We start from the raw sequence: 288358 nt of genomic DNA, 5'->3' as shown, positions 1-288358 counted from the left end.
TTTTTGTCCTAGTTCTTTTGTTGTTATTTTTATCCTATGTAGCAGTATTGTTATTTCTAAGCTAATTAAATAGAAGGGGTATTAATTGTAAACCATTATTACATAGATTTTTTTTTGTATCATACTTTATATATATATATTTGTTTTGTAAATGTGTAAGATACTTTATTGCTTTTATGAGCATTAGATAGTTTAGTTATGTTTGGGTAATTTTTGTGGTTTAATAAGAAGACAGCATGTTCTTTTTCTTTTCTGTCTGTTTTTTCCTGTATTTGGCATGCAAATTGGAAGTACTTCAGTCAGACTGACATGTTTTGCTAGGTTAATGGATAGCCAGTCATATTGAAAACCCAATCAAGAAAACAGAAGTGTCTGCTCAGTTAAGCAGAAAATGGTTACCCCATGCCTTACCAAGTAAGGGCAACCCATTTAAAAGACGAACCTGCTTTGATGCAATGTCACTCTCGGGTACTGATTCATTCTTAGCCATTTTTCAAACTGTCCAGGCCCCATTTAACATGTTAAAAATATTTATCTCAGTAGTACAGGAAAGAAAGTATCTTACATTTTTGTGAACTATGGTAGTAGGGTTCATGGAAAGGAGGGTTACTTTTTGTCCTGATCATAAAGTTTGCAACATATGAAGAATTTAGAAAAGTTGTAGCTGGGTTGATAAATTATTATTTGAGTTGTCCAGATTTGCTCATTATGATATGTTTATTACAAGTTGGTTAGCCAAAGGTACCCTGATAATTTGAAGTTGGATAAATTTCAGTAGCATAACCTTACAGTAGATATGAAAGCAGTTTTATTGAAAAGTCTATTGTGGCAGTATGTAAATCATCATTGTGCTACTTTCGTTAATTTAACATGGAACTGGAACTGGGTATGCAGTATCACAGAAAGCAGACTTATATTTATTAATGTGGCATGACTTTTGTTGTGTACCTGCCATTACTGTAAAGATAATGGTAAATTGCATAGGATGATAGAATGTGAAAGGAATAAGTGCTCAGTATATGGGGATGGAAATGGTAATATCTTCAGGAAGGAAATATAAACAAGGTGGCTGCAAGAGGAATTTAGGGGGAAGTGAAACAGGTTATTGGGGTAATATGTGTTAGGCTTTGGTGGAACAGACTGCTCTGAGAAGCTTGATGTAAGGATATGGATAGAAGACGAGCAGTTAAAAAGATGATTAATTATTTATGCCCCAGGATAATTATTTCAATATGCCAATGCAATAGATTCAAATTGCATGGAAAATTAATTGATCCTAAACCTGATAACTGGATGAAAGAAGTTTTTGGTCTGTATGAAAGTAAAATTAACAAAGAATTACAAAGGATAAGTCCACTTAGCTTAATAGGATTTTAATTATATTGGAATTATTACTGAACCCTTTATAGGTGAAGGGAAGAGAACATATAGGGAGGAATTTTGATTTTAGAGTGATTGAGAAAAAAGAGCACAGTATAATAATGATTAAGAAAGACATAAGGTAAGGTTATCAGGATGGGACTTTGGGATATTCTGACCCTCTGTGTAATGTCACCATGGTTTAATATTATGGAATGGGCTTTCTGTAAGGTGAGAGCAAGTTGAAGTGACTATGGTGTTTGGGTTAATAATGATGGAGCTGACTATGGTGTTTAGATGTATAATGATGGTGTTTAGGTAAATAATCATGGAGTTAAGTGGATGTTACCATAGTTACTTTGTGCTGCTGCTGATGGTTTGTTTGCTGAATCAGAACATGAGCAGTAACCTGCTGTGATATTAACAGGAGATAATGTAAATGTAAGTAAAGAATTTTCTAAGATTGGTAATTGCAGATTAATGGTACTTTCATTACAGATTTAAAACTTGTCAATGAGATTTATCTAACTGTAACAGTCAGTTAGGGAAGATGTGCAGTTGAGGGTATAAGGAGATGAAGTTGACTGGAAGAGAGATGGATCAGTACAGAGAGAATTGATAAGTGCAGTTGGTATTGGAATTTCAGATAAGATACTTTGGGAATAATTTTTCATTTTTTTTTTGAGTGGAGTTGTGAATGATGTTAGTCCTACGTAACAAATCTATGCTAGCAAGGTATGTTGAGAAACATTTTTCATACGGATGTTTATGTTTAGCATGTTAGACTTAGTTAAGAATGCATGTAATGTGATTGAATCAAGAAACTTCTCATTCTTGATCCACCACTTGTAAGTAAGAACGGTTTGTAGTAGTACAGTCTTGTATATGTCGTCAGAAAAACGGATTGTAATGAAGGAAAAACTGAAATTGGGAACTGAAAAGTGATATTGATAACAAGGGATTCCCTTATGGATAATTGTGGATGTACGTAATTAATTATGTCCTGAGTGTGGTTTGTTTTGTCTACATACCACAGTTTTTCTTCCTCTCTGGACTGGCAGGTTGTCTGTTATCCAGCACCTTTTTGCATTTGAGGAGAGATTGCCCCTGATCACTTTTACTTGACATTAGTACAAATTTATTTTGTTGCTCACAGTGACTACCAAGTTGCCTCAGTAGAAATTCTTAGTGGCGTTGACATTTATATTTTCCGTCCAAGCTATGGTTCATGTCATCTCAGAAGGCCAAAAGATGCATTTTTTCTGAAAAATTTCAGTTTAGTTATTCGTCTTGTTTCATTGCATCTTATGTGGAATGTTCAAGTTCTTACCAAGTGTGTGTGGAAGATTTTTAGTACATTCATTTTGATCAAATACTATTTTTTTTTCCAAGATTACCTTTGTCTCTTTTTCTCATCAACTCTTTTACCAATTTTCATGCAGTGGATAAAGTTCATACAGCCCATAAAATTGGGAATTATGTATTTATTGTATCCTAGGACCAATTTCTACGAAGGAGCTCTGGTGTTACCCAGGACATTTTTAGGCTTGTGCAGGTCAAGGCTGCACTATTTCTAGTAGCAGGGAAGTATAGACTCCTCTGAAGTGAGAACTTTTTTTTTTTTTTTTTTTTTTTTTTTGAGGAGCTTGTATTTACAATGGTACAGCCTTGCCAAAGGTGACTTTACTTGCAGTGAAAACTTGATAGGCATGGTACAGGAAATGAGTTGATGGGGATAAATAGAGTCTGGAAAAAAAATAATAGTATACATAATTGCAATGATTGTAATCAGAAAATCATGAACACTTAGGTAGTGTAAAACTAAACTTTACATTGAGGTTGAGAGGATGGAACATTTCAAGACCCATTACTTGGCTGAAATCTTTAGATTATCTAGTCTGATTTAAGAGAATTTTTCTTTTTATAGTTTTGGCTTTTACTTAGGTGTAAATACAGAGTGTAAGTGATGCTTTTGTTGAGACTTATGGAGTCATGAAAGACAAATATTTTAAATATTTTGAGCTTCTGATATAAAAATATATTTTATACAGGTGCTTTACTTTTGGCCTCAAGAAGGCATTAGCAATACCTGCACTTACTCTACTGTCATTTTAGAGCTGAGACTATTGTATTTATTCTCTGTACTGTAAAGATTGTAGGTCAAAGAATGACTTGGTTAATTATGCATTCTATTCTTAGGATAATTATCCTTTAACATTATGCTAGTCTAAATCAGGTTATTACCAAATACAGACACGTTTGTTATTTAGATATGAATATATTTACTGTATATTTACCCTACACTCGAAAGGAACACACTTCTTAATTGGTATGCAGATTTATCAGATCAAAATTTTCCAAATGCATAGGTAAAACTTTCAATTGTAAAAGTTGGCAGCTTAACTTTTTCGAACTGTTGGTTCACTTAACTCGATTTTGAGTCGCTGTGTTCTTATTCATCATTGAAAGTAACCAGTGTCTTGCCTGGGGAGTGTTTTCCCTGTTTTGGCATGTTGCATGTTTCTAGTCAATAACTACATTAATTCTTCTTTAGATATAACTTATTCACTGCAACTGTTATGATTACATTACAGTAATTTATTGTCTGTCCAGTGCAGAAGTGGTGTGTATAAGAAAAAAAAAAAAAAATTGAATTGTTGGTCTCTGCCTCAAGGCAGGGGGTAGTGATGCTGTTTCCTTTGGGGTGGGGTGGCGCCAGGAATGGATTATATAGAGCAAGTATGAAAATGTATGTATGAAGGTTAGCAAGTATGAATATGTATGTATATGTGCGTGTATGTATATATATATGTTTATATGAGTGGATCGGCCATTCCTCGTCCGTTTCAAGGTGCTACCTTGCTGATGTGGGAAACGGCAATCGTGTAAAAAATATATATATATATATATATATATATATATATATATATATATATATATATTCATACATATTTGCCATTTCCTGTGTTACTGAGGTAGCGTTAAGAACAGAGGACTATATATATATATATATATATATATATATATATATATATATATATATATATATAATTCCCTGGGGATAGGGGAGAAAGAATACTTCCCACATATTCCCTGCGTGTCGTATAAGGCAACTAAAAAGGGAAGGAGCGGGGGGCTGGAAATCCTCCCCTCTCATTTTTTTTTAATTTTCCAAAAGAAGGAACAGAGAACGGGGCCAGGTGAGGATATTCCCTGTTCTTAATGCTACCTTGCTAATGCGGTAAATGGCGAATAGTTTGAAAGAAAAAGAATATATATATATATATATATATATATATATATATATACAGCCATTAATGCATCTGGTAACATCCCATGCATTGCTATCAGATGCTGGAACCTTAGTATTTCCCGTATACTGCACAGTGTATGTGATGAGGAGGCCTGGAAGCTTATATGAGATCTGCATCCTCTTTCTGTAATAATTTGAATTAGTAACTCTTTTACAAAATGATGCATAATACTGATGAAGAACCTCTAGTAATCATATTTGTTACAAAAGACTTTCAAAATTACTGTATATTTCACTAATTATGCATGATAGTACTTATAAGGTACCTCTTACTCCTGGCAGCAGAGTAGCTTGAGTTAAAGGGCACTTGGCACTCTTTTCAGTGTTTCAACTGGTTGGAATTTATATCATTTTATCCTGAAAAATATTTTTAAGAATTTTGAAAATCTTTCATATACAGTACAGGTGGATGTTGAGATTACTGCAAAGGATCAGTTTACCTTGCAACTAGATATGTCACAGACTGACTCAACAGAATGCAAGTTAGTGTCTACCTCCATTGCATATAAAAGGTTTACCAATTTGTTAAGCTTCAGTTTGATTGTTAGTTAAGAGAAATCAGTATTTATTAAGAGAGTGTGAGATGGGGGTTAGGAAAACCAATACATGCTGAGACAGTGAGATAAAGGAGCTCAAGGATTGCATTCACACATTATTGTTTTTAGCTTGTACAGTGTTAGAAGTGGCAACTGGCAAATCAAAAGGCTAGGGAGTTGGTGTGATTCCCAAATTGGGAGAGGTGTAATTATTCATTCATTTTGAAAAAACTGATATTGATTGGGTATGCCTGGGACATCCATTTATCGAGTTGCTCAGAAGCCAATTTTGTTTAAAAAGTTGGGTTTTCATCTGACTGGTTAAGATGCCTTTCCTATGAGTACATCTAGTTTGTATATTCCAAAATAATTAAAGATAATTTTTTTGTATACTGGATCTTAAAGTTTTGAAGAAGCATACAAAGCAGACGGATAGAGTGATTTGAGTGGGCAATAGATTCAAAGGTCATAATGTATCATATGCTCTTACAATGCTTGTGTATCATTTATCATGGCAACTGCTTTCTGTAAATGTAGGAAAGGGATGAAAAGTAAATGCAGGGATACCTCGTTCAAACCAGATACAATATAGAGCTCTTGACTTCTTTTGCAATTCTTTTAATGTAGTGAATTCAAATTATCTGGTCTTATCCTCCTCTTTTTTTGTATGTTTGCTCAGCCAATGATGAATGGTGTATGTGAAATGCTCAGCATTGCTTTGCTTCTTCACTTTAAACATATGTGGAATGCTTGATTTCACTCCCCTTTCATTAATTTAAAGAATATTTGTGAATTGTTTATACCAATAATGACAGGAAAATTATTTGCAAGTGATTGTGCTTCAAATACACCAAAGATAATGTGAAAAGTTATCGCTTTGAATGTTGAAATGGAAGTGCTAACGAGACTGGAAGCAGGTGGGGGCAAGTTAATGCACAAGTTATGCTTTAAACTTGCCGTATCATCCCACAGAACAATTATGAGAAGTGCTGATAAAGCTCACAACAGGACCGCCAATTCATTAACAGCTAAGATGTTAACCCTATATAGTGGAACTTATTAGTAACACATGAAAGCAGGTAAAGCATGTTGGTGGAAACCAGACTCAGCACTATATGCCCAATTGATCCATTATATATCTCTCTCATAGCTATCAAATGTCAGGAATATATCTCCATATACACACACACACATTATAGTGTCCCTGTTGAAAGCACTTTGTCCATCAATTCATCTTGAGTGTTCAACTGGGTATCCCTGTATTTTGTTCCAGTACATTACTGTAAATGCTGATAGCAGTTCAGTATGAGGGTCAAACAGATCATTTCAACTGCTGATGATTCTGCAAGGCCAGTCTTTCCAATGGCTGATATGGAGGAGGGGAAAATGTTTTTTTTTTTGGAAAGAATGTAGGGTAATTTTGAGTTTTCATGAAAGTAGGTAGGAGACAGGAAAGAATTTTGCTGTAAGAAAAAGGGAACTTCAGCTCGTACTTTTCAAGACAAAACCTTTGTATTGCACAAATGTTGTACCCACTTAATTTTAATGTCTGCCTTACAAATGTGACTGATTTTATATGGTCTTAAACATAAGGCCATCTATTATATTGCTCATAAAAGTTGGACAATATGTTAAATCCATATCTTGCTGTAAGTTTTCAAGGATGCCTCTTAAGTGACCTAGATCATTATTCTTAAGAAGTAGCCTGATCACACTATGTATGTATTGTAAATGTTTGTATGATCAGGCTTCCTTTATTTTTGTTCTTACTTCATGTTGTGAACTAAGTCTTTGACAAATTGTCTGTCTTTGTCCAATTGTTAGGTACTCTTTAACGTTCCCAGTCATTGTATTGTAACGTGCCAGCTGAGTGAATGCATACTATCTGAACCTAACTGCATTACCTTTAGATTTTCAGAAAAACAGTTGTGATATCTATGGTATTTGATACCAGTAAGGATTATTCAAACAATGAATGATAGATATGAATTGCCTGGAGAAATTATCGTTTTTGACTTGAAATGCTTCACTCTGAGGTGGCTACAGTTTAGTGTTTAAGGCATGCAATATTTGATGCAGCACCTTTTACATATGTGCATTGTAATCTGTGTCTGTCAACTTTTTGGTGTCTGAAAATGTGGAGATTTGACTGTGTATTATGTGCTGTGGTAGTTGTTAAGGAAATCCATCAAATTTTAGTTTTCTACATCTATTTATAAGAACTTTTAAGGAGGGAGTATTTTATACCCATGACCAAAGTCAGATTGCACTAGATTTAGCATGCTAACATTTTGGGGCATTTCATTTGAAAACCTGTATTGTAGTTACTAATTTTACAACCACATTATCTTTGTTGAGCCCTGGTAATATGATTTATCAAATAAGAACTGCAGATCCATTGATGAAAGCCCATGTTACAATACTACAAGAAATTTGATGAAAATTGATATGAAGTGATCTCCATGTTACAAGAGATCACATTTTGGAAAGTCCTAAATTTTTTGTGGTCAATATGAGGTGAACTGTTTTTTGACCAATTTTGGGCTGGTAGTGCTCTTGTGGTTTATAATCAAAATGTGGTGTAACTTAACGGGACCACTGTCTACCTTTTTAATTTTTCCTAAGTTTGAATGTTTTATATTGAATATTTTCTTGCAAATTTGGGAAGTACTTATGAAAAATCTCCTACCTGTAAAGTTTCAGAATAGTACAGTACCTGTATTAAGCGTATTAAGCAACTTTTCATAATGCTACTGCCTTCAGCTGTGTGGTTAAAGAATTTCAACCATTTTGATTGAAAGTACTGTAGATACTTACCTACTGGTTGCAATAGGACTGTTTAAGGTAAATCATAAACATATATCTGCATATTGGAAATTACCCATGAATTATTACAAGCCAAATCTCTGTTCTTGTGTTACTATAGGCGTAATTCTCCGGCATGAAAATGTTTTAACAAAATATATATTTAAGTATTCTAGTACGGTTAAGTGTTGCAGGAGTAATTCTTATAGAATAATGTTACTCAAAAATGTTGTGCAAGCTGGTTATTTCCTATCACCTTTTCATAACTTTTGTTACATTGCAGAAGCACAGCAACATCAGTCATGACTGCTGGATATTTTTCAAGTTTTATCATATTTTGACAGGTAAACAGCAAGTGAAACTTTTTCATGAGGTATAGACATGCAACATAAGTTAATCATTACAAGTAGGGAGTGTAAACATGACCAGTGACACCTGTTACAGGTATTCGAAGTTTCTGTATATCATTTATTTAAGTTCAGTAAGATAGCTGTGAGTAAGTGATTCATGTATATATATATTGTAGACTTGTACAGTGAAAAAATAAACTGTTGGAAGTATTAAAGTCTTTCTAATCAAGAACAAGAGAGAACATTTGGTTTGTACTATACTGATACAAATATGTACAATAACAACAACCACATACACATTATATCAGAACTACAACACTATATAGAATGTACAAAACATTACATCAACACCCTTCACTACATTTTGTGCATGCATCTTATTTGTATGTAGAAAGGCATATACACACAAAACAAAGTAACTGACAAATGCTGACCACAATTACGAAGTCATGTATATTAAAGCACTTGTAATTGAAAATTCAAAAATATGTGTGACAACAGGAATTAAACTTCAAAACTGAAAAGCTATTTCCTACATTCTAAGAATACCTCACCAGGAACCATTATGACTCCACCATGGCTCATAAGTCTAACAAAATAAAATACAACCCATGCACACTAAATATGGTGCAAACTCATGAAAACTCTGGTAATATTTCTTGCAACTAAACCATTTAAACAAAATGATTCCTCTGTCAGCATGCCCAATATATGTTTTAGGATACTATCATGGACCACAAGGGTATGTGTTTCTTGCCTTTCTACATACAAAATCAGTATTAAAAAACAGACGTACTAGTTACAAAACCAATGTCAATAATACAACATACATACAAGTTCATGACATACGAAAAGATGCTGTTAAGGTTCCATGAACAACCCAGCACCTCAAAATCTGATGACTAACCGGAATTCCTTTTATGAGTCTTTATAATTGCAATAATCAAGAAAATTGGTTGGATAAAATGATTAGTATATTCAATTGCTACTGTCCAGGATCAGAAGCTAACCTCAAAATCAATTTTTTTGATCAGGATACAATGAAATGGCTAACATGACTACAACTGAGTACTGTGAATGGTCACTAATTCTGAGGCTGCTTAAGAACACAAACATTTATTGGTTATACTACATCTCTAGGTTAGTAACAATTACTGCTTAACTGTGCTAAAAATTAAGCAACTGAAAAAACTTACACACTGTAATGGGGGCCCACAACAAGAATTCCTTTCCTGTTATATATAAATAGGTAATACCACCACAACCAACAACCAGACTCTCAACCCTTACCCTCCAACAGCCAGCCTTAAAAGATACTGCTTTTTGCACACAAACACTGCATAAAAGGATTACCTGGTGCACATTGATCTCATCCTGCTTGAGCTTTTTCTCCACTTTATCACGCAAGTCCTTTGAAATGCAGATGACCTTACAATCACAACATCCCAGCACTACAAGAGTAAATATAAACATGAAGCCATACATCATCCAATTAGAAAACTGGCTTCCTGAATACAGAATGTCAACATCCCTACAGAAATCCACTGTTACCCTAACTTAAGTGAGACATGATTACAACTTGTACCCTCATATTACCCTAGATGATCAACTACTAAACAATAAAATACCAACCATTCTTGGTATCACATAAGACACACATATGACATTCACTTCCCATGTCACAAACACCATACTGGGTACCATACTGGGTATCACATCTGACATACAAATGACATTTGCTTACCAAATCACAAAACCATACAGGGTACCACGTATGACTCGTACATGGCATTCACCTTCCACACCACAAACATTAATAGAAAAACCATTAACAAAGTAAACATTCTCATAACACTTACTGTTACCAATTTCAGGCAAGAAACTAAATCCAGTATCCTCTATAAAAATTCATGAGATCCACCTTAAATTATACCTCATCTGTTTGGTCAACTACCATCAAAGGCAAAAATAAGAAAACTATAAAACAATCAGCAGATGCTTTGTTACCATAAACATCAGCACCTTCATGACAGAACGAAATACAATCAATACAATCCCAACTCAGCATGCAAGACAATCAAATCTACTCAAGAGTACTTACCCCTCCCATCCAAGCCTATTCATAACTATCCAGCAACCTCCACATAAAGAAAAAGCTCTCCCCCTTCCCTTACGCTTCACCAACCTATACTTGAGAGTAAGGGGTGACCTGATCACAACCTTTAAGTTTTTAGACTTGATTGATGGCACAGACAGTGAACCATTCCTTGAAAGATGTAGGGATGGGACAAACAAAGGACGCAGCATGAAATTAAGCAACAAACTAGTTAATAATGTGTCAAGAAATACTATTATATAATAAAAGTGATTGAATGAAACAAAATGAATGAAGATATGGTAAATTCAGATAGCATGCATACATTAAAAGAGTTGAATGATACTAAAGAATGTTCAAGAGAGGGTGCCCCTTAAGCGTAAATCTCCTCTGCACAGTACAAATAGATGATATCGATATAATTCACCCTTTAAAATCTGTGTTCAGGACACCAACCCTACTCTCTGACATAACACAGTTTCAACTTATCATAAGACCCCTTTAATCCTAAAATGCAATTTCCACACTGCTGACAGCACATGGTTACTACTAAACTTAATTGTATTTGTAACTGAAAAGAAGAAGGCTTATAATGTTTCCTAATTAATGCAGTATATAAAATGGTACTCCTTATGTCTGTCTATATGCAAGACCAGCTAAAGGTTACCTGTAGCCTGCCACGAAGTGTATTCTTTAGGAGGATTAATCCTAGCTTCTGAACTAATTCCTCTACTTATAAATATGATGTTCAGCAATTTGTATATTGTCTATTCAGGTTTGCCACAAATGATGCATCACATGAATATCATAACTGATGCCAATGACATGATAATGAGCATTCCTATTCAGGGAATTAAGTGCCAATCACAAGATATGAAATACATACACTAGAAATTTTAGTATCTATACAAACTGCACCTGTTACTCCAACACGGGCCTCAACAACTTGACACCACTTACCTCCTGCTCTACCTTACAGCTCCAGCACCACCTGAGTCAGTACAAAAATTTGAAGTCACTAGATAGATACACAGACTCAATGTAAAGTGCTTTACTACATTAACTGACTTACCTGTGAAACTGTACAATTACCATCTAAGCAAGCTAAACCCCTGTGCTCCTTCATTACTTCTTACCTCCATGTCAAAATGCCCTGATGATTGCATATTTCCTCAGAACCAAAATCAAAAGTCCTTCCAACAACACAGCCCTCCAGAACACCCTTACTATCTTCTAAACAAAACCAATATCACAGTACACACATCGATCTTGCTTCTGCCCCTGCCCTACTCCTTATTGTCTCGCAACTACGCCCCAGCTCCCTCCAGGCTCCTTAGTCCAACAAGCTTCTCAGTGTCACTCTGGAAGGTAAACTAAGCTGGAACGTCGTTCCAACAATCTTCATTGACTCAAGAACATCTACACAACTCTCATTAAGTCTTCCTCATGAGTATTCTTGCACCATACTATGGGGGCTTATAAGAAAAGGTACTTCACTCTCAAACATTACTACAATACGACCGTTCATATTTCTGTATTCTATCTGCATTTACCATACCCTCATTCATTTTATTCCATTCATCTACAACTTGCATGCTATAAAAGTGTTTTCACACCTTCCTTGACAAGTTTCTCATTCAATTTTAGGTTACGTCCTCTGGTTGTTCTATCTCTACATCTCTCGAAAAAAAAGGACAAACAAGATAATCCTATCACCTTTCAATCACCTATCAATAAGTGCTTAAGACACTGGCCCTAACAACTCTTCATCCAACTCCTGGACCACACCCATCAGTTTCAGAAGAGGCTACAGCAACATCCTTGTTACAGTCACCCCATACTACCACAGATCCCTCATCCCCAGAGTTCCAGTTCAACACCACAATCATGCTCATCCCAACTGAGCTTTTACCAACCACAAGAAGAGCCCCAATCTACTGGCTGGAAAATCATCAACAAAAAGTAGCATTCCTCCCAATTATTTGAGTAAAAATTGTCACTTTAATCCCCTCTCTCTCCCACTGTTACTGTTTATTGTTACTGCTCGTATCATAACTGCAAGTTTGAAGAAAATCTCACTTTTTACCTTTAACTTGTCATCTTGCCTTCCTACTATTCCTGTAAAGAACTTAAGAGACATTTGTTGCAGGAGGTTAATATACCAAACAGTAGTAAGTTCCTACATACTTAGCATGTGAAATTATACTAGATGCACAATGTTACTTACATCATGATTTTCCAAAATACATTCAATATCCCTCATTTCTAGTACTCAAATAAGTTAATAGTAAATCACCTTTTGTGAATCATTACTTGGGAGTAAAAATATTGTATATAACAAAATGTCTTAATTAAACCATACACCCCTCAAGGACAGTAAGAAATTTTTCCAAATATAAACCAATATACTGCTATCAAAAAAGGATTTTATGTAATCTGACCAGCTTCACCACCTTCAGATAATATTTCAATCTTTCTGATTCTATCTTTATCATGAACAACTTCTTGTGGTAAGAGTGACAAATGTTTGGATGTATTTAATAATGATTCTGGCATAAAGTTATCCTTATCAAAATATTTCTTTAAATTATGATCAGTATTATTGCTAATACTATGCTTATTAGTGTACCTTACTTCATCTCCTGCCACTCCCTGCCCAATCTCCATACTAAGATCTTCCGTCATGAGGTCTTGGTTGTGTAGCACCTCAGACTCAACTTGAGTAAGATACATATCTATGACTGCTGTGTCCATGCACTCAGGGAAGAGAGATGAACAATCTAAACCTTGTTGGCCTGCAACTTCTGCACGTAATTCTTCAAGCAGCATCGGAACACTGGATTTGCCTGACAACCAACTAACACCCATTCTGCAAAAATTAAAAGAGCTTCCTTTGAGTATATATTAAATCTAGTATGTCTATGCAACACAGGATTTCTCTATCAAAATAAGACTCTATACCAGTCTTAAGAGAAAGAGATCCATAACCAGTACTATAATAAATTCATTCTTCTGCTCACACAGTTAAGGATAGCAAATATCATTGTCCAATATAAATACTTGGTTGTGAAGTAGCTTTGATCAGTGAATATAACATCTCCAAGTATCTTTGGCCTTCTATGAAACATATTTCACACTTGCAGACAAGTTACCAATGTCAATATTCTATTTCATAAAAACTCTTCCCAGTACAGACTACATTTAAAAATATTTGTAGTACTAATAATTGCCTCAGGATTTGTTAAGCGGAGTTCTTCCAATGTATTTCAATATTTGTTGTACTGATTTGCATCCCACTCAACCCTTACGGTTTGACCAAGTTTCTCCCACAACCAAAGAATTAAATGGAAGAAAATATCATATGAGACATAATGTTCATACAATATGGGTTATGTAAAAGTGGATAAACTACCTGGAAACTGTCTGTGAATGAAATCGCACTGTGCAAGCACAGTAACTTAAATAAAACTTAGCAAAAAATCAATCTTTTGTTGAATTTCTCAAGAAGTTAACAGATACAGTCATGATGCATTAATATTCAATTCTGCACACCATGAAGACTAATCCTATGTTTCTCCACCTTACAAGAACACTTCACTTTCACTTATGTAGTATTCACAAACCAAGTGAACTCAACATAATATCAATAACCCAACAGTTGTATTTATAAATTTCATACAAAATGCATCAATCTCAAAATTTTGTGAGAACAGTAATACCTAAAAACTATTAAAATATTCATTAAAGTGTTCATACTTGAAGTTTTATGAGAATCTTTATTCTTTCTTTCATGTAATTTTGCCTAAAACCTTATTTGTCAGTGTTAAATTTTGATTAATTCTTTCATGATACTTAACCCACAAAGCATTATGGCCTCTGCTCTAAGTGAAGCATTCAGTGCATTTTGGCTCATCCTCTAACGCCATCTTACTTTCCCTCCCAGCCATTTCATACTGAATTTTTCTAAAAAATTAAAAAGCTGCCAATAAATAAAATGCATTTTGGTTTTTCCTTTCAAAGTGTCTCAACTAGTGTGTCAAATGGCAATGCATGAAAGTACCCTTGGGACCTTATGCTATACATTATATTTTTATAAACCATTAAATCTAAGGAAGGTAATACTAGTAAACTATGATTATATCCATCATCTTGTTGCAAAGTTCAAAATTCTTAAAACCTGCATACAATTTCATTCTCTACAATCACAGAGGTCACAGTTTCATTAAAAGCATTAAGCAAAATTTTCATGTCATGTCTGCAGGTACTATGCTGTAAAGCCTTCCATTATCTAAAATCGAGTCACTCTTGAACTAGAATTACAATAAAATTCCTCATCCTTGAAACTTTCTTTAAATTTATCAAAATACAGGATTAGAAAGCAAAGAATGCAAGCAAGAATACATGAGTTTCCCTATGATTAATCAAATAATCAATAATCAATAAATAAATTTTAGATCTAATACTCACGTCCAAAATGGTAGAAGTCTGTAAGATACTGTGTCCTGGAAAAATGGTGAGGTTACATGATGACCTTCACATAAAAGTCGGCGTAAACATTCTGGCTCAAGGTCAGCAAACCCAGGAGGGATTCGAGATTTAGGCACCTCCAAGCCAACAGCAGATACTACTTGTGATACACCAGCTCTGCAAAAGAAAACAAAATGCTTGTCATCACATTCTGATATCACTATATGTCCTGATTAAAGAATACCATTTGAATGGTCAAACAATGTTTCATTTGCTGTCTACAACCATTCAAAAGTAGGCAAAAGCAATCTAAACACATCAAACTAAAAGATCACCATCTTACTTCTCTACATCTTCTCCCATCTTAAAAAATATTCCTTTCTCTCTTGTCTTTCCACTTTATATCTGACTCTTTCCGGAAGTTACTACCTCTTGTCCCATTCACATGCTCTCTTTGCTGTATCTCACTTGAATTTCCGTTTATTTACATATTATTTGTACTACAAACAACAGGAAATAATTAAAAAAAAATCTGTGGACATTAACACATCAAAAATTAATGACCACTTAGAATTAGAAATTTACAATTTGACCAAATCTTTAATAACTTCAAGAAACTAGGCCCCTAGTTGTCATGGTCTCTGAAGATGTAAGTAAAACTGCTGAATGTCATATGTGATTATCATCTGTGATTTCTTATTTATGTATGCATGAAGTCTCACAAATGTGGTGCCCTAAACTCTTAACATATCTTCTCTATTCTATCCTTTTATAAACATTTTAATATTTTTTTAATACTCTCCACATTTACTGTTTCCTTGTTCCAACTGTCCTGTAGGTTTACAACTGTCAAGTATTTCCTCAACCTTTCACACTTGTATACTTTCTTGTGTCCTGTAGTTGATTGGTCTCTCCCTATTTCAAAGTATCACACAATACCATCAATGAAATCAATTTAGGAACTTGAAATTTGCAATCATGTATCCTGTTCCATCTCTTGTAATGTGGACAAGTGCTGGACTACCACACTTTCTATGAAGATCCCCTATTCTGCACATTCTGAAACAAATTTTGTATCACATCAAGTGGAGAGACTTAATTTGTGCTGCATACTTTAATAACACTACTTCTTTACAACTCTCCAAATGTAGTTTACTGGTGACAGACCAAATAATGAACCAACCAGACATTCATCTCATGTAAAATCCCATACCTTACTCCCTGCTACACGATGAGCATAACCTGGCTTAATCTTATTGTCATCATATTTTTGCATTTCATCAAACTAAGTATCATTACCCAGGTGCAGTACATCATGACTATGGTAGGTAAACGCTCATCAAAAAATAAAATGATAAGCTCCTAAAGGGTGGGCTTGGTTAGCTGACTAATAAAAGGGGCAGAGTGTCTGTTGCTTTGTAACAGTTTGTCCACATCCCACCTTTGACTGGTCAGAGAACAGTTCATGTTGATCTTTTTTTCCCATTACAGGGAGGAAGTAGACATGAGAAGCAATACTTGTACGAGAACAGCTTATATTTCATTCTGCCTGAAAGTCAAGATCCTCATAAATGCTTTGGTGGCACGTCTTACTGCATCTGTCTTAAAATATAACCTACACTCCAGATCCACTGTGGTATTCATGCAAGTAGATCCAGTTGACAATCTTAAAATAGGTTAAATCTTTGAGAAAACTCTTCACTAACAGTGTTATTTACTGTTTAGGTAATTTTCACACAAATGCACAACAGTTGATTATGGTTGCTTTTCCAACATACTACAACAAAAATCTATGATGGTATGGAGGGGAAAGCATGAACCATGGTAAAGGTGTCTCAGTATCTGAACAAAGATCAGAGAAAGATACACCATTCTCATATAACACTACTGTATCAATTTCATATATAAGCCTTGCTCCACATAGTCCAATGGGACATCATCATTTTCTCCATAAAGAGACAGTGAGCTGCAGAGAGTAATTTGGAGAAATTTTACCTTCTAACTTGGCAAAGTTTTATATATCATGTTAGCCATAGCCAGATAACCTACTGCCTAATAAGGTTATAAAGGTACTATTATAATAATATGTCTCGGGTAACTTGAGAGTTATCCACTAGATGAACTTAAACAATGTCTCTCTTACCTGGCCATTTCATGAAGACTGATGTACACTTGACTGATGACTTCCACCACTTGTTTTAACATTCCATTATCTGTATCATTCTTTTCAAGGTTAAGATCCATCTCAAAGTTCCTGAAGCCAAGTGGTAAGGAAAAGTCCAGAGGGAAGATTGTGAAGCTGCCTACATCTTCTCGCCCAAGGAGTGTGATCAAACTGGATGACTGTACAAGTAAAAATAAAGAAATTCTGACAAATACAACTTTAAATGAATATCAGACAATAAAAACAACATGAATATACATAACATAGAAATATATTGGATAGAGAAGAGCATATTTGGTACAGTGTGTGGGTGATAGTAATGAGACAGTTATGTCAAAATTACCTACAACTAACACATTCAATTTTAAAGGATTCAACTTTAGATCCATCAACATTTCTACTTGCCACTCATATGCTGCAAGTCCAGGCCTTGGAGACTGGAAAACTTGCAAACAGCTTACAAAACAGTGACCACAACAACATCAACACAACAAAGAAAAAACAACAGCATTGTATCACAGAAAAAAAGGATGGTTTAAGAGAGACGACAGCAAAAGAGTTACTGAGATAGAATGGCTTTGCTTAAACTAAGGCTAATATGTGAGACCTTTTATATGTATATATTTACTCAAAAAAGAGTTTTGATACTTATCAAAAACAACCATTTCTTGGGATGCACATTGTGTAACATTCATTATGTGGGGTTTTTAGGACAGAGTAGAGACTATCTTTGATCAGCATAATTATAATACTGCCAGGTTGAAATATTGTGCTTTGAAATCTAATACTGTTGTGGGAAATGAGTGTAGTGCTGCTCATCCAGTACTCACATTGGCTACAGCCTGCACAATTAAATTTGCCATGAAGATCCCAAAGGCAAGGAAGGACATGGTGGTGACGGCCTGATCAATACTTGGAAGCTGATTTGACACCCCTGACACCACCTGCCCCATTCGTGACAGCCAGTTACTACCCTTCTGCTGCTGCAACACGTTTACAGAATTTCGAAGCCCAACATTAGAATCTGAAACTGTCATTATGAAACATAATTACTTTCAGGATTTGAGTTATCATCAACATCAGATACAGAGATAAATATTGTTACTAAAGTGAAAGAAAACTTAAAAACCAAAACAGCCAGCTGGCAAGGAGCATTTACCATTTCTGGCACACAGGGAAATTTCATTAAAAATTACAAATCTGTGCCTCAATAATGTTCACATACTACTACATACACTTCCTGCCACTGAAGTATGTGTGAGTGGGCCCACGGCAATCATATTGACGTAAATCACTTCACCCCACCTACAACAATGTTAGTGTTTGGCAGTGAAGTTGGCACCCATCAGCAAGCAGTGACAAATATGTGACCTACTGGCATACCACATGAACTTGTCTCAGCAGCAATTTAGCTATTGTAGGAGGTAAAATACCTTGTTGTGCTTCCCACTTATGCCCTGGATTTTCAGTCTCTTTTTCCTTTTTGTACCTCTACCACTTCTCACCTTACAAATGACAATATAGCTAAAGTTGCACTTTACAAAGGAAATAAGCCACTTATGGATATTTCTAACATTACAGGTGTCACTGTACGGTCAGTATAGCAATCATCACATTGACCCACATGAAATGCCCTGAGAATGCCTGAAAAACCTCTCTATATGCTCTGAATGTTCTTAAATGTCAAACCGAAGTGGATTCATGCTTGAGCACAAAAGAATTAAAAGAAAACTTGACTTCTCAGTGATGTGTTGGTGAGGAAAGTGTAAAGCCACTTAAACAAGGAACTCAAGTAAAGGAGCAGCAGGTGTGTCCCAAACTGCTTGTAACCCATAGGTACCAAAAGAAAAAATTGATTTTTGCAAGAAATATGTAGTGTGGGACACAGCTAAGTTCTGAAGTGTCTTGTGGAGTGACGTGTCCACCTTTTCTGTGGCAAGTGGGTGCACAATTGACCAGGCTGTGATCCATTTGACCACAAGCACATTGCAAGCACTGTAATGTTCCCTGCCTCACTTACAGTAAGGGATTGTGTGGAGACATTACAGTGTTGCCTAAGAATGAAAATATGAACAGATAAAGTTACCTCTAATTATTGTGAGACCATCTTCCAGATTCGTTCAAAAAGTCCAAGACCAAAGTGCTCATACAGGATGGGGTTCCCTGCCACACTGCCAAGCTGACTGGCTTAAGGACTGTGCTGTGGAAATTATCAGTGACTGGCATGGGAATTCAACTGATACGAATCCAATAAGAAAACTTATGGTTGCTTATGAAAATTAAATCACATGACAGGGATTCTTTGTTGGTACTTAAGCTGGAGGCAGCCACTCATGACATCTAAGCAATGATGGAGCCTAAATGGCTTCAGAGCCTTGCTGATTCAATTCCTGATCATTGCAAGGAGTGTAAAAAGAGGAGAGGAAAACCAAGAAAGCACTAGTTAGTGGTGAATGCACAGTTTTTAGGCTTTTTTTTCATGTTTATCCTTGACAGTTGTGCCACAGCTCCCTTGTGCCTATTTCATTGGCGGACACAGAAATGCACCTGAAACTCCCAATAAAACCTAAACAGCAATCACCTATCCCCAAGAGAACTCCATATCAAACAATATTCTCTCAATTTTCAAAGAAATGGTAAAATAAATGAGGCAAGTCAACTAATAAGCTACTGTAAGACTGTTTTGTTATATGGTTGCGAGGCGTGGGCTATGGATAGAGTTGTGCAGAGGAGGGTGGATGTGCTGGAAATGAGATGTTTGAAGACAATATGTGGTGTGAGGTGGTTTGATCAAGTAAGTAATAATAGGGTAAGAGAGATGTGTGGTAATAAAAAGTGTGTGGTTGAGAGAGCAGAAGAGGGTGTTTTGAAATGATTTGGTCACATGGAGAGAATGAGAGAGGAAAGATTGTTCAAGAGGATATATGTGTCAGAGGTGGAGGGAACGAGAAGTGGGAGACCAAATTGGAGGTGGAAAGATGGAGTGAAAAAGATTTTGAGTGATCGGGGCCTGAACATGCAGGAGGGTGAAAGGCATGCAAGGAATAGAGTAAATTGGAACGATGTGGTATTCCGGGGTCGAAGTGCTGTCAATGGATTGAACCAGGGCATGTGAAGCATCTGGGGTAAATCATGGAAAGTTCTGTGGGGCCTGGATGTGGAAAGGGAGCTGTGGTTTTGGTGCATTATTACATGACAGCTAGAGACTGAGTGTGAACGAATGTGGCCTTTGTTGTCTTTTCCTAGTGCTACCTCGCACACATGAGGAGGGAGGGGGTTGTTATTTCGTGTGGCGGGGTGGCGATGGGAATGAATAAAGGTAGACAGTATGAATTATGTGCATGTGTATATATGTATATGTCTGTGTGTGTATATATAAGTATACGTTGAGATGTATAAGTATGTATATTTGTGTGTGTGGACGTGTATGTATATACATGTGTATGTGAGTGGGTTGGGCGATTCTTTCATCTGTTTCCTTGTGCTACCTCGCTAACGCGGGAGACAGCGACAAAGCAAAACAAATAATAAATAAATAAAAGACTGTTTTGATCGGATACCACATGACTTTACTAAAGGTTGATATAAAGGTTCCTACAGTGAACAAACCTTATAGATTGACTGGTGAACCTCGGTCAAGACAAATGGAGCAAAACCTTACTATGTGGAACACATATTAGCTTCTTTGGATCAAAATGACCATGTTTATTTATATGAACATCATTATCTAGTCTTTGTCAATGTGGTGGGCTATGATACGTGAAAAAAATCACAATTCAAGAAATTAAAGTAGTGAAAAGAAATTCAACATATGAGACATAAAACAACTTTTTTTTTAACATGCAAAAACTCAAACCACTGTCACCTTTCTCTAAAAGCACTTTCTGGAGTGGTAGGTCCATCATCTCTGCCAGTTCCATTGTCTCAGCTAAAGTCAGAACAGGGTGAGTGTTCTCTGCATTTGCTTGGTGGTCCTCCTGACCAGGGAATTCACTGGATGTAACCATGCCAACATGCAGGGAGTTTATGGGGGGAGTCCAACTGGCAGTGACATAACCTTGGTGGTCTGTGTAATCAAGAGAGTCTACCAACAAATCCTTTATTATAAACACATATCATGTGAATTTATTTCTTAAACCAATAGAGGCCTCTTTTATATGAAGAGAGGAGACCTTAAGTCTACCTGGTTTGGATAAGACAGCAGTCTAGAACAAACATGAGGCCGTTTATACATTAAAATAAACACGAAAATTATTTCATACCTTAGACAACCAAATAATCATATTTTCGTTTCAATATGCTAAATACTAAACAACAAATGTAATTTCTTATACTATCCTTATACTATCCTATAAAAGTACCACAAAATTAAATATAAACATTCCACATTAATTTCATGATACTTCTCTCCCTTTCCACACACATGCTCCCTCTCTTTTCACCTGCTTTCTCAACCACATTCTTTGATTCTCTTCCTCTCTGCTTAAACATCTCTCTCCCTGATCCTCCTCTTCGACCTCTCTTTTAAATCCCACTTTCCTCTCATACTCACTCCACCAGACCACTATCTTCCTTTTCTCCCTAAGATTCCCTCAATTTCACCCTTCAACTTGCCCTCATCAATCCTCCTCACCCACCACGCCTTACCTGCCTGCTGGCTGCTAGTAGCAAGAAGGGCTGTATGTTGCAAACTGTCTTCCTTTGGAGGAGATAAACCCACTCGACCAACTGGCTTTAGCGGCCTGGATTAAAGGTAGGCAAATCAGGGTTAACACAGACCTTGACTCATGATTACACTAAAGAGATTCAAGATGCACATAAATGAACACACACTACTTTCAATATCTGAGATGAACCTACATAAAGATTGGTAAACTTCTGATCAAAATTCTACAATCTAAAAGTGACTGGTCCATGTAATCAGTGAAAACAATTATAAACATAATGGCCTACTGTCGCTAATTTTCAATTACTATTTACTCTGAAAGCAGAAGGATATCATCAATTCTATGCTAATACAGTAACAATTAAAAGTATGCAGTCTGTTGTGGATAAGAGAGCTTGGGAAGTGAGTCAGTTGTTGTTCACTGATGATACAGCACTGGTGGTTGATTCGGGTGAGAACTGCAGAAGTTGGTGACTGAGTTTGGTAAAGTATTTGAAAGAAGAGAGCCGAGAGTAAACATGAATAAGAGCAAGGTTATTAGGTTCAGTAGGGTAGAGGGACAAGTTAATTGGGAGGTAAGTTTGAAAGGAAAAAAACTGGAGGAAGTGAAGTGTTTTAGATATCTGGGAGTGGATTTAGCAGCAGATGGAACCATGGAAGTAGAAGTGAGTCACAGGGTGGGGGAGGGGGCGAAGGTTCTGGGAGTGTTAAAGAATGTGTGGAAGGCGAGAACGTTATCTCGAAGAGCAAGAATGGGTATGTTTGAAGGAATAGTGGTTCCAACAATGTTATATGGTTGCGAGGCATGAGCTATAGATAGAGTTGTGTGGAGGGTGGGTGTGCTGAAAATGAGATGTTTGAGGACAATATGTGGTGTGAGGTGGTTTGATCGAGTAAGTAATGAACGGGTAAGAGAGATTTGTGGTAATAAAAAGAGTGTGGTTGAGAAAGCAGAAGACGGTGTATTGAAATGTTTTGGTCACATGGAGAGAATGAGTGAGGAAAGATTGACAAAGAGGATATATGTGTCAGAGATGGAGGGAATGAGAAGCAGTGGGAGACCAAATTTGAGGTGGAAGGATGGCGACAAAAAGATTTTGAGTGATCAAGACCTGAACATACAGGAGGTTGAAAGGCGTGCAAAGAATAGAGTGAATTGGAATGATGTGGTATACCGGGGTCGATGTGCTGTCAGTGGATTGAACCAGGGCATGTGAAGAGTCTGGGGTAAACCATGGAAAATTCATGGGGCCTGAATGTGGAAAAGGAGCTGTGGTTTCGGTGCATTACACATGACAGATAGAGACTTGAGTGTGAACAAATGTTGTCTTTCCTAGCACTACCTTATGCACGCACACGGGGAGGGCATGCCATTTCATGTGTGGCGGGGTGGCAACAGAAATGGATGAAGGCAGCAAGTATGATCATGTACATGTGTGTATATGTCTGTGTATGTATATGCATGTATACATTGAAATGTATAGGTATGTATATGTGCGTGTGTGGGCGTTTATGTACATACATGTGTATGTAGGAGGATAGGGCCATTCTTTTGTCTGTTTCCTTGCACTACATCACTAAAGTGGAAGACAGCAACAAAGTATAATAAATAAATAAATGAATAAAGATTTTTTTTTATTTTGCTTTGTCACTGTCTCCTGCGTTTGCGAGGTAGCGCAAGGAAACAGATGAAAGAATGGCCCAACCCACCCACATACACATCCACACACACAAATATACATACCTATACATCTCAACATATACACATATATACACACACAGAAATATACATATATACACATGTACATAATTCACACTGTCTGCCCTTATTTATTCCCATCGCCACCTCGCCTCACACAAAATAACAAACCCCTCCCCCCTCATGTGTGCGAGGTAACGCTAAGAAAAGACAACAAAGGCCCCATTTGTTCACACTCGGTCTCTAGCTGTCATGTAATAAAGCACCGAAACCACAGCTCCCTTTCCACATCCAGACCCCACGAAACTTTCCATGGTTTACCCCAGACCCTTCACAAGCCCTGGTTCAATCCATTGACAGCACGTCGACCCCGGTATACCACATCGTTCCAATTCACTTTATTCCTTGCACGCCTTTCACCCTCCTGCATGTTCAGGCCCCGATCACTCAAAATCTTTTTCACTCCATCTTTCCACCTCCAATCTGGCCTCCCACTTCTCCTCATTCCCTTCACCTCTAACACATATATCCTCTTTGTCAATCTTTCCTCACTCATTCTCTCCATGTGACCAAACCATTTCAAAACACCCTCTTCTGCTCTGTAAACCACACTCTTTTTATTTCCACACATCTCTCTTACCTTATTATTACTTACTCGATCAAACCACCTCACACCACATATTGTCCTCAAACATTTCATTTCCAGCACATCCACCCTCCTGCGCACAACTCTATCCATAGCCCATGCCTCGCAACCATACAACATTGTTGGAACCACTATTCCTTCACACACACCCATTTTTGCTTTCCAAGATAATGTTCTCGACTTCTACACATTCTTCAAGGATCCCAGAATTTTCGCCCCCTCCCCCACCCTATGATTCACTTCCGCTTCCATGGTTCCATCACTGCCAAATCCACTCCCAGATATCTAAAACACTTCACTTCCTCCAGTTTTTCTCCATTCAAACTTACCTCCCAATTCACTTGACCCTCAACCCTACTGTACCTAATAACCTTGCTCTTATTCACATTTACTCTCAACTTTCTTCTTTCACACACTTTACCAAACTCAGTCACCAGCTTCTGCAGTTTCTCACATAAATCAGCCACCAGCACTGTATCATCAGCGAACAACAACTGACTCACTTCCCAAGCCCTCTCATCCACAACAGACTGCATACTTGCCCTTCTTTCCAAGACTCTTGCATTCACCTCCCTAAGAACCCCATCCATAAACAAATTAAACAACCATGGAGACAAAAGGCAAAGTACAAAGTACAAAGGCAAAGGGGAAAAAGGTGAGTGCTCAAACTACAGAGGGATAAGTTTGTTGAGTATTCCTGGGAAATTATATGGAAGGGTATTGATTGAGAGGGTGAAGGCATGTACAGAGCATCAGATTGGGGAAGAGCAGTGTGGTTTCAGAAGTGGTAGAGGATGTGTGGATCAGGTGTTTGCTTTGAAGAATGTATGTGAGAAATACTTAGAAAAGCAAATGGATTTGTATGTAGCATTTATGGATCTGGAGAAGGCATATGATAGAGTTGATAGAGATACTCTGTGGATGGTATTAAGAATTTATGGTGTGGGAGGCAAGTTGTTAGAAGCAGTGAAAAGTTTTTATCAAGGATGTAAGGCATGTGTACGTGTAGGAAGAGAGGAAAGTGATTGGTTCTCAGTGAATGTAGGGTTGCGGCAGGGGTGTGTGATGTCTCCATGAATAAATAAATGTAACATAAATAATTCTTCACAACTGCCTGATACTGAGTCTCAGGGATGGGTTAAGCAAACAATGGCAGAAGGGACTAAAAAGCTATCAACAATGACGGACCAAATGAAATTAACAACTCTATTCTTCTTTTAAGCTCATACATTAAGATCTATGTCTACAACACCATAATGAAACCATATATACTGTAGGTACTGCTCATGAAGTATTCAGTTTTACATCTTAATATTGTACCACCATATTTACTGGATAATCACATAAACAATACATTTTCATGTTATTTTCTACTAGTATTATCACCTCTAATGCTATAAATGTTTTAATTGCTAAATGAAATATTAGCAGTACCGTACACAAGAGCCATACAGCCTTGAAAAATGTTCTCACCTCCAAAAATAAGGCAAGTGTCAGAAGCCCTAGTCATACAGTGTACAAATAACCTAACCCTAACTGTGCCTCTTATAACAAATTTTATCTTGAATATACAAACCTGCTAAAAATTCTGTTAACACATCTTTGCCCCTTACTCATGGGCAAATTTTAGTTAAGATGCATTTAGATCCAAAATACTTCTCATGTTTCCTCAAGTTATCTATTAATAAGATATCAAGACATTACATAAGCTCAAGATGAATTATTGGGTCATGGTCCAATGTGTAGTATTTTCTCCTGCAACTTAGTAAAGGTGGCTCAGAACAAACATCTATCAGTACACATCATAGCCACTGTACTGCAAATATTTTCTCAATCACTCACCTAACAGGAAAAAACTCACTGATCTGTTCACCACCTTTCCTTTGGTTTTCTATGTATCTGTTTGTCCTACACCATGCTTATCTTATAATACTACATGATAAATAATCATGACGCTCTCCACTCTCAATGGTCTCACTGCTTAACAGGTTCACTATCATGATGTTTATTCATTTATCTATTATTACTCCAGGACCAATTTCGATGAGAAGAGTCCTGATGTTACAAAGGACCTTTCTAAAGACTACCTTGGCCAAGGCTGTGCTACCTCCAGTAGCACAGAAATGCAGACTACTTTGAAATGAGTTCTTTGATGAGACTGCAATCCCAATCATACAGTCTCACAAGTAGTGACTTTTCACTTGTAGTGTGACCTCGAGCAGGCAGTGTCCAGTGACAACCACGGATACATTCCCATTTATATATGAAAAGAGATGAAAGTCTTGTAAAGGGTATAGTAAAGTGCATCTATAAACATTCATTAGACTGATTCTTACCTGACAATTTGAATTTGGGCTCTAGGGCCACCTGGTCTCTGTCTCAAGTCGGGTCGTTGGTTGCGGTGAGGTCTCAGACCAAACATGCCTGAACTTCCAGCTGAATGAATCATTGCAATTCTTCTGTTTCCCACTCCTGGCCTGAGAGCAGGTTGAACCCCTGCTCGAACTCCAGGATTTGCCATGTTTTTAAGATCACCCAGTGTCCCTGTCACCCTAACTGGTTGGTGGGGGCTTACACGAGACCCAATAAGTCCCCCAACAGCATTCTTAGGATAATTGTAAGGAGTGTGATGCCCACCCATAAGCAATGAGAGTTCTGACTCTCCATTTGCTAAATCAGGGTCTTGATCATACTTTTTAGGTTTCAGTGTGGTGGGAACATATACAGTGCCTACATTACTGGAATATACTTCACTTGGATGAGTGTGACTTGGCTCCTGCCGTGGGGTGTGGGGTGTATGTGTGGCTCTTGTGTGTGAGGCAGGGTGTGGTTGGTGCAGCCTGAGGATGTCCAGCCAAGCATGATTTACAGCAGCAGACTCCAGATCCTCCAGGCTACTGTACACATCATTCCTGAAGCACAATGATATCATTACTGCTTTGGAAGTTATAACATTTCAGTAATTCATGACTAACCATGCTGAACATGATTACACAACACAAAGAACACATGATTCTTATCTTTTCTGCAAAACAGCCCAGTATCTAAGCAACCCTTGGTTAAATAATGTGGAAGTATTTTCTTCACATGCAAAAATAGATTTACCCACAAACAGGTTATACAAAAACACACTACTTACAACACTTTACATGCATGCTAGATATATACATAATTATAGTCTTGGTACCAAGGCAGTTTCAAGGCTGCACTGCAATCAAAAGGGATATGGGCTCCCTTGGAGCAAAAAGTTCCTCCAAAAAATTGTATGCACTCCTTTCTGTTAACTGACGATAATATAACTTCAAAAGTGACTTTTTACGTGTGCAACCACATGAAGGATGTGTCCAGCAACACGTGCTGTGTGTGTGTGTGTGTGTGTGTGTGTGTGTGTGTGTGTGTATGTGTGTGTGTGTGTGTGTGTGTGTGTGTGTGTGTGTGTGTGTGTGTGTGTATATATATATATATATATATATATATATATATATATATATATATATATATATATATATATATATATATATATATTCCTATGAGTCCACGGGGAAAATGAAACACGAAAAGTTCCCAAGTGCACTTTCGTGTAATAATCATATCATCAGGGGAGACACAAGAGAGAAATATAACAGATAGTTGATATACATCGAAGAGACGAAGATAGGACGCCATTTGGTAAACATGTTTAACAAATGGTGCACTAGCTTCGTCTCTTCGATGTATATCAACTGACTGTTATGTTTCTCTCGTGTCTAACCTGATGATGTGATTATTACACGAAAGTGCACATGGGAACTTTTCGTGTTTCATTTTCCCCGTGGACTCATAGGAATATCTTGATCACACGCAAAATTGTGATCCTTTCCAATATATATATATATATATATATATATATATATATATATATTATATATATATATATATATATATATATATATATATATATATATATATATATATATATATATATATATGCATACATATATATATCTATCTTATTATTATTAAACATTGTCGCTGTCTCCTGCATTAGCAAGGTAGCGCAAGGAAACAGACGAAAGAATGGCCCAACCCACCCACATACACATGTATATACATACATGTCCACACACAGCATATATACATACCTATACATCTCAACATATACATATATACACACACACAGGCATATACATATATACACATGTACATAATTCATACTGTCTGCCCTTATTCATTCCCGTCGCCACCCCGCCACACATGACAAGCCCCACATGTGCGCGAGGTAGCGCTAGGAAAATACAACAAAGGCCACATTCGTTCACACTCGGTCTCTAGCTGTCATGTATAATGCACCGAAACCACAGCTCCCTTTCCACACCCAGGCCCCATGAAACTTTCCATGGTTTACCCAAGACACTTCACATGCCCTGGTTCAATCCACTGACAGCATGTCAACCCCGGTATACCACATCGTTCCAATTCTCTCTATTCCTTGCACGCCTTTCACCCTCCTGTATGTTCAGGTCCCAATCACTCAAAATCTTTTTCACTCCATCCTTTCACCATCAATTTGGTCTTCCACTTCTCCTCATTCCCTCCACCTCTGACACATATATCCTCTTGGTCAACCTTTCCTCACTCATTCTCTCTATGTGACCAAACCATTTCAAAACACCCTCTTTTGCTCTTTCAACCACACTCTTTTTATTACCACACATCTCTCTTACCCTTTCATTACTTACTCGATCAAACCACCTCACACCAAATATTGTCCTCAAACATCTCATTTCCAGCACATCCACCCTCCTGCGCACAACTCTATCTATAGCCCACGCCTCGCAACCATATAACATTGTTGGAACCACTATTCCTTCAAACATACCCATTTTTGCTTTCCAAGATAACGTTCTCAACTTCCACACATTTTTCAATGCTCCCAGAACTTTCACCCCCTCCCCCACCCTATGATTCACTTCCGCTCCATGGTTACATCCGCTGCCAAATCCACTCCCAGATATCTAAAAAACTTCTCTTCCTCCAGTTTTTCTCCACTCAAACTTACCTCCCAATTGACTTGTCCCTCAACCCTACTGTACCTAATAACCTTGCTCTTATTCACATTTACTCTCAGCTTTCTTCTTTCACACACTTTACCAAACTCAGTTACCAGCTTCTGCAGTTTCTCACCCGAATTAGCCACCAGCCCTGTATCATCAGCGAACAACAACTGACTCACTTCCTAAGCTCTCTCATCCACAAGACTGCATACTTGCCCCTCTTTCCAAAACTCTTGCATTCACCTGCCTAACAACCCCATCCATAAGCAAATTTTATAACCATGGAGACATGGATCACAATTTTGCACGTGATCAGGTTTCATTTTCCATGTGGACACAGGAATATATATATATATATATATATATATATATATAGCGCAAGGAAACAGACGAAAGAAATGGCCCAACCCCCCCCCCCATACACATGTACATACACACGTCCACACACGCAAATATACATACCTACACAGCTTTCCATGGTTTACCCCAGACGCTTCACATGCCTTGATTCAATCCACTGACAGCACGTCAAACCCTGTATACCACATTGCTCCAATTCACTCTATTCCTTGCCCTCCTTTCACCCTCCTGCATGTTCAGGCCCCGATCACACAAAATCTTTTTCACTCCATCTTTCCACCTCCAATTTGGTCTCCCTCTTCTCCTCGTTCCCTCCACCTCCGACACATATATCCTCTTGGTCAATCTTTCCTCACTCATTCTCTCCATGTGCCCAAACCATTTCAAAACACCCTCTTCTGCTCTCTCAACCACGCTCTTTTTATTTCCACACATCTCTCTTACCCTTACGTTACTTACTCGATCAAACCACCTCACACCACACATTGTCCTCAAACATCTCATTTCCAGCACATCCATCCTCCTGCGCACAACTCTATCCATAGCCCACGCCTCGCAACCATACAACATTGTTGGAACCACTATTCCTTCAAACATACCCATTTTTGCTTTCCGAGATAATGTTCTCGACTTCCACACATTTTTCAAGGCTCCCAAAATTTTCGCCCCCTCCCCCACCCTATGATCCACTTCCGCTTCCATGGTTCCATCCGCTGACAGATCCACTCCCAGATATCTAAAACACTTCACTTCCTCCAGTTTTTCTCCATTCAAACTCACCTCCCAATTGACTTGACCCTCAACCCTACTGTACCTAATAACCTTGCTCTTATTCACATTTACTCTTAACTTTCTTCTTCCACACACTTTACCAAACTCAGTCACCAGCTTCTGCAGTTTCTCACATGAATCAGCCACCAGCGCTGTATTATCAGCGAACAACAACTGACTCACTTCCCAAGCTCTCTCATCCCCAACAGACTTCATACTTGCCCCTCTTTCCAGGACTCTTGCATTTACCTCCCTAACAACCCCATCCATAAACAAATTAAACAACCATGGAGACATCACACACCCCTGCCGCAAACCTACATTCACTGAGAACCAATCACTTTCCTCTCTTCCTACACGTACACATGCCTTACATCCTCGATAAAAACTTTTCACTGCTTCTAACAACTTGCCTCCCACACCATATATTCTTAATACCTTCCACAGAGCATCTCTATCAACTCTATCATATGCCTTCTCCAGATCCATAAATGCTACATACAAATCCATTTGCTTTTCTAAGTATTTCTCACATACATTCTTCAAAGCAAACACCTGATCCACACATCCTCTACCACTTCTGAAACCGCACTGCTCTTCCCCAATCTGATGCTCTGTACATGCCTTCACCCTCTCAATCAATACCCTCCCATATAATTTACCAGGAATACTCAACAAACTTATACCTCTGTAATTTGAGCACTCACTCTTATCCCCTTTGCCTCTGTACAATGGCACTATGCACGCTATATATATATATATATATATATATATATATATATACAAATATATTCTCTCCATGTGAACAAACCATTTCAATAACCCTGTTCTGCTCTCTCACAACCACACTTTTTATTACCACACATCCCTATTTGATCGAGTAAGTAATGAAAGGGTGATAGGGATGTGTGGTAATAAAAAGTGTGGTTGTGAGAGAGCAGAACAGGGTTATTGAAATGGTTTGTTCACATATATATATATATATATATATATATATATATATATATACACACACACACACATACCTTTCCATGGTTTATCCCGCTAACCCGTGCACATCTTTCACTCTATCACTCAATCTTTCACTCCATCCTTCCATCTCCAATTAGGTCTTCCATGCATCCTTTACGGTACAAACGATTGTATCTGAATTTAATTATCCAGGAGCCGAGACCTTCTATGGTTTACCCTTAACCTCCAAGCTTACCCCACCAGAGAGATGCGACAGTTAGGCAAGTTTGTGGCTAAGATTACGTCATCCTGACATGTTTATATGTTTGCACTAGCTGGATAGTTTTACGTAATTTGTTTACTAGTGTATACGGTTAAAACTTTTTCCTTAGTTTCTTTAAAAGACTAATGAGGATGGCTCCTCAGGTTGTTCTAAACAACATGAATGTTTTATAGTGTATACAAATCAATAATAATTAGTAAAAGCTACTTACGACTATAAATAAGTCCGTATACAGAGCTACGTGAATAACTTACATAAAAAAGCAGATCCTATATGGAATGTGTCCGTATAATGAATTTCACGTTATACCCACAGACCTTAATCAAAATCCTTAAACTTTCGATCTGCGATTTTCCTAAGTTACTGATATATCTACAGTTCGAAAAGATTAGAGAAAAATTCAAATCTCAAATAAGTACCAAGAATAACTGGACAACCCTGGATGGTCTACGATGAGGAAACAGTTTTGGGAGCAGATAACCGTATACCCACAGGATGGTTCCTTACCTTTGGTAAAAACAGCTTTGTTTATCCGTAATCTTACGCTGTGGTCTTTAGCATTCTCGGATAAGAAATATATTGCTGACCAGTCAAAGGTCACAAAATGCAGAAGCCGTTGTTTATAATGACAAATACTAATACTAATAATAATGTTATGAGTTCATGAAGTTGGCAGAGGTCTGGCCATGGAAGATGTAGATGACGCTGCATAACTTGTGTACCTCGTCTGTCAATACAAGGTTCCACACACCGTAAGACTATCACTAATACTCGTGGCACTTGCCAAATGTTTCTGGTAATATTATACAAAAGTACCTAGTGACAGCACTAGGATCCCGTTCCTCTATCAAGGCATAAAGTACTGAAATTGAAAATGAATTGACTATATCTGAACGAGGCTCCATACCTGTACGAGTATCAGGACGAAGCTCCACACGCCTTAATAAAGACTATCAGTATGAGCCTCTACACGTCGTAAGACTATTACTATGAGGCTCCACACACCGACAGACTATCAGTAAGAGAATCTGTACGCCGGAAGACTACACACACCTTAAGACTATTAGACGAGGGGTTTTGGCAAGTGACAAGAGGCCACTTTGTATGGCTACCAGACGTCATTTTCACCTTAAACCTAACCTAAGCTTATTTGTCAGTTTTGGATATATATTTTAGCAGTTATCAGCAGGCTATATCTATTACACTAATCTACCAGCAGATTTAAGCACTGTAGGTCTAGCCAAGACGGATCAGCGTTCAAGAACAATACAAAACGGCCAGTTTTTAAGACAGCTCAAACTATGGCATTTAAACGCATGTAACTGGTATGTTCTACGAAAATTTGAGGTACACTGACTTCATGATAAATTAATGTTTTATGGTAGAGTGGCCAGCACTAAACTTTGTAGAAATGGGTTGACGTACGGGCTAATGTCAAGCTGTTTTAAAACCAGGAATCCATTCACTAGAATAAGCACAACCAATGACAACAAAGCTGCACTCCATCACAACGAGCACCGTTAAGTTTTCCTACCACCAATACTCCTTTCCTTAACCTGACCAACGATAATAACGTAAGAGCTCCCAGCCAGAAACATTCTGCACTAAAACTTCCAAATCCCATTCAAAAGCTGAGTAAGTCTGCTGGAATCTGCTAATCTCAAAGTTCCAAGGAAATTTCCTTACCTTATGCCATTTTTGATAACGTGGAGTATACAGAGCATTTATCACAAATCAAATAAGACCGAAAACTTCGAATAACTAACCGATATTTTGAAGAATTGTGAAAAAGCGAAATGCAGGTAAGATGCCCAACATGGCTCCTCGTGTTATGGATTATCGTACCCTTATCCCGAAACTCTTGTATGTCTAAAAACGTATGCCGAAAAATTCCAGCGAGATTTGCGTACAGCTATGGAATTATTATGAGTTTCCATAATACTTTATAAAAAAAATCATAAGAACTACGATGAGCTTTGTAAAGACTATACAACAAAATGTACCAAGTACGTTTACATGCACCTCTGCAGTGCCTAGATGTCTTCCCATCGAAGCTGACACAAAACTACGTGAAAATGAGCTTGATTATAAAAACTGACTTAAATAGAACAATACTCCCTCAGACCGAGTTGTCAAAAAAGATAACAATTGAAGAAGAAGACACAACAAAAAAGATAAACCACAAAAAGTAAAGAGACAGACGTGAATCGAAGTGAAAACAGCATTTGTATATCTAGATACAAAACACGACATTTAAATGCAAATTATTAGACCTAATGTTAACTGGCTAAATAAATCATAAATAATGAGCCTGAAAATTTAGGGAAAATAACAAACCTATGACAGTATCAATAATAACTAACACTACTACATGTATCTGGAATATAACTGAAAAACCCGCCGTACAATGTTCCGAGCTAACGAGAGTCTGGCCAGAGTTAATTAAGGCTGGCCATCATACTTCCCAGCTGAAAAAGTTGGAGTGACTACTTTGCACCTGTATGTCACTCCATGACACCAATATTCGTAGGTGGCAGGTTAAAACCTGCTGTTGCTGAATAGAGAGTATGGATGTCATGAACTGATACAACAGATGCAACCGTAGGCTGGGCTCATTTCTCTATGAATTAAAAGGTCTGGTGAGATCACACGCCGTAACCTACCACCAATTTAAGGTACCGTCAATAAGGTGACATTGTGGGGCAACCGTGAGTAGCTACAAAGTCTTGAGGGTGATCAGGAAAGAGTGTGGAGTCGCTTGAAAACAGACGTTATGTCATCCAGGCTTGTTACTGTAAAATCTTAAGGATACACTCAAGCGGATCAGCAGATTTTCGAGAAATTTATCCTGGGTGTGTTGATTACATATTTGTACAGTACAAGGCGAGAACTGTACACTCGTGAGGCCCTATCACTTGAACTTTCTTTACGACTAAATTCTCCCTTTAGGCAGGGCTAAAGCCCAGAACTCACCACTGGAAAATGTATAGATAAGACGAATCGTGCGAGTTACATATGTGTCAAGTGTAAGATAGTGTGAGTGTGTGAGGGCTAAGTGCCAGCAACCCACATGTGGGTGAGGCAGAAAAGTCAACACCACTGTCACTACCCCACCCCCTCTGCTATCTGATTAGGTATATAGGGTGTGGTAAGGTATACCGAGGTGGAACGAGATATAATGAGCAGTGGGTGGTGGTGGCGTGATCCCATGTTCCATTCAGCGCTCGACTTGGGAGAAGACTATGCTTGCCTTTGTTCTATTTAACTCCGTTATCCGCCACGCGCTGCCCACCTGCTACAGCATACAAACGGCAAGCAGGTTCTACCGCCGCCACAATCGGGGCAATTTCCATCAGTTCTGGCAAGTGGACGGCAGCAAATCAGCAAGGTATATTATTATAACCCTGAATGTCGACATTAACTGACCAGTATGTAACGCAAACCCCCTTTCCCCTGGCAGGCGTGACACATCAACTAGCGCATCTCAGAGATTCGAAACGGAATTCAACAAGAAAATGTGGGCTGAGGGGAGTATCACAGCAACGTTATCGTACGCAGCAACCCAGGTGGTCGTGATAATAACTGGGTGGATGAGAACATTTTGGCAGGCTGGTAACAGCGACTTAAATTTGCCAGAAATCTGTGGACGCTCTCTGGAGTTTTACAATGAATAACAAGCCGAATATGTATGGATAATCATACAGGTGCTTTTTGTGAATACGATAGCAAGTTTCCCATGTGCATGACTGCTAATCTAGCAAGAGAATGATAATAAGGGCTTCATAGAATGAACTCCAGCAATTTAATAACATTTCAGTAACAGCCGGGAATACAACAGAAACTCGTGTAAATAACTTCTGAGGGATCGAGGAAGCAGCATATTACGAATTATGACGCCATTAATGAAATGCATAGGATTCAAATACTCGGTAATAAATATCAAACCTATTTTGTAAAGCTACGTAGTACCAAAGGTCAACCGTCAAGTTTTACTACAGAATCACCTCGGTATGTTACCTTTCCTCACGTTCAATGAAACGTAATCACAAGGTGACCAACACGTGCTAGATATAGGGTACATGGTGAGGGACGTTACGGACTGAGTACAGTTATTTCAGCAGTAGCCCATAGTACCGTCAATGACACACTTCCCAGCCATGGCTTTGATTACCAACACCTCACAGTAAAGCTCAACATGACTGAATCGAGAACAAGAACAGTAATCATGTGTGGATAGATTACCTACATGTACACAGATCGAGCGAGTGAATTTCTCACTTGAGAAATCTACTTCAAACTGTTCCTGAGAATTACTGAATAACGAAATCTTCAAACTGGTTGATGAACTTCGTAATAATGTCTACTGCCGGCCTTCTCTTAAACCATGACAAAGTTTACTTGTATACTTGGAGGGAATTTTTAAAAATTATGCATATGTGGTGTACCTCTGAGCGGTTCGTTGGTTACATAAAAGGCTTTAAGTTCAGCAGAGTAACGCCAGATGAAGACAACTATACGGAACCAACGGGAACATTACTGTATCCTGCGGTAATTAAAGCAAGCCGCGATAATCATTATACACTGGTAATCATGTACAGTGCGCCAGGGCAGGCACGAAACGCAGAGGTAACAACCTGGGGTGTTGTGGTCTGGTTCCTCCCGTGACACGACAACCGCACACAACATACGTTTGGTGGGCTGCTGGGACGGCGAGAACCATATGTGATACCCTACCTCTGTAGAGAAGACCTGGCTGTTTATGGAATAGCTGGCTCATTACGGATGATGACCTAGCTGACTTAGATTTGGCCATTTAGAGAAGACCTGGTTGTATCTTGAGGAGACCAAACAACTCTGAAAACATCTGGCTATGTATAAATTCAGCAACACCCTTCGGCACTGATTTATACGTCGAAGAACTATCTATGATGTAAAGAAAAAAAAGGGGGGCAGGCAGCACAGAGTGGATAATCGAAGTATATTTACTTACCGAGAGAGGGTTTTAGCCATGAGGTACGACTAACGTATAAAGACAAACACAGCTCGGAAACACCAAAGCCTCTTACTCGTATCACTAAACTGCTCTATTAACTCTCGTCTCGCTCTAGTAAAAGAACTTCCGGATACAGCGTTCAGTGTGGCCCCCTTGGCTGTGATCATCTCACATGGTCTACACAGAATCCATAAACCGTGAGATGGTCTACACAGAACCCATAAACCGTGAGATGGTTTACACAGAACCCATAAACCATGCACTGTAATAATAACAGGTAATCTAGATCCACCAGATATGGCAATTAGTTACAATTAAACAGAGTCAGCTTTTTATCACAGTTTTAATACATTCACAAAGTAAAACCTAAAATGATTCCTGCACAATCTAAAACTTCGCTAATCCTAAGAAACACAGAAAGTACGTAAGGCTAGTCTCCAGGACAGGTATGCAAAAGGGGAAAAAAGTTAAAAAGAATAACATTCGTTCATTTGTATGAGATGGAGCGAGTGGCTCACCGCAAGCATGTGATCAACCGTTTGATGACGTCCGCCTAGTGTAACAGACTGCGGTGTGAACACACATTGCTCAGCTAGTCATTCTCCACGCAACACAAACTTTCTCCACTACAGAATATAACTAAGATGCCTTCAATGCAGACGGAGCATTTATTCAAACCACACACACTGTAACGTCTTCTTTACAACAGAAGCATATAACTACATAAGTGCACTTAAAACCCTACCTGCGGATGGAACTGATCAATGCTCCCTCAGTACCCTCTAAGCATGGCTACAATCCCTAGACCGTAAATGCGCTCCAATATATAGAGCGTGAGTGCACTCTGCTAGGAGGATATAAAAAAAAGTATGTGGAGCGTGACTATTTTCTCCAAGTATACATTCCAGCTACGCTCCCAAAGTACATTTGGCGCACTGGTATGCTCTAATACAATGCACAGTTATGTTCTATAAAAATGAGAATAGATACGTTCCCCATGTACAAACAAAGATTAGCTACGTTTCCTTAGTATACATACCATGGCTACGTACCCTTTAAACACCTGGTACATAGATATGCTCCCTATGAATATAAATAAAAATTTTATGGTACTTATACTAATGGAGCAAGACCATGTTCCCTAAGTATACATACAGCGTACACAACGGACAATGCTAAGCTTTTCCAGTGAGTATGGAACACTAAAACATTGTATATACATGGAAAACATCGGGGCTAGGTTCCCTCCTCAAATACTGAGAGCATGACCAAATTCCGTCATACCAGTGGAGCATGAATACGTATACATTCGGCGGCGAGGCCTAATAAACAGCAGCTGTTAATGTCACAGCTGGTACAAAGCCAACGGGTCACTAAGGCTAACAGACGGTACAATACCACGTCCCGTTAACATATGCTACATCGGATTTGTGGGTTACCATTATGGCTGAGTTCCACGAAGCTGGATACTCCAAAAGGCCAACCTCTTCTAACTTTCATTTTGCTAAACGTTACAAAAATATCGAAGGTAATGATGGTACAAATATACCTCTAACAGCTTTCAGTAATTTCAAGAACCATAATTTCTGCGGCGTAAATACAAGCTTGCCTACAACGTAAACAAACCTAACCTGCAGCCAGGGCCAGCCCTACTTTTTTGTTTTGAGACCTAAAATTGCTCACCAACTTACGAACCCTAGAGGGGCTGGGGGGAGGGGGGATGAAAACCTAGGGTGTGTGGAACGTCAGTTACTGCAATGTGAAGGTTTGCTTTATAACGGTCAGGACTAGGGGGTGACCCCCTGGCGGGCGAGGCTGTATGATAATCACCTATCATCGGTAATATTGTACAAACAAACAAGTAATCTATCATTAGATAATAGAAATAGATTCATCAGTGGTGATCAAAAGTGTAATTCATGTGGAGCAAAGGAGGTTTACATTGTTTTATGGGGGCCAGATTATCAAAAGGAAAGTTGGCCAGAATTACAACCATCATATATAGAATACAATAAGATAATCAGACAACTCTTGGATACAAATTAAAATTCAGGATCTGTGAAAGAACTAATTTACATCCTTCTCAAAATTATGGGAAGCAGAAACAAAACATATGAATACTTAAAACCAACAGGTCATCTCATACATAACGAGGATATCCAATATACCATTAGTCGCATAGAAACTGTCATGTGGTAGAAATAGTATGCAAGGTTAACTATTATGCAAATACGGCACACCATTTTTTTTAATACGTTCAACCAACATTCATTCCGTACGATCAACCTTGAATTAGATAATCTACCGTAACCTACTGGGTCCAGCCTGTGGTCAAGGTACGGGGGTTGGCTAAGTTAATGTACAGGACATCCTGCAGTGGTATATCCGAGTAATACAACCTGAGCTTCTGGCTTGTATATGGCAACCTATAATCCTATGTGGGACGACCTGCTAATGCATGATGTTACATAATATGTCCTACCTGTGAGACCATAGCGTATGTAAGGCGGCTTCCAGTGTTCCCTTCTGAGCCTGGTTGTCGTCCTCAACATAGTCCGTGTAGTCCAGCGGGTCCATCTTGGCTATGGACGCCCCTCCGTAGCCTCCAGGATCACCACCACTTGCACCAGAGTACCCAGCCAGCACCACGTCCTTCTCAACCCCACTGGACACCCCTGGGAATCCATCCGATGTCTCTAAGGTTGGGTTAGAGGGGTGAGGTTGATATATATAAGGGTAGCGAGGGTGGAAGCCCGCCGTGGGGTTATAATATGAGTTGACAGGCACAGATCCGGGCATGACGGGGGTCCTGGTCTCCATCCGCAGGCCGGGGCTTGGGTAAGGCCGCCCAAGGCGACCCTTGGTGAGGTCCTGGGCAGAGCCGGGCGGTGCGGAGGGCATCAGGTGGCTCTGTACACCATAGTTCGTGAACTCACTCAAAGGAAAGGACGCCGGGAGTGAGGGCAGGGTAATGCTTCCCATCAAGGGTTCAGCCAATGCATCTCTCTCGCCTCCATCACTGCTAGTGTCCTGGTTGCCGCTGCTCTCAGCCATAATCAACATCAACACCAACACACTTCCCCAACACATAATGAATTTGATGCGTATTCTCGAAATTGTTTGGTTCATATTTTCCATCTATCAACTTCCTCTACCCGACATCCATCATCCACAACACAACTGTAGTAGTTTTCTAGTTACCACTGGGTATGATTACTTTTCCAGTATAAAACTGTCTTAATTTGACTTTGTTCTCAATTATTCAACAAATCTTTCAATCTAACATCTAATATTAGCCAAACTGTACACCAATAAAACCATAAAAAAAAAATCACTTGCTTTACAACAGACTTGTACCTTAATTATAAATGGCTATTGGATCAAATAATATACTCTTGATATTATATAGAATGTCTAATGTAACTGCGTCACTTGGAGAATGTTGCTATAACATTCAATATTGATACCGAATGAAGAGGCAGCTACCGGTCTCCCATCAAATCGCGCGGAGCAAATGACAACTGGCCGGAGATGAAGTACAGAACTACCTCACTACTCAACGGCCGAGGCCACACTACACTATTGTAACCGTCCCGGTGCGGCCCACAGCCCGGGAACACCAGCTGTTATTGCGGATCTTTCAACCCATACCCAGGACGGCCGTTCCCGCGTTTTACAGTTATTTAGCTAATTCAGATTTGTTTGTTTATTTCTTTCATCATATAAGTGACTATGTCTGACGGTATTGCATGATATCTACAATTTAGAACGAACCAAACCATAAGGTTACCGCCATCATAACTTCACCTATTCCCAAATATAATGTGCATCTTTATCTACGACCACTGTCGAATATTGTAGTGACCACATGTACATTATAGATAAATTATTTTGCTTGCAGTAGTACTATTAACTGGCGGATCATTGAAGAGAAGCTTGTAAGCTTTGATGTTATATATATATATATATATATATATATATATATATATATATATATATATATATATATATATATATATATATATATATTATCCCTGGGGATAGGGGAGAAAGAATACTTCCCACGTATTCCCTGCGTGTCGTAGAAGGTGACTAAATGGGGAGGGAGCGGGGGCTGGAAATCCTCCCCTCTTGTTTTGTTTTTTTTTAATTTTCCAAAAGAAGGAACAGAGAAGGGGGTCAGGTTAGGATATTCCCTCAGAGGCCCAGTCCTCTGTTCTTAACGCTACCTTGCTAATGCGGGAAATGGCATATAGTTTGTAAGAAATATATATATATATATATATATATATATATATATATATATATATATATATATATATTATATATATATATATATATATATATATATATATATATATATATATATATTATCCCTGGGGATAGGGGAGAAAGAATACTTCCCACGTATTCCCTGCGGGTCGTAGAAGGCGACTAAAAGGGGAGGGAGCGGGGGCTGGAAATCCTCCCCTCGTTTTTTTTTGTCCCAAAAGAAGGAACAGAGAATTGGGCCAGGTGAGGGTATTCCCTCAAAGGCCCAGGCCTCTGTTCTTAACGCTACCTCGCTAATGCGGGAAATGGCGAATAGTTTGAAAGAAAATATATATATATGAAATGGTTTGGTCACATGGAGAGAATGAGTGAGGAAAGATTGACCAAGAGGATATATGTGTCGGAGGTGGAGGGAACGAGAAGAGGGAGACCAAATTGGAGGTGGAAAGATGGAGTGAAAAAGATTTTGTGTGATCGGGGCCTGAACATGCAGGAGGGTGAAAGGAGGGCAAGGAATAGAGTGAATTGGAGCGATGTGGTATACCGGGGTTGACGTGCTGTCAGTGGATTGAATCAAGGCATGTGAAGCGTCTGGGGTAAACCATGGAAAGCTGTGTAGGTATGTATATTTGCGTGTGTGGACGTATGTATATACATGTGTATGGGGGGGGGGGGTTGGGCCATTTCTTTCGTCTGTTTCCTTGCGCTACCTCGCAAACGCGGGAGACAGCGACAAAGTATAATAAAAAATATATAATATATATATATATATATATATATATATATATATATATATATATATATATATATAATTCCTGACGACCTTTCCCCACCATTACCACGCAACTGGCACAGGGCAATTGTAGCGGTTATCAATTTTCACCTTGTAAACTTGAAATTATTATTATAAAGATACACTTGCTCCACGTTGGGAGAATGAAATCTTATGGCGGATTCGAGATTTCCACAACCTCTTCATCATCATCATCGCATACTGCAATTGACAAAATTTGTTCTTCAACAGTTAAGCTTGTATCACCTTTAGATTCAGCCCCCACCTACCACCCCCAGCACACGCGGTTTTTTTTTCCCCTGCCTGTTAGGTTACATTATGTTAGATAAAATAACCTTGAAAACTGGGGGTAGGAGGATGAATCTTTATTAATGGTCAAAACCAAACAAATACTTTTGATAGAATTAGTAAAACAATAGTGAATCACAGGGTGGGGAGGGGGCCAAGGTTCTGGGAGCGATGAAGAATGTGCGGAAAGAAAGAACGTTATCTGGGAGAGCAAAAATGGGTATGTTTGAAGGAACAGTAGTTCCAACAATGTTATATGATTGCGAGGCATGGGCTATAGATAAGGTTGTATTGTACGGAGGAGGGTGAATGTGTTGGAAATGAAATGTTTGAGGACAAAATGTGGTTGTGAGGTGGTTTGATCGAAATAAAAAGAGTGTAGTTGAGAGAGAGAAGAGGGTGTGTTGAAATGGTATGGACATATGGAGAGAATGAGCGAGGAAAGATTGACAAAGAGGACATGTGTGTCAGAAGTGGAAGGAACAAGAAGCGGGAAAGCAAAGTGTAGGTGGAAGGAAGGAGTGTAAAAGACTGAGCCATCGGGGCCTGAACATACAGAGGGTGAGAGGCATGCATGGAAGAGTGAATTGGAATGATGCGGTATACTGGGGTCAATGTGCTGTCATTGTAATGAACCAGGGCATGTGAAACGTCAGAGGTAAATCATGGAGAGGTCTGTGGAGCCTGAATGTGGACTGGAAGCTGTAGTTTCGATGCATTACACATGGCAGCTAGAGACAGTGTGAACCAATATGGCCTTTTTTGCCTGTTTTCCAGGTGCTACCTCGTTGAAGCAGGGGAGAGCAATGCTGTTTCTTGTGAGGCAGGGTAGCACCAGGAATGGATGAAGGCAAGTAAGTATGAATATATACATGTGTATATATGTATATGTCTGAGTATGTGTATGTATATGTATGTTTATGTGTATATGTTGACATGTATATGTGCATTTATGTATATATATGTGTATATGAGTGGATGGGCCACTCTTCGTCCGTTTCCTGGTGCTACCTTGCTGATGCGGGAAAGGGTGATCAAGTATGATAATCATTAGATAGTAAAATGATATACATAATGGAAATACCAAACGCTGCCCAAAAGATCGAAAGTTAACCATCCTCATACCAATCTTTAGTCTTTCCCACCCAACAATCCCTAATCATTCCCAGATTATCATACCCAAACATGATCACTCCTATATGGAATTTCTTTAAGTTCTTAATGATTTACAGCTATACCTTTATGACAGGTTAAAGTTGAAGAGTGGTTGATGGATGACAACTTGATCCCTATCCTGTTTGAGTGCTTTTTGTTATGGCCATCTATATGTCTTTATTCACCCTCAAAAGAAAAAACTTTATCACTTAATATTATCAATAATGTTCCCTCTGAGTAGGGAGAGCATATACAAAGTAAATGAATACATTTTTAATACTATGTTAAAAGGTACTGTATCAAAATATGGTGTTAAAGATTCCATTTATTCAACAGATCAATAACTTGTATACATTTCAAAATATGTCAAAGATTCTCATGCCACACAAGCACATTTTATGTATTCTTTTGTTGTACTCATCCAATGCACCTCCATAAATATAAGCTTTGATAATTTTTTGGATGCAAATCAGTTTAACCAATGATGCAGTTTATGGTTGCTGCTCACACCAAACACTGAAAGATGATACACCCACCTTCCATTACATAATATGGCCCATCAGTTGCAATTTTAACCATAGTCTCTATGATCATGATTATTTTTTATCAGAAAAAGCACTACTTGCACAAAGCCAGCCAAAAGTAAGCAAAAACCTCACTCTACACAATAAAGTCTATTTTCTGGAACTAAAAAATTTAAATGAAATTTTAAGTGCTAAGTATATCATGTCATTTTCAGTTTAATAATCTCTAAAGTATATATTAATAAATTGTCTGTGATCAACACTGCACACTATACCTTTGGTGTGTTTTTTAAAACTTAAGTGGAAATATTGCACTCTACCTATAATTTACTTTACAAATAGGGAAATATTGCACTCTACATATAATTCATATTACAAATAGGGAAATATTGCACTCTAGATACCATGAACTCGTACTTTATGAAAATATTTCATTCTACATGTCTTAAATTTAAAGATATTCGTGACACTAAATATTGCTTTATTTTGAGATCATCAACCAATAGATGACCTAATCAGACATAACCACAGATCTGATGCTTGTTGTCACCAGCAAGTATAAAAAGTTTGTTAAAAAACCATTGAATTTCTGATTTGCCCTCCTTTTGACAGAATTTCTCCTTTCTAATCCAAAACACTGCCTATACCAGTGATGTATATATATTTTCATACTTGATCGCTGTTTCCCATGTTAGTGAGGTAGCACCAGGAAACAGATGAAGAAGAGCTACTTCCCCTAACATATACAGACATACACACACCCATATATAAATATATATATATATATATATATATATTTTTATTTATTTATTAAACTTTGTCTCTGTCTCCCGCATTAGCGAGGTAGCGCAAGGAAACAGACGAAAGAATGGCCCAACCCACCCACATACACATGTATATACATACAGGTCCACACACGCACATATACATACCTATACATCTCAATGTAAACATATATATACACACAGACATATACATATATACACGTGTACATAATTCATACTGTCTACCCTTATTCATTCTTGTCGCCACCCCGTCACACATGAAATGACAACCCCATCCCCACATGTGTGCAAGGTAGCACTAGGAAAAGACAACAAGGGCCACATTCGTTCATACTCAGTCTCTAGATGTCATGTATAATGCACCAAAACCACAGCTCCCTTTCCACATCCAGGCCCCACAGACGTTTCCATGGTTTACCCCGAGACGCTTCACATGCCTTGGTTCAATCCATTGACAGCATGTAAGAATATGTATATGTGTATACATGTATATATCCCTGGGGATAGGGGAGAAAGAATACTTCCCACGTATTCCCTGCGTGTCGTAGAAGGCGACTAAAAGGGGAGGGAGTGGGGGGCTGGAAATCCTCCCCTCTTGTTTTTTTTTTAATTTTCCAAAAGAAAGAACAGATAAGGGGGCCAGGTGAGGATATTCCCTCAGAGGCCCAGTCCTCTGTTCTTAACGCTACCTTGCTAACGCGGGAAATGGAGAATAGTTTGAAAGAAAAAGTATATATGTATAAGTCTGTGTATATACATGTATGCATAAGTGGAAATGTATAGGTATATATATGTGTGTGTGTGTGTGGGCGTTTATGTATATTTATGTGTATGTGGGTGGGTTGAGCCATTCTTTCGTCTATTTCCTTGCGCTACCTTGTTAACGCAGGAGACAGCAACAAAGTATAATAAATAAATATAAATATACATATACATAAATAAATATCCATAAATACACATGTACATATTCATACTTGCTTGCCTTTATCCATTCTCAGTGCCACCCTGCCCCACAGGAAACAGCATCGCCACCCCCTGCATCAGCGAGGCAGCACCAGGAAACATACAAGAAAGCCTACGTCTGCTCACATCCACAGTAAATTTTTGCTAACATTTTTAACTGTTTTAAAGCAAAGCTTGCACTTCTTAAGTAATTTTTTGACCAATATAAAGTACTATTTATAGCTTGTTTTCACATCCAAAAAGTCAGATTTTACTCAAACTTATTTACAACTGGGTTGTTATACAAACAGTTTTGCAGAGTTTTTACTACATGAAATTTCTTGAGGTATCAATATAGGAACATTTGCCATTTGCAAATAATATTACTGGTGTGGCTGCTCTGGTTATCTTCAAATTTTTCAATTTTGCTATATTCATTCAGGAATAGATGTGCATGATTATTCTTTTTTATCCTTATTTTTTTTTTCATTTTTTACTTATGGACACTTATGAATTATATTCTCAACAATATAATTATAAAGAACATACCTGTCCATACACCTGTCAATCACAATGCTATTTCTGACATCTTTCCAGAGGTCCTCACTAACTTTCTTCAAAATCCCTGAACTCTTCTATTACTGTTAAACAGCTTATTATATGGGAATGTAGTGTGGCCAAAGAAAGTGGTTCATCAGTTTATAGAAGGAGGGAAAGTCTACTGTTATTTGGCCATCTTTTGCCTTCTGCAAGGGGATGCTTCCTTGGTGTTCAGGTCCAACTGATTATCTAACTATGATTTCATAAGTATAATCAAGGTTAGAATTATTTTCAAATGCCATAAGAGTTTCCTAAATCTAGTCCACCCAGCTGAATCATTCACTTTTCATTAGAAAGCCTCTTGAAAAATTACACCTACCCAAAATGCCATTCATCCCCATCCAGTCTAGCCTAGAATTAGCAACCTGGTTTACTTGAAAACAAGTACTCATTTGTACACAATATGCATAATGTCTTCCACATACCACAGTCCCTAAACACCACTATACTTCTGCCTTCCTTAAACACATATTTCCCAGCCATAATAATGGGAAATTATAGCCTTACTATGCATACTTAAAGGGGATCAGAAATTGTATTAACCCACAATAATCATTTTGTATTATACACCAATATCTATCTTCTCTTTATTCTAAAAATAGGATTCATCTTGTTCTAATTATACTACAATAATTAATCACAATGCTATTTACATATTTTTACTAATGCTTCCTTCATATATCACTTTAAAAGTTCAAAGCAACACCATTTTGTCATTTACCTTAAATGGCCTTAACACCACCCAAGTTTTTTTTTTACAATATCTCGCTTAACAATATAGCTATCTCACGAAAACAGAGCACAAGTCAACTATAACAGAAGCAAAAATGCTGTTACTCTGATTCATCAGACATAACAAACCTTAAATCTTTTACAGCCTTGCAAACTTGAGTGCAAGGAGGAATTCTTTGCCATACTTTGCTAAAAAAAAGAGTAACCTCTTATGCTTAGTAAAAGTTTATGGATAGTAATGAGTAAACTTGTATACAATACATACTGAGGTAATCTAAAGAAACTGCAACAATAAATGCACATTATCAAAGCCCTATAAAAGAAAATATATAATCAGAATTAATGTAGTAATTTGTTGGTACTAGTCAGTAATAGGTATCTATAATTTAACTCATAAATACATAAAAATAAATACCACAATAATTTTACCAAACAATTACAAGTGTTTATCATTCAACCCATATATACAAAAAAATAAATACTACAATAATTCACTAAAATCTAAAGACTTCTGTCTTTAAAATACTTATATATAATCTCTACATTACAACACCACACATCGTTATAAAAATACCATTATAGATTCATCACAATTAGGTTCATATTATACTAATAACACCATGTAAAAGAATTAAAGCACAACAGAGGGATAACTGATGTGTGCTGAATTGTATGAATCAATGTATTGTCTTTCATGTAATGTATTATACGAACCAAATAAATCTTATATTGCTATCCAGGCTGGCAAACAGAAGTGCATTGAAAAGAGCCTAACTACAAAAAACATTCACCTGTTAGTTTAGTAAATGCCATCTACATTCAAACAACAAACCCCAACAAATCCATAACTACCTCTATTTCTGAAACAATCAGCACACATAAAGAGCAGAATGGTGATAAAGAATCTTGAGCATCTAAACACTTTATAGAAAGTAGTTCCAAAAATTCATGTCAAATCAATTTTAAATGCTACCTCCACTCCAAATTTTGACATTTATGATATTGGAGATTCAAAAGCAATATCTGAATATCAGTCAAAGAATTCTGCATTCAGTTTCAACAATCAAAGAAGTAACTTCCTTCTATTTGGACTAAAATATCTCCCATGTGTGCAATGCATCATGGGAAAACATACCTACGCAGAACTTTTTGTGCAGACTTTTTCTAGTCATGGACTTGATTTCTTCTTTTTGCTTTTGATACTGATTCACTTAAAACATCCACTCAAGTTCTCCTACCTGTAGAATCCCTATGAAAAAGCATTAGAGACTAAGTAAGAGGTACTGAGAAGACGTGAAAATGGTGAAACAGCCACAGTGCTTTACAAGGAATACAATGCAAATGAGTTTAACATATGTACTATCACAAGGAACAGAGATTAGGAACACGGTTAAACAGTCTACTGCACTTTCTGCAAAGATGACAAGATTGAAAGGAAAAATATATATAAAAAAAAAAAATGTTAGCTGGATGGACTGAGGGCTAGAATAAAAAACTGGTACTGCTTGGCTATTGGCATTATTCATGGAAAATAACTGAAGCTGTACAAGCACAAAAGACTGGAACAAAGTGAATCTTCAACTGATGAAACCATCTTAGCAAGTAAAAACTTTACTGAAAAATTTAAGAAGTGTTGCACTCCTTACATAGGTAAGGCTGCCAGTGCTAACTATTCTCCTGCTCCTAACTTTTCTCTAGAGTTTAAGGCTATGGTAAGGACTCAAGAATGCACACCACAGCACAACAGGTTATATTGGAAGTGAATGCCCAGTAAAACACCTATTTCCAAGGATAAAAAGGATGCTTCATTCTTTAAAGCTGCAAAAGATTTCCTCATGCCTTTGCTATGTAGCAACACTGTGGGTTATTTCATGAGCAAGCCATTACTCATGTACTACTCCCACAATCTCTGGGCTTTTAAAGGTTCTAGACATGTTATCCTACCTGCTTACTGATAAGAAAATAATGAAGCCTGGATAACAAGACATCCTTTTGAAGGCTGGTTTGTGAACAGATTCTGTGTAGAGGTGGAGTGCTACTGCCATGACACTAAGCTCAGTTTCAACACTTTACTCTTCCTTGATAATGCTACAGGTTACTCTACACACCTAACACCTAAATGACCTACATCCTAATATTCGATTCATGTTTTCATCTCCCAACACTTCTTTACTCTCTAATTCAACCACTGGATTGGGTAGTGATAGCAACGTGTAAACTGTACTGTACTTTCTAAATCAGACGTTTTAAAGGCCAGTACTAAATGGAATTTGGAAGGCCTTATGACAGAAGTGCACTAAAAAATTTAAAGGTCATATGATGCCATCCTCTTAACTGGCACAAAGAGTTGACCTCAGCCAACCTGTGAGGTTTCAAGGTTTTCAAGAAGTTTATGTGATAAGGCCGCTCAAGTCTCATGCAACAATATTTAACTTCTGAGGGTTTAGGAAAGCTGATACAGATAGAGAATATGGGACACAGCAAAAAGAACTCATCTTACAACAGAACCAGATAATTAAGAGACTGACTCGTTACCTACGGATCCCAGCCTGAAGCACAATTTACGGATGAGGAGAAAGACAGTCAAGCACATTTCACAGATGAAGAGAAAGATAATCAAAGTGTTTCTGCCCATAGAGAATTTTACAGAAACAGTATAAGAGCAAAACTGTCGACTTTCATACAATTCTTAAGGACTCTTCCCCTGTAACCCTGCCAGTACACATTGCATGCTTCATGGCCCTAGCTTGCATCAGCAGCATGTTAACTCACTTCTATTTAACATGGCCCTGCCACTATCTTATGATGACCATGGTGCCCCAACAACACCTTCCACTTATGCGACACTTTAGCTCTAGAAAATGACAATGTATTGGTTAGTAAAATATACCAAGTTATAATGTTCAATCGATAACATTTTGAGTATCTTGTTATTGGGCTGACATCAGCACATGCATTAAAACATACTTCAGTAAAAAATCTTCATCAAAAGAACTTTGGTAAAAAAAATCTTCATCAAAAGAACTTTGGTGTCAACTGGGACTGGTATAACCTTTTTACTTTCTTCCTTAACACCAGCCATTTCTAGGACACAACACTAGGGATGAATGGGGAATATTCATACCACCATTTTGCACTGCTTATTGCAATTAGTAACATGACTGACATTAAGTTTGATTGAGTCTCAATACTTTATACAAGCTTGTCTAATTTGCAGATATATATGTTCATAATTGGCAGGGTGTGTAGGCTTTATCTAATAGGTATGAAGCTACTTATGTTCCCAAGCCAAATTCTTACATCAAAAATGTACCAGAATCCCTAATCAGCTTTTGTGTGCTGTGATCCTACAACACTAATGAAATCCAAACTTATGGCCACAAAATATTTGCATGGTTCACTCTCTTACAATTAAATTTTCCATGGATATCAAAGCTACCATGATTTCTTATCACCATTTCAACTAAGTTTAATGCATGACAAACAAAAGAGCTCAGGAAACTAAATACCTTAATGTCATATTACAATGTTGGAAAATCATTTGAAGAGAGAATGTTGTACATACTCAATTAACCAGATTATATAAAGGAAACTATATCCGTTCAACTGAAAGTCTTGGGGATTTGAAATATAACACAGGAATTCTGATTTAAAATATTCCAACCACGAGAGTAAATGCAATACAGCAAAGGAAAATGATCTGCACTTATGTCTGTGAAAAACAAACTACAAATGAGACAAAGCACTGGAGGAATGTTAGAACAGACTGACTATGGCTGAAAACTCCATTTCATCCTTTTTCATAAGTATAGCTTTCAGTACATTAAACATTAAAAAACCTATTTACTCATATCTGAATATTGCTTTTTGTTTTTAACCAATTAGACCCACTCAGGTAAAACAAGGCCAGTTACTTAAGGATCTTCTGCTAAATATTAAATGAAGTCAGTTAATCTGCAGCTGGATAGTTTATAGCTTTTGGTAATGTGTTAAAATACCATTTATGTATTCTTACCATGTAACAGTTATAAATATCATCTACTTGGCATCCTAGGTCAAAAAAAGAAAACATATAGAACTTAGTTTCCTTATAATCAATTTGGGTCATGCATTCATAAATTAGTTTCCCTTTGAAATAATGATGATCACATGAAGGTAACAGTACAGTTCCTCAAACATCATTTCAAATATTTTTTTTTAGGACACACATGAAGTAAGAAACCATCCCATCATCACATCTTTATGTGATAACCACATACAGATGAACATCCATATCTAATACACATTTGTGTAATGATGGTCAGTTCACAACATGAATAATATTACATGACTACCTTATAACATACAACCAAGAAATAAATATTCGTAAGATCCAAAGATCATAGCCGATAAAGACTCATGTAAGGCACTGATAAAGCATCAACACCTAAACTGGGACTGTATAATGATGATGTCAACTGGTTCAAGTGAACTCTTAAAGAAGTGAAAGAGAAAATCATCCAATCGCATCATAAAATAAATGATTTTTCATTCTGTAAATATCAATATGATCATTCAAGTCATATATGAAGCAAATATAGAAATACAGATGTATTATCATATAGCACCTGCAGCATAATCAAAAACTGTATTTTGTTATGGAACTTTAACCTCCTTTTCCAGTATGTCCAGCACCCTACAAACTACACAATTCCTGAATTTTATGCTGCCTCAAGTCCTAGTCTAACTGCCAAATTATAAACAATAATATGCCCAGGCAATATTCCCTGTCCATAACACTATCTAAGACCCCAGACTATCTGCCACCTTTCTATGCCTAGGTTTGGACCCAATACCAAGGTGAGATGTAAGAAAATTTCCTCATCTTTCCCAGTAAATTTTGCAATATTGTAATATCTAAGTATGTTAATGATTTTACATGATCACTATACCTGATAAAATCTTCAGTGTAAGGGAAGCATTCTGTATCCTACAAATGGTCCGTTTCTTTAGCCCAAGTCACACTGTAGCCTATATGATAGTCTCGAGCAAATTCTCCCACCTAACTCCTTCAGGTATTACCATTCTAAACATTTTCCTGTCTGATCATTTTTACTACTTCCCTTTTCCTTTTTCTTTTTTCACATTTCTTTCTCTTCTGTCATAAGAAAATCCAAAACAAAGCAAGCAAATGGTTAGCAGTTTACTTTTTGATATCTAAACAACCAAGCACACTTATTCACAACATTTTTGCAATTTTTTATAATGGAGGCCCCAGCCATGGACAAAAGTCCACATCAAGACCAGGCCTTAATTGAAATATAGAGAGGTTAATGAAATAGAAAAAGAGGAGACAAGGAAAAGTATTTTGGAGGAAGTGAAAAACCTGTATCAAATTTAAATGTGCCAGGTCATAGTTACTGGGAAATACATGAGAGGGTTGAGAGTGATGCTGTTGGCTTTTAACTCTCAGAAGTGAGAGGGCAGTCATTAAAAATGTTTGAAGAAGATCCTATAAATGCCACCTTATCATATACATAGAGAAAAGAACACAGAATGAGGACAGAGGGAGAAGTACTTACATCATCAAAATCAGATTAAAATATTCCCTACAAAATCTCTGATGAACGAACACAAACAATACTGTGGAATAAAACTACATAATGTAATTACGTATCACCAAAAGAAAGTGTAATGGTATCAAAATCTCAACAACCATTTAAAACTTATTTTTCTGGATATGCAGTAATTGGCAATTTCATTCACTTAAAGATGTAGAGACTTTGGAAATCTTCTTAATGGAATACAAACAAATGGAAATAGTTATTCACCATAATACTGCATACATAAAAGTTTGTATGTTCCATTAAACTATTAGGCTGACCCACCCTTCTCACAAAGATGATGGCACAATATGTCCTTCCATCTTACCAATGAATTTCCTCTACAACAATTTCCCATCGTACTCAGACACATCCTTTCACTACCTCTAAATCTATTCCTTCATATATCTATACCATCCTTGTGTTTATATTACTTTATCAACCACTAACTTAAAAAAATCATATTTCCTTCTAATCTTATAATTTTCTCATACTTTCTATTCACTTTCTAAACACCAACATTACTTCTTAAAAAATCCTCTTCAACTGCATGTGTCCTAATACCCATTCAACCCATTCTTTCATTACACTGGATTACCCATTCTTTCATTACACTGGATTAAGTTAATTGTAAAGGCTCATTATTTAATTCAGTTCAAAATCTCCATTTTCAATGGAAAACATAATTTGCCACTGTTTCACTGGTATGATAGAGTGATCATCATTCAGAACTCTTTAACAGATGTCTTAGGTACTTCTGCTGGGTCTGTGACAGTAAAGTTCATTAACTCAATAGCCTACAAAAGGTTATGCATGCACTGCCCTGCTCAAAACTGTCATGTAATTTATTGGATACCAATAAATTTGCAGATACAAAAGGTTTAGAGGATCTACTAAGGTACTTTAGGTAAAGGAAATTAATAATGACTAGCAATATGCCATTAACAAAGACAGCTGATTCAAAGGGGAGATTCATTCATTACAAAATTTACAGGACAAAATGAAAATGCCTCATAAGGAAGCTGCTCATTGGAGATTTATGAAAAATTATAAGCAAAACAAAACAGAATTGTCATTAAGAAAAGAACTAATAATAAATTCGGGGAGGAATAAACTGATGTTCAAATTACAATAATATATGCAAAATTGGTCCAAGTAAAAGAATTCATTGATATGTATGTGATGAAGTACAACTCAGAAATTGGAGTATGTCAATTGTGAACAAAATACCTCATGAGTATTAAGTAGTTCTTATCTAGGAAGAATATACTGATATAATTCACAGTGCCACTGAAGTGACTTACAGCAGCAATGGTATGAGAATTACAAGACAATATAATTATGAATCTTCCAAAACCAACTTTAGCTTGTTCTCTAAGCTAGTACAACCTGTATGACCAACAGTATCATAATTTCCTTGGATATACAGCTTCATTTACTGTAAAAATCTCTTTATATTCTTCCCACTTGTAAAACACCAAATGAATAACAATATTTTTTGTCTATTTTTTTCAGTTGCATTCTACTTGGTTTACCTCATATAAAACATACATATAAATATGGAATAAATATGAATGTTAATAAAATCTGATTTATAAGTAAAGTACCTCTTAAAAAGTACAGATGAACTAATAATATTTCATAAAGAAGCTAAACCCAATACTGTAATGCTATAAATCTTCCATATTATTAGCTAATGTTTTATCACATCTGATGGACGACAGTGAATAGCATGCATAAAACTGGCAATATTTTCATGACAAGTTATAATGACTCCTTCAAATGAGAACCATATCATCCTGGAAATATGCTAAAAGAAAAAGCAATGCTATACCAATAAAAATGCCAATGTTTTGGAGGATGAGGATACCAACAGCAGACTTCCAACCCCCTTCTGCAGCTTTACTAGCAACTTCATTCATCTCTGGAACCTGTGGAAATAAAGATAGGGTTATCAAGAATATTTTTGATATAGTCTCAGTCCTGTCTATCAGCAGCAAGCACACTCAAAACATGGAAAAAATCTAGACTTTCAAAATTCAAATTATTGAATTCTAAATCACTCCAATAAAATTTTTCTGAAATAACATCTTCATCAAATGTAATCTTGTATTTATGATACTTCACGACACATATAAAACTGTCGAACATTAAACATCACTCGATTTTCTACAATCATTACTCCCACTTAATCAATATATGAACAAGTCAAACTTCTACTCCACTATATATCTGATGAATCAAATTCATAAAGAATGTTACAAGTAGCTGCTGGTAAACTACCTTCCTGGAACTTTCTAAACTGACAGCAGGAGTACTTTAACAGAGAGAAAACAAAGTGCAACCACCACTTGATCAATATACAAATGTCATAGCTGCTGGTAAACTACCCTCCTGGAAATTTCTATACTGACAGCAGGAGTATTTTAATAGAGAGAAAACAAAGTGCAACTACCACTTGATCAATATACAAATGTCATAATTCTTTGCTATTTTAACAAACTTTACCATCTATGTGGAACAGATTAAGTTAACAAAGACTGTTCTCAGCAGATACAAATAAACTGTCCATCCAGAATCTACATTGAAAAAAAAAAATTGCAATTTCCAGTATTTTTCTGAGGATAATAGAGTTCCTTCAAAACCTCATTTACCAAATGTCAGTATAACCTTACCATATCCACTAGGGCTATGTAGAGAAACATCCCTGCTGCTAATGCAAATATGGCAGTGGTGTTTTGAGTAAACTCTCCTAGAAGTATGCCAAGCACAAGACCAAGATAACATGTCGTTGCAGAAAGAAAGTTGTATGCCACAGCTTGTTTCATTGTCATTCCTGCATTCAGGAGGACTGCAAAGTCACCTGTGATAATTGTAATATAAAAATCATTGTACTAGTTATATTAATTCTAAATCTCAATGATTACTTGTAGAAACTTGTGCAATTAATACATTTGTACAGCTAAGTACCTGCCCTTATTGCTTAGCTATACATATGCATTTATATTTCTTTTTCCTTATGTTTACAAGCAAATATTTTGTGCAACTCATACATCTGTACAGCCAACTAAATGCATATATTCCTTAACTACACATTTACATTTGTTTCTTATTCCTTATGTTTATATGCCAATATCAGGAGCAACTCATACATCTCTACAAATTGCCATCTCAAAGCACATATCTTAATTTTTTTTTTTTTTTTTTTTTGCTTTGTCGCTGTCTCCCGCGTTTGCGAGGTAGCGCAAGGAAACAGACGAAAGAAATGGCCCAACCCACCCCCATACACATGTATATACATACGTCCACACACGCAAATATACATACCTACACAGCTTTCCATGGTTTACCCCAGACGCTTCGCATGCCTTGATTCAATCCACTAACAGCACGTCAACCCCGGTATACCACATCGCTCCAATTCACTCTATTCCTTGCCCTCCTTTCACCCTCCTGCATGTTCAGGCCCCAATCACACAAAATCTTTTTCACTCCATCTTTCCACCTCCAATTTGGTCTCCCTCTTCTCCTCGTTCCCTCCACCTCCGACACATATATCCTCTTGGTCAATCTTTCCTCACTCATTCTCTCCATGTGCCCGAACCATTTCAAAACACCCTCTTCTGCTCTCTCAACCACGCTCTTTCTATTTCCACACATCTCTCTTACCCTTACGTTACTTACTCGATCAAACCACCTCACACCACACATTGTCCTCAAACATCTCATTTCCAGCACATCCATCCTCCTGCGCACAACTCTATCCATAGCCCACGCCTCGCAACCATACAACATTGTTGGAACCACTATTCCTTCAAACATACCCATTTTTGCTTTCCGAGATAATGTTCTCGACTTCCACACATTCTTCAAGGCTCCCAGAATTTTCGCCCCCTCCCCTACCCTATGATCCACTTCCGCTTCCATGGTTCCATCCGCTGCCAGATCCACTCCCAGATATCTAAAACACTTCACTTCCTCCAGTTTTTCTCCATTCAAACTCACCTCCCAATTGACTTGACCCTCAACCCTACTGTACCTAATAACCTTGCTCTTATTCACATTTACTCTTAACTTTCTTCTTTCACACACTTTACCAAACTCAGTCACCAGCTTCTGCAGTTTCTCACATGAATCAGCCACCAGCACTGTATCATCAGCGAACAACAACTGACTCACTTCCCAAGCTTTATGTGCTGAAAAAGGACTGATGATTGGGAATACCTGGTTTAAAAAGCGAGATATACATAAGTATACTTATGTAAGTAGGAGAGATGGCCAGAGAGCGTTATTGGATTACGTGTTAATTGACAGGCGCGCGAAAGAGAGACTTTTGGATGTTAATGTGCTGAGAGGTGCAACTGGAGGGATGTCTGATCATTATCTTGTGGAGGCTAAGGTGAAGATTTGTATGGGTTTTCAGAAAAGAAGAGTGAATGTTGGGGTGAAGAGGGTAGTGAGAGTAAGTGAGCTTGGGAAGGAGACTTGTGTGAGGAAGTACCAGGAGAGACTGAGTACAGAATGGAAAAAGGTGAGAACAATGGAAGTAAGGGGAGTGGGGGAGGAATGGGATGTATTTAGGGAATCAGTGATGGATTGCGCAAAAGATGCTTGTGGCATGAGAAGAGTGGGAGGTGGGTTGATTAGAAAGGGTAGTGAGTGGTGGGATGAAGAAGTAAGAGTATTAGTGAAAGAGAAGAGAGAGGCATTTGGACGATTTTTGCAGGGAAAAAATGAAATTGAGTGGGAGATGTATAAAAGAAAGAGACAGGAGGTCAAGAGAAAGGTGAAAGAGGTGAAAAAAGGACATATCTTAATATCTACATTAAATCTCAGCAGGGGTATGCTGTAGGACATCTTATCAGCATGGTCACCTCCTTCTCAGCAACTTGCAACTAAGACTGCTCACTGCAATCTGACAATACATGATATATCACTAAAGCCAAATATTGGCTTGTTAAAGCCCATTTCTTCCAGCACTTTTTTCAATCATTCACTAATATCACTATTCAATTTCATACAAGCACCATTTCTACTGAAAAACCCTCATTAGCAATCAGAGTTAGAATTTCCCAAAGGGCTTTCCTATTACAATTACCATATGCCATTTCTATGTCTATAAATCATGCAAACACTTTTCTACATTTTTCAGAAATTTCTCCAATAAATGATCAAGTGTACAAATTTTGTCAACACTTTTTCCTTCTTCAATCCACTGAAACATCCCTATCCTTGTGTTGTTCTACTCAACTAGCAACTAATCTCTGTGTTTACATCCCATCACCTCAATGATATACATTCTTTTAATTATTTTCTCTGCATCCAATCTCTCCACATATCTATCCCACCTTGATATGCCACCTTTCACTTCATCAACCAATCCTTTTATAGCAATGCATCTCCCTGTCAATTCTTCATTTCATATTCTATCTAATATTCCCTTTACAACACTATCCCTTCCTTTCACTTTCCCACTTCCTATTCTATTCATTTTTCACCCTTATATCCACTTTACATTATATCAACCCTAACTGCTCAAACTTTACCAATCACTCTGCTAACACAGACTCATATGAAATAGCAGACAACAAAGCCAGTCCCTCTACTGAATCACTCCTTTCTTGTTATTACTCTTAACTTTTTCTTTATGTCTATCTTTCCTGTCTTATTGGAGTTACAACATCAGCACAGATGACTAAAACTTTAATGAAAAATTACTGCGTGACTTCTCTTATTTTCAGCAAATGATAATACAGGAGAGGAGAACTTCCAGTACTCTGTTCCTGCTCCTCTTTGTTGCCTTCTATGAAATGCAACAGATATGTGGGTAGTATTCCTTTTTCAATTGGATATAAAAAGATACTTGCTACATATCTCTTACTTCTTTTCATTTTGCTGACTGTCCAGTATCTACTCACATTCCAACTCCTATTCGCAATTAAAATGCTTTTCTTTCATTTACATTAATTCAAAATTTTCTTTTCCCAGAAACTCTTGCAAGCTCCACTGCCTCGGTGCTTTACCAGATCCATTGTAATATCTAATCATGACATCTTAAATTTTAATTATTTCCACCTCTTAATTCCCTACCAACAATATTTATAGCCATAATCACTCTCAGAATTAGGAAAGTTAAGTTGAGGTTTTAAATCTGCCCACCACAGACAAGAAAAGGAAAAAGAGTAATGGGGACATGATAACATTCTTTAAGTTTTTAAAACAAAGATGAAGACAGTAAGAGATGAATGGAAAGAACAACGAGAGGACCTAACATGAAATTAAGCAGAAACTTGTTAAACAGATGTATGGAAGTACTTTTATAGTGCAAGACAGGTGGATGACTGGAGTAAAATTACTAAAGACATGGTTAACACAAAAGCATACAGAAATTCATGAATGTATCAGAGAATGTTTCAAAGATGGGGCCTTATGAATGTAGCACTCCCTCCCTCTGCAGTACAAATAAGTAATGACATATCTTGAGGGAGGTGGTTGGAAAAGATTATGCTAAGGCCAAGTAATAAATGGCACAGTAAATACATATAACATACTTCAACATAATGCTATCTATGGATGTAAATGACTCAAAATTACATTCTGAAACATATTTTGTTAGGCAACTGCTAAACCAAAGATATAAAAACAAAATTTAACATAGGAAAATCAGTCTTTTGACCTACCTAACTCGTGTGGCAGCTCCTCACACATAACTGCCAAACTTATGGAAATGCCTGTTAATATTGATTCTGAAAATGCTGCACCAATAGACACTCCATCAATAAAATTGTGGAAACCATCACCAAAGATGATCATCCAGGCAACAGTTCTAATGACCGAGTCTTCACCTTGACGGAACTCAATGGTGTGGTTGTGTGAGTGTGGTTTCTGTGGTCGCTGAGGAACAGAGTAAACAGAAAGTTAAAATTACAGAAAGTTAAAAAACGAAAAGATTATCATATCACAACTCTTTGTCTGGAAAATTTCTTAGAGCTAAGAGCAAAGAAGTGCTTTCGTCAATATTGTAAGTAATTGTCATTTTTATTTCCTAATATAAGAAATTGCTTATGAACTCTGCATCCGATTTTGACATTAGTACGTTGTTATAAAGCATGGCTGATGTATCTCAACACAGTTAAATAAATAAATACATAAAAATGATTGGAAAATCTGTTTTTCTTTCTCACCATGTTATCTGTCAGGGTAAGAAGTAGACAAGTACACGGAAGAAGGTCTTATCACAAAACTGAGTTACAAAGCAATCACATGAAATTGTACATCTGCTAGAGACTCTTTAGTCATCCTGTGTCTATGGAGCTAAACTCCCATGGTCCCTTTTGCTACCATGTCTACTCCCAGGTATCTAAAGCAATTCACTTCCTCTAGGCTTATAATATTCAAACTCACAAACAAACGTCTCATCCCTTACATAACTTCATTACCCTACTTTTATTAACACTGTTCCTCAACTTTCTACTTTCATGCACTCTCTAAAACTCAGACATCAGCAGACAGCTTTCTCAGCTTCTCTCTCCAATCTGCTGGAGACTCATCTCGCAGGCCTCTTCACTTTATGGAGATAGTACACCCACTTATCTCTCCCTGACCCTCACATTTACTTCCCTCACAACCAAACCTATAAAAATAAGCTATGGTGATATCATACACCCTTGATGCAAACCCACCTTCACTTAGACCCACTCGTCCTCTCCTCTTCCTACTCACATTCATGCCTCACTCTCCTGATATGAGCTCCTCAGTGCAATACTGATCCAAGATTATTCAATGTACTGCCAGGGTAAGAACAAAAGCTAAGCACCCAGCTTCCTATGTGAAAAATGAACAGTGACCTTTACTCGAAGTGCTGTACCACTGATCATAGAAAAGAATATCAAAATCTCCAAAAAACAGAGGCTGACTCCCAGAGATGGCAAACTTATCAAAAAAATATGCTTATCCCTGACTAGACGAAAGCTCATCTTTACCATCTAGATGACATATGGGAGTGAAACCAATGATGGCTTTTGTGGGTGAATATGGAGGCAAGATTGGGCATAGGGGTAAAGCTACAGCAGGTACAGTACCTATAACAGTGTTTTGTACTACTTTTACCCCAATACCCTTCACAAAACATCAGTTACAAATTTTTACATATATTTTTAAGTGTGCCTGCGGTATTTCTACCATGTATCAGCCTATCTGCTGATATCAACAGCATGACTTGAATGGCTTTACAGAACTCCATGGTGAATGACAAGTGGGATATCTGACCCCAGAAAAAATGGTTAAAGAAAATAGAGTGAGATATGAAGGAAAAAAGAAGCATAAATGTTAAAGAGGGAGCACTTAATCAAACACATAAGAAAATTCTGTCATGTTTTAGATAAGAAATAAATGGAAAGATTACAACCAAAAAGTTCAATAAAAAAAGAATAAGTAAACATGACAAGAAACATTTGTGTGATCTCGGCAAATACAGAAAATATATATAAACTTGAATTATGAATACTATTCACAACCTACCTCACTATGACCAAATGATGCCTTTATAGCTTGCTGCTGTGATGCATAAATCAGTTCAACATCCTTAGGTCCACAAGAGTTGGTGGAAGATGCTGGCTCTGACCCTTCAAAGCTCTCAGTCTCTGTCTTGCCAATTATTGCTTGCCTGCAGCTATTCACTCCATCACCAAGATCTGCTTTCTTGGATGACTGTAATTCACAACCATTTTCATAGAGCATGACGTGATCAGACTGGGATGCAGGAAAATTTTTCTTTTCCTCCTGTAACAGGGTTGAATTATTTTCATTTTACAGCTGCCAAACTTTTAGTACATGCACATAGAATAATTAGCTAGCTGTACTTAACCAACAATCTAGAGATATATAGATAGACAGACTTAGCCAATAATCTATATACCATGGATACATTCACTTACTATGCAAATGATTTATTCTATCATTAACTATCACTAACAACTCCATTCCAATTTAAATAATTTCATCTAAAATCACTCTCAGCTCAATTCTTATGAGAGTCCTGGTGCTACCCAGGACCTTTCCAAAGGCTCCTACAGCTGAAAGCTGCACTCATTTCAGCAGCAGAGAAATGTAGACTCCTTTGGAGAGAGAAGTTCTTTGACAAGACTGTACTCCCAGTGATATAGCCTCACCAAAAGTGAGTTTTAAACTCTTGTAACCTCTTGCAGGTGGAGCATAGTAACATCCTCTATTCCCAATGATTTCCATAAACAGATAAGATTGCCATAGTGACATGAAACACCCTTAAAGGAGACCCATCTTCACATGGAAATTTCCCCTATCTCTTATATGTTTCACACCTTCTTGCATGTCCAGGCCCAAAACACTTGAAGCAGCTTTCATTCCATCCTTCCACCTCCTCTTTGGTTTCCCCTTTTACATGTTCTCTCCACTTCTAACATGTATACCTTCTCAGTCATCCACTCCACATGTCCAAACTGTTTTAGCATCTTGAGCTCTCTCATATCCACTCCTTTTACTAAAATACCTCTCTCTTACCGTATCATTTCTTATCAGTTCAAACCTCCTCACAGTCCTCAAACATTTAATTTCCAACACACAGACCATCTTCCATACTTTATCATCGAGGGCCTATGTCTTACTACATCATCAAATTTACCCATCTTTGCCCTCACAAACAGAAAACATTCTTTCTAGTACCTCCTTAATGCACACACGGCCTTTGCCTTGTCATCCACCCTATGGCTCACCTCAGTGTCCATAGGTATTTAAATACCCTACTTCTTTCAGATTCACTCTATTCAAAATCAAACCAAATGGTCTGTCTCCCCTTCTTATATCTCATTCCCTTACTTTTATTCATATTAACTCTCAACTTCCTCATTTTACACACTCTACTAAACTGAGACACCAGCTTCCAAATTTCTCACTTATGAGTCATCTGCAAACGGCAAGCAGCATAGGGTACCAATGCTGTTTCCTTTGGGGTGGGGTAGCGAGAGGAATGGATGAAGACAAGCATGAATATGTACATGTGTATTTATGTATCTGTCTATGTATGTGTATTTATATGTTGATATGTATATGTGCGTTGTGGGCATTTATGCATATATACGTGTATATGAGTGGATGGGCCATTCTTTGTCTGTTACTTGGCACTACCTTGCTGATGCATGAAAGTGATTATGTATAAAAGAAATAAAAAAAAAATATATATATATATATATATATATATATGTGGTTTCAGAAGTGGTAGAGGATGTGTGGATCAGGTGTTTGCTTTGAAGAATGTATGTGAGAAATACGTAGAAAAGCAAATGGATTTGTATGTAGCATTTATGGATCTGGAGAAGGCATATGATAGAGTTGATAGAGATGCTCTGTGGAAGGTATTAAGAATATATGGTGTGGGAGGAAAGTTGTTAGAAGCAGTGAAAAGTTTTTATCGAGGATGTAAGGCATGTGTACGTGTAGGAAGAGAGGAAAGTGATTGGTTCTCAGTGAATGTAGGTTTGCGGCAGGGGTGTGTGATGTCTCCATGGTTGTTTAATTTGTTTATGGATGGGGTTGTTAGGGAGGTAAATGCAAGAGTTTTGGAAAGAGGGGCAAGTATGAAGTCTGTTGGGGATGAGAGAGCTTGGGAAGTGAGTCAGTTGTTGTTCGCTGATGATACAGCGCTGGTGGCTGATTCATGTGAGAAACTGCAGAAGCTGGTGACTGAGTTTGGTAAAGTGTGTGGAAGAAGAAAGTTAAGAGTAAATGTGAATAAGAGCAAGGTTATTAGGTACAGTAGGGTTGAGGGTCAAGTCAATTGGGAGGTGAGTTTGAATGGAGAAAAACTGGAGGAAGTGAAGTGTTTTAGATATCTGGGAGTGGATCTGGCAGCGGATGGAACCATGGAAGCGGAAGTGGATCATAGGGTGGGGGAGGGGGCGAAAATTCTGGGGGCCTTGAAGAATGTGTGGAGGTCGAGAACATTATCTCGGAAAGCAAAAATGGGTATGTTTGAAGGAATAGTGGTTCCAACAATGTTGTATGGTTGCGAGGTGTGGGCTATGGATAGAGTTGTGTGCAGGAGGATGGAGGTGCTGGAAATGAGATGTTTGAGGACAATGTGTGGTGTGAGGTGGTTTGATCGAGTGAGTAATGTAAGGGTAAGAGAGATGTGTGGAAATAAAAAGAGCGTGGTTGAGAGAGCAGAAGAGGGTGTTTTGAAGTGGTTTGGGCACATGGAGAGAATGAGTGAGGAAAGATTGACCAAGAGGATATATGTGTCGGAGGTGGAGGGAACGAGGAGAAGAGGAAGACCAAATTGGAGGTGGAAAGATGGAGTGAAAAAGATTTTGTGTGATCGGGGCCCGAACATGCAGGAGGGTGAAAGGAGGGCAAGGAATAGAGTGAATTGGAGCGATGTGGTATACCGGGGTTGACGTGCTGTCAGTGGATTGAATCAAGGCATGTGAAGCGTCTGGGGTAAACCATGGAAAGCTGTGTAGGTATGTATATTTGCGTGTGTGGACGTATGTATATACATGTGTATGGGGGTGGGTTGGGCCATTTCTTTCGTCTGTTTCCTTGCGCTACCTCGCAAACGCGGGAGACAGCGACAAAGTATAATAAAAATAATAATATATATATATATATATATACACATATATATATATATATATATATATATATATATATATATATATATATATATATATATATATATATTATCCCTGGGGATAGGGGATTAAGAATACTTCCCACGTATTCCCTGCGTGTCGTAGAAGGCGACTAAAAGGGGAGGGAGCGGGGGGCTGGAAATCCTCCCCTCTCTTTTTTTTTTTTTTCAAAAGAAGGAACAGAGAATTGGGCCAGGTGAGGGTATTCCCTCAAAGGCCCAGTCCTCTGTTCTTAACGCTACCTCGCTATCGCGGGAAATGGCGAATAGTTTGAAAAAAAAAAAAAAAATATATATATATATATATATATATATATATATATATATATATATATATATATATATATATATATATATATATATTTTTTTTTTTCATACTATTCGCCATTTCCCGCGATAGCGAGGTAGCGTTAAGAACAGAGGACTGGGCCTTTGAGGGAATATCCTCACCTGGACCTCTTCTCTGTTCCTTCTTTTGGAAAAAAAAAAAAAAAATGAGAGGGGAGGATTTCCAGCCCCCCGCTCCCTTCCCTTTTAGTCGCCTTCTACGACACGCAGGGAATACGTGGGAAGTATTCTTTCTCCCCTATATATATATATATATTATCCCTGGGGATAGGGGAGAAAGAATACTTCCCACGTATTCCCTGCGTGTCGTAGAAGGAGACTAAAAGGGAAGGGAGCGGGGGGCTGGAAATCCTCCCCTCTCGTCTTTTTTTTTTTTTTTTTTTTAATTTTCCAAAAGAAGGAACAGAGAAGGGGGCCAGGTGAGGGTATTCCCTCAAAGGCCCAGTCCTCTGTTCTTAACGCTACCTCGCTATCGCGGGAAATGGCGAATAGTATGAAAAAAAAAAAAAATATATATATATATATATATATATATATATATATACATGGAGAGAATGAGTGAGGAAAGATTGACCAAGAGGATATATGTGTCAGAGATGGAGGGAACGAGGAGAAGTGGGAGACCAAATTGGAGGTGGAAAGATGGAGTGAAAAAGATTTTGAGTGATCGGAGCCTGAACATGCAGGAGGGTGAAAGGTGTGCAAAGGATAGAGTGAATTGGAATGATGTGGTATACCAGGGTCGATGTGCTGTCAATGGATTGAACCAGGGCATGTGAAGGGTCTGGGATAAACCAGGGAAAGTTCTGTGGGGCCTGGATGTGGAAAGGGAGCTGTGGTTTCGGTGCATTATTACATGACAGCTAGAGACTGAGTGTGAACGAATGGGGCCTTTGTTGTCTTTTCCTAGCGCTACCTCGCACACATGAGGGGGTAGGGGGTTGTTATACCATGTGTGGTGGGGTGGCGATGGGAATAAATAAAGGCAGACAGTATGAATTATGTACATGTGTATATATGTATATGTCTGTGTGTGTGTATACATATGTGTACATTGAGATGTATAGGTATGTATATTTGCATGTGTAGACGTGTATGTATCCCTGGGGATAGGGGAGAAAGAATACTTCCCACGTATTCCTCACGTGTCATAGAAGGCGACTAAAGGGGACGGGAGCGAGGGGCTAGAAACCCTCCCCTCCTTGTATTTTAACTTTCTAAAAGGGGGAAAAAAAAAATATATATATTTTTTTTCATACATTCGCCATTTCCCACTTTAGCGAGGTAGCGTCAAGAACAGAGAACTGAGCCACAGAAGAAATATCCTCACCTGGCCCCCTTCTCTGTTCCTTCTTTGTCGCTGTCTCCCGCGTTAGCAAGGTAGCGCAAGGAAACAGACAAAAGAATGGCCCAACCCACCCACATACACATGTATATACATACACGTCCACACACGCACATATACATACCTATACATTTCAACGTATACATATATATACATACACAGACATATACATATATACAAATGTACATAATTCATACTTGCTGCCTTTATTCATTTCCGATGCCAACCTGCCACACATGAAATGATAACCCCCTCCCCTCACACATGCACAAGGGTGCAAGGTAGTGCCAGGAAAAGACAACAAAGGCCACATTCGTTCATACTAAGTCTCTAGCTGTCATGTATAATGTAATGAATACTTCCCATATATTCCCTGCATGTCGAAGAAGGCGACTAAATACATATTATTTATCTTATTATACTTTGTCGCTGTCTCCTGCATTAGCGAGGTAGCGCAAGGAAACAGACAAAAGAATGGCCCAACCCACCCACATACATATGTATATACATACACATCCACACAGCACATATACATACCTATACATCTCAATGTATACCTATATGTACACACACAGACATATACATATATACACATGTACATAATTCATACTGCCTGCCCTTATTCATTCCTGTCTTTTCGCGAGGAAAAGACAACAAAGGCCACATTCGTTCACACTCAGTCTCTAGCTGTCATGTATAATAAACAGAAACCACAGCTCCCTTTCCACATCCACGCCCCACAAAACTTTCCATGGTTTACTCCAGACGCTTCACATGCCCTGGTTCAATCCATTGACAGCACGTCAACCCTTGTATACCACATCCTTCCAATTCACTCTATTCCTTGCACGCCTTTCACCCTCGTGCATGTTCAGGCCCTGATCACTCAAAATCTTTTTCACTCCATCTTTCCACTCCAATTTGGTCTCCCACTTCTTGTTCCCTCCACCTCTTGACACATATATCCTCTTTGTCAATCTTTCCTCACTCATTCTCTACATGTGACCAAACAATATATATATGCCTGGAGAAGGCATATGATAGAGTTGATAGAGATGCTCTGTGGAAGGTATTAAGAATATATGGTGTGGGAGGCAAGTTGTTAGAAGCAGTGAAAAGTTTTTATCGAGGATGTAAGGCACGTGAACATGTAGGAAGAGAGGAAAGTGATTGGTTCTCAGTGAATGTAGGTATGCGGCAGGGGTGTGTGATGCCTCCATGGTTGTTTAATTTATTTATGGATGGGGTTGTTAGGAAAGTGAATGCAAGAGTCTTGGAAAGAGGGGCAAGTATGAAGTCTGTTGGGGATGAGAGAGCTTGGGAAGTGAGTCAGTTGTTGTTCGCTGATGATACAGCGCTGGTGGCTGATTCATGTTGGAAACTGCAGAAGCTGGTGACTGAGTTTGGTAAAGTGTGTGAAAGAAGAAAGTTGAGAGTACATGTGAATAAGAGCAAGGTTATTAGGTACAGTAGGGTTGAGGGTCAAGTGAATTAGGAGGTAAGTTTGAATGGTAAAAAACTGGAGGAAGTAAAGTGTTTTAGATATCTGGGAGTGGATCTGGCAGGGATGGAACCATGGAAGCGGAAGTGAATCATAGGGTGGGGGACGGGGGCGAAAATTCTGGGAGCCTTGAAGAATGTGTGGAAGTCGAGAACATTATCTCGGAAAGCAAAAATGGGTATGTTTGAAGGAATAGTGGTTCCAACAATGTTGTATGGTTGCGAGGCGTGGGCTATGGATAGAGTTGTGTGCAGGAGGATGGATGTGCTGGAAATGAGATGTTTGAGGACAATGTGTGGTGTGAGGTGGTTTGATCGAGTAAGTAACGTAAGGGTAAGAGAGATGTGTGGAAATAAAAAGAGCGTGGTTGAGAGAGCAGAAGAGGGTGTTTTGAAATGGTTTGGGCACATGGAGAGAATGAGTGAGGAAAGATTGACCAAGAGGATATATGTGTCGGAGGTGGAGGGAACGAGGAGAAGAGGGAGACCAAATTGGAGGTGGAAAGATGGAGTGAAAAAGATTTTGTGTGATCGGGGCCTGAACATGCAGGAGGGTGAAAGGAGGGCAAGGAATAGAGTGAATTGGAGCGATGTGGTATACAGGGGTTGACTTGCTGTCAGTGGAGTGAATCAAGGCATGTGAAGCGTCTGGGGTAAACCATGGAAAGCTGTGTAGGTATGTATATTTGCGTGTGTGGACGTGTGTATGTACATGTGTATGGGGGGGGGGGTTGGGCCATTTCTTTCGTCTGTTTCCTTGCGCTACCTCGCAAGCGCGGGAGACAGCGACAAAGTATAAAAAAAAAAAAAAAAAAAAAAAAAAAAATATATATATATATATATATATATATATATATATATATATATATATATGTGGTTTCAGAAGTGGTAGAGGATGTGTGGATCAGGTGTTTGCTTTGAAGAATGTATGTGAGAAATACGTAGAAAAGCAAATGGATTTGTATGTAGCATTTATGGATCTGGAGAAGGCATATGATAGAGTTGATAGAGATGCTCTGTGGAAGGTATTAAGAATATATGGTGTGGGAGGAAAGTTGTTAGAAGCAGTGAAAAGTTTTTATCGAGGATGTAAGGCATGTGTACGTGTAGGAAGAGAGGAAAGTGATTGGTTCTCAGTGAATGTAGGTTTGCGGCAGGGGTGTGTGATGTCTCCATGGTTGTTTAATTTGTTTATGGATGGGGTTGTTAGGGAGGTAAATGCAAGAGTTTTGGAAAGAGGGGCAAGTATGAAGTCTGTTGGGGATGAGAGAGCTTGGGAAGTGAGTCAGTTGTTGTTCGCTGATGATACAGCGCTGGTGGCTGATTCATGTGAGAAACTGCAGAAGCTGGTGACTGAGTTTGGTAAAGTGTGTGGAAGAAGAAAGTTAAGAGTAAATGTGAATAAGAGCAAGGTTATTAGGTACAGTAGGGTTGAGGGTCAAGTCAATTGGGAGGTGAGTTTGAATGGAGAAAAACTGGAGGAAGTGAAGTGTTTTAGATATCTGGGAGTGGATCTGGCAGCGGATGGAACCATGGAAGCGGAAGTGGATCATAGGGTGGGGGAGGGGGCGAAAATTCTGGGGGCCTTGAAGAATGTGTGGAGGTCGAGAACATTATCTCGGAAAGCAAAAATGGGTATGTTTGAAGGAATAGTGGTTCCAACAATGTTGTATGGTTGCGAGGTGTGGGCTATGGATAGAGTTGTGTGCAGGAGGATGGAGGTGCTGGAAATGAGATGTTTGAGGACAATGTGTGGTGTGAGGTGGTTTGATCGAGTGAGTAATGTAAGGGTAAGAGAGATGTGTGGAAATAAAAAGAGCGTGGTTGAGAGAGCAGAAGAGGGTGTTTTGAAGTGGTTTGGGCACATGGAGAGAATGAGTGAGGAAAGATTGACCAAGAGGATATATGTGTCAGAGATGGAGGGAACGAGGAGAAGTGGGAGACCAAATTGGAGGTGGAAAGATGGAGTGAAAAAGATTTTGAGTGATCGGAGCCTGAACATGCAGGAGGGTGAAAGGTGTGCAAAGGATAGAGTGAATTGGAATGATGTGGTATACCAGGGTCGATGTGCTGTCAATGGATTGAACCAGGGCATGTGAAGGGTCTGGGATAAACCAGGGAAAGTTCTGTGGGGCCTGGATGTGGAAAGGGAGCTGTGGTTTCGGTGCATTATTACATGACAGCTAGAGACTGAGTGTGAACGAATGGGGCCTTTGTTGTCTTTTCCTAGCGCTACCTCGCACACATGAGGGGGTAGGGGGTTGTTATACCATGTGTGGTGGGGTGGCGATGGGAATAAATAAAGGCAGACAGTATGAATTATGTACATGTGTATATATGTATATGTCTGTGTGTGTGTATACATATGTGTACATTGAGATGTATAGGTATGTATATTTGCATGTGTAGACGTGTATGTATCCCTGGGGATAGGGGAGAAAGAATACTTCCCACGTATTCCTCACGTGTCATAGAAGGCGACTAAAGGGGACGGGAGCGAGGGGCTAGAAACCCTCCCCTCCTTGTATTTTAACTTTCTAAAAGGGGGAAAAAAAAAATTTATATTTTTTTTTTCATACATTCGCCATTTCCCACTTTAGCGAGGTAGCGTCAAGAACAGAGAACTGAGCCACAGAAGAAATATCCTCACCTGGCCCCCTTCTCTGTTCCTTCTTTGTCGCTGTCTCCCGCGTTAGCAAGGTAGCGCAAGGAAACAGACAAAAGAATGGCCCAACCCACCCACATACACATGTATATACATACACGTCCACACACGCACATATACATACCTATACATTTCAACGTATACATATATATACATACACAGACATATACATATATACAAATGTACATAATTCATACTTGCTGCCTTTATTCATTTCCGATGCCAACCTGCCACACATGAAATGATAACCCCCTCCCCTCACACATGCACAAGGGTGCAAGGTAGTGCCAGGAAAAGACAACAAAGGCCACATTCGTTCATACTAAGTCTCTAGCTGTCATGTATAATGTAATGAATACTTCCCATATATTCCCTGCATGTCGAAGAAGGCGACTAAATACATATTATTTATCTTATTATACTTTGTCGCTGTCTCCTGCGTTAGCGAGGTAGCGCAAGGAAACAGACAAAAGAATGGCCCAACCCACCCACATACATATGTATATACATACACATCCACACAGCACATATACATACCTATACATCTCAATGTATACCTATATGTACACACACAGACATATACATATATACACATGTACATAATTCATACTGCCTGCCCTTATTCATTCCTGTCTTTTCGCGAGGAAAAGACAACAAAGGCCACATTCGTTCACACTCAGTCTCTAGCTGTCATGTATAATAAACAGAAACCACAGCTCCCTTTCCACATCCACGCCCCACAAAACTTTCCATGGTTTACTCCAGACGCTTCACATGCCCTGGTTCAATCCATTGACAGCACGTCAACCCTTGTATACCACATCCTTCCAATTCACTCTATTCCTTGCACGCCTTTCACCCTCGTGCATGTTCAGGCCCTGATCACTCAAAATCTTTTTCACTCCATCTTTCCACTCCAATTTGGTCTCCCACTTCTTGTTCCCTCCACCTCTTGACACATATATCCTCTTTGTCAATCTTTCCTCACTCATTCTCTACATGTGACCAAACAATATATATATGCCTGGAGAAGGCATATGATAGAGTTGATAGAGATGCTCTGTGGAAGGTATTAAGAATATATGGTGTGGGAGGCAAGTTGTTAGAAGCAGTGAAAAGTTTTTATCGAGGATGTAAGGCACGTGAACATGTAGGAAGAGAGGAAAGTGATTGGTTCTCAGTGAATGTAGGTATGCGGCAGGGGTGTGTGATGCCTCCATGGTTGTTTAATTTATTTATGGATGGGGTTGTTAGGAAAGTGAATGCAAGAGTCTTGGAAAGAGGGGCAAGTATGAAGTCTGTTGGGGATGAGAGAGCTTGGGAAGTAAGTCAGTTGTTGTTCGCTGATGATACAGCGCTGGTGGCTGATTCATGTTGGAAACTGCAGAAGCTGGTGACTGAGTTTGGTAAAGTGTGTGAAAGAAGAAAGTTGAGAGTACATGTGAATAAGAGCAAGGTTATTAGGTACAGTAGGGTTGAGGGTCAAGTGAATTAGGAGGTAAGTTTGAATGGTAAAAAACTGGAGGAAGTAAAGTGTTTTAGATATCTGGGAGTGGATCTGGCAGGGGATGGAACCATGGAAGCGGAAGTGAATCATAGGGTGGGGGACGGGGCAAAAATCCTGAGAGCCTTGAAGAATGTGTGGAAGTCGAGAACATTACCTCTGAAAGCAAAAATGGGTATGTTTGAAGGAATAGTGGTTCCAACAATGTTGTATGGTTGCGAGGCATGGGCTATGGATAGAGTTGTGTGCAGTAGGGTGGATGTGCTGGAAATGAGATATTTGAGGACAATATGTGGTGTGAGGTGGTTTGATCGAGTAAGTAATGTAAGGGTAAGAGAGATGTGTGGAAATAAAAAGAGCGTGGTTGAGAGAGCAGAAGAGGGTGCTTTGAAATGGTTTGGGCACATGGAGAGAATGAGTGAGGAAAGATTGACCAAGAGGATATATGTGTCAGAGGTGGAGGGAACGAGGGGAAGTGGGAGATCAAATTGGAGGTGGAAAGATGGAGTGAAAAAGATTTTGAGTGATCGGGGCCTGAACATGCAGGAGGGTGAAAGGCGGGCAAGGAATAGAGTGAATTGGATTGATGTGCTATACCGGGGTCGACGTGCTGTCAGTGGATTGAATCAAGGCATGTGTATGGGGGTGGGTTGGGCCATTTCTTTCGTCTGTTTCCTTGCGCTACCTCGCAAACGCGGGAGACAGCGGCAAAAAGAAAAAAAAAAAAAAAAAAAAATATATATATATATATATATATATATATATATATATTATATATATATATATATATATATATATATATATATATATATATATATGTGTACATGTGTATATATGTATGTCTGTGTATGTGTCGATATCTATTTATTTATTGTTACTATACTTAATTGCTGTTTCCCGCATCAGCGAGGTAGTGCTAGGAAACTGGCAAAGAATGGCCAATCCACTCATATGCACATATGTATACATAAATGCCATACACACACAAATACATATAAACATATACATACATATCCACAGACATATACATATATGCACATGTACATATACATACTTGCTTGCCTTTCTGTCACTACGCCACCCCACAGGAAGAAGTATCACTACTCCCCTGCTTCAGTGAGGTAGCACCAGGAAAACAGACAAAAAAGGCCACATTTGTTTACACTCAGTCTGTAGCTGTCATGTGTAATGCACCAAAAACACAACTCCTAATCCACATCCAAGCCCTACAGACTTTTCCATGGTGTACCCCAGACGTTTCAAATGCCTTGTTTCATACATATTCGCCAGTTTCCAAGTCAGCAAGGTAGCATCAAGAACAGATGACTGAGCCTTAGATGTAAAAATCATCGCTTGGCCCCCTTCTTTATTCCTTCATTTTGAAAAGTAAAACCGGAGGGGAGTTTTTCAAGCCCACCACTCCCATCCTTTTTAGTTACCTTCTACAACTCACAGGGAATGCATGGGCAGTATTCTTGCTGACCTTTCCCCAGGGATATATACAATATATACAACAATGTAAAAGTAAAGGGTGTAAAATGAGGTACAGAGACAAAAGGAGCACATGAGAGACACTGAAAGTGGATGAATAGTGCTGCTTAACATGCTTAAAGATCCATTCAAATGAAAATACCCCTCCAATCTCTACCATCTCACTTACCAATCCATCTACACCCTCAGCCTTTCCTTTTTCAGAGTATTACAGCTCCTCTTACCTCTTCTTTGGTAATTTTTTCCCTCTTATAACTATACTGCACTCTCCAGCCCTTCAATTCAACTGTACCAACACTCTCATCTCTTACACCATTATCCTCAATCAGTTCTTTAACCCTTAACTTGCAAATATAATCCAGAAATTCTATCACAGACAGAAGAAACAAAATTCCCTTACAGAACTTGTCTATATCACACATTATTGAAGAAAATCCACCTAATTTACTATATCTTTTTCTCTGTGGGGATGGAAGAGTGCTGAGTGGATGGAGGAGGGCCTAGGTTAGCAGCATGGATGCTCAGTACAAATGAAAGAATATGACAACTGAATTTTCAAAGTATGCTTTCATTCTACATACATTGAATATTCCTTTTATGCATATTTGCCACTTCCCATGGTAGCAAGGCAGCATCAAGAACAGAGGACTGAGCCTTCAGGGGAAAATCCTCACTTGGCCCCCTTCTCTGTTCCTTCTTTTGGAAAAGTAAAAACTGGAGGGGAGGACCCCCCATTCCCATCCTTTTCAGTCACGTTCTACAACATGCATGGAATACACGAGAAGTATTCTTTCTACCCTTGCATGATTTCAGCAACATATTTCTGTATCATCTATATATTCTCACAAGTATAATTTTCCAAGAAGAGACACAGAGACATTTACTCCTTATGTCCTGCATTCACCTCACTACAAAAACACAAAAATCATAACACTTCTTGATCTGTGGTCCTTGTCCTACCCAATGGATGTGGACAGCTTCATGAGTGCTGCAGGAGATCTACAGGAGTTCCTGGGAGAGAAAAGTAAACTATAATATGTATTTCTTACATATTCACATAGGCAAAACATTATTTACATGAATAAATAAACAAATGATCTTTTCTTTAACAAAAAGAAAAAACTTAAACGAATTTGTTTCTTATATTCTGAAAATATCTAAAACAGTGAGTGTGTAAATCTGGAAATATGTAATGAACTTTCTATGACGACCTGTGGGCTGTGGCCAGCAATAACACATGGCTCCCCTAAGGGTCATTCCTGAGGCAAACAACTTAAACAATGAAGAGAAAAATTACCACAACCATTGACATGAAACCTCAGCATAAATTCTTTGACAAACATTGCAAGTTAAGGGTAAAGAACTCTCTTTATTCCTCATTAAAACTCCTTTACCACAACCAAACTCCCAAACATGTCCAATAAACCTATATTTTACAGGAAAACCTCTCTTCTGCACCTATCTACCTGCTCTATAAATAGCTTACTGTTCTTTAGATTGTCATTAATTCTGTTATGTATCACAAAATTCATAACACTTCATGATACACAAAGTGTAAAATTAACTGTAGAGCAGATTCTAGGGATTTTTTGAGTTGCCAAAATTGTGCAAAATCTCTTGTAGAAGACTATCTTGCTCATGACCACAAATAATGGCATATTATCATACCTTCAATGCTTGATGAGCTACAATAATTTTGATCAGACGTTCAATCATGAAGAAGCACCATATTCCCAGCAGAACAAACAGGGATATGAACAAGTAGTCATGATGGCCATTTTCAGATGCTTGCAGGTGGAAAGACTGAAAATTGAAAAAAAGAAATGCTTGTGTAAAAACAACAAAAAGGCTGTTTCAAATGTGAGATCAATATCACAGACCCTGTAAAAACAGCCATATTAATTAACAGGAATAGAGAACAGAAGCAACTTAATGTGTTAATAATTCCTTTAAAACAATATCTACTGTTGTAAAATTTATCACTGCACACCTGTACCCTTCTAAAACTTACACTACTCTTACCAATGTATTTCTTAACTCTATCTCTTTCTTTATCTTATAGACTCTAAAAATCTTATTATTCACTCTGCTTACACAAACGTGTACCATAACGTATCTATTATCTCTCTCTTCAAATAACTCGGTAATCTCTTCTCTACTGTATAGGGAACGACCTTCTAAATTTCAAATCTTGTATCTCCATTCATTTTCTCACATCTAACACTAATTCAGTTATTAGCTGTAACTCCTTCACCAAAAAAAATATAATTGAATTTTCTCTTATTAAATACACAAAGAACTGTAACATGAATATTAATGAAAGTTCATACAAACTGGATAGCTTTATTGTAAGCAGAATTTGTAAACGGTTCCCAGTCTTGTTCACATAATAACATTTTATGACAGGCATGTGCCAGAACCAAACACCATCAACCAGAAAAACTTGTGGGTCAATGGCATCTTACCTCTGCCTCTTCTCTTTATATAAACTGAACAAGTTTTCTATCTCATTCTTGTATCTCCCCTGATGATGTGCTCATTACATGACAGCGCACTTGGGGTTTATTGTGGTTCAGTTTCCTCATAGTTATCAGCAACTTCAGTGCCACAATGTGACAGCTTATGCCAGTGGTGTCTCCAGGCACTCATTCTTGAGGAGCAACAAAATATTCATGATTCATATCATGGAAAACCAAGAATATGACATGAGAATACCCATCTGACATCTCTGAAGGCTGAAAATGTTAGCAAACTCACAAACTGACATCAAGCAACATTCCACATTGTCCAAAGAGAACAAAGTGAAAAAGTGAAGAGAACAGGGTTGGCTACATGGCTTCACCTCAACTCTATACTGCAAAGTCACAGACCGTGGCATGTCACTCTGTGGTCAGTGAGCCCTTGTGAAAGAGCACTTGCCACGCTTATATATCTTTGGATGGTTGAAATGGAAGGATATACTTTATTCTTTAGAGTAAAATGATGTTTTAACCTCCCACATGTATGTGCTATCTAAGAGACTCACAGGCCTTAAAATGTGATAAATTTTCATAAGCTCATTAGATTATTGTGGATGAATTATTGAAATAGTTTATTAGTATTAATGAGGTATACTGGTACAGTATAACCATTCTGATTGTACTTTAGTTGAACAATCTGCAAAAAGCTAACTGGCTACTTTCCATTTGTGTGTAAGTTTCCAAAAAGGTGCCATTCATAAAGAACCACATTCAATGGAAAAAAAATATCACAAATACCTTTTCAAAATAAATTCAGGGAGTCAAACATCATCCTTTTGCAGTCACTAAGAACTCTAGCCCAGCTCAGTTCAAGATGATAATGAACAGAGGGATCTTCAGAGGCCAAGTTTACCAAGGACTTATACACTTGATAATTTTCCTGTACTTTCTTTCCATGACTGTATAAGTGACCCGACAATGCAAAAGCAATAAAACTTTTATTTTTCTAGAAATCTCTTGTTATGTCCTCTCATTGCTCAATCCTTACATCTGTCAAACAACTGGTCACTGTCTGCATCTTGAAGTTACCCTTGATAAGCATATTTCAATTTTGACCACAGAATTGAAGACATTTAAAACTGTACTCTTTATGGGCACACTTATATTTGAGCCAATATTTCAGATCGAGTATGAATGCTTCTTTGTGGACATCACCATAGGTAAATGAGAATCTGCCTGAAACTGGTTGCAAGTAGCAACCAGGTTAATTAGCACATGGGGACAAGGCATGGTTCAGCAAGTCAGCTGCTTGTGTCCTTTATTTCTAAAGTGCCATCATTCCACTGAATTTTTGACAAGCTTGCCATACAATGGGCAGACAAGAGGTTACATGAGACCAAAATGAATTGGGAAGCAAGACCTTGTAATGTACAGAGAAGACAAATTTGCAGAAACAGTAAATGATAAAGCAAAAATACCCTTGGCAATTACCTAACCACACTAACCTAGTTGCTGAGATGTTTGACACCTTGTTCTTGGAAAGGGTGTCCTGAAATGAGCAACAGGGAGATTACATTAACTTGTGTATCTTGCAATATCAATTTTCCCATCAACTTTAGGTGGATCAATTACACAAATATTTACAGGTGGTTGCAAGCAAACTGCCAATTATTCCACAGTCCAAATGCACCTACGGCAGTAAAGATATTTTTTGGGAGTGGAATACCTGCTAACAAATCCATTCTTCTCTTTACGTACTACAGCAATCAAAGATACACAGAATTCATTCTTCAAGGTCATGGCGCTGATGCATAAGGAAAAAAATGAATGAAAGCAAATAAAGCTTTATTACCATTCATCATGCTTTGTATGGTGATTACATTCAAGACAGCAAAAGCTTGCAGGAGGGGATGTTTAACAACCTTTAAGCATACTTTTAAAAGCCAAGTAATCCATCGGAAATTACTAATCAAGCCAAGTAATCTACCGGAAATTACTTATCCAACACCATGTGCTGCAACTAAGAATGCAATGAAAGAAGTGCTTAGAAACTTGAATTTCTTCTACTGACATACCTTATTTTGTCCTAATCTGAAAGCCTGAAAAGAAAAAAACAGAAACTACATTTCTTTAGAAAATAACACAAAAGTGTAGGCTATTCTTTTCAGTTATCTCCCACTTTTGTCTTATAATGTGTAAGCTATTCTTTTTATATAAATCACCCACTTTTATCATATAAAATGTAGGTTACTCTTTTCATACATCTCCCACTTTCATCACATAAATCATAGGCTACTCTTTTTATATATCTCCCACTTTTGTCATACACAGTGTAGGCTACTCTTTTGTCTTATAATGTGTAGGCTACTCTTTTCACATACATCTACTTTTGTCAAACAATGTGTAGGCTACTCTCTTTATATACCTCCCACTTCTGTCATATGATATGCAGACCCAACCCACCCACATACACACGTATATACATATCCACCCACACACGCACATATACATACCTATACATTTCAATGTATACATATATATAAAAAGATGTTTCAGAAGAAGGTAAATAAAGTGCGTAAGACAAGAGAACAAATGGGAACATCGGTGAAGGGGGCTAATGGGGAGGCAATAACAAAAAGTGATGATGTGAGGAGATGAAGTGAGTATTTTGAAGGTTTGTTGAATGTGTTAGAAGATAAGAGTGGCAGATATAGCATGTTTTGGTCAAGGTGGTATGCAGTGAGAAAGTCAGGGAGAATGGTTTGGGAAACAGAGAAAAGGTAGTGAAAGCTTCGCGGAAGATGAAAGCCAGCAAGGCGGCGGGTTTGGATGGTATTGCAGTGGAATTTATCATAAAAGGGGGGTGACTGTGTTGTTGACTGGTTGGTGAGGATATTCAATGTATGTATGGCTCATGATGAAATGCCTGAGGATTGGCAGAATGCATGCATAGTGCCATTGTACAAAGGCAAAGGGGATAAAAGTGAGTGCTCAAATTACATAGGTATAAGTTTGTGGAGTATTCCTGGGAAATCATATGGGAGGGTATTGATTGACAGTGTGAAGGCATGTACAAAGCATCAGACTGGGAAAGAGCAATGTGGTTTCAGAAATGGTAGAGGATGTGTGGATCAGGTGTCTGCTTTGAAGAATGTATGTGAGAAATACTTAGAAAAACAAATGGATTTGTAGGTAGCATTTAATCTGGAGAAGGCATATGATAAAGTTGATAGAGATGCTCCGTGGAAGGTATTAAGAGTATATGGTGTGAGAGGCAAGTTGCTAGAAGCAGTGAAAAGTTTTTATCGAGGATGTAAGGCATGTGTACGAGTAGGAAGAGAGGAAAGTGATTGGTTCCCAGTGAATTTCGGTTTGCGGCTGGGGTGCGTGATGTCTCCATGGTTGTTTAATTTGTTTATGGATGGGGTTGTTAGGGAGGTGAATGCAAGAATTTTGGAGAGAGGAGCAAGTATGCAGTCTTGTGGATGAGAGGGCTTGGGAAGTGAGCCAGTTGTTGTTTGCTGATGATACAGCGCTGGTAGCTGATTCGGGTGAGAAATTGCAGAAGCTGGTGACTGAGTTTGGTAAAGTGAGTGAAAGAAGAAAGCTGAGAGTAAATGTGAATAAGAGCAAGGTTATTAGGTGCAGTAGGGTTGAGGGACAAGTCAAATGGGAGGTAAGTTTGAATGGAGGAAAACTGGAAGTGAAGTGTTTTCGATATCTGGGAGTGGATTTGGCAGAAGATGGCACCATGGAAGCGGAAGTGAGTCACAGGGTGGGGGAGGAGGCGAAGGTTCTGGGAGCGTTGAAGAATGTGTGGAAGGTGAGAACATTATCTCGGAAAGCAAAACTGGTTATGTTTGAAGGAATAGTGGTTCCAACAATGTTATATGGTTGCAAGGCATGGGCTATAGATACGGTTGTTTGTGCCGAGGAGGGTAGATGTGTTAGAAATAAGATGTTTGAGGACAATATGTGGTGTGAGATGGTTTGATCGAGTAAGTAATGAAAGGGTAAGAGAGATGTGTGGTAATAAAAAGAGTGTGGTTGAGAGAGCAGAAGAGGGGGTATTGAAATGGTTTGATCACATAGAGAGAATGAGTGAGGAAAGACTGACAGAGGATATATGTGTCAGAGGTGGAGGGAACGAGGAGAAGTGGAAGACCAAATTGGAGGTGGAAGGATGGACATAAAGTGGGTGAAAGGCATGCAAGGAATAAAGTGAATTGGAACAATGTGGTATACCAAGGTCGAGTGCTGTCAATGGATTGAACCAGGGCATGTGAAGCATCTGGGGTAAACCATGGGAAGTTTTGTGGGGCCTGGATGTAGAGATGAGCTGTGGTTTCAGTGCATTACACATGACAGCTAGAGACTGAGTGTGAACGAATGTGGCCTTTTGTCACAAAGTGTAGGATACTCTCTTTATATATTTCCCACTTTTGTCATATAATTGGAGGTGGAAGGATGGACATAGAGTGGGTGAAAGGCGTGCAAGGAATAGAGTGAATTAGAATGATGTGGTATACCAAGGTCGACGTGCTGTCAATGGATTGAACCAGGGCATGTGAAGCATCTGGGGTAAACCATTGGAAGTTTTGTGCGGCCTGGATGTAGAGATGAGCTGTGGTTTCAGTGCATGACACGTGACAGCAAGAGAATGAGTGTGAACGAATGTGGCCTTTTGTCACAAAGTGTAGGATAGTCTCTATATATTTCCCACTTTTGTCATATAATGTGTAGGGTACTCTTTTTAATCATCTCCCACTTTTGTCATGTACAGTGTATGTTACTTTTTTCATACATCTCCCACTGTCATCACATAAAGTGTAGGTTACTCTTTTTATATATGTCCCACTTTTTTACATATGTAAGGTGTAGGCTACTCTTTTTATACATCTCTCACTTTTGTCATATAAAGTGTAGGCTACTCTCTTTATACGTCTCCCATTTATGTCATATAAAAGGCGGGTTACTCTTTTTATATGTCTCCCACTTTTGTCACATAAAAGTATCCTACTCATCTTATGAATCACCTACTTTTATCATATTACAACTGCTCTGGAAAGCAAGGTTGCCTTAGTTCCAGCCCATAACCTGGAGAGATAGGTTGGCTCATTTCCAGCCCATAACCTGGATAGAAATGATGGTTTAGTTTCAGGCCATTACCTAGAGAGAAATGTTGGCTTAGTTTCAGGATATAACATGGAGAAAGGTTAGTTTAATTCCAGGCCATATCCTGGAAAGAAAGGTTGATTTAGCTCCAAGCCATAACCTGAAAAGAAAGGTTGGTTTAGTTCCAGGCCATAACCCAGAAAGAAAGGTTGGTTTAGTTCCAAGCCATAACCTAACAATTGGACATGTTATGTTCACATTACTGCAAATAATACCGAGTTTACGTTACCAAATTTACAGTCATCCCTGCAATACTCAAGAGAAATTCCTCCAGAGCAGAAACTGACGCTTGAAGTAAGAGCAAACCAATAAACTCAATTACAGCAACATATCCACTTTACTCCATGTAGGTTGGGATAATAATGATAATACTGATAGCAATAATCCTTTTTTCATACTTGATTTTCCACATTAGTGAGGCACTACTAGGACAGATGAAGAAAAGCCACACCCATTCTCTTGCTATCATGCTATGTAATGTACCAAAATCGCAGCTCCCTATCCACATTCAGGCCCAACAGACCTTTCCGTGGTCTACCCCAGACGCTTTCCACGACCTGGCTAAGTAATTGACAGCACATCGACCCCAGTATACCACAGTGTTTCAATTCACTCTATCCCATGCACGCCTTTCACCATCCTGCACTTTCAGGCCTAATTGCTTAAAATCTTTTTCACTCCATCCTTCCATTTCCAATTAATGATAATAATAATAACAACAACAATAATAACAACAATAACAATTATTATTATTATCATTATAAGTTATTAAATTATCTACTAAACTTGATCGTCGTTTCCCACATCAGTGAGGTAACACCATGAAACAGACAAAAAAAGACCCATCCACTCACATACACATAAACAGACGCTCCTTAACTTATGATGGGGTTACGTTCTGAGAAACCCATCATGAGTTGAAAATACATCTAACCTACTGAACATCATAGCTTAGCCTAGCCTACCTTAAGCAGTCTCAAAACACTTACATTAGCCTTCATTGGACAAAATCATCTAACAAAAAGCCTATTTTATAATAAAGCATTGAATATCTCACCACTGTAATGTCAAAAAATCATAAGCTGAACCATCGGTCAGGGACCATCTGAAAACACATATATGTATACACACACACACACACACACGCATATATTTTTATATTTACATTTATTATGCTTTGTCGCTGTCTCCCACGTTTGTGAGGTAGCGCAAGGAAACAGACGAAAGAAATGGCCCAACCCACCCCCATACACATGTATATACATACACATCCACACACACAAATATACATACCTATACATCTCAATACACACATATATATACACACACAGACACATACATATATATCCATGCACACAATTCACAGTCTGCCTTTATTCATTCCCATCGCCACCTTGCCACACATGGAATACCATCCCCCTTCCCCCTCATGTGTGCGAGGTAGCGCTAGGAAAAGACAACAAAGGCCCCATTCGTTCACACTCAGTCTCTAGCTGTCATGCAATAATGCCCGAAACCACAGCTCCCTTTCCACATCCAGGCCCCACACAACTTTCCATGGTTTACCCCAGACGCTTCACATGCCCTGATTCAATCCACTGACAGCACGTCAACCCTGGTATACCACATCGATCCAATTCACTCTATTCCTTGCCCTCCTTTCACCCTCCTGCATGTTCAGGCCCCGATCACTCAAAATCTTTTTCACTCCATCTTTCCACCTCCAATTTGGTCTCCCACTTCTCGTTCCCTCCACCTCAGACACATATATCCTCTTGGTCAATCTTTCCTCACTCATTCTCTCCATGTGCCCAAACCATTTCAAAACACCCTCTTCTGCTCTCTCAACCACGCTCTTTTTATTTCCACACATCTCTCTTACCCTTACATTACTTACTCGATCAAACCACCTCACACCACACATTGTCCTCAAACATCTCATTTCCAGCACATCCACCCTCCTGCGCACAACTCTATCCATAGCCCACGCCTCGCAACCATACAACATTGTTGGAACCACTATTCCTTCAAACATACCCATTTTTGCTTTCCGAGATAATGTTCTCGACTTCCACACATTCTTCAAGGCTCCCAGGATTTTCGCCCCCTCCCCCACCCTATGATTCACTTCCGCTTCCATGGTTCCATCCGCTGCCAGATCCACTCCCAGATATCTAAAACACTTTACTTCCTCCAGTTTTTCTCCATTCAAACTTACCTCCCAATTGACTTGACCCTCAACCCTACTGTACCTAATAACCTTGCTCTTATTCACATTTACTCTTAACTTTCTTCTTTCACACACTTTACCAAACTCAGTCACCAGCTTCTGCAGTTTCTCACATGAATCAGCCACCAGCGCTGTATCATCAGCGAACAACAACTGACTCACTTTTCAAGCTCTCTCATCCACAATAGACTTCATACTTGCCCCTCTTTCCAAAACTCTTGCATTCACCTCCCTGACAACCCCATCCATAAACAAATTAAACAACCATGGAGACATCACACACCTCTGCCGCAAACCTACATTCACTGAGAACCAATCACTTTCCTCTCTTCCTACACGTACACATGCCTTACATCCTTGATAAAAACTTTTCACTGCTTCTAACAACTTGCCTCCCATACCATATATTCTTAATACCTTCCACAGAGCATCTCTATCAACTCTATCATATGCCTTCTCCAGATCCATAAATGCTACATACAAATCCATTTGCTTTTCTAAGTATTTCTCACATACATTCTTCAAAGCAAACACCTGATCCACACATCCTCTACCACTTCTGAAACCACACTGCTCTTCCCCAATCTGATGCTCTGTACATGCCTTCACCCTCTCACATATATATATATATTTTTTTTTTTTGCTTTGTCGCTGTCTCCCGCGTTTGCGAGGTAGCGCAAGGAAACAGACGAAAGAAATGGCCCAACCCACCCCCATACACATGTATACACATACGTCCACACACGCAAATATGCATACCGACACAGCTTTCCATGGTTTACCCCAGACGCTTCACATGCCCTGTTTTAATCCACTGACAGCACGTCAACCCCGGTATACCACATCGATCCAATTCACTCTATTCCTTGCCCTCCTTTCACCCTCCTGCATGTTCAGGCCCCGATCACACAAAATCTTTTTCACTCCATCTTTCCACCTCCAATTTGGTCTCCCACTTCTCCTCTTTCCCTCCACCTCCGACACATATATCCTTTTGGTCAATCTTCCCTCACTCATCCTCTCCATGTGCCCAAACCATTTCAAAACACCCTCTTCTGCTCTCTCAACCACGCTCTTTTTATTTCCACACATCTCTCTTACCCTTACGTTACTTACTCGATCAAACCACCTCACACCACACATTGTCCTCAAACATCTCATTTCCAGCGCATCCATCCTCCTGCGCACAACTCTATCCATAGCCCACGCCTCGCAACCATACAACATTGTTGGAACCACTATTCCTTCAAACATACCCATTTTTGCTTTCCGAGATAATGTTCTCGACTTCCACACATTCTTCAAGGCTCCCAGAATTTTCGCCCCCTCCCCCACCCTATGATCCACTTCCGCTTCCATGGTTCCATCCGCTGCCAGATCCACTCCCAGATATCTAAAACACTTTACTTCCTCCAGTTTTTCTCCATTCAAACTTACCTCCCAGTTGACTTGACCCTCAACCCTACTGTACCTAATAACCTTGCTCTTATTCACATTTACTCTTAACTTTCTTCTTTCACACACTTTACCAAAGTCAGTCACCAGCTTCTGCAGTTTCTCACATGAATCAGCCACCAGCGCTGTATCATCAGCGAACAATATATATATATATATATATATATATATATATATATATATATATATATATATATATTTTTTTTATTTTTTTTTTTTATACTATTCGCTATTTCCCGCGATAGCGAGGTAGCATTAAGAACAGAGGACTGGGCCTTTGAGGGAATATCCTCACCTGGACCTCTTCTCTGTTCCTTCTTTTGGAAAAAAAAAAAAAAAAAAAAAAAAAAAAAAAACGAGAGGGGAGGATTTCCAGCCCCCCGCTCCCTTCCCTTTTAGTCGCCTTCTACGACACGCAGGGAATACATGGGAGGTATTCTTTCTCCCCATCCCCAGGGAATATATATATATATATATATATATATATATATATATATATATATATATATATATATATATATATATATATATATATTCCCCCTGGGGATAGGGGAGAAAGAATACTTCCCACGTATTCCCTGCGTGTCGTAGAAGGCGACTAAAAGGGGAGGGAGCGGGGGGCTGGAAATCCTCCCCTCTCATTTTTTTTTATTTTCCAAAAGAAGGAACAGAGAATTGGGCCAGGTGAGGGTATTCCCTCAAAGGCCCAGGCCTCTGTTCTTAACGCTACCTCGCTAATGCGGGAAATGGCGAATAGTTTGAAAGAAAGAAAAGAAAAGATATATATATGTGTGTATGTATATATATATATATATATATATATATATATATATATATATATATTGTTACGGAACACGTGTGCTTGTGCTCACATGTTCGCGTATATAACGTGTGTGTGTCCATATGGTATTGATATTTCTTATCAGGACGAGGATTAAGGCCTCCCTCTGAGACGTCCTCCGAGCGTCAGTTCACACCAAGCATTAGGCGTAATACTTTAATTTTAATTTTATTTTGAAACCAGATGGTCACTTGTCCTTGAGCACCCCGACCCTTCTCTGAGGGGGGGGGGGGGGGGGGGGGGGAGTAAGTTGTCATCAGCTGCGGAATATTTCGCCACCCGTACTGGACATGTCGCTGCAGGCTTACCAGAGGGAGGGTGATCTACGCAGTTTGTGTAACTGTTCCTCCAACCAATCAGAATGTAACTGAAGTTTATAGCCAATCAAAATGTAAGGTTGTATAGCTAGCAGGGAACGCTTATATACCCATGACACCCGCTGAGTCTCGCTCTTTCTAGCCCAGCGAGGTAAGTGGTCCACCCCTGCTGTAAGTCCTGCTGTGTTGTAAGCCTGTAAGCCCTGCTGTGCTATAAGCCCGTTATAATTATTAGTGTAATGTTATCGAAGAACTGCCTTAGAGGAAAGAGAACTCCTGGCTTGAAATCTTATCTGGAATGTTAAGTCATGTACAAATGTTATCCTATGTTCAATGTTAACTCTAATGTTCAGTGTTAACGTAATGTTTCATGCTTGATTTATGTGCCTATCTTTGTACACTTGAATTCTTTCATTATAAGTAGATTTAGTGTAATGCTGGTCTTTAATTCAATCCCATAACTTTATTATTGTGTTATCCTGAGTTGTGCAACTTGACAAATCTATAACGTCCTTGCAAGACAAGGAACAGTAGTATTTGTAACATATGTTACTTGCGACCTTGCCTGAATAAGTGTTGAATTCGTAACATATAAATTGGCGACCTTGCCAGGATATTTCTTGCCTTAACGGAATCTCTTTCCTTGATTCATTTATCATGTCGTTGATCAGTGGTGACAATACCGTTCTTGATCTCAGTTATTGGCGAAAGCAGCTAGAGATAGCTAAGGTCAATGCACAAGCACAGTTACAAGTGCAGAAGAAGAAGACTGAACAAGCTAGGTTAGCTCTCGAACGTGAAAGACTTAGACTTAATGCTTCACCATCAGGACCAGTGCCGTCTCAGTTAGGTAACTTACATCACGTACCGAAGTTCAGTGAACTTGACGCGGGCAGGCATTCAAAGGGCTACGACAGCAGAGGGAGGACCAATGATTATGTAATCCCACCTGAAGCTGCTACCTTGCCGGTAACTCATGAAAGTAAGGGGAAATACTCCAACAGAGTTAAGAGTTGTTTTTATTGTGGCAAGGCTGGGCACCAGGTGAGGGATTGCTGGGCTCGAGAGGAGGAATTTAGAGATTCTACCGTGAGTAGACCGGTGAATCTCGTCTCAACTTTAGGGCCACTTAGTAAAGTAGGTGAGGCTGTCCCTGCTCTTAGGAAAAAGAGGGGTTGCGAGAGTGTAGTTAAGGATCCGTTCTGTGGGAACTACAATGCGTTCCTGTCTGAGGGCTATGTTAGTAGATGTGGTGTACGACGAAAAGTGACTGTATTACGGGATTCTGGTACGCTGCAGTCCCTGATGTTGGATGGCTTGGTGCCGCGAGGAGAGTTTGGAGACCGAGTCTTGCTCGAAGGATTGTCGGGTTCCGAGGAAGCTCCACTAGTCGATGTGAGGGTAGAAACAGATCTCTTCACGGGCCATGCTCTCATAGGGGTTGTAGATAGGTTACCTGTCTCAGGTGTGGACTTTGTGTTAGGCAGTGACCTAGCGGGAGGGAAGTTGAACCCAGTGCCGGTGTTGCCTACGGGCCCGGTGGAGTCCACGGAGACAGTGCAGCTTGACGAAGAAGTCCCAGAGTTAGTCCCCAACCACGATGTTGCTAGGTCGATGACAGCTGGCACGGCAGGCCGTGTGCCTGACGACATAGCCGTTGAAACGGAGGAAGTGAAGGCCAGCGAGAGGAGGCTGTGTGATACCCTCTCCCCTGGTATAGACTCCGTTGAAACGCAGGAAGTTAAGACTCTCCCCCCGACTGAGACCAGCGAGAGGAAGCTGTGTGATACCCTCTCCCCTGGTGTAGCCTCCGTTGAGACAGTGGACCTAAAGACTCTTCATGAGGGTGAGGCCAGCGAGAGGAAGCTGTGTGATACCCTCTCCCCTGGTGTAGCCTCCGTTGAGACGGCGGACTTAAAGACTGTTCCTGAGAGCGAGTCTAGTGAGGGGAAGCTGTGTGATACCCTCTCCCCTGGCGTAGACTCCGTTGAGACTGAGGAATTGTCTCATGCCCATTCAAGAGAGAAGACTCTCCCTGAGGATGAAATTAGTGAGGAGAAGCTGTGTGATACCTCCTGTGCTAGTTTCGAGACTGAACGAGATTCAGTGGGTGAGACTGAGGATTTGTCTCGCGCCCATTCAAGAGAGACTCAGGAACGGAGGACAATATGGTATGACAAACGATCTCGTTTAAGAAGGTTTGAGGCGGGCGACGAGGTGTTGCTTCTACTACAGCAGTCAGGTCAACCCTTGGTTGTCCTTTCTAAGGGTTCCTACACCATTATCTGGAGTGTAGGAGACTCAAATTACTTTGTCTCTACCCCTGTTAAGCGCAGAGGTCGGAGATTATGCCACGTCAACATGCCTAAGCCATATTTCAGTCGTGATCCTTCACCCTTGGAACCGACGGTGCCAGTCTGCATCATCTTACGTCCAGCAGTAGCCGTGTGTGACGAAGTCGACGACGTAGCTGCGAGTGCCTCGAAGACTTGGGACCCGGGCGGAAGCGTGAGAGAACTGAAGTGTTGCTTGTATATAGTTGGGTACTATAGGATGTTCATTGTAAATTTTGCAACAGTCGTAACCCCTCTGACAGATTTGTTGAAGAATGTTGGGAATGAGCAGTGTGAGACAGTCTCTCTTATTAGTTAGGAACCCTACTTTTCAACTGTTTTATTTTGCAGGCTCCAACCAGATTAACTGTGAATGCCGCCAGTGTTGTAAAAGCTGGAAAGGTCCCCCATGCAGGAGGACAGAGAGAAGGTTGAGCCCAAACATATAGCCCCCACCAAGAAGAGGGAACTTTTGTTTTGCTATTTGTATTGTAGCACTTTGTTTATGTGTTATTCAAGCAATCATAGAAGTAACCTTTGTTTTCCTATTTGTATTATAACACTGTATATTTGTGTTCTTCAGCCAATCAGAGTGTACTGACTACCAAACCTTTCAAAATGTTCACAAGTTATGGGAACGGAGTCAATATTAAATAGATGGGCCTTGTTATGTACAATTTTTACGTTACATTATTTTCAGCACATCTTATGTGTTAACAGATTGTGTTAGCCGATTGTTTATCCCGCTCTTAAGAAAATTCCTCTTCTAGGAATTTTCTCCTTTAAGGAGGGGGGTGTTACGGAACACGTGTGCTTGTGCTCACATGTTCGCGTATATAACGTGTGTGTGTCCATATGGTATTGATATTTCTTATCAGGACGAGGATTAAGGCCTCCCTCTGAGACGTCCTCCGAGCGTCAGTTCACACCAAGCATTAGGCGTAATACTTTAATTTTAATTTTATTTTGAAACCAGATGGTCACTTGTCCTTGAGCACCCCGACCCTTCTCTGAGGGGGGGGGGGGGGGGGGGGGGAGTAAGTTGTCATCAGCTGCGGAATATTTCGCCACCCGTACTGGACATGTCGCTGCAGGCTTACCAGAGGGAGGGTGATCTACGCAGTTTGTGTAACTGTTCCTCCAACCAATCAGAATGTAACTGAAGTTTATAGCCAATCAAAATGTAAGGTTGTATAGCTAGCAGGGAACGCTTATATACCCATGACACCCGCTGAGTCTCGCTCTTTCTAGCCCAGCGAGGTAAGTGGTCCACCCCTGCTGTAAGTCCTGCTGTGTTGTAAGCCTGTAAGCCCTGCTGTGCTATAAGCCCGTTATAATTATTAGTGTAATGTTATCGAAGAACTGCCTTAGAGGAAAGAGAACTCCTGGCTTGAAATCTTATCTGGAATGTTAAGTCATGTACAAATGTTATCCTATGTTCAATGTTAACTCTAATGTTCAGTGTTAACGTAATGTTTCATGCTTGATTTATGTGCCTATCTTTGTACACTTGAATTCTTTCATTATAAGTAGATTTAGTGTAATGCTGGTCTTTAATTCAATCCCATAACTTTATTATTGTGTTATCCTGAGTTGTGCAACTTGACAAATCTATAACGTCCTTGCAAGACAAGGAACAGTAGTATTTGTAACATATGTTACTTGCGACCTTGCCTGAATAAGTGTTGAATTCGTAACAATATATATATATATATATATATATATATATATATATATATATTGGGGATTGTATCCCCGGGGATAGGGGAGAAAGAATACTTCCCATGTATTCCCTGCGTGTCGTAGAAAGCGACTAAAAGGGAAGGGAGCGAGGGGCTGGAAATCCTCCCCTCTCACTTTTTTTTAATTTTCCAAAAGAAGGAACAGAGAAGGGGGCCAGGTGAGGATATTCCCTCAAAGGCCCAGTCCTCTGTTCTTAACGCTACCTCGCTAATGCGGGAAATAGCGAATAGTATGAAAGAAAAAAGAAAAGATATATATATATATATATTGGAAAGGCTCACAATTTTGTGCGTGATCAAGTATATTCCTGAGTCCATGGGGAAAATGAAACATGACAAGTTCCCAAGTGCACTTTTGTGTATGTGTGTGTGTGTGTGAGTGGATGGGCCATTCTTTGTCTGTTTCCTAGTGCTACCTCGCTGATGCAGGAAACAGCGATTAAGTATAATAATAAATAAATAAATAAGCTGTTATACTGTGTGAAACATGCTGTATAAGTACAGCATTGCAAAGAAATAATTATCCATACCCACCTGTGGAATGAGATGGAAAAGTGATGAGGCCGCCAGAGACCCCACAGCCAGACCAACCAGGAGCGTTAACAGTTGCTGGTAGAAGTTGTGCGCCATCAATGGCAACACAGAAACCCCCGCCAAGGAACAACCAGAGATGAGCGTCACAAACAGAAGCCCATAGCCCCACACTGATCACAAAATAAAAACAAGAAAACAGAACAATTTGGATCATAAAACTAAATAATCAAAGCCCCAAGAGGCCAAGCTGAACTTTTTATATCAATAGTTGCAACAAAATACATACACCAAGAGATAACAGACTGCTGTTATATGATGGGTACAGCATTTTGTAATATGGAAAACTAGGACCCAGCAAATGTTCAAGCATATGGTATCTTCTCTATTGTTACTAAACGGTTTATGAATCCTGATAAGTCATCTGATCAACTGCATATCTGGTGTGCTGGACACAGCAAAGCAATAAATGTAATGTATATTCCTTGCTTAAATGTTGCTGAGCTAACCTTTTGGCCTCAACAAGAAAATTGATAAGCATGGTGGATATGATGGAGTACTGTAGGAGAGGGCCTAAATGTAATGTGAAAAGGCTTTTTGAATGTGGATATGGGGAAAATGACTAAGATACAGGAAAAATTTTCGGACATTAAATATGAACAAAGCTAAGGAGTTGTAAAGAATAACGAAGAGGGAGTTCAAGAATAAGAGCAAAAGGTAAAATTAAATTAGCCTGTAATAAAGGCCCTCACAAAGACATGTTAGGCACTGTTGCAACAAAGATAATCCATAGCTAAATCACAAAGCAATTTATGAAAATGTTCCAAGCAACAAAGAAAAAAAGGTTAAGTGAAGTAATAAAAATTGTGAACATGATTTGGGAGAAAATCTAGCACTGAATTTAGTGACAATATAAGAATGCAGGGGCAAATTATTTAAGGCTGGGTAGGGGCAGGAAAAGATAAAATGATGATTGTATTCTCCTTAACATCAAGGCATGCAAAGAAAGTGGAGGAACACTCTAAAGTCTGCAAATTTTTGAGAAACAGAAGCTATGTTTGGTGTAGGTGAAAGACAAAGAGTGAGCTCTTTTTCTTTCTACTTTTGAGCTGAAGGCTATGGCCAAAAACAGAGTCCTAATTAAGAATAGTTCTAAAGTGAAATGCAAAAAGACTAAAGAAACATATAAGTGAATAACTGAGAGAAATAACAATCTAAGAGTTTTGGAGAAAGAGGCAGGTTGAGATTAAAAATTAACAAACAATGACAAGAAAGGATGATGATGACAAACACATATCTAACTAGAAAAATGAGATAATCCAAGCAAATGAGTCTATGGTGCTATTAAAGGGTTAGTGTGGACTGTAGTGGGAACTCAAATAACTAGTGCAAGCTAAGAGATCTTAAATAAGTTTCACTCTCTTAAATAAGTCTCACTCATGTTAAAGTAACTGTAAACTATAAGGCATTTCTTAAAGAGATGGTAATACAAGGAGAAATTCTTTTTTCATTCACTTTTGTTTTGAAGAGGCAGTTGATGAAGAAATCAAATAAAGGCAACAAAGCTCATAGTCAATATGCATGGAAGAGGTGGAAGCCACTTAGAAGGTTAACGAACAGCTGATGGATGGGGTACTAAAATGATGGAAGTATCTTATACAAATTACGAAAACATTATCAACAATCAATGTAAAAAAAGATAATAAGCAACAAATCAAAATACTTTAAGAGATGAAATCAAGATGGGGTGCTACTGTGAATAAATGCAAAGGGTGTGACACTTGAAGTCTAATATGGATATCCCATGCGAGAGGAAGAAATAATGAAGCAATCAAAAGTTTGGTCATCAGCACACAGCTGTTTCCATATACTCAAAAAATGAAAACCCCACCTTCAGCAGATCTAGGTTTTTTGGATGCTTTGCTGCTATTTTCCTGGTTACAACTACTACTTCGCTGAGATTGGTACAAAACAACTGGTAGGAGAGCTTGCAGATCTTCTACATCCAGATTATCGTTCTCTATCCCATATGCTCTCATTAAATCAGTATCTGTACACTGTAAGAAACAAACAAAATGAGAATTGAAGTAATCTGACATGTATTAACTCTTTATCATTACTATTTATAAGATACCCACACCAACATGCAGAATTCTTTGGTAAATATAAAAAAATCCTACACGTACTGGATGTTGATGGTGTTTATGAAAAATATAATTACACTATGACATGCATCTGCTAATATTTCTTCACATGCACAATTGTCTGATTGAAATATGAAGGACTGGGTACAAGCACAACTCAGGGGTAAGGTGAAAAGATACACTGAGGGAGGGTAAGTGTTAGGGATGTCACAGAGAAGGAATGAGACACACAAAGAGAGTAGTATCTAATAGTTTTTGCATGGACCATACTACCATGTAAATACAGAAAAATGCAGATCATGTATACATAAGTACAATGGTCTTGTGGAACTCATTCATATGATAAACTGTAGTCACATTCATAAATGATCCATTTGATCTCTCTTACATACAAAATCTCTCCCTTTGTTTTAAAGTCTTCCCTGGGTACATCCCCTTAACATAAACTACCTCAACTTATTACAATTTCTTACTGTGGTGGACATACTCTCTGACTTGGATACAAATTCCAATTATGACACCTTCATACTAGGATACACTTTATGACCAGGATGCATTCTCAGAGGAATTTTTCATGAATTCTTTCTCCTATTTCATCTCAAAGTGGGTATCAAAAAGATACTGTAGATGCAAAATCATTTAGAGCTATGCAGGAATAATCTGATCAGAAAAAGAAAAAATATATATATGGTAGTGATACTGCAAACCAGAAAATATCACAAAAGGGAAATATGTGTGCTTGAAAATAAGAGCATAATGGTATAAATTATGCTGCTTACTCTTGTATATGACAATGTAAAATGGGGTATGGCACTGATGGGCAAAACAGAATTCAAGTAATTAAGAGAGATTTGCTAAAAGGGGTGTGGAGTACCTGAAGTGTAGACAGTGTGGAGAAAGATAAATGTCTAAAAGACATACACAAAACCATAAGTCAATTAGCTAATGTAAGGAAAGTCATCACAGAAAGAAAATGAACAAGTAGGTATACAAGAAAGTAAAGATTTGAGCAATAATCATTAAGCTCTACTAAAAGAATCTTGTGGTATAAGCAAGAAATCATTTATGGTGATGGAGGACATAGGTGTTATTGTTGTTGAATGATTATTATCTCTCCAAGAAGGAGTTTCATTAGATTTGCAAGACTCAGGGTGATTCAAAACAGATAATCAAAATTGGTAATCACTAACTGGTACATGTTCATACCTCTGTAATGATCATTTCATTTAAATATGAATCTTTGTCCTTTCTGACTTATGAAACAGTATACATGACAATAAGCTAACTCACCGTTTCTAATATGCTGCACTGAGCTGCAGATAAATCCCTGTTCATGTCACAGTCTGTCATCACAGACACAGGTGGTTCTCTATTAATTGGCATACAATAACGTTTTCCTGTTGTGCATTCTACAAATAACCGAAAGTCCTCTTGTGTAAAATTAATCTTGTTGGCTGAATATCCATACCATCTGCAAACACAAAATGAAACAAACTGAAATCACACTGTCATTGCCAATATAATACAGAAGAAAGATTAATATATAAGAACACATTCTTTCCCGTCCTGCCCAACTTATTATACAAAACATTTTTTAAAATGATGTCTTCTGGTAAACACATATTAGTCAAAGTACAATATGTCATATCATACAGTAAAACTAAAAGTCCCATACTGAATCTCCTCTAAACAAATGTGTTGGAGAAGATCTAATGTTCCTTAGCAACTCGGCATAATAAAGAAGCGCATCCCATCCAATGATTTAACCTATCTTCCTGCTCTATAATCCCTAGATACAGGCCTAATGACCTTCCTCATAGGTCACTGGCCTTTAAACCCAACAAACTAACTAACTAACTAACTGGAATCCTCTTCAATGAAGCTACTATACGTGCTCCATTTAAGCAATCCACAGTAGCAATAATCTGAAATAATCAATAGTTAAAATAACCCATGTATATTCCATTATCAACTTCCCAATTCTCATGAGGATATCAAATTCAGTCTTTTCACACACAACTGTAATCTAATGATCACATCATTCCTACCTCAGTTTATGAAGGGATAACAAACAGCAACATAAAAAAGAAAAAAAATTATTCATATAAACAATGTGTTCCACTCACAACAAGAAGACAAGTAATAAGAGGTATAAAACCAAGAGCTAGCTTAGTTCATCATCTATCCCTCTATCTCAATACCATGCACTGAAGTCAGATCCTATGTACAAGGAGCAAATCACAAGTGCATACATGTACCTTTTGCCTGAATGAATTCTGTACTATTTTGCATTTCCAGCCCCAACCCTATACGCCTGCATAAGGACAGGGATAACTAACGCCCCCTAATACCCAAAGGAACAACCAAGTTCAGTGCAACTAAAAATCATCAAACCATATAAACAAATTATGCATGTACTTCAAGAAGAGCAAATATCATCAAAACATTCACTTGCCATTTAATACCGTCTTCTGAATTCTTACACAGCGATAGCTAAACAAATGTACTGAGCAGATTCTGACATACTCCAAAATAATATGCTGGAAAACTTGGAAATGATATGTTGTTAAGTTTAGAAACACCCTAATGTCATCTACCTTTTCAAAATACTGTAGATATAAGCAACCAAACCACTTCACTCTTCTATCTATAGCCAATGTGGTTCTTCCCTGTTTAAGAGACATGAAACATGAAGCCTCTCCTGCAGACACTTGCAAGACTACATATTTCTACTCTGCTACAGCTCATTTCATAATGAAATAAACAGATATTAAGTAATGAAGCTGTCATGCAGCTGATAAAAAAAAATGATTTACTTACAGAAATGTCGTAAAATCTGTAACATTTTCTGGCTGTGGTCCCCAATCTGTGTTCCAGTGAGTGACATAACTGCCTGATGTACTTTGTGAGAGATGCGGCATCCAAAAAAGAAGTCCACTTACCACAGCAATAACAACATTACCCAGAGGTTGCATTGCTCTCTAGTTTGTTTGCAATGGCCAATCTGAAAGACAAAAACCACAACTGAAATACTCAACTACTAATGACGATGCATTAACTCAAGATTAATGCTTAATCTGCATACAGTTATCAGTATCATCATTACTATTATCATTATCATTACTATTATCATCAAAAACTCAGGACACCTTTAATGGAGCTCCTGCAGCTTCAAGGCTGTGCTACAATCAGAAGCAGGGAAATGATGGTGGTAAATGTTAGGAATGGATGGTCCTTGAAGAAACTGTGCTCCTTTTCACCCACTGATGATGATATAACCCCATGCAGGCAGAGCCCAGCAACACTCTTACCACAATAACATGTACTAATGATAATAATAATACAAATAATATTTTTTTCATACCTGCTTGCCTTTTCACCATAGGAAAATAAGAGTAAACAATAAAAGACTGAGCCTTCATGGTAAAATCTTTCCTAGGCTCCTTCTCTTTTTCCCACTTTTATAAAATCATCTTTTTAATATTCAACTGCTCTTCCTGCCTGAGTAAGGTAATGCCAGTTTCTAGCAATCCTATGTACTGTATCAAAACTATAGACTACCATCCACAGCCAAGTCCCACAGATACTCCAAGGCTTGTCTTGAGGACTTCATAAGTCCTGGTTCAGTTAATTGACAATATATTATCCCCATTTTGCTCCAAGTCATTCTTTCTCCAGTAATCTATGCCTCTTGCCCTCCTGAATGTTAAGGCCCTGATAACCCAAACCCAAAGATTCCTAAACTCCAGCCTTTCATTTTCTTGGTATCCCTCTCTCCCATACTCCCACCACTTTTTACACATAGATACTCTCCAGGGGTATCTCTCCACTGGATCAGCCCTCTCAATCAGACTACTTGCACCATTACACTTCTATTCAACAATGTCACTTCTTATATGAGCCTCCCACCTCATGCCAAAGAATTAATTTCCATAGCATCCATCCAATTTCTTTCCTTTGCATTCAAGGCCTAAAAGTCACATCCATCCAAGACCATCAGGACTACTATTCTTTCAAACACATCCATCTTTGCCCTAAAAGACAATGACATTCCCTTGTGCATGCTCCTTAATACACCCATCCAGGATTATCATCCCCTTTACATCCTGTGACTCACTGCAGCCCCCATTGTCCCATATGCTGCCACTTCCACTCCCAGATACCTAAGGCATTCCATTTCCTCCAGGTCCTCCCAGATTAAACCCACACCCAAAGCATTGTGTCTCATCCCCCTGCTGCATCTCATTACATAATGTCATTGAAACATACATTCAATTTATTTTCTTTATATATTCTCTCAAACTGTTACCAGCTTCTGGAGTTTCTTTCAAGAGTCTGCCACAAAAGCCGAGTCACTAGCAAACAAGTGATTTGCTTCCCATGCCCCAACACCAGCTTACTGCAGACCTATTTCTGGCTCCAAGACTCTCACATTTACCACCCTCACCACCCTGTCCATAAAGAAATTAAATATCCACGGAGACATCATACATTCTTGACACTGACTCACCTTCATCCAAAACAGCTGACTCTCCACCCTTTTCCCACTCCAGTAATAACTCCTCTGCCCCATATATCCACAGAAACTTCCACAAGGCATCACTGTCAAACATATATTATTTTTCTACATCCATAAATGCCACACACATCTCAATCTCTCTTTAGGTATTTCTCAAACACATTCTTTAAAGCAAGTCTTTAGTTCTCCCTACATCACTCTCTTTCTCCAATTACATTTCTCACATACATTCTTCAGACCAAAAATCCAGTTCACACATTCTCTACCTCTCCTGAAACCACGCTAATTCCCAGTCAGCACAAGACCTACCTCTGAATCATCACTCTCCCATATATCTTACCATGTATACTCAAAACACTTATACCTTTGTAATCAAAAAATAAATTTTGGCCCCTTGTCTCTGTAAAATAACTATATATGCACTCTATTAATCTTCAGGCACCTCATCTTGGGCCATATGTGTCAAACAGCATGACTAACCTTCAATAATACCATCATCTCTTTCTTGAGAAACTCACCTGCAGACTCATTCACTACCAACACTTTAACATATATCTCACCTTGCACAAGCCTTAACTACTTCCATATTCAATATCTCATCTGCTAGGACTCTTTTAACCTGCATACTCCCTCATCCTAAACACACCATATTTGCCTCCCTAACATTTAACACAATCAGCACTTTCAAAATATACTCCATTTCTTCTTACATCTAAATCTGTTACCACTTCCTCATCCACTCTCCTCAATGTCCCATTTGCCCTGTTATTCTCTTACTACTCAACTTCTAAAAAATTTCTTATTCTCTGAATCCCTTAAGACTTTTTCCAATATCTCACATCTTTCTCTTGACCTCACATCACTTTCTCTTATACTCCTCCAAATTTCACACAACCTTCTCAGAAGACAAAATTTACATACTTCTGTTTTCTGTCCCATCAATGATTTCCTTCCTCGTTTCAGCCCTTAATTAGTCTTTATCACACATCTACAATCCACCATCTGCATGCCATACACTTTTACTGTAAACTTAAGCACTACTTACCTGAATACCTTCTACTCTGTCTCATTTACTCGCACTCTATGTCATTCTTCACTCAACCTCTCCTGGTATCTGCAAGCAGGCCACTTTTCCATGCTCACTCACTTTTGGCACTTCTCTCACATGTATGTCATTTCCTCTCTTCCTATACTCAATGTAAACTTTCCCACTTGACTCCTTAAAATGACAGTTAGAGGTATTAAGAATTTAAAAGTTGAATGATAGTAAGAAAACTCTAAAAGATGAGGCATCACAAATATAGAACTCTCTCCTCTCATGCAAAAAGCACTTGGTAATCTAAAGCTTACAGGATAAAAATGCAAGGATAGAGAAGTGAGGTCAAAAAAGAACAGCACCCTCCCTACATATATACCAATGGGTAATAATGCACAAACATATTGCCCTATACAATAAAGCATATCAAGAAACTTAGCAAGAAGCTTATCATCAAATCTGGAGAAATCTTTGTATAACAACAGAGTGGTGAATGACTAGAAAAAGTATGCGAAGAACAACAAATGATAAATCAAAGTACTTGTAAAACTACATGATGCTAAAGACTAATACAAAATAGGACCCCACACGTGTGACACCTGCCCTTAGTGAACAAATATGTTGTAGTCACAAATAAGTAGTCTCATGCTAACACACATTAGACAGACTGTTGACTGAATTAAACTACATTTTTGGTCAACCTAAAAGTGAACCTCAAGTATACAAGTTAGAATCAGCAACAGCAGCTTATTCTTACTTGAAGCACAAATATGCTTGAGAAGATCCAACAGAATGCAATGAGATTTCTGTTAGAATTAAGTGAAATGAGTTAAAGGGAGAGGAAGGAAGCCCTTGAACTGTCCACATTAGTGGAGATAATGATAAGGGGAGACATGATAACAGTCTTGAAATTCCTTAGATGCTACAATGATATCATTATTGACAGTTCTTCAAAATACAAATTATCTATGAAACAAAAGGACACATAACAAAGGACTGGGCACAAGAAGCGTCAGAAAAGATTTATATATATGTTCTTTCAAAAACAAAAAAAAGAGATTGAGGTGTTGTATATGTGCCCTAATTATTTTTTCCAACACTTACTTCATATGTTTTTTTTTTTTTTTTCAAACTATTCGCTATTTCCCGCATTAGCGAGGTAGCATTAAGAACAGAGGACTGGGCCTTCTTTGGAATATCCTCACCTGGCCCCCTCTGTTCCTTCTTTTGGAAAATTAAAAAAAAAAAAAACGAGAGGGGAGGATTTCCAGCCCCCCGCTCCCTCCCCTTTTAGTCGCCTTCTACGACACGCAGGGAATACGTGGGAAGTATTCTTAATCCCCTATCCCCAGGGATAAATATTAATTATAATTAATTATATTAATATGCTAATTACTAGACTAATTACACGATTCTTAAGGTTATAACCAAAGACTGTCATTCAACACACGTACAAGGATCTATGCTGAAATTTTCAGGAAAATCTATTTTTTCAAAAAATCAAGAAAAATCCTAGGCTATAGCCTTGGGTAATATTTTGCTCAGATTTTCAAGTTCTTCAGATTTTAATGAAACTCAGGGTATATGAGGTATTCTATATGGTGATTAAGGATATCGAGTCAAAAGACTGCATTTCGTAAAATTGAGCGCTTAACCACAGATTTAATATTAATTATAATTAATTATATTAATATGCTAATTACTCGACTAATTACACGATTCTTAAGGTTATAACCAAAGACTGTCATTCAACACACGTACAAGGATCTATGCTGAAATTTTCAGGAAAATCTATTTTTTCAAAAAAATCAAGAAAAATCCTAGGCTATAGCCTTGGGTAATATTTTGCTCAGATTTTCAAGTTCTTCAGATTTTAATGAAACTCAGGGTATGTGTGGTATTCTATATGGTGATTAAGGATATCGAGTCAAAAGACTGCATTTCGTAAAATTGAGTGCTTAACCACATATTCTATATTAATTATAATCAATTATATTAATATGCTAATTACTCGACTAATGACACGAATCTTAAGGTTATAACCAAAGACTGTCATTCAACACACGTTCAAGGATCTATGCTGAAATTTTCAGGAAAATCTATTTTTTCAAAAAAATCAAGAAAAATCCTAGGGTATAGCCTTGGGTAATATTTTGCTCAGATTTTCAAGTTCTTCGGATTTTAATGAAACTCAAGGTATATGTGGTATTCTCTATGGTGATTAAGGATATCGAGTCAAAAGACTGCATTTCATAAAATTGAGCGCTTAACCACATATTTTATATTAATTATAATTAATTATATTAATATGCTAATTACTCGACTAATTACACAAATCTTAAGGTTATAACCAAAGACTGTCATTCAACACACGTACAAGGATCTATGCTGAAATTTTCAGGAAAATCTATTTTTTCAAAAAAATCAAGAAAAATCCTTGGGTAATATTTTGCTCAGATTTTCAAGTTCTTCAGATTTTAATGAAACTCAGGGTATATGTGGTATTCTATATGGTGATTAAAGATATCGAGTCAAAAGACTGCATTTCGTAAAATTGAGCGCCTAACCACATATTTAATATTAATTATAATTAATTATATTATGCTAATTACTCGACTAGTTACACGAATCTTAAGGTTATAACCAAAGATTGTCATTCAACACACGTACAAGGATCTATGCTGAAATTTTCAGGAAAATCTATTTTCTCAAAAAATCAAGAAAAATCCTAGGCTATAGCCTTGGGTAATATTTTGCTCAGATTTTCAAGTTCTTCAGATTTTAATGAAACTCAGGATATATGTGGTATTCTATATGGTGATTAAGGATATCGAGTAAAAAGACTACATTTCGTAAAATTGAGCGCTTAACAACATATATAATATTAATTATAATTAATTATATTATTCTAATTACTCGACTAATTACACGATTCTTAAGGTTATAACCAAAGATTGTCATTCAACACACGTACAAGGATCTATGCTTAAATTTTCAGGAAAATCTATTTTCTCAAAAAAATCAAGAAAAATCCTAGGCTATAGCCTTGGGTAATATTTTGCTCAGATTTTCAAGTTCTTCAGATTTTAATGAAACTCAGGGTATGTGTGGTATTCTATATGGTGATTAAGGATATCGAGTCAAAAGACTGCATTTCGTAAAATTGAGTGCTTAACCACATATTTTATATTAATTATAATCAATTATATTAATATGCTAATTACTCGACTAATTACACGAATCTTAAGGTTATAACCAAAGACTGTCATTCAACACATGTTCAAGGATCTATGCTGAAATTTTCAGGAAAATCTATTTTTTCAAAAAAATCAAGAAAAATCCTAGGCTATAGCCTTGGGTAATATTTTGCTCAGATTTTCAAGTTCTTCGGATTTTAATGAAACTCAGGGTATATGTGGTATTCTCTATGGTGATTAAGGATATCGAGTCAAAAGACTGCATTTCGTAAAATTGAGCGCTTAACCACATATTTTATATTAATTATAATTAATTATATTAATATGCTAATTACTCGACTAATTACACGAATCTTAAGGTTATAACCAAAGACTGTCATTCAACACACGTACAAGGATCTATGCTGAAATTTTCAGGAAAATCTATTTTTTCAAAAAAATCAAGAAAAATCCTAGGCTATAGCCTTGGGTAATATTTTGCTCAGATTTTCAAGTTCTTCAGATTTTAATGAAACTCAGGGTATATGTGGTATTCTATATGGTGATTAAAGATATCGAGTCAAAAGACTGCATTTCGTAAAATTGAGCGCCTAACCACATATTTAATATTAATTATAATTAATTATATTATGCTAATTACTCGACTAGTTACACGAATCTTAAGGTTATAACCAAAGATTGTCATTCAACACACGTACAAGGATCTATGCTGAGAATTTCAGGAAAATCTACTTTTTCAGAAACATCAAGAAAAATCCTAGGCTATAGCCTTAATAATATTTTGCTCAGATTTTCAAGTTCTTCAGATTTTAATGAAACTCAGGGTATATGTGGAATTCTATATGGTGATTAAGGATATATATTGCCTTATTTTCTATCTTTTATCCTTATTCTTGAATGTGAAGAATTCCAGTGCGTGCTAAGAAGATGTAGCGAGGATAAGTGATGTTAATATATATTATATATATATATATATATATATATATATATATAAATATATATATATATATATATCATATATATATACTCCTAGACAATGGACAAAGAATACTTCCACTATATCCCTGGTGTCCAAAGGCGACAAAAGGGGATGAGCGGGGCTGGAAATCCTCGCGTTCCATTCTATTTTTAAAAAGAAGGACAAAAGGGGGAAGCGAGGGATCTCCCCCCAGCCAGCCTTGATCTAACCCACCTATCGCACCGCATACGAATTTTTTTTTTTTTAGTTTTTTTAATTTTCAAAAGAAGGAACAGAGAAGGGGCCAGGTAGGAATCTCCAAAAAAGGCCACCTCTGTCTTTACGCACCTCGCTATCGCGAAATGGCGATATAGTAAAAAAAAAATAAATATATATATATATATACACACATACACATATACATATATATATATATATCCGGGAGATACTAATTTCAGTTCGGTGTAATCACCCTCATATGGAGTAGTGCTTATATATCTGGGGTAGGTCTTCATCCATTTCTCTATTAACAGGAGTGGAATCAAACTCATTTCATCCCATTAATACTTTTAGGGTCTTCTTTAGGAAACATGTGCACCATAAGTTTTAACTTCTTGGGGTTTTGATACATGAATGTATGGAAGTATTTTATGCAAGTTTAATGTTGACATTCTTGCATTCAATTGCTTTCAAAAATGTCATTCTCATAATGGTGACTTGTCCAACTTTGTTTCAGTTCATTCAGAATACTGGAACCTTATGAATGTAGCCTGTGTGTCTGCATTTGTACATTGCAATTTTTAATCTAATGCATTTTCAGCATTGTTACCTAAGTGTTACACAGTGAAAATCAGTCAATTCAACATCATTGTATTTGAAGTGGATCCTAGACTATGCTGCCCCAAAAGACATGCAATTTTTGTCAACGTGTGACACTACTGGGGCTGCATCTGATTCCATGCATAAAATCTTTGAATTCATTACTTACAATTATGATTTACAACCTTTCATATCTCAATACAACAAGATGTTAGGATGCAGTAATCCAGGTTCAAACAAAATATATTTCTACATAAGTACTCTGGGCCCAAATTGCATACTTGTCTGTAAATTCATCTAAATACTGTTCTGAAGAATGCATGACTGATCTGGATGTAGTTCCTGGATTAAATGAAAATATTTAGTTTTACTAAAATACTTGAAATAATGTTTAAGGTCAAAACACCATTTCTAATGATTATTAAAGCAAAAAAATAAATACAGCAGGTATGAGTCTCATAAATTACTGTAAGATATTCAGTTTTTTTTTATGGCCGTATCTGAAACAATGGAGGGGGATAAAGGAGTCCTGTAAGTTACTTTACTGTGCTGTAGTTATCAAAGGTGTTAAGGAAGATTCCTTTTATAACAATCACCATTATCAATGTCTTATATTCAGTATATACTACCAAAAATATATTCTCAAGGAGTACTAACGACAATGTATTTTTGAGCATTACAGGAGAAATCTCCTAAATACTATACTCTGCATCATGTAAAAAAACAAGAAATTATCTATTGCATGAAAAATCATTTCCAGATTTCCTGTCCAGCACGTATATGGTAAGAGGTTAATGACATAACACTCCTTACTTCAGGTGCCCTCATAATTTTAAACTCTATCTCAGTTCAACATCTCTGGTAAATCTTATCACACTACAGTACTTCCAGTAATGTTAATGTTAAGAAGGTTTATTTGTAAGGGTAATGGAGAATCCAATCACCACTTATGAAAATGTAAAAGTATGTTTTCAATGCACAGCTAATGTAGACGTTTACACAGCTTTCTTACATTCTGTTAATTTTCAGAAGTATTTCATGTGCTTTTATATTACTTAACCCCATATTTTCCTAATCTCTATAGTCCTCCTGGTTACTCATAATTACCACAAAATAAAAAAAATAATAATCCAAATTACATTACAACAGCCTCAATATACCAGTTCTCCACACAATTCATTATCACTGTAAATTGTTAATATACTAATTTCCCACACAACTCATCACTGAAAATCAATCTCAAGGCTACTGTAATAATAATTCTAATGTGTCACGAAACAAAAATTGCACCTAAATTTCTAGATGTTTCACTCACTTTTACTGTAATTAACCCTACTTCTCAGTGCCAAACAATGATACCCCAATGCTAGATTTATGGTGCCTTTAAATTACCACGTACATAATTGCCGAGCAATGTTCATGTCCACTGATTCTAAACTTGGATATTACATTCGTCGAAATTAATACTCTTTATTAAGCTATTTCTAAGAAGATATAATCCTACTATACCATAGTGTATGCCTTCATTACTGCAATGTAATAAAGCATCTATTTATCTACGTATACGGTATTGTGTTGGCCTAAGTGAAGGTCTCTCTAAAGTGACACTGGCTTGTATGAAGGCAGTAGCACTTTGTCTCTTTCTCGCAAGTCCTTAAATTCTCAACTTGTTTTAATGCACTTGTCTTTTCCGATGGCGAAGATGCATGAAAGGAAAGTGAATAACTTGACCATGCACTTCTTTCAGTCTTGTAATGTGGCTTGTCCAGAGCCGCTTCATAACTGTCTTCATCACGTGTGTTAATAAGCAATGAACAGTCTTAAGTAACATTACAACATAATCTAAAGTTCATTATGATTTTTAAGTACCCTCTCACTGGACTTACTGAGTTAAGTAACTTGCAGATGAGGAATGTCACGGAGCAGTACTGGTGAGCCCTTCCAGTTAGTAAGGTGGTGAAGCAGGTGTCAGGGTGGAGGAGAGGCAGTGTCGACGTGTATCTCACACAATAACCCGCTCCTGTCTGCCACGACTCGGGCAGACAACACCTCCAGCTAACCACCATCACCAAATCTATCCTGCCATAATTATCTCATTGACACGAGAATTATGCAATAGTTAACCAAAAATATTAATTTATAATAAATCAGTATATTTATCATATAAATCTGTATTAGTGTGCCATTGTTTGTGCATCGGGAAGGTATACCTACTTTCGGATTATCATTTACTTTATTCTTCTTTTCCGTAGGCGGTATAAAGCATCGTCTGCCGTGTTTATATTTTCGTGTGTTACACTACTTTTCACTGGGACCTGGACCCCCACCACACTACACTACACTGGGACCTGGACCCCCATCACACTACACTGGACCCCCACCACACTACACTACACTGGGACCTGGACCCCCACCAAACTACACTATACTGGGACCTGGACCCCCACCACACTACACTGGGACCTGGACCCCCAACACACTACACTGGACCCCCACCACACTACACTGGGACCTGGACCCCCCCCACACTACACTACACTACACTGGACCCCCACCACACTACACTGGGACCTGGACCCCCACCACACTACACTACACTACACTGGACCCCCACCACACTACACTACACTAACACATACTTTCACACTAACATGTCTAAGACCTTGAACTATCTAAAGTTTAGACTTGCTGCTTCTTGCATCTACACACCCTGGCAATCGAACTTTACAAAATTTAGAAATACAGTTTCGCAATAATTGCTGCTTCATTTACGTTCAAAGGAGATACTTTTTTTTTTCCCAAGGAATGTGAATAAACTTATATAAGTAAAAATAGGCTTCATGTGTCTCTTAAACCCAATGCATTTATATGGGACTTATGTTTAGAACTTTGTACATGCATGCATATGTAAATATACAACTTTTTCATACATATTCGCCTTTCCCAGCGGTGTTAAGTAGCAGGAACAGAAATGGTCTCAATTCGCCCAGACTTTACAGCCCATGTGTAAAATGCACCAAAACCAAAGGCCCCTGTCCACAATCAGCCTCTATACACCTCTCCAAGGGTCAAAATACTTAAACATACAAGATTCAGACTTGATATGAAGCTACAGGCTCTTTACTACATAAGACTGGAGTCCGTTCCACTGTACTATTAGTTTCGGGGAAAAACATAATAAGGTGTGTAAGTGGTGATGTGTACATGTGTTGGCAATGTTACTGCTATGCAGATCTGTTATCAGCCTGATCAGCTCCTGGCTATATTATGCAACACAGCAGTTTGGATTAAGTTTGCACGGTTTGAGAAGTCTAGTGTCTTCTATTTTCTTAGTGTTATTAGCAATGCTTAGCGTTTGGCTTACTATTTTGCACAGTATAAACGTTAATGGAACAATACTGCGGATCGAACGGGCGTATACTGTTAGAGATTTAATTCAGGGCAAATAACTATATGTGCAAGTTAGGTTTCAGCAGAGCAAACGTTCTCTTCCTTATGGGTCTTAAGACGACGAGGATGATGGTTTATGTGGTCTGATTTGTAGGAAGCGACATTTGTCCCGCCTTTATAATACTTTCGAAATGTTTCCTACTGCTGCAAGGCGTTTAAGACCGGCTGAAGGAGTGTACGTAGAGTCCTCATGGCGGCTAGAAATACCTCTCATGAAATGTCGTCAGCGAGAATACAGAGGAAGAATTCAGACTCAAAAAACTATTCATACTAGGAAAGGACATATCCTTGAGGGACACCACAGGAGACTGGAACAAGATCTTCCAGTATGGTATATACAAAAATTGTTCGAGTGTAGAATATCAGAACCTGTAGAGATTTACTCAAGGGCAGGTCTAGTGATGCCCAAAGGTCAGTCTCTCAAGGGTGAGCGTGATAAGGGCTTCGCTAAGTGAATCGTTACAGCCTGAACCTGTGTGACGTTACACCTGCAGTTGTTGTGATGTGATGTAGGAAGACCAGGAGTTGATGTTCCATTAATCTTTCGTTTGTAAATCATTATTTGTTGTTTATACGTCAATGATGGTATCACAGTTATACGTACGTCGTGCAACCATTAGGTAACAAGATACAGATAACACGGGTGTATATCGTAAAAGGAATGCGTCATGAACCAGGAAAAGTTAATATTCTTATCTACGATTATTCTGGCAAAGAGACGAAAACGAACTCCATAATATTGGCGTAAACTTTAAGTACCTTGTACCTTATACCTCTGTACCTTGTTTCTAGCGAACAGGGAGGCTTTGCTTTGTAAACCGATATTATGTGCTCACAACATTGGAACGTTAACATATCCAGTGACAATGAACGACCTTTTTTTGATCAAGGAATTACCCTAATCTAAAACAAACCTTGACAATCAAGTGTTGTTATTCAATTTTCATAAATCAAGGTTGGTGGTTGTAGCCCAAGGCAGGTCAGTGAGTGGTCCATTATGTAACATGCTTAGTTCAGCTCACGAGGCAAACGTTCTAGTCTGTGCCAACCAGTGAGCCTGACCTGGCCTGGCCCACGGCGTATACCTACTACTCTCGTGCCCCTGGCCTAGCCCACGGCGCCCCCCGTGACCCTGGTCTGGCCTACAATGCCCCCTGGATCGCATCCGTGCCCCTGGCCTGGCCCACGGCGCCCCCGCACTTCCCAGTGCCCCTGGCCTAGCCTATGGCACCCCTGTACCATCCCTGTGCCCCCTGGCCCGACCCATGGCGCCCTCCGCTCGTCACCACACCTGTGTATGGGTGAAGGTGGTCCAGCCGGTGTGGACAGTCGTCCATGATTCAGCAAAAGATCTGGTTGCCTCAGCATGGTAACGCCAGAGGCGTCGTACGTGCTGTGTGTGTGCTGTGTGTGGGTATATATATATATATATATATATATATATATATATATATATATATATATATATATATATATATGATGTGTTTGTATGCCTATGCACATAGGGTGGGGGCACATGATGAGCGGAAGACGGAGGATGTGTGGTGTGAGGGAGTGCAGGGTGTGCAGGCTGCGTCACGACCTGGTCATCAGTGTGGCTGGGCGGGTGTGAAGGATGGCACGTGGTGAGAGCCTGTGTCTCTAGATAACGTGACATCAACGTACAGTGATGTGAGGCTGGTTGGTGGCTGCCATTGTGGAGCTGGAGGGGGAGCACTCCCCACCCACAACCCACCAGTCCAGGGGCTCCTGACCATCACACACGCACTGGAAATTCCGCTCTTTCTTCTCGTAGTTACAGGGGCGAATGTCCCAGTATCACGTGCCCGAGGGTTGCGCCAGTATGCCGGAGCCTACGTGTACACCACTCCTCGTACTGGTCAAGCAAGACATGAGCGGTCATCGAGGAAGTCATAACGACTGCCCTCACCAGTCAACACTACTAGTGTTATGTCCTCCTGGTACTGACCTGACCCCTGCTTGGTGATCATAACCCGTGTGGCTCAGGCCTGCTCCCGGAGACACAAGTTGAGGGTGAGAGGTGTGGGTCAGCACGTGGTTCCCGATCAAGAATTCCAAGACTCGGTCAACCTTGGCTCTGGCGTCCACACTAGGAGAGGCTTAACACAAGGTGTTCTGGGGGCAGAGTGTGTGACACAGGCCAGCCGTCTGCTGGTGTATCCACACACCACGTCAGGTGCTCACAACTGGTACTGTGCTCATTCCACCTGGAGTTAAGCACCTCATAATGGGTGGTACGTGAGGGACCCAGGATGACCTTCCATGACCTTGTGTGCCCTGGTGTGTGGTGGCTGGGGAGGAAGACCAGGCTGGGGGAGGCATAGGTGGGTGTGGGGAGGATGACCAGGCTGGGGGAGGCATAGGTGGGTGTGGGGAGGAAGACCAGGCTGGGGGAGGCATAGGTGGGTGTGGGGAGGATGAAAGTTGTGTACTAGATGTTTTGGAGTCCAGGTGGAGGGAGTCCAGGTGGAGGGAGTCCAGGTGGAGGGAGACCAGGTGGAGGGAGTCCAGCGAGAGTGTAAGGTAAATATAGAGATGATGATAACTGGAGGAGCTGATGATGGTGTTGGTGCCGACCTGTTCCTCCCACAGCGAGTTTTACCGGGAAGTTATGCCGGGAGGCGAATGGGTTAAGGGGGGTGGGGGTGTTTGGTAAGTGATGGCAAGGTGATTGTCAACAAGTTGAGTTGATTCTTATCTGTGGAGGTGATTAAAATGGGGAGTGTGAGTGAGCCTATTTCCCACACCTGCAGCCCCTCCGTCATGTTGGACTACCTCAGCCACTGCCCCTCGCTGAGGTGATAACATTCCTCAGCGGCAAAGTTGTTTATGAACTACGTGTTGATGGCTGAGGCCTTGTGTTGTGCTGAGAGAAGGTCCAGTTCCTCTGGTGAGATAATCTCTCAACGTTGGCGGGCGTGATGCAAGACACGTGTGCAGTCTTATATATCTCTCAGGCAGGAAACCAAGGCAGTCTTCTGTGATGATGATAATGGCCAAGTTATCTCGTTCAGTTTGTCCGTCATCCATACTTCCCGCCTGACTACCCACATGCGCACACTACCAACTGTGGAATCACGACCAGGTGTTAATCTTGAAGGTCGCCCAAGGCAATGTCATGTTGCTATGATGGTCAGCCAGACGTGTGCGCAAAGACCAGCAGCATCTCTAACCACTGCAGCCCATCCTGTGGACGCGGACCAACCACACGGACGCTGTGGACGCAGACCACACGGACGCTGGGGGGCGACGGACCACACAGACCTCCACCAAGAAGATAATGACTGAATCATATAACAGTTGCATGACGGGTAAACGACTTGCAGTGCGCAAAGTTATGATACTTCCCAAGCCCCTAGGGCAAAGTTACGATACTTCCCAAGTCCCTAGGGCAAAGTTACGATACTTCCCAAGTCACTAGGGCAAAGTTACGATACTTCCCAAGTCACTAGGGCAAAGTTACGATACTTCCCAAGTCACTAGGGAAAAGTTACGATACTTCTCAAGTCCCTAGGGCAAAGTTACGATACGTCTCAAGTATCTGACGCAAAGTTACGATACGCCTCAAATACTTGGGTATAATATTATACTCATACATATCTTGTTATGTATGAAGGGAATCATCCCAGAAAACTGGTGTGTGTGTGAGAGTGTGTGCGTGTGTGCGCGTGCGTGTGTGTGTGCGCGTGCGTGCGCAAGTGTGTGTGTGTGCGCGCGTGTGTGTGTGTGTGTGTGTGTGTGTGGTTGATCCGAGGAGGGGTGCGTGGTGGCTGCTGCCAGTTCTCACATAATCTGCCGACAACACGAGTTTACACAGGAGTGGCTGACGCTAAGGTAATGTGGTGTGGTAATGACACGACCCCACCCGGCCCGGCGCATGGTGCAGCCTCCACCAGCTCACCGCCACACTGCCTGCCCAGCAGATGATTGAAACATGTCAACACTGAGGCTGGGACGCGTCATGCCCCCAGGTGGAACATCATTATATACCCCCCTCCCCCCCCCGTGCTGGGCGTGGAGACGTGGTCATGTACGCTGTTTCGGTGTACGTATCTGTGTGTGTGTGTGTGTGTGTGTGTGTGTGTGTGTGTGTGTGTGTGTGTGTGTGTGATGACCTTGACAAGCGTGGTCGGTCCGTTGAGTCCGCAGGCGGCCCTTGGCTGGGAGGTACAGGGACAAGCTCAAGAGGTTTAACACAAGACGATGAACAACACGAGACTCGCTCGGCTGTGGCACACGACTCGCCAGGTCCAAGCCTGGCAGTGACAGCCCCTACAGCAGCAGTGCTATGCTGCAGGTGGGGTCACTGCTGGCCTGAGTCCTGCTCGCTATTTCTGAGTGTGTAGTGTCTGTCGTGGGTGTGTGTGTAGTTACACATCTACACCGTACAGGCGGGGCCTCTTACATTCGTGGGGCCCCATCCCTTGTGTGTGTGTGTATACCCAGGACGACCTTCCCATGGAGGCTGTACATGACCTGATCATCCTACAAGAGGAGAGCGTACCATGATGCTCTGTATCGGATCCAGCTTCATGATGGACACCATCATGTCCGCAGCAGCAGAGCCTCCTAACCTGCCAGTGTGTGTGTGTAACGTCTCTTACTGCAGGTGTTGCCGTGCACTCCACACCACGTGGTGCTGCTACACACACACACACACCATAACCATAACAGGTCTGTGTCCACTCCTGTCGCACACTGTACCGCAGCCCAGGTCTTCACCTTGAAGACTGACTCTCCACCATGGCTCAGGAATGGCAGGCTAGTGGTCTGTTAGTGGCAGACTGGTGGTCTGTTAGTGGCGGAGTGGTGGTCTGTTGCTGGTGTGGACGCCAGCGGTGACTCCCTCCAGCTAGACCACTCGTCTCCTGCCACCACACCCAGCCATCATGACGACTCATGTCACAACATGGCGCAATACAGTACACAGCCTTACACGTCAGAACACAGGCCAGAGCGGTACACGTCATGGGGTTGAGCAGGTACAGTATAAGGACCCCGGAGTCAAGCCGTACATGATGTACGTAGGAAGGTTGATCAGTCGGGAGGGTAGGGTGGTCTTCCGCCACCACCACGGTCATGCAAACTGGTTATGGCGTTCAGACGGTGATGCAAGAGACTGTTTGTATCCGGGAGATGCCTGAGGATGGAGGCGGGTGCAGTGGATGACATGCGGGTACCAACGTCTTGCAATAGCTTCCTACCCGCCCAAGATCCACGACGCAGACCTGAAATGGACAGCAAAATCCGAAGACTTTCCCGTGCACTGCCCACCAGGCTGTGTTGGTCCCTGGTGACACACAGGGTACACAGCAGCGGCTGGTATAACTTCCGTCGTTGATAACCTCTGCCACATCGGTGGGCGGGACGGCCCGGTACCTGCCATCTTCCCCGTCATCCTACACGCCCTCCCGGGTCTGTGGCGCACGTCATCATCCTACACGCCCTCCCGGGTCTGTGGTTCACGTCACCATCCTACACGCCCTCCCGGGTCTGTGGTTCACGTCATCATCCTACACGTCCTCCCGGGTCTGTGGTTCACGTCATCATCCTACACGCCCTCCCGGGTCTGTGGTTCACGTCATCATCCTACACGTCCTCCCGGGTCTGTGGTTCACGTCATCATACTTTACGTGAGTGGTCCGTGGCACGTCTGGTGCTGTGGTTCCTCACGAATCAGGCTGAGGACGGGAGGCAGTGGCTGACCAACCACATAAACATTTGTTCTGATTCCCTCACTTGTAATACAGGTATACGATCGCATCTCTAGATTTAATCTAAAGAACTCATTTTTTTCTCTCTAATCAGGATTGTGTTGCACCATACGCGGAGCCGGAACCTACTGCCTGGCTCATCCTTACTTAAGATGGACACCGCTGTGATATGATCAATTGATATGTCTGATGTTATGGTGACAGGTGGCGTGCAGAACGCACACGAGAAAGTGTGACTCTTGTATGTCTTGGGAGTGTAGTTTCAGACGGGTGGGTGTATGTGTATGGTGGAAAGAAGTTCCAGATGAGCGTATGATGATGGTTGTGTTGTGTACGTCCGGTCAGTTCTGTGTAAATGTCTTTTGTTAAGATGTTAACTGGGACTGGAGAGCGGGGGGGGGGGGGGGTTTCACTTTTCCATGCAGATAAGCGAAGTGTGAGGCCAATGTGTTGTCATGTGTGCATGGAGGCTGATGTGTCGCGGTGTGAGTGTGAGGAGTTGTACAGAGCTGGGTGTCATGCATGTTCTAGTACGATCATGTTTGATGTACACTTGTCTGGTGTATGTGCTGAATGTTTGTGGTTCCTAAAGAAGTCGATCTTACAAAAGGGTGGTTGACCAAGCAGGTGGACAGTTTAGAGTGGAGCGGATGACCGCTAGTGAGGATAATGAAGGCTTCTCCTTCGTGTACAAGACTGGTGCTGGTGAGTGCTGTGGTATGAGATGTGTGGAGAGAATGTCAAGTGTGTCCCTCACGTGATAACGTGTATGGCTGGCGTCTTGTTCAGTGGGAGCGGCTGACTACCTGGGTGAGTGTCAGGGGTTACGAGGATGAGGTAACTCACGAAGAACCTGACATTCCAGTATGCGCAAGTCTGCTCTGTCTTCCTGGTCCCATGTTACATGTTATTGTTGTTTGTGTAGCGCTGCTGCTGCCGTACTCTGACGCAGTACGTGTACCTGACTCAGGTCTGCTGCTGAAGGGTTATCCAGGTCGTGTTGTTATGCCTTACGTTGGCCATGATCATGTAAGGCCGGGGTGGGTGGCGGCTGGAGGGAAGAGCTTCCTGCCGGCAGACCTCATTGTCCAGCAACTTAATGGTTTAAGTGGTCTTTGTTCAACAATGTGCATTAGCGGCCAGTCATGAAATTGGCCAATTGTATTTTGTTATCGCTTTGGACAATATATATATATTTTTTTCTTTTTCATACTATTTGCCATTTCCCGCGTTAGCGAGGTAGCGTTAAGAACAGAGAACTGGGCCTTAGAGGGAATATCCTCACCTGACCCCCTTCTCTGTTCCTTCTTTTGGAAAATAAAAAAAAAAAAAAAAACAAGAAAGGGGAGGATTTCCAGCCACCCGCTCCCTCCCCTTTTAGTCGCCTTCTACGACACGCAGGGAATACGTGGGAAGTATTCTTTCTCCCCTATCCCCAGGGATATATATATATATATATATATATATATATATATATATATATATATATATATATTTTGCATACTTCGCGTTATCAGATGATTCCTTATCTGTTGATATCAGCGGGAATATATATATATATATATATATATATATATATATATATATATATATATATATATTGTTTGGTTCACGTATATACCAATATTTCCTGCAGTAGTAAAATTTTTTAATGTTTGCTTCACTAAACAATGATGTCTGACTTGCAAACAGCAACCATTGTTCACATCACCCAGCAATAGTCTCTAATCTGTACAATGTAAATAATGTAAACAGTTAACAGACGGAACTGTAAACAAAGGTAAATAAGACATTCCTTATGGCTAGTGAATATCAATTCATTAATGTCCAGGGTACATATAACGGGGTCCTCACAAAAAACGGGATCTAGAAAATGGGAATTCACTATACGTGGGTTATTGTGGGTATCTCGTACAAGTCAGAGCCTCATGGTTCTTCTAAATATCTGACACAGAGCATGGCCCACCACTAGCCCACTGACCTGAGATATACAGCAAGACTAGGCCTTATTACCTGATGCATACCCTAACTTCTTTAATAACAGATAAGTTATTTCATGTTACTTCCTTAATGGTGGTAAAAATAATCCATGTTATTGTTCTTCCCACGCAACTTGTTGGACTGACATACATGGCTCAAACATCTACGGTCAAAAATATTGAAGGCTTGATTGAGGGAACCAAATGTTCTCACATTTTATATTACAACTGGAGCATGTAAAGAAGTATAAGAGTTGTTGTCCATCCTCAAAGATGTAAGTCAAGTCATCCTCCATCTTCAAGCATTAGTGATCCTCCATCTTCAGAGATCTAGGTCTCTGTATATCTAGAAATTAATCAAAAATCATATTTTCATCTCTGATGGTTTCAGTGCAAGTCATCGTTCACCTCTTTGTGTGACCTGAGTGAACACCGTCGAGTCCTCAGAGGCGCCTGCAACCATGATAGCCAGACCCGGGCGGCTCAGGCAGCTCCCACTGTAGTGGTGTCAGGCGTCCGTGGTCGTGTTCTTCATCTTGTATGTTTACATCACATGAAGGAAGAAGATCTTGCCTCATGATATGTTTCCCTACGATGATCACCTCACTACTTGATCATCATCCATCGTGCTATAAAGACGATTCATTCATATCAAACTTCATTTCTATTATATGTGTGAAGTTAAGGAGTGTCACATTGCATAGTACTGTTATAGTCAATCTATACATCAGACTGGATTTAAATATCAAGGTACAGCTGATTGTCCTCACTTGTTAATATATAACCATCCATCCTGTACACACTCCAGCAAAACCTGTCAGTATTCCATCATCTGTTGTCCCAACCAACCTAACCTCATACTTGACTACCCATCGTGTATTTTCAACACTAAGTATTACTATCTGCAACACAGTTACCCAGCCTGTGTCCACAACAACACTAGTAAACATCAACACGTCTCACTAACCGCTGGTCTCCAACAATGTGATAGTGAGTGTAATGCTATATATCAACAGACATGCTTCAGCGTTATCCATGTGGGAATAAAAATGTTCCAATCCTCTTCTACATATGGGAATACTCCAGACCCCTCCTTGATATGCTGACAATGCTCCAGCCCTCTCCTTCATATGCTGTCAATGCTCCAGCTCCCTCCTTGATAGTAACAATGCTCCAGCTCCCTCCTTGAGATACTAACAATGCTCCAGCTCCTTCCTTGAGGTAGTAACAATGCTCCAGCCACTTCCTTGAGGTAGTAACAATGTTCGAGCTCCTTCCTTGATAACGAAAATGCTTCATCCTTCTCCTCAGGTGATCAATATGCTCCAACCTTGTCGATGATGTCAAAATGTTCTTTCCCCTACCAGTTAGATGATCCAGTCCCCACCTTCAGGATACACGAACACTCGCCCTCACCATGATGTGACGCACCTGCCCCAGCCTCTCCTCGGGAACGTGTCACCCCCACCCATCCTGCTGGACGAGCCCGTCATCACCCACGGTTAATACAGTTGACCCACGTGCGTCTCGCTCAGCTGATCCCGACCGTCCGTTTGTTGACAAACGTTGCACTGGGAGCGAAAGTTGCCAGCCGCCGCCAGTCTCTCGCCAGCCGTCGTCGAGTGCGGACGGGTCCGCTTCTGTCTGTGTCCGTACTGTCTGTCTCTATGACACGACCATCACCTGACGTGACGGACTTACTGCTACCCACCTCTGTGTCTGCATGGTGACCGCTTGTACAAGTCCCAAAATTTATTTCAATTTTCTTTGATCAAGATTTTGATTCGTTACAAATATTTTTGACTGGAGATGTTGAATGTTGAGGAGTTTTAAATGTATTCAGTTCACTACACGTCGTGTAAAAATGAAGTATTGAAATAATCACAGACATAAAATCAAGTAAAAAAACCGAGGTATGTAAATTCTTATTCCTGAGAATACCATCTCAAACTTTCCACCATTTTGGGAGTGATTCCTCATACAAGAACTGAACGGGTGAAGGGCGTAGCTTGCGATGTACAGCTATACGCTCAACAAGCAGATACAGTTCGATTTATACAGAGAGTGATATATAGTTACAAAGAACAACAGGTGGCTATACAGTACTGACGGTGGTACAGTAATTACAAGCTTTCACAAGTCACTGACAACAAGTTGCTCAAAAAGACGAATGATTATAACCGTCATTATCAGAAGTAAATGAAGTTATATATGATCGCCATCTAACAAACTGGTGAAAAAAGCAAGTACTTCGGAATGACAGTATAATAACAAGTTCCTTTGCTATACCAGCTACAAGTCGCTAAGCATCACTACAATCACATACGAGACAAGCTGTGACAAGTTATACTACCATCTACAAGTAACTCAAAGGTGCTGCCTAGCATCTACGAACAGGTAGAGAAGTCGGTGCACGTAGCTCGGGGCGCTGCCGAGCACCTACAATTAGGCGCAAGTCGTGATTTTGAAGCGTATCAGAGAAGCTTGTGGACCTAGCCACTGAGCCCTCCAACTTGGGAGCGAGTCTACTCACCCTCCATACTCTTTTTCTGTCATGGTGAGTATATCATTTCAAGTTTTGTAGTGTCATATTTATTTCCAATGGACAAGTACGTCCATCTAGCATATCCTATGTATGGATCATATACTGACACAAATTATGTCAAGGAATTCGATTAAAAATGAGAGGATTTCATAGCAAATCGTGAGATATGTGGTGAAGACTTGTATATATAATACTAATTCTACAGTTCTGTAGAGATGGCCATTCTGTACGGGGATTATCTATGAATCATCATCTTGTATAACTCTACGACACCTTCTCTACGGTGTTCCTGCAGCTTCAAGGCTGCGCTATTTATCAGTAACGGGGAAAGGTGAGAAATCTTTTGGATTGAAACGTTCGAAGAAATTGCACTGGAATGACCTAACCTCGCCCAAGGTGTGTGTGTGTGTGTTCACTCGCAGCCTCATCACGACCAGGTGCTCTTCCCTTATACAAACTATATATAAAAGGCAAAAGACGTTAAATAAGCAAACAATATGTACGCCAAACACATCATGTCAAGCAAACAACACACAGGACAAACACATGCCATAGTTAGAGGTTCTACAGACTAACTTAACATGACCCCAGGCTTTAACATGACCCCAGGCTTTAACATGACCACAGGACTTAACATGACCCAGGCTTTAACATGACCCCAGGCTTTAACATGACCCCAGGACTTAACATGACCCAGGCTTTAACATGACCCCAGGCTTTAACATGACCCCAGGACTTAACATGACCCAGGCTTTAACATGACCCCAGGACTTAACATGACCCAGGCTTTAACATGACCCCAGGCCATTGCCTCCACATTGTCTGCCTACCCCCACCCCCTTCATAGGTCAAGCAAACAAACCTGAGTCAGACAACTAGTAGACCATGTTAGAAACCCCCAGGACGGCCAAACATGAACAAACAAAACACCGACGACCCAGCAAACAACACGTGGGAGAAAGATTGCAAAAGTGAAGAAGAAAATGGGATGGAAGCTAGAGGCAAAGAAACTGGCGGAAGTGTAAGCAAAAAGTGGGTTGGTGAGATCTGGCCTAGGCTGGGCTGGCCAGCCTAGCCCAGAAGTACGGCGGGCAGGTGACAACATCACACATTACGTGCTCAGCCTAACGTTTCAGTACACATCATGAACACTGACACTCTATATATAATACAGGAAGTAAATGATGAAGTAACACAGCGATTAAGATACAACAGAAGAACAACTTGTACCAACACCTGTGGGGACACTTAAGAGTCCCACCACACACCAGGAGAAGCTGATCTAATGATGGTTGTACGTGGTGGTGCCACATACCAGCCTCGTCCACGTACTGGTCGTTAATACATGTTCAGTCTGCCTGGTGGATCTCTGTATCTGGTGTAAACATCACCAACCAACAACAGGTCAAGTCCTTCCTCACACTAAGATACCAGCGATGTTTTGCAAACTTTGGTCATTTGACTTTTACAACTTTACTGAATACTTAAGTTTTTTAACGTAAGATAATCGAAAAAATGAACAAGGTTTTGGTATAAGAGGTGATGCATAACCCACACAGGATAACACAGCCCATGTACTCATCTTCAGCGTTTTCATTCATCAAAAGAAAAACGTGTCAATACAAGCAGGACTAACTCATGAAAATACATTATATTTAGTCTACAGATCATCAGATACTGTTAGAAGGTAGAATACCACGAGTATTTACATAACTAACACACAAGACATGGTGTAACACAGCTAACACCCAGCCAGACAGACCTCACGAATCTCTCACAAGATACAACTACAGAATTAAGTGATCAACAGTGCAACACTCGGGATGACCCCCAGGGGTGCAGTTCCCTCCCACTTTCCCTTCATAACTTTCACATGATCACAACACTCCCAAACACCCTCCTCCCGCACCCATACACCCTACCTCCACACCCATCAGCCAGTCACCACCCTCCTGCCACACCCATACACCCTACCTCCACACCCATCAGCCAGTCACCACCCTCCTCCCACACCCATACACCCTACCTCCACACCCATCAGCCAGTCACCACCCTCCTCCCGCACCCATACACCCTACCTCCACACCCATCAGCCAGTCACCACCCTCCTCCCACACCCATACACCCTCCCTCCACACCCATCAGCCAGTCACCACCCTCCTCCCACACCCATACACCCTACCTCCACACCCATCAGCCAGTCACCACCATGGAAAGCTTCGTCCCGGTACCTCCAGCCAGGTTCGTCCCGGTACCTCCAGCCAGGTTCGTCCCGGTACCTCCAGCCAGGTTCGTCCCGGTACCTCCAGCCAGGTTCGTCCCGGTACCTCCAGCCAGGTTCGTCCCGGTACCTCCAGCCAGGCTCGTCCCGGTACCTCCAGCCAGGCTCGTCCCGGTACCTCCAGCCAGGCTCTTGTACAGGATGAAACACGAAAAGGAAACAGATAACTATACCTTACATTCTTGTCCCAAGAGTCCATTTTAAGGCATTCCAGCAGCGCCCAGGAAACACGCCACGTCTACCGGGTGGGAGCAACGGTCATGTGTGAGGATGTGTGTATCTTGTGGTGTGAGGACAAGTGAGGGGGCAAGTGTTGTGTGTGGTCAGTATGGTAGTTGTATGTAGGGCATGACCGGTCTGGTGGGATGTGGAATGGTCGTTTATCATGTTGGTTACTGGTAGCGAGGGGGCAATGCCATATTTGGCCCTACACTCTACCCTGAATATTCGAAGGTAAACAATAACCATATCAAGTTAGTGACCTCCATATGAAACACGAGAATGTATCCTGCTCTGTGTCACTGATGATGGCTGACTGGCTGTCAGACTTGCCAGATGAGTGGTTAATGACTGGTAGTCTACCCGGTACGATGATTGACTTAATGATCCGTTGGCGAGCCACATGACTGACGACCTGACTGGCCTGGAGGGTAACAGCCTCACTGGTTGAAGGACGAGATGACTGGCTGGAGGGTCACCTGCAGGTGCAAGTAAGTGTGAGGAAACACACACACACAACCCCATAATATTGTGATGACCCGTAGATAGTGTGTAAATAAGACTCATACAACAACATCTTTAAACATGTTCGCTGTTTCCCACGTGTGTAAGGTGGCGTCACCGTGAGCGAGAAGTCATCATCTGCGATGCTGTATCACCGTCAGCTGGTGGAGCACAGTACGGGAGTCGTCATTGACTGTTTTGATTGCAAAGGAGTCCACCCTGCCCTGCTACTGAGTGTGACACAACCCTGGAACTTTAGAAGCTCCTAGATAGGGGAGGGTCACGGCGTTTGGCAGGTCGCCTTCCAGCACAGCCCAGTGGATCAGGGTAACGCCAGCGGCCAAAGCAAAGTGGTGGGTGGGGTAGGGCGTCGCCCACTACCGGAGTCGAGGTTGTGATGTTTTCTCCAGTGGGAAAGTTGTTCTGACGGTGGCGAGTCCTGGATGACCCGGGGGCAAGGGTTGGCATCCTACAGGACGTCTCTCCTGGTGATGCTGCCACAGAGAGGAGGGATCCTACGTGACGTCATCCCTACACCTCTGACGTAGTATATCTATACAGGAGGGAACATGGGGCACGGGGGACCAGTGAGCAGGAAGGAGGAGGAACCATGAGGATTTCCGAGTATTTGAGGTCGGAACATGCAGGAAGGTGTGAAGCGCGCAAGGGATAGAGTGAAATGGAGCGAAGAGGTATAGAGTGGGCGACGTGGTTAATGGAGTGGACTAGGGCATATGAAGCGGTCAGGGAAAAAACACAGAGGTCTGTGGGACCTGGTTGTGAATAGGGGGGGCCTCTGGTTCCCGTGCATTATGCATGAGAGTTACGCAGCGGATGTACGCAAAGGAGGCCAATTCTTCGTCTGTTACCGACGCTAAATCGTCAACGCAGCTAACGGAGTATATATATATATATATATATATACATATATATATATATATATATATATATATATATATATATACACACTTACAGTGAATATTTACTGGCGGGAAAGTTGGTTGAGCAATGTGGCTAATCAGAGAAAGTGGTACCCCTCCTACGCCCGCCCGCCCCCGGGTGCTGGTGGGGGCAGGACTGGGTAGTGTGTAACGCAACATCTTCCTCTGAGGCAAGTGAAACTGTATGGTGATGTTTACTGCATTAATACTAACGGAGTTTGTTTGTGGTACACATCTTACAAATAACATGCACATGACCGAAATCATTATCTTACAAAGATTAACCTCTCGATTATTCCACATATATATATATATATATATATATATATATATATATATATATATATATATATATATATATATATATATGGGCTTGTGTTACGAGATGAGGCAAATGTTTATGTGTATATTACTATTATAAAAGTTTATCGGACAGAAAGTGATAGTGTTAGATCATGTATATAACATTATATCAGCTCATGCTCAACATGGTACTGGAACAGTCAAAACACTATCACAAACTCTGGGTTATGATGGTTAATGTGGTCACAGTTATACACAATGTACAAAACAAGGAAAGTTGGATGAACAGCATGTAGATCCCATCATAACCATGGTCGGGGAGTGGGATGAACAGCATGTAGATCCCACCATAACCATGGTGGGGCAGTCGTCCACAGTGTCCACTGACTCATTGATCAAGACTTGATTTGCTTTAAGGTAAACATTGAGAAAGGATCAGTTTGGCCTGATGGAGTATGATCTCAAGTTTGTGCATACCTATGTGTTGTGTGTCCAGCTGGTACTCTCTGACTGCCATGGATGTCACTGAGGCCCAGTGTACACGTGTCCTGGTGGTGTACACAGTACAGGCCCAGTGTACAAGTGTCCTGGTGGTGTACACAGTACAGGCCCAGTGTACAAGTGTCCTGGTGGTGTACACAGTACAGGGGAGAGTGTGTACGGCTGCCTGGCCTCACACGTCGACCTTAATCCGATGTACATTACAGAAGCCAACATCCTACTGACCAGGCCTCTGTATTGTGTAGTATTAACCTTAGTAACAGTGTTACTGTGTAGTATTAACCTTAGTAACAGTGTTACTGTGTAGTATTAACCTTAGTAACAGTGTTGTATATTTAGTATTACCCTTAGTAACAGTGTTGTGTTTATATATCTAGCAATATACAGAGTTATTATTATCTTACGGATTATCATGATAATAATTCTGAGTGCAAAACTATTATTATCATTTATCATCATTAGACATGAGGAGTTATACCAGTACAACAAGGAAGGAATTAACATGATAATTAACCAGAGAGGAAATGATAACAATATACAATTTCCCGAGATGAAGCCTCACAGACAATATCTCCCCCACACAACACGGACCAACACAACATCTAACTGTTCTTCACACAACACGGACCAACACATCATCTAACTGTTCTTCACACAACACGGACCAACACATCATCTAACTGTTCTTCACACAACACGGACCAACACATCATCTAACTGTTCTTCACACAACACGGACCAACACATCATCTAACTGTTCTTCACACAGCACGGACCAACACATCATCTAACTGTTCTTCACACAACATGGACCAACACATCATCTAACTGTTCTTCACACAGCACGGACCAACACATCATCTAACTGTTCTTCACACAACATGGACCAACACATCATCTAACTGTTCTTCACACAGCACGGACCAACACATCATCTAACTGTTCTTCACACAACATGGACCAACACATCATCTAACTGTTCTTCACACAACATGGACCAACACATCATCTAACTGTTCTTCACACAACATGGACCAACACATCATCTAACTGTTCTTCACACAACATGGACCAACACATCATCTAACTGTTCTTCACACAACATGGACCAACACATCATCTAACTGTTCTTCACACAACATGGACCAACATATCATCTAACTGTTCTTCACACAACATGGACCAACTCATCATCTAACTGTTCTTCACACAACATGGACCAACACATCATCTAACTGTTCTTCACACAACATGGACCAACATATCATCTAACTGTTCTTCACACAACACGGACCAACACAACATCTAACTGTTCTTCACACAACATGGACCAACATATCATCTAACTGTTCTTCACACAACACGGACCAACACATCTAACTGTTCTTCACACAACACGGACCAACTCATCATCTAACTGTTCTTCACACAACATGGACCAACACATCATCTAACTGTTCTTCACACAACACGGACCAACATATCATCTAACTGTTCTTTACACAACACGGACCAACACAACATCTAACTGTTCTTCACACAACACGGACCAACACAACATCTAACTGTTCTTCTCTGTAATATTTCTCCAAATTGCTTACATTCTGTTTCTGTGTGGATGCTAAATATGTATAGATTTATATATGGTCCACGTATGTATACCTGGTCTACACATGTATACACGGCCACCAGAGAAACATAGGCTTATAATCTATACAAGGATTCTCAACACATATTTGGGCATCATGGCCCCATATAGGAATATATATATATATATATATATATATATATATATATATATATATATATATATATATATATATATATATATATATATATCACAAGTAGTGACAGATACCCAGGAAACATAGTTCGGTCAAATGTTCCTCTATACAGATGGACCCCCTACCACATCTCGCCACACCCCGTTTTCTCATTATTCCACTCTAAAAACTAGGATATGACCCTTCAGTTATTATCATTATAATTATTCACAGCAGGTGTTTGTGTCACCGGTGATGGCACGGGAGAGAAAGTATAATTACTTTAATTACAACAATATTGGTCAGGTTACTTTAATATGGAATCAGGGTAGGTACTCTGGCCTGCTGAGGAAGGTGTGTGTGTGTGTGTGTGTGTCCGGCCTGGTCATGAGTACGGCTGATGATGATGATAATGGTGACATACAGTGATAATGGTCGTTCATGATGGTGAGGATACTGGTGGTACAGTCGTACTGTAAGTGATCATGTCAGGCAAGATGGTGACAATGGGAGAAAATGGAAGTAACGTTGATAGTGATGATGTGTGATGGTGAGGGTGATGATGACTGGTGTATGAGCAGTGGTGGTGATGACTATGATGACTGGTGGTGTGGTATACAATGGTGGTAGTTGTGGTGATTATGATGGTTGTGCTCTAGTTATAGGATACATAACAATACAGACCATAATTATTGTCTTAAGTATTTTCAAAACAAAAGCAAATTATGGAATTAGAAAACGCTGTACACAAAGCCTCCCGTTTTCTCTCGACTCCCTCCCTCCAGTCGACGTCATCAGACAAACTCTATAGCCACGATCACAACACTCTTGCCTCTCTCTGCCGTGTCTGGAGGGCCGCCATTACCGGGAGAACGCCCTCTATTTCTACCGTGGCCTACTTCACAAGTCCCGACTTCCCTGGGGGAGGGCCCACGTAAACAAACCCTAACAGTTAGAAAACGAGTGACGTCGACTTGATAGGCTACTGTTATTTTTCTTTCTTTATTTACAATTTCGTGATTTCTTATACTTATCATTTCCAATAATCGTTGTAGCCAAATATCTTTTCGTCAAACTATCAAAATCTGATATTTACATATACCATTACAGTAGAAAGAAACGCTTAACACGATAGTATAATGCTACAGAAGGGTACAGTGTGGAGCACGACCTCTTGGTAACTGAGGATGGTGTATTTCGTGGACCATGTGCACGACCAGAGCTTCCATCATCTCTACATGTTGGCTTCGAATATTTCTGGTCAGCAATTTGCATAGATCAATGACAGTAGTGGTCGTGAGACCTGGCCCTGTGTAACACGCCCACCCTCTCACCCCTGCCCGGTACATGACTTCTTGAACAACCTGGGTATTATCACTGTTCATCATAACTGCTTGAACAACCTGGGTGTGTTATCACTGTTCATCATAACATCTTGAACCTGGGTGTTATCAGTTCATCATAACTGCTTGTGGGGTCCCGCCTCTCAACCCACAACTTCCTTCATGTTAACTTCGATGCTACGAACTACTATGATCATTTCCTCCTCTGTGTCCCCTCTCGATAAGGGTCACATTCCTCTGTTGTGGTAGACACGGTGCCCACACGACCAACACGTAAAATGTAGCCCAACTTTGTGTCATCATCACCATGAACTGTGGACTGATGATGACAACTTACTGGACGAACCTTCTATTGACGAGAATCCCATGGCGCTCAGGTAGTCGTCCACGTCCACCGAACGATCCTTCACTTCTCGAACCAGATACTGAAACTACGTTTAGGTTGTGGTAATAATGAGAAGTCTTTTAACTTGGTGGTTTGTGTTATCATCATTATGGCTATTAAGGAATCTAATGATGGTTATCATGACTTAATTATCCTACTGATCTCCAGTAGAGGTAGTACAACAGGCCTCCTTCCTTTCCTTATACTTGATTGTCTTTCATTCTAACACCATGATGCACGACCTCCAGCACCTGTGTTTCCTGCAGCGAGGTGACCCACCGGCTCACGTAGACACCAGCTCAGGTCAACATACTACATACCTTCTACATCAGGTCGTAGTTCAAAGCCAACACTGATGCTCCCCCCTCTATGGGGGGGGGGGGGGTACACTGGTAATACGTTAGTGGAGGGAGGGGAGGGGAGGGGGGGGGTACACTGGCGGTACGTGTCTTCTCCGCTCATCACCACTCACGAATTGCTTTCTTTAACTTGTTCAACCTTGTGTGGTTATGTACGTGGGGGGTATCAACATACGGCAGAGAGAGAGAGAGAGAGAGAGAGAGAGAGAGAGAGAGAGAGAGAGAGAGAGAGAGAGAGAGAGAGAGAGAGAGAGAGAGAGCCGTGCTTTACGTCCGGGGACAATTTTCTCTACATAATGTTCGTATCCACGTCAGAGCTGATTAATAAACACTTCTCATCTTGAGGTACAGTTCATATATATATATATATATATATATATATATATATATATATATATATATATATATATATATATATATATATATATAAACTTTCTTAACATTACGGGTAAAATAATCATCAGAAAAACGTTAAGGAAAAGCTGGTGTGTGGGAGCCTGGGTGGGTGAAGTGACGGGAAACTGAGGCAGTTGGGTGGATGCTTGGGGGGGGGGAGACCTTGTGGGGGCTCCGGTGTGGGGTGGGGTGTGGGGTGGGGCGTGGGGTTGGGTGTGGGGTTGGGTGTGGGGTGGGGCGTGGGGTGGGGTGTGGGGTTGGGTGTGGGGTTGGGTGTGGGGTGGGGCGTGGGGTGGGGTGTGGGGTTGGGTGTGGGGTTGGGTGTGGGGTTGGGTGTGGGGTGGGGCGTGGCGTGGGGTGTGGGGTTGGGTGTGGGGTGGGGCGTGGGGTTGGGTGTGGGGTTGGGTGTGGGGTTGGGTGTGGGGTTGGGTGTGGGGTTGGGTGTGGGGTTGGGTGTGGGGTGGGGCGTGGCGTGGGGTGTGGGGTTGGGTGTGGGGTTGGGTGTGGGGTTGGGTGTGGGGTTGGGTGTGGGGTGGGGCGTGGGGTGGGGTGTGGGGTTGGGTGTGGGGTTGGGTGTGGGGTTGGGTGTGGGGTGGGGCGTGGCGTGGGGTGTGGGGTTGGGTGTGGGGTGGGGCGTGGGGTTGGGTGTGGGGTTGGGTGTGGGGTGGGCGTGGCGTGGCGTGGGGTGTGGGGTTGGGTGTGGGGTTGGGTGTGGGGTTGGGTGTGGGGTGGGGCGTGGGGTTGGGTGTGGGGTTGGGTGTGGGGTTGGGTGTGGGGTTGGGTGTGGGGTGGGGCGTGGCGTGGGGTGTGGGGTTGGGTGTGGGGTTGGGTGTGGGGTGGGGCGTGGGGTTGGGTGTGGGGTTGGGTGTGGGGTGGGGCGTGGCGTGGGGTGTGGGGTTGGGTGTGGGGTTGGGTGTGGGGTGGGGCGTGGCGTGGGGTGTGGGGTTGGGTGTGGGGTTGGGTGTGGGGTGGGGCGTGGGGGTTGGGTGTGGGGTTGGGTGTGGGGTGGGGCGTGGCGTGGGGTGTGGGGTTGGGTGTGGGGTTGGGTGTGGGGTGGGTTGTGGGGTGGGGCGTGGGGTTGGGTGTGGGGTTGGGTGTGGGGTTGGGTGTGGGGTTGGGTGTGGGGTGGGGCGTGGCGTGGGGTGTGGGGTTGGGTGTGGGGTTGGGTGTGGGGTGGGGCGTGGGGTTGGGTGTGGGGTTGGGTGTGGGGTGGGGCGTGGCGTGGGGTGTGGGGTTGGGTGTGGGGTTGGGTGTGGGGTGGGGCGTGGGGTGGGGTGTGGGGGTTGGGTGTGGGGTGGGGCGTGGCGTGGGGTGTGGGGTTGGGTGTGGGGTTGGGTGTGGGGTGGGGCGTGGGGTGGGGTGTGGGGTGGGGCGTGGCGTGGGGTGTGGGGTTGGGTGTGGGGTTGGGTGTGGGGTGGGGGCGTGGGGTGGGGTGTGGGGTTGGGTGTGGGGTTGGGTGTGGCGTGGGGCGTGGGGTGGGGTGTGGGGTTGGGTGTGGGGTTGGGTGTGGGGTGGGGTGTGGGGTGGGGCGTGGGGTGGGGCGTGGGGTTGGGTGTGGGGTGGGGCGTGGGGTTGGGTGTGGGGTTGGGTGTGGGGTTGGGTGTGGCGTGGGGCGTGGGGTGGGGTGTGGGGTTGGGTGTGGGGTTGGGTGTGGGGTTGGGTGTGGGGTGGGGTGTGGGGTGGGGCGTGGGGTGGGGCGTGGGGTTGGGTGTGGGGTGGGGCGTGGGGTTGGGTGTGGGGTTGGGTGTGGGGTTGGGTGTGGGGTGGGGCGTGGCGTGGGGTGTGGGGTTGGGTGTGGGGTTGGGTGTGGGGTGGGGCGTGGGGTGGGGTGTGGGGTGGGGCGTGGGGTTGGGTGTGGGGTTGGGTGTGGCGTGGGGCGTGGGGTGGGGTGTGGGGTTGGGTGTGGGGTTGGGTGTGGGGTGGGGTGTGGGGTGGGGCGTGGGGTGGGGCGTGGGGTTGGGTGTGGGGTGGGGCGTGGGGTTGGGTGTGGGGTGGAGCGTGGGGTTAGGTGTGGGGTTGGGCGTGGGGGGTTAGAGACATTCAGGAGGTGCGAGATAACGGATATGTGGATATCCTGTTGGCGAGAAACTGTCATGCAACTTACGACTGATAATGTTATGCAAATATATGTAAGTCTGAATGTGTAGTACATTAACCTGGAGTTGTACACATCAATGTACGAAGTCTGTATGATGACCTCGATGTTGTACTAGCGGTGTACAACTTTACAACTGTCAGGAATATAATTCAACACGTAAACAACTACCATGAACACAACACATCAGCTGGCCGGTTGTGACAAAATAACAACATTGGGTCAATACTGAGGCTACAATCATCACCAACACGTATTTATTACCTCTATCCGTCTGGGGCTATAACTGAAAATCAACATGCTCTGCAACCCGTTTGTCTTTACAAGATTCAACACAGACTATTCTTCGTCGTGGCTTCGAAACATTGGAAGTCTCAAGTGTATCTGTGCTACCGACTCTTCTCTCTTCCCAGTGTGCGCTACGCAAGCGCGTACCGGCAGGGCGTATGTGTGCTGCTTAGCACCAATGTCTCCACGTGAGCAAGTGTTTCCTTGTGACACACACACGTACTCGACTTCCTCCTGCATCATGTAATGTTCTTCCTAACACCACATAAGATGCCATTATCATGTTCTACATAACGTCTAACTGTCCACTTCTCTGTGGCACTGGTGTTACCGTACTCCGCCTTCTGGGCGTTACACAGAGAACAAAAAGTTGCTTTACCGAGGCATCGTCATCATGGCCAGATGACGACACTACACTCTCGTCAGAGGAATGTTGGCTTGGGAAACAGTCCCTGCTACTGAATGTAGCGCAGACCCGGGGAATATCCTGAGGTTATAACATCCAAGTTAGAAACTGCCATTTGTCCTCCACATATAAACAAACATGGCGGATTATGTTATTCAACTGAGAAATTGTCTTTGAAAGATTATAAACATAATAAGACTGAGGCGTTACATTACAAGTGTATTTCATACTCATGTGATCACTCACACTGATCATAACAACACGTCAGAACACCAAGTGTTCCTCGGTAACTTAACCGAACATTAATTTCTTTCAACATTTCTAAATGAGAGAAAAGTTGTGCACGTCATGGCAGTCTGCGAACATCAACGCAAAAAGTGAAGCCAATATGACCCACCAAGTAGTGAAAACCTTTAATAATAATAATAGTAATATATAAAGAACTTTATCATAACTCAGACTGGCTCTTATATTATTTACCAGACTGTTTACCGACCAACACACAGAGCCATACACAACCACCACAATCACGCCCGCTACAACATGATAATAAACAGATCAATCTCAGCAGTTGTGAAAGCCAGCACACTATCCACAACACAGACATTTTGTCGCGGCAGCTCACACTGGCGCCCAATTAACTTCCGGGCGTTGGCGCCATTTCTCCGGTCACGTGACTTTCGCAGCTCCCTTACCTCAGGAGGGAACCAGGTAGGAGGGAAGGAGGGAGGGAACCAGGTAGAGAGATGGAAATCAAGAAGGCGGGACGGAGATAACGAGAAATATTGAGGCAGAAAAGAGGTACTTAGGGAAAATGGGGGAATGTTGGTGACTGGTTGCTCATGTTGAGCGCATAATGCATGTAGAGGACAAATGTGGATGTGGAGAACATTACTGAACGTGGAGAACATTACTGAATGTGGAGAACATTACTGAATGTGGAGAACAGTAGCCAATATAGGAACAGTAGTAATGATAAGTGTGGATGTAATGATAAGTGTGGATGTAGTGATGATAAGTGTGGATGTAGTGATGATGATATGTGTGGATGTAGTGATGATGATAAGTGTGGATGTAGTGATGATGATATGTGTGGATGTAGTGATGATGATAAGTGTGGATGTAGTGATGATGATAAGTGTGGATGTAGTGATGATGATGTGTGGACGTAGGGAACTACACTGGATATCAGGAACATAGCGGATGATGATAACAATGTCTCCACGTAGCAATAGGGAATGTCAGGAGGAACTGTACACATGAGGTAAAATGGAGTCTAGTTTAGGCCAACAACTTTAGTAATCCCACCTCAAACAACACCCCAGACAGGAAGCCACCTCGTCTTACCCTACAGACAGGAAGTACAAATGTAGACAGTAAGACAGAATGGCGAAACATAGGAAGGGACGGACAAGCCGGTGTGGAACGTGGAGTTACGCCACCAGGAGCTGGACCAGAGCAGAAGACAGCGGTAACCAGCCTCTGTCTACACCGCTGGGGCCGGAACGCTCCCTCCTCACACCTTGACTACGAGAGTTTAACCCTTATGTACAATGACCAGTTCTAGTCACCGTCTTCAAAGGGGTTGTTATCGTACTGACACCTGACACTCGTCAGGTGTCAGTGTTGTCAGGTGTCAAATAGTGTTGTCAGGTGTCAGATAATGTCACACGTCATATAATGTTAGTTGTTAACCATGTTAACAGGTAACAACACACCTGGTGTTACAACCAGTTATCACAAACGGTCAAATGTTTCATAATACTGTCCAGTTATGCACAACCTTACTCAAGTGTTAACATCATCTTTACTCAAGTGTTAACATTACTCAAGTGTTAGCATTAACATTATTATATGAACAATACATAGCAAAACCTGTATACTGTTGTCAGATGTTGTCAGCACCAGCTTCTGACTCATGCTTCCTTGCGTTGGCAGATGTAAAGTGTTGTCAGGGACTGGACTATGGGAGAGCAGTCCATACATGTTGTAAATTGTTGTAAATTCAGTAATAAGCCTCTCGTCTCATGCCTTCACCTGTTGTCAGACTCTGTCGAGTGTTGTCAGTCCTTTTGTTAAGAACTGTTGCGTGTGGACAAGATCAGTCGTTGTCAGGACTTGTCAGATGTTGTCAAGAGGTGTCAAGAGTTGTCAGGTGTTGTCAAGTAGTGTCGGGTGTTGTCAGGAGTTGTCAGGTGTTGTCAGGGTGATGCAGGAAGTTGGTTAACCCCAGCAGTGAGGTCTACGTCGACTGGGCCACCCACCCTCGGGGATGACATCCACAACCCACCGCCCGGGGACCTCACGAATATGGCCCCTATTCCTCAAGACAGTGAGCGTCAAGATGGCGCGTCGGGCAGGCCTGGGGATGCGGCCGTAGTGGTGGGCGTCGTCTGGCACGTGGCGGTGACGCCTGTTGGCGCGCCCCGCACGCGCCCTCCGCGCACGCGCACTCACGGTGACTCCCACCAAGTACGAATACGATTCTACAAATCCAATTCTTATGCATATTTTAAACTATATATATCTACTCTGACGATAGCTAGGCTTATAATGACTATATATATATATATATATATATATATATATATATATATATATATATATATATATATATAGTAGAGTCGTTCATATAGGTATTATGTATGAGTACAGAAGATCACAGTTGATGTGATCATGACGAGGTGTTAAGTTATTCTAGTTATCAAACACGTTCACCACCGCCGTCGACCATTATCTGATCACTCCCTCACAACGACGCTACGACCCACCGGGTATGATGACCTGACCTTAGAGTTGACACCCTTATGAGTCAGGTCAATAGCCAGGTCACCGTACCCAAGGGTCGCTACGTCATATTTCCGAGACCTGTTCTCTCCCGCGCCAACTGCTGGTTAGAAGTAGTTTGGTCGTGGCCTCATGAGGACAATACCTGCCACAGGTGTGACCCGATACATAACACACGTGACCTCAAACTACGTGACGTTCAACAATGAGGTCATCAACGACACATTATACTGACCAAACACAGGGACACAGGAGGCATCATACACCCGTCATCATCACCCTACCATGCACGCACAACATGACGCCGTCATACCCCCGTCATCATCACCCTACCATGCACGTACAACATGACGCCGTCATACCCCCGTCATCATCACCCTACCATGCACGTACAACATGACGCCGTCATACCTCCGTCATCATCACCCTACCATGCACGTACAACATGACGCCGTCATACCCCCGTCATCATCACCCTACCATGCACGTACAACATGACGCCGCCATACACCACCATCATCACCCTACCATGCACGTACAACATGACGCCGTCATACCCCCGTCATCATCACCCTACCATGCACGCACAACATGACGCCGTCATACACCACCATCATCACCCTACCATGCACGTACAACATGACGCCGTCATACCCCCGTCATCATCACCCTACCATGCACGCACAACATGACGCCGTCATACACCCACCATCATCACCCTACCATGCACGTACAACATGACGCCGTCATACCCCCGTCATCATCACCCTACCATGCACGTACAACATGACGCCGTCATACACCACCATCATCACCCTACCATGCACGTACAACATGACGCCGTCATACCCCCGTCATCATCACCCTACCATGCACGCACAACATGACGCCGTCATACACCACCATCATCACCCTACCATGCACGTACAACATGACGCCGTCATACCCCCGTCATCATCACCCTACCATGCACGCACAACATGACGCCGTCATACACCACACAGCCACAACCTGGCTACAACACTAAGATGATAACAGAGACACAACCACCTACAGTGATCACATCTCCCTCAGGGTCGTACCAGGATGTGGAAGGTAATCTTTAGCTCATCCCAAGATGATAACACGGCACTTTGTGTCCTGTGATGATGATGATGATGATGATCAATAGTTATCATACGGCAGTGGATGATCAATAGTTATCATACGGCAGTGGATGATCAATAGTTATCATACGGCAGTGGATGATCAATAGTTATCATACGGCAGTGGATGATCAATAGTTATCATACGGCAGTGGATGATGAATAATCATGCATGACGTATGATGGTAAGTTTATTATGGTAATATATATACAACACATCACTGGGAGGGTCTGGTCATTTCTGTCCTTCAATGTGCACATCTCAACTCACGTGGGCAATTACGTACATGTACGTCCACATGAGGCACTACGTACGTACATGTAGGTCCAGGTAATACATATTAGTAAGACACACAGACAATCCAGCCAGAATGATAATAGTGATGATGATGATGATGATAACTGGAACAATAGAGGCAGCCTGAGTGACCCCCAGCCACCATGACGCTGGCCAACCTTCACAAACTAATGAAACAACAACACAATTACACGAACTCCGATGACGTTCGCAGGCCCGGCCACCCGCCTACCTACACTTCACTCTACACAATAATATCATATTTCTAACGAGGTATGTCCTCCCAGAGGTGGTATACTCCCTGTGTTAGGATGACAACACCGTCTGCCTCACAACCCACAAAGGACATGAAAGTATAACACGAACGAGGTCGACTTCAGTGGGCCGAAGCCAGGGTCGCGCAGGAGTCAGGACGCTGGCCATCAAGTGAAAGTCGTGTCGTCTGATCAACACAAGAGCAACACCGAGCAAGAAAATATTGGCGGGAAAACACACGGGAAAATGGCGGACTTTCACTACCTCCCCCCCCCCCCTCCCCCCCACGGCTTTCCATTCCACGACCCTTCCTTCTGTGCTAATGGTCGGTGGTGACGTCACGCGTTAATCACACGTTCTTAAAAGGTTTGAGAAAGAAGAGCGCAGGAATTGCAACACCCCCCCCTCCCCACCCCCCTTTTTAATGGTACGTCACAACACGTGACCCCAGGATATGTTCAAGATGGCGGAGCAACTAGGCCACGTGGTGCGATCCCATGAAAGAAAACGGATGTCGTGTTGCCTTCTTTTCCTAGCGCTGACTGAAGCAATTATAAGGTGATGTGGAACGTCTTTTGTCGACTTTAATTATGCTGTTATGGAGGATGGATGACGAGGCGTCTGTGGTGATGGTGAAGTGAGAGAGAGAGAGAGAGAGAGAGAGAGAGAGAGAGAGAGAGAGAGAGAGAGAGAGAGAGAGAGAGAGAGAGAGAGAGAGCCAAACGGTCGTCCAGCGTGACTCTGGAATGAGTAATATGAGAGCGATTCATGAGACTCATTCTTATCTCAGCACAAATGATGAACTCATGAAACATTCACGTGTGATTCACATTGTTCAACCTTCGCTCTGCACCAGCTGGTCACATCACGGAAAAATGGCGTCTCATTAATATACCCAGGACACGTGTGGCGTACATACAGCTACTCCCGCAAGGTCGTTTTCTCCCGAAACCTACGAAGGTTTTCGCCCGTTGTGACGATCGTAATCAGGACCTGGTTGTACCCGACGTTATCTTGGTTACAGAAAGTGTTTTACCTGGCTACAGTGAACGAGATTCGACCAATCATCGTCAATAAGCCAAGAATTATCAGCCAATGGGTTTCCAAGAGCTCGAATCCTCAGCCAATCAGCACCTGGTACTCGTGCTGTCGTCCAATCACGACGCTGGTTACCGTCAACCTTCGTAACACTGCTGACCTTCTCATCCAATCACAATGTAAAGATCTGCATTCATTAATGCTCCACCACAGTGGTATGCTGCACCACCACAGTGGTATGCTGCACCACCACAGTGGTATGCTGCACCACCACAGTGGTATGCTGCACCACCACAGTGGTATGCTGCACCACCACAGTGGTATGGTGCACCACCACAGTGGTATGCTGCACCACCACAGTGGTATGCTGCACCACCACAGTGGTATGCTGCACCACCACAGTGGTATGGTGCACCACCACAGTGGTATGCTGCACCACCACAGTGGTATGCTGCACCACCACAGTGGTATGCTGCACCACCACAGTGGTATGGTGCACCACCACAGTGGTATCCTGCACCACCACAGTGGTATGCTGCACCACCACAGTGGTATCCTGCACCACCACAGTGGTATGCTGCACCACCACAGTGGTATGCTGCACCACCACAGTGGTATCCTGCACCACCACAGTGGTATCCTGCACCACCACAGTGGTATGGTGCACCACCACAGTGGTATCCTGCACCACCACAGTGGTATCCTGCACCACCACAGTGGTATCCTGCACCACCACAGTGGTATGCTGCACCACCACAGTGGTATGCTGCACCACCACAGTGGTATCCTGCACCACCACAGTGGTATGCTGCACCACCACAGTGGTATCCTGCACCACCACAGTGGTATCCTGCACCACCACAGTGGTATCCTGCACCACCACAGTGGTATCCTGCACCACCACAGTGGTATCCTGCACCACCACAGTGGTATCCTGCACCACCACAGTGGTATGCTGCACCACCACAGTGGTATCCTGCACCACCACAGTGGTATGGTGCACCACCACAGTGGTATCCTGCACCACCACAGTGGTATCCTGCACCACCACAGTGGTATCCTGCACCACCACAGTGGTAAGTCTTTTCATCAGGTGAGCCACATAATATGTGCTGTCTCATCACCGCCCACAATGACCACATTTCTACACAGGTTCGAATCATATTGTGCTGGGGTGGGTGGGGTTGTTATGGGGGGTAGGTCCAGCCTGGAGTGTTCTCAACCACGTCCAGGCTCGTCCTTCATCACTTGTCGTCCACCTTCACACAACACAACACCACAACACAACACGTGTCGTCCACCTTCACACAACACAACACCACAACACAACACGTGTCGTCCACCTTCACACAACACAACACCACAACACAACACGTGTCGTCCACCTTCACACAACACAACACCACAACACAACACGTGTCGTCCACCTTCACACAACACAATACCACAACACAACACGTGTCGTCCACCTTCACACAACACAACACCACAACACAACACGTGTCGTCCACCTTCACACAACACAACACCACAACACAACACGTGTCGTCCACCTTCACACAACACAACACCACAACACAACACGTGTCGTCCACCTTCACACAACACAACACGTGTCGTCCACCTTCACACAACACAACACCACAACACAACACGTGTCGTCCACCTTCACACAACACAACACAACACGTGTCGTCCACCTTCACACAACACAACACAACACGTGTCGTCCACCTTCACACAACACAACACCACAACACAACACGTGTCGTCCACCTTCACACAACACAACAATCAAGTTCTCGCTGGACCCACGGTACACTAAGTCTGTATGACATAGTCCTCACACCACCGTGCTGTGTCCTGACACCACACCACCGTGCTGTGTCCTGACACCACATCACCGTGCTGTGTCCTGACACCACATCAACGTGCTGTGCCCTGACACCACACCACCGTGCTGTGTCCTGACACCACACCACCGTGCTGTGTCCTGACACCACATCAACGTGCTGTGCCCTGACACCACACCACCGTGCTGTGTCCTGACACCACATCAACGTGCTGTGCCCTGACACCACACCACCGTGCTGTGTCCTGACACCACATCACCGTGCTGTGTCCTGACACCACATCAACGTGCTGTGCCCTGACACCACACCACCGTGCTGTGTCCTGACACCACATCAACGTAAAGTATGGCGGACAGGCGAGGTGTGGTCAGGTTGTCATTCTCGTGTGTGTAATATTTGAAATATGAACTGAAAATAAAGTGTCTTAAGAAATAGAGAAACATTAATATAAGACCAGTGAAAACGTGGGTGTGGTGCCCGCCTTTCACACACGTTCCGGCCGATCCGTGTGCACTGGGGCGGCAAATCCCATTCCCGCTCAGCCTTCCATCATAGCTATCACATGTTGTTGTTGTGGTCATCCCTCCAGCTTCTGTGGCACACGTATCCCTCCAGCTGCGCCACACTACTGTCTATCTTCCTTCTGTGGCACACATGCCCCTCCAGCTGGGCCACACTACTGTCTATCTTCCTTCTGTGGCACACGTATCCCTCCAGCTGGGCCACACTACTGTCTATCTTCCTTCTGTGGCACACGTATCCCTCCAGCTGCGCCACACTACTGTCTATCTTCCTTCTGTGACACACGTATCCCTCCAGCTGGGCCACACTACTGTGAATCTTCCTTCTGTGGCACACGTATCCCTCCAGCTGCGCCACACTACCGTCTATCTTCCTTCTGTGGCACACATCCCCTCCAGCTTCTGTGCCACACCATACCTTACCATGAGCAGAGCAGTGGAAACTGCTGTAAGTTCCTAGCTACCAATAGACTTGAGAATGTGTTTAAGACACGAGGCTACACGGGTGTAACACACTCTCTCTGTACAACACAAGTAGACAGAAAAGGTCATAATACCTACCTCAGCGTACACGTATACATGCACGAACACACACAACACATACACGTACACACACGCACGTGTACACACGAGAGTAAAATTCATCTCCCATGACATATACAATAATCACACGTACACACATACAACACATAGTACAAAACACATAGTACACAACACATAGTACACAACACATAGTACACAACACATAGCACACAACACATAGTACACAACACATAGTACACAACACATTGTACACAACACATAGTACACAACACATAGTACACAACACATAGTACACAACACATAGTACACAACACATAGTATAATACAGTATATCATTACAAATGTCCTCGTTAGTCTTGTACTACTACTACTACTAATAATAATAAATCATAATTGTTATTATTATTATTATTTTCTTTATATTACCTGAAGTGCGTGTGACCCACATGTTTCCTATTCTCTTACATTGTTGTAAGTAATGAGAGGGAACACTTCTGAGAACTGTATTGTGAAATGGTGATACACACTTCAGTAATGACACACGTTATTCTCCCAGACGCTTAGACAATATTGTCTGGAGATAACGGGTCATTTTATACCGTTCACTGCCAAGGTAGTAAGTACTCAACCACGAGGCGTCCGTCTGTCTGTGTGTCAATATGTTAGTAGTTCATCGTGTTCTCCGTCCATCTGTCGATTCCTCTATTAGTCTGTATTTCTTGATTGGTTTATATTTTGGTGATCATATTTGACGTGATGGACGAATGTTAGATATACACGACAACGAACCTTGTAACAATCTCATTTTTTCTTCAGTTCCCATTTTCCCAGTAGGGCTATGAGGCCAGTATTACTACAACACATCCAACACAGTTTGACGAGGGTTATACATTCCAGTGATCTTACACCTCCCCTCCTCCTCTCCACCTTCTGTGACATTCAGCTTAGGATAAACGCTTCAACAATTCAGTCGTTCACAAGAACGTTTTAAAGTGTTGTATTCTGAGCAGAGGTGTGTGTGTGTGTGTGTGTGTGTGTGTGTGTGTGTCCTCGGGCACTGAGGGAGTCGGGAAATCCAGTCATCACGCTTGGCTGCTCCTGCCTCTAACAGCCTCAGCTGAGCCAACCAGCAGTGAAATGTTGGGTTGTTTGGGCTCTAGGCCTAACGACGCCCAGAGTCATTAAGGCCGTCAGGCAGTTAAGTTTTAACAACAACCAAACATTCTTATACACCGTCAGTTGTCAACATTATTACAAACACATAAACATCTTCAGTTGTCAACATTATCACAAACACATAAACACCTTCAGTTGTCAACATTATCTGTAATACATCACTTCGTGTTCTGGTAAATGTACGTCTTTGTTCCTCCGTCAGGCAACTGCGTCCAGACATACGACATTTCCTGACGTAATTCATGATACGAAAACACGAGAAAGTCAATATAGTCACTTCGCGGGTCGTCATCAACACTTCCGGTCATCACGTCTGTTGCAGACTGTACTGAGCATGCGCTAAGGATGCGGTCAACATTGTGACCTGACCCACTGGCCATCATCTCTCCTACTTCAGCGAGAGCACACACTTTCATGATACACAATACCACCTGAAGCCAACATGTATCACGAAGGAAAATATAACACCTAATGTTTCCCAATCCATCTTGTTCTTCCTTACATCATATTTATACAATAACCGAGATGTTAGAAAGTCAGACGCTCCCAGCCACATATCAGCGAACGTTTCCATTACCATCTGAAAATCCGTTACTCTGCGTCACAAGTAATGTGACGCGACACTGGCCATACTTCTTGCGTCACACGTTACGGTTGCCATACCAAGAATAAAAGAGAAAATTTTAGAAAGCCGTGAAAGCAGTGTGTGTATCGGTGGGTCGGGCAGCTATTATATCATCCATGTGAACCATAACTTTCACTTCTTACTCACCACAAACTCATCATGTATTAGTGTGACTCACCACTGACTCATTATGTATTAGTGTGACTCACCACAAACTCATCATGTATTAGTGTGACTCACCACAAACTCATCATGTATTAGTGTGACTCACCACAAACTCATCATGTATTAGTGTGACTCACCACAAACTCATCATGTATTAGTGTGACTCACCACAAACTCATCATGTATTAGCGTGACTCACCACTGACTCATCATGTATTAGCGTGACTCAGTACAAGATCTTGTTGGCTCCCATACATACCATCTGAGCACACTCAGGTTATGGTAAGCTTCCCAAATCATATCACAGGTCAAGCTACGCTAAGCTGGCTATCGTACGTTAAGCTACACTAAGCTGGGTGATCACTAAGTGAATGATATAAAAGATTAAGCTTAATCAGGCTAGGTAATACCTCAGTTATGTAGTTAACTTGGGTTATCCCTTATGTTAATAATAACCTAGCTTGTTATTACATATGTTAACTAAGCTAACCTGGACCATAACTTACGAAACCTGACTTACGATAAGCTTTTCTAACCAGTCTCATCTGCTACTAATAATTCTGCTTACTTAGATAAAAAGAAGCTGAATTGTTTTCGTACATCTGCTCCTACGTGGCCCAACACACACACACACACACACACACAATGTTCTAACAAGCAGTCGTTTAGCCAGACTAAGACAATCACGTGACCAATCATCTATTTACAACTGCGTCTGAATAAAGACAATAAAAGTGTTTACATACACATGTTAGGTGAAGACAGTCCCTTAACGTGAAGACTTCATCAAACTTTACCTCCACGTAACAACACGAGCCAGCCAGTCACAAATGTTCTAACATGACAATATAAAACCTTGCTCCACTTCAGGTAACCTTTAATTAACCAGACCCATGAAACAAGCCAACCTTCCACGCTGTGTCACCCTCACTACGTCCTTTGTACACACGGTGCTCAAAACATGAGTCAGGCAACACAGGAAGTGTCACTTCAGAAAACAATCATAATGGTATACATACAAGATGTATGGTATACATGCAATATGTATGGTATACATGCAATATGTATGGTATACATACAAGATGTAAGGTATACATGCAAGATATACAGCAGATATTAGCGCCATCCACGATCGTGCTGGTCAACTTCCTCCCATCCAAGCTACAGACTTTTTCTGATCTTCAACACACCACTGCTCTACCCCAACCCCGGCAACATGCATAATATCAACATGGAGTCAACGATTCTCCCGATCTTAATTTCTTTATTTACCTCCACTTATTGTCCAACTACCTGAGGGAGACGTGTTGTTATGCGCCTTACCTGGCCCGTTATGGAGGCTGGTGGGGGGGGATGACGGGCAACTTGCTACCCACTGATGTCACATCCAGGACCTACGTGACGTCACCGCTAGTTGGGTGCTTTACACCTGCGAATCATACAACCGTGACCTCGTGACGTCACTAGTGGCTTCTCCCCACACCTGTGAGTGTCACACTTGACGTACAGACGGAACTTCAACTTTACGGTCGTATGGCTCACGACGGCGCCTCTCACTCTGAAAGTTCAGGAAAATCTGCTATGTAATCATTCTTCGCTAACACATGACCATCGCCACAGGCACAAGAAGTGATGGCCATTATCCACGGAGGTGATTCACAGTAGTTACGAAGCCCAGTAAACTGACTACGTCATCCATAAAACAACCCATCCAAAGCAATACTAAAACAAACGAACGAGAATAATAATAGTGTCATCAGGGTACTTCCCTTGCTCTACCCCGGCCTCCGGTACGGAATTACTCTCACATTATAGAAAATGGGAAGAGCGCGAAGTTGGAATGTATAAGATGGCGACTGTGTATTGCTTTCCACCATTACCACCTTTCTGTCACGAAGAGTTTTCCCTCCTACTTTCGACCATCACAATTATAAGTTGTTTCAGATGATCCACAGTTACTGGTAACTCTGACTTTTATTACACATATGTCGTGTTTGCATGAACGCTTCACCACCACGCGTTCTGGACGTGTTATAGTTTCCACTTGGCGGCTTGTGAGCAACAGATTAAACGTTTTCATAACGCGTGCGCACGTCAACCGTAATATATATATGGTGGTGGACTGTACCGGGGGGTGTGATCATGAGTTGATGTCATGGTGGAACACGGCCACCCACACTTGTGTAATGTTCGACGCGTGAAACTGACTCATGTTGGTAATTCCTATACACACGTACACCCTCACTATCCGGTCCATCAGTTCCCCCTTTTACTAAAACCAATCACACCGTAGAAATGTGACGTGTGTGTGTGTGTGTGTGTGTGTGTGTGTGTGTGTGTGTGTACTGACCGTACCGGCCGAATGTTGGGGTCGGGGCTGGTAGGACATCATAGAAAACGGTGAGGGCTAACTTGTATAATCTTGTTAACATTCAATGCGTGAACATTTGTAGGATAATGGACGGTGGATCTGAAACAAGTTAATAACGACAACAGTCGGTCATAAAAATATTCATGTGTGATACATTAACATGGCAGAAATACGAAGGATTACTACGTACATGTGTTAAGATGTTCAAGTGTTCAACAATTCGTGTTGTGTACGGTGTGCATGATGTAAGGTGTTCGTCTGTGTAGTTCATGTGATATATACGTGCGACTCTGATTCTTACACAAACATCTTCAAATATCATCATGAACATGAACTTTGGTGTGGTACAATGGATGACTGACGGAAGATGAGTTTCGTGAGAAGCATCGGAAAGTTTTCCCAAAGATGTGTGTGTGTGTGTGTGTGTGTGTGTGTGTGTGTGTGTGTGTGGAGGTGTGCCACTGTGGAGACACACATCTGCTAACGCTGGGAGCAGCAGAAAGTTGACTTACGGCTGAGAACTGAGGTGGCCACTGTCACGGGTCCTCCCCAGTGCCAGAGACATCTACAAGACCAGCAGAGTGCCACTGTGGGAGTCCACTCAGCTAGTGTGGGAACCCGGCTCGTTATGCCGGCCCCACGCCCGCACGTTTCCCACACACACACAAACACTACATCACGCTAATAGTACAGGAAAAATATGAACTGATCTTGGGTAAAGTTGGATAAATAAATGTTTTAGGTCAACCTGGCGTGAACCATCTGGCAGGTCGTGCTTGTTATCCTCTCGTTAACCATTTACCACAACCAAGGAATTACTTTTGTCCTGTCTCTGTTTTCCTTCATTTAACATAGTATTAGTCTGTAAACGGCAGAAGAACCATCGACCTAGTCGTCTTCGTCCGCAGCTTCGGCGGGAGTGTGAGCGGAGGTGATGATGGCGTCGTGTGTATCGCTGGGCTGGCGGCCGACGGTGGACGCGACTGCTGCCTGGGTGTCGCTCCTGCCGGTGTTCCTGGTGTTGTCGACGCTGGCGGGGGAAGCCACGGGCCTCGCCCCTGCCAGGAGACCTGGCCAGAGGCAGAGGACGGCCATGTGTCCTCCAGAGACTGATCTCCTACCCTGCGCTTGTCTTCTGCGTGGCAATGGCCTCCACATCATGTACGTGCTAACACCAGTCTTCCCTCAGATCAAAATTCCTTTATTACATATATCACATTATATCAATCTCCACTTAAAATTAAGGAGCCCTCACTGCCAACACCTGACCCCTCTGCGTGCTCCGGACCTGACACCCTCGCTCACCCTCCGTAGGTGCGAGAACAGCGAGCTGGAGGTGGTGATGTCTTCCATGGAGGCGCTGATGAAGCGGGTACTGAGGGTGGAGGAACTCCATCTGGTGGGCAACCGCATCCCCGTCTTGCCCGGCAGGATCTTCGGCTCCATACAGGTAGTGACCACCCTCCTCCAGGGTCTCCACCCACCATTCCAGCTGTAGGATGTCCACTGTTTAGGATCTTACAGGATTTGTAGATATTTCCGAGTTGTCTACTTTGTGGTATACACATGCTAGGTTCTCTTTAAGAATTTGTACCTTCTCTCCAGTATGATTTTAAGCTTTTCTTTCTTCCCGTTGGCTATTAAAGATTTCTGAGTGCTGCAGCTCATTTCACTGGGCTGTTCAACTCTTGTAGTGGCGACTGTGCGAGTCTGGATGTTGTGAAGGCAAACATAACATTTCATGTGAGTGACTCGGTTGCTTGTCGTGTTCCAGATCAACAAACTGTTCCTCACCAACAACGAGATGGTCAGCATCACCCGTAATGCGTTTGCAGGGTTAGAGTCGACGTTAGAACACCTCTACATCTCGGAACCCTGGCTCTCCGACCTCCCTTTTGACACCCTGGACAACCTGGCCAACCTCAGAACCTGCGTGATCGAAAACACGGACATCTCCGAGATCCCCAGACTGTACTCCCTCTCCAAGCTGGAGTTCTTGAAGATAGACGTGTCCAAGGTGGCCAGCATTCCCTCGGCAGCCTTTCGCTTCATGCCCAACATGAAGAAGGTCCACATCGCCAACAGCCACCTGAAGAAGATCGATGGTAACGCCCTGGAAGGTCTGGTTTACCTGAAGGAGGTGAATTTCTCCAACAACGTCATCGACTGGATTCATCCTCGAGCTTTCCGGACCCTCAACACGGTCGAGCACCTGTCCCTGGCAGGCAACCGGCTCTCGGGCGCCGCCATGGCCATTCTTGCCACCAGGGAACTGAAGGGACTGAAAATTCTCGACCTCAGCAGGAACCTGATTACAGAGTTCCCCAAGGGAACGTTCGTGGATATGCCGACAGTGCAAGTGATTAACGTGAGGGACAACCAAATCTCCAAGATAGAGCACGGTGCCTTCTTCAGGCTGCCTTCCCTGCGGAGGATCAACCTGAGCGGCAACCTTCTGGACGAGTTTCACGCCGACATATTCACGGAGTCGACCAACATCGAACACCTTAACATCGCCAGAAATAACCTGACGTTTATGGCCGAGATGCGATACATCGCAAGGGCTCTTCCAAACCTCAGGAGTCTGGACGTGAGTGAAAATCATCTACAGATCGAAAACACAAGAATCTTTCACGGGCATGATAAGTTAGAAGCCCTGAAACTAGACCACAATGAGATAGAGATTCTACATTCGGATTCATTCAGAGAACTTCCAAGCCTAAGGGAACTGTATCTAAGCAATAATTTCATTCAGAGTGACTTTGATGGAAAGATATGGGACCTTCCAGAGCTACGAGTTCTGGATCTGTCTTACAACGATATGAAGAAGGTGGACGCTCGGCTCCTGGAAGGGGTGCCGCAGGTGACTAGCTTGGACCTTAGTTTCAACGTCATCACTGAGGTGGCACAGAACGCCTTCACAGACGCCATACACATGAAGAACCTCAACATATCCTTCAACAGTATAGCGAAACTTCCTGGGGACGTCTTTGCAAGCCTCAGCGAACTCTATGAACTGGAGATGAGCTTCAACGAACTCCTAACGCTAGACAGCAGACTTTTCAGGGGCCTCACTTCTCTTGAATACCTGCATCTAACTCATAACCAAATTGTGACTATTGACGTAACCACTTTTCAAAATATCTCCAAGCTACGATTCTTGGACCTCTCGGCGAACCTCATACAGGACATACCCACAGAGACGCTGGGTAAGTTAACTTCCCTGGAAATACTCAAACTTCACCGAAACGCCATCAACCAACTTCACGACGATTTCTTCCTGGGCCTGAACACGGTGGAACACCTGGACCTCTCCAACAACCATATTCAAGCTCTGGGTCAAACTGCCTTCCGAGACTTGTGTACTTTAAGGGATCTTGATCTCAGTGTTAATTACATACAGAACCTCCATCCTGATATGTTCTCCACCACGAAACAGTTGGAGAAGCTGAACATAAGCCATAACTACGTGGCAGACCTCGGCCACCACACCTTCGACAATGTCAAGCGCCTCAGAATCCTAGACCTAACCAACAACTCGCTGACCGAGTTAGGGGAGGTAGTCACGGGTCTATCATCACTCCAGGGCCTTTTCTTAAGTGACAATTACGTCAGCGAGTTGAAAAATACCACATTCAGGGACGTTCCATCCCTGAATGTCCTCAGGTTTCAAAACAACGGCCTGCAAACCTTTGAGTCCGGGACGTTCCACAACATGAACTCCCTCATCATTCTCGACCTACAGGACAACCATCTTGTGGAACTGAATCCTGATTCCTTCACGTCAATGAGGTCACTGGAAGAACTCAAGCTCAGCAGGAACCAGATTTCCAACGTTAAGGATTTCGCCTTCTCAGAACTCAGGTCACTCAGGAGTTTAGAACTTCAAGACAACGTCATCACGGAGATGGGCGCTCATGCCTTCCAGGGTATGCCTTCCATGAAGTTCCTCAACCTCAGCCGCAACGGCTTCCAGGAAATTCCAGGAGACGCTCTGGCCAGGCTGCGGTCCCTCGACGTCTTGGATCTCAGCTGGAATTACATCCTGGAAGTCAAGGATTCCAGTTTTCGTCGGCTGGAATGGTTAACAGTCTTAATGGTACGTTCTAGAGTTAGTAGTGATCTAGCTGCCTCTATCACTACATTCTAACACTATGTCTCTAGTCTTTATTATTATCATCAATATCCGTCTGTGTACGGGTACACTCAACACGTTTTCTGTAGATACGCAATGACTTGCGGAGGTTCACAGCCACGACCCGTCTTCTATACTCGACCATCGTGTCTCCATCATCAGTACCTGTCCCTTGTCCTTGCCTAGTATCCATCTTCTAACAACTCTCCATATCCACATAGCCGTCATCTTCCACACCAGCCGTTCATCCTGCCTCTCTTTCCTTCATCTTCAAACGTCATCCTTCTCACATGTGTGTCCTGCCTTCCTCGCCTCCATATGGCGTCTGTGTAATGCAATTCCTCGCCCGCAGCTGCACGACAACGACCTGTGTCACCTGTCGGAGGAATCGTTTGCCAGGCAGCGCGCCCTGCGGGTCCTCACTCTCCACAACAATCAGCTGAGGCGCCTCCACCTCCACGCCCTCGGCAACACCATCAACGGCCTCTCCCTCCTGGACATGAGCGGTCAGTGCCAGGCTCACCACGGTCACCATGACCCATGCTCACCCGGATACAGAGGTCATGATCACTGACCGTATTGTAGGTCAGGGGTCATGTTGACTAAGTGGGATCATAGGTAATGTTGACTTACAATAGGTCAAGGGTCATGAGAAGTCATGAGTGGCGAACACTGAGATAATGTTCGTCCATGATGGCGTCATGGAAGCCCCTCAGATATAGTACTGTTATTCCTGTATCATTTCCAGGAAATTATTGCCTTCCATATTTCCCTGCGACGTGTGAGTAACACGTAGGTGACGTGTGCTTCCAGGTAACCCGTTCCAGTGTGACTGTGATCTGGTGTGGCTGCAGGAGTACCTGCTGGAGGACCCGACGGAAGGGCGGGGCCCTAGGACCACCATCCTGGGGGAGTCCATGCGAGGGGTGCCCGTGTGCGCCGCCCCACCCCAGTACCAGGGGCTCCCCATCACCGAGGTACGTGCCCCGGTCTCCCCAGGGCCAGAGGTAACCTCTCCTACAGTATACCCCTCAGCAAACACCTGCTCACCCACAGGTTCATGACAAGTGTAACAGGTGTATCATGTGTTCCTCCTCGTGCCGCACACACAACCAGTAACAGCAACATGTTGTTATGACGTGACCCGCCGTCACACATACCATTTACATTCAATATCTTCTTCCCATCAACACATATCCAACGTGGCCAGACCTTGTGAAACAACCGGAAGCTTCCTGGCGGCCATGTTGCCTCACCCTCCACCACCAAAGCATAAGATCCGTGTGTGTGTGTGTGTGTGTGTGTGTCTAGCGTCATACCGGTAGTGTGACAGTGTGGTGGCTGAGGTCAGGTCACGTCTGGTCTGGTCAACTGATGTGAAAACTGACATTATGATAGAAAACGTTAATGTACTTATACCCGAATGATGGGGTGCGGTTGCCCTGCTAACCAATATACGGACATTACAGTTATGAGAGAGAGAGAGAGAGAGAGAGAGAGAGAGAGAGAGAGAGAGAGAGAGAGAGAGAGAGAGAGAGAGAGAGAGAGAGAGAGAGAATGGGTTGTTTGACAGAATTAGCCCCTTAACAATCTCCATACGACCCTTAACAGCGTCGAAATGACCATTGTATATTACAGCCAGGCCAGGTCAGGTCAGGTCAAAGGCCAGGCCATCAGTGAACGATGGCTGGGATGCTGAACGTTTGCCATGATCCAGAATTGTCAGCGTCCATGACGTAGAGTCACACGTGTTACGTGTGACTCCTGCTGGCGTGACGAGCGTGACAGAGGTTGGCACACACACACACACACACCCAGCGTGACACCCTCACCACACCTCACCTGAGGGTGTGCTAACACCCCCACCCCGCTCCCTACCGCAACCGCTGCCTGACTTTGAACACGGTACCACGTACCATCCAACACGGTACCACGTACCATCCAACACGGTACCACGTACCATCCAACACGGTACCACGTCCCAGGGAGGATGTAAAAAAAAATAATACGTCTGAGTGTGGCAACTTGTCTGTCTCTATAGAGTAATCCCGATATAACAACACGTGGTAACCAGAGCCATAAATAACCATAACCGATGTAAGACAAGTGATTTAAAAGAGTAATTAGTTATATATCACAGTTCATTTCCTGGGTTATGTTCACTCCTCACGAAGCAGACCATCATAATCATGTTCTTCAACCATCATTACGAGGATGTATAACGAACTATAAACTTCATGTTCTGTACATTAATTTCTGAGTTATTATAGAACACAGTTTGATATTAACAATGATTCAAATGTTACGTTTTCCCTCTGCCCTGACCTGAACCACCCGGCCCTGACCCCATCCCTGCTGACCCCGGCAACAGGTGCCAGTGGATGCCTTCCTGTGTGATGGGCGGCCCATGGGCGGGCCGCAGAAGGAGGCGTGCGTGCCCAGGTTCCTGGATCCTCTACTCCTCACGTCCAGCCACGCAGGTCAGTAACACACCACGATCCACTCATCATGGAAGTCCACGTGTCACTCACAAACTATGAGTTTATATGAGAACGAAGTGTGAGTGTCTACCTCATTCACTCAACGTGAAGGGGAAGACGTGCCAGTAGATGCAGACATTGGTAGTATTCTATATGCCTGCCTATATCATGTCTATCATCTTTCTATCTTTTGTGTCTCGATCTTACGTTGACATCAACTTGTGTGTGAGTGTCTGACGCCCTTTGGTGTGTGCTGCAGGGGCGTCACTCGACCCTGAGGCCATCAACACCCTCCTCCAGCTGGCCAACCTGTCAGAGGCCGCGACGGGCGAGTCTTACCTCGACTACAACAACCCCATCCTGGTGCATGACCTGCCTGGCCTCGTCTCCTCCACTACCGGCACCACCTCCACCACCGGTACCACCTCCACCACCGATACCACCTCCACCACCGCTACCACCACCACCACAACCAAACCAGCCACAGCGGCAGTATCCGCCAGCAGCCCAACCGTGGCTCTGTCCACCACACAACAGGTAATAACAAGTCACCACAGGTCACTCTCCCAAGTATAGTCCCCAGAGCACAACTCCTACGTGTCGTAATTCCTTAAAGAGACTAAAATGGTCCTTATTAGCCTATACTTCCGGCAGTACACACAGGTTAGGGCTGTAGCAAAGTGTAGCATTATCATGCCCCTAACAAGTGTTATGGTTGCAGGTCGTGGCGGCGGCGTCAGGTCTGCACACCGTCACGGGCGACACGCCCACCATCTACGCCGGGTCGTCGTCGGCTGCCAGTCCCACGGACGACCCCCAGCAGCAGACGACCACGGAGGCGGGGTTCTTCGGCGGGCTGCGGCTGCCGACGCTGCCCAACCTGCTGCAGTCCATCACCAGCATCAAGCTGCCCCACGTCGGCCTCAACGTGGACTGGGGAGGCTTCCCGTCCATCGGGCGGCAGGAGTCGGTCGTCCTGAACAAGTTCGGCCCAGTGGACGGCGGCCACAAGCCCATGAAGGGACCAGACAACAAGCAGCCCATCTGGATCGATGGACCGACCAGCCCTCATCCCCTCTTTCCGCCCCCACCTCCCGCTAGGGGATCCACAGCCCTCCCTCCCACACCATCTGCCGGCCCTGATAGGAAGCCGGTGGCAGGTTCCCCGCCCCGCCCCGTCACGGGTCATGAAGAGGGGCGTGGTCAAGGGTCAGGGAGGCCCCGCCCTCTCGCGGGTCAGGAAGACGGGCGTGGCCAAGCGTCAGGAAGGCCTCACCCCGTCATTAGCCACAATGAGGGGCGTGGGCAGGCGTTGGAGAGGCCCCAGGTGCCACTCAGAGGCCCAGGGCTTCCCTTCAGGTTCCCTGAGGGTCAGGGAGAGAGGCTCCGGCCAGGGGTGCCGGGCGTCGTTGTGCCAGTCAGGCGACCAGTGAACGTATGGGGAGAACGTGCCCAGCCTGGCTCCTCCCCGGGGAGCAAGCCCGTGCTGCCGGCCATGGCGCACCCCGGACCAGGACCCAACTCCGGCACGCCCTTCCTACCCGGCCTCTCCACCCACCAGCCGGGCCACAGCGTCCACGGCCGCCCCGCCATCATCACCGCCCAACGCCCACCATCATCGCCGCTCCTGACACCCACCCTACCTCCTACCTCTCAGGGACTTTTTACCAAACCTCCCGGCCACTCCCCCCTGGTCACAGTACCTCCAGGAAGTAAGGGCCCCCAGGGAGGCAAGATGAGCTCCCAGGGTGACAAGGGCAGCCCCAAAGGGAAGCCACAATGGTCGACACCGGAGATGATCCATCCAGACTCTGGAGTGTCCCACTACCAGCCCGGGGAACCCTTCCTGCCCTACAAGCCTCCCGACCCCAACCATCCCATCACGGTGGTCCAGCCGCCTCGCATCACCCTCCCCCACCAGGGTTCCCGCTATGCACCCTTCCTCCCCACACCCGTCCAACCCCCCACCCCGTCTGATGACATGTCGCCCTCAGAGACGCAGACGGTGGACGGCAACAACCTGGTACCTCGCACTACTGACGGCAACCACACCACACCCACGGCCGCCGCCCCACCACCGCCACTACCACAGCAGGACCACGGCATCAGGCCACTCTCCGGCCAGCCTGCCAGGGACCAGGGCATCAGGCCACACCCCGGCCAGCCTCCCAGGGACCAGGGCATCAGGCCACTCTCCGACCAGCCTCCCAGAGACCAGGGCATCAGGCCACACCCCGGCCAGCCTCCCAGGGACCAGGGCACGAAGCAGTCCTCCTCCTCCTCCTCCAGTACAGTCCTCAGCCGACCTTCCCTTCCCAGCTCGGACACCAGTCAGTCGCGACCTCACGTGGCCGGTCAACTGGACGTCGTTTCCTCCTTTAAATACCCCGTGCACCACCAGCACTCACCTGCCCCGCCCTCACAACCAACCACCCCCCGACACCGGCAGACCACCACCTCCTCCACGCTCCTCCCGCCATATTCATCACACGTCGAGACTTCATCTGAGGTCTCCCCAGTGACGTCCTCCACCCACACGACCTCGTCGGTCTACCCACAGACGTCCCCCCACACCCCACCGTCACTGGTGGACGACTCTGGGGAGGAAGAGGAACCCAAACACAGCCTGGGTGACCTGCTGCACCTGTTGTACGCCGCCGAGGAGGAGGTCCGACAGGAGACACAGGTGGGTAACGGTCAGCAGGAGCGACCGTCGGACGGGCACCAGCCTCACACCGACCTGGACGACCAGTCACACACACCCAGCTCGGCCGCGGCCCTCACCCTACCTGCCTTCTTACCCACACCTGAACCTCCACCACCTCCACGCTCTACCACAACCACAACCACCACCACCTCCACCACCACTACCACCAGTCAGTCTTCTACTCCATCCTCAACCAGCACCAACCAACACTCCCCCACCAGTGGCCAGCAGACCAACAGAGACAACCTCCCCGCTGGTATCTTCCCGCCCAAGCTGGGCCAAGGGGTCCACCTCCTCAAGGACGTCCCGGTCCGTGACAAGACCCCGTCGTACCTCCCTGCTGACCCCGCAGTCCCCAGCAGCGCCCCACGCCAGGACAGACCTCACCGTCCTGGACACCCACAGCGAAACGACCTGTCATTATCCAGACACCCCATGCAGGAGCGCCGGCCCACCAGTCACACTCCCACACCCACCACCGGGGCCTATCCAAACACAACACTGGCCCCGACACCAAACGGGGGCCGTCTAGACCCCATAGGGACCCCGACGTCGCCTAGGTTCCGACCAGAAACCACGACACACACTAGTGGTCGACCAGATCCCTCAGGGGCCCCGTCATCGTCCAGGGCTCGACCAGGAGTCGTGTTGCCCGTGGACAAACCAGACTCACCCTTGGCGGGGGTGAGGCGGCGCCCCCCGACCAACAACACCTACATCAGCCCCAGCAGAAGCATCGGTCGCGGGGGCTTCCCAACCATCAAGCGAGTCTACCAGCATGGCCAGACCAGTCCCGGCGCTCACACCGTGGCCGTCCAGGGCATTGACCTGCCAGAGGACGCCGAGAACGTCTTCACCAACGCGTCCGACGACAAGCCGATCCGGGAGGCGGAGTTCGAGACGAGCCAAGTGAACGCCATCGACTGGTACTACAACAACTACTTCAGGGAGTACTCCTCCCTGCCGGTAGGGGGTAACAGGCCCCCGAGTGCCGCCTCTACACACACGCCCACCTGCAGCGCCTTCTTCATGTACCTCGCCATCATCATCATACACAACCACGACCTCTGGTAGCCATCACTCACTTCCCTCGTCTACTGACCCTCCAGTACTGTAGGTACACTTGTGTATTGCTGTACCTACTACGTCTGGCAGTACAGGGGGCAGCTGTACATTACATCTTCATGCACTATAATCTACCAAAGACGCGAAACAAATGAAAGTTTAGTCAAACAAAATGTCTGAACCATCAAATACTGACCAGGTTGCTCAGACGACAATGCTTCACTACAGACAGAAATCGCGTATATTTATCTGTATTTTTATAATATCAGAAAATTGCACACTCATCCTCACTCTATTGACCATCTCTTCAGTGAATTTCTACATATGTTAATTCCACCTTCTTACTTCTTTGGTCGAATATTATAAATGAACTATAACTTCTTTGAACTATACACCCCTTATATATATATATATATATATATATATATATATATATATATATATATATATATATATATATATATATGTGTGTGTGTGTCGGCTGCCACATCCCTTCTGCTTTATGTAATGCTTTTGTTTTGTGTTAATTGTATATTTTGTTGATTGTCTGAAATATTTATCTTATAAACCTAATCTTTAATTCTGGACTTGATAGTTTTACTGAACCTTTTCCTCGAGGTCGAGCCACACACACAGAACGACTTTCAACCAGTCTCTGCACCACCACCACTCTGCCCACCAGCCTCACACAACACATACTGGATGGCTTCATAAGCGCCCCCCTCCCGCACAATACGAGTGGCAACCTACATCAACAAGACACTAGACACCATCCCGTAACACATCCTCACACAAAAGATACTTGACACCGTCCTGACTATAATGATAGAAGATGTTTGAATTCCATTGCTGGCTGCCGAGGTCGGCTCCAGTGTTGACCTTTCAACACACGCCAGAGTGTCAATACAGATCTTAGCCCTTCTCACACAGTACACTAACAACACGACGCAATCCCCTCAACAACATTATATAAAGAACAAATGACACATTTCTCTAAGGTGTATCACAAAGAACGGGTCTATTACACAGACCTCTCCTGCCACACCACAGTCTTTCAAAACGTTGTCCACACACACAAACACAAACTACGCCAGATATGGTCAATGCATCACAGTATGCCATCCGTATTCTCCAAATACAAAAGAATAAATCTGTTCACAGGCGATGAGGTCAGTCGCGTTTTCTTTTTCAAAAGAAGACGGGAAACATAACGAGAAAGAAAACGAGAGAGGGTAGACCCACTAAAGTTGAGGAGTAAGATAAGACGAGAAGAAACATGATCAAGAACATACATTGTTGGGAACTTACGCATCATTACCACACATAAAAAGCGTAAACCATGCAAGGCAATGTAAACAGGGCGTTAGTGTTGACAGAAGGTTAGGGTGATGGTTGATGGAGGGAGGGAGCCAGTAGTGGCCCTGACGCCGCTGGGGAAAGACGTGATCAACGTGACTCTTGTGTTCTAAACCCACACCTGCTTCCCGAGCCTGCAGTCCACCCCCGACCCATCCACACTACATGGGAGCAACAGAGATGTATACCACGTTCTGAGGCAGAGCAAGGTAATCTCGTCCACTACGCGACCACCATCAGCGGAGGACAGATAACTTGTGGAAAATTAGCGATGATGAAGTGATTACCGTGGCGGGAGGATGTGAGTGGACGGTGATTGGTGGGCGATGTTGCGGCCAGAGCAAGAGACCTCCACCATTGGCTGGGGAGTCTGCGTCTTCTTCCCCTATGAGGAAATCGGTGAGCCATGATGGACTATATTTTACTTCACATATCGACTGTCTTCTCTTTTTCCACCAGTGTGAATACCAAAGATGTTTATTATGTTGGCTTTTTGCAATAACATGAAAGGTCAGGTCAAGGTAGTTACGTTTAGGATATATCAGTTCAGATGTTAGGAGGAGAAAAAAAATTCAAAAAAATCCTGCAATTTAGGTCCGCTTTCACGATACTAAGGAAACCCAATTGAGTCCTTACTTCCTGACCCGGTGATCCCCAAGGTAAGTCACTCACACGACAGCTACATCCCTCACTGCTACACACTGACGTCCACGTCTTCAGGTACACACAGTAGAGGATTGTGTACAAGTTACTATCCACCTAGATCATCATCGCGGCTTACCACGAGACCTTCATAATCACTACTACATCTCATCAGTACTTGTGGTCTGGACTCTGTTCTGGGGAAATGTACGAGTCATTACGTGTTATAACATCACCAAGTATCATTAGGTCATCAGCCGTGAGGAGGTCCGTGCAAACAACAGTTGAGGGAGGAACGTATGGCTTTGTGTTGCCCTGTGTGCTGAAAGCCGACTCTCTCGTGTGTCTCTATATGCACGTGTTTTGTCCCCGTTCCTCACTGTTACCTTTACTTTCAGTCTTCAGGTTGACCTCCGCCTCGGACACACATGACCAGCGTTCGTGTTTGACAATATCTTCGAATATCTTCACTCTGTTGGTTAAGGTTACACTTACTGGTACTCTGGTGTACTCTTACATTATTCTCATGAAACCTTTTTCCAAAGACCTCATTTACATCTTTGCTTTTATACTTGTAATACATAGCCTCTTGTGCAACTGGTAATTATCTTAAACACCCCTCACCACTCGCTCACCACACGTGCCTATCATTCATCAGAATCTCGCGTTCTGTTGTATTAACCAGTCTTCGTATGTCACGTATTGCGGGCACTCATTCTGTGGGTCAAGTTTGTGTGCGTACGTGGCTGGTCGTAGTCACACTCTGATTACAAGCCATTTTTTCCCTTCTAATAATCAATCATAAGCACTAAATAAAAGATATAACCCTCAGTAATATGTCACATATACATAAGAGTACATTTATATCACTGATGCAAAATGAATATATAAACATACGAGAACTGACGACTGCTGGAGGGAGGTGAAGTTATACAGAAGGTAAGTACAATTCCTCACTGACTCAGACAATCTTACAACCCCTCACGCTGGCCACCTTCACGTGTTGCCTGACTGCTGCATGTGTCACAATTACGAAGGGTCAGGACCCTCTGGTGTGACATGCCCTCAGGCCACCTACCTCACCCATGCTACCCCTCCCAATGATCAGCCAATCACGAAACTAACGCATCTTCCACCGTTGCCAATCACCTGCCTGCCCTTGACTTGGCAACGGTAGAAGATTGGCCAGTATTGATGACGTGGGTACAGTTGGACTGCTAACGTTCTACTCCTGTTGTTACTTTGTGCCACAATCGTGAATCTAATGTAACATTTCGACGGTCATGTAGGATGGCAGGGGTAACTTTGTGGCCATTGACGGGAATGGGCTAGGATGACCCTCATCCACACAGAGGTCCAGAGTGACGCCTGGAACCATGAGGTGTGTGTGTGTGTGTGTGTGTGTGTGTGTGTGTGTGTGTGTGTATACCGTCACGGGGCATCGGTGGACTGAGGACACTGTATACAGACTGAACAGTTTGAACGTGGCAACACCCGAGAGCATCTCCGTCAGCCAGTACGCAGGGAGGGCGCGAGGCGACTCCTGACGGTGGTAGGGAAACTTGGTCGTGTTAGGTCCTCCTCCTGGCGCAGGCGGTGATGGTGCTCCCCAGAGCACACCAGCGACGCGGCGCGGGCGCAGGTGACACCTGCAGGAGTATATGACAGACAAGAAGGGACATGATGGCGGTCTTTGACGAGGTTAACAGAGGAAGAATATTTGTAACATCAAGTCTGCATCCTTATAGATCAGAAGGTCGGCTCACCAGCAGGAGGTGCGGGAGGTACATACGTCCCCGTGGAGACCCACCTCCTACCAGGGACATGACTAGCGCCTCAAGTCATGGCAGACGACGTGACAAGCGTGAGCTGCGTCAGGAGCGCGCCAGCCCGGGGGAGGTCATCAGCACACCCAGCCAGGGATGATGGTAGTAGCTGTCCATGGATCTTGAAGCCTGACGGTAGCAGCGCCATGATACGACCTTCATACGAGGGTCGTACCGTCGTGATCTGGAGGTTAGAGTGAGGGGGAGGAGGCGTCCGTGCCCGGCACCCAGACCATACATGGATTAACGGGAAAAATTCAGTTGTCACTGAGGTAAAAGAACTGATCCACTCCTGTAGGAGGAACCCTTGACGGTGACCAACGGTGTGAAATCTGTGATGATCTCGTCCTTGCAAGCTGTTCCTCTCCTCCTGACCAACCGTTGATGATCTGCATCAACACATCCTCAGCTGAAGCAGGAGTTCCAGGATGTGTCCTCACTCACAGGATGGCTCGGGGTTCCTAGAATCCCCAGTGTTTGCTGCGTGCAGGAGCCGTTAAAGGAACTGTTTGCTTTTGAGAGGACCAGACTTATTGTCTTGTGCTTGTACTGGTAGTGGCCAGCGTTCGACATTGTCTGGGTAAATACGTTATGTTCTCAACGTCTCTCTCGCGACCCACAGCCGCCTTCCGTCATTGACATGTGCTCTCAACTACCGTACGTACGAAGACAAAATCTGTACGTGTACGCACCTTCGTCAACACATACACATACCACCAGGCGTCTGATACGCTCACACACACATACAGACATACATCAGTCTACACACACACACACACACACACAGACCAGTGTAGGTGTTAGGTGCCGTGTACCGCTGTCGTCACTGGTCGAGTCCATGTGGTGGTGACGGGGGAGGTGATCATAGACACCGGTGCACCCACCCGGACCATCATGCCACACCTTGTGTCTCTGACCACACACACGCTGTTAACGAATAAGTGCACCGCCGTGGTTGGGTTTCGATCCCGCGTCCTTGGAATCCCCAGCCACTCTGTCACGGTGTCAATATTTACGTGCGTACACACACACACACACACACACACACACACTTTCTTCAAGGCAACAATCATGGCCACAAGTGTTCACAGCAAAAGGTCGGACCCGAAAGCAAGACACCACACACGAGTTTCCATGGTGTAATGGTTAGTGTTGCTGACCATGATTCACGCCCGGGCACGCCCACAGCCAACCCATCTGTTCATCATCCCCCTCGGGACTCGTTGATAAACAGGTGCCTGACTTAGGCTGCGGTGTATGTATGTGTGTACACACAGGAGGGTCAAGACAGGGTACATATATACACGGTTATGAGACGGGGCAACACAAGTGTACAACCCTCTCGCCGTAATACACAAACAAGGAGGATAGACGTCAATATCAAGTTTCAGTCTCATACTTGTATAAAGTCCGACTAATTCACTCCTCATTTTAGAGAACTGAATTTCACCATATTTATTTCTACATATTCAGACTATGACGAAAGTCAGTTCAATAAGCCGTTAATTTTCTGTATTTCCTTTACCATTAACAACATTATTGTTATCATTATCATTAATAATATACGTATAAAAAATCTGTACCGTAATACACACACATACAGTTAGGTATCACAATCACTCACTCATACACACACACACACACGTACACACACACACACACACACGTACCACACACACACACACGTACACACACACACACACACACACACACACACACACACACACGTACCACACACACACACACACTCACACGTACACGTTTGTTGATTAAGCGGTGTGGCAGGGGCGGCGGCGTCAGTGTATGTTTACATGATACAAGACAAACTGTGTGAGGGAAATAATGGTGGTGGCAGCATGGTGTACTGCAGGGTGAGGCTAAGTGATTGCCTCTCTCTCTCTCTCTCTCTCTCTCTCTCTCTCTCTCTCTCTCTCTCTCTCTCTCTCTCTCTCTCTCTCTCACCACTGGCCCCAGATAGCCCAACACAGACAACCACGTTATGATGTGTGGCAGCAGAGAATAACAGTACCATCTGACAAGCAAGATCAACGGTGAGCCATACGCGCTAAGGCCTACCTGAGACAAGATCTGGTGGTAGGTAGGTCTTCCCTGCCTGGGGCAGGCGAGGGTGGTGTACACCACGAGGGAACAAGTGTCTGCTGCCACTATAGCGAAGGTGGCTGCAGTCAACCATAACCCACCTCTCCCTCACACACAGGTACATCTCAGGAATTAAACATATTTGCATATCTGATTCTTACTATTCCTCGCACCTCATCAACAGAGCTGACCTCTGGCGTAACCCTTAAAGCGTAGGTCATGGGCCAGACTCAAGGGTCGTACCGTCGTACTCAAAGGTCGTATCGTCGTACTCAAAGGTCGTACCGTCGTACTCAAGGGTCGTACCGTCGTACTCAAGGGTCGTACCGTCGTACTCAAAGGTCGTACCGTCGTACTCAAAGGTCGTACCGTTGACAACGACAAGTGTAAGCTAGTGGCTACAGTCAGCAGGTGGTTACAGGGAACGCCAGCTACAGTCAGGAGATGGTTACAGAGAACAGGTACTGGACAAGAGTTTCAGGAGAGAAGGTCAGGGTCACGTACGGCGGGTAAATACGACGAGTCATCATCACCTTATATGAACCTGATGCAGCTGGGTCAACCCTCCGACACATCCCTGACGACTCATTAAAACAAATTAGCTGAACAATACATATACATAATACACACACACACACACACACATATATATACACACACACACACATATATATATATATATATATATATATATATATATATATATATATATATATATATATATATATATCAGGATAACCATCTACCATCTTAAGAGAGCCACATCCCGTATAGGTAATCCATTATCAAGGGTTGTGTGATGGTACAATATCTAACGTGGAAGTGGAGGCAGAGCGAGCGCTGTGTACACACGAGTCTTCCTGGGAATTCTGGAGTGAAACAATAGGTCATCTTGGTCAACACCAGACCACCGCTGCCCACCACCTGCTGAGTGGCACCATCTGACAGTTGCAATAGTCACGTCCTCAAACCTACAAGCAAACTCGAACCTACTGATATATATATATATATATATATATATATATATATATATATATATATATATATATATATACATATATATATTTATATTTTTTTTTTTTTTTTTTTTTTTATACTTTGTCGCTGTCTCCCGCGTTTGCGAGGTAGCGCAAGGAAACAGACGAAAGAAATGGCCCAACCCCCCCCCATACACATGTACATACACACGTCCACACACGCAAATATACATACCTACACAGCTTTCCATGGTTTACCCCAGACGCTTCACATGCCTTGCTTCAATCCACTGACAGCACGTCAACCCCTGTATACCACATGACTCCAATTCACTCTATTTCTTGCCCTCCTTTCACCCTCCTGCATGTTCAGGCCCCGATCACACAAAATCTTTTTCACTCCATCTTTCCACCTCCAATTTGGTCTCCCTCTTCTCCTCGTTCCCTCCACCTCCGACACATATATCCTCTTGGTCAATCTCTCCTCACTCATTCTCTCCATGTGCCCAAACCATTTCAAAACACCCTCTTCTGCTCTCTCAACCACGCTCTTTTTATTTCCACACATCTCTCTTACCCTTACGTTACTTACTCGATCAAACCACCTCACACCACACATTGTCCTCAAACATCTCATTTCCAGCACATCCATCCTCCTGCGCACATCTCTATCCATAGCCCACGCCTCGCAACCATACAACATTGTTGGAACCACTATTCCCTCAAACATACCCATTTTTGCTTTCCGAGATAATGTTCTCGACTTCCACACATTTTTCAAGGCTCCCAGAATTTTCGCCCCCTCCCCCACCCTATGATCCACTTCCGCTTCCATGGTTCCATCCGCTGACAGATCCACTCCCAGATATCTAAAACACTTCACTTCCTCCAGTTTTTCTCCATTCAAACTCACCTCCCAATTGACTTGACCCTCACCCCTACTGTACCTAATAACCTTGCTCTTATTCACATTTACTCTCAACTTTCTTCTTCCACACACTTTACCAAACTCAGTCACCAGCTTCTGCAGTTTCTCACATGAATCAGCCACCAGCGCTGTATCATCAGCGAACAACAACTGACTCACTTCCCAAGCTCTCTCATCCCCAACAGACTTCATACTTGACGGTGGCAGAATATTTTCCAATATTTAGGGGAAACATTACTTCCTATTCAATAATGGATTTGTTTATTCTGGTGGACTCGAGGAAGGATTTATCGAGTGGCGGATGTAAGCAAACATAAGACTTTCTGATTATTGCTTCATCACCACTGAAGATACAGACAGTGCTGGACCCAAGCAGAGGCCCTGAGGAACGCTCCCCTCCCCCACCCACACATCCGTCCACACTGAGTCCACCTCCGACCCCCTCCACTAAGCTTGCGTCCCTCCCAGCCTATCTGTCCACCTGAGTCGAAAAAAGAAGGAACCACTTGTCCACAGAGACTCAGCCTGAGCTCGAGTGAGTGAATCAGGCCACACGCCGGCCAGGAGGAGGGAGGCTGGTGTTTGCTGAGCCAGTGTGCCTTCGTGACGCAGCACCTGGCTCCAGTCCTCCTGCCACTGTCCACCACACCAGGCACTGTCCACCGTCCCCGAACACTGTCCACCACACCAAGTACTGTCGACCGTCCCCACCACTGTCCACCATATCAGGTACCGTCTACCGTTCCCGCCAATGTCTACCACACCAGGTACTGTCCACCGTCCCCACCACTGTCCACCATACCAGGTACTGTCCACCGTCCACACCACTGTCCACCATACCAAGTACCGTCTATCGTCCCCAACACAGTCCACCACACCAGGTACTGTCCTCCGTTCCCACCACACCAGGTACTGTGGCCTCGTCTGTCCACATGGCGGTGGGATTTCACAGTCCCGAGGCGACTCCGGGAGGAGGAATCCCCCAGCAATGAGGGGCGCCACCGCCCCGAGGGAGGAGACGGAGTGGGTGTAGGGGCCGAGGTCAGCCATGGCGGGCGATGGTTCGTGTGATAGTGACTGACGTCATAAGGGAGGAGGTAGTTAGAAGTAATTAATATTAATTATGGAAGTAACTCTGACCAAACCTGATCTGGTGTGGCTTTTGTTTTAGAGTTTGTGTGGAAGGTCCGACACAGAGGAAGAAGACCACTGCTTCTGGTCACTCTGGGTGTGAGAAGGTTCTACCATGGACTTAGTTGGTGCGGGGGAAGGGATGGGTAGGGGGGGAAATAAGCTACAGGAATCTAGGATGTGTGCCGGAGCGAAGATATACAATATTGAACATAAGCCGGGCTCTTCCCTAAGCCAGACCCAAGCTCTCCTTGTCTTCGCCCCGAGCCATAACCACAAGGCTGGCCTCCAGCCGTCGTGTGTGGAGCGTCGGCCGTGTTTGCTGGCGTGCAGGTCAACATTAGCGGAGGGCGTGGTGGCCAGACTGGGCGCTGGCCTTCCCATGAAGTGAGTGGGACTCACAACAGCTGTGTTATCATCAGACAGAGGCCACACACCTACAGTGATTCTCACTGTAGGATACAGGACTCGTCCTGTAACTTACAGTGAGAACCAGTGTTGTTTAATATGGTAAAACACGAGACTCATCGTTGTCCAGATGGGTTAGTGGTTCATGTGGGGTTCCACCATCTTCCTTGCAACCCAGACCTGACCCAAAGTGATCATTATCATCTCCCTAACCTGAACAGTGTGGAGGGAGGAGCTGACACGCTTGACCTGACCCTCAGACACAACACTGCTGTATAGCTGGCAACATGTGCTGCGGGGGTGTGGAGTAAACACAGTGAGGCCCGCAGTGATCATGATGAACAGTGAAGCCAGCAGTGATCATGATGAACAGTGAAGCCAGCAGTGATCATGATGAACAGTGAAGCCAGCAGTGATAATGATGAACAGTGAAGCCAGCAGTGATAATGATGAACAGTGAAGCCAGCAGTGATAATGATGAACAGTGAAGCCAGCAGTGATAATGATGAACAGTGAAGCCAGCAGTGATAATGATGAACAGTGAAGCCAGCAGTGATCATGATGAACAGTGAAGCCAGCAGTGATCAATGATGAACAGTGAAGCCAGCAGTGATCATGATGAGTAATGAAATAAGAATGGTTTATCTGTCACCTTAATGTGCACGTTGGTACGACTCTTGATCACGAGGGTACGACCCATGATAGCCTCAAGTGTGGGTGATGAGGTAAGGTATGACTGTGGTCTCATGGAGTAAACACAAGAACGATCAAATCTGGCGAATCCTGCAGGCAACATAAGCCTAGTGACGGATCACAAGCTTGAGGAATGTCCCACTCCAAGTCCCCAGTATCCCAAGTCAAGTGCGTCCCACTTGAGGTCCAGCGCCTCCCCAGGTCACAATGCTACACTCCAGGTCGAGTCACCATGTGGCACTCCGTGCCCCAGGTAGTCACCAGGTCACGTGACAACGGCTCCCAGGTGTGTGTGTGTGTGTGTGTACGAGTCCCTCCCTTGGTGTGGGCGAGGCACAAGAGATAGCCCTTATCTGATACCGGCACTGGCCATGACTGGCACCCAGTACCACGCACGTTAACCTGCCGTCCATCCGTACGTGGCCGGCGGAGCAGCGCAGCCTGGGTGTGGGGGCCAGGCGTCCAGTCTCACTTGTCACGACGACGGCTGCTGGAGGACGAGTAAACACCAGGGTAGGGTCGCAGGACGAGCTAGTCACAGGACGAGCTAGTCACAGGACGAGCCAGTCACAGGACGGGCCAGTCACAGGACGAGCCAGTCACAGGACGGGCCAGTCACAGGACGAGCCAGTCACAGGACGGGCCAGTCACAGGACGAGCTAGTCACAGGACGAGCCAGTCAGGCGGCGTGACTTTGTAAAGAGCGTATCAGGCGGATGTCGTGATATTGCAAGGGAAGCGAGGATCAGGAAGTGACAAGCCAGTGAAGTTGGAAACAATAGTAATAGTTGCCATAACAGCTGACGCAGCCTTCACCTGTCTGTGGCCAGAACAGTACCGTTAGCTGTGTCCCTGATGTGTGTGAGTACCTACGTGCCCGGCCCGGTGTGTGTGCGTGTGTGGGCCCGACCCCTCGGTCTGTGGCACCTCCCGCGTGGGGGTCTGGTGCGTTCATTCATTTCCGTTGTTATTCTCAGGTAATGTAAGGTGACGGGTAGTCCCGTGTGGCCCTCCCTGGGCGAGACCCACCTCCCCACCATTATAGTCGTGTGGGTACAGTGTGAGGGTGGTGGGCTGTGCTCGTGGGCTGCCGTGTTCTGAGCGGTCAACACACTGTGGGTTGACCTCAGCTACATTGGCTGTGCCCACACCATCACTGTAACAGTGTACGGAGCCCTGGTGGTGCCCCTTGATAGGGAGGTAGTACAAGATGCTGCCCCCCACAACACACCCCACCCTGATAACTCCTACAGGAAGTACAGTTCCCACAAGATCAACCTTCACATCACTGACTCATGGAAGACCATTCACTGACAGTCATCAAGATACTTAAGATAACGTAGATAGTGAAGATAGCGGCGCATCCCACCTTCCACTCATGACCTTGCCTTCAAAACCCAAGTTCCTCAACACTGCTGCCTGCCCGCTGGCACGACCACCATGTACCGGGGGGTACTGGCTGACACTCACGGGCCGACCTGTGTACCGGGAGGTATTGAGAGGCAATGTGAAGATGTCCTGGAATGGTTAAATCCACGGGAGAAAATCAGATTATCGACCGTATCATGATACCTTCATTTGGATAGCTTGTTATGACCGCTAAGCCGTGTGTGTGTGTGTGTGTGTGTGTGTGTGTGTGTGTGTCTTATGTCTAAAGAAGTGATGCTCGAGACCTCTCGTGTGTACAGATCGCAAATTCATTAATCACGTGATAATTTTTTTTCTATTTACGAACAGGGAGATTGACTTCGAACATTCAAATGCTTCTTAAGAGGCAAGAAGGACCAGAGGAAACGTTACTTTGATAATGTAATCGTAAAAGGAAACTGGAGTGAAGTTTTGTACATACCCAGCACTTAACTTTATATTTGTGATAGAAAATGTAAGATGATAAGAGAACAAATAACTAAACGTGTTGCTATCTGGTGATGCACTGCTTTTCTGATTTCATAACACCAGCGACAACCGTAATTTCAAATATGGCTTTAGGAAGCATTATAGAAAACGGTGATATGCCGGTGGCCAGGTCGGTCAGAGAGAACGAATTAGCAGAGGAGACTATGGCAGATGCTGCTAACCGAAGACTCTACAGCATATGCTTCAACGTGAACTCTTCTCTGATGTATCACACAGACGGTAAGGAAAGTAGAAATTCTCAGTAGCTTTAGAAAAACTGGCCAACTAAATATCAATTGAAGGCCTAAAGCTACATGCATTGGATTATAATATATACATGACTTTCCTATCAATGTTTCAAGCTACTAGTGGTGGAATATCACGTACATATGGCTTTCTTATCAGTAGTGGAAATCAGTTATGTTGTCAATGATGTTTCTCCCTTGTACTATATTTGTCAGGGATTTTGCTCTTCATTCTAATTCGTTCCACCCGCAGGATCGTTTTCTTCGACATTCACAGTTCCTCCCACATCCTGTTTTTGTTCGTGTATTTCAATATTTTATATCATCAAAACCTGGAGTCTATGTATCACTAACTAATTAACGGATCATTCATTTTCTTCACACGGTTAAACATGTCACTGTTCATCTGTAGTCTTCACAAACTTTATGACTTTATAATGTCGGGAAAGTATTTCCAACTTTCTATATAATTTTCACATTTCTTTTTTTTAAGAATTTTCAGATCTCGCTGAACCTAGGCTGTGCAGCCTGGTAGCTATTTCTGGTGTCTGTTTCTTTGACGAATCGTAAATAACCAATCTCTTTACTGATAATTTATCTCTTTACTTATAACCAATCTCAAAGTCCACGGAATCATCCTTACATTTACAATACAGTACACATGTTGGAACACAGTGTGGGGTGACATCAGTCTAGATGGACTTAGGAGTGTATGTTGGCTTTGATGGCTACCAGCGGGTGATGATCATTGTACCTGAACCCAGGACAAACGTCTAACATACACGAGACAAAAACTGCTTGCCTGGGAGGCCCAGCTTTCTTATATCCAGCACGACAGATGTTCTGGCTCACGACTTGAAATCTCCAGCGCCATGATTTAGTTCCCCTGTGTTTTGATGCGAATCCACTTTCCTCAGCTCCATTTTCTTCAACATGAATGATGTTACATCCTATTCACTTTACACTTCTCTTACTTATAACGCACACATACACAGTCTCGTCTGCTGTGTTCTGTAGCTGCTAAACACTACTGGTATGGTAATGTTAGCTACACGCTGACGTGTCACGATGACTCGGGTCTTGTATTTCTTGGGTGGGTCATCTTGCAGGGCTGTGAACGTAGGTCAGATTAGGTGGTCAGTTGCCTTATGTGGAACGAGGTAAAAACAACACCTAAAAATCGTGCAGTCCGGCGCAAAGAAACAAAAATCGTGCAGACTTTGTTGACGTCTGCACTGGGTCAGTCCAGCCACTGTTAAGACCATTTCTTATTCCGTTGATGTGTTTACCTTGGCCGGGTGACGTGACGACACTAACACACGACCCCTCCTGTGTGGTAGACTACTGCGACGGCCGGATGTCGCTGCCGCTCATGCTGGCCATGTTGGTGCTGGGCTTCGTCACCTTCTTCGTCAACTTGGGCGTCATCATCCGCACGCTCAAGATCCTTCGTCACGGACACGACAACAAACCGGCCTTCTACTTCATAGGTGAGTCGTGAGGACGCACCAACCCCTGGAAATAAATGGTTCCAGCGAGGGTAATTAAATGAATAAACGTATCAAGAAATATGTATGTATGAGAGGGTGAGGTACATGTACTTGGTGCTTCTGCAGGTAACCTGGCGTTGAGTGACCTGGCCATCGGGTTGTACGTGGTGATCGCCTTCCTCCTTCACATCACCAAGAAGTCAGACCTGTGGCAGCGGAGCTCCTGCCTCCTCCAGATCGGTCAGTGTGCTCGCCAGGTCTCACATGTGGCCGGTACCAACACCTACTGTACCCTACCCATCGGTACCATACTGTGGGCTACCGTAGCGCACCTGCTGCCGGTGCTGACCGTAATTCACGTACGGGCCCGCCTGGATTCGAATCCTAGGTGCGGCAATCGGCCCACAGTCAACCAAGCTGTTCAGTCTCTCTGTTTAGTCTCCATATGTCATAACATGTTGTCAGTTCCCAGTATCCACATGATTATAACCACATCTTGTAAATTTGATTCATTACATCAGCTGACAGTTTTTCAGCGGCTGTCTCAATATATCTTATGCTGTCAGCAGTAGATTCAGTCTCGTAATTTCAATATCCTAGGCCTCCAGCTCTGGCCAAGACCCTCAGCTGTAACAACCAGGGATCAGCAACGACAACACACTCGCCAAACCTAACACAGTTTCGGCAGAAATAAAATATGAAAATACTGAAGTTAATATTGTGACGAGGAGTGGTCAGTGCTGGTGTGGTAGAGGGTCCAGCACTCCTGGGGTGTGTGGTGGTAGGGAGGGCCCATCACTCCTGGGGTGTGTGGTGGTAGGGAGGGACCATCACTCCTGGGGTGTGTGGTGGTAGGGAGGGACCATCACTCCTGGGGTGTGTGGTGGTAGGGAGGCACCATCACTCCTGGGGTGTGTGGTGGTAGGGAGGCACCATCACTCCTGGGGTGTGTGGTGGTAGGGAGGCACCATCACTCCTGGGGTGTGTGGTGGTAGGGAGGCACCATCTCTCCTGGGGTGTGTGGTGGTAGGGAGGGACCATCACTCCTGGGGTGTGTGGTGGTAGGGAGGCACCATCACTCCTGGGGTGTGTGGTGGTAGGGAGGCACCATCACTCCTGGGGTGTGTGGTGGTAGGGAGGCACCATCACTCCTGGCATACACTAACACCTTACAACGTCCTGCAGGTGTGGCGGTCACAGCTTGCCAGGAGACCATCTTCTCCATCGTGCTCATCGCTGTCGACAAGTACCTGTACATCTGCCACGGCCTCAGGTACTCCCTCCTGGTCACCACCAAGAGGGTTTACGCCGCCCTGGGCATCTCATGGTTCCTCTCCGTCCTGATAGGTAAGCATCTGGTCCTCTCGCGGGCTCTGCTGCACATCCATCCCGCCGCAACCTCACACAAGAGCAAGTGGCCATGCATGATGATGGTCACATTGCCGTGTGTACGTCCATCAGCCAGAGTCAGGTTCTGGGCTTGAGCCACGACCGCCCCATCAGTGACATGTGAAGGTCGTCCTGACCAGAGGGTCATCATGACGAGTCTCATGGCCAGACTAGAGAACTCAGTGACCCATCATCTTACTGTGACCATCACCCCACACTACCTCGGGGACGTCCCTCACACACATAACTTACCTGAGTAACAACTTGATGACATCCCGATGATTACGTATATCAATAACCTTACCAGAAGCCACATATAAACTGTTCAATCTGATATTAAGATAGTAAAATGAATTCTTTTATCCAAAAGTTCGTTAGATATTAAAAACAAAATCCCTGTAACATCATTTCACACGCTGTTCGTCTAACGCTTCAACTGCCTATCTTAATCAAGGTTAGGTTAGGTTAGGTTAGGTTAGGTTAGAGTCTTGTGCAGCAAGGTTGCACTGTTGCCCACCGTCCATAACTACTATGAGACAGGATTATATAACATTAGTACTACGAAGTCGTGTCATGATTATAATTTTGGATAAAGTTGGATATTCTCGGTAGCGACGTAGATGCATCTGACATATTCATGAGGAAGAGTTAATACATATGAGGGACAAATAACAGGAGAACTGATGGTCCAGTAGATGGTCCAGTTCATGTTGTAGGTGTGTGTAATGCTCCAGTTCATGTTGTAGGTGTGTGTAATGCCCCAGTTCATGTTGTAGGTGTCTGTAATGCCCCAGTTCATGTTGTAGGTGTGTGTAATGCCCCAGTTCATGTTGAAGGTGTGTGTAATGCCCCAGTTCATGTTGTAGGTGTGTGTAATGCCCCAGTTCATGTTGTAGGTGTGTGTAATGCCCCAGTTCATGTTGTAGGTGTGTGTAATGCCCCAGTTCATGTTGTAGGTGTGTGTAATGCCCCAGTTCATGTTGTAGGTGTGTGTAATACCCCAGTTCGTGTCTCCCTCACCAGGCTCGCTGCCAGCCCTGGGCATGCAGGTCAGCTGGGAGGAAGCATGTAACCGATGCGTCTTCGCACAAGTCGTCTCCAAGAACTTCACCATCGTCTTCTTCGTCACCTCAGTAAGTCCCTCACACCTCACGTCATCAGGTGAGTACCTCGCCCGTCATCTCACTCAGTAAGTCCCTCACACCTCACGTCATCAGGTGAGTACCTCGCCCGTCATCTCACTCAGTAAGTCCCTCACACATCAGATGGGTAAGCCCCTGCTCGGTCACCTCATGAAGAGCGTCACACATCATCTGGGTACGACCCCTCACAGGAGCAGGGGATGGCCTCACAGTTTACCTGGCCATCCCTCCCTGTCAGTTTACCTGGAGCACCAGACATAACAAGACCATGTATACTACACACAGTAAACTATAAATACCCACCCAGACCATGTGTTCTCAGCGTCTTCCATTACGTGTTAACCTCCAGCACTTCACGCTTGTATCAACCGTGAAAAAAACAGAAAAGTAAAGTAAAAATATAACGAACTGGGAGGAGAACGTCGTGCCTTCCTGACGTGTATTTCCATACAGTGCATGACGTGCCAGAGTGGCGTCATCACGGCTGCCACACCACACTACCCCATCGTCACCGTAATGACCGCAGTTAATGTGGTTTGATTTCTAACTTTATCGCACAAAGGTTAACGTTCTCACGAAGACTAATTATTTTGGTCAACCGATGAAAATTAATCAAAATCAACCAACTACTGAGGATGCGGGTCCCTAACATTTCAGTGGAGTACGAAATCCCGGCATCTGATCCCAGTCCTCTCTCTCTCTCTCTCTCTCTCTCTCTCTCTCTCTCTCTCTCTCTCTCTCTCTCTCTCTCTCTCTCTCTCTCTCTCTCTCGGACGCTTAACAGTTATTTGCAAATTTCCGGAAGGTAAACAAACACAAAGTATAGCCAGGTGTGAGGAGCGACCCCGCTGGCAGCCTTGCCGGATGGTTACATGTCATTATTTCCTTCGCTTCTCCAGGAAATTTGTCTCCTTTTGGCTGATCGATTACACTGTTTATATTTTCTTGTCTCACGCAAGAATTTACATAATAGTTGTTTATCAAGAGCATCAGTGGCGTGGCACGTCCGGGGTCAGAGATTACCAGCGGAAGTGAGCCACAACATCGTTGGTGTTGATAACACTGGTCAAGATCGTATCTCACGGTACAGACACACGCAAGTTAACCCATCCGCTACCGTTATCCGTTCCAGGGGTAGACTGCTTTTAAAGTTCACCAAAACCTGCTGTTTACTACGCACTACACACAGTATATGTACAAAGTTGAGAGAGAGAGAGAGAGAGAGAGAGAGAGAGAGAGAGAGAGAGAGAGAGAGAGAGAGAGAGAGAGAGAGAGAGAGAGAGAGAGTAACGTTAACAGGTCAGGAGTGTCTCCGTGGCAGCGTTGTTGTGACCTGTGTTTCCCCGGCAGGTGGTGGGGCCGTACGCTGTGGTGGTGAGCCTGTACACCGTCCTGCTCGTCCTGGCCCTCAAGATGCACAAGTCTCGCTACGGCGGCTCCTACACGGCCGACCCCTCCGCCAGGTCCTCCAACGTCAGGCTCTCCTTCATATCCAAGAGGTCCAAGTCTGCCAAGTCTAACGTCTCCACCACCGTCAGCTCCGCCTCCACCGTCTCCTCCGCCAAGGCCAACAGGAGGAGGACCAGGAGACAGGAGATGGCCGAGCAGAAGGCCAGGCTGCCGGGGGCGCACGACGCGGTGGGGGCGGCCAAGACCCGTCATGCATCCAGGGAGAGTGAGGATGGTCAGCAGCCCAGGCCAAACGTCGGGCGCGGCTCTCACGTCACCGACAGCCTCATCCAGGGCGAGCTGCCGCAGGAGGGTGACACATTGGTCCGGGAGGGCGGGGCGGCCGGCAGCCCACCCGCCTCACCAGACCCTCACAGCGAGGAGGAGACCGACCCCGGCCTGGAGAACATCACCGACGGAGGTGACGACGGAGGACAGTCTGATGAGGACGAGGCAATGAACTACACTGAGGGAGGAAGACGTACGACCTCATCCAGTGAGGGAAGGAGGAGCCACGTCTCCATCACCACCAGTGATCATCCTCACGATGGCCAACGCGATGGTGCCATCATCAACGGCGTAACAGACCACACTGGGACACCCTCGCCTGGTGAGGATGAGCAGGGCCTCGGTACACATAACTCACTCACACAGGGTAAGGTCGACGATCATCAGCAGTCACTGTCCAAGAACATCGCCGCGCTGGAGGCCCAAGCCGCTGGGAGGGCCGGGCGCCACCAGGAGAGCCAGTCAGACACAAACGACGACGACCTCACGGCGGACGACACCGCTGACGAGGCCGACCTGCCTCCTGCAGCGAGGCGCACCTGGCTCCCGGCCAAGTACTTCAATCGCGTGGTGGCCGACACCAGGGACAAGGTGCTCTTCCTGAAGAAGTGCCGTGCGGTCAAGACCGTGTTGCTGATCATCGTGTCCTTCTCCGCCACGTACGTGCCCTTCGTGGTGGGGACGATGGTGTACAGCCTGGAGGCGGAGAAGCAGGTGTGTCTGCTACACATGCTCAGCACACTCCTCTACTGCGCCGTCGTGGCCAACTCCCTCGCCAACCCCCTCATATACGCCTACGGCTACCGGGAGTTCCGCGTCAAGACTAGGAAGTTTAAGGGCATTTTTGCCAGGGAGAAGCCACGTAAGGTCATCTGAGGCGCTGCGACCGGTCAACCCGGGGTCAGAGTCCCGCACGACCACCGCTACGAGACTTACTGCCCCAACCAGGTCAACGGGCACGAGGGAGTAATACCCCCAGAGAGAAGAAAGCTGCTGATTGGTGGAGGTTTCAGTACAACAGGACGTACACAGCCGCTTATTGGCGGATCCTCAGGTCCAGAGCCAGCCTGTTAGCACCTCTGATTGGTCCAGGATGGGAGGCTTCCATATAGTGTCGTGATTGGCGCATCACTGACTAAGAGTGCTTGTGATTGGTGGAGATTCTCATACTGCATGCCTGTGATTGGTGGAGATTCTGGCACACCATGACTATGATTGGTGTAGACTGTGAGGAACAGTACGTAGATAGATAAGTCACCTGACCCATACTTTGTACATTTGTTCATAAAAGATGATAATATTTGCATCTGTTCATTAACCAAACACATCTTCCCCTCCACAACGTGTACTGACCTCTGCTAGTGGCCCTTACACAACACCATCACTACCCTAAGGTCTGGCCCTTATACACCGCCATTATTACCCTTAGGTCTGGCCCCTATACACCACTTTCACTGCCCAAGGCGTGGGCAAATAAACAAAATTTCTTCAAAACTCCAGCCAACAGCACCAGAACAACCCTAGCTAGACCCTTGTCCACCTCCACCACAACAACCTCAGCTAATCCAATGTTACCTAAGCTTATCTCCCGCCCACCTCCACCACAACAACCTCAGCTAATCTCCCGCCCACCTCCACCACAACAACCTCAGCTAATCCAATGTTACCTGAGCTTATCTTCAGCCCACCTCCACCACCACAACCTCAGCTAATCTCCCGCCCACCTCCACAACCTCAGCTACACTAACGACAACACAGCCACGTTATCTTGGGTCAGGTATTATGGTCAGTGTACAATGATGACCTCTGCTCTCGTGATAACGTAATCATATCTGCTCGTGACCTTCATCTGCCTGCGGGGAAATATCCTCACTGAAACCACATACAACTGGCAGCCCTGCCTGATGGGAAGACAGCAGTGTTGGTAGGCCTGACTGATGGGAAGAAAACAGTGTTGGTAGGCCTGACTGATGGGAAGACAACAGTGTTGGTAGGCCTGACTGATGGGAAGACAACAGTGTTGGTAGGCCTGACTGATGGGAAGACAGGTGTTGGTAGGTCTGACTGATGGGAGGACAGGTGTTGGTAGGCCTGACTGATGGGAAGACAACAGTGCTGGTAGGCCTAACTGATGGGAAGACAGGTGTTGGTAGGCCTGACTGATGGGAAGACAACAGTGCTGGTAGGCCTGACTGATGGGAAGACAACAGTTTTGGTAGGCCTGACTGATGGGAAGACAACAGTGTTGGTAGGCCTGACTGATGGGAAGACAACAGTGTTGATAGGCCTGACTGATGGGAAGACAACAATGTTGGTAGGCCTGCCTGGAGAACACAATACACAGTGTTGGCAGCCGTGTAAGGTGGGTAGGTACACCAAGATGGCTGACACACAGTGTGAAGTGTACACGTTCCACCTGCATTATGTATACCCTCCACAGTACACCCTGCATTATGTACACCCTCCACAGTACACCCTGCATTATGTACACCCTCTACAGTACACCCTCCACAGTACACCCTGCATTATGTACACCCTCCACAGTACACCCTGCATTATGTACACCCTCTACAGTACACCCTCCACAGTACACCCTGCATTATGTATACCCTCCACAGTACACCCTGCATTATGTACACCCTCCACAGTACACCCTGCATTATGTACACCCTCCACAGTACACCCTGCATTATGTACACCCTCTACGGTGTTTCTCTTCACATGAAAATAAATTCAGCAGATGGCAACAACTCAGCTCATGACAACTTCAGATGGCACCAACTTCAGCAGATGCAACCAGCAGATGGCAACAACTCAGTTCATGACAACTTCAGCAGATGGCAACAACTACAGATCATGGGAAAAACTTCAGCTTGGTGGCCACAACATCAGTTAATGTCAACATGACTTGCATGTAGGTGACGCCTGGCAGATGATGCTTCGAAAAATGTATACATACTGATGAAAACCTGCTGAGTAACGCTGTGGTCCGCAGGTACAGTGTAGTGATGTGGTCCGCAGGTACAGTGTAGTGGTGTGGTCCGCAGGTACAGTGTAGTGGTGTGGTCCGCAGGTACAGTGTAGTGGTGTGGTCCGCAGGTACATTGTAGTGGTGTGGTCCGCAGGTACAGTGTAGTGGTGTGGTCCGCAGGTACATTGTAGTGGTGTGGTCCGCAGGTACATTGTAGTGGTGTGGTCCGCAGGTACATTGTAGTGGTGTGGTCCGCAGGTACAGTGTAGTGGTGTGGTCCGCAGGTACATTGTAGTGGTGTGGTCCGCAGGTACAGTGTAGTGGTGTGGTCCGCAGGTACATTGTAGTGGTGTGGTCCGCAGGTACATTGTAGTGGTGTGGTCCGCAGGTACATTGTAGTGGTGTGGTCCGCAGGTACATTGTAGTGGTGTGGTCCGCAGGTACATTGTAGTGGTGTGGTCCGCAGGTACATTGTAGTGGTGTGGTCCGCAGGTACATTGTAGTGGTGTGGTCCGCAGGTACAGTGTAGTGGTGTGGTCCGCAGGTACATTGTAGTGGTGTGGTCCGCAGGTACATTGTAGTGGTGTGGTCCGCAGGTACATTGTAGTGGTGTGGTCCGCAGGTACAGTGTAGTGGTGTGGTCCGCAGGTACATTGTAGTGGTGTGGTCCGCAGGTACATTGTAGTGGTGTGGTCCGCAGGTACATTGTAGTGGTGTGGTCCGCAGGTACAGTGTAGTGGTGTGGTCCGCTCACGAATAGAGTTGAGTCACTGAATATTGATGTGAGTCAGCATGGTGGGTGAATGGATGATGGAAGTGAGTGAGACTCGGGAGTAACAAGTGAACATCACATTTGATAACGTAATCCATCAGTACGAAGACATGACCAATAGGGCGGACCACTCATGAACCTTGTGTTATGTAAGACGGAATACAGTCGCTGTAGAGAAGTTATCATTCAAATCCTGATAAACATACATAAATCAGATATGTATACGTAGAATCGTTGAGTTTATGGGTACCTATGTATACTCTATGAGTATATGTGTACCTACGTATACGAGAGTATATTCATGAGCTTTGGGTGTCATGATACACTCATGTTCGGTACAAACTGGTGATATATTTCTGGGATAAAACATGTGGGACACACTGAGGTGAAATTACTCAACATAATCATATTACAGACAGTTTCTACACCGCTTTAGAAAGTTGTGGTGATGGTGGGGGAGACATATAGCTGGTCTCCACCGTGTGCAGACAATTTGCACATTCTGTCTGTCATGCCTGACTACGTCACCAATGGAGAAAACGGCTCGGAAGTTCCCTGTTTTCTGTCATTAATCGATGCCAGATGTGTTATCATTTCATTTTTCCCTCGTTAACAGATCTGAATGCAGTATTGCGAGCTCACACACACACACACACACACACATATATATATATATATATATATATATATATATATATATATATATATATATATATATATATATATATATATATTTTATACTATTCGCCATTTCCCGCGATAGCGAGGTAGCGTTAAGAACAGAGGACTGGGCCTTTGAGGGAACTTCCTCACCTGGCCCTCTTCTCTGTTCCCTCTTTTGGAAAATTAAAAAAAAAAAAAAAGAAAAAAAAAAAAAAGAAAACGAGAGGGGAGGATTTCCAGCCCCCCGCTCCCTTCCCTTTTAGTCGCCTTCTACGACACGCAGGGAATACGTGGGAAGTATTCTTTCTCCCCTATCCCCAGGGATATATATATATATATACATATATATATATATATATATATATATATATATATATATATATATATATATATATATATATATATACACACATTCTAACGTCTTGAGAAAACATTTCCTTCTGTAGCGTCACAGACACAGATGTGGATCATGAACATAGTGAGTACGTATACATGTGGCCACAGGATCATCCTTCGCCAGGTGTTGTGGGGAAATTCGGTTGATGGATGTAGTTTGACTGCCGAAGCCTTCATAACCCTGGTAGTTGGTAGTGCTACAACCCAGACAACCGACCAACGGACACTACCACCGTCTGTTGTGACGGAGACGTGACGTTGTGAGGTGGCCCCTCACGGCCACCACTGGTCCGGTCCTGATCTCATCATACATCCGACGATAACTTCCTACGACCTGTGACCCAAGGTGGGTCAAAGGTCAGGTATCGACCCCGACCTGGACAAGGGGCGGTCCAACCACGTCGGCCTCCCGCCAATCAAAAGTCCTTCAGGGAACCACCGTAACGACCTAACGACCACATCCACACACAACACTACCGGCGTGGTCGACCTAACTCGCTGCTTAAACGCCCGTACAACACTGAGTCAGTCGACCAGTTCATCACTACCGAAGTCTGGACACGTCCACCATGTGTCTCTTGCCTCGTTATGGTTCATCAATTCTCTACTACAGCCTCGTCTCCCTCGATCCTTCTTCCATCCCTGCTCCAGCCACCGGCCAACGACGCACAGTTTCTCAACGACTGAACCTCCGGCGAGACCCATCTTGCCGCACAGGAAGCAAACCCACGAGAGACCTCAGTGTCCCTCCCTCCCTCCTGCCTGCTGCACGACCTCGGGACCCTGGCATGCCACATCTCCTGCAGGTGCACCACAAGACCCAGGATATGATGTGCTTCTCCTACTAACTACTCTGTACTGACCAATAAACCAGTTATTACTCATGGTCCCCCCCCCCCTTTGTCTTGACCATTACAAGAGGAGTTAAGGTTATGGACCAACACCCTTTACAGGAGCATGAGGCTAAGTAGACCCCCCAGAGCATGAGGCTAAGCAGACCCCCCAGAGCATGAGGCTAAGCAGACCCCCCAGAGCATGAGGCTAAGCAGACCCCCCCCCCCCCTACAAGAGCATGAGGCTAGGCAGACGCTCGTAGCCCAGAGCATGAGGCCATGCAGAGCATGACAGCTGGTGTAACCACGTCAGAGCATGAGGCCATGCAGAGCATGACAGCTGGTGTAACCACGTCAGAGCATGAGGCCATGCAGAGCATGACAGCTGGTGTAACCACGTCAGAGCCAACAATATGCCTGTCACGCTTTCCAGTGTTTACGTTTTTCATAAGCCGAGCTGTGGGCCGAGTGGCAATGCATCTCTCAAATGTTTTCCTTACAATGAAAGTTGTTTATCCAACAACAACAACAACAATAACAACAGATACATTCCCATGATGCTGCCCCACACTTTATATTCTAACCTAGTGCGTCCAAATCCTCATCACACACTTCCTCAGGAAACACAATTACCTTAATTCCTTTTCCATCATTAAAAGTTCACTCAGTAATGCTGTACTACACCATTCTCAGTAATGCTGTACTACTCTGAAGCACTTCGTAATTATGTACTCAGTACTTATGTAGTACTCTGGTGGACTCAACAATGCTGAACTACATATATATGTGTTTCCCTGAGCCACTGGAAACAGTTATCAAATATGTATACTCAAGAATCCAACCGACACAGAACTCGTGCCCAGCTGACACCGTACTCATGTAGCCAGCTGACACCGAATTCATTTACCCAGCTGACACATAAATCATAAGCTACTCATTTTCGCTTGTGATTTCTCTACATTATTATAGTTTCATCTTGCATACAGTTCTATAATATTACTAGTACTACTACTAATAATAATAAAAATAATAATAATCTGTATCTAACTGTCTTCCCCAACTCTGTGTCGGTAAGAAGTCGTGGTTTCATGTCCATACATCAACCATGTGGTTGTCACGATGATATACTGAACTAGAGCCTACCATCCACAACCAAGACACTAACCCATGATTCAGACCGTTCTATGAGTCCAGGTTCAGCACATCGACAGCAAGTCGCTCCCCATATACCACAACGATCTAACTCATTCTATCCTTTGCACGCCTTTCATTCTCCCAAATAAATAGATCCCGATGATAAGAAATCTAATGAAAAACCAAAATAAAAAAAAAAAAATGTGTTCTAATACATAACAGAAAATATTTTATCTAAAACATCAATCAATCAGCAAGAACACAGTTGGATATGTGGATGGACGAGTCTTATAACCTGTTCCTGAGATGTGTCGAATCATTGCCATCATAACAAGCGGGTTGGAACGACTTCCTGGAAGAATTTCAGGAATTCTTAGCCGGCCGGCCGCCATGCTGGGCGCACCAGAGCGACCACGTCGACCTGGCGAGCCCCGCCACCAGGGAAAGTGATGATCTACGTCGCCCTTACGTTATGTGAAGGTATCCCAAGCATGAGGTGCTAACACGACACCATAACACAAGGAAGACCATATTTATGTACATAACAACTAGTAATCATAATAACAATAATAATAATAATAATAATAATAATAATAATAATGATGATGATGATGATGATGATGATAATAATAATAATAATAATAATAATGATGATGATGATGATGACAATAATAATAATAACGATAATAATAATAATAATAATAATAATAATAATAATAATAATAATAATAATAATGATAATAATAATAATAATAACAATGATATGTAGTCCGCCTTAACTAATTCCTAAATGATTCCTAAACTCATAATCTGTCTCTGGAAACTGTTCATTCGCAAACAAACACGAGAGAATGGCATCTCAGCTCATGTACGTACATACATACATTCTTCCCTGACCGAACAACCGCCATAATGTTTTGTTTTCTTCCCAGGCTTGAAGCAAGCACCCCCTCCCCCCAAGGGAGAAATGCCGGGATGAGCAGCGCATATAAATAATTGAGAGCGAGGTAGCGGGGCGTCAGTGCACAGGTTCTGCCGTGGGGAATAGATCTACCAGTTGGGTGGTGTCTGCTGTGTTATGAAGTGTTGATACCAGTGTGGTCTTTACGCTCGACACTGGTAGGGTCTGACACCTATAGTAGGGCGTCATGTTTAATATGGTAAGTGTTTCCAGGTGTCTCGTCTTCCCTCAACATACCAACCACCTGGCATTGAAATATGTGGCCACTTACAGGTGTGTAGACAGGTGTATGGCCAAATACATGTGGCCACTTGCAAGTATGTTGGCAGGTCACTTGTACGTGGCCACTTCCAGGTGTGGCCAGAGGTATAAAGCCACTTATATGCATGTGGCCACTTTTACCACAGCTAGGAATCTACATCCTAACTAGTAGTGGACGTGATTGGTGGCTCCAGTAACAACAGCACTTGTGATCATGCGCCTACATACCTCGATCATCCAAGGCAATACACACACACACACACACACACACACATATCCAACATATTCTGATCATAAACTGATTCACTGGTTGTTACTGATGAGTTTGGACCAACTTGAAGCCGCTACCGTTCATGGCTGAGCCACTGTATACCAACACCTTCATGAAGTCATGCACCAAAGTCGCCGGTGAACGTCTACACTCAACGAGCAACACAGCTGATGTGTCACCTTTGTTTACATCTGACGAGGTACTAAGTCGGGTCGCCCACTAACATGATATGCTGTCGTTGTAAGCTGTTAACTCTAGGAAACGCGGTCATCTTTTTTTACATTGAACATACCATATCAACGCCGTGATCACTGAACTTTGTGTTTCTACAGTTTGTAAGCACACTTAACAATTCACACGTACCGGTGTTCAAAGGTTTACATCCGATGTAGCAAGAGGGAGAAACAATGCAATTGTTTACTGTTTTCTGTTCTGAAGAACAAGTCTTGAATGTTCTTCTGTTAATGTATCACAGTCTCGAATGTCCTTCTGTTAATGTATCACAGTCTCGAATGTCCTTCTGTTAATGTATCACAGTCTCGAATGTCCTTCTGTTAATGTATCACAGTCTCGAATGTCCTTCTGTTAATGTATCACAGTCTCGAATGTCCTTCTGTTAATGTATCACAGTCTCGAATGTCCTTCTGTTAATGTATCACAGTCTCGAATGTCCTTCTGTTAATGTATCACAGTCTCGAATGTCCTTCTGTTAATGTATCACAGTCTCGAATGTCCTTCTGTTAATGTATCACAGTCTCGAATGTCCTTCTGTTAATGTATCACAGTCTCGAATGTCCTTCTGTTAATGTATCACAGTCTCGAATGTCCTTCTGTTAATGTATCACAGTCTCGAATGTCCTTCTGTTAATGTATCACAGTCTCGAATGTCCTTCTGTTAATGTATCACAGTCTCGAATGTCCTTCTGTTAATGTATCACAGTCTCGAATGTCCTTCTGTTAATGTATCACAGTCTCGAATGTCCTTCTGTTAATGTATCACAGTCTCGAATGTCCTTCTGTTAATGTATCACAGTCTTGAATGTCCTTCTGTTAATGTATCACAGTCTCGAATGTCCTTCTGTTAATGTATCACAGTCTTGAATGTCCTTCTGTTAATGTATCACAGTCTTGAATGTCCTTCTGTTAATGTATATTTTCTTTTGCCTTCTAGAGCATATTCCTGGTGACCTTGCTGCTGGCTGCCTCAGGTGCTGACGAAGCTGCACCGGCAGCTGACGAAAGTGCTCCAGCAGCTGACGAAGCTGCTCCGACAGAAGAGTACAAAGGCCAGGACCTCCAAGAGCCAGACACAGTCCAACAGCTGTACTATGAACCACTGAATGAAACCCAGGAGGACCCACCAACCCCGTCCCAGGAACCACACGGGGTCTCGAACCCAGACCACCAGCAGCAAGATGGGCCCAGTCTCCCAGACCAAACCCTACAATCTCAACCACTTAACGAGCTACAACAACAAGTCCAGGAGACTCAACAGAGTTATAGCCGACCCATCCCTGTCCAAACACCACATCAAGGTCATCATGATCCCACTCAAAGACCCCAAGAAGGATATGGTTCCTCAGACCAGACACTCCCGCAAGAACACGGCTCACCAGCCCAAGAACCCCAGCAAGGATATGATTCACCAGGTCTGACTCGAGAACCCCGGCAAGGATATGATTCATCAGGTCTTACTCGAGAACCCCGGCAAGGATACGGCTCACCAGGTCAGTCTCAGGGACCCCAGCAAGGATATGATTCACCAGGGCAAGGAGAGGGACCCCAGCAAGACTATGGCTCACTAGATCAAACTCAGGGACACCAACAAGAATATTACTCGCCAGGTCAAACTCAGGTCCCCCAGGAAGGATATGGCACGTCACACCAAGGTCAAGGCCCTCAGCAAGGCTATGACTCACCAGACCAAGGCCAAGGCCCTCAGCAAGGCTATGACTCACCAGACCAAGGCCAAGGCCCTCAGCAAGGCTATGACTCACCAGACCAAGGCCAAGGCCCTCAGCAAGGCTATGACTCACCAGACCAAGGCCAAGGCCCTCAGCAAGGCTATGACTCACCAGACCAAGGCCAAGGCCCTCAGCAAGGCTATGACTCACCAGACCAAGGTCAAGGCCCTCAGCAAGGCTATGACTCACCAGACCAAGGCCAGGGCCCCCTGCAAGGCTATGACTCAATAAGCCAAGGCCAGGGCCCCCTGCAAGGGTATGACTCAATAGACCAAGGTCAGGGTCCCCTGCAAGGCTATGACTCACCAGACCAAGGCCAGGGCCTCCTGCAAGGCTATGACTCACCAGACCAAGGCCAGGGCCCCCTGCAAGGCTATGACTCAATAGACCAAGGCCAGGGCCCTCTGCAAGGTTATGACTCACCAGATCAAGGCCTCCAGCAAGGCTATGACTCAATAAGCCAAGACCAGGGCCCCCAGCAAGGCTATGGCTCACCAGACCAAGGCCAGGGCCCCCAGCAAGGCTATGGCTCACCAGACCAAGGCCAGGGCCCCCAGCAAGGCTATGGCTCACCAGACCAAGGCCAGGGCCCCCAGCAAGGCTATGAATCAACAGACCAAGGCCAGGGCCCCCTGCAAGGCTATGACTCACCAGACCAAGGCCTCCAGCAAGGCTATGACTCAACAGACCAAGGACAGGGCCCCAAGCAAGGTTATGGCTCACCAGACCAAGGCCAGGGCCCCCTGCAAGGGTATGACTCACTAGACCAAGTCCTGGGCCCCCAGCAAGGATATGACTCAACAGGCCAGGGCCCCCTGCAAGTATATGACTCATCAGACCAAGGCCAGGGCCCCCTGCAAGGCTATGATTCACCAGACCAAGGCCTCCAGCAAGGCTATGACTCAATAGGCCTAGGCCAGGGCCCCCAGCAAGGCTATGACTCAATAGGCCTAGGCCAGGGCCCCCAGCGAGGCTACGGCTCACCAGACCAAGGCCAGGGCCCCCTGCAAGGGTATGACTCACCAGACCAAGTCCTGGGCCCCCAGCAAGGCTATGATTCAACAGGCCAGGGCCCCCTGCAAGGCTATGACTCACCAGATCAAGACCTCCAGCAAAGCTATGACTCAATAGGACAAGGCCAGGGCCCCCAGCAAAGCTATGGCTCACCAGACCAAGGCCAGGGCCCCCAACAAGGATTTGGCTCACCAGACCAAGGTCAGGGCCCCCAACAAGGATTTGGCTCACCAGACCAAGGTCAGGGCCTCCAGCAAGGCTATGGCTCACCAGACCAAGGCCTCCAGCAAGGCTATGACTCAATAGGCCAAGGCCGGGGCCCTCAGCAAGGATATGACTCAACAGGCCAAGGCCAGAGCCCCAAGCAAGGCTATGACTCAACAGGCCAAGGCCAGAGCCCCCAGCAAGTCTATGACTCAACAGGCCAAGGCCAGGGCCCCCAGCAAGTCTATGACTCAACAGGCCAAGGCCAGGGCCCCCAGCAAGGCTATGACTCAACAGGCCAAGGCCAGGGCCCCCAGCAAGGCTATGACTCAACAGGCCAAGGCCAGAGCCCCCAGCAAGGCTATGACTCAACAGGCCAAGGCCAGGGCCCCCAGCAAGATTATGGCCCACAGGGTGGAACTCAGGAACCCCAGCAAAGCCGTGGAACGCCTGATCAACGAGGGCCAACACAGACTTATGGACAAAGTAACAAGAAACCTCCGTATGAGAAGGTAAGGCAAGACCTGTTGTGTGTGTGTGTGTGTAGCGTAACCTGAGGCCAGTGCTGGAAGCAGCTGGTTCCGCTTACTCTTCTGTGGTTCAGTAAGATATATTGCACACTTTGTCCAGGTTGTATATGTTTACACACCTACGTACATCCTGAAGGTGACTCTAACCAAGTGTTTTCAGGGAATAATGTTTCTATATGACCGAGGGACTACTTTCTCAGCCGGACACCAGGTCCCGGCAGCTAGTCCTCTGGGAAGGCCCTAGTAATGGGGCTACCCTGGTGTCCAGTCCGCGAGGTCCTTGAACCAGGTAGGTCGTAGGGCAGCCATTAAACCTAACCTAACCTCGTATGTTGTGTCTTGCCCCCTCCCGCAGGAGCCAGGGGTGCCCTACAGCTTCTCCTACAATGTCCAGGATCCCAAGCACGGCGCCGACTACGGCCAGGAGGAGCAGAGCGACGGGAAGGTAGTGAACGGCCGCTACCACGTCTTGCTACCGGACGGTCGTCGGCAGGTGGGTTCCCGGAGTGTGGGGTTGGCCCACACATCACCCAGGTGGTGTTCTCATTTTAACAGGAGGTTTGAGGTCAGTGTGGAGGTTATAACACAACAACCGAGAGGTTGTGAGTCGGATAAGTGAGGTTTTCAGCCGTAGGTTGCAATAGATGAGCCTCAATTGGTCACGTTATGAATTTTATTCATAACAGATCATAATGCCCTTTCAATACAATCTAAAATCTGGTATGGAAAGTTTGTTTCGTTGCGGAAATTATCTTATATTTCATGAACTGGGACCAGTCAAACTAACCATCATACAATTACCTTTTGTATCTCTGCATATCATTAAGACGCAAATTATCTGATGAAAAAGGATATATAACTCTTACTCCCACAAACAAGACGAACACCATCTTGTATTATGGTCCTACAATTACAGGTCGTATTCAGATATAAATTTCAAGACAGGATCTTTCCCATTACAAACTACACCAATGATCACATCAAAGGATATGTGATAATATTTGCATAAGGTGATAAGCTCTCGAAATCAACATCCCGCCCTGTGCTACAGGTAAACTGGTAAGAAAAATTTCTGCGTTTGATTCCTCAATAAATAAATGTAAGACGAGTTACGAAGGTAACGTAACACAGTATCGTTTAATGTAATTCAATCAACCTAATATGACGTAAATGTTTATGACTTACAATAATAATTATTATAGGCATTACACACACGTTTGTATTTATCGGCTATATATTCATCATTTCTATCATCAATATTTAACTTGCGGAAGGGATATGTACAGAGCCAAAGCCTATACATGACCTGGTTCCTTCGTAAACTGTTCCACTACCAAATCCTTAACTCCTTGTCCTTGCGCCACCCGACTCTTCAATAAAGATAAAATACATACGACATTCGAAATGTAAAGTTTCTGAGAAGGCAGTTGCTTTCAAATATATTCATGCACTGCCTCTCCCCATCCAGGAATCCTAGCCAACCACTCAGAGTAGAAAGGCCTAGAAGCATGGAAAGCTTGTGCTAAACATCACAAATTCCCTACAAGATATGATTATCATAACTTGTTAAATATATCAAGGCTAGGCTAGGCTAGGCTTTCTGAAGCGTGTCTTACCTTATATAGATGGGTTGATGACCGATGCGAGGTAATTCTAACCGAAGAAATTCACTTTCAAAAAATCGACGTGGCACGCAGCATCGTTGTGGTCCAGTTTCTCCTCTTCATTTAACACAATAAAATCAAGTCATCTTGTGACCGACGCACTTCTCTCTCATGTAAGACACTGCCGTGGAAACTGCACAAATTTGTCACGCTACAACCTCCCAACACCGATCACCTGAAGTGACAAGTGACGGGAATTTAATTAAAGAACGGGACATAACGTATTGCACCTTGACACGTAAAAATGGAGGCGGAGTGAGCCGCTGACTGACATGTGAGAACCAAACAAAACTTTTGTTAATATTGCAATAAAAATCTTTTTAAAGAATAAGCATAGAATGAAATAAACACTTGAAATGTTACTGATTACAAATAGATACTGATTACAACTTACATATATGTATGGAAAAATCTTTGAGAACAATGCTACAATATTCTTAGACGTGGAATTAGTGGCCAGCAGAGCGGAACACCACTACCCTTGACTCGTTGAAAATAAATATTTTCCTTTCTTTTTTCCCAATGAATAATAAATTTGTTCCTTGGTAACTGAAAAGTGGGTATTTCCAATAACAAGTTAGCCCCAAGAAAAATAATGATTATCTCAAACAAAATTTTACAAAAAAGTATTAATGTCTATATTATACATTAGACGGATCATATGAGATTTGACGGTAAGTGAGAGGACAGGTGGATTATAGGATATACAATAGGATAGGTAGATCATAGGGTATATAATAGTATGGGTATATCATGCGAGGCTAAGCAGGTTTTGGGCAAGGCTAGACTAGGCGAAACATCTTATTAACTAATCTTTGTTCCTGCTTATACATGGATCGTACTGATAGATTTCTAAAGAGGTACTGTGCTTCTATTGAATGAACTGTCAGTACATAATGATCCATTACAGGTTGGCTGTTACTTCAGCCATATATATATATATATATATATATATATATATATATATATATATATATATATAGCATCTATACCCTATTAGCTGGATGTCCATCTATGTACATTCAACTGTGTCCATATTTCAGGTGGTTCAGTACCGGGCCGACCATGACACTGGCTTCTGGTCTGACGTGGAGTATCAAGAGTCTGTTAACAATGGTGGTAAACAGTATCCACAGAATGGCGGGGGTGGACAGTACCCACACAATGGTGGAAACGGACAGTACCAACAGAATGGTGGAACCGGACAGTACCCACGGAATGGTGGAGCTGGACAGTACCCACAGAATGGTGGGCCTGAACAGTACCCACAGAGTGTTGAAGCCGGACAGTACACACAGAATGGTGGGGCTGGACAATACCCACAGAATGGTGGAACCGGACAGTACCCACAGAATGGCGGGCCTGAACAGTATCTACAAAATGGTAGGGCTGGACAGTACCCACAGAATGGTGGAACCGGACAGTATCACAGAACGGCGGGCCTGAACAGTATCCACAGAGTGGTGGGGCTGGACAGTACCCACAGAATGGTAGGGCTGGACAGTACCCACATAATGGTGAGGCTGGACAGTATCCACAAAATTATGGGAATGGACAGTATCCACAAAATGATGGGGCTGGACAGTACCCACAGAATAGCAGACCTAGACAATATCCACAGAACGGAGGTGGTGGACAGTTCCCACAGAATACGGGTGTTGGAGGTAGGCAGTACCCACAGAATGGGGGACAAAACTCACCGAATGGAGGTGTTGATAGGGGTCAGTACCCACAGAATGAGGGTGTTGGGGCTGGCCAGTACCTGGGCCCCACAGTCAACTCCCTCTGGTAGCAACAGTACGTAAGGTGCCATCCCTTATACCACTGTGATAACAGCACCTACGGTGTCACACCTTATACCACTGTAGTAATAACAGCACCTGAGTTTCCATCCTTTATACCACGCAGGTGACAGCAGCATCTAAGCTGCCACCCTTATAACACACTGGTAACCTCCTGGTCACCTCCTACCACATGAATGGCTGGCGTCCGGACAGAAAAACCTACACTAACATCTGAGGTGTTCTGGACAGCACCTCAGAGGCCACCGTCAGCACCAACCCTGAGTTACCGAGACTGACCCATGACACTCCAGGTGCTACCAGCGCACTAGTTATCCTTCTCCCAAAGCGACGCTGAACACAATTGCTAACTAGTCTTAATGTGTCTTGTATTTTAAGTGTGACAGTGACGTTCTGACACCAATACTACATACGTCTTGGTGTCTTGTGTTAATTTGTACATACGTTGTGTTACGTTGTTTGTTACATGTAACACCTGGAGAAAGTTTATAATGTGTCTGTGTAAAGAGATTGTTCATAGCAAATATCACTAACTCATGTTTCTGTTGATGTTGCCAATATACCGTGTACATGTTTTTAATATTAGCTGTATAAATAAATAAATAATTCAAATAAAAGAGGAAGCTTTAGACCACCGTAGATACAAACATCAGACATCCTGGCATTAAAATTCGAGGCAAATTAATGTTACACCTGCTCCATACCTGCCACACAGAGAGAACCCATACCTACGACAGAGAAAACGTCCATAGTTACCACAGAGAAAACGCCTACCTACAGAGTTCTCATAACTACCATACTTACCATAGTATGGTGAGTCTCCTTCCCGGGCTTTCAGGCAAACACAAGGAAACGGTTATGGCCCGCTATAACCTGCTTGTACAGTACTATGTTGATATATGATTATCTTTTGTCAGCGTACCACATATGTGATATTTATAGTTGAAACACTAAGATAACTTACTATTTCTGAGGATAATATAAGAACACAACATGCTCTGCTTCTTTTTTGGTAAGAGATAATAAAAGATATGATACGGAATTCTGCTAGCTATGGCGTAACGATTCAATAAATGTCATTTGAATCTGCTAAGCATTATGTCTGCTCCAGAAGTAAAACTTTTAGTTGTTTGAAAAAGAAATATATATAAAAAGATGCTCATTACATGAAATATATTTGAAACAATGAATCTTAATCGATTTTATCCGACGCTCGTCTACCGGCGGAAGCGTAAGCTGTTACGCGGTCAGTGTGGGGTTGACCAGAGTGACTAAGTGTTGAAGGAATTTCTTGTAATCTGAAGCTCCACGTGCTCTTCTAATATTATGCGGGACAGTTGGTGAGTTTGCAATATGTTTTCTTGTACAATGCACTATGTGTTTGATTAACAGCTCAACAAAATACACATCCATATCATTGCACATCGTCGTGTTAGATATCACAGCAGCCATTGCTCGAACATCAAACGTCACGACTGCAGACCTTTAGTTCCAAGAGAATCTTATGTCCCTTTTCGTACCCGCCTGATGCCCAGAAAGCCCCATGGTCTAATCCTGTCCAAGAAAGACTCGGTCCACGTAGTCTCAGAGGCTGTGGGTCCCCCAGTTCCCATCCTAACCTGTCCCAAAGTCGGGATTACCTTGACCCCTCCACAAGTCCCAGAAAGATTTCCGTTCCATCTTATGCCTCAGAAATACCTATGATTCTCCAGGTTTCACCCTAAATCCTAGGTATGCTTTAGGTGTATCGAAGCCAGAGAGGCCAATGAACCACCACATCCCACTCTAGGCCTGAGTCTTATCCCAAAAGGTCCCAACCTAAGTCCCAGAGCGAACAATGGCGAACATGCCCCATCCAAAGTCCTGAGGCGCCTAGCAACCTAGCACCCCAACCAAAGTCCCGAGTCAACCAACAGCCTAGCAATCCAACCAAAGTCCCAGGGCGATCAGAAGCCTAGCAGCCCAGGGCGATCGGCAGCCTAGCATGTTCCAGAAGGCCTGTGGCATACATGGTGCAACAATTCGTAAGACCTGAATAATCACACCATTGAAGTAACTATTATTATTATTATTATTATTATTATTATTATTATTATTATTAATTATTATTATTATTATTAATATTATTATGATTATTATTATTATTATTTTATATCGGGGTTGGTAGTTCAGGACTGTGGCGAGTGCAAGCACAGGGCACTGTAGTCATGAGTACTACAAATTAAAAGTTGAGAACACATTACCGAACTGCGTCTGTAAATAGGGCAGCACTGAGCAAGTAATACAAATGTTGTTAATTCGATTGACGAATCAAAATAAAGTTTGAGATTTATGGATGTGGTGATAGGTGCGATCCACAGGTTAATCACTCCCAGGTCAAGATGCAATACGGAAGTCTTACAGATTCAAGTGAAAACACGGCAGATTGATCTCGTATGGTCGTTATCCTTCCCCAGTGTTGAAGTACACATAGTATGGAGTTACTGGTTTTTAGGTTTGCCAAATTATGCACACACGTACAGACGTGCACACAATGCATTACTTTGGTCATCACGTTAAACGACAGACGTGTAAAGACCCAGGTAAACATACGGTCGACTACTTGTTTATCGTGGGCTTGAGTATATCTGTGTAAATGACCATCAAGCACGATAGCTGGGTTATATCAGGAGGTCTAGGCACCAGATATGACCTTTGTGGCCGTAAAGATCACAGACAAACAGAGGGACCATGACAACATACCTGCACCAAGGGATGGCGGGAGACCGGCAGGGAAAGTCGCCGTGCTTGCCCTGCTCACGGCGGGAATCATGACGCGTCATGACCAGCCGGCCGGGCCCAGCAGACACCCCATCGCTCGGTTATCATTGTAATATGAGGGATGAGGAAGCAAGTGGTGATATAGAAGAACACTGGAAATTGGGACTTTAGAGTAGTTTAATAGAGGAATTGAAAAAGAAAAGATTGGAAACGCATACAGAATGTGTAGACCACTAAACCAGTGTCTGTTGTTAAGAAACTGGACAGCGAAGATTGGCGAAGAAGCAGGAAGAAAAATGTAGACTGAAAGTGAGAGTAGAGACAGATATCGAGAAAGTGAGGTTGTGTGAGATTGGAAATGAATCAGAACCAGACGATGCGAAGCACCTCTGTAAATAATGCTAACAGTGTAAGAGGCCGCAGAACTGGGGGGAAATAAGGAAAAACTGTATTAAACGTATAACTGTGAAAGTGAATATATGGTTAAATGAAAATTGTTCAGTACTATCCTGATGAGATAACCATAAGTCTAACATCCTAAACCAGATTGGATAGGCAGGCAGTTTGATGTTTTTCGGAATTATGATACACTGGATTTAGTATGATTCGGAACAACAAAGTGACCCTCAGCAGTATGTGATTTATAGATAATCACTGATGTAGCAAGTGAATTAAGGGACAAGACAATTAATATCTACCTACTGAATGTCATCAAACTTACTGGATGTACTCGCACTTCAACCAGGTGACGTAGCGCAACACCTGACTTACATGGACCCGTCATAGATAACGCACCTTCATGACTCGCTCACGTATTACTGGCTGTTCTATACGATTGTAACGATCCTTGGTTGTGATGTGTTGTGAGTAGGTATCGTACAGTTGTGCTTAAAGGACTACGTCATGCAACAGAAAATCTTTGCTTCGTTTTGAGAATTATTGCCATGGTGAAACCTGCACTGCTGGCTGTTCTGTCTGTACTTTACCGACATAGTTGTCTCATTTCATTGTTTTCATTTTTTCCCTACAACTATACCAATAAGCTCAAGACATTGGAGAAGCAGCATTTTCGTCTATTTTGATGTACAAAATATGTCGATGCTATATCAGTTCAGCAGATACTAAGGATTTTATAAATGTGAAGCTATTAGCATTATCTTTGTTTCCAGGTTGCTGAAATTATCGGTGCTTAAAATCTGTTATTCCAGTAAGTTCCTGTATTGTATGTACTACGCTAGCGTGTCTGTGCCCCAGCTCTGTATATAACGTTATTGCGCTCCTCGGAGGCCGCACAGATGGACATGATATATTATTTGTATACTTGTTTAACATAGTTAATGAATTTTGATATTAAGACATGATATCAAGCATAAGATTAAGGATGCTCTAACATTTCCACGGTATATGCATAACCTGTTGAACGAATTTAGGTGGTACACTTCTGCTTCGCCGCCCATGTGTATGGACACAATAACCTAACTTCATGCACTGAGAACAGACTCAGTAGCTAAGTATCTCAACACCAGATGTTTGTACACAGTGAACAGAACGAGTGCGCATGCGCCCGAACACTGACCATCACCGTTGCACCAGCTGTGTTAACAGTGACTCTGCTGACAAGCAAAACAATCAAACATTGAATTTACAACTTACATGTATACTCTTCGCGTGTAGGGCCTCTCTGATTCTCCTTAATGCTCGCTTCATAGATTATCTACTGCAGGTAATTTGAAGGTTCATATATGAATAGCGTACCTTTTAATGTTTTATCTATGATTTTTTTCAGCAAATGTGTATGCACTGAAAATTCACGATAGATTTTTGCACTGACCAAATTTCATATAGTCCATCCGTATGATTTTTAGTTAACGTTCTTGTTTTTCATGAATAAAATTATGCATGGTGTATACCACGATTACTGGTAACGTATTAAACACGTATCCCTTTATAACCTAATGAGTATTTTAATCAGTACCTGTGATAGCCAAGAATAGTATTTAATGTCTTTTGGAACTCAAGAAAAACATTTTGTATTCATAATAATTACGTGAATCTTTTTTTTATAAGTACCTATGATAGTTAAGAATAGCATTTTGATCATTACCCATGATAGTTGAGAACATTATCTGGTAAGTACCCATGATAGTTGAGAACATTATCTGGTAAGTACCCATGATTGTTAAGAACATTATCTGGTAAGTACCCATGATAGTTGAGAACATTATCTGGTAAGTACCCATGATAGCTTGCATTTTATTAAGCAGCCAGGATAACCACCTCTCACCTTACACCACAAGTTTTCTTTCCCTCATACAATGTTTCCCCTTCATGCACTTTACCTAACACTCCTTAACTATATCAGACTATATGAGAGTAAATATACAGAGAGCAGAAAAGATTTTTCATTGGCTCAAATAGTTGAATTTAGCGTCAGTTTTATCTTCGTTCATTCAGTTTCTTACTGGTTTCAGATTGTCTATGGTTGATGATAGTCCGGGGCAGACAGTAGGAAGCAGTGGACGCCTGGGCCAGCGGCGGCGCCCCACCCACTCCCTGCCGTTAGAACCGTTGGCTCTGCTGGTGTGTTGCCACCTCAAGTAAGGTTTGAGTTGCAAAAATATTTTAACATATTTAGGATAACGTAAGTGACATCTGAGTTTAGTTTATCATTTTTTACATGGAATCTTATGTACAACACGGTAATTTATTTTCTTTGTGGAATCGTATTTACAAACTGATATAGCAGTAGACTCGCATGTTATGAAAAAGGACAGTATAAAATGAGGCGGGTCTTATGATCATTATGTAACCTCAGGATCGCTCTCACTGAAAGGAATTGTTCAGCTACGAGGCTACGCCATTTCCAGTAGCAGGGAAACGATAGATGATATATATGGAAAGAATGAGTGAGGAGAGGTTGACAAAGAGAAATAAATGTCTGAAGTGGACGGAACAAGGAGAATAGGAGGATTAAATTAGAGATGGAAGGATGGAGTGGAAAAGATTTGGAGTAATGTGGGCCTGAATATTCCGGAGTGAAAGGTGGCCCGGGATGGAGTACGCAAGGGTCTACGTGATGTCAATGGATTGAACCAGGGCATGTGGTGCGGCCAGGGGAAACCATAGAAAGGTATGTAGGGTCTGATTGTGGATAGGGAGCTATGGTTTTGGTGCATTACAAGTGATCGAGTCACCATGTGGATTTACTGACCTTGTAGCGTCATATACAAAGTGAATGTTAAAGTGGTCATGAATATATGTAGTCAAAAAGTTTACTCATGGTAGACATCAAGGTGCGCGGGAATATAGTAGCCAAATCAGGTCAAGGGTTGATTGAGTACCATGGACGGGTTGTCCCTGGATCACCAGGTATACCTTCACACTGGGAGGTCATCAGGAACGATGACAGGCCACAGTCACTCCTTCAACCCCCGTGACTCTACTAACATTCAAAAACATTTAGTTCTCATCTTGCGGTAAACTGCATAGCAAGTTCATAACTGCAGGTGTAACAGAATATTAAGGTAACAAAATAGCTAGGTTGGTGATAGGATATAAAGATGGGATAGTCCATTTCCTCTGACATGACTGACAAGAGAAAACTTCGTTTTTGGGAGTAGCTTGTGTGGCAAATGCAGAAGATAGAGGTCGATAAAGGACAATAGACAATTCTTTCTCTGTTTTCCGTCAGTTACCAGATTCTTTTTAGATTCTGGATAAAGTCGCTCTGGAAGAGTCGCACATCTGCTTCATGCCATCCCCTTACCCGTCCTGTATTCCGGGGTCTTGCTTACTGTTGTAATCATAAATGTGCTAGGCGTCCGATTGTGGGCATGGCTCTCCCACTCTACTGAAGAAGCGTCTGGAACAGACGAACAATGGCCTCACATGTCGGCACCGCAGCTGTCGTGTGGTATAACCAGAGCTCACCATCCACAGGCTAAACCCACAAGCTACTGCCTGGTTTACCTGGACTGCTTGTTACGTGCTGGATACTTTGGAGACATTTCTCAAGAGGCTGTCACTAACTGTGGTAGATAAGAAGTGGTTGTGAGTTGTTGTAGATAATATTTTTAAAAGTTAGCGTAATGAAGTAAACCGGAAATTGGCCCTTCGTCTGACTGGCTTTCAGCCGTCATGATTGTACGTTATCCGTGAGGCGACACGTGACCCATCCGGCTGCTGAATTTAGTTGCTATATTAGCAATGTTTGTCCTGGGAGTCGGCACAATATCACTTGCCATAGTCTTCAACGAGTGAAGGTTATTTCATTACAACTTTGTTTTCTTAAAGATCTATTATTAAATAAATTTCACTGAACAGATAGACAATATATGGCAATGAGCGAAGCGTTTGCTACAGGTCACAAGACTTGACACGGTATAGGCCTATGGCGTAATCTCTTTAGCTGCATCTACAGTTTCTTTAATCCTATTACATCATATATTTTTAGGTGTTTTGCATTTTTGTTGTAATATGAAGCAACAAATACTGAAACAAATTAAAAAAAAATGTACTACATTAGAGAGAGACATTTCACGTAATTGAGAATGTCGTACACTACAAACATGGGTATCGTTAACGTTGAAAGTACGTGGCAATAATTAACATTCATCAAGAATTTCCTACTAGTTCTAACATTAAAATATTCACTGGTCTGAGAACATAATGGCTATATAACTTCAACTTCTCTTCAAAAATAGACTTTCACATGCATACCCATCCTAATCTTCATCAAAAACGTACACAAGTTAAAACCTATCACATCTCTACGTCATTCGTTCGTTCAGTCACCCACACTTAATCCTAAGACATACAAAAGTATAAAACATCACATGGCACAATGGTTTACTCTGTTGGAAGGCCTGTTACCGATGGTTTCCCTAGCGTGGGGCACCCTCAGGGGTCCTGGAGGCGACGATAGTGTTGGTAGCCCTGGTGTTCACACTGGTAGCCCTGTTGTTAGTGTTGCATGGTGACCTGCCTGTGGCTTGTACCACTGGTAGCTGTGCTCATGCTAATGTGTGAAGCTGTGTGAAGTGTAATTAAGGTAATGGTGTCAGTACTTGTAGGTCAGTCGCTCAGTAGTACATGTTCCTATCGTATTGGTAGTCGTGGTAGCTGTAATGATATTGGCAGTCCTGATGGGGGGGGGGTAGTCTTAGTAAGCCTTTCTTTGTGATTATGTTGGTAGTCCTGATAGGGTGGAGGAGTTGTCATACTGGCAACCCTGTTTGTGGCATTGTTGGTAACCCTTGTGGTGATCTAGTTTGTGGCCCTGTTGGTGTTTGAAGTTGGCAGGTCTGATTATGGTTGTGTACATTAATGGTGATCCGCAGTTATCCACAGTATTGTAGGTCGTATTTGTAAGCACATTCATCTTGACAGTCATAAATCATATTATTTTGAATCTAGTTAGACGTTTTTAGGTGCCATCATCTGGGAAGGAAAAATACATGGTTCATGCTGTTGGCAGCCGTGATAGGTGACTCAGGGTTGTCAACATCTGATGAGAAAAGGGAAGTCCTGGTGGGACAGAGTGACCAAAGTCTGATCAGGCTGGAAACCAGGCTGGCAATACTGGTATCTGTGGTAGGTAGGCATCAGGGCCGCCAACATCAAATAAAGAGGTTGAGAAGTTAATACCGTTGGTAGTCCTGGTAGGTGTCAATGCTGTCAACATAAGAAGACAAGGTTAATGTTGTTGGTAGTACAGGCTGGCGTTAGGACCGCCATCATGGTATCAGAGGCAGTAAGTCTAGTGTTTATGGTAGTCCTGGTGAGCGTCAGAGCTTCCAATATAAAGACTAGTACTTGGTAGTCCTGGTCGCTGTCACGGCTACCAATGTAAGGCAATAAGGTTAATACCGTTGGTAGTCATGTTAGGTGGCAGGGGTACCAACATAAGGAAATAAGGCTATTTTTTTTAGGTCTGGCAGGCGTCAGGGTTACCAGCATAAGGGAATAAGGCTATTACTGTTGGTAGTCTTGTTAGGTGGCAGGGGTACCAACATAGGGAGATAAGGCTAGTGCTGTTGGTAGTCGTGATAGACGTCAGGATTACCAACACAGGGAAATAAGACTAATATTGGTAGTCCTGATAGACGTCTAGAGTTACCAACTTAAGGAAATAAGGCTAATGCTGTTGGTATCCCTGGTAGGCGTCAGGGTTACCAACATAGGGATATAAGACGTGCTGTTGGTAGTCCTTGTTGGCGTCAGTGTTACCAACGTAAGGAAATAAGACGTGCTGTTGATAGTCCTGGTAGGCGTCAGGGTTACCAACATAAGGCTAGTACTGTTGGTAGTCCTGGTGGGCGTCAGGGTTACCAACATGAGGCTAGTACTGTTGGTAGTCCTGGTAAGCGTCAGGGTTACCAACATAAGGCTAGTACTGTTGGTAGTCCTGGTGGGCGTCAGGGTTACCAACATGAGGCTACTACTGTTGGTAGTCCTGGTAGGCGTCAGGGTTACCAACATAAGGCTAGTACTGTTGGTAGTCCTGGTAGGCGTCAGGGCCGCCAACGTCGGAGGCGGGGTAGGGGGAGCCGTCAAACAGGGCCTCCAGGACGCTGTAGTCCAGCGGGTCCTGGGAGTGGAGGTTGTGCTGCGCCTCTAGCGGGTAGTGAGGGAAGTAGCCTGGGGTGAGGGAGTGGTCGGCCAGGGGCGTGGGGTCAGCCATAGGCCCTGCCCCCACGCTTGGGTACACCACCGGTGGCTCCTCCTCCCCCGCCACAGGCACCTGCGGGGGTAGCGGGTCGTACTCATGGCCGGCCGCTGCTGTGGGCGGGGCGACGTCGTAGTCGTGCTGGTGTTGTGGCGGCAGGTCGTACTTGTGTGGGGGTGGTGGGGGGTCGTCCAGGGGCGGCGGGGGGTGGTGGTGGTGATGCTGCTGGACCTTGAGAGTGGGCGGAGCATTATACTTGTGGGCGGGGGCGGCGGGCTGGTCGTAGGCGTGGGCGGCGGCGGGCACGTCGTAACCAGTGTCGTCACAACATAGGAGCGGACGGGCGGCACCTGCTGGAGGCACCACCGCTGATTGGCTGACCATGGGTGGGGGAGGGGGTGCAGCATTACCTGCTGATTGGCTGACGATGGGTGGTGGCGGTGCCACGGAGGCAGGCATGACCGGCGACTGGTTGATGGCTTGCGAGGGTGGAGCTAAGCTGGGGTTGTAGGCCTGGGATATCTGAGCTTCGTAGGCCTGGGCGTCTTCCTGGAGGCGCGCCCTCTTCATCGCTCGAAGCTCCTGACTTAACTTAAAAAAGAAGGCAGCATGATGCATGAAGAATCCTTGTTTTCCTTTGGGGCCGGCTGGTGGCGCACGTTGTTCATGTTGGCGTCCCTCTTCTCGTGCAGAAAATCCTCCGTCTTGACCTCCTGCAGGTAGTCGTAGGTCTTCAGGGGCCCGTTCCCGAAATCCCGCATCCCCGTCGACGACTGGAACTCTCCCGTCCTCATCTGGCCAATGGGGTTCGTAAAAAGGGAGTCGTTGATTCCCATTGGCTGAGAGAGCATCGGGTAGCTATAACCCGGGTTGTGATTGGCTGAGAAGGGGTACGAGGCGGGGCCCAGGAGGTTCAGGTGGGTGTGCTCGTAGGAGGACGGGTAACTCCAGGCCTCGCCGGAGTTGAAGGGGGAGAGGGAGTTGAGCGAGTTGAGGGAGTTGAAGGTGCCTCCCAGGCCGCCTCCCATGCTTCCTGCAAACAACAGAACCCAACATCAGTCCACCAATCACAAACAAGATATAGTAAACATCGCTGTACACCATGACATGACCTCACTACGTCCCTGTAGTGGATTACCTGACCTCACTACGTCCCTGTAATGGATTACCTGACCTCACTACGTCCCTGTAGTGGATTACCTGACCTCACTACGTCCCTGTAGTGGATTACATGCTACACAGTGTGGTACAGCAGCGACCACTCTCGTCACATCAAGTAACACTCGAGATCATCTGTTTGCACCTGACACAGCTGAACAGTTTACATCCCACGGTCATCATACCTCGAGGTCTTGACACGACGGTCAGGATAATGACCATCCAACGTCATGTCTCCTGCACGTGCAGTGTGCGTACCATCTGCCAACAGTGCGTCATATACGCCGACTCTGTCTATAGCTATACATGTTATCCATTTAGAAGCATCTGATTCTAGAAACATAGATATTGTCTCAACGAATTATACTGAGGGATAGTCAGCGAAAATGTAACACAGGAGCTCTTTCGACAGGCTCCAGCAGCCCAAGACTGCGCTACTTCCAAGAGCAGGGAAATATGTACTCCATTCAGATAAGTCTTTGACGAGACTGTACTGCAGATGGTACGGCCTCACCACAGGTGCTGGTGGGACAGTAAGGTGACGGTGAACTACTGACGGAGGAGGACATGCATGCAGTACCTGGTGGGATGTAGTTCTTCCTCGGTGGTTCTCGTTTCCTCCATTTAGCCCGGCGGTTCTGGAACCACACCTGGACTCTGGACTCAGACAGGTTCAGCTTGACGGCCAGCTCCTCCCGAGCGAACACGTCAGGGTAGGGGGCCCGCTCGAACGCACGCTCCAGTTCCTCCAGCTGGTAGGCTGTGAAGGTGGTCCTGTGGAGAGAGGGTAATGGTTCACATGGACTTAACACTTGTGAAAATGCTTCTTACTTTTCACTTGAGACAAACATGGTCAGGTAAGACAAGTGTCTCCACTCCCAGCCAACACTACTGTCATGACATGTCATCCCCAGTCATTCCTGTGACACCGCTTTATCATTTCTGTCATTATGTATCTGTTCCTCTCCTCCCACTATCTACAGTACAGCAGTTCAACATCTTCACCAGCCTATCATGTGCCATGAACTTACCATCCTAATACCTTCATATAATGACTGCCTCACATCATCATCATTCATCACTCATCTCTAAATGTGTGATGCACATGTCCTCCTCCTGCCTCGCTAAACCCACCACCTTCCTCACCAGCAATATGTTCTGGACAGTCATTACTCTATAATCCTTACAATCAACTTTACTCTCGTCTCCTTTATACAGTGGAACAAATACAGTCATGGTCCAGTGAGCAGGTACAACCTGAACATCTTCCCTGCTGCCACATCCACTCCACACCTCCATTTTCCAGTCTACAACACCTGTATAACTTCTTCCTGTGTACTGGCTTCCCCTCCTATATACACATTTCTCTCATCCTCACCAGTTTTCCGGCTGAACCAACAGACACGTCTTGTTCACCATCATGCCTAATAAGTTCATAAGAATATTCCCTCCCTCACTTATGGACATCATACTTTGTTGTTGTCATTCTCCCAGACCTGTCTCATGTACTCCACTTCTTCATGCATACCTTTCTTCTACACGTGTTGGTCTCACTTCATAATAACGTCACTTGATTCTGATCAGATTTTCTCTCGAGTTGGACTTGGCTTTTCCTGTGCTGTTTAGGACTTTCTGTCTTACACTCTTCGTTTTCCGTTCATCGTTATTTTCTGCCACAGTTTACCTTTAACATATGTGTTTTTCCCTCCCACTTTCTTACAGCTTCATTCCACCACGCTGTACCTCTCCCGCCTCACCCTACCTACACATGGCAAAGCCTACCACTCCCTTTCAGACGCCTCCCTCGTGTACCATGTACATAGCTGGACGTGTACTGTGTCTGTAACATGACCATTCCAGTGGCTTATTTTATTTTTACCCTGTGGCTGCAGGTAATTCATTAACACGTTAATTTTTACGATTTAAAGACACACTTGTTCGTGAGATGGGGCCCCCCACAAATAGGTAATCACACACACACGCATATATATATATATATATATATATATATATATATATATATATATATATATATATATATATATATAATGAATTAGTAGATAAAAGAATAATGCCAAATAGATAAAAGTTAGAGAGAAGGGAGTGAGTGTGGCGTCAGATGTGGAGAGTTTGTTGACCAGCTTCACATACCTGGTTTTCTTCTTCTTGACGCCAGGTGTGTCTGAGGACTTCTTAGATTTGGAGTCTGACTTCTTGGCTGACTGTTCTCCTGCAAGATATGGTGGACATTACTCATCAAACATTTACAATCTGACATGATGCTGAAATGCATATATGTTTGCGATCGCTTATGTCTCTTGATATTGACGTAATGGACGAAGTTTAGGAGAATAATGTGACAGAGGACGTGCTGGAAAAGCACAGAGAATAGACTATTTATACTGAGGAACCTTCGTAGATGTTGGTAGAGCAGAGCGGGAGAGACGGCCAGGAGAGACGGGACTGGGTGGGACACATAAGATGTGTCTGGATGTCGTGTTGTGTGGTGCTGATGGACACACTTGCCTCGAAGCCCGGCATCTGTTGTTATCCTCGTGTTACCTTCACCACTTCTTCACCATCACACTCCCAAGAACCCTCCAACACCCTCCCTCCCCTCCCCTCCCCACCACACTCCCAAGAACCCTCCAACACCCTACCTCCCCTCCCCTCCCCACCACAGTCCCAAGAACCCTCCATACTCTCACTACAGCCAGGGTTATAGAGGCTCATATAAGGTAATTATCGAAAGGGAATTACTTCCAAAATATATGCTAGATATTACATGAGATTCATAGTAATTATCAGTGTAATTTTAGTACCTTAACAAATGGTTATTTACGACGTGAATGAAAGAATTTAACACTGGAAGCTGAGGATATGGTCGATACTGGTCAACTGGTTGATATCCTATCCATTTACCAGTTAAGAGAGCACGGATAGGGATAGTGGACATAGGATAGTTATATACGAATAGTAATTGGTTGTTCCAACCCTTGGTAGTCCCTCACTGAGGTGTGACAACTGCCGTAACACCAGTGTTGCTGGTAACGCTTGACAACACTTTACTAGTCAGTGTGGGTCAGCCCACACAACTCGCTCTCCAGCCTGGCCTCACATGACGACCTGAACCACATGTGACCCTCATAACCTTGATGTGTGTGTGTGTTACCGGACTCTGCCTGCTTAAGAGTACACCGCTTGTGAAGCGTCACCGTCGGCAAGAGTGTATGTCATCATCAGTTTTCTCTGAAAACTAGTTTTCAAAGGAGTTCATCCTTTGAACTCCTGTACCTGCTTCTCATTTAGCGCGCAGGTTTGAAACTACAGCAGCCCCTGAATAAAGAGTTCTGGCTTTCTTTGATAATAATAATAATAATGGTAATAATAATGATAATAATAATGATAATAATAATAATAATAATAATAATGATAATAATAATAATGATAATAATAATGATACTACTACTACTACTACTACTACTACTACTACTACTACTACTACTAATAATAATAATAATAATGATAATAATAATAATAATGTATATAGACATGTATATTGAGCGAGGTATTAATATGTCATGTGGGTCTGCCTGTAAGTGTGACGTAGCCATCGGGAAGTCACCTTTGACACAGAAGCGAACGGAAAGGTCTGTACTGTGGTCCAGGATAAACCTCTTCCAAAGGAGGCAGTCTTACCCAGCTCCTGCGTGAACGCAGCTTTGAAGCTATAGGAATTCTATGAAAGGGGTCCCAGGGATTTAATGATGATAATATTGAGGGAGGAACTCATATCCAGCTGAGCCCTGGTTCCCGCGGCGCACTCTTGGTCGCCTTCCACCTGCAGAAAATGCACGTATGATTTTTTTTTCTGCCTCCAGGGATAACGATATATATATATATATATATATATATATATATATATATATATATATATATATATATATCAGAACTGCTGGATGTATCGCAGGCAAGAAAGGGGTAATAACCATTTTAAGTTAAGGGTTTTTAAATGTTTTTACAATATCGTAATAGAAATCATATCTGTTTATTTTGGTTATGGTTTTCCCATTTCACTGAAGCCATAGATGAACATGGTAGCCACGTCTTGCATCTTGTACGAATACTTTTCGTTGGCTGTGGTGTTCGCCTCCGCGTCAAGTTCCTCCAGAGAAATGTACAGTTTGATCGGCCATCATGACCCCGCAAGATGTCTACTGGACCATAATAACCAGACACAAACGTATGGATTTACCATTAATATTTAGCACGTCAGAAATGAGAGATTACCATGGTATCGTTGTGATAGGTAGCGCGCGCACATACCCGACGTTAGCTGGTCACACTTAATGTTTCAAACGAATGTTTCTCAGCGTCGTTATTTAAGACACTAGTCATCAGTAAGAGTTCTTGCCAGTGTTTACGGCCCTCCACCCACATAAGATGATAACAACGTACGTTTATTATAACCCAAGGTAGACCAGAGTTGAGGTAACGTAGCGTATGCTAGGCTCGCTGTAGCCGAATCTCGGCTCTGCTGTGGTGGCGTCATTTTCCCTACCTCCCTCGCCCTCCCCGCTCCGCGACGGTCGCTAAGACTGAATTATGTGGGATGGGGAATGTACTGCACCACTAGGTATGGAAGTCATTCTCAACTCACAAATTTCTCATCCCGGAACAGAGGCACCAAACGTGCATTATTGTGTACGGCTGACTCGTGCCTTCCTGGCGGCCGCTGGCTCGGGAAATCACCAACATGGTGGATGTAGGAGGTTTTTACCCTGGCTGCCTCCATGATAACAGCGCGCTTAGGTGGCTTTCCACTCCTGACCATGAGCCCACGAAATACCGTAACATTATATATATATATATATATATATATATATATATATATATATATATATATATATATATATATATAGGTATTTATATATTTATTTATCATACTTTGTCGCTGTCTCCCGCGTTAGCGAGGTAGAAGGCGACTAAAGGGGACGAGAGCGTGGGGCTAGAAACCCTCCCCTCTGTATTTTAACTTTGTAAAAGGGGAAACAGAAGGAGACTAATATATATATATATATATATATATATATATATATATATATATATATATATATATATATATATATATATATATATGAGAGAGAGAGAGAGCACTTGAGAAAGACCAGGGTATCAGCCATGTATCCCAGAAAGGCGCATAAGGGCCGTCAGAGGCTACGGTTCTGTAGGTTACATTTCTACAGTATACAATTATCCCTGTAGGTACACTTCTCAATATGGATAACAGACCTACGTAATGAACAACTGAAATTTTTATGTTTAAATGTATTAAAAGTTTTGTGTGTATGAAGATGAGATCTCTTGATCATAGTGACTTGTGTTGGTGCTGTAGTTCCACCTACGTACTTGTCTACCCTGTGGTCAGCGGAGACTGGGTCATCAGTTGAACACGTGGTTCAAGCTGATTATGAGATACATGGTGATGTTATTCCAGTGTGAGATGATGATGTTATCGGGAAGGTAGAGCAGTATTGTATAGTATTATCAGACGAAGACAAGATGAAAGAATGCAAGATAACACACACATAAAGAAAAATGAATATATGAATTCTCTTTTATAGTAATTACAGATAAAAGTAACCATAGAATTCACAACTATGGTCATATTAATAGTTATAAAACTAGATAGTTATAAAAGTGAAATAGTTATACAACTGTAAAATTAAGAATCTGCCAGGAAGTGAGTAAGCTTGTCTGTAGAGCTTAGAGGCTGCTAGGAGGGCACTAAGCTTACCTGTGTGTGGTTTATGTTGTGTTGATAGTAAGGAGGTAAGCTTACCTGTGTGTGGTTTGTGTTGTGTTGCTAGTAAGGAGGTAAGCTTACCTGTGTGTGGTTTGTTTTGCTGGTAAGGAGGGCACTAAGCTTACCTATGTGTGGTTTATGTTGTTAGTGCACTAAGCTTACCTGTCGAGCTGGGGGGTTGTTGTTGTTGCTGTCCTGGGGGGGTGGGTGCCTGCTGGCTGGGGTAGGATGACCCCTCATCCAGCTTCCTCTTGTCACCCACCACAGGCACAGGTAATGGCGCCTCCAGAGAGCTGCCGGCGTGAGCGGCCTGCGCCTGCCCGTGGCTACCCTGCACGTGGGTGTGGGCGTTCTGCACGCCCGCGTGAGCGTTCTGCACGCCCGTGTGGGCGTTCTGCACCGGTGTGTGGGCGTTCTGAACGGAGGTGTGGGCGTTCTGGACTGAGGTGTGGGCGTTTTGGACGTGGGCGTGTGTGTTCTGGGTGTTCAGGTTGGTGAGGGCGTGTGTGGCCTGGGTGTTGTAGTGGGAGACCTGTGGGGGAGTGGGCGTGTTGGTGGTGTGGGCGGGGTGGGAGACGGGCGTGTTGAGGGTGGTAGGCGTGGGCGGCAGGCCCTCCTGGTACTCCCTGTGGGTGGGAGTGAGTGAGGGCGCCAGCATGAGGTCAGAGGGCAGACCCAACATGACCTGGATGCTGTGGAAGGTTCCACCTGACCCCCCAGGGGCTCCACCACCAATACCTCCGCCCGAGCCCCCGGCGCCGCCACACCCGCCTCCTCCTCCAACACTCTTACCCACTCCACCGTTGCCGTTCACTCCAACATTTCCTCCAACACTGGCAGGACTTGCGGCGGCCGACGTGGACTGGCCGTTCATAGTCGGGGAAGTTGTCTGATGTCCAAATTATCTCCTGGTCACTGATGTTGTCTCCGGGAACAGCCCTAAATTGGTAGTTAAGTGGCGGTAATTAGCACGTGGTTGGGCGTGTAGGGCTGGGCTGGGGGGGTTGGGGGAGGTGAGCACGTGGCCCGGGTTAAGTCCTAACGATGGTCCGGTAGGCTGGTTAGGGCGGCTCGTTGGCTAGTTAAAGGAGGAACGGCGCCGCTTAGGCCGGTGTCGGCGACAACGAGCGCCAATGGCCTCAATTGGCAGTTGGCCGCCTCACAATCCCCGAAATGTGAACTAACGAGAACAACAGAGCGGTAATCACCAGTCGCTGCTTTCCGCGCGCACACTCAATTCCGTCGACACCACTACTAACTAGGCTCAATTGGCCTCCGGCTTCCACTAATTTAGGTAGGAAGGCAAAGCGCTCAGATCGACTTGATCAAATCTAACCACCAACTTTTCTTTATATACGACAATTATCCTTGTTAGGCCCGGTTGGCCCCGCCCACCGGGGCGCCGGCCAATCCCGGGGCGGGAGATGGCACTGCTGCCATCTTGGGAGTCATTACCCAGCCAATAGGAAGCCCAGACTCATTGAGAGGCACTTCTGGCGTGCCACGCCCTGTCCACCAATCAGAACGCTTCTTTCTTGGGAGCCAGTCTTTATGTACCAGTTAGAGGGGACACGAGGGGAGGCCCTGGACCAATGGCCAGCCGCGGGGCGCCCTCATGGTGACGTCATGGCCATACCTCCCCCTGCCCCCGGCCGCCTCGCCCTAATGGTCGTACTTCTATGGTTATTATTGATTATATTGCTGCTATAGCCGGGCTGGCGGCCACCTGGCCCCCACCACACAACACACAGCTTGCTATAGTAGGCGGCAGGAGCAGCGGACGTGCATGTATCGTGGGGGAGTCGGCGTGTGGGTGGGTGAGGGAGGCCACTCCCCCCCACCACCCTGGGGTACCCCTCATTATTCTATTAAAGTGCTATTACCCTCTTATTGTGCCACCAGCGGCCACCATACTCCTCTACCACCACCACCACTGCCAACACAACCCTCGCATACCACCAGACTACCACCATCATCATCATCTATACCTTACCATAACCACCAGCCTCGACCTCACAACCCCGCCCCTACCATTAACCCCACACCACAACATCTACAACCGACCACTACAACCATTAACATCACTGCAAGAATGCCATCTACAACCCCACCCACTTATTCCATCAGAACTACTGCTACAACCCTTTCCCACCACCACTACTACAACCCACCACAGCAACCCCACTGCTCTTATCAACACTACTACTACCATCACCACAACTGCATCTCATCCCTGAAACTACCAGCAAGGCTGACGCTCCGCTAGAACTACAACCCAACTACAACCACCAACACCACTGTAACCATTATCACAACCCCACCACTACAACCAGAACTACCCCGGCCACCACAGCTGCAGCCTCACTTAAGAGAGCCAGAACTATGACCACTACCACAGCATCCGCCACAACAACAACATTCACCACCACAACATGCACCACAACATGCACCACCTCACCAGCACGAGGGGTGGCTGCACTACACAAGAATGGCCTCTTACTCCTCCCCCAGTGTGGGACCTAACATGTGAGAGGAGCTTGTGGCTGGCCAGACATTAAGTAGTTACATTAACTTGATACAATATTTGGGTAAATGAAGTGGACACATCATGAGGCAGCCGCCAGCAACATGTGAACTACCCAGACCTATGAATGAGTGTGGGTGCGTGCGTGTGTGTGTGTGTCTGTCTATATCGCGTGTAGCTCTGTGTGTGTGTGTGTTGTGTGTGTGTGTGTGTGTCATTATGATGATAGGATGATAATAAACGGCTTATTGCAATAAGTAGTCAAAGTCTGAAGATATAGAAATAGACATAGAACTTCATCTACTGAGGCTGTGAGTGGCTGGCAGGCAGGCAGGGAGGGAGGGAGGGAGGGCGTTGTTAAGCTTACAGCCTTTACATCTACACCAAGGTCGAAGCCACGGTGTCGTCCAGTGATTACTGATGGTATTGATAGCGGGTAGGACGGCGAGGGCCTGTTCTTGTAGCGGGCTGGACCAGCTGGGTTGGGCCCAGTGTGGTTATGGTGCCCAACTGCAACTTGGCGACGAGGGATCTCTGGTGGTAGGAGGTGATGGTGGCGGGGATGGAGCACTAGCTCCTTCCCGAATGGTTGGATGAGGTGCAGGTGATGGTTGGAGAGAGAGCAGTGTGTTGAGCGTCTCATGATGTGTGTGAGGGACCCGGGATGACCTTGCATGACCTTGTGTGCCCTGGTGTGTGGTGGCTGGGGAGGAAGACCTGGCTGGGGCAGGCATAGGTGGGTGTGGGGAGGATGAAAGTTGTGTACTAGGTGTTCTGGAGTCCAGGTGGAGGGAGACCAGGTGGAGGGAGTCCAGGTGGAGGGAGACCAGGTGGAGGGAGACCAGGTGAAGGGAGACCAGGTGGAGGGAGTGCAGGTGAAGGGAGTGCAGTGTGGTGGTGGTACTGACGTGTTTCTCTGCCCGTAGTGACACGTATCGTCCACATAGCTGCATGAGGAGGAGGAGGAGGAGGAGGGACCATCATGATGAGGGCCACATCGCTGGAGCCACACGTGAGGGGCTGCACCGGCGGATGCAAGTGGCTCCATGAAGTACAGTGTGTGTGTGTGTGTGTGTGTGTGTGTGTGTGTGCATACTGACGACCCTCCAGTACGGCTTGTCTGCCGGCCTCTGTGTGGTTGGTGATCCAGTGTAGGATGATTAGTGGGAGGGATTGGTTGGTGATCCTGTGTAGGATGATTAGTGGGAGGGATTGGTTGGTGATCCAGTGTAGGATGATTAGTGGAAGGGATTGGTTGGTGATCCTGTGTAGGATGATTAGGTTGAGTATATTGGTGATAAGAAAGATAGGGCACAATGGTGGTGAGTTCTGCCGTGTTGCTCTCAAGACCTGACCACATACATACATCCTGCCACTAGGAAACACCTGTGTGTGTGTGTGTGTGTGTTACTCCCTGTATGTACGTAAGGGAAGCCAGCTGTGTGTGTGTACCCTCTCCTCTCGTCTTACCGTTTTCATCACTAAATCGTCTATGTACGTGTTATAGTAAATGTAAAAAGTTAGACAAGTGCACTTTGAAATTCAAAGCCGGTGGCGGCTTTGTGAAGAAAGTGTTCTAAGTGGATTTATTTCGTCCCGTCTCCTCCCTCCCTCCCTCCACCCGCCCGCAGCGTACACCCCTCCCCGCCAGCGGGCGGTGGACGCGCCCTCGCGTATATATCTAACCACAGGGGAAGCAAGGGCGCCCCAGGTACAGATTGGCTGAGAATAAATGCTAGATATATTTCATAAATCATTACCTTCATCACACAACAGCCGGAGGCCATATTAAACTAGATTGTCTCCTCCTAACATGTGGATAGTTGACCCGAGTCTTGGGTTGTTCTGGGGTGGTGTGCGGGTGGTCACGTGACCGGGGGTGGGCGGGTCCAGGGATGCGGGTGGGTCACGTGACCACCCGCCTGGGAACACACAGGGCGGGAAATTCGAAAGTGATTATTGGCCTCCTGATGTGGGCGGTGGTAGATTCTTGATAGTGTCACGTCTAGGATGACCTTTTAACCTTATAGCTCTATCATATATATATATATATATATATATATATATATATATATATATATATATATATATATTTTTTTTTTTTTTTTTTTTTTTTTGTCGCTGTCTCCCGCGTTTGCGAGGTAGCGCAAGGAAACAGACGAAAGAAATGGCCCAACCCACCCCCATACACATGTATACACATACACGTCCACACACGCAAATATACATACCTATACATCTCAATGTACACATATATATACACACACAGACACATATATACCCATGCACACAATTCACACTGTCTGCCTTTATTCATTCCCATCGCCACCTCGCCACTCATGGAATACCATCCCCCTCCCCCCTCATGTGTGCGAGGTAGCGCTAGGAAAAGACAACAAAGGCCCCATTCGTTCACACTCAGTCTCTAGCTGTCATGCAATAATGCCCGAAACCACAGCTCCCTTTCCACATCCAGGCCCCACAGAACTTTCCATGGTTTACCCCAGACGCTTCACATGCCCTGATTCAATCCACTGACAGCACGTCAACTCCGGTATACCACATCGATCCAATTCACTCTATTCCTTGCCCGCCTTTCACCCTCCTGCATGTTCAGGCCCCGATCACTCAAAATCTTTTTCACTCCATCTTTCCACCTCCAATTTGGTCTCCCACTTCTCTTCGTTCCCTCCACCTCCGACACATATATCCTCTTGGTCAATCTTTCCTCACTCATTCTCTCCATGTGCCCAAACCATTTCAAAGCACCCTCTTCTGCTCTCTCAATCACGCTCTTTTTATTTCCACACATCTCTCTTACCCTTACATTACTTACTCGATCACACCACATATTGTCCTCAAACATCTCATTTCCAGCACATCCACCCTCCTGCGCACAACTCTATCCATAGCCCACGCCTCGCAACCATACAACATTGTTGATACCGCTATTCCTTCAAACATACCCATTTTTGCTTTCCGAGATAATGTTCTCGACTTCTACACATTCTTCAAGGCTCCCAGGATTTTCGCCCCCTCCCCCACCCTATGATTCACTTCCGCTTCCATGGTTCCATCCGCTGCCAGATCCACTCCCAGATATCTAAAACACTTTACTTCTTCCAGTTTTTCTCTATTCAAACTCACCTCCCAATTGACTTGACCCTCAACCCTACTGTACCTAATAACCTTGCTCTTATTCACATTTACTCTTAACTTTCTTCTTCCACACACTTTACCAAACTTAGTCACCAGCTTCTGCAGTTTTTCACATGAATCAGCCACCAGCGCTGTATCATCAGCGAACAACAACTGACTCACTTCCCAAGCTCTCTCATCGCCAACAGACTTCATACTTGCCCCTCTTTCCAAAACTCTTGCATTCACCTCCCTAACAACCCCATCCATAAACAAATTAAACAACTATGGGTGCTGGTACAGACTGCTACAGGAACAGTCCCATCCCTGGGTGCTGTTACAGACTGCTACAGGAACAGTCCCATCCCTGGGTGCTGTTACAGAGTGCTACAGGAACAGTCCCATCCCTGGGTGCTGGTACAGACTGCTACAGGAACAGTCCCATCCCTGGGTGCTGGTACAGACTGCTACAGGAACAGTCCCATCCCTGGGTGCTGGTACAGACTGCTACAGGAACAGTCCCATCCCTGGGTGCTGGTACAGACTGCTACAGGAACAGTCCCATCCCTGGGTGCTGGTACAGACTGCTACAGGAACAGTCCCATCCCTGGGTGCTGGTACAGACTGCTACAGGAACAGTCCCATCCCTGGGTGCTGGTACAGACTGCTACAGGAACAGTCCCATCCCTGGGTGCTGGTACAGACTGCTACAGGAACAGTCCCATCCCAGCCATTATAAACATCATCAGTATACAGTAGACTCGAACCCCAGCGTTTGTGTCAAGACTATTTTATTGTTCTAATGTTTACATCTTGTGTACATGTCTGGTGTATGGTCATGTGTACATCTTGTCTGTGTATGGTCAGCCTTTGCATACTGTTCATTTAGTATAGCAATTATTATTATTATTATTATTATTATTATTATTATTATTATTATTACTATTATTATTATTATTATTGTTACTATTATTATTATTATTATTATTATTGTTATCATTATTGTTATTAATGGTATTTTTGTGATTATTCGTTGTATTGTTTATTAATCATTGTTATTATTATCCATGACGGAGATGTGACGTTTTTCCCGTCAACATCACATCCGGATATATCGTGTATGTTCCTCACCATCTCCACATCCGGGTATATCGTGTATGTTCCTCACCATCTCCACATCCGGATATATCGTGTATGTTCCTCACCATCTCCACATCCGGATATATCGTGTATGTTCCTCACCATCTCCACATCCGGATATATCGTGTATGTTCCTCACCATCTCCACATCCGGATATATCGTGTATGTTCCTCAACATTCATCTTCCTATGGTATTATGAGGGTCATCATGTGTACAGTGGTACCACAGTGTCTTGACCATTACTGTTCTTCATGTTCTGAACATGGTAGATGATAACTCTTGTTATGTTCTGAAAATATAATAGATTATAATTTTTCAAATTATCATATAATCATAATGAATGTCATTTTTCTGGGTATTGTATTGTAAATATTGAATAAATTATTTTTCCGTACCGTGATAAAAGATATTACCCGATAGTTTATTATTTAAAGAATACAACACTTATTCTAGTGGCCGGATATTATGTAATTATAACTAATGTGATTCTATTAGCTACGTTATCTACATTCCTAGTTATTATATTACATATTTGTTATCAGCATGGATGATAAAGTTGTGGTTGTAGAAAGGGTTGTTGATGTAGGTAGAATTGGATACTTCATATATTGTTTGATGTTTTTCTTTACTGGTTTGATATTAGAATATGTGTCAGAGACGAGACTGAGCACATCGTGAGAAGTACATCCTGTTTTGGACCATTACAAACTGATGCTTGTATATATATACGTGCCTCACTCACAGCTGCTGACTGATACAAGGAAAATATAACAAGTGGGATGTTCTTACAAACGTTCTGTCGTATATCACAGCTGCTGACTGATACAAGGAAAATATAACAAGTGGGATGTTCTTACAAACGTTCTGTCGTATATCTTGTTGGCTTAACCACATGGATCCTGCGTATATCTGGTTGGCTTAACCACATGGATCCTGCGTATATCTGGTTGGCTTAACCACATGGATCCTGCGTATATCTGGTTGGCTTAACCACATGGATGGTGCGTATTTTCATAACATGGGAAGAAAAAACAATGATGTTACTTTCCGAAGTTCCAATGCTCTCTGACAGACTACTGCTGTCTTCTAACATTACACTACACAAAGCAGGCGAAATTGCACGACCTTAAAGTGTTCACAGGTCTCTCTCACGCCCCAGGGGAACGTGGTAAGGAAACTGGATTACTGAGAACTGCAGAATTCATGGAGGCTGTACTCCCGCTGACGGGGGAGCTGTAGCATCATCCATTCCTGGAAATTCCTGGAAGGTATAGTCTCCCATGTACTCTCGGAAATATCTTCTTACTGACACGAAAGGCATGGAAGACTCGGAAATATTATCTGTCAACACCAACAAGAGAGAACACCTTAAACATCCGGGAGCAAGACGCGTCAACGCCTTCGTCCAACCCTCATCATCAACACCAGGCGATGTACGGCACGGTGAACTGTAGCACTACCCTGGTCCAGTATTGACCCAAGTGCATCAGACCAGCCAGGCTTTGGGGACGACGTGGGTCTGCGGGATGTGGCCTTCTACCTCTTGGTCGACCAGCGACCCATCCCGGAGTATGGGTGGTAGAAGACCTCCAAGACTTCACCTGGTAGCCAGAACCGTCAGGTGAAGGATACAACCAGAGGGTTGTAACGGTTCACGAATCACAACAAGCTCGGCGAATATGTCTGTGTATTGTCAGGATGTGACAGCGCCCTGGCATGGTCTCGTGTGACAGCGCCATGGCATGGTCTCGTGTGACAGCGCCCTGGCATGGTCTCGTGTGACAGCGCCCTGGCATGGTCTCGTGTGACAGCGCCCTGGCATGGTCTCGTGTGACAGCGCCCTGGCATGGATGGGTCGCACACACTGGGTACAACCTAACCTAACACAGCCCACCCCACTATACACATAACCTAGCCATACCACACAACCTGTTTTATTTATTTGTAGTTGATAATCATTTTCATGCCACTGTGCTGGATTTTGAAAGGATGACATAATTCATGACGGATGACACATGGTCGGGGTGATTCATGACGGATGACACATGGTCGGGGTGATTCATGACGGGTGACACATGGTCGGGGTGATTCATGACGGATGACACATGGTCGGGGTGATTCATGACGGATGACACATGGTCGGGGTGATTCATGACGGGTGACACATGGTCGGGGTGATTCATGACGGATGACACATGGTCGGGGTGATTCATGACGGATGACACATGGTCGGGGTGATTCATGACGGATGACACATGGTCGGGGTGATTCATGACGGGTGACACAGGAGGACAGAGCCCTTCCTTGTGCCTCTAGATAGAGCAGGTTCACGCCAGGACGACGTACGTCAACAGATGGAATGCCGCAGCCAACCCAGCCCGGGGAAGGTAGACTTGAAGAACGGTCAACATGGGTGTCCACAGAGGAGCTCTCTCTCTCTGTCTCTCTCTCTCTGTCTCTCTCTCTCTCTCTCTCTCTCTCTCTCTCTCTCTCTCTCTCTCTCTCTCTCAGCAGTGGGGGGAGGGTAGATGGAATGCAGACGTCAGGAAAAGTTCTGAAATAGAGTTGGAAATTTCTCAAGTGTAGAAGATTGAGTAATGCGTTTTAGGAAGGTTTCAAAGTGGAGGAAACATGTAAGTGGCGTTTTACAGTTCCCACTGCTGTAAGTGGTGTGCCACGTCCCCACTGTTGTAAGTGGTGTGCCACAGTGCCCACTGTTGTAAGTGGTGTGCCACAGTGCCCACTGTTGTAAGTGGTATGCCACAGTGCCCACTGTTGTAAGTGGTGTGCCACAGTGCCCACTGTTGTAAGTGGTGTGCCACAGTCCCCACTGTTGTAAGTGGTGTGCCACAGTGCCCACTGTTGTAAGTGGTATGCCACAGTGCCCACTGTTGTAAGTGGTATGCCACAGTGCCCACTGTTGTAAGTGGTGTGCCACAGTGCCCACTGTTGTAAGTGGTGTGCCACAGTCCCCACTGTTGTAAGTGGTGTGCCACGTCCCCACTGTTGTAAGTGGTATGCCACAGTGCCCACTGTTGTAAGTGGTGTGCCACAGTCCCCACTGTTGTAAGTGGTGTGCCACAGTGCCCACTGTTGTAAGTGGTATGCCACAGTGCCCACTGTTGTAAGTGGTGTGCCACAGTGCCCACTGTTGTAAGTGGTATGCCACAGTGCCCACTGTTGTAAGTGGTGTGCCACAGTGCCCACTGTTGTAAGTGGTATGCCACAGTGCCCACTGTTGTAAGTGGTGTGCCACAGTGCCCACTGTTGTAAGTGGTATGCCACAGTGCCCACTGTTGTAAGTGGTATGCCACAGTGCCCACTGTTGTAAGTGGTGTGCCACAGTGCCCATTGTTGTAAGTGGTATGCCACAGTGCCCACTGTTGTAAGTGGTGTGCCACAGTGCCCACTGCTGGTTCCACTGTTATTCCTAACTTACGTAAGTCTTTACTGGAAAGAATTAAATCTTCTTATGTTGGTTGGCCATACTAGATTTATGAATGGGATCCTGTGCCTCTAATTGTACAGTGACCTGCAGGAAGAGTGGGCTAAACTGCAGGAATGGTCAGGCAAGTGAATAATGAACCTTAATGCAAATAAATTTGCGGTAGTAAAAGATGGTTGAAAGTAAACACGGAGGAGGAGAGGCTGCCTCCACACGGTGGTCGAGGTGACTATGTAACACCACTGGAGGTCTGTCTGTGCCTCCACGGTGGTCGAGGTGACTATGAAACACCACTGGAGGTCTGTCTGTGCCTCCACGGTGGTCGAGGTGACTATGTAACACCACTGGAGGTCTGTCTGTGCCTCCACGGTGGTCGAGGTGACTATGTAACACCACTGGAGGTCTGTCTGTGCCTCCACGGTGGTCGAGGTGACTATGTAACACCACTGGAGGTCTGTCTGTGCCTCCACGGTGGTCGAGGTGACTATGTAACACCACTGGAGGTCTGTCTGTGCCTCCACGGTGGTCGAGGTGACTATGTAACACCACTGGAGGTCTGTCTGTGCCTCCACGGTGGTCGAGGTGACTATGTAACACCACTGGAGGTCTGTCTGTACCTCCACGGTGGTCGAGGTGACTATGTAACACCACTGGAGGTCGGTCTGTGTAAGAGGACTGGAGGAATTGATAGGTTGCCGCTGTTATTGGCGGACGACCCTCTGAAGCAGCGAGGGACGTGACTTACCAGCCAGCCAAAGACGTGGACGACCTTCGAGGACACGGAGGAGAGGTTCAATAAGAACCTATCATGACTTAATGTTCGACCAGAGCTGAAATATGCGGCGGCAGCTGCTTGCTCGCTCTCCTGCAGGAGACACACACAGACACACTCATATGTAGTACAGCCACTGTCATATATATGGTGGACACTTATGTACTGAGACACATGTGTGCCCTCAGGCTGCTTCTTGTACACAAACTTACACAAATACACTTACGTACACAGACTTATAGGTAAGTATGGACATATACATTTTCATTTAACATTAATAGATTTTTATACATATTATAGATACTTTAAGCATACACAATCAACAACGGATACATAATGTATGCTCGCACGTATAAACAAATGATTCAGTCCAACAGTTATGTATATTTACACATACATAACAGTTATGTACATTTACACTTATATAACAGTTATGTATATTTACACGTATATAACAGTTATGTATATTTACACATATATAACAGTTATGTATATTTACACATATATAACAGTTATGTATATTTACACATATTTAACTTGTTACATTTATTTTCACATGTAACAGTTGTTATGTATATTTACACATATGTAACTACAGAGTGGCAGAAACATCAACAATAATGAGAAGAAATTTTCCAAACACAGAGAAACATTGAAGGCAGGAAAGGCCGTGTCTCTGTACACAAACAAAGAAATTCAGATGAAAATGAAAGACGCAGAGAGACACGAAGCCTAGATACAGACATAGAAAAGAGAGCAGAATATAGATAGATAGATAGATAGCGAGGTTGATATAGACAGCCCTTGTAAACTGAACAACAGCGTTCGTATGGAGGGACTATATGAGACAACGAGAGAAAAAATAAATGGAGGGAGAGACAGAGATAACTGGCCATGAATATGAGAGTTAGAGGTAGTGGGAAACATATGAGAGATAACTAACTGTCCAACATTACAAGAGTTAGAGATAGTTGGGAAATATAACTGGCCAACATTACAAGAGTTAGAGATAGTTGAGAAATATAACTGGCCAACATTACAAGAGTTAGAGATAGTTGGGAAATATAACTGGCCAACATTACAAGAGTTAGAGATAGTTGGGAAATATAACTGGCCAACATTACAAGAGTTAGAGATAGTTGGGAAATATAACTGGCCAACATTACAAGAGTTAGAGATAGTTGGGAAATATATGAAAGATGACTGGCAGACCCACATTACGAGAGATAGTGTGAAACACATAAGGCACATGTATGATGGAATGACAGTCGGTATACGACGGGAATACATCAGAATGTATACGAAGGAAGAGGAGAGGAGAGGAGAGGAGAGAGGAGAGGAGAGGGAGGAGTGGAGATAAAGAAAGAGAGTGTGGGAGGAGGGCGAGGAGGGAGCCGGGCCAACTCACTCTGCCACAGCCAATCAAGATTCATTAAGCCCGGCTGCGCACGACACCCCCACCCCCCCGACGCTGGGGCCCTTGTACCATTGTACCACTACACTACCACTGTACCACTACACTATCACTGTACCACCACGATATCACTGTACCCACTACACTACCATTGTATCACTACACTACAACTATGTCGCTGTGTCACTACAATAACGTACAAATACAGTGTTGCACCGCTACGTGAGTGTGCCACTTCACACAGGTGGACCACTTCACTGTACCACTATATATGACCATACCACTACAGTAGTGTATTGCTACACTGCAACTGTGTACCATTACAGTATCATACCACTACAGTAGTGTATAGCTGCACTGCAAGTGTGTACCATTACATTATCATACCATTACAGTAGTGTATTGCTACACTCCAGTAGTGTACTGTGTTACATTATCATACCATTGCAGCAGTGTATGACTACAGTACAGCAGTGTATCGCTACACTAGTCATTGCCAATTAATACTGTAATGTGAGGAAGTTTTACACTGATGGATCCCCATCTCTCGAACATTATCTCTCTAACAACCTGAAACTTCTGTATATTGTTCACATTGAACTCTTCCGTGTTCACTTTATTCCAGTCACCCACTAATCTTATGATATAAAAGTACTTCTTTATCATCTTTCAACAAGTTTCTTGTTTAATTTCATGTTATATCCTGTGGTGATTCTGTCCCTACGTCTTTCAAATAACAGTTAACTGTCTACGTCATCATTGTGTTGTAAAATCTTAAAGGTTGTGATCAGGTCACCCCTCACATTTCTGTCTTCCATATTGGACAGCCATACTACTACTAGTGCAACACTAACGCTGCTCTAGTGTACCACGACGCTACAGTACACATAACTGTGTAGACCAGTACACTTAGTATGGTACACTTGTACTACTACATCATTGTACCACTAAACCTACTACCACATCAGTATATCACTGAGTCAGTATTTCGTTACCCCAGCGTACCACTGCAGTGTTCTACAAGAACACTTGAACATTCCTAGTGAACAGCACGAGTGTATGAGGAGGATACATCGCTGTCGTACATTAGTGAACATTATGTACATGACAGCATCACCTGCTTAGCTTCGATATCGGACACTCTTGATCTGACCACAATATTTGAAACTACAAGTCTTCAGCACTAGCAACTGGTTCAGCACATGACAGCTGGTTGACCTACAAAATAAAAGCAGCGTCGAGCGTTCACCACGACACAGGCCTCATCCTGGAGACCTCTCCAAGGAACTGTAGGTCTCAATGTGAATTAAAAGCTTTTCCTCCGGATATAATGTGTTCATGTGTTGCCCCACACACAGAGCAGGTGTTGAGGCACGACCTAGAGTGGGCTGGAGGGCCACTTTCCTGGGTGTAGTGAGGGTATGTAGAGGCCAGCATGGCAGCCTGACCAGGTTGGTGTATATTGTGATGGTCTTGATCCATGTTGTGTTCTGCTGTATTCAGTAAGCGTCGTCCCCTCACTCATCGTAGGGTTGTGATTTATGATCAGTGATCATCAGTACAAATGTTGTGGTGAGGCGTTGCTCGTCCTGCAGATGGCTGCTCACACACACACACATAAGGGTTCAGGACCCCTGATTTAGCTCGACCTTGTCAAGCTGCACCAAGTGACACACACTTGACTACATCTATACGTGATCCATGGTATCTACCCCCCGTAACCTCATGACGCTTCTACGCTGCAGTCGGGTAAGGTGGGCTCCTTTAGGGGCCGAAAAGGTCCTTCCTCAACTACGCTGTAATGTTTCTGTACCGCTGACGAGGATGTAGCCTCGCCGATGATTTCATGCCGTCCTAGAATGATGTATCGTGTGCTGTAGGAGGTGGCTAAGACGGCTGGAAGTAGGGGAGGGGGTGCCTAGAGATCCTCCCCTCCTGTATTACTTTCCCAATGAAGGAGTGAAGAGAGGAATCCTATCCCGGAGGCTCCGTCTTGTGTTCTGTGTAAATAGTCATTCCATCAAGCTGTACATAACGAACACGTATGAAGGAACAGTTTTTTGCTTTGTTTTTGTTTTTGACAAAAACAGTATTGAGATTTGTTGCACAAATGACCACTTGCCACCACTGGCATCCTGTGTGCTGGTCTGTGTCGTCATAGACGTGTGAGGACAGTTTACAAAGTGATCTGACAAGTTTTTGTCTTGAACAACTTGGGTCAGACGCCATTGCTTGCACTGCACAGTACAATGGTTGCTCTGCCACTCCACTCCACTCTCCCTCCCTCCTCCAGCTTGTGCACCGCCATACATCTCTGTTTAACGACAAGATAATCTGGTTATGTTACGTTAAAGGCATTACTTGATGTATGGAAATACGAGTACAATTTGTTATCAAACATCTCGGTATGAAATTTTTTTCATATTTCTTTTTTCCTCATAAAACTCAAACTTGGAAGACTGTACCGTGTATGTACCATGTATGTACCTACCGTCTGGATGACTATCGTACCTCTACTGCAGTGGGTACCACTGGTTCATCCAGTCTTGGATGAGGGTCTTCAACTGTGTGGGGCAGGATGTTCTGGTGTTCCAGTCTTGGGTGAGGGTCTCCAGCTGTGTGGGGCAGGATGTTCTGGTGTTCCAGTCTTGGGTGAGGGTCTCCAGCTGTGTGGGGCAGGATGTTCTGGTGTTCCAGTCTTGGGTGAGGGTCTCCAGCTGTGTGGGGCAGGATGTTCTGGTGTTCCAGTCTTGGGTGAGGGTCTTCAGCTGTGTGGGGCAGGATGTTCTGGTGTTCCAGTCTTGGGTGAGGGTCTTCAGCTGTGTGGGGCAGGATGTTCTGGTGTTCCAGTCTTGGGTGAGGGTCTCCAGCTGTGTGGGGCAGGATGTTCTGGTGTTCCAGTCTTGGGTGAGGGTCTCCAGCTGTGTGGGGCAGGATGTTCTGGTGTTCCAGTCTTGGGTGAGGGTCTCCAGCTGTGTGGGGCAGGATGTTCTGGTGTTCCAGTCTTGGGTGAGGGTCTCCAGCTGTGTGGGGCAGGATGTTCTGGTGTTCCAGTCTTGGGTGAGGGTCTCCAGCTGTGTGGGGCAGGATGTTCTGGTGTTCCAGTCTTGGGTGAGGGTCTCCAGCTGTGTGGGGCAGGATGTTCTGGTGTTCCAGTCTTGGGTGAGGGTCTCCAGCTGTGTGGGGCAGGATGTTCTGGTGTTCCAGTCTTGGGTAAGGGTCTTCAGCACAGCCACAGTTATCATGGTTCACAACATTTCGTATGGGAGTTTGTGTTGATGTACATGTAAACCTAACCATGCTCAGTCCACGAGTCTGGAGTTGTATAAGACATGATCACATGAACAAGACTCTCTCTCTCTCTCTCTCTCTCTCTCTCTCTCTCTTGCTTGACTTCACTTGGTAAACGGGCATTGGGAGGGGACCCGCTTGTATTTGCTGCAAATTTATATTTTGAAAACATTGATTTTTATTCTGAGATTTTCAAGACTTCACTGGACTGTTGTTCTTCAGGGTGACCCAGACACACACGTTCTAGTTGTCCCGGCCAGTGGCCGCGGTCTTCCAGGATCCCCTACACCAACTGACAGGTCAGGTGAGAGCAGTTTGCGTGGTAGTTGCCCAGTGTCCGGTCGTGTACCCTGCCTGAGAGCTGGTACTGGGCCAGGCAGGCACTCCAGCCGCTGCTGGGTCTGGTGTCCAGCGGCTCCAGGTGTGGCTGACGAAGGTTCACACTCACTACCCTGGTGACCTCATCCTTCGACAGGAGTGTTTCCCAAGTATTGTGGTCGTCCCTGGTAGTGTCCCAGACCACCCCCACCACACCCCCTCCCTCTGGTCGTCCCCCCCCCTCCTCATGCTTCACATTCCAAGGCTTCAGTTGCTTCGTGTCTCGGTCTCGTGTCTCGGTATATAGGCTTCCAGTTAGTCCACACTCATCACGAAAGCTAATGTATTTCTTGATCACTTTGGGCTGTCGAGTCCCGTGGAAATAAACATGTTTCAAAGACCACACGAACAGACAGGGACTTTTGTTTACTCAAAAATGATGAAAACGACGTTTATATTGAAGAATGGCTGAGCTGTACACACTGGGTTCAGCACGGGAGGGAGTGAAGCTCAGCGCGGTGTACACCGGAACCTTAGGGGAAAAAGTGGTAATATTCAATTAATTATAATGGCTTCCAGTGTGCCTAGCAACAAGGGTCATATCTACACTCGTACCTCTAGTTGAGTAACATTCATATATATATATATATATATATATATATATATATATATATATATATATATATATATATATATATATATATATATATATCAAGAATAAAAGAGAAAATGTCTCATGTTTCATCCATAAACTATTATAGTGTAATTTGATATAGTATGTTTGAGTGTATCAGACTGCGTCAATATATTTTTTTTAAATTTATCGAAGAGCGAAAGAGAGAAAACAGAGTGAATGACTTGCATTTATGCCTAATGGAGTGACCGTCACTTTTTAGTCTACTCAAAAGATGGCGTTGTTATAGTAGTATCTGGCATCTGTGTAATCTCACTACTTGGGTATTTTAAGGTAAACTTTCCTGTCTTTCTTGTAGTCTCTGGTGGCAGTATTTCCGGAAGTGTCCTCCTCCAACAGCCAAGGTCGAGCTGACTAAGTCGGGAGGCTGGCCAGAAGTTTGGTTCCTAGGCCGCCTACACGTCTGTACATGGCGTCAACTTTGAGTCGTGAGAGGGAAGCATTCTCAAGTAAGATTTTGTCGTTAATGATAGTGAAGACTGATCCTTTCTCTCTCTAACACAAGTGTTCACCACGTGATATATTCGTCTCCAGTACTGAGTGGTCTGCGGAAGTTGGCCTGTGTTGTCGTGATTTTCTTAATTTATCAATTTATTCTGATTCTCTTTCAATCAGGCAGTGTAGTGTTGTCTGTCATCTGTTTCAATACGAATCTTTCTTAGTTCCGGGCAGGGGGCGGCGCCACTCGACCTGGCAAGCCTTGAGAGGTTTTTCCGGGGTTTTGTTGGTCTGAAAGTTGGTCTTTCTGTCAGAGAAACTGTCGCCTTGACTTCGTTATGTTTACCACTGTAACGAGCACTTGTAGGTCCAAGGTTAACAACTCTACTACTTCACTTGGTCGGTACTGACATCGAACAGTGGACATCACAGGATGTTGCTGCTTCTACAGAACATGGATTCTCCTTTGTTTACTTAAGTCTGTGAAGTAAGTTTTGTACTTGAGTTGAATGTGGTAAAGACATGATGATGATGATGATGAAGTCTGCCCCTCAAGTGGGACATCTGGTGTGGCCAACATTGTGCTCAGTACATCATGGAAGATGATATCTCGTGGAGCGAGGAAGGGTAGTCGAGGGCTTCAGCAACTCTGAAGTTGTCGTGTGGACCCTGAGACCGCCTCACGTTAAGCTTAAAATCACTTGTTCGAAGTGCTGAAGCCGAGAGCAGGTCTCTCCTCTTGTAGGATCAGTCATGGCGACAGAAAATATCTCGCGTTTCCTAGTTTGACACTATCTTAGCAGTTCTGTGTGGGTTGTATAGAACTGTCGTTCTTATATACTAATCTAAGGATATTCTGTATCAATTTTGATCATTTATATAATCTGTAAACCAAGACAGATGCTTTTAAGTGAGCTGAAGGCACAGTACACGATTTTACTTAAATATACGTCAGCTTCTAATATCATGCAAAGAAGAAGCATTATTCTTGTGTTAACCTGTCGGTTCTTGGTAAGGGCAGTGCACCAGCAGTTGGCCGAAAAGAAGTGGATGCTTCGTTCAGCGCAACGGCACCAGGCTTGCCAAGGCAGACGAGGAGCATTTTATTCCTTGCAAGTTGCAAGTTGCCCCATCATTATGTGGGCTGCGTGCCAGCCTGGGTTGCCCACTGTGCACACTTCTCAAGGCTTCGCGCCATCCGCCCGCTCTCCGTTGTCTACATTTTCCTGACCCTTTTATGTATATCCCAAATGTTCTCTTTCCAGTATATTATTTCACGATTCTTGTGTTTAGTAAAGGTGGCAGGACATGCTGATATATCTTGTAACATTGTGCTGGATGATGCACTTAATGGTTAGAATTTGTGTAAAAGTCTGGCTCAGCTAAACCTGCCTTATGTATGACCTTTGAATATTGAGTTACTGTTCAGTAATACTCGTACAGTGGAGAATATATTGATAGTTGTAGATGATAATTTGAAGCACTATTTTAGTTATTTTCTTCAACACCGCTGATGTAGAGCTTAGAAAATAGTACATTAATAGTTACGGAGCGTAATACTAAGCTGTATGTCTTATTATTGTAAAAACAATTGGTTGTTCTACGTTTTTTATATGTGCACGAAAATGTGGGCTTAATTGATGTAAAAGTAGATTTGTGGAAAATGCAACAACTTTTGAAAACCTCCCTATCCGCCGATGGATCATGAAACAGCATTGTTTGATACTTTTTTTGTATCTTTTGTTGCCCTTAACACGAAATATCATGATTACCTCGTAACAAAATAAGTTATATCTGTTTTACAGCCAAGTAAGGACCATGTATGCTGTGACGTGTTTATTTGCCTGGACTGTTTCATATCTGTATCCTTCTTGGACAGGATTTTTAAGATCTGCTTTTCATTTTTTCTTCCCGTGATATAAGGACAGTTGAATTGTTTATATGAGTGGGTAGAGCCAGTCACCTTGTGGCACTCCTCTCAGCCCTCATCTCGGGTTATTGACTGACTCTCGTCTGTATTTACACATTTTCGCCCTGTTGGTTTTAACGTTTATGGTAAAAAACCTACCATTATAATCTCCTTATGCTTCTTAGCGATGAGATCTAAGAGTATGTGCATATAACCGTGAAATTCAAGATTTCACATAAGTTGTTACAGTTATAAGTTTTTGTACATAATTCATAATGTTCAAATATGTCTTTCAAGGCTCATGTTGCTATCTGCTGATCATATACTTTATTCATGTCAGGCCATTATGTGACGTCCATTATCTACTTCGATGATGTCACGAATGTTTTTCACTACAGTTTTGAATGGAAAAACGTGTATTGTTATTATTGCCTCATTATTGATGCTGTTGGGGACAGAAATGAGTAATGTGTTTTCTAGTCATGGAGATGAGTTGCAGGCCAAAGCATCCAGCCTCCACACGACTTCACTCTGCGAACGCATCTCTCTGGAATGTTTGCATCATGTTTTCCAGCTTGTGTAACATCTATTAAAATAACCTCTTTTGAAGCGAGCAATTCAGATAATGGTTTTTTTTTTTAAATGAGAATAAATTTACGATACTGTAAGTTAATTCGATCGCTTACAACATGACATTATTGAATTAATATTATTTTTCTTATCCTCTATAAGACCTGGAAATATGGTTGGGTTCAGCCTTATTGTAATGTTTACATAGAAAATATATGTTTCTGTAATCATCTGCGTGTGGATATGCCTGAGTCCTGGGTTTCCTGAGTTGAGCCAGCTGATGAACTGCTAAAATGTGGCAATGCAGGAAGTGCGGCCAGCCCGTCTTCTTCGGTGAGTGAAGAAGCAGAACAGGTGGTTGGCAGGAGACATCTAACACGACTCGCTCCTGCCTCCTCCCTGGATTAGTTCGGTTTGAATTGGAATGGCTCCGGCAATTTACGTTTACCCCATTTTCATTTTGTTGTTGATGTTAACTGAATCCTACCCCCATAACTGGTCAAATTTTGATACGTAGTTTGCCTTATAATTTTCGGTTACCTAAATTTTAGTTCGTGGATGAGAATGTATTTAACGTAACTAAAATGATCATTTGCTGAAAATAGTGCTTATAGTTAAAAGGAATCATATGAGTGATATATATATATATATATATATATATATATATATATATATATATATACAGTATTTTTGGATTAGACTTGAGTGGGGCATGCTGTATGGCACCATACAGTGATGTGGGGAGTAGACACCACAGTGGGCAGGGCGTTGAGGGAAAGTGAAGTTGTAGGGTACAGAATGAATATATAAAATAAAGTAAAGCAAGACAAGGTAACATAATCTGATTCCAAGAACACATAAAGTCCAAAAGACATAACTGTACTGAGCATTTAAAGTTAATTAACTTTACATTCTTTACAAGGATAATGTTGTACTACCAGAGTGAGAGACATGAAATCTGTCTGTCATTAATATGTATCTTGAACAAGGTTACAGTCAGTCAGTTGAAGTATTGTTCTTGTTGATCATAAGCTGGGATATGGCCATGAATGTCTTAGCATTGTTTCAATGACACACTTGTCACAGCAAAATATTTATATTCTTATTTTCAATAGTGACACTGACATTGTCCACAATTGTATTTGGTAAAATTAAGTTTTACCGCTGGAAGGAGAAATCTTTGAAAAAGTTGATTACACATCATCTTCATAGACTGCTGTCCAAGTCATTGCTGAGGTATTGTTTTTTGCAACAATAGTGTGCGATATGGCCATGAACATCTTGCCATTGTTTTTGTGACTTGTCGCAGTTAGATATTTTTTGTTTTTGTTTTAATAATCAAATCACACTTTAACTTTGTCCATGAATGTGAAATGCTTTTTTTTTTATCCAACATGCAGGTAACCTGTTTTTCATGGCCTTGAAATTCTAAGATTAAATCATTGAGTCCGGTCTCATCTTACATTAGGATCCGTGGTCAAAATACAGCACTGGTATTCAAAGTAGCAGAGTTGCGTATGGATATTTTTTTGTCATGTATTATGAGAGACTGAGTACGAATAGCCATATGTGGTCATTGCAAATAGTTCACCTGACCACCATTTTGCAGTGGAAAATGTTTTCCTGGATATTGTAAGTAGTGTAATCATATCTTAGAATCTTTTTTACTTTAGGACTTATGGAATAAAGGGGGCTACATTCTTAGGATGGACTTCTGAACCTTATTTTCCCTCACAATTGTGAATGAAATGTGAAGAAGCATTCAAAAAAGTACAGTTGAACTTAGAGACTGTAAGTATCTAGTAAAATTAAATTGCGTATACACCTAGTATTGTATAATAAGGAAGAGAAAGGGAATCTGTTTGTTCCTGAACCATAGCCGGCTGCCCTTGGACCCATATTTATAATGCATTCATGACATTTATAAGGGGAGAATTCATATGCAGTGCACCTAAGTACACAAATGATGTATAAAGTGACAGATATAGGGTGTTTTGGTCGAAGTGGTGTGCAAAGTGAGAGGGTTAGGGAGAATGATTTGGTAAACAGAGAAGAGGTAGTACAAGTTTTGTGGAAGATGAAAGCTGGCAAGATAGTGGGTTTAGATGGTATTGCAGTTGAATTTATTAGAAAAGGGGGTGACTGTATTGTTGACTGGTTGGTAAGGTTATTTAATGTATGTATGACTCATGGTGAGGTGCCTGAGGATTGGAGGAATGCTTGCATAGTGCCATTGTACAAAGGTAAAGGGGATAAAAGTGAGTGCTCAAATTATAGAGGTATAAGTTTGTTGAGTATTCCTGGTAAATTATATGGGAGGGTATTGGCTGAGAGGGTGAAGGCATGTACAGAGCATCAGATTGGGGAAGAGCAGTGTGGTTTCAGAAGTGGTAGAGGATGTGTGGATCAGGTGTTTGCTTTGAAGAATGTATGTGAGAAATACTTAGAAAAGCAAATGGATTTGTATGTAGCATTTATGGATCTGGAGAAGGCATATGATAAAGTTGATAGAGATGCTCTGTGGAACGTATTAAGAATATAAGGTGTGGGGGCAAGTTGTTAGAAGCAGGGAAAAGTTTTTATCGAGGATGTAAGGCATGTTTACGTGTAGGAAGAGAGGAAAGTGATTGGTTCTCAGTGAATGTTGGTTTGCGGCAGGGGTGTATGATATCTCCATGGTTGTTTAATTTGTTTATGGATGGGGTTGTTAGGGAGGTGAATGCAAGAGTTTTGGAAAGAGGGGCAAGTATGCAGTCTGTTGTGGATGAGAGAGCTTGGGAAGTGAGTCAGTTGTTGTTCGCTGATGATACAGCGCTGGTGGCTGATTCGTGTGAGAAACTGCAGAAGCTGGTGACTGAGTTTGCTTAAGTGTGTGAAAGCAGAAAGCTGAGAGCAAACGTGAATAAGTGCAAAGTTATTAGGTACAGTAGGGTTGAGGAACAAGTCAATTGGGAGGTAAGTTTGAAGGGAGAAAAACTGAAGGAAGTGAAGTGTTTTAGATATCTGGGAGTGGATTTGGCAACGGATGGAACCATGGAAGCGGAAGTGAATCATAGGGTGGGGGAGGGGGTGAAAGTTCTGAGAGCACTGAAGAATGTGTGGAAGTCGAGAACATTATCTCAGAAAGCAAAAATGGGTATGTTTGAGGGAATAGTGGTTCCAACAATGTTATATGGTTGCGAGGCTTGGGCTATAGATAGAGTTGTGCGCAGGAGGGTGGATGTGCTGGAAATGAGATATTTAAGGACAATATGTGGTGTGAGGTGGTTTGATCGAGTAAGTAATAATAGGGTAAGAGAGATGTGTGGTAATAAAAAGAGTGTGGTTGAGAGAGCAGAAGAGGGTGTTTTGAAATGGTTTGGTCACATGGAGAGAATGAGTGAGGAAAGATTGACCAAGAGGATGTATGTGTCAGAGGTGGAGGGAACAAGGAGAAGTGGGAGACCAAATTGGAGGTGGAAAGATGTAGTGAAAAAGATTTTGAGTGATCGGGGCCTGAACATGCAGGAGGGTGAAAGGCGTGCAAGGAATGGAGTGAATTGGGATGATGTGGTATACCGGGGTCGACGTGCTGTCAGTGGATTGAACTAGGGTGTGTGAAGCGTCTGGGGTAAACCATGGAAAGTTCTGTGGGACCTGGATGTGGAAAGGGAGCTGTGGTGTCAGTGCATTATACATGACAGCTAGAGACTGAGTGTGAATGAATGTGGCCTTTGTTGTCTTTTCCTAGTGCTACCTCGCACACATGCAAGGGGAGGGGGTTGTTATTTCATGTGTGGCGGGGTGGCGATGGGAATGAATAAATGTAGACAGTATGAATTTTGTACATGTATATATGTATATGTCTGTGTGTGTATATATATGTATAAGTTGAGATGTATAGGTATGTATATTTGCGAGTGTGGCCTGTATGTATATACATGTGTGTGTGGGTGGGTTGGGCCATTCTTTTGTCTGTTTCCTTGCGCTACCTCACTAACGCGGGAGACAGCGACAAAGCAAAATAATAAATAGAAAAAAAAAATGGTGAAGGGACCATTAGATTTGCTAGATATGGTGAATTACAACTAATTTGACTGCAAGTAGTAAATTGCAGGTTTAAAGTATCATTTAGAGATCCTCCCAGATTTCTTACATAGTGCCAGCTTTATTTTATGGTGGACAGTGATGATATTGGATCCTTGCACAAATACTGAATCTAAGATTATGGGAGGGATGAGATACATATGATAACAGTTAGTTACAGAAAGCCAACTGAGGTTAATAGTGAAGCAAGTGAGGGAGTGAGCGACAAATGCTTGGCCCAACCCCAGCTTTGTCCCACACTCAACCATGCTACCTTCACATCTCCAATTTCACTCATGGGATTGGCTTTTTATTTTTTTTTTTTTTATTTTTTTTTTTTGCTTTGTCGCTGTCTCCCGCGTTTGCGAAGTAGCGCAAGGAAACAGACGAAAGAAATGGCCCAACCCACCCCCATACACAATGTATATACATACACGTCCACACACGCAAATATACATACCTATACATCTCAATGTACACATATATATACACACACAGACACATACATATATACCCATGCACACAATTCACACTGTCTGCCTTTATTCATTCCCATCGCCACCTCGCCACACATGGAATACCATCCCCCTCCCCCCTCATGTGTGCGAGGTAGCACTAGGAAAAGACAACAAAGGCCCCATTTGTTCACACTCAGTCTCTAGCTGTCATGCAATAATGCCCTGAAACCACAGCTCCCTTTCCACATCCAGGTCCCACAGAACTTTCCATGGTTTACCCCAGACGCTTCACATGCCCTGATTCAATCCACTGACAGCACGTCAACCCCGGTATACCACAACGATCCAATTCACTCTATTCCTTGCCCTCCTTTCACCCTCCTGCATGTTCAGGCCCCGATCACTCAAAATCTTTTTCACTCCATCTTTCCACCTCCAATTTGGTCTCCCACTTCTCCTCGTTCCCTCCACCTCCGACACATATCCTCTCGGTCAATCTTTCCTCACTCATTCTCTCCATGTGCCCAAACCATTTCAAAACACCCTCTTCTGCTCTCTCAACCACACTCTTTTTATTTCCACACATCTCTCTTACCCTTACATTACTTACTCGATCAAACCACCTCACACCATACATTGTCCTCAGACATCTCATTTCCAGCACATCCACCCTCCTGTGCACAACTCTATCCATAGCCCACGCCCCGCAACCATACAACATTGTTGGAACCACTATTCCTTCAAACATAGCCATTTTTGCTTTCCGAGATAATGTTCTCGACTTCCACACATTCTTCAAGGCTCCCAGGATTTTCGCCCCCTCCCCCACCCTATGATTCACTTCCGCTTCCATGGTTCCATCCGCTGCCAGATCCACTCCCAGATATCTAAAACACTTTACTTCCTCCAGTTTTTCTCCATTCAAACTTACCTCCCAATTGGCTTGACCCTCAACCCTACTGTACCTAATAACCTTGCTCTTATTCACATTTACTCTTAACTCTCTTCTTTCACACACTTTACCAAACTCAGTCACCAGCTTCTGCAGTTTCTCACATGAATCAGCCACCAGCGCTGTATCATCAGCGAACAACAACTGACTCACTTCCCAAGCTCTCTCATCCACAACAGACTTCATACTTGCCCCTCTTTCCAAAACTCTTGCATTCACCTCCCTAACAACCCCATCCATAAACAAATTAAACAACCATGGAGACATCACACACCCCTGCCACAAACCTACATTCACTGAGAACCAATCACTTTCCTCTCTTCCTACACGTACACATGCCTTACATCCTCGATAAAAACTTTTCACTGCTTCTAACAACTTGCCTCCCACACCTTATATTCTTAATACCTTCCACAGAGCATCTCTATCAACTCTATCATATGCCTTCTCCAGATCCATAAATGCTACATACAAATCCATTTGCTTTTCTAAGTATTTCTCACATACATTCTTCAAAGCAAACACCTGATCCACACATCCTCTACCACTTCTGAAACCACACTGCTCTTCCCCAATCTGATGCTCTGTACATGCCTTCACCCTCTCAATCAATACCCTCCCATATAATTTACCAGGAATTCTCAACAAACTTATACCTCTGTAATTTGAGCACTCACTCTTATCCCCTTTGCCTTTGTACAATGGCACTATGCACGCATTCTGCCAATCCTCAGGCACCTCACCATGAGTCATACATACATTAAATAACCTTACCAACCAGTCAACAATACAGTCACCCCCTTTTTAAATAAATTCCACTGCAATACCATCCAAACCTGCTGCCTTGCCGGCTTTCATCTTCCGCAAAGCTTTTACTACCTCTTCTCTGGTTACCAAATCATTTTCCCTAACCCTCTCACTTTGCACACCACCCCAACCAAAACACCCTATATCTGCCACTCTTATCATCAAACACATTCAACAAACCTTCAAAATACTCACTCCATCTCCTTCTCACATCACCACTACTTGTTATCACCTCCCCATTTGCGCCCTTCACTGAAGTTCCCATTTGCTCCCTTGTCTTACGCACTTTATTTACCTCCTTCCAGAACATCTTTTTATTCTCCCTAAAATTTAATGATACTCTCTCACCCCAACTCTCATTTGCCCTCTTTTTCACCTCTTGCACCTTTCTCTTGACCTCTTGTCTCTTTCTTTTATACATCTCCCACTCAATTGCATTTTTTCCCTGCAAAAATCGTCCAAATGCCTCTCTCTTCTCTCTCACTAATAATCTTACTTCTTCATCCCACCACTCGCTACCCTTTCTAATCAACCCACCTCCCACTCTTCTCATGCCACAAGCATCTTTTGCGCAATCCATCACTGATTCCCTAAATACATCCCATTCCTCCCCCACTCCCCTTACTTCCATTGTTCTCACCTTTTTCCATTCTGTACTCAGTCTCTCCTGGTACTTCCTCACACAAGTCTCCTTCCCAAGCTCACTTACTCTCACCACCCTCTTCACCACAACATTCACTCTTCTTTTCTGAAAACCCATACAAATCTTCACCTTATCCTCCACAAGATAATGATCAGACATCCCTCCAGTTGCACCTCTCAGCACATTAACATCCAAAAGTCTCTCTTTTGCGCCCCTGTCAATTAACACATAATCCAATAACGCTCTCTGGCCATCTTTCCTACTTACATACGTATACTTATGTATATCTCGCATTTTAAACCAGGTATTCCCAATCACCAGTCCTTTTTCAGCACATAAATCTACAAGCTCTTCACCATTTCCATTTACAGCACTGAACACCCCATGTATACCAATTATTCCCTCAACTGCCACATTACTCACCTTTGCATTCAAATCACCCATCACTATAACCCGGTCTCGTGCATCAAAACCACTAACACACTCATTCAGCTGCTCCCAAAACACTTGCCTCTCATGATCTTTCTTCTCATGCCCAGGTGCATATGCACCAATAATCACCCATCTCTCTCCATCAACTTTCAGTTTTACCCATATTAATCGAGAATTTACTTTTTTACATTCTATCACATACTCCCACAACTCCTGTTTCAGGAGTACTGCTACTCCTTCCCTTGCTCTTGTCCTCTCACTAACCCCTGACTTTACTCCCAAGACATTGCCAAACCACTCTTCCCCTTTACCCTTGAGCTTCGTTTCACTCAGAGCCAAAACATCCAGGTTCCTTTCCTCAAACATACTACCTATCTCTCTTTTTTTCACATCTTGGTTACATGCACACACATTTAGACACCCCAGTCTGAGCCTTCGAGGAGGATGAGCACTCCCCGCGTGACTCCTTCTTCTGTTTCCCATTTTAGAAAGTTAGAATTATTCAAAATTATTTATTATGAATATGGAATATTGGAAAAAATAAATGAAGGTATACACTATATGTTTACTATTGATGCAAATGAGATGTATTTCTGCTGTTTTTGTACCGAAATGAAATACTGGAGGGCCCCATACAACTGTATATCAGAGTGATGTTTTGTGACGCTGACAACAACAACACTGTTTCTTCAAGATAGTGACAGATTTGAGAAAAATTTAATTTTTGATATACCATACGAAATACCCTTTTCCTTTAATGATGAAATATTTAAAAACAAGATGTATAAACATATTACTATGTATGATATCAAAGCAACTAATTTTGACACCTATACAATGTCAGAAAATACATTTGGATTTGTATCCCACTTCTTGGTGATGAGCTTGTAAACAGAATTGCTAGTGATCCAAAATGTGGACTCACCACAATAATCTCCTTTTGATTTGTTATAATGTTTATTTAGAGAAATTATTGAGGAAGAATACCTCCTCAAGTGTTAAGTGGGAATGAGACTGGTTTATTTTGGAAAAGAATGCCTGCCAGGACATTCATTAACAAATAGAAGATTGTTCCAGGGTTGAAGGCCACCAAAGATCACTTGATGCTTCTTCTTGTAGGAGATGCTGAGATATTTTAAGTGCAAGCAAGCTTTTGCTTCTGTTTCATTCAGAAAATCCATGAGCTATGGAAGGCTTGTATAAGTTGGTATTACTTGTGTTTTGGTAACAGTTACTGTATCAGATAATGCAGGATCACAAAGATGAAAAAATCATCAACCCATCTGACATCAGCAATGCTTCAAAACATTATCATCACCTTTTTTGTTAAGTATCTACCCCATCCATCTCCAGCAACACCACAATCCCTTATCACCACTTTTTTTGTAAGGATTCAGTAAATAATGTCTGCATTACATACGTTATGACAACAGTAACCCCTATGCCATGGCATCCCACTCTAGTAGCAGCATAAGCCTTCATCACCACCTTTTTCTGTAAGTTTTTGTCTGAAATGTCTCATTACAGTGTGTGGTATGTTGGTGGTAAAATGTTTCTTGTATTTGGGGAAATTTTTGGTCCACAACATAACTCTTTATAATATGGGTTTCAATTGCATATATAATGACAGACTGCTGTAGTGACAGATATCCTGGAGTGTAACCCAGTTGGTATTAATTTGTGCAATATTTAGTTTAGATATACTTTCCTTAGATGTGGAAGAATTGACGTCAGTGAGACATGATGATGTGTAAATAATACAGCTGATATGCATGTGGGACAAACTCCTTGAATATTCATTTCTTTCTGTATGTGTGTGTTTGAACTGAGAGTATTAACCTGTACGTTGTATTGAAAAATGGTGGTGAAAATGTGATATTTCATATCAGTGAGATAAAAATGTGATATTTCATATCAGTGAGATATATGATTGCTTCCATGACAGCCAGGTGTGTTCTGCACCCTCCTTTTCTTTCTATCAGGAAATTAGGGAGTGCAACCACATGCATTGTGCTATTATTTTTAGGGGGCTTGTGTGGGTTATACTGCAGTATTACAACAAAAGAATGTTGATTGTTTCACCATCATCTGAAGTATCAAAGGCCAACTCTTGGTACGTATTCTTATTTAGTATGACCACTCTTTGTTTAAGAAGATTTAAGGGTTGAAGCTTTGTGACCATTACTAATTATTCTCTTTACTTTAGATTATACATAGTTTGATTTTCATTCATAGGGTAGTAAGACTCAACCTGCAGTCATTCTTCAAATTATTGATAGATGTGTTCCATTTCAGCTGAGAGAAAACAGTCCCTAGGATTTGACTGGCATCCAAAATGTTTACGGTGTGAAGAATGTGGCAAACGGCTGAATCCTGGTCAGCATGCAGAGGTATGTGTTTTGATGTAAAAATCTGCAGTTTGGTTGTTTGGAAATATACAGTATACTTTGTGTTCCACCTGAGTAAGTTTAGAGAAATTTTAGTTTATAGAATGCTTTCCACTGTAACGGTATTGTTTATGAAATGTAGGCCCTATTAAGATTTAATGATTATATAATGAGTACATTCTTTATTTTCCTTATTATTTTATCAGCTGAAGTACATACTCTGTTTTGTATAATTTGAATTTATACATATTTAATTCCATTATTCATAACTGATAATTTTCATTGCAGTAGGTTACTGTAAAAAAAATTGAGGCGTGCAAAATTTTTCAAGAATGTTAGATTGCTGATCATCTCAACACTTTCAAATGTCAGAAAACATCATTTTTTTTTTTTTTTGCATGATCCTGCATGTTGTTTTGGTTCTCAGATGATTAAAGCATTTGACATACATTGCAGTGCACAGATAAGGATGGTGTACATGAAAAGAAGTTAAGTTGTATTAAAGTCTATATAAAGTGGGAAAGCAAATGTGAAAGAAGGAAATATAAAAGAGAAGCAATAAGAAACATATGAAAAGGGGTATTTATGAATGAATTGAGATGAGTGCTCCTTAACTGCCCCTATGGAAATGGGAACAGAGATGAAGTTTATGGAATGCAATATGAAAGTGGCAGTCTCGTACAGATACGAGATTAGAAAAGGAAGTATGGCTGATAAACAAGTAGGCTCCAGTGAAAATCAGGAAAAAGCAGGCAGTTAGTGCTTCCATGTGCAACCAGGTTCTTTACCTAAGAATTTGTTGGTCATTTTATGTTTACAGGTTTCCATTTGACTTGTGCTGAGTCTATACATTTGCCTTTCGTACTAGGATGTTGACTGTCTCTTTCTTTCCTTTTACAGCACAAAGGAGTCCCTTATTGTCATCACCCATGTTATGGAGCACTCTTTGGTCCCCAGCTTTTTGGTCATGGCACTCGCAATGAATGTCACACATCATTTGGGAAGGTAGAGAATAGAGATGGCCAGGTCAAGAGGTAAGAATCATTACTGGTTGAGAGTATTAGGTCTAGTTCAAGAAACAAAGTACTGCAATGCGCAGTGCATTCCATATATTTTTGGTTAATTCCCCATTTATGTATGTGGCATCTTTTTTTATGTCTTTGATGCCTTTTGATAACAGTTTGTAGTATATTTTCAATCTAAACAGCTGTGTTGACAAACAAGCTTGAGGCACAAATTTACCATTAAAAATGTTTTAAAGTAAATGTTTATGCCCTTTATCTTTCTTGGATTTATGGGTTGGTAAGAAGAGAGAGAGAGAGAGAGAGAGAGAGAGATTTTGTGCAAAATCTAGTAAGTAGGAAACAGGATTGGGAAGTCTGAGTTATAAGGGACTGATTCATGGAGATCTACAACCTGGGTTGTAGCAGAGTGAATCACAGATTTATGCTTTTAACTTGATTTTTATGAAGGAAATTTTTCATGGGTTATTAGGGTTGACGGGAATAATTTCTTTTTTCTGGAGTTGTCTTATTGTTTCAGGTCTCATTTGGAAGGAAACTTAAAAGCATACAATCAGTACTATGAAGGCAAACCAGGGGAGCTGAAGAGCAGAGAGGTAAGAGACCTATTTGACTTCATGTATCTTTACCCAGAGGATTTCACACTCGTGTGAATGCATACTTATGCATACTTTCACCGAGAGATGTATTTACTGATATAGTCCATTTGTTACTAGAAACAAGTTAACAAACCATTTTGTTATTTTAGGCTAGGGAAAATTAATCCATGTTGCCTTTTTAGGCCAATGGACGACTTATCTTGGAAGGTGTACTGAGGATCTACTGGGGCGTACGTAATATCATCCACCTGAAAGAGGAGGATGACCAGCGAACAATTGCTGTCCGTAGACGCTCTACAGCAAACTCTGCTGCTTTCTACTCAGATAGTGAGGATGAGGTCAGTGCATCTTTCCATGCGAGACTTTTGATTGGGTTATTGACGTTGATTTCTTAATTGATCAAAATTCATCACTGTCGTGTCCTCCAGCTTGCTTTCCTTGAAGTAGATGTCAGCTGACTTATGACTGCATGTGGATGAATTTGTAAGGATGATAAATAGTTGTTTAGAGTTTATTTTGGACACAGCATCAAGGTTTGAATGAAGTACTCACTATACCCCTTTCTTCTGTTTCTGTTTTTAGATGATAGTAATGTAGTTGAAAATTTTTTGCTTCTGCATCCACCTCATGGTCACCTTCTGTGACTTGTCAGAGATAAATGAATAATATTCATTCTCTCGTATCCCAAATTTGATTTAGGTTTCACCACAAGTGAAGTGACACCTTTGGTGAGGCTGTATGATTGTTAGATGATGGGAAATAGTTTTGTGAAAGAATTTGCTCCAAAGGAATCCATCTTTTTTTTTCAACTGAATGTGGTGCAGCCTTGGAACCGTAGGAACTCCTGGAAGGGAGATCCTGTGGTTATAGCCCCAACCACCCTCTCACGATGGGGTCCTGTGGTTCTTAGGAAAAAGAAATACCATACCATACCATTTCCTTCTCTTTTTTTTTTTTTTTTGTGAATCCCTAATATATCTCTTCACTTTTTCTGATTTGCATTTCAAGATTGTAAGCATATGAATTCATGTATGTTATTTCAAGGTTAAAATTTGTAATGTCTGTAAGTCTGGTTGTAGGAAGTAATTCAACATGATTATTATGTTTTATTTGTACAGGAGCAAACTTTGTGGCGTGATGATTGTCTGAATGGTTGGCGTACTCCACAATCCCCAAGCTCTCCACAGACCCCCAAAGTTGATTCCTTGGGGAGAAGTACACCTTCTTGTCTGCTCCATGGTGACCATTTACCCCCGGAGAGGGAAGACAGTAGTCCTCTTTCACTTATCCCGAATGATTTGACATTTACATCAAGAGAAGATGGAACAGAGTCTAGCAATAGAATCTGTAGACAACGAAACATGAAAGACTTAACATCAGTAGAAACCCTGACTGATGTGGATATTGAGGAGGATTTGTGGAAAAATGATTATAAGACATGTCGTAACTTGAATGCCATGTTAGATGCTGATTGTGGGAGTTCTGTTGACTCTCCAGTTGGTTTTGCCCCGAGGAATGCAAGAGATGAGAGCTCTTATAATTCTAGATCCCAGGGTGATAAACACTGTACCAGCAACTTGAAAAACAGAAACTTGCCAACAGAGGTCATGCTTAACAATAATCTTTTGTCTCCAAGTTATGAATCCCCTTTAGATAATGGAAATGGTACACCAGCAGTCTTAGAAAACAGTGAAACTGGTGAATTTAATACAAGCCCAGATGATCAGACTCCAAGAAGAACTGCTGTGAAAACAGGAAGTACTGCTATTCGAAGAAGGCCAGGTCGACGGATGGACAAAACCAAGCTCAAGGTGGGTGTTTGTTTATGAGAATGAGCTGACGGTAAAATGATTTTTTTTTGTTCATTTGTTTACAGGTTTATTTCTTCTCTCTATTCTGCTTGGGTACAGAATTATTTCTTACTATTTCTGATTTGGTATAATCTTTTGTCTCCTTACCCATCTACTGCTGGGATTAGCATAACTGTTTGCCTTTGTCATTTCACATGTGGATGCTTCAGCTACCCAGTTAAATATATTTTTAATGAAAATTGATACATAGATGTAATGATACACATGGAAGGCTTGGTGGATACCTGAGCATGAAAAGGTGAGGAAGATAATATTGTGCAGTATGTTGATGTATTTAAGCAATTTTTGTTTTTCTCATCGATTTTTGTCTTATCTCTGAATTGTGAATTACTTGATTGTGATATATATTTTTCAGTTCATCACAGGTGTTCTAAGGTCACTATTTCCTTATCCTTTTGTTTCCCCTCTTCTATCTTGTTTGGTACTCTGGCTTCTGTTGCATTTGATATATTAATGCTGAGAGGTGGTCACTGCTTACCTTGATAATCACTAAATCATTGTACAAAATGCTTTTTCAGGTGTTTTTGATACTGTTATTTTTCTTTGTACTTGATAAAGACACAGTATCCAGTCAAAATATTTAGGTGAAATATGCTCTGCCTTGTTCTGACTGAGAAAAGTTGTATGCCGTGCCTATGTTTTATGTCAATTTTTCAGCACTGAAGGACCCATAGTAGGAAGTCCTCTGTGCTAAAGACAGTTAAGTCAGAACAATGAAAGCCCAGCTTTACCCCAAAAAGTGCACTGTATTTTCTCTTAACAGCTGTCATTCATGGGCTAGCCAGTCAGCCCCTAGAAACAAATGGAAGAATCACATTTTTACTCTCCATTAGAATTACATTATAGCTTAAGCTCTGAGCAACCTCCATGTACATTTATATTATAGCTCAAACTCTGAGCAACTTCCAAGGACGTTCTGTTTCCATTATAGCCAGTGTTTCGTAACTGAGTTTCCTTTACAGTAAAATCAATATAGAATTTTATTTCTTAAAGCGGAATATGAATTTGACATAAAAATCACTGCTATATTTTCAAGTGGTTAAGGAGTGTTTGTTGCATATGAACAGTGGCATTAACGTCTCGAGGTTCTTGGATTGTGAAATTGGGAAAACAACATTAGATTGCTGGTTATATTTCAAAGATGAGGGTGTCAGTCCTTTGCCACGAATTCATAGAATATGAGTTTCAAAACACTTGAAGTGTTGTTCACAAACTGTCTTTCATGTTCTGTTTGCAAGTTACCTTTTGATGTTTTTATATTTTTCTTTTGTTTCACCTTATGCCTCCAAACCACATTTTGGAGTTGCTTATTTGGTACATAATCTATGCAGGGGCAGTTTCTTTATTTTTGGACATTTCCTGTACCTTTTAAAATGCAAATAGATGACTAACTCTGTTTTTGTTGTTACAAATGTTGCAGTGTTCAAACATTTCTGTTGGGTGGGCAGGATTTGAAATATAAGTAGATTGCTTGAAGATTCAGTATGCACCATTAGGACTTGTAAGCAAGAAATGGCATACCCAGTAGCACTGAAGTTTTGTATATCTGCATAATTTCAAATGTATGATGTGATTTGGAACAAGATTTATAAAGGTTCATATGCTAGAAGTAAATATTGTTAATCCTTTGTTTTATAGAGGCGATGCTCCATTAATGGCCACTTCTACTTACGAGAGACAAGCTCCTTCACTCCTCCACATGGGTCACCCTGCAGTGTTTGGGTTACCTCCTTAGTTACAGCGGAGGAGGTCTTGAACATGCTGCTAGAAAAGTATAGGGTGGAAATGTCGACTCGAAATTTTGCACTCTTTGTGATTAAAGATAATGGAGGTGAGAAATTACAGATATATGTGCATCATTAATATTTGTATTTTTGTAGCAATACATGCTTTAAGTAAGTGATATGCAGAAATACTGGGAGGCACATACTGCTTAGAAGTATGGTTGCTTTATTTCTTGCTAGGTTTGCCCTTATTGAACCTTTTATGTTCACATGCTTTTCACTTTGTCCAAGTAGAATATGGTAGCTTTGCCCTACAAAACTTTCCATGGTTTACCCCAGATGCTTCACATGCCTAAGTTCAATCCATTGACAGCATGTCGACCCCGGTATACCACATCATTCCATTTCACTATTCCTTGCACTTCTTTCACCCTCTTGTATGTTCAGGCCCCAATCACTCAAAATCTTTTTCACTCCATCCTCCCACCTCCAATATGGTCTCCCACGTCTCATTCCCTCTACCTCTGACACATATATCCTCTTTGTCAATCTTTCCTCACCCAATCTCCCCATGTGACCAAACCATTTCAATACACCCTTTTCTGCTCTCTTAACCACACTTTTTATTACCACATCTCTCTTACCCTTTCATTACTTACTCGATCAAACCACCTCACACCACATATTTTTCTCAAACATTTCATTTCTAACACATCCACCCTCCTCTGCACAACCCTATCTATAGCCCATGCCTTGCAACCATATAACATTGTTTGAACCACTATTCCTTCATACATACCCATTTTTGCTTTCTAAGGTAATGTTCTCTCCCACCCCTCATTCTTCATTGTTCCCAAAACTTTCGCTCCCTCCCTCGCCCTGTGACTTACTTCTACTTCCATGATTCTATTCACTGCCAAGTCCACTCCCAGATATCTAGAACACTTCACTTCCTCCAGTTTTTCTCTATCCCAATTACATCCCAATTAAGTTGTCCCTCAACCCTACTGAACCTAATAACCTTCGTCTTATTCACATTTACTCTTAACTTTCTCCTTTCACACCTTTTCCAAACTCAGTCACCAACTTCTGCAGTTTCTTGAATCATCCACCAGGGCTGTATCATCAGTGAACAACTGACTCATTTCCCAGGCCCTTTCATCCCCAACAGGCTGCATATTTGCCCCTCTCTCCAAAACTCTTGCATTTGAAACTCTTGCATTTACCTCCCTAACCACTCCATCCATAAACAAATTAAACAACCATGGGGGACATCACATTCCCTTGCCGCAGACCAGTCACTCTCCTCTCTTCCTACTCGTACACATGCCTACATTCTTGGTAGAAACTTTTCACTGCTTCAGGCGGCTTACCTCCCATACCATATACTCTTAAGACCTTCTGCAAAGCATCTTTATCAACCCTATCATATGCCTTTTCCAGATCTATAAATGCTACATACAAATGCATCTGTTTTTCTAAGTATTTCTCACACATATTCTTCAAAGCAAACATGTGATCTACACATCCTATACCACCTCTGAAACCACATTGCTCTTCCCCAATCTGATGCTCTGTACATGCCTTTACCCTCTCAATCAATACCCTCCCATATGATTTCCCAGGAATACTCAACAAACTTATACTTCTGAAGTTAAAACACTCACCTTAATCCCCTTTGCCTCTGTACAGTGGCACTATGCATGCATACCATTCCTCAGACACTTCACCATTATCCATACATACATTGAATAGCATTACCAACCAATCAACAACACAGTCACCCCCTCTTAATAAATTCAACTATGATACCATTCAAACCTGCTGCCTTTCCTGATTTCATCTTCCATAAAGCTTTCACTACCTCATCTCTCTTAATCAAACCTTTCTCCCTGACCCTCTCACTTTGCACCCCACCCCGACCAAAACATCCTACATCTGCCAGTCTGTCATCAAACACATTCAACAAATCTTCAAAATACTCACTGCATCTCCTTCTCACTCGATCACTACCTGTTATTGCTTCCCCTTGCCCTCTTCACCAGTGTTCCCCTTTGTTCTCATGTCTTATGCATGTTAATCACCTCCTCCCAAAACATCTTTTTATCCTCCCTAAAGTTTTATGATGCTGTCTCACCTTTGTTTCATTTGCCCTCTTTCAACTCTTGTAGGGGCCCTGTCTCTTGAACACTCTCAAATGTCATACAACTTCCTGTACTTACCCATGCTGTTTCCATGAGTTTTGTTTGTTTGTACCTCATTCCACCCTGCTCAGTGGGAAAGGTGTTAAGGTGTTAAAAAAGAATCCTTCTTTCATGTAGCAAAGAATGCTTTTAAAAGGTTCATACTTAATGCTTTACTTGGCTCACAAGTTGGGTTACTTGTATTCATTAAAATTATTGCTTCCCCAGTTGAAGTGCCATATACTTTCATACCACTGCTTGCTGTAAAGATGATTAACAGTGGCCTATGGAAGGAAAAAAGGTATTACACCCCTAGTCCACAGGGTTTTACTGCTTACAGTTGGGTCTCTGCTTAGCTTGTTACAGTATTATTAGTCATGTTTGTGTTACATGATAAGGTACAACATAGCCTGGATATGTGTCATGATGGTTTCAGAAGAATCATTTTAGAGGTACTCATCATAGTGTTCTTCCAGTCATTTTCTGTACTTGCTCCCCCTTCTTTCTTTTATTTCCTTGTCTTTTTCTTCACCTCATCTTTTCTCATACCAGATGCCTATGTTATTCCATTTAGTTAGATTTTTATGCTGTTTCAGAGAGACGAAGAATTCGAGATGATGAGTACCCATTAATAACACGTGTAATGCTGGGTCCACATGAAGATGTAGCACGTGTATTTATTGTTGATGCTCAGCAAACAGAGGAGATATCACCCCAGGTTGGTAATAACTGTTTATGTTTGTAGAAATTGACGGCAGTATAATCTCTATAACTAGTGAACTCCAGTGCCACTTCTTAGCCTTTAGTGCCTCACTCTTAACAGGCCACTTGCAGAGACCCAGTCTAGCAGTGTTTGCTGAGACTCCTACCTAATGATTGTTCTGACTACTTCTACTTGATTTTCCAACCTACTACTTCTACCTAATGTTTCTACCTAATAGTCCTACCTAAATTTTCCTACCTACTACTTCTCTCTATTGTTCCTACTATTTTGCCAAAAGGCAGGGCTAGCACATACCACTTTCCACAAGAAATATAGATTTACAAAGGATGTGCGGTATGATTTAAGTGTTGTCAAGAGTTGTGTGTGACAATGAGAGATATTTTATATGTTTGTGGATAGAATACCAGCAGTCCACATGTAGGCGAGGCAGAGAGAAAACACAGCTACCTGGGTCAGAGGAGTGCTACTTGACAACCAGTGAAGTGCTTGCTCACTGTGCAGCTATCACTAACTCTCCTGGTACCCAGGCGGATATTACTGGTAATATACCTCCCTGGTCAGTGGCTGCCTACCAACTGCTACCTACCACATATAAATTTATATATCAAATAATAATATCAATATTATTACCCTGGGGATAGGGGAGAAAGAATACTTCCCACGTATTCCCTGCGTGTCGTAGAAGGCAACTAAAAGTGGAGGGAGTGGGAGGCTGGAAATCTTCCCTTCTCGTTTTTGATTTTCCAAAAGAAGGAACAGAGAAGGGGCCAAATGAGGATTTCCCTCAAAGGCTCAGTCCTCTGTTTTTAACGCTACTTTGCTAACATGGGAAATGGCGAATAGTATGAAAAAAATAATAATAATGTCAAGAAACCATTTGAATCTCCAACTCCAACACCCATTCCAAATTTGAACTCCCATAAAGGGATGGCCTTAGCAACAGAGTCTCCATAACGAAAGAACTCTATTGCTGCTTCTTATCCTTTAGTGCCTTACCCTTAACAGGCCACTGGGAGAGAGCAAGTCTAGCACAATGTTTGCAGAGGCTCCTACCTAATGTTCCTAATGCCTACTACTTTTACCTCCTGCCTAAATGTTCCTACCTGCTATTTCTATCTATTGCTCCTACCATTTTGCCAAGAGGCAGGGGTAGCGCATAGTGCTCACTACGGGAAAATCTAGTAATGAAGAATGAGCTGCATGAGTTAGGTTTTGTCAGGTGTTACATATGACAGGAGAGAAATGTATGTTTGTGGACAGAATGCCAGTAGTTTCCACAGAAAATAGTGTTATACTTGAATTTTGCCATAAATGAAAGCTAACCAATGGAAAACACAGTGATAAATAAGAAGGGGAATGGTAATGAGAACACTCAGTCCTGTAGATAAAGCATTGATAATGAAGCTGTTCACTAAATACATAAGAAGCAGATTTGAATACCTGTCATTCCCTAACCTTCCTGTTATCTTAACATCTTTTTTGTTCTAATTTTCAATCCAGACCATTAAGAATAAAAGGATAACCTATATTTTTTTTTTTTTTTTTTTTTTTATACTTTGTCACTGTCTCCCTGGGGATAGGGGATTAAGAATACTTCCCACGTATTCCCTGCGTGTCGTAGAAGGCGACTAAAAGGGGAGGGAGCAGGGGGCTGGAAATCCTCCCCTCTCGTTTTTTTTTTTTTTTTTTTCAATTTTCCAAAAGAAGGAACAGAGAATTGAGCCAGGTGAGGGTATTCCCTCAAAGGCCCAGTCCTCTGTTCTTAACGCTACCTTGCTAATGCGGGAAATGGCGAATAGTTTGAAAGATAACCTATATATCATTGTCATATCTTATTTGCGTGTGTGGACGTATGTATATACATGTGTATGGGGGTGGGTTGGGCCATTTCTTTCGTCTGTTTCCTTGCGCTACCTCGCAAATGCGGGAGACAGCGACAAAGTATAATAAAATATAAATAATATATCTTATTTAATTTCAGGTTGCACAGTTCCTCAACCTAAGTTTGGCTGAATGCCGTGCCATCTTAAGGCAGTATGAGCAAGAAGAGTTGCGGCAGATTCTTGCAGTGAGACAAAAGTAAGTTATCATTATACTTTTGATATTTTCCTATTTTGTTTTTGAGCCATGTAATTTTGCAGTTTATGTGTTTGTTGAAATTTAGAAGCCTTTCTGTGCTAGCATATCATCCATTCCATGACAATATGAACGACTTATGTAGATAAGTAGAAATTTGGTGAATAGGTTGTGTTTAGATGTATTTCAGGTATGGATGCAGAGAAATTATTGTTGATCTTGTGCAGTTGCGATACTTTGTGTGATTTTGTTGTGAGTAGTAGTGTTATGCGAAGCAAGTTTTTGCAAGTGAAAAATGAAAAAGTGCTCATACCAGTCAGCCTTCATTTCATATAATTTATGAAAATATTATGAAGATTTTGTTATTAGCCTGAGATTGTCTGTAATCTTGATCCGGTCCATGTAAATGGGAGTAGAGTTTAGTATGGTGGAGAATGAATAAGGGCAGAATATATTGGAATGACAAAATTGAAAGCATGGTCCTTTATAAGTTCAAAGAGTAACTGTGTCAAATGGTTTGCCAGTGTATACTGAATTAGGGAAACATGATCCAGATTTGAAGTAATTTTGATTGTAGTTACCTGTTTTTATGGTATTCATACTTATGAAGCAAGTTTTTTTCTTACTCATGACTTATTTTGCTGTTATTGCTAATAAGGGTGTGGGATTGTTTCTGACTGGGAGCTTGCAGATGAAATACCAGTTTAAGGAACACTGTGCAAAGAACATCATGTAGCCTGATATATTAGAACACATTTGAATTCCTCAAGGTTTTAAGCAGAAATGTTCATCTTGAAAGCAAAAAAAATTAATATTGTGTTTTATGTTGTTACATTGAATCCTAATATTTGTTAAACCCTCTAACACCAGGAGAAATACACAGGTGACTGTCAAGGAGTAATAGTAGTGCTAGTCTGCTCAGACATTATTTTGAACAACTTGCCAGCATCAGGGCATTTATTTGTATGGCCATTAGGGGATACCTTGTTTTTATGCCATGTGTGCAGTGTAAGTGGTGACTCAGAGGGGGATCTACACACTAATTTTGTTATGCTATGCCTGTTTAAGGTATGTTTGTTCACTTTTTTCTACATCTCCTGTACTTTTCTATGTATTTCATTCATAAAGGAGAGAAAAATAATGAATTGAATGATGCAAATGTTCCTCCCTCCATCATGTGGGACCTCAGGATTAACTTTAGCATTATATCATGGCCATATAAGGTATGTTTGCACATTTTTTATGCATATTCTTTACTTTTACATGTATTTCTTTCATTTGAAATGGGAAATGGATTATTTAAGGCCTTATCTTTTTGTCCAGATCTTCAAAGTTCACCTAGTGATGAAGGGTTAATAGTTACAGAAGCAGATTTCTAAGAAATCTGTATTTAGACGCTAGAACTTGTTAGTGGGATATATTGTTTTTTACTTTATGTGCATCTCTTTTTCCAGGTATGAAGATATGGCATTTTACATCCAGCGAAGGATGAAGGAGCTACGGGGTGTGTGAGTATGATTGATTTTTAGACATCTAAGCGGAGTTGGGTTCTTTATAGAAGGGACTGAATGTAACAGGATTGCTGTTTTAGTTAATTGAACATATATAATGATATGAAAGTGATAGCTTCATATGTCATTAGTAATGATTGAGGACCCAAGAAAGTACAGTATGTATGCAGCAGAAAAACACAACTAGGTTTCTGATAACTTATCAGTAGACCAAGAGGCTCTCTTATTTATGGAAAGGCATGTTACAGAGTTGGTTTTCCTCTACTTATTTTATATTGTATCTGTATAGATATATATATTTTACTTCTAATATTGCTGCAGTCCTAATGCTATGTTATCAAACAATCCAGAAGTTGGTTGCCAGTATCATTGGAAAGTCCTCTAAAGTTTTCTTTGTACTTTTGGGAAAAATTACATTCCAAAAGCTATGCATGGAGTTTTCTGATATGAGTACAAGTTTTCCATAGTTTTGATACAAATTATATAGTAACTGTGCTGTGATGGGTTTTGTCTGCTTTTCTGAACCAAAGAGTTTATAGGTATTTTGAACTTGTCTGGTCCACTGACCGTCTGCTTCAGAAAAGCCGTATGTTGCAGTATCATGGTTTCCTCCTCCTCTTGTGATTTTTTTTTCTTACAGTTTGGAATGAGATTCTACAATTATGTGTTGAACAGCATCAGATATTGAATTGGAAACCCAACACAGCATGTAATTGTTTGATAATTTATATAATGAATTCTTGTAATTGCAGAAATCATACGATAACTACTTAATATAAAGTGAGTTTGAGGCTTCATCAGCTAATGTGAAGCTTCTATAGTAGTGTGTGAGCATCGTGTTAGTCAGCTACCTCAAATTGTTGAGTATGTGCCAGCTTTTGTGATCTGGGACCCACTTACTCAAAAGCTTTATTATTGGAGTGTGCCATTAGTATTTGTTGTTGGTACAAACAGTTTCTAGGGAAAGAAGGCCAAGTTTGGATAGTACGGATTATTGTTAATCACCGTAGAAGTGAGTATTATTGGAGTGTGCCATTAGTATTTGTTGTTGGTACAAACAGTTTCTAGGGAAAGAAGGCCAAGTTTGGATAGTACAGATTATTGTTAATCACCGTAGAAGTGAGTGGGGCTGGCTGGAGCTATTAATGTAGTGTATTTCTATGCTCAAGAACAAATGCTTTTATTTTTTCTCTATATGTAGGCATGTGTTGCAAGGAGATTAATGTTTTTCTGCTAAACATTGCAAAATCGCTGAAAAATTTAGAACTCGTGTAGAGTGTTGTGTATAGCACTTTTAGAGGTTGCTCTATATAACACACAAGAAAATCAATGGGTACTTACTTAGATATATAAATTAAAGCTCGGGCAAGAGTGATTTTTGGGTAAGCAAAAAGCATGCACTGGTAATGATGTAGGGTGAAAAGTGCATACAAGTTTCCATGTCATGATAAGTCAATAGAGGAGATTAAGGCAATGGATAATTATTGTTTCATGTTGTAGAGCATTTACTGATTCATCTGTAATTTTTCTTCACATGTCATGATTTGCCTTGCTTTCTCACTGATTTGATATTGTTTATTTATGGTCCAGTCCTTAGGTTTTGATACTGAAGTGGGCACAAACTGTTGCTCCTGTTTCACTTTCACTAGGTATACTTGTGACATTTTTGGCTTATGAGCAGACTTTCCAGCCTTGACCTTGTGATTTCCTGTGTTAGCAGTCATATTGCTTTGACAGGGAAATGCATATTCTGTGCATTGTGATGCTGTGTAATACAGATGATAATGAACAGCAGTAGGTTGATGTCAATGACTTCCTTCATTGTGCTATACACTAGCAGGACCTGAATGTTGAAATATGTAGAATAACTGCTGTTTTAGACTTAAGATTTTGAAGTGTACACAGCATTGGGAAGAAGTGAAGTGTACAGTGTTCAGAGAAAAAGATTGGAGTACTTGTTCAGAACCTTGTATATGGACATAATTTTTTGTTTTTGTGATAAATGCAGTTAAGAAAGAAAGTACTAGAATTAGATAACTTAGTATAGTAAAAATAAAGATATACAGAGTGAAGGAATGGTTAGAAAAGTATTCAGGTGGAAGCCTTTAAAGATGGTATGGTATGGCATAATAATTTTAGATGAGTGGTAAATAAGATGCTAGTAGAGAAATTTTGTTTGTATAATTGAAAATATGAGAAACAGTAAACTGACAAAAAGATTTACGCATGTCCTATAGAGCAGTGTTTCTCAGCATTCAGAAATTGAAGTCCCACAACCACTGTGTCAAGAGTTCCACAAAGATGAAAATGAGACCCCATGTATTTAAATGCATTTTAGTTTAATTGGACCACCATTAGGCATAAAGTTAAAATATATGCAGTAATTTTTTGGAATAGATGTTATTGCTATACTTAGGGCAAAAAAATGTAGTACCAAAATGAGATGATTCATTAATTACACACTTGAGTAGCCTGTGGTTGTATTTTTGGTCTGCATATAAATTCTTTGAGTTTTGTTTGAAATAGTGACTCAAGAGGCTGTTTCAAGTTGAAGAGTTCTTCTCTCCATTGTTTTTATACTTTGCTGTAGTTGGGAAAGATATTTTTTTCATTTTTATGTTAACTGAGAAGGCATAGGCAGCTGAGGCCCAAATCAAGGCCATCTCATTAATGCTGTAATGCCATGTAGTTCATACTGTCTTCACTTTAAGCCAGAAAATATCTAGACTCTTAAATAGTATTCTGCAAGGTCAGACCATTTGGAAAGATAAAGCACAAAAGACTCAGCAAGGCAACACTTTTTTATTTTTTTAATAAAAACTTGGTATCCCTCCTAGATTTCCTTTGTGTCCTGCCCGTGGTATGCATCCCATTGCATGAGAAGCACTACTGTAGGGGACTCGATTTTTTCAGATGGGGATGCCAGAGAAATGAATGGTGGTTGGTCTTGCACCATAGGAGGTGGTTGGTCTTGCACTGTAGGAGCTTTCAACAAAAACTGAAGTGTGTTTGGAAGCAAAGATTTTGCTTGATGATGAATTAGGTGCAAAAAATGGATAGTAATTAAGTGCTGTTGAGGCATGTAGTGTCAGAAACTCCTACATTCTGGACAAAAATTGAAGGATTGTGTGATTGATCTATTGGATAAATATTGTTTTGCTGTAAAGTGGGAGGGGGAAAGTGATCCCAAATATTTATATATAGATTGTCTACATCTGTAAGTCTAGTTTTCATGACCAGTCTCATATGGATAGGGGTGTAGGTAATTGTTTTAGATAGCTGAGAAAAGAAAAGAAAATCTAATCATTGCTGTCTTTGTGATAACAGAAATTGCCTTTCATCAGTTTTATTTATTTATTTTCTCTCAGTTATTATCAGTTTTAATTACTGTAATATTAATTCAACTGCAGTGTTACCATTATTGTAGGTTTCTCTAGGTGTATACCTACAGAAACCGAATTTAGTGATTGTACTGAAGAAAGTAAATATTAAATAGATAGGTTGATATATCTGTTGGATCCCTTCCCACTTTCTGTAAAGTGGAAGGGGAAAGTGACTGAAATTTTATGTATGAATTGTCTACATCTACCAAAATCTAGTTTTCTTTCTGTTGATGGTGTGATTTTCATTTGAAAAAGAGACCTTGACAAGATGAATGGCAAGTGAAGCACAAGTAAATGGAAAGTTGGCAGCAGATAATGCTTTATCCAATAGATTGAAAAACGTCCCCTCTCCATATTTAATCAGATTGATTAGTAGTATTGTCGTTAAGATTCTTCAAACTATGTCTTTGTTTGCCCTCATGTTCCTGCAGGTATTTTTGATTATGATGGGTCTTCAGATGTAGCTGTTTTACTTGTATTCCATATTACTTTGTATTCTCACTTCCATTTTTCTCTTGCATCTTTGCCTCTTTTTACATTTAATTATTTCTTGGTAGTATTATGTTTCATACACCATATTTCTTTATTGTGCAAGCTGTCTCCAGGAGCTTCACTTCTTAGGTAGACCAACAGGCATGCAGAATTGTATGACAGATTTTTGGAATGTGTTAGTTTTTTATGTATTTACTTTAGAATTAGAATGGGGTGTCTAAATGTGTGTGGATGTAACCAAGATGTGAAAAAAGGAGAGATAGGTAGTATGTTTGAGGAAAGGAACCTGGATGTTTTGGCTCTGAGTGAAACGAAGCTCAAGTGTAAAGGGGAAGAGTGGTTTGGGAATGTCTTGGGAGTAAAGTCAGGGATTAGTGAGAGGACAAGGGCAAGGGAAGGAGTAGCAGTACTCCTGAAACAGGAGTTGTGGGAGTATGTGATAGAATGTAAGAAAGTAAATTCTCGATTAATATGGGTAAAACAAAGTTGATGGAGAGAGGTGGGTGATTATTGGTGCATATGCACCTGGGCATGAGAAGGAAGATCATGAGAGGCAAGTGTTTTGGGAGCAGCTGAATGAGTGTGTTAGTGGTTTTGATGCACGAGACCGGGTTATAGTGATGGGTGATTTGAATGCAAAGGTGAGTAATGTGGCAGTTGAGGGAATAATTGGTATACATGGGGTGTTCAGTGTTGTAAATGGAAATGGTGAAGAGCTTGTAGATTTATGTGCTGAAAAAGGACTGGTGATTGGGAATACCTGGTTTAAAAAGCGAGATATACATAAGTATATGTATGTAAGTAGGAGAGATGGCCAGAGAGCGTTATTGGATTACATGTTAATTGACAGGCGCGCGAAAGAGAGACTTTTGGATGTTAATGTGCTGAGAGGTGCAACGGGAGGGATGTCTGATCATTATCTTGTGGAGGCTAAGGTGAAGATTTGTATGGGTTTTCAGAAAAGAAGAGTGAATGTTGTGGTGAAGAGGGTGGTGAGAGTAAGTGAGCTTGGGAAGGAGACTTGTGTGAGGGAGTACCAGGAGAGACTGAGTACAGAATGGAAAAAGGTGAGAACAATGGAAGTAAGGGGAGTGGGGGAGGAATGGGATGTATATAGGGAGTCATTGATGGATTGCGCAAAAGATGCTTGTGGCATGAGAAGAGTGGGAGGTGGGTTGATTAGAAAGGGTAGTGAGTGGTGGAATGAAGAAGTAAGATTATTAGTGAGAGAGAAGAGAGAGGCATTTGGACGATTTTTGCAGGGAAAAAATGCAATTGAGTGGGAGATGTATAAAAGAAAGAGACAGGAGGTCAAGAGAAAGGTGCAAGAGGTGAAAAAGAGGGCAAATGAGAGTTGGGGTGAGAGAGTATTATTAAATTTTAGGGAGAATAAAAAGATGTTCTGGAAGGAGGTAAATAAAGTGCGTAAGACAAGGGAGCAAATGGGAACTTCAGTGAAGGGCGCAAACGGGGAGGTGATAACAAGTAGTGGTGATGTGAGAAGGAGATGGAGTGAGTATTTTGAAGGTTTGTTGAATGTGTTTGATGATAGAGTGGCAGATATAGGGTGTTTTGGTCGAGGTGGTGTGCAAAGTGAGAGGGTTAGGGAAAATGATTTGGTAAACAGAGAAGAGGTAGTGAAAGCTTTGTGGAAGATGAAAGCCGGCAAGGCAGCAGGTTTGGATGTTATTGCAGTGGAATTTATTAAAAAAGGGGGTGACTGTATTATTGACTGGTTGGTAAGGTTATTTAATGTATGTATGACTCATGGTGAGGTGCCTGAGGATTGGCGGAATGCGTGCATAGTGCCATTGTACAAAGGCAAAGGGGATAAGAGTGAGTGCTCAAATTACAGAGGTATAAGTTTGTTGAGTATTCCTGGTAAATTATATGGGAGGGTATTGATTGAGAGGGTGAAGGCATGTACAGAGCACCAGATTGGGGAAGAGCAGTGTGGTTTCAGAAGTGGTAGAGGATGTGTGGATCAGGTGTTTGCTTTGAAGAATGTATGTGAGAAATATTTAGAAAAGCAAATGGATTTGTATGTAGCATTTATGGATCTGGAGAAGGCATATGATAGAGTTGATAGAGATGCTCTGTGGAAGGTATTAAGAATATAAGGTGTGGGAGGCAAGTTGTAGTGAAAAGTTTTTATCGAGGATGTAAGGCATGTGTACGTGTAGGAAGAGAGGAAAGTGATTGGTTCTCAGTGAATGTAGGTTTGCGGCAGGGGTGTGTGATGTCTCCATGGTTGTTTAATTTGTTTATGGATGGGGTTGTTAGGGAGGTGAATGCAAGAGTTTTGGAAAGAGGGGCAAGTGTGAAGTCTGTTGTGGACGAGAGAGCTTGGGAAGTGAGTCAGTTGTTGTTCGCTGATGATACAGCGCTGGTGGCTGATTCATGTGAGAAACTGCAGAAGCTGGTGACTGAGTTTGGTAAAGTGTGTGAAAGAAGAAAGTTAAGAGTAAATGTGAATAAGAGCAAGGTTATTAGGTACAGTAAGGTTGAGGGTCAAGTCAGTTGGGAGGTAAGTTTGAATGGAGAAAAACTGGAGGAAGTAAAGTGTTTTAGATATCTGGGAGTAGATCTGGCAGCGGATGGAACCATGGAAGCGGAAGTGGATCATAGGGTAGGGGAGGGGGCGAAAATTCTGGGAGCCTTGAAGAATGTGTGGAAGTCGAGAACATTATCTCGGAAAGCAAAAATGGGTATGTTTGAAGAAATAGTGGTTCCAACAATGTTGTATGGTTGCGAGGCGTGGGCTATGGATAGAGTTGTGCGCAGGAGGATGGATGTGCTGGAAATGAGATGTTTGAGGACAATGTGTGGTGTGAGGTGGTTTGATCGAGTAAGTAACGTAAGGGTAAGAGAGATGTGTGGAAATAAAAAGAGCGTGGTTGAGAGAGCAGAAGAGGATGTTTTGAAATGGTTTGGGCACATGGAGAGAATGAGTGAGGAAAGATTGACCAAGAGGATATATGTGTCGGAGGTGGAGGGAACGAGGAGAAGTGGGAGACCAAATTGGAGGTGGAAAGATGGAGTGAAAAAGATTTTGTGTGATCGGGGCCTGAACATGCAGGAGGGTGAAAGGAGGGCAAGGAATAGAGTGAATTGGATCGATGTGGTATACCGGGGTTGACGTGCTGTCAGTGGATTGAATCAGGGCATGTGAAGCGTCTGGGGTAAACCATGGAAAGCTGTGTAGGTATGTACATTTGCGTGTGTGGACGTATGTTTATACATGTGTATGGGGGCGGGTTGGGCCATTTCTTTCGTCTGTTTCCTTGCGCTACCTCGCAAACGCGGGAGACAGCGACAAAGCAAAAAAGAAAAAAAAAAAATTTAGAATTGGATGGTAGCAAAAATGTGAAATACTGTGCATGAATCAACTTACTCCAGATTTTGGAAGTGGTGCCAAACACTGCACACAAAGAAAGGAATTTGAAGGTTGTTGTTTTAACATTGGTGTTTGGAGATGAGTCTGCCTAGGTTAGTATGCAAGGAAATTAGGATATGCCACAACTATCTTTTTTTTTCCCTCCAGAGATAGGAAAGACATAAGTATATCCTTGCAGGATATACTCACCTGTTAACTTGGTGGGTGCACTGGCTAAAACCTTTGAGGGCACAAGGATTCTGGGCGCTATACTAGGAGTGGGCTTATTCTAAAGATCTTGGAGTTGCCACAAAGCAGGAGTGTGAGCTGATTGTTAGCCACCCTGAAGTCCAGAGCAATTTTCTCCTCATTCAAGTTGAAGGTTGTTTGGGGAAGATGCCTCCAAAATAGCCTTTTCGTATTGGCACAAAAAACTTGCTGTGGTTTGTAACCTTTTGACCCTAAAATCCTCTTCACTTCATCTCCTATGGAAATGAAATATTAACAGCACGGTCAACAGTTGCAGCCTTATCTGTGATCAAAGTATGTTGGAGATTCTGGCACTATTTGAACAGGCTGGGCTCTTGATTCGATAGTTCTGAAAGGCTGGGCATTGAAAGGGCTATTGTTTTGTTCCTTCAAGTGCCTATAAAGCTCCAAGGCTTTCTCCCAGGTGATGTCACTGCATAATAGAATGTACTTTTGCTTGTATAGTCTTAGTCCACACTCCTCTTATTTTCAGCTTTGGATTCTCACCTTCAAAGATATTTTTGCAGCCATTGAGGTTTACTGGACTACTATTACTTTCATTTTCATTTTCCTCTGCATAAAATCTAGACTCACTGACTTGATAGGTACATCCCAGAGTTGCAGAAAACTTGCCATGTTAAAACAGGCTGAATTTATCCAAAAAAAGCATTTTTGCTGTTGTTTTTTAAAGAAAACATTATTTTTTTGCTTCTTTGTATCTCTAACTTACTGAAAGGTTGTACTTGCAGGATGTGTAGATGGCTTCATGATTCTGCAGAATATAGTAAAACTTCTGAAATAGACAATAAGCTGATGAAAAGTTTGGGGAATGATAACTCGTTACATGACCCTTATTGTGCCTTGGGTAGAAGGTTGTGGAGCTGCTATGCCTTTGGTATATTGTGCAAGCATAGCAAGGATTTAACATGTGGGCTTTAGTTTTCTAACTTGTGCAAGTGTGAACCATCCTTGTGCACAAAGACTTAATATGATAGAATATAGTGAAACTGCAATTCCATGCTTTTCATACCCATGCAGAATGAGGATCAGTATAATGGGAAGCAATATGAAGGGTACTTAAGATTTTTCTGTATAGTGCAGATTATTCTTATGATGTGGAGCACTGTGCCCAAAATTTTTTCATGTATATCTTGTTGGTAAAATGATTAATGGATTTCGAAGGCTTAGATGTCAAAAATGTCATTGCCTTGAATAAGCCAGGAGGGAATTGCTTTATTGTCTTTACTCACATTGTAGGAGAACCAAAGGAGCATTATCGAGGATAAGTTGTCCTTGCCAGCATATCATGACACATTGATCATGGTGGCTGTGCAACTTGGCTTGATGTGATTGATTGTTGCCTTGATGTCGTGTAGATATTTTACATACATTATTGGTGGAGTGTTTTTGTTCACTGATTGTCCTAACTTGTTGAACAGATAAAGTGAAAAGGAGATGAGCCTGCATGGTTTAATCTCAAGGAATTTGCTCTTAAGTTTATTGTTGAAGTTGTGCATCAGCTACCATTCTGTATACATATGTCATCTTACTTTTGAGATTGTACTTGAGTGTTTCCATTTTATCCTGAAAATGGTATTCTGGAGTTCATAAGGTTATGAAAACTAAAGTAGTACACTTAAAGGTGAAACTTCATATCCCAGATTTGTTATGACTCTGCTTTTACTTACACTGATGTAGATTTGATGGAAAGCCTTTGTGATTTGCTGTTCTATTTTGTTAGTGGTATCATCCTTTAACACCCCGAAAGTTAGAAATTAAGGGGTGTTGGCTCAGTTTAGCAAGCATATTGACCCATGATTTCCTATCTTATGCCCAGGAAATATTTCATTTAGTTACTGAGGTACACAGAGGTGATATGGGTGAGTCAGTCTCTCTTGTTACAGCTAAAATTCATCACTGTACGTTATCACATTGTAGGTATCATGTGGTCCTGTAATATCAATAGGTATGTTTCTCCAGTTACCATTGCTTTAAAGCAGAAAGGGTCCTGCATGAGCAAATTCCTCCCAGAAGTGTCACTTCTGGAAAATGGAGTGCTTGGGATTGATTAATGTTTTTTTTTATTTGCACAATAAACATGGTCATGAGAATTTAACATACCATTAGTTTCAATGTTGCCTCATCTATAAAAGTGTCTTATCCATGAAATAATTTTCATTGCTTTCTCACAAACCATTCATGGAATACCAAATGTTTTTCAGGAGCATCTTCTAAAAGGCTTGTAATGATTATGGGATAATGGTTTTGATTTTATTTTCATGAAATTCAGGAGGAAAGTTTTTCTGAGTTCCAGTTTCTGTGAAGCCCTCCTCGTTGATTTCTTTGGAAACATTTCATACCTGGTTGTCCTTCTCTTAGGTCTTCCAGACTTGTTTTTGAGCACATCCAACCTAGTCCCATCTTTATTAACTTATCATGAATATGTGACATGAATTTCTTGTCAATTCAAAATCCTGTACATTACTTTGTACTTTCCTGATAATCTCATATTTCCAGATCCACTTCAAAATTTAGACTCACTGTGGTATAGATAATCATTTAACATCCTCCAATTTTATCTAGGTAAAATATCAAACCAGTAGGATCAGCAAATGAAAGCTACAAAGATTACAAGAGTTAATTATTTTGGCCTACCCTGTATGCCTGCATGTGGTGACACTGAGTGAAATGCCTTGAAACTGCAGGAGTCCCATAAAAGGGGTCTTGAGAGTGTATATTTATTTGAATGATATGTATAAGACAACTTTATTGCCATATGACAAGATATGTGCTGACAACCTGGGTTAAAACTCTCGTGTTTCCCTGTTTTTATTTGGCATATTTTAGCTTAGTTAACCGAGTGCATCTAGTTTGCTGAACACAAATGAAGATGAGCCTGATTTTGGTTAAGAAATCTTTTTTAACCATAGACACTTATTAGATCTTGACTTTAGCATACTCCAATTTATTTGTATTCATGGAAGCTTTCACAAGCTAGAGTTGTTTAAACATAATCCCACTTACAGTCAAGGTGTTTGGTAATGGCTACATCCCAGGGGACCCATATTAAAGTCCCCAAAAAAGCAGAATAAAAACTTTTTTTAAAGTCTGTTTTTATTACATGTCAAGTCAACAAAAAAGTGTTTACGTCCAATATATCACATACAAACATCAATTACGAAGGACTGTTTCACTTAACCCTTAATGTGTAGACAGTTAAGTAGGCCATTCTTTTGAGATGTACTCTAATCTTTTACCCTATTTATCTTATATGTGGCTTATCATAACTTCCTTTACTTACGGTGTTGGGTATTCTGCTTGTTTCTTGGCTTCTATATGTACGAGTGTAATCCATTCCATGGGCTGTCAGGATTTGGGATGATGGGTTGAGGTAGAGCAAAAAAGTCATGGAAGTGATATAGAGACAGTGCTCTCATATTAGTTGTAAGGTTTCATGTGTCTAGACATTCAACTTATATAGGTTTACATGCAATAAGGTGATATCAGTGATTGTTGTCCATATCTCAAGAATCTTTGTCTTTCAACCAATTCTCAAGAACCTGTATTTTAGATGTTTTGTCACAGAAAATAGCTTGTTACTTTCAAATTGTGGTTTAATGTATGTTTTCTTGTACGTGTTTATTCATGCTCAAAAATTTTTGATACATAATATGATATAGATTGCAAGATAACTGTAATATAATGTTAGCCAGTTTCGAAACACTATATGTAACATTTAGCAAGAACTGTGGAATAATGTGAACACGTTTAATATGCTGTGAGGTCTTTCTCTGCTGTTGTCTTCCTGATCTGTGTTAAGGTGTTGTGCATTGTAAAATTTTAGTCTGAAATGAGCAGGGGATGAAACCATATTAATGATAACTGTTCACAGAGTCTTTCAGAATGAGATTCTGGATGAAGAAAACAATTTTAACATGTTAACTTTATTACCAAATGGTTACTAAAGCCAAATTAGCTAGCTAGTCTAGGAGGATTCATCCTTTTTTCACTTAGGAACTTTGGGGATTATATTTTTAATTGATAATTCTATTTACAAGTTTCCCTGGGGATAGGGGAGAAAGAATACTTCCCACGTATTCCCTGCGTGTCGTACAAGGCGACTAAAAGGGAAGGGAGTGGGGGGCTGGAAATCCTTCCCTCTCGTTTTTTTTTTTTTTTTTTTTAATTTTTCAAAAGAAGGAACAGAGAAGAGGTCCAGGTGAGGATATTCCCTCAAAGGCCCAGTCCTCTGTTCTTAACGCTACCTCGCTATCGCGGGAAATAGCGAATAGCATAAAAAAAAAAAAAAAAAAAAAAAATTACAAGTTTTATTGTTTCTAGGAATAATTTACTTAGGAGTCTCATGATAAACTAGACTGCCACCTCTGAATCTCTTAAATCATTTCATAATACTCATTTGACACTTTCTGTTAATGTGTACCATGAAAATTATTTGTGTGGAAAACTGAGTGTTTCTCTCTCTCTCTCTCTCTCTCTCTCTCTCTCTCTCTCTCTCTCTCTCTCTCTCTCTCTCTCTCTCTCTCTCTCTCTCTCTATATATATATATATACATACATGGTTCACCCTGGATGCTTCACATACCCTGGTTCAGTCCATTGACAGTGCATCGACTCCAATATACCACATTGTTCCATTTCACTCTATTTTGTGCATGCCTTTCACCATCCTTCATTCTCAGGTATTGATCGCTCAAAATTTTTTCCCTCCATCCTCCCATCTCCAATTTGGTCTCCCCTTTCTTGTTCCCTCCACTTCCAACATATATATCCTCTCTCATCCTTTCCTCACTCATTCTCTTAATATGTCCATATCATTTCAGCATGCCATCTTCTGCTCTCTCAACCATGCTTGTTTTATTTCCACACATATCTCTTACCTTTTCATTACCTATCATATATATCATATTTTATATTATGTTATATTGTATATAACAGACGAAAGAAAATGGCCCAACCCACCCCCATACACATGTATATACATACACGTCCTTACACGCAAATATACATACCTATACATCGCAATGTACACATATATATTTACACACACAGACATATACATATATACACATGTACATAATTCATACTGTCTGCCTTTATTTATTCCCATCGCCACCTTGCCACACATGGAATAACATCCCCCTCCCCCCTCATGTGTGCGAGGTAGCGCTAGGAAAAGACAACAAAGGCCCCATTTGTTCACACTCAGTCTCTAGCTGTCATGTAATAATGCCCGATACCAAAGCTCCCTTTCCACATCCAGGCCCCACAGAACTTTCCATGGTTTACCCCAGACGCTTCACATGCCCTGATCCAATCCATTGACAGCACGTCGACCCCAGTATACCACATCGATCCAGTTCACTCTATTCCTTGCCCGCCTTTCACTCTCCTGCATGTTCAGGCCCCGATCACTCAAAATCTTTTTCACTCCATCTTTTCACCTCCAATTTGGTCTCCCACTTCTCCTCGTTCCTTCCATCTCTGACACATATATCCTCATGGTCAATCTTTCCTCACTCATTCTCTCTATGTGCCCAAACCATTTCAAAACACCCTCTTCTGCTCTCTCAACCATGCTCTTTTTATTTCCACACATCTCTCTTACCCTTACATTACTTACTCGATCAAACCACCTCACCCCACATATTGTCCTCAAACATCTCATTTCCAGCACATCCACCCTCCTGCGCACAACTCTATCCATAGCCCACGCCTCGCAACCATACAACATTGCTGGAACCACTATTCCTTCAAACATATCCATTTTTGCTTTCCGAGATAATGTTCTCGACTTCCAAACATTCTTCAAGGCTCCCAGGATTTTCGCCCCCTCCCCCACCCTATGATTCACTTCCACTTCCATGGTTCCATCCACTGCCAGATCCACTCCCAGATATCTAAAACACTTTACTTCCTCCAGTTTTTCTCCATTCAAACTTACCTCCCAATTGACTTGACCTTCAACCCTACTGTACCTAATAACCTTGTTCTTATTCACATTTACTCTTAACTTTCTTCTTTCACACACTTTACCAAACTCAGTCACCAGCTTCTGCAGTTTCTCACATGAATCAGCCACCAGCGCTGTATTATCAGTGAACAACAACTGACTCACTTCCCAAGCTCTCTCATCCCCATCATACTGCATACTTGACCCTCTTTCAAAAACTCAAAACTCTTGCATTCACCTCCCTAACAACCCCATCCATAAACAAATTAAACAACAATGGAGACATCACACACCCCTGCCGCAAACCTACATTCACTGAGAACCAGTGATAACAAGTAGTGGTGATGTGAGAAGGAGATGGAGTGAGTATTTTGAAGGTTTGTTGAATGTGTTTGATGATAGAGTGGCAGATATAGGGTGTTTTGGTCGAGGTGGTGTGCAGAGTGAGAGGGTTAGGGAAAATGATTTGGTAAGCAGAGAAGAGGTAGTAAAAGCTTTGCAGAAGATGAAAGCTGGCAAGGCAGCAGGTTTGGATGGTATTGCAGTGGAATTTATTAAAAAAGGGGGTGACTGTATTGTTGACTGGTTGGTAAGGTTATTTAATGTATGTATGATTCATGGTGAGGTGCCTGAGGATTGGTGGAATGCGTGCATAGTGCCATTGTACAAAGGCAAAGGGGATAAGAGTGAATGCTCAAATTACAGAGGTATAAGTTTGTTGAGTATTCCTGGTAAATTATATGGGAGGGTATTGATTGAGAGGGTGAAGGCATGTACAGAGCATCGGATTGGGGAAGAGCAGTGTGGTTTCAGAAGTGGTAGAGGATGTGTGGATCAGGTGTTTGCTTTGAAGAATGTATGTGAGAAATATTTAGAAAAGCAAATGGATTTGTATGTAGCATTTATGGATCTGGAGAAGGCATATGATAAAGTTGATAGAGATGCTCTGTGGAAGGTACTAAGAATACATGGTGTGTATATATATATATATATATGGGGATGGGAGAAAGAATACTTCCCAAGTATTCCAAGTGTATCGTAGAAAGCGACTAAAAGGGGAGGGAGCTCCAGGAAACAGACAAAGAATGGCCCATTCACACATATACACATAAATGCCCATACACGCTCATATGCATACATGTACTTATTCATGCTTACCTTCATCCATTCCAGGTGCTACCCCATCCCACAGGAAACAGCATTACTACCCCCTGCTTCAGAGAGGTAGCGCCAGGAAAACAAACATAAAAGGCCACATTCATTTACACTTAGTCTCTAGCTGTCATGTGTAATGCACCAAAACCACAGCTTCTTACCCACATCCAGGCCCCCACAGACCTTAATGTGGTTTACCTTAGACGTTTCACATGCCCTGGTTCAGTCCATTGACACCATGTCGACCGCAGTATACCACATCATTCCAATTCACTCTATTCCTTGCAGAATTCCTCTAGCTCCACAATGGGGTTCCCAAAGGAGCAGTTGTCTCTAGTTCAGTTTCTTCCTACATGAACTCCCATCACCTTATACAGACCACAATGTGATCGTCCTTTCATATGCAGATGACCTCACAGTCACATCACAGGTCCCTGATGCTACCCCAGCAAAAGTTGTGCAACACACCATCATGCAGTTAGAATACTGGCTCAGAGCAATGTCTCCAGCGCACAGAAAGTCTACCATCCCACCTTAACCCTTGACAGACATGAATCCAACCTGCACCCACCCATCACCACAGATGGTCAACCACTTCCATCCAACAAAACTCCAGCTCTACAGGGTATTACATGTGATGCACATGACAGTTACTTCCAGTACCACAAACTCCAACTATACATTATATTACATGTGATGTTCTTGACATTTACTCTCCTTTGCCACATATGCTAATTCAGACAGTAAATCCATTCGACCCAGAGCAGTGTCTCACCTGCTTGATCTGGTTAAAAAGAATACAGCTAAGCCGCAAGCCAAACAGAACAGAGCACCCAGAACAGTCATTGGCTGCAAAGCATCCACAAACATTCATTACTTACAAAATGAATCAAAAACTCTTCCAATACAATCTCAACTTAATGTGCTTGGCACTCAGTTTTTGTAGCAGCAATGGACCCTTCTCCAAACCAGTCCTTAACCAACCACCAACCATGAGTAAAAGTAAAAGACACTGGTGCTTTACTCATAGGCTATGCTCATAGATGCCCTCTGTCTCAACAAACACAAAATTGAAGAAACATGTATGCACTGAAATGACAAGCATTAAACCATCACCTTCCCAATTCACTCATAAATAACACTTCACCAGACTTAAACCCATGTGAAACTGAACTACCTAGGTATGTGTAAGTTATCCTTTCTCATCTGCATTCTGGACACCACCCCTCCCCTGCAGTGTGAATACCATTTCAACATATCACAGGACCCTGCTTGCCAAAGATGCAACTTCCTCATTGAAATCTTGAACACTACTCCTCAGTTGTCTGCACTATTCCAAACATACCCACACATCTCAATACACTTGAACAAATGTTCCACTTGGTACACACTGCCAGCTTCTTGAGCACTCTGGGATTCCCAGAGGGAATGGATCCTGGGGCAAGAAGGTAAAGATATATTTATGTATTTATTTATTTACATATTTAGTTATGGATAGATTTATTTATTTCTTGATTTCTAGTTAGATTTTAGTGCCATTATTTTAATGGGAAATTAAGAACTGGCTGTAGAAAATTTTGTTGATGCTCAGCTTACCTTAATTGAAAAAATGTCTCATTACCTTCCTTTTCATAGAAGAACTAGTTGGGCAATTTTCACCAAAATTCTTTTGGAAGCGCCACTGATTGTTTGAAATGAACTTTCAGTTCACTGTTGATGAGAAAAGCTGAATAAAAGCCCAAGAAAATTGGAGAGTAAGTATGAATGATGATTACTCACTTTTATGAGAGCCTAGGTGAGTACTATGTTGTGCAACATTTAAATCATATGTTACATTCAGCAAATTAGAAGTGTTAATGGTATCACTAAGATGCTTAGCTTCTTTAGTTCAGTACAGGTTGAGTATCCCGTATCCAAAATGCCTGGGACCAGAAGTGTTTCAGATTTTGGATTTTTTTGGATTTTGGAATATTTTAATGTACATAATGAGATATCTTGGAGATGGGACCCAAGTCTAAACAGAAAATCCATTTATGTTTTGTATACACCTTATACATAAAACCTGAGGGTAATTTATACAATGTTTTTAATCATTTTTTACATGAAACAAAGTTTGTGTAACTTCACCATCAGAAGGTCAAGGTGCTACAACCTCAGCTGTCCATGTTGACAGTCTGTGGTTGTTTGGTATCACTTTCATTCCTGACACTGAATTTATATGCTACTGATAAGCAGTCATTTTCTTATGCATATTCACATATAAATATTTAAGAGTAAAGATATACAAAATACCATTAATACAATGAAAAATATGTGTTTAGGTGTGGAATTTTCCACTTGTGATGTCATGTCGCCACTCAGAAAGTCTTGGATTTTGGAGCATTTTGGATCGGGGATGCTCAACCTTTTATTTATTTATATTTATTATACTTTGTCGCTGTCTCCTGCATTAGTGAGGTAGCACAAGGAAACAGACGAAAGAATGGCCCAACCCACCCACATACACATGTATATACATACAAGTCCACACACGCACATATACATACCTATACATCTCAATGTATACATATATGTACACACACAGACATATACATATATACACATGTACATAATTCATACTGTCTGCCCTTATTTATTCCCGTCACCACCCCACCACACATGAAATGAAAAAACCCCTACCCCCGCATGTGCGCGAGGTAGCGCTAGGAAAAGACAACAAAGGCCATATTTGTTCACACTCAGTCTCTAGCTGTCATGTATAATGCACCAAAACCACAGTTCCCTTTCCACATCCAGGGCCCACAAAACTTTCCGTGGTTTACCCCAGACGCTTCCCATGCCCTGGTTCAATCCATTGACAGCACGTCGACCCCGGTATACCACATCGTTCCAATTCACTCTATTCCTATTCCTTGCACGCCTTGCACCCTCCTGCATGTTCAGGGCCCGATCACTCAAAATCTTTTTCACTCCATCTTTCCACCTCCAATTTGGTCTCCCACTTCTCCTCATTCCCTCCACCTCTGAGACATATATCCTCTTTGTCAATCTTTCCTCACTCATTCTCTCTATGTGACCAAACCATTTCAAAACACCCTCTTCTGCTCTCTCAACCACACTCTTTTTATCACCACACATCTCTCTTACCCTTTCATTACTTACTCGATCAAACCACCTCACACCACATATTGTCCTCAAACATCTCATTTCCAGCACATCCACCCTCCTCCGCACAACTCTATCTATAGCCCACTCCTTGCAACCATATAACATTGTTGGAACCACTATTCCTTCAAACATACCCATTTTTGCTTTCCAAGATAACGTTCTCGACTTCTACACATTTTTCAACATTCCTAGAACTTTTGCCCCCTCTCCCACCCTATGATTCACTTCTGCTTCCATGGGCCCATCCGCTGCCAAATCCACCCCCAGATATCTAAAACACTTCACTTCCTCCAACCTTTTATGTGTATATATATATATATATCTTTTCTTTCGTACTATTCGCCATTTCCCGCGATAGCGAGGTAGCGTCTAAACAGAGGACTGGGCCTTCGAGGGAATATCCTCACCTGGCCCCCTTCTCTGTTCCTTCTTTTGGAAAATTGAAAAAAACGAGAGGGGAGGATTTCCAGCCACCCGCTCCCTCCCCTTTTAGTCGCCTTCTACGACACGCAGGGAATACGTGGGAAGTATTCTTTCTCCCCTACCCCCAGGGATAAAAACACTTTTTTTTTTGTAATCAGTTATCTAATGTGCTGTCCGAGTAATATTCAGTTTAGTTTGGAAGGTGGAGAGAGTAATCAACTGCTGTGAGTACTGTATTCAGTTTTGCACTGTACAACTTGATGATTTGAATTGGCTGTAATGTTTTAAAAACAAAAATTACACGAGAGAATTGGTAGAACATCTTTTTTCAGTGGGATTTTCCCATGTGCTGTATGTGTGCATGTTTGTGGTAAACTCACCTTAGAAATGTATCATTTTTTTTTTTCAATATTTTATTAGCCAAAACTTATTATGTACATGAGTGTTGATAGAATTTACTGTATTATAAGGGAATGTAACAGTATTATGGTAAAATGTACAGTTGCATAAAACTGCAGTAAGTATTCACATAGCAGGGTTAGGAGAACCAAGGCCAGTAATGAAAAGAATGTTTTAGCCCTTAGAATGAGGGGAGCTATGGCAAGTCATAGACAGAACATATCTCAGCTCCTCATGGTAGGGAAACCAGGGTCAGTTGTAGCGAGAACATATCCCAGGTCTCCACAGTAGGGAAGCCAGGGTTGGTGATGGAGTGAATATATCCCAGTTCACAGTAGGGAATCCAGGGCCACTAATGGAAAGAACACATTCAAGCTCCACATTAGGAAAGCCAGGGCCAGTGATGGAGAGAAAATGTCCCAGCTCTCTAGTTGACAGTTTCAACCAGAGAAGAGTTTAATCTGTTTTGGTAAGAGGAAGGTGAACTGTAAACTTTTTTTTCTTATTCACACCCCCAACAAGAAAACAGAGTTTTTTTTGTGATCATCTTCTTTTGCATTATGCGGAAGGAGTTGTTCACTCATACAGCCATTTTTCTTTTAACATTGCTTGACCACCCAGGATTTGAATTAGACTCTCCATCTTGCTAATGTCTACACCATAACCCACCCCAAGGGAAGACTGTGACTTGTGAGGTTCTACTGCTTGACACTTAAGACCCAGACAATTGAACTTGCAGTGGGGCCACTGCTTTCCCCAAAAGTCTTATGCCTTGTTTATTGGACTAAATAGACTTGAGAAATCATTATATTCTATTTGAGGCCAAAAAACACTGATATATGGCTTCAGTGTTGGGTGTAGATGCAGGCCTCTCAGTCTTTTCAAAGGAAAGATGACAGGTCAATGAGCTGTATGTTGTCAATCCACACCAGGGATCAAACCCTGTTCACTGAACTCAGCTATGCAAATTTTGACAGACTGCCAGGGTATGTAAGAGAATCAATTACAAATATTCATGGACATAGTAGTAGCGAAAGTGACAAACAAAACATGGCCTACCTTCCTGTTTATCTCTCATGATGAGAACAGAATTAATTTTTCCAATTTGGTCATCTTCGTATCTGTCAACATTCCACAAAACATTTGAGTTTTTCTTGTGATATTGTCCTCGTCAAATTCTTTATCTTTTACTTTTCGTTACAAGTTATATATTTTATTTGTATCACTACCTTTCAATTTTGACTTTATTTCATATAGATTATTCTTTGATGAAATGTATCCTCAGTGTACATAGATTTGTGGTTTCGCTTCCTAGTCATTTATCATTACAAGGTATCAGCTTTCTCACTTAAATTTTTCTTCTACATCATTTTCATTGAAATTGTTTTGCTCAGACACAGATTGTGCCTTTTAAAGGGCAGAATTAAGCATATTACCCTGATCATTGTGTTTTGAGTAAATAGTCTCTTATAGGGATAATTGGGGAAAACTTATTTAGAGATACATAAGTAAATCTAGGGGTTTTCAGACTTTTTGAAGCCACAGAAATGTTAATAAAAAAAAAGTCTCGGAACTTTGACCAATAGGTAGAACTTTAATGATGTAAGGCAAATAGCAATAAAGAATAACATACTCATTGTATTTCTTATCTATGTTATCCATGAAATATTTTTACGATCATTTGAATTTCTCAAAAATATCACAAAAATTTTTATCTACATCAGGCTTTTGTGACACCCAATTTGAAAACCCCTGTGCTAAACTACTACTTCAGTTATAGTAGGGATTCACATGAAATATGAAAGTAATAAACAGTAAACTTGTAAAACATTTATGATATAGTTGGTTCATAAGGAAGTCATATTTTAACTTGTATGTTTATGCTTTTTGTCATGTTTGGGTTACAAGCAATTATACAGTGATATATATTGAGTTTCATGCAAGCAAATGCAATGTCATGTTTTTTAAAAAGCCATACACAAAAAGCGAAGTTGAATGTGACAGCCAGGCAGAGCATTTGTTTTGCCATATTGCTAGCCTTGTTGGTGCAAGACTGGTCAAGTCATTGTTTGACCCTTGTGTTATTCTGTCTTTTATTTGTTGTTTTTAATGTAGTTGTGTATTAATGTAATGGTTCATAAGCATTTTCATTGTTGACACTGCCTATTGGGATATCAAGCATATGTGAAGCACAGTAGGTAATTTAATCTTTGTATTTTAATCCTTAGGATTAATGACCATGTTTGAAGCTACTTAAGCTGGTTTGCTTTCAGTGAAACAGGAAGTAACTTTGAAGCAGTGTATTATACAGTGCTAGAAGCTGTACAGTTTCAGTCACATGCCATAGCATGAACTGCTTTGCTTTCTTCATGGCTGTTAAAAATAGCAGTCAAAGTATGATGAATTTAAGTTGAAGGGGATAATTTGGGAAGTTAATTTTGTCGTAGATTGGATATACATAGTCATTGTACATACGGCCTATGAAGGGCATGAAATGGTTTTAGTCTCTCCTCATTCCAAGTGATTTCACTTTAAAGGTTCTGTAGTCCATTGAATCAGCATTTTTTGTATATGACAGTGAAATGAATTTTCTTAATGAGGGTTAGAAAGTACCCATGCAAGTTTAACCAGTTTTATAATTCTAAGACTAAAATCATACCCTTACATCATACTCATCCATGTGTGGTGGATTTCTTCATAATGTTTTGTTGTATACTTCAAACAGGTTATCTGTACGTAGATGTCATGTTATGTATTGACCATAAGTTATGCCATACAAGTTCTCATTAGTTTTATTTGTAGACACAAATGTTTACAACTCTTGGCTTGATGCTTTATATAACCATTATTATTGAAGAACAGAAATGCTTGAGTTTATGTATGAAGTTTAAGTGTTATGTAACAGCAGTACTTACATTTCATTACAAAATTCTTAATGAAATACTCATATCAGTGTGTTATTCTAATTGTTATAGTGATTGTTGTTCTTGTCACTTTACTGCAGATGTTGTTTGCCTGATCGTTTTAAGGTATTTTGATCTGGTTTAGCAACTTAAGTGAGTTTTTGTTATCGGTATTGGCACTATGGTGAATTACGAGTACCTGTTCTCAATCACCATCAAATTCCCTATTATGAATGATGATAAAAATTCACTTGATTTCCAAAATCAAAGTATATACAGTATATTTGAAATATTTTACCTTGAAAATAATTATAGATATTTCTTAGAGTATGTTTCCATGATATATGTATCTTTCATATTTTAATTATCTTTTATATTTTTTTCTTATGTTCATATATTATTTAATATGGATAGATGTACACTAATATGCATGATAGAAATAAAGCAGGCAGCTGTAATGGTATGTTATTCTCCGAGAATAGAAGAGTCAACTGTTTGTATCATTGATCTTTAACACCTGGTGCTTAATTACCTTCGAGGCTGGTTCCAAAATAAGTATCAGGTATCCAGCGAAAAATAAAGCTATCATTTTGATATCTCTTATGGTTCAGTAATGGTACTTAAACTAACCTAAACATCAGTAAACAACAATAATCATTTTCTGTTACAGTATACAGTATAAGTTGAATAAATTTGAATATTGATATGTATTGTGTGTGGTTCAGTCCATTGGCAGCACATCGACCCTGGTATACCACATTGTTCCAGTTCACTCTATTCCTTACACACCTCTCACCCTCCTGTATGTTCAGGCCCCAATTGTTCAAAATCTTTTTCACTCCATCCTTCCACCTCCGATTTGCTCTCCCATTTCTTGTTTCCTCCACCTCTTGACACATATATCCTCTTTGTCAACCTCTCTTCTCACATTCTCTTTATGTGTCCGAACTATTTCAACATGCCCTCTTCTGCTCTCTCAACCACACTTTTTTCTTTTTTTACCACACATCTCTCTTACCCTTTCATTACTTACTTAATCAAACCACCTGGGTTGACAGCGGACCAACTACCACAACCAAGATTCAAACCTTTGCACTCAACCCTGGACAGCCCGTGAATGCATCACAGTCAGGAATGCTAACCGCTACACCATGGCCCACCCTCAAGTTGCCAGTGGCCTCTCAGTAATCAAGTGATGCTGCAGCTTGCCAAGTATTGTTTGGTAATTCAAAATTCTTAAAAGAAAAGCTTTCAACTGAAAATGTTGGAGTTCAACTCAGAAAAAATAAAATGGTTGCACTTGCTAACATGAGTCACAGTATATTGCATATCATTTATGTCTATTCCTATATACGAAACAGTAGGGTATATATGTACATTTCTTTAGAACATATCAGCTCTTCAGTAAATTGCAGTGGTTATTTACTTACAACAGAAGATTGTTCTTATAAATGTCCATAAATCTCCACTATGAGATTTATGTACACAGTTTCGTGGGAGATTGGATTGTAAAATGGGTAGCAAGGTAGCAATGCTGCCTCAGGGGATTGGGCGTCCCTGCCCTTTGCCAGCCTATGGGTTTGGGGTTCTGAACATGAGTTTTGTATGCACATGGTTCACCTCATGTAAATGGGTAGTTTCATAATAGGTCCACCATACACTTAGGTACTTAATCTCCATTGTTTGAAGTTCAAGCTTATAGTTTTAGAGATAAAATATTAACTATACACTTTTTTCTGAGCATCCATCAGTCTCTTAATATTCCAGGAGAATTAGGACTGTTGAAGGATAACCGTATCCAAGTTTGAGAATTAGAGTTTTGCAGGATGACATAATTAAACTCACATGCTGAAACATTGATAGTACATTACTACCCATAATTTTGTGGAACTACTTTTTGTATAATATGATACTCATGTTCAAAATGAAATGCTTACCCTGGGATTAGATGCTAATATTAATCATTGTTTACATAGTTGTAAAATACATCATAGTACAGTTTACATCAGATGAACACATTGGTAGATAACACAGGGTACCTGATCATATCTTTGATTTCTTGGTTATTGTTAGCATGTTTCTATATACTTGTGAAATATACAGTGAAATTTTATTAGTCACAACCACATATATAAAAGTTTTCATTTTAATGCAACTTTGAAGCATTTATAAACAGTGCACCTTGCATTCCTTAACAACTCTTTGAGATAAGTATGAAACCTTTGTGAATGTGATCCATAGAAGTTACCATGATTCTAAGGTGCGTTTTACCAGTCTCCATGAGCGAACGTATGAATGCTCAAACAAGGTGAATATCTGGCCTCAGGAGTTACCTGTACATGCAGTCCATTTCACGTGCTCTCATGTCTTTCAGGTAGGTGGAATGCTGTCAGTAGTATTGGGTCTTTTTTTCTTAGGCCTTTTTATATTACATAAATCTGGTAATATTTTGACATGCAGCAAAGTATTCTGTTATCTGTTGCATCAGCCACATTCTTCATAGCCCTTTTGCTTTGGACCCTTACATTGTCTACACATCATTTGAGTGTGGAGCCCAGATTTTGTCCACTGTTGGCTTGGTAACAGAGTTCCCAGAGACTGTGACCCTGACTTATATGAAAGAAAATGAAGGACTAGGCCCTTAAACTGCAGCCAGCATTAGTTGATGCTTTCTAGGGGAATGGCACTCCACATCAATTTTGTGTTGACTTCCGCTGCCTTTATTTGGTTGTCCTTTAGAGTTCCAGCGGTAATCTATATAGGTTTTATCTCATCAGCAGGAAGGAGTTGGAAGAAGTTTTGCTCTCCTTGGTACCCAAAGTATATGTGCACTGTTGTTGACCTGCAGGTTGTGCATATGTAGTGGCTTTTTTGCAGAAAAATCCATAGGTTGTTTGACAACAAAGTGATGAGGAATAATTCGTATCTTATATATCACCTGGTAAGGAAAGTGAAGAATATCTTGAGAAATTTGATGGAATAAAGTTGTTCATTGAAAGTTCGGATAGCTTTTGCAGAGACCTTCCAAAAGTTCGAATTCATTTTGAAATGAGACCATTCATCAAATTTCCTCACAAGGTATCAGTGGCTGGAGACATTATTGGTTTCATTTGCCTTGACTAAATTTTTTTATAAGAAATTTAGATCTTGTTTTTCAAGCAAAAGACTTCCTGGCTGTAGGAACATATTCAGACTGTTTGAAAGTCTTGAGATTCATCTTTGCAGGAGCCATTTACAGGGAAATGATCAGAACACAAACTATTGGCTTACTGTGTTTTTCTTGTTAGATCTGATAGATGGTATTCTTCTACTTGCTTTCATGTAGAAACTAGACCGGTAGATGGTAAGAGGTCAACTCAGAGCTCTAGGCAATTTGTGACCTCCAGAGGATATGGTTGCATGGATGGACATTTCCCCTACAGTGGGGATTACCTTCCTTTCAAGGTTATGTGAAGGTAGCTCTTTGGTATCTACACTTAAATGTTTTGGATGTTTATATCTTTTGTAATTCCCTGGGGATAGGGGAGAAAGAATACTTCCCACGTATTCCCTGCGTGTCGTAGAAGGCGACTAAAAGGGGAGGGAGTGTGGGGCTGGAAATCCTCCCCTCTCGTTTTTTTTTTTTAATTTTTCCAAAAGAAGGAACAGAGAAGGGGGCCAGGTGAGAATATTCCCTCAAAGGCCCAATCCTCTGCTCTTAAAGCTACCTCGCTAATGCGGGAAATGGCGAATAGTTTGAAAGAAAAGAATTCCTCAAAATGTTTTGGATGTTTATATCTTCTGTAATTCCTCTCAAGTTTCATCTTGAATAGTAGCAAGGTGTCTTTTTTCATATGCATACAGTGCATGCTAAATCAGTTTGCTTATTCTTTTCTCCCTTTTCTTATGTTAAAGGCTCATGTTACAGACTATTCTGTCATTCTATTTGTATCTCCAACATCCATTCCCTCCAGGAACTCCCCCAAGGGTGTAGCCATGACAAAAAAGTATCCATGATTGGTGAACTCAAGTGTTGTTTCTGAAGCCATCAGTGCCTCACTCTTAACAGGCCACTGGCAGAGGGAAACTCTAGCACAGTGTTTCTACAGGCTCTTACCTAATGTTCCTATCAACTACTTTTACCTAATGTGTCTAATTAATCGCTCAAAATCTTTTTCACTCCATCTTTCCACCTCCAATTAGGTCTCCCACTTCACCTCATTCCCTCCACCTCAGACACATATATCCTCTTGGTCAATCTTTCCTCACTCATTCTCTCCATGTGACCAAATCATTTCAAAACACCCTCTTCTGCTCTCTCAACCACACACTTTTTATTAACACACATCTCTTACCCTATTATTACTTACTCGATCAAACCACCTCACACCACATACTGTCCTCAAACATCTCATTTCCAGCACATCCACTCTCCTGCGCACAACTCTATCCATAGCCCATGCCTCGCAACCATACAACATTGTTGGAACCACTATTCCTTCAAACATACACATTTTTGCTTTCGGAGATAATGTTCTCGACTTCCACACATTCTGCAAGGCTCCCAGAATTTTCGCCCCCTCCCCCACCCTATGTTTCACTTCCGCTTCCGTGGTTCCATCCGCTGCCAAATCCACTCCCAGATATCTAAAACACTTCACTTCCTCCAGTTTTTCTCCATTCAAACTTACCTCCCAACTGACTTGACCCTCAACCCTACTGTACCTAATAACCTTGCTCTTATTCACATTTACTCTCAACTTTCTTCTTTCACACACTTTACCAAACTCAGTCACCAGCTTCTGCAGTTTCTCACATGAATCAGCCACCAGTGCTGTATCATCAGTGAACAACAACTGACTCACTTCCCAAGCTCTCTCATCCACAACAGACTGCATACTTGCCCCTCTTTCCAAAACTCTTGCATTCACCTCCCTAACAGCCCCATCCATAAACAAATTAAACAATCATGGAGACATCACACACCCCTGTCGCAAACCTACATTCACTGAGAACCAATCACTTTCCTCTCTTCCTACATGTACACATGCCTTACATCCTCGATAAAAACTTTTCACTGCTTCTAACAACTTGCCTCCCACACCATATATTCTTAATACCTTCCACAGAGCATCTCTATCAACTCTTATCATATGCCTTCTCCAGATCCATAAATGCTACATGCAAATCCATTTGCTTTTCTAAGTATTTCTCACATACATTCTTCAAAGCAAACACCTGATCCACACATCCTCTACCACTTCCGAAAGCACACTGCTCTTCCCCAATCTGATGCTCTGTGCATGCCTTCACCCTCTCAATCGGGGCCTGAACATGCAGGAGGGTGAAAGGCGTGCAAGGAATAGAGTGAATTGGAACGATGTGGTATACCAGGGTCGACGTGATGTCAATGGATTGAACCAGGGCATGTGAAGCGTCTGGGGTAAACCATGGAAAGTTCTGTGGGGCCTGGATGTGGAAAGAGAGCTGTGGTTTTGGTGCATTATTACATGACAGCTAGAGACTGAGTGTGAACGAATGGGGCCTTTGTTGTCTTCCTAGCACTACCTCGCGCACATGAGGGGGGAGGGGGTTGTTATTACATGTGTGGCGGGGTGGCGATGGGAATGAATAAAGGCAGAAGGTATGAATTATCTACATGTGTATATATGTATATGTCTGTGTGTGTATATATATGTATACGTTGAGATGTATAGGTATGTATATTTGCATGTGTGGACATGTATGTATATACATGTGTATGTGGGTGGGTTGGGCCATTCTTTTGTCTGTTTCCTTGTGCTACCTCACTAATGCGGGAGACAGCAACAAAGCAAATAATAATAGTCTAATTAATGTTCCATACATCATATCCTGTAGTATCATGTCACAGACAAATTGTCATTAAGGTCCCACCTTCAGTGAAGCATAATAAGTGGTAGGTCTTGACTCTTTGGAAAGAATGGAAAGGTAAAGATTTCCAAAGTTTAGTTTTATTGATAAAGTAATGGACATCATAACATCCCACCCTGAGTTGCCAGTGTTTACAAAGAAATCAAGATGCAGCAGTATGCCAAATATTGCATGGTGTAACACACAAATGGCTAGTTCCAATGAAATCAGTCAAGAGAAATATCTTTAGAAGAGGGAAGGAGATTCAACGCTGCAGCACAGGGTAAGTGGGTCAGACTGGGAGAGTTGATTAATCAAATTGCTTTGGAAATGACTCATGCATATAGAGCTAGAGCTGTCATTGGTGAGCATTAATTCACGCAGGGACAACTAATATTTTTCATAAGTGGAAAAAAATGTTCAGAAGTGAATTTTTGGCATATATGCAGAAATGATTTCTGTGAGGAAAGTTTAGCTAAATTTGTAATAAATGCTTTTCAAGAAAGACACTAAAGTAATACAAAGTATGCATATTATGTCAACTGGTGGAACTACAGAGCCATCAAAAGAATTAGGAAAGTTGTGGAGAGGTTTAGACAAAAATGAGAAGATACCAGATTTCAGAGGAGTTATCTTTAACTGTGTTGCATATTCTACAGTACAAAATTCTGTCCAGTTTTCAGTTTGTAGAGATATCATTGACAAAACAAGCCATTGAGCAGATGTCAGAGCATATTTATTAGAAGTGGAGGAGTACTTTGTTGTTAGTGTGAGAGTGCATATGGTTTGAGCAAGGAACTTTGTGTTTATAGAGGAGGATGAATGGCCTGAGCAATTGCCTTGCTATTGATAAATTTGATTCACCTTTCACATTCAGGCCTCTCAACCTTTTCATTGTACTTAGCTCTAAGAAAATTCCATAAGTATTATCATTCTTTAGGAATTTAATGGAAGATAAGAGACTTTCAAAGTTTCACTAACCATCATTCATCTTAGATTTTTCTGATTGGGCATGTTTCATGCTCACTATGGTTCTGGTTGAATTGCCGCAAAGTGAAGACTTTGTGGTTGTATTTATATAATAATGTGGATACAGCATCTATGGAGATCATAGAAAAATACTTTTAAAAGATTACAACTGTCATGTAGTAGTTATGTATAGATTTCAGCAGAGGATTATTTTTTGAAAGGGCCTGACTGTTGCCTGAGGGTGTACATATGTATTTGTAGCATACATGAGATGGAAAACTAATTGTTGAAGAATAAAACATTATTGCTCTGCTGTAGGTTAAGCCTCAGCATAGGATGTGTTCTTATCCCATTTCTACCTTCTTTCATTTTTATGTAGCCCTTGTTAGGTACTCCAACTGTCCCTGAAATGAACTGGTCTGGTGTACATGTGATCATTAGTTAGGTGAATGGAGAATGCCACTGTCAGTTATGGGTAGGACGCTTTTAATAAATGCTGCTTTACCCTTCCTAGAAGTGGTAGAGGATGTGTGGATCAGGTGTTTGCTTTGAAGAATGTATGTGAGAAATACTTAGAAAAGCAAATGGATTTGTATGTAGCATTTATGGATCTGGAGAAGGCATATGATAGAGTTGATAGAGATGCTCTGTGGAAGGTATTAAGGATATATGGTGTGGAAGACAAGTTGTTAGAAGCAGTGAAAAGTTTTTATCGAGGATGTAAGGCATGTGTTCGTGTGGGAAGAGAGGAAAGTGATTGGTTCTCAGTGAATGTAGGTGAGCGGCAGGGGTGTGTGATGTCTCCATGGTTGCTTAATTTGTTTATGGATGGGGTTGTTAGGGAGGTGAATGCAAGAGTTTTGGAAAGAGGGGCAAGTATGCAGTCTGTTGTGGATGAGAGAGCTTGGGAAGTGAGTCAGATGTTGTTCGCTGATGATACAGTGCTGGTGCCTGATTCATGTGAGAAACTGCAGAAGCTGGTGACTGAGTTTGGTAAAGTGTGTGAAAGAAGAAAGTTGAGAGTAAATGTGAATAAGAGTAAGGTTATTAGGTACAGTAGGGTTGAGAGTCAAGTCAATTGGGAGGTAAGTTTGAATGGAGAAAAACTGGAGGAAGTGAAGTGTTTTAGATATCTGGGAGTGGATTTGGCAGTGGATGGAACCATGGTAGCAGAAGTGAATCATAGGGTAGGGGAGGGGGGCGAAAATTCTGGGAGCCTTGAAGAATGTGTGGAAGTTGAGAACATTATCTCCGAAAGCAAAAATGGGTATGTTTGAAGGAATAGTGGTTCCAACAATGTTGTATGGTTGCGAGGCGTGGGCTATGGATAGAGTTGTGCGCAGGTGGGTGGATGTGCTGGAAATGAGATGTTTGAGGACAATATTTGGTGTGAGGTGGTTTGATCGAGTAAGTAATAACAGGGTAAGAGAGATGTGTGGTAATAAAAAGAGTGTGGTTGAGAGAGCAGAAGAGGGTGTTTTGAAATGATTTGGTCACATGGAGAGAATGAGTGAGAAAAGATTGATTAAGAGGATATATGTGTCAGAGGTGGAGGGAACGAGGAGAAGTGGGAGACTAAATTGGAGGTGGAAAGATGGATTGAAAAAGGTTTTGAGTGATCGGGGTCTGAACATGCAGGAGGGTGAAAGGCGTGCAAGGAATAGAGTGAATTGGAACGATGTGGTATACCGGGGTCGACATGCTGTCAATGGATTGAACCAGGGCATGTGAAGTGTCTGGGGTAAACCATGGAAAGTTCTGTGGGGCCTGGATGTGGAAAGGGAGCTGTGGTTTCGGTGCATTATTACATGACAGCTAGAGTCTGAGTGTGAATGAATGAGGCCTTTGTTGTTGTTTTCCTAGCGCTACCTCACACACATGAGGGGGGAGGGGGTTGTTGTTATTCCATGTGTGGCGAGGTGGCGATGGGAATGAATAAAGGCAGACTATGAATTATGTATATGTGTATATATGTCTGTGTGTGTATATATATGTATACATTGAGATGTATAGGTATGTATATTTGTGTGTGTGGACGTGTATGTATATACATGTGTATGTGGGTGGGTTGGGCCATTCTTTCGTCTGTTTCCTTGCGCTACCTCGCTAACGCGGGAAACAGCGACAAAGCGAAATAAATATATTTATTTTGCTTTGTCGCTGTCTCCCGCGTTTGCGAGGTAGCGCAAGGAAACAGATGAAAGAAATGGCCCAACCCACCCCCATACACATCTATATACATACACGTCCCCACACGCAAATATACATACCCATACATCTCAATGTACACATATATACACACACAGACATATACATATATACACATGCACACAATTCACAGTGTCTACCTTTATTCATTCCCATCGCCACCCCGCCACACAAAATAAATATAAATAAATAAATACCCTTCCTAGGATACAATGAGCATCTTTTAGGGAAATATGCCCAAGTTTGGTTAATATACAGTAGGCTAACCATACCTTGATGTGTTCTTTGTCCATAAGGCCACATTTCCAGTGGAGAAATTACTTTTTTTTTAAATTTTGTGTGATTGCTTTAAGTCAGCCACATCAGAAAGATGTACTCATGTGGCCAGACTTGTCATTAAAGATCTGAGGAAATACATTAGTTTGCAAAAGAATATGTGCATTCTAAATTTCATCTCAGTAGCTCTGGTTTGCACTACTATTAATTACTTTAACTGTTGATGTTAATGATTTGAAATAATCTTTCTTTACATGTAAGCCTCCATTGCATTATACACGTGAAAGCATTTCAAGTGTATGTTAAAGGCATTTTGAGTTTTGGCAAGAAGCAAAGCACAAAATGCTGACATTTTAAAGTATTTAGTCCAACCAAACAGTACATCCACACAAACAGATATTGGCAAAAACACCCTTGACACCACCAACAGATCCATCTATATTGAGGAGTAATTTAAACATTTTTTATTTACAAGTGATTTATTAATTCTGAAAAGTGTGTGATCTAAATCATTGTTAGGGTCATTAAGAAAAAAATGATTGGGTGTAGGTTTTTATTGATGACGGATTACATAAGCCAGGGGTTTTGTGCAGACTGCCTACACCCAGCGGCCAGCGCCATCCCAACCCTGCATGTGATGTCCCACCAGCGCCGCCAAAAGAAAGACTATAATCAGAGACCATGAGATAATTTTATGGTTTTGAAAATACAACTGTAAGAGATTTATTTTAGGAAGTAAAATGTTCACAGTAATCAAAGAAACTATGGAATTTACATCGTTAATTTTAGAAGCTTATTACTACATATAATACACTCATTCTTTAAATCTTCTTTAATCTGACAATAAAAGTGTTTTAGTAAGTTATTGCTAACATGAGATGACTATACGACTACAATGAAACCGTTACAATGGGTTTGAATGTCACCTCGTGATTGGTTTTATATATTCATTTGAAGATATTGGTGTCTTTAGGGACCAATACAACACAATTGGCATCTGCGTTAACCCATCCCCCTTCCTTGTAATTTGGCGTCACTGGTGCACGGTTGTTCCTTTACAAATGGCTGCATTACAAAAATCCTGGCAAATCTTGCTTTGTGAGGTATCAAAATAAAACTATCATGATTCATGTTCATGGTTAAGTCCTAACAAAATTGTATATGTTAACTAAAAGCATATCTGTGACTTTTATAAAAGCACAAGCAAGAAGCACAGAGCTGTCAAAAGAAATATACTGAAGTTGCTGATGAATGTTTGTCAGGCAACTGCTGCAAGCTGCTCTACAGAGATTCTACATAAGCAATTACAGGAACTAAATTTTGTTCTCTGGGGAGGGATGCGTGCCGCCTTTAAAACAAAACAAAAAAATGGTCCTTTAAATCTATCATTCAAACAACAAAAAACTGCTGTCATCTACAACGGAATGTTACAGATCAGTTACTGACTCGTCACAGATTATCCATACTTATTACATTTTTTACATCAACACTCTGAACACTGAGAATTTCATATACGAGCTAACAATCTGAGCAAACAGTGCAACAAGTTCCATTGACAACTTCCAAAACCTATCAGTTATACACCAGCTCTGAGAACACTGATTTGATAAAAAAATCATTATTTAGAGTTAAATAATGATTAATATATTAAAACAGCAATACAATACTATGAAATGGTTACACAGCACTTCAAGTCTTGAAAGTTCAGAAATACAGATGTTGCCCTGATTGTCTCAGCTTGTGATGTGATGAGTGATTTTGAGCCCTTGACAGTACTTCCATAAAACGCATTTTGTGTGTGATTATGAAAATGTGCCATATGGAACCTCTAATCTAAGGGTCGCAATCACGAACCTCTCCACATTTACACGTAGGATAACCTTTTGATTGTTATTATCTAACAGCTTGTAGATATCCTGGCAAATATATGCTGCCATAAGTACATGTCAGGATAGCAGTACAATTGAGAAGCGACATAGGAAAGGTTTACGATGGGAATCATTGTACAGAGTGAATTTACAAAATATAGAAAGCCTTCTCTATATGCTTTAGCGAACATACTCTCATTTGTAAGTTTAATATTGCATCTTACAATAAATGTTTACAGTAATTATGCTATAAATGACAGCCAAGAAAATAATGAGAAGGCATGTTGCTCAGCATTTCGTAGAGTAGGCGAACTATGTTATTAATATACATCATGTATTCCGATACATACCAACCACAAAAGAACCAAGTTACTGTCCAACTTACATTGTCAGACAAGAAGCTATTTTAAAATTTACAGCTAAAGCATCAGCTTTATACAGATATGTAATCAAAATATTTAACTGATAAACCTTGTCTTCCAATGTGAGTTGAAACATGTTATCATAAATTCCAACTCAGGTTAAAATATAAAGGATACTTGGTTAATATTTATAAAAGACTTGACACAGACTGTCCTCTCATATCGACCTAAATGCAATATCTGCCAGAAGATCCATGAATTCTGTACTCTTTTCACCGATCCCCTTTTAAAAAACTAGAAACAAAAAACAAAATTAATATATAAATGAACATAAAAGCTTTGATATGTGTTAGTTTCTGAATAGCCAAGATGTGAAGCAACCAGCAGAAAGACTCCCAGGTTAAATATTAGCAGTGCAAATGCTAAAATATGACAATATGAGAGGAGGAGCCTGTGAAACACAGCGACAGGTCTCCCATACTGGCTAACCTGAGGTCTATGAACGTGTGCCATCAAGCTGCTATAGATTATCTTGAAACTTTCCATAAGTACATAAGGCCTTCAGAGAATAAATATGATCATCAGACAAAAATGTACAATATAGTTTAGGACGAGTAGAATTATCAATTCACCTTAGATCTGTCTCTTACCTAAATTTGTGACATGTCAGGTGACTATGGACCATGTACTGATAATCTACATGGCTCATTTTCCCTCACATTATTATGTGCAACATAGGAGAGCCATCCCTGTGTCTGGTTGCCAGCTGAGGTTTTGTGGAAGTGACAAGTCTCTATATCACACATATGACACTTTGTTCAACATCTTTGTCATCCACATCCTGGCACCTTAAAAAGATTTATATTAGCAAAATTATTGTATTTTTTACATAGCTTGTGACTAAACACTTCATTTTAGGCTACAGTGGACTACTAAATACATACATCTTGCTATACTGATTATTCTACAAAGTAATGATACCAAATAATATAGGCAGGTTGAGATATGTAAACATTTCTATCATTCCTCCCAAGTGTTCCCAGGTTGCATGTGGCAGTACGAATGCTGCCACTTTTACCTTCAAAAATATAAGCAGACTAAAGTGGATACATGTTTCCCTTAGTGGCACCTCCCAGATCATTCTCCAAATCCAACTCTAGAATTGTTTCATACCTTTCAGACAGTAATGTTATCAAGAAAGGCATATCCCCATAACTTTCCATGTCAGTGAAACAACAAGGCCTTTAAAATAACCGCTGTAGGAACCGGTTTGAGACACTTTGTTGTGGAATCAATTGATACGCTATAATACACAAGATACATACTCTATCATTATTTAAAACAGTCACCTGAACCATCATTTATTTCACAATAGTATATACTTTTTTCAATGTCCAGGTAATTTATAAACTTCAAGTGAATATAAGCTATTCTAAAATATCTGTGCTAGTAACAAAACATGTCAATAGCTAGTGGCATATATGGCTATTCATAAGACAGGTATTTTAGCTAGTAATATTCCCGCAGGAATATCACATGCACGTAATTAACCCCATTCTCCGAGACACTTTGATGGACCCAGTACAGAACTGATGACTGAATGGCCAACATGGATCCAGTTACAGAACTTGACACCTGAACAGCCAACATGGACCCTGTACAGAACTGATGACTGAAAGGCCAACATTCAAAGTCCACTTCTCTGAAGGTTAGTCAACTGGGTGACACAGCAAATCTGGACTGCTTGGCAGGATGAACTGACCAGCCATAGTCACAGAGAAGAGAATTTTTAAAGTATATAACTCCAGCTGGCACTGTACAGTGTTATTAGTCTGTTAAGAGCATTTAAAAGATTTTCTGATATATCTACAATAAAAACAACTTGAAAATATATTTAAAACTTCAGGTTAGTCTCTAATAGGGTTGTGATCAATCTGTCATATGAACCATCCCACTGTGTCCCAGTGGATTTTCAGTCAAGACAACTTAAATTATAAAAAGAAATTAAATCTTGAGGGTGGAATCATCCCACTCCAGTTCTTTAGGCTTCCCTTCATCTTCATCTGAAGAGTCTAAGTCATCATTGAAGTTGCTGCCATCATCGGATGAATCATCATCATCATCATCATCATCCCTCAAGCGCTGCGTTTCCGCCAATTCCAGCTGTTGCTGTAAAGTTAATTATGTTCTTCAGTTAATATATGAAAATCCCAAATTATTCTGACCTTTGCTCTGGACATGATAGAAAATTATAATATTCAATTGATCCTGTATTACTGTAAACTGTTGAGAAAACTTGCATTTCATAGTTTTCTTGAACCATCCACTGTCTGTGAGTATCAGCATAGAGACTATATTTGCTCAATATAGCTGGGTAGTAAAGTCATACCAATTATTTAATATAATATGAAACTCGAGGGTTTGTGTGCGACCCAACTCCAGACCCACAATGAGAAAGAGGGTGCACTGTATATGCAAGTTTGTTTCTGTAACTTAGTTTATAAGGCTATTCATCCCTTCCATCAAATCATGTTTTAAAAAGTACACAGCACCAGTTTTAGTAAAACAAATGAGCAAAAATTGAGGGTCATTTCTAACTTAGAGAGAGGAGCAGGTATGCAGTTCGTTGGGGTGGGATGGTCAGGGAGACAAGTCAGCTCTTGCTTGCCAATGACAGCACTGGTAGCATATTTGTGAGAAACTGCAGAACCTGGTGTCTGAGTTTGGAAAGCATGTGAAAGGAGAAATTTGAGAGTAAATATGAATAAAAGCAAATAATTAGGTCTATCACAAAAGAGGCAGGTTGATAGGACTGAGTTTAAATGGAGAAAAGTTGGAAGAAGTAGAGTATTTCAGATATTTGGAAGCGGATATGGCAGCAAATGGAACCATGGGAGCTGAAGCAAGTCATAGGGTTAGTGATAGGGTGCGGCAAAAGACTTGGTAACACTGAGGGATGCATGTGAAGAGAATTTACTTTCTTAGAGGGAAAAGATGGGTATGTCTGATGGTGTAGGAGTCTCGTCAGTGTCACGTGGATGCAAGACGTGCCTTTTACAAAAATGTAAAGAGGGTTGATATGGTCAAAGTGAAATGCTTGAGGACTATGTATGGTGTGAGGAGGTTTAATTGAATGTTCCCAGACCATTCTACCCCCTTTCCCCTTTAACTTGATTTCACTAAGAACCAGAATATCCCAGTTTCTCTAGGCAGATAGAGCATGCATCTCTCCTTTCTCATCCTAATTATATTCAAGCACATTCAGATATCCCATCCTGAGCCTATGAGGACAAAGCCATCTTTAGATCATTCTCATTCCTGTTCTTGGAAAGTTACAATGCAAGAGGGGTTTTCAGTCTCCCACTCCTGCCTGTTAATTGCTGGATATGAAAGCTGGAAACGAATGGATAAAAATTCTCACCCTATCCCCAAGGATAAAATACAATAATTTTTCTTTCCATACTTTCTCACCTCTCCCATATTAGTGAAGTAGCACCAAGAACAGATGATCACACAGATAGTAATCATATTAGGAAAAATAAAATAAAACTAATAAGAATCAATTTGTAAGAGCAAAACTACTAAATGAACTAAAGGTTATTTCTGAAAACTTCAGATGCATGCAGGTAGACACAAGCAACTCACCTCCATAGGATTAACCGTGATATTTAATGAGGAATCATCCCAGGCCATCTCAGCGTCAGCAACATCTTCATGTGCATTACGAGTGTGGGCAGCACGAACACGTATGACACCCAGCACCACCATGAACACCAGGAAGCCCACACAGACAACGATAATGATGGTCACTGCATGTCCTGTTGTCATCAAGATCTCCAAGTTATACACAGCAATGTTTATTTGTAACTTTGTAGCAGATGTACCAGCCATAAATTGTTATCCAAGGTAAGCATAACTGAAATTCTTTCAAAGTATTTTTCCTTTTCTCATACCTGTTTGCAGTTTCCCACCTTAACGAGGTAGTACCAGAGAACAGTAAACTTAGCCTTAGAGGAAAAATCCTTGCTTGTCTCCTTCCTTTGGATACTAGTAATAATAATTGTAATAATTGGGGGGTTATGATTTCCAGCTCCCTGCTCCCCCCAGTTTTACTGACAGGAGGTTCATGTAATATTCATTCTCTGTCATCCCTAGGGATATACATATGTGCTACAAGTGTAAACTACTCCCCTGCCATGTGTGTCAGGCAAGGTTTATGAAACAAGGTTTCAGTGCTAGGGATAAGGCAACAAGTACTGCCAATATATAAGCAACTTGTTACAATTGGCAGACAGGGATAATAGCAACTAATTATAACAACTGTGTTGAATCATCACTTACGGTATCTCTAAAGCAGGATATTTATTTTGCCAGATGGATAATGCACTATACTAGAAAACAGATTGTCTTACCAGTCCTAAAACCATTGCCTTTTCATTGCAGACATTTCATCCTAACTAGAGTAACCTGACATGAGGTATATGAATCAATGAGTCTGTCATTAAGGGAATTGCTATGTTAGACAAAATGTATTTTCACACCATAAGCTACTTGAAGGAACGATAAGTTTTTATCAAGGGTTGTAAGGTATGTGTTCAAGTAGGAAGAGAGGAAAGTGATTGTTTCAAAGTAAATGAAAGAGTTTTGGAGAAGGGTGAATATGCAGTCTGTTGGGGATGAAAGGGCCTGGGAAGTGAGTCGGTTGTTGTTTGCTGATAATACAGCACTGGTGGCTGATTTGAGTGAGAAGCTGCAGTTGTGACTGAGTTTGGAAAAGTGTGTGAAAGAAAGCTGAGAGTAAATGTGAATAAGAGCAAGATCATCATGTTCAACAAGGTTGAGGGACAAGTTAGTTACGATGTGAGTTTGAATGGAGAAAAATTGGAGGATGTGAAGTGTTTTAGATATATGGGAGTTGACTTAGCAGTGAATGGAACCATGGAAGTGGAAGTGAGTTATAGGGTGAGGGAGGGGGTGAAGTTTCTGGGAGTGGTGAAGCATGTGTGGAAATAGAAAACGTTATCTTGTGGTGTGAAAATGGCTATGTCTGAAAGAATAGTAGTTCCAACAATATTATATGATTGCAAGGCAGGGGCTATAGATAGGGTTGTGTGGAGGAGGGTGGATGTGTTGGAAATTAAATGTCTGAGGACAATATGTGGTGTGAGGGGGTTTGATTAAGTAATGAAAGGGTAAGAGAGATGTGTGGCAATAAAGTGTGTGGTTGAGAGAGAAGAGGGTGAGTTGAAATATGGACATAAGAAAATGAGAGGAAGGGTTGACAAAAAGGATATATGTGTGTCAGGTGGAGGGAACAAGGAGAGGCAGGAGACCAAATTGGAGGTGGAGGGATGGAGTGAAAAGGAGTTTGAGTGATTGGGGCCTGAACATGCAGGAGGATGAGAGGCGTGCAAGGAGTAGAGTGAACTGGATTGATGTGGTATAACAGAGTCGACATGCTGTTAATGGACTGAACCAGGGCATGTGAAACATCTGGGGAAAACTATGGAAAGGTCTGTGGGGTCTGGATGTGGCTAGGGGGTTGTGGTTTTGATGCATTATACCTGACAGCTAGAGACTGACTGTAAATGAATGTGCCCTTTTTTTTTTTTTTTGCCTATTTTCCTGGTGTGATCTCATTGACACGGGGGAAGGGGGGCAGATCCATAAATGCTACATTCAAATCCATCTGTTTTTCTAAGTATTTCTCACAAATGTTCTTCAAAGCAAACACCTGATCCACACATCCCCTACCACTTCTGAAACCACACCGCTCCTTTCCAATATATATATAGTACATTATGGAAATCCATAACTCTTATCCATGGAGGTAGAGTGTATGTACAGATGTATGTAACAGTGTGTTCCTTGTAATAAGGTGGAAGTAAAAACACTTATCAAATGTGAAATGAAACAGAGTGACTCCTTAGCTCTATAAGACCTCAGATGTCAACACACTACATAAAACTGACCCTACATATCTATGAGTAAATAGCATCTGTAAAGTGCTAACCCTCTATGCTTATTTAAATTCCTTATCAACACCACTGATATTTCAATCTACAGGTCAGTTTTAGTTCTAACAGTTCATACAAACATTCAAGATATAAAGAATCAGTATCATTAATTATAAAAACTCTCCTATACTAACTGAGAACACCAGGAGCAAGAAGGTAAATGCTCCACAGTACTTCAGGTATTACAAAATAATAGTTCTAGCAAACTATAAGTGCAAATGACTAACATCATGAACAAAAGTAAGTGGAACAGCTTTAGATAAAGGATGTGATTAGCCTAATTCTTTGAGGTACATGGCTATAAACATGTGCAAATTATGCAAGCAAGAGGGGAATCCAGGCCAAATTCACCAGGATATTTCTTCTGATGACTGTGAGAATATTTGGAGGCTATCAACTTTTATTTGTGAATGCTTCCTGGGGCATTCCAACATGATACCCACTTTATAAGTGAATACTTGAAATGAAGAGTAATAAAGCAATGACCTGAAACATTTAATCCACAGACAAATTAGGAGTCAATAAGAATAGCATAACACTAGATTTGGGGAAATAAGAATATTTGAGAAAGAGGGAGAGTTACAAATAGCTTATGAAAAGACAAATACACTCCAAACATATTAATGCAAACCTGTCAGAAGTTCTAAAAATGCCTTGTGGAAAGAAGTGAAATTAATTTGTCAATAACTTTTTTTATGCATTACTGCTATTCAATTACACTTAGCCCTCGATTTTCCAATATAAAATTGTAATGGAAACATCCTCACAAGATAATAAAGAAGATGTGCAATCCAGTTATAGGAGTATATGACAGGAAAGATAAATCAAAATCATGTTTAATCACATTGAAGTAAATACAGCACATAAGAGCAATCAAATGGTCATGATAAAAAGGTATTATAGTGTATTGTATACGTACTAATATTTTTGGGTTAGGTATTTTGTGCTAACACAGTGTGAATGATGTTAGGGATAAAGGTATCTCCCACGCTGGCAGCTTATTTACTGAAATTTCACTACAATTTAACTCGTCATTAGAGAATTCATTTATTTGGTGAAAGGCTGAAACTTGCTATAAGGGAATTATAATATATATATATATATATTACCTCCAATTTGGTCTCCCACTTCTCCTCGTTCCCTCCACCTCTGACACATATATCCTCTTGGTCAATCTTTCCTCACTCATTCTCTCCATGTGCCCAAACCATTTCAAAACACCCTCTTCTGCTCTCTCAACCACGCTCTTCTTATTTCCACACATCTCTCTTACCCTTACATTACTTACTCGATCAAACCACCTCACACCACATATTGTCCTCAAACATCTCATTTCCAGCACATCCATCCTCCTGCACACTACTCTATCCATAGCCCACGCCTCGCAACCATACAACATTGTTGGAACCACTATTCCTTCAAACATACCCATTTTTGCTTTCCGAGATAATGTTCTCGACTTCCACACATTCTTCAAGGCTCCCAGGATTTTCGCCCCCTCCCCCACCCTATGATTCACTTCCGCTTCCATAGTTCCATCCGCTGCCAGATCCACTCCCAGATATCTAAAACACTTTACTTCCTCCAGTTTTTCTCCATTCAAACTTACCTCCCAAATGACTTGACCCTCAACCCTACTGTACCTAATAACCTTGCTCTTATTCACATTTACTCTTAACTTTCTTCTTTCACACACTTTACCAAACTCAGTCACCAGCTTCTGCAGTTTCTCACATGAATCAGCCACCAGCGCTGTATCATCAGCGAACAACAACTAACTCACTTCCCAAACTCTCTCATCCCAACAGACTGCATACTTGCCCCTCTTTCCTAAACTCTTCCATTCACCTCCCTAACAACCCCATCCATAAACAAATTAAACAACCATGGAGACATCACACACCCCTGCCACAAACCTACATTCACTGAGAACCAATCACTTTCCTCTCTTCCTACACGTACACATGCCTTACATCCTCGATAAAAACTTTTCACTGCTTCTAACAACTTGCCTCCCACACCATATATTCTTAGTACCTTCCACAGAGCATCTCTATCAACTCTATCATATGCCTTCTCCAGATCCATAAATGCTACATACAAATCCATTTGCTTTTCTAAGTATTTCTCACATACATTCTTCAAAGCAAACACCTGATCCACACATCCTCTACCACTTCTGAAACCACACTGCTCTTCCCCAATCTGATGCTCTGTACATGCCTTCACCCTCTCAATCAATACCCTCCCATATAATTTACCAGGAATACTCAACAAATTTATACCTCTGTAATTTGAGCACTCACACTTATCCCCTTTGCCTTTATACAATGGCACTATGCATGCATTCCGCCAATCCTCAGGCACCTCACCATGAATCATACATACATTAAATAACCTTACCAACCAGTCAACAATACAGTCACCCCCTTTTTCAATAAATTCCACTGCAATACCATCCAAACCTGCTGCCTTGCCGGCTTTCATCTTCTGCAAAGCTTTTACTACCTCTTCTCTGTTTACCAAATCATTTTCCCTAAACCTCTCACTTTGCACACCACCTCAACCAAAACACCCTATATCTGCCACTCTATCATCAAACACATCCAACAAACCTTCAAAATACTCACTCCATCTCCTTCTCACATCACCACTACTTGTTATCACCTCTCCATTAGCCCCCTTCACTGAAGTTCCCATTTGCTCCCTTGTCTTATGCACTTTATTTACCTTCTTCCAGAATATCTTTTTATTCTCCCAAAAATTTAATGATACTCTCTCACCCCAACTCTCATTTGCCCTCTTTTTCACCTATGCACCTTTCTCTTGACCTCCTGTCTCTTTCTTTTATACATCTCCCACTCATTTGCATTTTTTCCCTGCAAAAATCGTCCAAATGCCTCTCTCTTCTCTTTCACTAATAATCTTACTTCTCCATCCCACCACTCACTACCCTTTCTAATCAACCCACCTCCCACGCTTCTCAAGCCACAAGCATCTTTTGCGCAAGCCATCACTGCTTCCCTAAATACATCCCATTCCTCCCCCTTTCCCCTTACCTCCTTTGTTCTCACCTTTTTCCATTCTGTACTCAGTCTCTCCTGGTACTTCCTCACACAAGTCTCCTTCCCAAGCTCACTTGCTCTCACCACCCTCTTCCCCCCAACATTCTCTCTTCTTTTCTGAAAACCTATACAAATCTTCACCTTCGCCTCCACAAGATAATGATCAGACATCCCTCCAGTTGCACCTCTCAGCACATTAACATCCAAAAGTCTCTCTTTCGCACGCCTGTCAGTTAACACGTAATCCAATAAAGCTCTCTGGCCATCTCTCCTACTTACATATGTATACTTATGTATATGTTGCTTTTTTAACCAGGTATTCCCAATCACCAGTCCTTTTTCAGCATATAAATCTACAAGCTCTTCACCATTTCCATTTACAACACTGAACACCCCATGTATACCAATTATTCCCTCAACTGCCACATTACTCACCTTTGCATTCAAATCACCCATCACTATAACCCAGTCTTGTGCATCAAAACCACTAACACACTCATTACAGGCATTTCATTAGAATGGTTTAAGTGGGTTGGCTTATGTGGGCTAGGTTAACATTACAGAAGCTACAGTTGAGGAGATATAGGCTATTTTAGTTTCACCCACGTATTGGTACTATTGCTATTACTGGATTAACATTGCATGGAAAGAAGTGCAAAAAAATCAAAGAGCATATTCTGAAAAAGACTATAGTTGCATGAAAAATCATGTGCTCATGTAAGACATTTATGGAAAACCGAGGTCCAAGTGTATTGCTTTACTTTAATTCACTAGATCCTCCATCTCCTTTACTATATGCATTATGGTAGCCTGGATTCAAGCCCTGAATAAGTGCTGTGAATAGCTTTTCTAAAGAGCCAGTGATGCATGGCATCTGTTGAGCTCACCCGCAGCAAGCACAGCAACCTGAGTCCTGCTACCCCCATACAGGTCTGTTGGCCACAAGCAGGGGAAAGTAAGTGCCTACAATCAATTTTTTTTTCTAGCCAAAGCTGCTTTTCTTTGAGACCTTGGTTATATCCCTTTCATTCTCACTCTACGTTACCATAATCAGTAAATTAAATTTAAAAATTAATTATGTTAATTTTGAAGTCAAACCATGTCATTTAATTCATTTATTAAATTGCACAAAATTCTTCAAATGGTATCATTAAAATACTGATCACATAACAGATTCATGTGCTACTTGCAGACATGATATTATGAAGCTTTAATTGCAATGACTTCAATAATGAATAAAATTTATAGATCATCTTCATTAATAACTTTATATTTACAAAACTTTTAAATAAATCTCATTTTCTATTTTAGCAGATCTGCTGTACCATAATGGATGGTTTTAAATATTTAGGAAGCATTACCTATAACAGATGTTTGGATCTCAAAAGATCTCTCTCCTTTAGATTACCTCATATCCAATGACTATCTTTTTGCCAAGTCCCAGCTGAAGCCCACATTAAATGTCATACATTCTTAAATTCATGATGATGTAACTTATTTGAAGAGGTTTCCCTAATTCTTTTGAGATATTAACATCTGCATCCATTGTAGTTATGTATAGTAAGCTATAAAGCAATTGAACTTGGTCAGCAATAAAAGTACTTCTTTAGAAAAGATGTCCCTTACTTTACTTATGTGGGGGTCAGAATGCACTCACATTATACGATGCATTTCTCAGACAGATACTTGCCATTCTTTGTGTTCTGTTGTTTTCCCATGCGGTAAATTTTTCAGCATGTTTCAAGGACTGTCCCTGGGTGTTTGGTAATTGAATATGCTGGCTGGTCAGAACCCAGTGGGAAATAATGTAATATATATAATCAGTTTGTATTGTGTAGAGCAGGAGAACAAGTAGAGTTTAGTGTCCATCAGTCAAGAAACACACACAGTCATCAGTGCATATGATCCATAGGTAGTCTTTTGGTGGGTCGTTTGATGCTGTTGGTCTATATTTACAATATACTGATAGTGCACCGGAGTTCACTTGTTACGGAGACTATTGCCATGGCCACCCCCTTGAGGGTGTTTCAGTTGGGAACAGGCATCAGAGATATAGATAGATACTGATACTGTGTAATAAGGCTGGTCTGATATAACTTTGAGGGAGCTAACTTGGTGCTTTTTTAACAAGTCCAAGCATCTTTCCATAGTATTCCTTAAATATTCTGGAAGAAGTTTTCCCATAGTTCCTTGCCATGCTGTTCTCATGAAAGGCTGTGCTGCAATAAAGGTCATCTTTGATGATTAACAAAATTTGCATTGCCACTGTCATTTACTCATAGGCTTATTATCATTTCTATACAACTGCTACCAAAGAATGTTGATTAAGTGGCAAGGTCCTTTTTTCTAAGTCAAGCTCAAATCCTCATGACATACTGACGTTTTCAATGTGCTGTTTTTCAATCACTGAGATTATCAGTCTTTGATGCTCATACTTGGAAAATGATTATAATGCAAATCATATTTTCCTGCTAAAGGGAGCATCATACATGTCTAAAATCAAGGTCAAATTACAAATAAGCAGTGTAAAATGCTCACTGACAATTTTGTTTCTTGGTATTTTAGGATGACACATTAGCATGTCTAACTTATGAAATTAAGTGTCTCTGCCCTTTCTCAGACTCTGGGATTTGCTTTTAGGACCCCAGCTCTAAAAATTTATTCCTAGAAAAACAGCATGGTGATATGCACGTGATCCATCCCATGTAAATTTGTGTTAAATATAAAAGATATATACAGCTAGTTTCTCGATGAGGTAAATAGATAGACCAACAGCTAGTCTCTTGATGAGGGAAATAGGTAGACCAACAGCTAGTCTCTTTGAGACTTCTTTACAAGAGAATACAGATCTCTGATTAGAACAGTCTACTGGCAGTGACTGAAGTGGTTACTTTGTAAAACTGCCCAATATCTGACAATTTTATGTGTAAGTTTGTACAATAGTACTTTAACTGATTGATTATGAGGCTGCCAGTTCCTCCAGCTCAATGCCTTAGAGTAGTAACAGTTCTGTTACTGCAAACAACACATCACTTCACAGTGCCTCAACAGGATAACATTCAGTGTATCAAGTTGATATTGAAACAGCTTTTATTTTCCTTCAGAAAGTGATCCTGAAGCTCTAAAGAGTGAATACCCTCTGTGAGCACATAAAGGAGCATGTTGCTCATGTTACTCTCAGATCCGGGAGATACTTTCCTCTACATAAAACCTGAGAACTACAAAAACATTATACATTACCTGACCCTCTTCTGAGAAGACTTTTGAAGAGGTAGTGTTTTTCTGAAAATTAACAAATACGTTGAAAGAAAGAACAGCCAGGAAATTAATGTAAGTGTGGAAAAAGAAATTTCTGGAGCCTTTGAAATTCATCAGACTGAAGGAAAAATGAAGGTTGAGAAATAATCTCACATTTTAAAAAACTTCAATATTGATCTTACCAGCACTGTTAACTGCTACTCCTTCCATGACATTGGAGGTGAAGTAGACATCACTGACAGTATGTGCAGGTTTAAGCTCTACATGATGAGCTGCTAACTTAGCATGAGCTGGTAGAGGAGGTGGGTTGTGGTGAGAAATAGGGTGACCATTTTCTGCTACCTCGCTATGAGAGCTGTGATCAAGGTGATCTGTGTTCTCAGGGGGATTGCTGACTACAGGGCTTCCACTGCCAGAGAGACTTGCACTCTTGTCCACACTCAGTTGTGGATGGATCACCGTCACCTGCAGAAAGCGTTCATTAATGTCATTTCTAATTTTCTGATTAATGCCTTAACAAACCCACACACACACACAAGGAAAATTATCAATGGAAAACTTGTCATGAATTTTCTCAAAGTCAATACTTTTAACATTCATTTGCTTCTCAAGCACTGAATAGTTTCCTGGGTTTAATTATATACTTTCTTTCTTTCTTTCACACTATTCGCCATTTCCCGCGTTAGCGAGGTAGCGTTAAGAACAGAGGACTGGGCTTTTGAGGGAATGACCTCACCTGGCCCCTTCTCTGTTCCTTCTTTTGGAAAAAAAACGAGAGGGGAGGACCTCCAGCCACCCGCTCCCTCCCCTTTTATTCTTCTATAACACGCAGGGAATACATGGGAAGTATTCTTTCTCCCCTATCCCCAGGGATAGGGGAGAAATTAATTATATACTATTCAGTGGAAATTGATTTTATCTATAATGTAGAAGAGGTAGATTTAATAACAG

The 288358-nt window shown here is 42.2% G+C and overlaps 9 protein-coding genes and 3 long non-coding RNA genes across 19 annotated transcripts in view; 7 read left to right on the top strand and 5 right to left on the bottom strand.

Annotated features, from left to right (window-relative positions):
• Positions 1 to 8578, top strand: part of lili (LMBR1-like protein) — a 67853-nt gene extending 59275 nt beyond the window's left edge. For both annotated transcript variants that reach the window (XM_071667715.1, XM_071667716.1), the window contains one exon: positions 1 to 8578. This exon is cut by the window's left edge and continues 6099 nt beyond it. The gene's annotated coding sequence lies outside the window, so the exon portion shown is untranslated.
• A 4094-nt stretch (positions 8579 to 12672) lies between these two features.
• On the bottom strand, positions 12673 to 40119 carry LOC139751972 (uncharacterized). 2 transcript variants are annotated; one of them, XM_071667713.1, is made up of 8 exons: positions 38974 to 40119; positions 26437 to 27012; positions 21737 to 21831; positions 20955 to 21173; positions 17920 to 18119; positions 17069 to 17268; positions 14926 to 15102; positions 12673 to 13327 (listed from the first exon to the last, which is right to left on the bottom strand). In XM_071667713.1, the coding sequence occupies exons 1-8, from the start codon at positions 39627 to 39629 to the stop codon at positions 12886 to 12888; spliced, it is 2565 nt and encodes an 854-aa protein (XP_071523814.1). In that variant the 5' UTR covers positions 39630 to 40119; the 3' UTR covers positions 12673 to 12885. The 2 variants fall into 2 exon arrangements, with proteins under 2 accessions (XP_071523814.1, XP_071523815.1); XM_071667714.1 differs by having other exon boundaries at positions 20955 to 21155; positions 38974 to 40117.
• Positions 40120 to 46423: 6304 nt separating this feature from the next.
• LOC139751971 (metal cation symporter ZIP14-like) lies at positions 46424 to 104512 on the bottom strand. 2 transcript variants are annotated; one of them, XM_071667712.1, is made up of 11 exons: positions 104325 to 104512; positions 94730 to 94913; positions 93200 to 93380; positions 91657 to 91822; positions 89769 to 89938; positions 77217 to 77240; positions 74351 to 74485; positions 60685 to 60945; positions 58845 to 59058; positions 54840 to 55027; positions 46424 to 54095 (listed from the first exon to the last, which is right to left on the bottom strand). In XM_071667712.1, the coding sequence occupies exons 2-11, from the start codon at positions 94882 to 94884 to the stop codon at positions 53943 to 53945; spliced, it is 1647 nt and encodes a 548-aa protein (XP_071523813.1). In that variant the 5' UTR covers positions 94885 to 94913; positions 104325 to 104512; the 3' UTR covers positions 46424 to 53942. The 2 variants fall into 2 exon arrangements, with proteins under 2 accessions (XP_071523813.1, XP_071523812.1); XM_071667711.1 differs by lacking the exon at positions 77217 to 77240 and having other exon boundaries at positions 53810 to 54095; positions 104325 to 104463.
• Positions 104513 to 108171: 3659 nt separating this feature from the next.
• Positions 108172 to 204318, top strand: LOC139751970 (uncharacterized). The gene is made up of 3 exons (XR_011713458.1): positions 108172 to 108272; positions 108312 to 108405; positions 204211 to 204318. It is a non-coding gene; the product is annotated as an uncharacterized lncRNA (long non-coding RNA).
• On the top strand, positions 114100 to 151504 carry atk (artichoke). The gene is made up of 9 exons (XM_071667706.1): positions 114100 to 116159; positions 141617 to 141869; positions 142023 to 142158; positions 142483 to 144807; positions 145196 to 145349; positions 145657 to 145820; positions 147215 to 147323; positions 147583 to 147860; positions 148045 to 151504. Exons 2-9 carry the CDS (start codon positions 141643 to 141645, stop codon positions 151102 to 151104), a joined length of 6453 nt encoding a protein of 2150 aa, XP_071523807.1. The 5' UTR covers positions 114100 to 116159; positions 141617 to 141642; the 3' UTR covers positions 151105 to 151504.
• On the bottom strand, positions 114101 to 185349 carry LOC139751964 (uncharacterized). Its single transcript, XR_011713454.1, has 4 exons — positions 185300 to 185349; positions 182646 to 182868; positions 139661 to 139895; positions 114101 to 114231 (listed from the first exon to the last, which is right to left on the bottom strand). It is a non-coding gene; the product is annotated as an uncharacterized lncRNA (long non-coding RNA).
• LOC139751961 (uncharacterized) lies at positions 152528 to 170355 on the top strand. 3 transcript variants are annotated; one of them, XM_071667703.1, is made up of 7 exons: positions 161514 to 161669; positions 162894 to 163292; positions 164638 to 164787; positions 164914 to 165027; positions 165973 to 166134; positions 167200 to 167309; positions 168669 to 170355. In XM_071667703.1, exons 2-7 carry the CDS (start codon positions 163085 to 163087, stop codon positions 169929 to 169931), a joined length of 2007 nt encoding a protein of 668 aa, XP_071523804.1. In that variant the 5' UTR covers positions 161514 to 161669; positions 162894 to 163084; the 3' UTR covers positions 169932 to 170355. The 3 variants fall into 3 exon arrangements, with proteins under 3 accessions (XP_071523806.1, XP_071523804.1, XP_071523805.1); XM_071667704.1 differs by lacking the exon at positions 161514 to 161669 and adding an exon at positions 162152 to 162648; XM_071667705.1 differs by lacking the exons at positions 161514 to 161669; positions 162894 to 163292 and adding an exon at positions 152528 to 152850.
• On the top strand, positions 176854 to 185106 carry LOC139751963 (uncharacterized). The gene is made up of 4 exons (XM_071667707.1): positions 176854 to 176984; positions 178489 to 181011; positions 181385 to 181522; positions 183737 to 185106. The coding sequence occupies exons 1-4, from the start codon at positions 176973 to 176975 to the stop codon at positions 184496 to 184498; spliced, it is 3435 nt and encodes a 1144-aa protein (XP_071523808.1). The 5' UTR covers positions 176854 to 176972; the 3' UTR covers positions 184499 to 185106.
• On the bottom strand, positions 191534 to 201895 carry LOC139751959 (uncharacterized). The gene is made up of 4 exons (XM_071667702.1): positions 201049 to 201895; positions 197232 to 197310; positions 195661 to 195854; positions 191534 to 194955 (listed from the first exon to the last, which is right to left on the bottom strand). Exons 1-4 carry the CDS (start codon positions 201758 to 201760, stop codon positions 194510 to 194512), a joined length of 1431 nt encoding a protein of 476 aa, XP_071523803.1. The 5' UTR covers positions 201761 to 201895; the 3' UTR covers positions 191534 to 194509.
• A 13620-nt stretch (positions 204319 to 217938) lies between the features above and the next one.
• On the top strand, positions 217939 to 258477 carry Rassf (Ras association family member). 3 transcript variants are annotated; one of them, XR_011713455.1, is made up of 12 exons: positions 220728 to 220874; positions 230194 to 230288; positions 231186 to 231319; positions 231828 to 231903; positions 232089 to 232244; positions 233025 to 233717; positions 235416 to 235608; positions 238281 to 238402; positions 240390 to 240487; positions 241939 to 241992; positions 256639 to 258068; positions 258327 to 258477. XR_011713455.1 is itself a non-coding variant. In XM_071667710.1 (11 exons), the coding sequence occupies exons 1-11, from the start codon at positions 218034 to 218036 to the stop codon at positions 256691 to 256693; spliced, it is 1716 nt and encodes a 571-aa protein (XP_071523811.1). In that variant the 5' UTR covers positions 217939 to 218033; the 3' UTR covers positions 256694 to 258477. The 3 variants fall into 3 exon arrangements, 2 of the variants coding, with proteins under 2 accessions (XP_071523811.1, XP_071523810.1); XM_071667710.1 differs by lacking the exon at positions 220728 to 220874 and adding an exon at positions 217939 to 218073 and having other exon boundaries at positions 256639 to 258477; XM_071667709.1 differs by having other exon boundaries at positions 256639 to 258477.
• A 14899-nt stretch (positions 258478 to 273376) lies between these two features.
• Positions 273377 to 288358, bottom strand: part of Cals (calsyntenin 1) — a 218701-nt gene continuing 203719 nt past the window's right edge. The window contains exons 14-16 of the mRNA XM_071667708.1: positions 287590 to 287872; positions 278713 to 278885; positions 273377 to 277236 (exon numbers count right to left, since the gene is read on the bottom strand). Of these exons, the coding sequence (XP_071523809.1) occupies positions 277072 to 277236; positions 278713 to 278885; positions 287590 to 287872 (621 nt within the window). The 3' untranslated portion in view covers positions 273377 to 277071. The remainder of the gene's footprint in view (positions 277237 to 278712; positions 278886 to 287589; positions 287873 to 288358) is intronic.
• Positions 276635 to 288358, top strand: part of LOC139751969 (uncharacterized) — a 15505-nt gene continuing 3781 nt past the window's right edge. Inside the window, exons 1-2 of the long non-coding RNA XR_011713457.1 lie at positions 276635 to 276775; positions 278684 to 278973. This is a non-coding gene — a long non-coding RNA (uncharacterized lncRNA). The remainder of the gene's footprint in view (positions 276776 to 278683; positions 278974 to 288358) is intronic.

This window comes from Panulirus ornatus, chromosome 12, assembly GCF_036320965.1.
Source record: "Panulirus ornatus isolate Po-2019 chromosome 12, ASM3632096v1, whole genome shotgun sequence".
NCBI lineage: Eukaryota > Metazoa > Arthropoda > Malacostraca > Decapoda > Palinuridae > Panulirus > Panulirus ornatus.
This window is presented reverse-complemented; position numbering and strand designations above follow the sequence as displayed.

Coding starts and splice junctions, on each gene's coding strand:
- LOC139751972 (XM_071667713.1), bottom strand. CDS start 39,629: ATGGAAAATATGAACCAAACAATTTCGAGAATACGCATCAAATTCATT. Junction 21,832..26,436: donor GCCCAAATTCAAATTGTCAG/GTAAGAATCAGT, acceptor CCTTTAATCCAG/GCCGCTAAAGCCAGTTGGTC. Junction 15,103..17,068: donor AGTCTTCATGAAATGGCCAG/GTAAGAGAGACA, acceptor TTTCTTTTGCAG/AGCTGGTGTATCACAAGTAG.
- LOC139751971 (XM_071667712.1), bottom strand. CDS start 94,884: ATGCAACCTCTGGGTAATGTTGTTATTGCTGTGGTAAGTGGACTTCTT. Junction 91,823..93,199: donor AGTGCAGCATATTAGAAACG/GTGAGTTAGCTT, acceptor TGTTTCTTACAG/TGTACAGATACTGATTTAAT. Junction 77,241..89,768: donor TTTTCCATCTCATTCCACAG/GTGGGTATGGAT, acceptor TTTTCTTTTCAG/GCTTTCAGATTAGGACAAAA.
- atk (XM_071667706.1), top strand. CDS start 141,643: ATGATGGCGTCGTGTGTATCGCTGGGCTGGCGGCCGACGGTGGACGCG. Junction 145,821..147,214: donor AGGGGCTCCCCATCACCGAG/GTACGTGCCCCG, acceptor CCCCGGCAACAG/GTGCCAGTGGATGCCTTCCT. Junction 147,324..147,582: donor CCTCACGTCCAGCCACGCAG/GTCAGTAACACA, acceptor TGTGTGCTGCAG/GGGCGTCACTCGACCCTGAG.
- LOC139751961 (XM_071667703.1), top strand. CDS start 163,085: ATGCACTGCTTTTCTGATTTCATAACACCAGCGACAACCGTAATTTCA. Junction 163,293..164,637: donor TCTGATGTATCACACAGACG/GTAAGGAAAGTA, acceptor CCTGTGTGGTAG/ACTACTGCGACGGCCGGATG. Junction 164,788..164,913: donor ACCGGCCTTCTACTTCATAG/GTGAGTCGTGAG, acceptor GTGCTTCTGCAG/GTAACCTGGCGTTGAGTGAC.
- LOC139751963 (XM_071667707.1), top strand. Junction 181,012..181,384: donor AGAAACCTCCGTATGAGAAG/GTAAGGCAAGAC, acceptor CCCCTCCCGCAG/GAGCCAGGGGTGCCCTACAG. Junction 181,523..183,736: donor TACCGGACGGTCGTCGGCAG/GTGGGTTCCCGG, acceptor TCCATATTTCAG/GTGGTTCAGTACCGGGCCGA.
- LOC139751959 (XM_071667702.1), bottom strand. CDS start 201,760: ATGAACGGCCAGTCCACGTCGGCCGCCGCAAGTCCTGCCAGTGTTGGA. Junction 197,311..201,048: donor ACAACCCCCCAGCTCGACAG/GTAAGCTTAGTG, acceptor CATATCTTGCAG/GAGAACAGTCAGCCAAGAAG. Junction 195,855..197,231: donor GTCAAGAAGAAGAAAACCAG/GTATGTGAAGCT, acceptor CTCTCTCCACAG/GACCACCTTCACAGCCTACC.
- Rassf (XM_071667710.1), top strand. CDS start 218,034: ATGGCGTCAACTTTGAGTCGTGAGAGGGAAGCATTCTCAA. Junction 218,074..230,193: donor TGAGAGGGAAGCATTCTCAA/GTAAGATTTTGT, acceptor GTTCCATTTCAG/CTGAGAGAAAACAGTCCCTA. Junction 238,403..240,389: donor CAGAGGAGATATCACCCCAG/GTTGGTAATAAC, acceptor ATTTAATTTCAG/GTTGCACAGTTCCTCAACCT.